A 288,358-nucleotide genomic window follows, 5' to 3' on the forward strand; every position below is an offset into this window, starting at 1 on the left:
GAGAATGCTATCTTGTGGTTAGTGATTGTTTGTGACATAAACAATTGGACACAGAATGGAGAAGAATAAAGCTCTTCTGGTAGATGCCTGGCAATAACTAGGGGGGTTTGCATTTATAGCACGTTGGGAGGTTTTGAGGCCCAAGTGCTGTTTATACTCCTGGCCGTGTTTAGTGTTTGCCACGATGCCTGGAACATGCCCTCCTATATTCATTTTCATAGACAAGGAAACTGAGTTTCAGATAAGTTCAGTTGCTCCTGGTCTCACTTTTGAAATAAGTGAAGACATTTTAGAAATGTATTTTGCTCTGGAAGCAGCCCTTTCCTTGGCAGGCAAGGTCACAGTCCCCCAGAACTGTGCACACCCCAACCCCCAGAACCTGGGAACCTGCGACCTTGCTGGGGAGAAGGGGCTTGCTACAGGGATCACCGCAGAGGAGCTTGAGAAGGAGCGTACTTCTATCCGGGCGGAACCGATCCAATCCCGTGAGTGTTTGACAGAAGGAGAGAGTCTCAGAAGTGTGGGTCAGAGAGGCGCCATGTGAGGACTGTTGCTGCCCTTGGAGGTTGAAGAAGGTGGTGATGAGCCAGAGAACGTGGTGGGTTCTAGAAGGGTATAGAGCCAGCAACAGAATGGAGAGCTTGGCCCAAAACTTCACAAAACTGAATTCTGCCCCAAACCCAAATGACTCTGACGGGAATTCTCCCTTAGACCATCCAGAGAGGAAAACAGCCTGTTGTTTTGTTTTGTTTTTTCCCCCAGTGAGGTCTGTACTGCCTTTCTGACCTACAGAAGGATAAGATAATTAATCAGTCATTTACATCAGTAAAGTTGTTATAAATTGTGAGAGCAGCCACAGAAAACTAATACAACCCTCAAATTACGCTTTACACACCACCATTTACTTCCCCTGCTTATAGAACTTCTTGGTCACAAAGCCCCCCTCCCCCTTTTTTTAAAAAAATGTGAGCAATCTTTTGAACGTATCAGAGGCCCAGAGACTTGGTTAACAAATGAGTAGTCAGGAATGCTGTGACCATCTAGGCAGTCCCCCAGTATCAGATACGGGATGGCTCCAGCCATCAGCGTGATGACTGTCACACAGGCCCTTTCTACCTACGGCTCCCTCCCTGGGCATTTTCCCTGGACAGACGGGAGATGCCGGTGTCTCTTTTCCCCAGTAAATGGACCCAGAGCACCAGGTGTTGATAGCTCAATGCTAGTGAAGGAACAAGCGGCAGCAAGCAGGCCAGAGGTTCCACAAGAGTTTGAGAAGGCACCGTGCATTTGGCACTTGATGCAGAGCTTGTCCTAGGTCCTTTGGTGTCAGGGAGGTAAGTCCTTGTCGAACGCGACCCTCTGAAGGAGGCCTGGTTGCCAAGTGGCTCCTGGATGAGCCACCACACGCTCATCGCTGGGAGGCAGCCAGCGGGATCAGTGTGAGTGAAATTCAACCGTGCCTTCTCCTTACTTCTCCAGCCCAGGGTTTTGTTTTCAAGATTAATGTTTCAAATTGAGTCAGGTGTTTTTTCTTAGAAGGTCCCAGGGAATTATGAACGGGCAAAGTTTCTTCAAAGACTTTTGACACAGAAGATTTTCCCTAAGAACCTAAGAATGTATATACTTAAGAATACAGTCAGTGATCTCTTCCTGGTGCTTGTATCTGTAAACAAAGTTTGTAAACAAAATTGCTGCCAGAATGAACCAGAGGAAGTCAGGTGGGTGGGATTTGCCGGGGTCTGTTCTCACAGCAGCCGTCATGGGGTTCTTGGTTTTGGGGGTATTCCTGTTTGATTTTGTTCCCCACAATTCCTTTCACCCTTGGTATTTCAGTACCTGGACTCGTACAAAAGCAGGATGAGTCACCTTTGTTACTGAGGTCATGGTCCTTTAGTGGTTGAAAACTATGGCAGCGCGTTTCCGGACCCGGCAGGCCTGGAGTGTGAGGCTGGTTGCCTACAGCTTCAAAACTTCTTCCTTTTCTATTTATGTGACTGGCAAGGTGCTTCGTTGCCTAATCTCTGCTTTTATTGTTGTCTTTTTATTTATTTTCTTCCTTCCTCTTCTGTGATGATTCGGAAGGAAACCAGAGACTACGGTGAAATAAGCCTTTCAACCCCTGATTCAACGCTGAAGGAGTATTAGAAATGTGGACAATGTTTGGGTCTGAAAAAGCAAAACCATCTCACCGACAATGATCTGCAGACCAACTTGTCTGAATCATTCCGTAGTCATGCCCCAGTCTCCACCAGAACTTCCAAAAAAAAAAAATCCCTGAGAAGTTTCCTCTGGGTAAATTTTTAGTGTAATGGAAAACCACTGCTTAACGAAACACTCGTACTTCCTTACTCTCAAGTTTCTAAACTGTGTCCTTTTCCTTCCCAGTAAACATCCACTTTATACTGGCTTACATTCTTTAAAAAAATTACAACTCTCAGTTTGGCCCCAATAATTATCTTCAGAACTGATAGTTGCTTTGCATTTTTTAAAAATGGAAACCTGAAATTTCGTATTTGCTTGGTGGTTGTTGTAACGTGGATTTCTGGAAAGAACTCCTTGGCTAGGTATTGGGAAGCCACAGGAAGCAAAGCGACAACACAATGGTGAGAATGTTCCCCGGTAACCCTGATTAAAAGAACGAAAAGCGGGCACGTGGAAATGTGCACTCTGCCGACACCCAAGTATGGGGCAGGGTGTCATCGGTCTGTGTGTTTAGTGTGTCGCACAAACAAAGGCACTTTCGCTTTGTTCCTACTTGTTCCTCTCTTACTATTGGAAGGGAAATTGAAGCAAAGTTGGCCAAATGAAATGCCTGTTCTCTTACAGTGGCGGGACAGAAACAGAGTCACTTAGACCCCAGTGAAGAAAAACAACTTTTACATTTCAATTTCTTCCCTCCCTACATATGTATCAGCACAGATCGATCAGTTTTTAAACCTCAAGTTGTTCCTAAAGTGAGTTTACTAATAATGATCCCAATTTTAGAAGGATATGACCATTGCTTTTCTTACTAATAAATCTGTTTTAATGAAATTCTTTGTACTGACACCTAAAATGGATCATCTATTTCAGTTGCAAGGTAACTGAAATTGGCTCTTATTTATTAAAAATAACTTCTTTCATCTATCTTTGAAAAATTTATGAAATACCTAGTATGAACCTGAGGACTGTTTTATATACTGAAAATGCAATATTCGTTACAATAGTTAGAAATTGGGAGGGTTTGCAAGGTCTTGGCACTTTGGGCCATGCTCTTGGTGGGTGCAGTGCCATTTAATTTCCACGCCAGCCCTGTGGAGTACGTCTCGTTATACCCATTATACAGATGGAAAAACTGAGGTTCAGAGAGTTAAGTTGCTTTGAATTCTACAGCTAGTAAAAGATAGCCCTGGGGTTGGAGCCCAGGCTTATTTTGTATAAAATTATAGAACCTTTACCAATGAGCCACTGTAAAGCAATGAAGTCCTGACTATGAAGGGACATGGAGGAGGTTAGACAAAGCAGGCATATGTATATACATCAACGACTGATGAAGGACTATTGCAGGGAAACAGTCTGTTTGGAGCTTCAGAGAAAGATCAGAGCATGCGTGGAATGCAGAAAGAAGTCTTTCAGAAAACAACATAAATGCTACTTAAAATATAGTCCCTTGCTAACCCTCCAAGCACGAGTGTGGACTGTGTGCTGGCTGGTGTGCCTGGAATATCGTGCAGAGCCCTTTGCCACCGTGGTTAGTCTTGAATTTGATCGATACAGACATTCAAAAGGAACTCCCAGCACCAGTGTTAGTAAAAGGGCCACGCACTAAGAATGTCACTTTGAGTGATGGGCTCACAGTGAATGGACTCTGTTGGCATCATATGACTACAATGGAGAAGAATAAATACTGACTCAAGAAAGCAACTAACAATGAATAAGGTAGGAGTGCATTTGTTTAAAAGTCGAAGTAAATTGCTTTTTTAAAAGTGACACGCTGTGTTGTGCAAGATAATCTGAGCGCATTAGCTACTTCCTGTTTCTCTTCCTCACTTTGGGCAGCTGCGTTAAGTCACAACGGAGCCATCTGTCACACGGAGGCTGTCACTTACTGAGCAGACCTTCAGACGGTAGTGGTGGTAAATGCAGCTGCCAAAGCCTCCTGTTAGAACCCAAGATCAGAACGAAATGCCTGGAATTGTATGTTTCAAAGTGGCAACTCTGGCATCTGCTGGAGTAGTTTTCTGATGCCGAGAAACCAAATGAAACAAAAGTCGTGTGACTCTGAAGTTGGAAACCCACATACGGTCTCATACCCTTAGCTCTCGGTCGCCTAGCTTCCCCTCGGGTGTTGGGCTTCATAGCTCTTAACCTGCTGCAGAACGTCGTGGTTACTTCTGCAATAATAATTTGTATGTGCAATTCGCTTACAATGCAAGGTGGATTTTACTTATTTTTATCATTTAGATAATTAAAGAATTGGGTGTTTATGATGGGTTAGCTCGATTCAGAAATTTATTTTTTCAGAACACTAGAATCCCTTATTTTGCAGAAAATTGGTAACTGAAAATTGGGAAGAGCAACTTTAAAAGCCACTAGGTGAAATGTGTAAGGAGAAGTACTCATTTCCTTCCTCAAAACAGAAGTACGCATTTCCTCACAGCCTTTCCTCAATGTCAGTCGTAAGTATTTTCCACGGTCTAATCAGTTTGTACTTTCAAATCAAGAGGATGATTGACACATACATATTTTACTTCTATCTTACCTATGGTATGTTATTCTCAAAATTAAGCTTAGTAGAACCACAATTCAGGGTGCAAAAAATCCAAGCAAATCATCATTAATAAAAATGTTAAGATATTGGAATTATTTGCCATGGGCTGGAAAAAGAGTATACAGGATAGTAAACAGTTCTGTCTTGGTTGGAAGGTGCTGTGTTGATGGGAATCCCGTTCACAGGAAATTCTCTTCCATGTCAGTTAGGAACTATGTGAGATGGTTAGAGAATCTCCATCTATAATCAAACCCTTTCTCATATTCTAGGTATGTGCTCTCAAACCCTGCAGAACTTCTGATTAAGCTTCCGGCAACTAAGTCAGTTCAAACTCCAACCTGGTGTCTTCTCACAAACACCGTTTCGCCTCTAATTCTCATCAACAAAAGGCACCATTGTCTTCCCCTTACTATAGAATAAAACCTGGGGATCTTGGCTTCATCCTTTCTTTTTTCATCTTATTTCTTCCTCACTTCACTTTGCAACATCCATACACATACAGTCACCAAGTTTATCCATTTCCTTTCCACAACAGCCCTGACCTTGAGGTCAGCTTTTATGTTTCTAACAGCCCTGTAAGCTGTCCATATGACACACACAGAATTTTACCTCTCCACCTGTAAGGTGGCTTCCTAACAAACTCTTCCAAAGTGTGTGCCAACTTGCTCTTCAGCCTGTTTGTTGACTACTCTTCGCCTCAGGGAAAGTGAGCTGCTTGCTTTTTCAAGTTGCACCAACATCTCCTATATCTCAAATCCTTTTTGTATCCTTTCCTCTGTTTAAAACTCACCTTTTCTTCTGCCTGTTGGGATCTTGCACACATCTGTGTAACCTCTTTTAGTGGCTTTCTAAAGCCCACATGACGCATTGCATGTTCTTTAGCATCTTTCATGTATTTAGCCAGTTGTCTTCCAAATTATGTGCATCCAGCAGCATTATTTTACTTTCAGAGCTGTTTCACACAGAGCCACATGCATATACATACATAACACACACGTATATGTATGAGTATAAAGTACATAAATAATTTCATCGGAATTGACTGGCTTTGTACTGATAGCATTTACTTTCAGAGTCCATCAGTGAGAAGACTGATGACTGAATTTGAAACTGATTATGAAAGACAGATATAGTCTGATGTTAGTTTTTTATTTATTTATGCTTTTGTCTTCACTAAACAACATTTAGAAATTATTAATTATATATGTAGCTAAATCACAGATTTTTCTGATTCATTTTGCAATTATAGACTAATTTGCCAATAAACAAGGATGGCAGAAAAAGTTATTCTACTGTCTTCATAGAAACAAATGGGGAATGGTGGTTAAATTTTTCAGGAATTCCAATAATTTACTAAATAATATGTTTGAGATTATTCTTTAAAAACTTTAGAATAGATTTATATTTATAGAAAAGTTATGAGATAATACAGTTGACATATATGCCACATTCATTTCCCTGCTATTATGAAATACTGATACATTGTTATTATTAAAATCCATATATTGTTTAGATTTCCTTGGATTTTTACCTACGGTGTTTTCTGACATTTAAAAGAATTAAATGACATGTTAAGACTGAAATTTGAGTAAATTAGTAAAAATACAAAAAAAAAAGAGCCGCATGGAATTTTTTTTTTTTTTTTTTTTGGTTTCACAGTAAAACCATTCCCTCTCTCTTTCAGTCTCATCAGCCTACTATCTCTTACCTTAAGCCACCTTTTTTCAAATTTTGTTTTGCAGCAAGGAATCGCTTTTTGTTAGTTCTCTAAATCCATTGTGTTGGTTAGTGCCCCATGCCTGAGTTGGCCCTCTGCTTGGGTGTTCTCCTGGTCCAGATGGTGAATGTCGATGAATCCCCTACAACCTAGAGTAAGAACCATCTCTTCTGTGGCTCCATTTCTAAGGATGCAAATAATCCGTGTCTAGAGGCTTTAACGTCAGCCGTTTTGTCAGACTGAATACTCAACTTCTATTTCGTTCGTCATTTCATGTCCCATTTGACTAAATTTAATACAACTTCCATTTACCTTTTATAGATACGGCATACAGAATTATAGAATTACTTAACCAAAGGGAAATTCTATAAAGTTTGATAGAGCAGAGTCTTTGTAGAAGTGTGTGTATGGGTGTGTGTGTTCATACACAAATATAAGGTCTTCGCTTGTTTTGTTTCCCCCTTTGGCCTAGAGTCAAGTCAGTAGAAATAAGCTGAATTTAACCATTGCCAGCAAGAGACTATTTTAGCTGATTATTTTAAGCTTGATAATTTAATGTTACAATAAGCTTTGCAATTGAAATCATTGGATTTTTGAGGACTCATTAAAAGCAGGCCAGTCCATAATTTTTGGTGAATTCAATATAATTTAATTAGCACTTCGATCACGAGTGCTGATAATCATGTCCAAGTGGGTCAGCGATGATTTTGTGTTATTTGTGTTAACCCCTCTTGATTCAGAGTGCTGCTATTTCACAGCTCTTTAGTATTTTCACCAGTGAAAAAGAACAGATTTATTTATTTTTTTCTGTTTGGTTTTGGCTACTTACAAAGTAGAATGATTACAGACTGCTAGGAGAGGGTTGTCTGTAGGACTAAGTACCATTGCTAACTTTTCTTCTCTCTGAATGGGCTGTGAGAGCATAATGAAATTGTTATGCACCCATTTATTAAGTTAAAGGAATAAATCCAGCTTATGTATTTATTACAACTGAAATTTAACCCTGTCCATGATGTTTATCCAGTGAGGAGTGGACTGAGAGATAGAAAACAGTAATATTAATTGTTGCTGTTTTTCCTAAAAGCAGTAAATATTTACATTTGTGTAGCATCAAGCCATCATTGGTCATTGATATTTTATTGGCCATCTCATTAATCCTCACAGAAATCTGTTTCCATTGGAGCTAAAGATGAGGTTGTCTCCCTTTAGCAGAGAGGAGGCTGAAGGTGATTAGGAAGTTTAACGAGATTACACACCCTTACATTGCAGAAGAGAACTGGAACTCAAAGCTCAGAGGGACCCTGGGCTACCTTTTCCTCGCAGCAAAGTTGGTTATGTTAGTTGAGCACTTAATATTTCTTAAGATTTACCAGGTGATATGCTGGGTTAGGTGATTCACAGCTGAAAAGATATCTTCCTTATAATAAACAAATTCAGATAACTGAATTCCTCTGTACTTTCTCCCCTTGCTAAAGGGTAGGATGTGCCAAAATATTGGAAATGATTGGAAAAAATGTTAATAAAGTGAATCTGGGGGGCATGACTTATGGAAGCAAGTTTTATGCAGGTTGCTGTGATTACCGTTAACTGATAAATTTAGTGGCAGCAGAACTAGTGAGGATGGGCCAGGTTTGACATGTATTTGGCAAGAATTTTAACTCTAGTTCAGAAATGATTGGATATAGGGAATGAAGAAAAGTGAGTAGTTAAGGAACACTATTTACCTTACTCTTCTGCAAAGGGAGTAATAGAGTATTAAGTAACAGGGAAATAAGGAGGAAAGAGTAACAAGCTATATTTTCTCAGCATGAACGTCCCTTCTTACTACTACCCTTCATCCTCATTGATTGCATCCTTGCCTAAATTTAAGCCTTGGTTTCTCTACCTACATTTTTCTTTCTCTGAGTCAATATTACAATTCAGAGGCTGAATCTGTTTTCACTGGAAGAGGGAAAATTTTCTGGAATAGCCTGCAGAAATAGGATTTTTAGACCACTAAATTGAAGGAAACTTGAACCTGTCACCAAGGCCTTTTACAGGGATAGACAACTGAGGAGGGGAAGAAACACAGAAAATGAAGACAAGGAAAGGTGGCATTTCACCAAATGGAACACAGTCGTTGAGGCTGAATTACGGCCCTCCCAGCTGCTCCCCAAATAAGAACCCCTTCTTCCAGTTGACACCCTAGAATGAAAACCCCACCCTGAAAGTCTTGAACAGTCTTAGAGCAGCCTGGTTTGCTTCACCTGGGGATTTGCTGGGTGGAGTTTTGGTTTCAAAGGATAAGGTAAGAGCAGGAAAACTCTGAGATACCAGTGAAGCTGTGGGCCCCAGGAAGTGTGTGGATACTCGGCTGTGATAAAGCGTGACTTCTTAAGCAGACTCTGCCTGGGTCAGCGTAGCCAACCGGGAACCCTGTGGTTGCCCAGCCCCATTGCTGCTTAGTTCAGTGTAGCTCAGGTGGTTCTGCTACCTGGAAGACGCCTGGGACTGAGTGGAGACCGAGGGAGATCACTCACCTGCAACCGTTTGTGAATGGGCTCTAAAGCCTGCCCTCTGGCTGTCCTCTATGCTGTGTCACAGAGTGAGACAGTCAAGGGGGACCTCAGAATTAGTCCCAGCCTCCCATCTCCTCTGCCAAGCTCCACCTTAACTCACCCACCTGATTTTTCACTTGTACAAAGTTCTGCTTTGAAAACAGATGATATTTATGAAGAGTAAAGCATTTATAAAATTAAAAGAAACTATTTTCATGAGGGTTTCCTGAATGTCCATTAAAGGAACTACTTTAAATTTCAGCCCCTTAACAATAAAAATAACACAGATATATCTGGGATTTCATAAAACCAAGGGTCTCATTCAAAAATCAAAAATATTAAAAATTTGAAACTACTAACCACAGCACAAAGAAATACTATTTCAACCACAATAAATAATTCATAATAAACTAAGACTAATTTAAAAAATATTTTCCATTAGTAGACTCTTATATTATTTAGTTATTTCTGTTGATCTGAAACTCAGATTGCTGTGAGTTATCCATCAGACTCAATCTTTATGACAGCTTCTGTTGTGTAGTTACATGCATACTTTTTATAATTTTCCATTAAGGAATAAGTATTTGGGAAAATACCACTAACCTTTATGGGAAAGCAGTTTTTCAAATGATTCACCCCATCTTACCGCTTCTTCGGGGCAGACTCTGCAAGACACAACAGGTTTTAGAATGGAGCGTGCAGAAAGTCTGTTTATGACTCGGCCCTAGCGTATGCAACAAGAACTCTCTTGTCAGTCAATTCTCCCAGGTTTCCCTTTTGACTATTGCATCATGAAAGCTGTATTCACATTGGAAATGTGAAAACATTGGTCAACTTTCTCTTCAGTTTTGCCTTTGATTATTTTCTAAAGGAAAAATTAATCATATGTTAGGTTAAAAACCAAGAAAAAATTAGGTCAATCATCTTTCTTGATTCAGCAAATAGAAGAACCTAAACTGACAGTATCTTTCAGTCAATTTTTTTAACTGCAATTTCCTTGAAACTCTTACCACAATATGCAGCAATTTTTAAAATAGATACAGGAAGTTTGACTAGTGAAGTATTAAAGGGATAAGAAATAGAAAACATTTAAAATGCAACAGATACTTTGATGTGTTGATAATTTAGGGAATTGAATATATTTGTCTTGAATCTTTTATTGGTCATATTTCATATTTAGAAGATTTTATATTATACAAGCATATAAGGGTGATCCATTTTCTCTTTGAATTAAAGAAATGGCTAAAAATGACAAAATAGCCCCTTTTGAGCTTTACTTGCTATTATTTGCTATTATATCTAGAACATTCTTTCAAACTACTGAGGGAGGATAAGACTAGCTCTTTATTACAATATTACATTGTGAATACTCTTAGTGGGTATTTCATCAGTTTATAAGGAGTAAAATATGTCATTCAAAATTGACAAGTCTATAAATTTTAAAAGAGCAGCTTTACATTTATCGAGATTATATAATTCAAGACATTAAAGTAGTTAAATTTCATAGAATATATATATTTTTTTACCATGGGACCTCTAACCTTGCTATATTACTTTGTAACTTCCAATAAAATGGGAATCCCTGCTTTTCTCTTTCTGAAATCTTTCACCATGGCATCAGCAAAATCCCTCCACCCCCCGCTGCCAAATAATGCAAGGCTGTTCACCTGGTGTCTCTGGCCAAGGGCCCAGATCTGCTGGGGTGTGACTCTTCATGGAACTCAGCTTTCTGCAGGAGAAGACTTAGCCGGTTTCTCTTTTCCTTCGCTCTGTGATGAAAAGGTATTAGCCTCAGGACATCTGGGACCATGGACTCTGTCCCTGTGTCTGTGTCCAGGTGGGAATGGACGGCTTCCCTGGACAGCTCACTCACCACCCACACTCACCGCGCACACTCACAATGGTTTTCTTAAAGAATTTCACTTAAACACTATGTTTGCACAGGAATTAGGATAGCGTATGTGAAATATTTGTTTCTTTTTTCCCTCATGACTGTAAATTATTTAAGATTCTATTTCCGTAAAGATTGTTACTAGTTTGTATAGTTAAAATTGTACTTTTTTTAAAAGGAAAATACTACACTTAGCAGTTGTTTACTTCCAATAAAAACTTAATTTTCATGGCAATAGTACAATCAATATATTTTAAATTGGCTTTTAAAAACAAGGGCTAACAAATATTCATCAGTAATGTGTTTTTAAAGTGTAAGGCAGATTTTAAAAATTATAATTTTACCTGATTTTGGCTTCTTTGCTTGCGTCTTCTTTTGCTGAACCATGTATTAACTTGAAAAAAGCTTTTTCCTTTGATTCGCACATACTTAATTGAGAAAAGAAAATCAGTGATGTTCCCATGGTCTCTCTAGAAAGAAGAAATGTGTAATTTATCAAGTCCTTCACCTGTTAATGCTATAATTCCATGGGAATCCATGGTAGAAGGAAATGTTATCTCCACTGAGGCAGCGAGGCTTACAATTTAAAAGAAATAAAGAGTTCCAAGAGCCGTGTCTCTGCCCCTGTAGAGACGGAAAAATGTAGAAGTGAAGAACCGAAGTGCAACACGGCCCCACGTCGTTTAGGGAAATGACACCACAAACTCACACAGCGACGCTTGGTCCCTGAGATAAAGCCTAGTGTTGCCACAGCACTTCTCTTTCCCGGTTGTGCAACCAGATGACGCTTCAGTGGCCCCAGCGACGCTGCCATTTCCCACACGAACTTTCAGAGGTTCTTTAATGTGCGCAGTCTGCGTGCCAAGGTGTCGTGGCGAAGTTCTGCGCCCTGCCCCGAGATGGCCCTTGGCATGTTAGCGTGGTGATGTCCTTATTAAAAAAGACACCGCAGCCCCACATCGGCTCAGCCTCCATCTCGGGAACTGCTTCATGAGACCCAAATAGCCAGGAAATACTGATCTAGTCTGTAACTCAGTTTTTTTAGGAAAGGAAACTAAGGGTGATAGGTATTAAGTGGCTTCTCACAAGCTCCCAGAGGTCAGTGGGTGACATGAAAGTCTCAGGGTCTCTGATCACCAGTAGCAAAGGCTTTAATTCCTCTGCAATCGCACAAGAGGTTTTAGGAGTAAGAGCTCGAATTCAGACTCTTTAAAAAGAATTTGCATTTTTGGGTAAAGTTATTAAACAATTTTGATGTCCTATAAGTATTATTTTCCTGAAGGCAATAATTTTAATTTTCTTTCTGTCTTCTCCCCAAACCCCGCTCCAGTCTGATCGATTTCATTTGCACCAATGAAATTGCTGATGTGGTTTTGCCAGGCTAGCATGTTTAAATGCAAGTGAAATGACTTGGAATTAAAAGGTATGCATGACCATTTTCCTGAGGTATTTTAAAATTGCATAAACTTCCAGTTCTTTATGGATTTGTGAGATGGTATCATAGTTGCCAAGCTTCACTCTGTTTTTATTAGGAAAAGAAAATCTTTTCTCTCTTACCTTCATCTCATATAAAAAAAAGAAAAAGCTCCCTTTCCACACCGCCATCCTCCGCTTACATCCTGCCTTTCCCAGGCTTTCTAAGAATTGCTGAGGGAGCAGGAGCGATCCTTGGGCAAATCCCCTGTGTAATGAATACAGGGAAAACTGTCCAATGGCATCTTAGCACTCGCCCGAGATCCCGGGGCTGCCTGTAATCGCTGGCTTCTGATGGCCCCACATCCTGACGTGACAAAATCTTGCTCAAATAACCCATCCAATTCTAGAAATCCTACTTTATTTCCTGATTCTATTAGCCTAAACCCTTCACAAAAGTGTTCTCTTATATCAGGAAATAATTGAAGCAGTTTTCAAAACACCTTTGCAGTTCATCATAAATGTTCACACAGCTTTGATACCCTGCTGTAGATAAATCACGAGCAATAATATTGACTTGACCCAACTGCATTTTAAATGCTGTATGATCTCACTCAAATGCAGAATCTGATGAACAAAATAGACTGGTGAACAAAATAGAAACAGAAGTGTGGACACGTGGAACAGACTGATGGCTGTCAGAGGGGACAGGGGAGGGACAACTGGTTGAAAGAAGGTGAAGGTTAAAGATCATGTATGCATAACCCATAGAAACAGACCACGATGTGGTGATGGGCCCAGGGGAGGAGGTGCGGGGGCTTGGAGGAGGGGGATGAAGGGGGAAAAATGGGGACATCTGTATTATTGTCAACAATAAAAATGGAGGGGAAAAAAATCAAACAAAAAGTTGGAAAAAATCAAACAAAAAGTCAGAAAAAAAAATTGAATACACCAAAATCCCCTTCTTACTTTGTAGGAGAGCAATGAGTAATTTTAGATAATGAAAAGTATTGTTGAGAAATTTAGTAAGAGAAATGGTGTACCTTATCTCCAACAGGCAGGGAATTTGCCACTTTTCTGAAAAAAAATAACACTTCATTAGTTACATAAATGTCTAATCACTATGTTGTATACCTGAATCGAATATAATATTGTATTTTAACTAATTGAAATATTAAAACATTTAAAAATTACAGTTTGCTGAAAAGGTGATACTTCAGCTGAGAAGAAACATTCGCATACAAATATGTAGAAAAAATAACCCATGCGGAGGGGGCAGCAGGTGCAAAGGCACAGGAAGCATGCGGGGTCATCAGCTGGGAGGTCCAGAGAGACAGTGTTGGGACATTGTAACAGTAAGCGGTGGGGGAAGCCTACGAAATAAACTTGCGCTGTGAATCCAGATAAGGATATGGTTGACTGGGTGGGAACAGGTAGGAAACACAGATCTTTGGGGTTGATACGGTTGAGAAATTGATAAGCCAGAATATTGGGCAAAGCATAGTCCTGGGTACTGCAGTCTCTAAGAACAATGACAAGGGCATCGGTGGGGAGATGTATCAGAATTAGAGTTGGCTGTGAAAGCAGAGTCCAAGGCTTCCCGTCACCTCTCAAAAGAGACACAACATAGTCTTGTTCCTGTGCTTTAGAACAAGAGTTCTCATGCTGAGACGGGAGTGGGGAACAGACCCCCGGGATATGAAAACAAGTCCTTGGCTCATTGTCTTTTCTATCAAGTATGGAACTTCAGAAGCTACACATTCTTTAAGTTTAATGAAATGAAATTAAAGTACTGGCTTGTGTCTTAATACTGTGTTATCTCTACTTCAAAGCTAAGGGCTGAAATATGGTGGGGGATCAATACCTGTTTGATAAATAAATGAATTCATGAAAAAATAACTAGATGATTATTACGTAGACTATAAAACATTTCTATGCAGAATTTCCAGCACTTTGGCAGTTCACATAACAAGGATCTTACCCAGTCCACGTGCACAGAGGACACTTGTGCAGTAGGCAGCGTGTGCACACACCAGGAGCAAGCTCTGTTGCTCACACCCGCTAGGACCCAAGGAGAGTTCTTCAACCTCACAGAGGTTGAGTTTCCTTCTCTCCCATGCTCCCGGCCAGTGCTCTGTGCCCACACTCAAATGTGAGATCAATGAAAAAGCCTAAAACATCGCCTTCTCACGTCTCTGGTTTTGAAGCTGTGTTATAGGTACCAGCATTTTGAAGATTCAGCTCCTTCAAGATAGTGAATAGTTGGTGACTTCTACACACTTTTTCTAGCTGCAGACTCTGTGGGAGTCACTGACTGGGTGACCTCATTGTCTCAGGTATACGGTCGGATTGCCGTTCACAGCCTCCTAAGGTTCGGAGGAACCACGAGACCAGCTCTACCCAATGTGTTGTGAGCGGAAGTCGGCGTGGGCTGGGCACTGAACGGCTGCCTTTCCAGGCCCCCGCCCTTCTCATGCTCCTCCTTCTATCAGGTGGGACCAGAAATCAAACGTGGCACTCAAGGTCCCTGCTCTAAATGTCCTTGCGTAAATAATGAGCTCTCTTTCCTCTGATGTAGACCAGACCGTGGGTGTGATGGGATACCAGTCCCTGCTGAGATTACGTCACTTTGTAGTCTAAGTTGAAGGAATTCTGCAGGTGTAATTAAGCTCCTTAATCATCTGACTTTAAGTTACTCAAAATTATTCTGGGAGAGCTTGATTTAATCAGGCGATTCCTTAAAAGGGAAATTCTCCCACTGGGCTGTGGCGTCATCTGTCAGAGGGGCACCTAGGACCTGAGGTCAGGCCCTGGCTGGCAGTCAGCAATCAAAAGGGGACCACTGTCCCACATCCACAAGGAACTGAACAGTGCCAGCTGCCATGTGATCTGGGAAGAGGACCATGAGTTTTCGTCAACACTGGAAGCCCATTAAAACTGTGCGTGCCATCTTGCGATGTCCTGAGTAGAGGACCCAGCTAGGTCATGCCCAGGTCCTGACCACAACAACGGTTAGGTAATGAATGTGCCTTCTTTTAAGCCATTGAATGTGTGGTAATTCTTCACAAATAGAACACAAATATGTGAGCAATAACATGATGAGATTGCCCGAGCAGGTCAGTTCCCTTATGTGTAGATACAAGGTCCACAAAAACTAAAACTCTGTTCTCTTGAAGTATTGAGATTTCGGAGCTTTTCCTTTTTACTTTTTTCCTCCCTCCCTCCCTTTCCACATTCCTCTCTCTCTCTTTCATCTACAACCTAAACTAGCCTATTCTGTAGCCAAATGCTATAATAATAGCAACATATTGTACATTGCTTTGAGACATTTACTTGAGTGGTGAGGAAATTGTTAGTAGAGACTCAAATGCTATTCGTCCATGTTATATGATGGAAAACACATAATCAAATGTCAAATGTGATCATGTGCAATGCAGGTAATCTATCTCTGACCTTGATAGTTTAGGGAAAGTGTTTGGGAAATAGGATGTTAGTAATGCATGTTGGTTCCCGTTGGCTGCATTTGGGAAACGCAAAAATGAAGAAGTGGATTCAGAAATAATTGACCAGTGTGTAAATAGGAATGAAAGAGCTTAGAGAAAGTCCAAAATGTGAGGAATTGTAGGATTGGAAAAAGAAATTGCTTCTCAGCCTTGACCTGTAAAAGATAATACTGAGAAATTCCTTGAACAACAAAGGTTGATTAAAACTCAGTCACGCAGGAAGAATGCAATCAGGGGTTTGGCTGTCAAATCCAGTTAAAACCTCCTGACGGATTAAGGTGATGAAAGGTATATCCATTTGATTGGACAAAATGGCTCAAGGCAAAATGACTCTGCCACTAAGCCTGAGAGGCTCAAGGACCTATAGTTAAGTCAACAGAGAGGCACATTTACCAAGGCATTCTGGATGGAGCTCATGGCATCTGGCACTGGCTGGAATCACACAGATTTGCAGCTGACTTTGTGAGAGTTACACCACCGTGGGAACCATGGGTCTGGGCTAAAAGCATGTATGATCGTTTGAAGCTTAGCTCTTGGGTCTCCAACTTTCTACAGGTGAGAAGCAGGTTGGGGAAACTGACCAGTGCCTGAGGACATCAAAACCTTCAATGTCCACTTCAGATGCACCAGGACAACAGAAGAGAGGAGACCTCTTTGGAGGCAGAGGTAAGAATCAAAGAGGCCACAGACCAGCACTTAGGGTAACCGAAGCAAGGCCCAGTCGAGATACATTTACCACGGCCTGTGTAGGGTCTTCTCATCGCTTTTGCTCACGGGACTTAAGAGCCAATGTCATCAGTGGGGCACCAATGACATTTGCGCACTCTCTTCCCATTTGTGAATGGGAAGACTTATTTTGATTGTCCTGTTTTTGTTCAGCCACAGTAGATTTCTGGGAGGTGGGCCATGCAGTTGTTTGATGGTTCTGTAGATCAAGGGAGGGTCATATCCAGGTCCACTGTAGTGACCAGTGCTCATCACTTAGAGGTCATGGACTTTGAGGTTTGGGCCTTGACTTTAAGGGACTTTGGAGTTACCTCCTTTTGCCTTGGAAGCGAACATGAACCAAGTAGATGCCTAGAGAATGGACTCTCTAGTAGTAGTGCTGTTCACTCCATAGTTCTGTCATGGTTTCTACTACGACAGAAGTAAAGCAGAATTGCATTGCCGAGGTCGCTGTTGGAGGGTGCAGTCATAAAATCAGTGTGGCCGATGAGCCGTGGCCAGAGTGAGGGCTGAACATTTAATTGATGGCACAACACAATTCCGAACTCTCTGTATCACCCCAGATTCAGACCTAAGTATGGTGTCCTTTTATTCTCAATTGCGGTTGCAAACTTCTGAAAGGAGAGGACACCAAATAAACTAACAAATTCTAAATTGGGGATGATGGAATTGTGGAGTTAGAAAGAGTGAGAGAGATCGGTGACAAGGAAGAAAAACTAAAGTTGCAAAAATGAAAAAAGAAAAGGAAAAATTATTGAGGGTGGGGTCAGTAGGTGGGAAATATTCCCAGGTACTAGGACCAGTTTTGATGGGGGTGGCTCCATTGGTAGGGGTCCCAAGGTGACTGTGATAGACTAAGTCATATAGTGCAAGCTAAAATGATGCCATTTTAGGCTTCAGTCACTGAGATTTGGAAGTTACTTGTTTCCAAAACAGAACTTTACCTATCCTGAGTGATACCAAAAGGAAGTCTCTGTCACTTCCCCAAACACGGCTTATCAGGAGATCTCACCACTAGCTCAAATCCTTCAACGTTTGATATTCAGAATGGAATTCTGATATTTAATTTAAAATTTGTTTTCATAAGAAATTATTGTTATCAAACTGTTAAAAGTTCTACAGTACCAGTTCTTAAATATTATCACATTTAAATGACTGGGAAGTTGGTAGAGCTGGAAATAACATGGAAACTGCTTGTTGGTGTAAGTGATTCTATTTATAATGTTAAGATAGATTAGCTTAAATACGCCATTTTAGCTGCAATGTAAGTTGAAGTGCTGAAAGTTAAAATTACAGGTTTTGAATGAATTTACCTATGAATTAAGCCAACTACTCTTAGGAAATGTTTCGGCAATTTATCAAAGCCACATGCATATTCATTATAAGTTTACTTGTACTAAAAACCTTAATTGTGCCAACACTTTTACGATGATATGATTGTGATGGAGATCCAACATAGCGTTGTTTTATTTCTCATCAGAGAAAACCCATGTTTGTCTCATCAAGAACTTTCAAAGCAAAAATAATTTCTGTAAACTACATGAAAGAAAGGTCACAGGAGGCGAGAGCTGACTCAGCGCTGGGCTTCACTCTCTGTGCCCCTGTCTTCATAGTTTTGTCTCCAGGAATTTTTTTTTTAACTTTTGGATTGCACATTTGATAGGAAGCATTTAAAATTTTACTTAGTATTTCTTGTTGACTCCATTGGAATGATTGGTCCAGTACATTGTTGCCATAGTGATGGAGATGGACAGAGAACAACTTTTCCTGGGTGTCTGACAACGAAGGAAGGTGGTGTCGCAGCAGCTGCCGGGGGCCCTTGTGGGTGCATGTCAGGCAGCAAGGCTTGAAGACACGCATTTGTTGGGAGACGGAGACGGATCGGGCAATGCACTCAGGCTCCGACAGGAATAAAAATGCGCCTTCACCTAATGGCTCTGCTTATGAACAGAGACTTGAAAGGCTTTTTGGGGAAAAGAAGTCCCTGCTGATTTTAGCGCTGGGTGAGAAGGAGATGAGATGACCATCCCAGGGATACCAGGTGAGCTACGGTGGCATTTGCTGTCAGAGGGGGACTCCATTCAAGCTGTAGCCTCTGACACTAGTCAGCATCGATAGAGCATTTTCACCCAGTCCTGCTACAGGAATGTCAGGGGTCCGGATTCTCTGAGCATGTGGCGCCTTACGAGGGCCAGACTCGGTGATGAACTTTGGAGAAATAAAAATATGGAGGAAGCCTTGAATAAATTTTCAGATTTTTGCAAATCAGGATTGTTTTTCTTATAATCATTGCATTTCCAAAAGCAAACGTCTGGGAAAAAGGCAATACATATTATGCTTAACACACCACTCACAGGTTGAAAGCGGGGAATGAGGAAAGAACTTAAAATACCAGGAGATGAGGAGGGGCCGCCAACAACATTCTTTACAGTACCCAGGGCCAAAAGCCTGTCCTCACCATGGCAGATACGTCACGGCGTGTGTGTGGCGTTGGTGGGAGACAAACGTGGGCCAGCAGTGGGTTGCAGACCCATCCGAGTAGAGCGGGTATACATGCCTGTGTCGGAGAGGAGAGTCTGGACAGACAGTTAAAGAAAGGAGCGTGTTTAAAATGGGAGACAAATAGAAATTCAAGAACAGTGAGGGAGCAGGCATAGCCCTTTGAATCACAGAAACTTTTACACACATTTTGACAAAGAAGAGTGTATTTTTAACAGTGGGAAAGAAGCACGAGAAGATGAATATGCAAAGGTTGGGTTGGGACGCTTTCACCGAGAAACCTGGATAATATGTCATACATTTACTGTTCTTAGTTTTATTTTGCAACAGTTTGAGTGCAGTTCCTGGAGAAAGCACTGAAATTCACCTAAAAAAATCCCTTTTTATTAGCCCATAGATAAAGACAAGATAAATTTATTTCACCTGTCATACAATATCAGAGGTAACTAGCATTTCCCATGAAGAGGAAGACTCACTAGAGATTACTGACAAAGATGATCTCCCTGAGCAGACCTGTCAGGGCCCTCCAAGCGCAGTTCTGGAACAGCCCTTGTCCTGGGGCCTTGTCCTTGGCCCGTACCCCATTTTTGGCAAAAATACTGATAAGTCAGTTTAGCAAGAATCACCCCTACTCTTGACATCTGATCACCCTTAAACATACTGAATTGCATCCCACGCCTTTGCTCACTCTGGCCTGCCTTCAGCGAGAATCCTGTTAAACCACAGTGGCATGGATCCCCCTTCCCTCGATGTCTCTCCCTGGTGGTTTTCCATTCACCAGGTGCCCCCATCCTTCCCAGCCGCAAATCCCAGCGCACTTGTCCTTCTCTTTGCGGCTGAGCCCCAGCCCTCTGGCTCCTCTGTTGCGATGGTACGGACACCCTGGCTTCGGTCCTGAAAGAAGGCTGCCTGACTAGTTCAACAAATGTCCCAATGATGTTTTCTTTAGCATCACACACAAGCGTTTCATCAAATTAAAGAAGGCAGTGGATGAAGTGAGTTGATAAGTTGATGGAGAGGGTTCTTTCAAGTTTCATTGACCATGTGGAAAATCTATGGGAAAGGGAGCATTCTGCTAAGAGAGATCTTCTCTAATATGCAGGTGCAACCTATGAAAAGGACTGTTCAGATTAGAGGAGCAAGGTCAAAGGCCTGGGGTGGTGGATAACCTAGAAATAATAGCGGACAAACAGCATTCTGCTGAAATGGACGAGGTAAGGATGGAACCCATGGGTAGCTACAAGGAAGGAGCACATTTCAGGCCTGTTCTGGATGCTTTCTCCACAAATTACTTAAATCCTCCCAAAGTGAAGAACTAAACTAGCAGCATCTCATTCCTAAGGAATAAAGTGCCATAAAGATTTTATAGGCATAGATATACCCTTCATTTCCCATTTATCACATGACAATACCTTCCGAATGGATTCAGAAGCCATTTTCATTTCAAATAAATTCTATAAAGCATTTAAGAATTTTCCTCAATTAATCATGTCGTAACTTGACCTTTGAAACTGAGATTACATAACCCATTTTAAAACTCATGTCTGTTTTCAGTGCTTACTTCTTGCTTATGAAAATTCTGTTACTTAACTCAAATCCCTCTAGTGCATATGCGTGTTGCTGCATAATTTTATGATAGGCATTGCGATCTGTCATGTATTTAGATCACTTACATATTTTCGTCAACTTGAATATTTTAAAACATTACGATGACAGAGGGTACTTGTGTCTTCTTTGGCTCCATATACCTCCCAAAAGGCAGATACTCTGAGTAATGGATTGTTTACGAAAGAACAAAAGCACATTTACCTTTAAAAAGGAAAACAACACAACTTGAGAGAAAAAGCCTTCACAATGAACTTGACATACGTTGCCTGTTCTAAGATTTTTGCCGTACCTATTTCTCTGGTGCTAACCAGACTTCAGACTGTGAAGTATGTCTCTCCTTCGCAGTCCTCACGCCCACCCAGCTCATCCTTTGTGAAATATATCCCCACCCTTTTCTCCCTGGGTCTCCTTTTACATGCAGTAGGTCTACAGAACTCAGAGCTTCTTTTAGGAGGACGTTCACATGACAGAGCATCCAGTTCTCTGGGCACAGCCAGTCTGTGCCTTTCTCCAGAAGATGACATCGACTAGCAATGGCGTTGGTTGAGGTGAAAGTTAGGGTGCCATGTGAACACACTGCACATAAACGTCCTTGTTGAAAACAGAACAGTGTTTCTTGATAATGGAGCACGTCGCTGTGAGATTTCTCCTCCGACCACAGTCAGGGAAAAGCTTTGCGAGCGTTGGTTGTGCGAGTGGAGTTTCAACAGCTTTCTCGGAGGGACGGAAGGAACTACCAGAACAAAGGGGTCAGGCACGCAGATGAATAAGTGCACACCTGCAGACCGGCGCTGAGGAGGCAGGCGAGCAGCGTGTGCCTGGGAGAGCTGGACCCAGGCCGGGCAGTGCGGCCCCCGTGTGTGGAGAGGTTGCGGGCCATCGACCTCGATCATACAATTTCAAAACAAATGAAATATAAATGCAAGTACTGTTCATAAAAACTGGGCCATTTAAAAGAGGATTTCATGTATTTCAGCCATAGATAGGCATTCGGAAGTTATATTTTTCCCACACTGTCTATTTTAGAAACCCTTTCTGGTACCCAGTAAAGTGCACGGCTTAATGAATATTTATGGAAATGTCTCCCACGGTGCTTCCAAATGCAAGGACCCTCGGCATCCGTTTCCCATCTACTTTGCGCCCTACATTTTACTAAATAACCCCCACGTGGAATTTACTCGTATGTACGTTGATCTCTCCATATTTGGAGACAAAGCCTGCTTCTCCTTGTGACCCTAAAAGGCAGGACTCTAATCCACGGGTGGGTCTGCAAAGAGGCAGATTTGCATAGAATTTTCTGCTGGAGAGAACTGGCCACAAACAAATGCAGGCAGTGAAACATGCCTGAGCCCGTCGTGATTAGTCTTCCACAAAGACCCTAAAAACCCCAGGTGGGGAATTCAGGACGTTCACGTATGTGAGCGAGTTCTGGTGCCTTTGCAAACGTGACTTCTCCTGAGCCTTCGACTGTTCTATACACAGCGAACTTAGAGGAAGGACTTAATTCTGTTGCTTTCTGTTCTGCCATCTCCCGCATTAATTATACCATGTTAAACTCAGAAATTGTTTTCTGAGCCTGAGGAGGAAATTATTCCTTGAGATGACCGTAAATTGCCAGAGACAAGAAGTAATCCCCAAATTTCTCAGCACACACATTCGTTTTCATTGTAATTTTAGAGATTAAAAAGTCCTAGCCTAAGCAAATTGATTTCCCAGCCTGCACACTTTTTCAAGACCTATCTGACTCAACGTGGACTAAAGAACACTTAGAATTCTTTGTGTGAATTTATCAATGTGAGGAAAACACACAACGAAAAGTTGTTTCATTAAGTGTGACTAACCACTGCCGTGTTTGCGAAGGTGTTGCCCGGTGACCTTAAGAAGCAAGAGGAGTATCCCAGTGAATGAGGGACAGTCGGGAGACACAGGGACTAAACCAGCGACCGCAGAGTCTGATGGGGCTGCCCGGACCTGGCCTTGCAGGTAATCATTTATATGTGAGGCGGTAACTAGACATCCTGTCCCAGTGGATGTGGGACAGTCAGGAGACGCAGGGACTAAACCAGTGAACGCAGAGTCTGCTGCTGCTGCCTGGACCTGGCCTTGCAGGTAAGTCTGCTGATCGTTCATACGTGAGGTTGTAACCCAGAGGCCAACGTGAAGGGCCGATTAGAAGGAATGATGGTTGGACATTCTGCTTGCGAGGGAGACCTGTCGGCCTTGAACAGCTTGGGCAAAAAATACTGGGGTGCTTGTGCAAGCGGTAGACACCCTTCTGACACTCACCACTTTGTACGAGGCATTCAAGAGCAGGACATGACTCTGCACTCCATTTTAATAGGCTCATTTCCTGAGTGCCACTTATTTAAGCTGCTTTATGTTTGATGACTTTGGAATTACATGCCTTTTCTATATGTTGGTCAATTTATCTTTAGGAAACTGATGTTTCCCCAAGGTCATAGCAAATATATGCTGTGTCGTTTGCAAGTACATGTTGCTGAGAGCAAAATATTAGCATCAGCCAGCATCGTCCCACCAGGGTTTTTCCTGAAGGTCTGAATCTTCACGCTGGCTGCAGTAATGGCAATAGCAATGTGCTACTTTCTTGCATAACAATGATAAAATGCTACTTAGTGCAGCATTATACAAGCCTACTTAGTTTCTAGTCTTTTCTGTAACACCCCCCACAGCACTGTCTATTTTCAAACCTGAGTTCTGGCCTATTGCAAATATTAATGGAAAATAATTACACATGACTCTGCCAGATAGACCATTACTTTCAATTCCCTTTGAATCTTTTAGACAAAATAGAGTGGATCTTTCTTGATCATTTAATTATTGAGTATAATTACTTAAAAGTTTGTAAGAGGATTCTTATGTTCATTTAAGAATAGACCATCAATCAAAACATTAGATCTTCAACACCAGATATATTCTAAAATTAAAATAAATAAAAGACCAGAAAAAAAACAGCCAGATCTTGTTATAACCACATTGTTGGCAAAACCCCTTGCAAAGACTTGCAGGCCATGAAGACAGGGACTTTGCTTTATTAACTGCCTCGTCTACAGCACCAGGAAGACTGTCTGACAGTCAATAGGGATTCGGTGAGTAACTGCCAAATGGACAAATGAAATCGAATTTAAAAGCGTAAGCCTGCATTTCACACAGTTCAGACTTTTAAATTGACACATAGAAATGGAACTGGAGGAGTATTTGTTTACTGTTTTTTTTTGCTTTTGATTTAAGAGTAAAATGATAGACTGAGCCATGGATCCAGGAGAGCATCTTCTGAATGGCCTTTGCTGGTCGTGTTATGCGGTCAAAGGACTTAGAAGAGCCCACCGAACTGGGCTGCTCGTGACCCCTGTTGTATCACCCCACCGACGAGGGGGTAGTGGGTGTCCACCGTGCATGCACTGCTGGGAGAGAACACAGGGAAGTATAAGCGTTTCTCTACCCCGAAAGACCTAGCAGTCAGAGAGGAGTGGTCCACGCATGCGGGACCCCTCCCCCAAAACATTACAAAACAGTGTCATATGGAACAGTGAGCTATTTGATGAATTAAAACCCCAATATGAAAAATACAACACAAAACGTTTCTCTTGTTCTCAAGGGCAGCAGCGAGGTCTTTTGTCAGCCAGAGGTGGCACACCGGCGGCCTCAGGCAGGACGGCAGACTTGTTTTGTGTTGCCTACACAATGTTATAAAGGAAGGAGTCAGTGTTGAACTAGTAAAGATTGTAGATTGTAAAATATTTTTACTGCTTCTCCTGGAAAATAACTTCAGAAAACCTGGAACCATTGGGTTGGCCTTTTTGGGGGGTGGGGGTGGCGGCGAGATGACCAGTGGCTGCCGCTTTTAAGAGGTACTGATGCCTTCACACCAACTGTGACTCTTCTGTATATTTTTGTTACTCTCCTTGGAGCATAAGAATCTGTTACTCTGGTGCTTGCTTCCACAACGTGTCTCTGTGCGCTAATGTTTCCTTTGGCTTTGCTGGTGCAAAGGGCAGGGACGTCTGTCTCCCACTGCAGGACAACTAGGGCAGCAAAGTTTCTAGGAAGGTGGGTTCTTACACATAGAGAGGGCATCACCCACCTGTGCCTTCTAATTATATGCAAGAAAGATGTAGAGACCTGACCTAGAATCATCACTAATCTAATGTTTTGCATTTTGTGACTTTTGCTGTTGCTTTACTGTCCTCACTCTGTCATTGCATTAATTATTTCTTTATCCTGGATTTCAAGGAATAATTGTTTACTCTGGTCATATGAGCTTCCTCTCCAAAATCATGCAGACCTCGTGAGCATTCTACAGGTCATCATCCATTTATCCCATCTGTTATTTATAAATGTCTATTCTGGTAATTTATTTTTCTTTCTTTCTTTTTTTTTTTTTAGTTTTAGAAACCTTTGTTGAAATAGAATCATTAGTGAAAGGAAAATTTGTGAAGTGAATGTGGTTTCAATGGAGTATGGTAGATTTTGCTCTTTGCCATCCATAGTCATCCTCTACTATTTGTAATACCTAGACTTTTTTTTTTTTTTTTTTTGCAGGGATGGGGGAAGACTTGTCTTATTTCTGGTAATGTACACAGGTGGAGAGAGAGAAACCTAGATTATGTTTTTTTTACAAGAGAGAGGCGTGCTCTTTTACTATTTGAGAAATTCCAACATGTCGTTCAAGTCTGGTCAATTAATGTCAAAGTCTCTCTCTCGCTCACTCTTCAGTTATAATGTCATGCACAGTAACTAGTGCTTCCAAGCATCCTAGCTTTCAGCTACTCAACAAGTGTAGAGTAGCTAGTCAATCAAGCTTGCAGTCACTGTTCTGGTTGCCGGGCCATAGATTGCAGACTCTTTCCTCTTGAGGGGCTCACACCCCAGGGACTATACAGATGCCTGAACAGGGAGTTGAAAACTTAGGACTATCAGCAGTGGAGTAGATATTCGGGGAACGTACAGGAAGCACACATACTTGACCTTGAGGGAGACAAAGAATTGAGTCTGTTGAAGAACGCGTTTGCTGTGACTTGGAGTATTGTTTCACAGGATCAGACATTGCTGTATATGCTGAGCAACTGGCCATGCGTTTGATAACAAAAGAGGTTCAGGGGTGCTACGGCATTTGCAGTTTGTCCTGGGGGCTGAGGAGTATGCACGTGACCCAAAGGTGGCTGGTCAGAACTAGCTCCTGAGATTTTGAATCTGAAGAAATAGATTCAAATGAATAAATAGATTCTCGTCATGCTTCCAGAAATGACGAGAAGCGGCAGCGTCTGTTTTGTAGGTGGTGGGGCCAGCAGTCACAGGGGAAGTGTCCTGGAGCCAGCGCCAGTGTGCCTGGTGGCGGCAGCAGGCAGCAGTGCCCTCCCACGATTGATACTTTGTGGTGTGATTTCAGCTCGGGTTCTGGCTACAGAGCTTCCCTTTCTTGGGGCCCAAGCTTCCCATTTTTTTCCCCAGAAATTCTATAATCTACTTAACACTCGATCAACACTTGTCATTCTTGCTTAAATCAGCCAGAGCTTGCATTTGTAGCTTGTGATTCAGTACTGTGATTAATATGTGATGATATGTGACAAAACTGATAACATGTGTCACTGTGTTTGCTGCTAAAGAACTGGAAAAGGGCAAGAGTCAGGATCCTGCAGTGTCAGTGGCATCCACAGGCTCCCTCGGGGAGTGCTCATCAGGTAGAGCTCCCTCTCCTCAGTCAGTATTGAAAATACTCTACTTTGTTGAGTACACAGTTACCAGGTCTACAGAGAGAAAATATTTTTGCTTAACTAGATGAAGAGACTTTAATAATAGCACTGGGGGGGTGGGCAGTGAGGGTTTTCTGAGGGGCCAGAGAGGACCCTGGCCCTCTGCCACCCCAATGGACCTGCCACGTATCTGGACAAATTGTAACATCCTCAGTTCTTCGGGTGGAAGTAACCCTTCCCAGGCCATTGAATCCGAACTCCTGCTTCATCCACAGAACTTAAACATTTTCATGCCCAAATGGTGGTCGGCTGGTAACCGCCAGGACTGGGGCCTGTCGTTGTGGTGGTGGTGGTTTAATCAGCATAGACACCTGGAGAAAGACCCAAGGCTGCGCTTTCAGGTTCGAGAGCCTGGTCAGGGACAGTGTCCCACTGGACAGGACCCTGAGCGTGGAGCAGCAGCTCTGGGGGCTTAACTATACTTTCATGAGTCATCGCCACTTTTCCCATGTCTGTGGTTTGGGACATGTACAGAAATCACAATGAAAGGGAGTCCCACCTGACCACTCCTCTACCTCACAACAAGCCGGGTTCAGAGTCTCTTGAATAGCCCCAGCATTCATCACCGTCACAGTCTGGGGGACAGAGACAGATTTAATTGCATCAGTGAGTGAGAATGGATCTCTTCTCCTAATCTCCAAATGCTCTACGTTACTGTTGGACTATCACAGTGAAAACCCCTCTGGTTTGGAGCCACACGCTAGCTTTCCAGCAGTTCTGGGGGACAATCTCCCTAGCTCAAAGCATCACACGCATGCTGTTGGATGAAATGGCAAATTCATCGATGGTACTATTTTGTTCCATTTGTGAGAAGAACTGTGTTGAACAAAAAAGTTATTCTCAGGTGATAACTGCACACCTGGGTAACTCTTGTCTCCCTTGGAGAGCTCCGTACTTAGCTAGCTCGTCAAGAGCAGGAAACTCCGAATAGTCTTTCACGTTCTAACAAGCACTGTAGGAATAACCTCGGTGGCTGTGTTTTTAAGCTAATAAAGCTCCAACTGCTTGAGTGAGAGCTTGTTATTGTGCCAGCTTTTCTGCTAGGCATATATATATATATATAATATATATATATATCCTCCTCGAAAGATGGTTAGCTAGCTCAGGTACTTAGTTTTCAAATCCATCAGGCTTAGTCTAACGCAAACTCCACTCCTCCATCCTTTCTACTGGCTTCTCCATTCTTCTGTTCTGTCCATTGCTTTTATCATTGGGCATTTAAACATAAATCGTGAGCAAGAACGAAAGTTCTTCTTCCGAAATTTCACAAAATGAAATCAACCTGGTCATGCACCTCTCCGGCCTCTGAGCACGTGATTTTTAGTCTTCAGGGCAGCTGGTTCCGTAGTTGGAACCAGCATGCAGGGCAGCACAGTACTGATGCCTCAGGATGTAAACCCAATGTGTCAGGCTCGCCCGGGATCATCAGCCAAACAAGTCACGTCAGCTCTCCACTTGGAGAGGTTACTCTGAAGAAATAACAGGGATCAAGTAAATGATGTCCCGTGTCCCCTCCACCTCTGGCATCTCCAGGGCTGTGACCTACTGAAGATGTGCATTAGCCCTAATGTGTCTCCCCTAGTTAGTTGCATTTATCCACGTGCCCGGTCCGCATCTTTACTTATAGGCTTTCTACGTATAGGCCTTCTTCACAAGGTCTAAGCCAAACAGAGCCTCTTTCTTTCCCAATCCAATTGAAAATTCCCAAATGGATCCCTGATAGAACCCCTTGCCTTATAAAATAAACGAGAATAGGAAGTAATCTGGGACTTTCTCTCTCTTACTTGGAGCATCAACTCCATTACCAAACCCTCTCATATCAGTGACCAAGTCTCCCTCAAATCTATCCCAGTGACTTCCTCCCTCTCCTTCTCCTCTGGAGTTCAGGGACTACTTCCCACCCTCCCCACCCTACCCCCCAGGCATCCCTATGCCACATCGGAGTCTCCTAGTTTGTCTAGCTGTCCCTATGCCATGTCTCTCCTCCTGTCTCCACAGTGTCACCAAGAGCCAGTCTCTCGCCCTGCCTTTATACAATCTTTATTGATCTCTTAATCAATATCCTACAAACCTATGGCCCGTGATACTGATTTATGTGATTTCAATAATTTTTTCATTAGTCTCTCCACACCACTCTGCATGGTTTTTGTTTGTTCTACGCTGAAGGCTCCCCCCCCCCCCCCCGCCCACCTCCACCAGGTGACTCCTGCCCTGCCTTCAGGGTTCAGCTAGAAGGAGCCTCTCTGGGAAGAGGCAGCAGGCTACATCACCGGCTCTTCCTCTGAATGCTCACAGAGTCCTGTATGTCTCCTCACGCTGCGTTTGTTTATTTACTGAACTGTCTTCATTCTTGACTTTCAAAGTTCTTGGGACCAAGGACAGTATCTTCATACCCGTTTTACTAGCACATGTTAATTTGTCAGTAAAAACACACCATTTTAAAAGTAACATGCCATACATATCTCCAGGATCTGGAAGTGGACAGTGATGAGAGCAGTATGCCACTGAGTTATTTAGGATCCAGAAATCTGAATACAAAACCAGAGGGAGTGGCAACTGTGGTGGGGGCTTCAGCCCATCCCTCCCACTGATTACAACTATCAACTCAACAAAATGCAGAAACAAATTCCAGAGTCTGGGAACCATGGACACAGGCAGGTGTCTTGTGGAGGGAAGTTAAAGAATTTTTTTTTTCTTCTTTCTTTCAAGTTCCTGTTCCACAGGTCAGTCCCAGTCAGGAAGCCACACCATTTGGAGACAAAACTGTGACAAAAACCCTTTGAGCCAGAAGGCAGGAAAGGGAGCCCCTTTGGTCAGAAAATGGGGATGAGGGGAAGGCAGAGGGAGAGAACCAGCTAAGGAGATCCCCTAATTCTGTGTATGAACCCTCAAAAGTCCCAGACTGCATGTGCATCTGGAGACTCAGACTGGTGTAGCAGAGGCTTGGACAAGTACTCTGAGAATGGCACCAGCCCCGTGGCAGGTGGCAGAGGACTTGCCGTGTGCTGTGTCCGGCGTGATGGGCTGCCTCCCGACACAAAACCCGATATTTTGCAGAGATTTACGGCAGAACCCAGAGCACACCTCATGCTTGCACAAGGGGAAAGTCAAAATTACTCAATATTGAAAGAACCAGGAAAATGTGATTTATGTTCAAGGAAAGGCAATAAAAAGATTTCAGCTGCAAGCCATTTCAGACATTGAGATTATTGGGTAAGAAAAGACTTAAAGCAGATCTTATAATTATGCACCGTGAGATAAATGAAAAGTCATTTGCAGTAAATGAAAGGATAAAATATATAAGACTATAAAAGGCTATTTGTTTTCTCTTAAGTTCCATAAGTTTCCAAATTTATTAGTGTATATTTGTTCACTGTGTTCTTTTATTAAGCCATTAATCTTCTGTCGTGTTTGGAATTGTTTCTCTTTTACATTCAGAATTTATTTGCATGTTCTCATTTATTTTATCCTTTTAGCAGAGATTTGGCTAAATTATTGTTCTTTCCTAAAACACAGTTGTTGTTTATCCAATTCTGTTAATCTATTGATTTTTCTCTGGTTGTTATTATTTATATTACTGACCTCTATCTACTCTTATAGTTATTATTTTCTTCCTTCTCTCTCCCTTGGGCTTGCTCTATTAATCTTTCACCAACTTTTAAAATTAGATATATTGATATTTTAAAATAATTTGTCTTGTTTTTGCCAAATATATGTAAACTTTTTATTTCTTTTTTAGTCCTACTTTATCATTTACTCCCTATACTTTTGAAATGCAGTGTTTTCATTTTCATTTTGTTCTAAATATTCTTAATTAATCTTTACAATTTTATTTATATAACAAAAATACATATTTAATAGCAATCTATACCTACATGCATAGAAATATTTTTGTATTTTAAATTTATATAATTTATGTATAATTTAATTATCCCATCATATTTAATGATTTCCATTTTTATCATATTGCCATCAGCAAACATAAATTCTAAGTTACTGATTTTGTTGAATTATTGAGATTTTTCTTTTGGATATTACATTGTCAAGAAACAAAATTCAGCATCGTAAGTTTTAAAGATCTTGCTGATTTTATCTGAAAATTCATGAATGGAGCAGCATCCCATCTGACAGATGAAAAGGAGCCCCAAAGAGCTGGACAAGATTTAAGGCAGACAAAAGGGGGCTGGCCAGGCAGGGAAGGAACTAACAAAGCCTGGATTGCCTATGTGCAGGTCACCTTTTCTCAGGGAACGACAGGGGTTGTCACACAGATGATGTTCCTCATGCTGACCAGGTGGTTCCAGGCAGACTTGTTGAAGGTCCCCCTTCCCCCCACCTCCTCCCCGGGACAGCTTGAAACTATAATTGATTAGGTATTAAGTCAATGCCTATAATTTTGTTTGTTTTCCAAACATGCTTGACATTAAAACACATTTTTTGAGATGCCACGCACATTTTGTGGACAATGTCCCACCCTGGGCATTATGGAGGTGAGAACACAGCGCGCAAGTTCCCGCTGCACGCAGTCTGCTGCGCTCCTAACTGTCCAGCCCGACGACGTGCACCTCCGGCCACATCTGTCTTGCTCACTTAGTGGTCTCCAGCTTTTCTGTCGGTCTCCCGCATCCACAAGGAGAGCCAGTCTCCATCACCAAGCCAGGGCAGGCGCCCATACATTTGTTCTTCTTCTCTTTTTTTTTGAATAAATCTTATTACATTGTAAACAAATATTCACAAAAGGAAAGAATCCAACCTTAAAACTTCAGGGAGCTTCAGACCAGCATATTAAATCTGATGAAATACTAGACTTTACATACAGTCATTCTTTTCAAGAATTACTGGCTAGTCATAGCAGCAGATCCTACCCAGAATATGTTTATACACTTCTAAAACCGCCTTTTCATGAAGGCCAAACGAGGCTTGATGAGGAGTTCTAGCAATGGACTTGAAAAGCATTGTGGCCGAGAAGGAGGAGATTGTTTAGCTTGTGCGATGTAATTTATGACCATGTAAAAGAAACACTGAAGGTCTGCATTGATATAATTATTTAATCCATCTTTCCTTGTTTCATGTTTGGCCCTAAGGCACATAGTATAATTTAGGTAAAAATCGTGGTTTTTAGGTACAAAGCCAACTGTGAGAGATCGCTCAGTAAACTTTCCAGCTCTGTGGCTTCGTGACAGTGGAGACAGCTTTTGTAATTAGTTTCGGCTCTTTGCTTCTTGAGGCGCCTGTAAAACCCACAGCCGCGGGTCCACTTTCCAGTGGAACTGGTACATATCATGAAAACCGCAGTTGAGTTAATTGGTGCCTCGGCTGACAGGCACTGCAGAGGGGCCGAGCCCCGAGTCCCCCAGTGTGACTCCAACTGCTCCGTTGCAACCCTGTTGGCTCAGGGTGTGAGGAGGATTTGCCTCCCCACGGCTTCAGTGAGGCACAAATGGAAGACTCTGGTATCTGGGGATGTCAACCTGACCGTGTTCATAAGCATCAACCACTCACCAGTCACAAAAAATAAAAAGATATGCCTTACATGAGGATATTTTATTGATACCAAGTGATGATATTATCTCACTCACCATTAAGCAGCAAGGAAACTTTCTGGTAACTAGATGGATAAAATGTCATAGGTGATACAAAAGCTATCTATTTTTTAGGTTTAGGAAATCCTTTATAAATTTTACTGGAGCCTCATATTTTAAAGTCCAAGGAATTTGGCTCTTTTTCCTTATTTAACCCCCAAAGAACTTCTCATCCACTCAGTGAAAATACACTTTGAGGTTATTTTTAAAAGTTGTCTATTTTGAGTATTCTTGTAAAACAGTAATTCCTGATGTGTCTGTTTAGAGAGCCTGTTTTCAAAGGACAACTAATGCATTAGGACAATTATTCATAAATCTGAATGCTTGCCCTTCAGGAGAGCAGGAACAGGCCAATGGACGGCGACTCCCTCCTCTGGAGTATTCTACAGCCAATGAAAGAGAGTACTTCCCAGAGTGTACTCAGGCTACTAAACATTAAACGTTAAAAATACCTTAGAATTACATAGATATGCTAAGTAAACCTGAACTCTCATTTCTTTCAGAAAGCAGATAGTCCTGGGAACCAAGATATTTTTTAATTCCCTGGCATTGACTGTGGACATATACAGGCATTTAAAATAGTATTCTATTAACTATACATAGTAAATCATTCAGTAGAGCCTTGAACGAATTGCTACATCTAAGCTCCTATGGAATAACTATATTCTCTTCTCAATATACTAGATTGATTCAAACGTTGAGGTTTGTGGGGACATTGGATTTTCAACTTTTGGGGGGAGATTTTATCTGTCCCACTTAGTAACTGGAGGTAGATTTGTAGTGCACCTCACTGGAGACCACGCTTCAACACCCTTCTCCCCATTGCCTTTCGAAGGACCCGAGCAAGGTGTTCACACGGTCACATGCATGTTAAAAAATAAGATGTTTCCACAGCACACAGTCAGAACCTCTGTGTATTTCTCCGTCCGCCCGTCTGCCCTGCGTCCCATGGTGACAGATGACACTGGAGTGGGGACCTGGCTAAGGGGGCTTGCTCTGGGCATACACTCAAGTTCACTGGTATCTCTGTTATGATCTACACAAATACCTGCACTTATTCTTTACTTTCATAATGCACCCTTTGTTAAAGTGGATCCCCAAATCACCTTTGGAGACCCGAATCCTGGCTCTGCTCCCAACAGAAACCCTAATGTGAACCCAGGGGACCGTGTAAATACCTTAGGCCCCTCGCGGTTTTCAGTGTGGTCAGGCTCCACTTCCAGTCTTTCTGAATGGTTTAGCTCCTGCAGTGGGTGGACTGCCTTTCGTCTGGGCTGCATAGGCCTCCGCACACAATATCCACCCACTCAAATATTTTCCACACTGCACGTGCAGGATGGAAAAGATTTCTAAAAAACGAAATCTTGTCATGTCACTTTCAAATCTCTGTTTTTCATGACAGTGGCATAAAGTCCAAAGTTGTTACTGTAACTTGAAAAATAATGGATATTTTCTTTCTCCCTGACTCAGTCACACCCCCTCTTCCACCCCAACTCTCATACTCTACGCCTATTACCTCTTAACCAATGGGTGGCAATTCCAATCAAGTAATCAATACAGCAATTTGCTATCCTGATTCTAATTTTTAACCCATTTAAATTAGCTTCATTTGCTTAATGAATTGCTTCATAACTTGCTAGTCAGGATTATGCAACAGTGGGATGTAAGCCACTCCAAACGGGAGGATATTTTTCCTTCAAAAGGTCTTCTGCCTGTTCCCCTCCAATAGCTGCCTCTGTCTGTAGCATTCAGGGCGGCAGTGGTGATGCAAGAAGGTGAATCTTTCTTATATCAGTGTGAGAATAATTTGCCAGATTGTTTCTTAAGCAGCTATTAATAATTACATTGGTCTGCAAAACCCCAAAACATACATTTTAAGTTAAAATATAAAAATGGAAGATGAAGGTCATAAATGACAAAGGTCTCAGACATATGTGGAGCCGAGTGAGCACTGCATTTGCTAATTCAGGATTTTCATGACCGAATCATTTTTCCTAATTGCATAGCTTGTATCTTGCCCATAAAGACATAACAGTTACCAATTTTCCATTATACGCAAATAAGTGACGTATTCTGCACAGATGGGTCTCAGATTCGTGTTTGCCAGAGGAGCGTCATTAAGCATCAAACACAAAGAAAACGGCTTGAAAATGAATCCATTCTTCATTTTTGCTTCTTTGCAAAAATTAAGAACTGACATTTTATTTTTGGAGAAAAGCTCCTTAGTCAACATTTGTCTGTCCTAACATTTTTCTCAGGGTTTATAGTGTAACACATCTTAAGGTCAAACTCTTGTTTGTAACTATGTACGTGGGCAAAAGTATGGCACTTGGTCATCCTCACATTTCCAGGACCTAGTGGGGTGTCTGGCTTTCAGTAGATGTTTATTGAAGGTGAGAGAAGTTAGCTAAGTGATAACAGAGGCCAACCAATTGTGTCGAAGCACCAGGTTGATTAGAATGAATGCTGTGTTGTCCTCACCCTTGAAAAACCTTATGTGGAGTAACTCATTTTATTAACTACGTGTATATACAATAATACTGTTTACATAATTTCTTATAATGTGTAGATTTATATTTGCACAAAATCACTAAAGGTGGGGCACATGCATATTATTAAAATGTCTGAGGAGAAATAAATTACCCGATACACGTAAACTTCCAGCTTTATGTTACTCAGCATATGTTTCTTGCATCTTTAAACATACCGATAACTAGCGTGGTTGCTTGAGTCTTGGAACGAAGCTCTAAAAATAGTTGACATTTTGCTGTTTCTATAGTAACAAAGAAAATGGCTTCATACTCTAGGCCTGATCCCACTGAGCTTAATGTTCTCCCTCTATTGCCTGTGAACTAGACGGCTATGTTCTTGTAGCAAAAACTGCATTCTCCTCACTTCATGCCTCTGGTGTGTCTTTTACCAATCTGATCGACGGTCCGAGTGTTTACCTGAGAGAGTTAAGACACACATTCCAGTTACCTTTCAAGAAACTGAGTTTTACCCCAGAAAGTGCTAGAACCACACCAGGCTTTTCCATGATGTGCTTTCAACTCTCCTGGGTTACCTCTCCACCTGCCTCCATGTCTAATATTGTACCCGGATTTTCAATAATAGGGAATGGACCTGGACACAGAGTGCTAGGTAACTGTGTTTACTGAGACACTTTGGTTAATGAAGGGAGAACGCAGTAAATATCGGCAGCGGAGAGGCTCTGCTTCTCGAGAAGTCCTTCTGTGGCGGGGGTCAGAGTAGCATCGCAGGGAGCAAAAGCGGCTTCAGACTTTCAGGGTATGAAAGAAGCTCCCCCTGCAGGTTGGTAAAGTTTCACACAAAAATTACAGCCGTGCCCTAGGCTAAGCATCAGCTGAATTACTTGCTCCTTATGCTTCAATGCTGAAGCATGTTGACTGCCATGAATGCCTGGCTCTGAGCCATTGCCTGTGCCTTAGCCTCCAGCCTCTCTGGTCCCTGCCCTCCACACGCTGCTAATTGTGTGGCAACAAATAGCACGCCCCCAGATTTCCACAATGTTCCCTGTTACTGAGAACTGCTGACCAGATGGCACAGGGTGTGGACAAACCATGAGGCCAAGGGTGACATGCTGAGGGAAGACAAATAAGGTGAGCAGAGAAAGACAGGCAACAGGTGTGCCTGAGAACAAACAGTGACAGCTGCAGAGGGAAAAGAGAGTGTGACATCCAGGAAGCCAGGGAGTCTGTTTCCGACACAGCCAACGCAGGGACAAATCAGAACGGTTTTGGAAAGAGAGATCGAGGATTATAGGTGTCTTTTCCAGTAAAGCAGTTTCCACTAAAAAGCAGGAGAAAATTTTCTGACTTTATGGGTTACCTTGCTGTCTGTTTTCATGACTAATTCTATTTGACTAATGTCTAAATATTTGATGAAAATGAGAATTCCATCTGGAAATTTGCAATTCTGGGTATCTAAAATTAAATGTTTGCTGCAGCTGGTATAAGTCACTTAGAATGTTCGGTCTACCTTCGTCTTTTGAAAGATATATACAGGAGTGGGCAAAAGTAGGTTTACAGTTATGAATACATGAAACAGTTTACTCTTGTATTATTTATTAATTATTGTATTATTGTTCATACAAACAACTATAAACCTGCTTTTGCCCCACTCTGTGCATAGTAAAGGCTTATATATATACCTGAACTTCAGTGTATGTTATGATTTATATGAGTAACCAGAATAAATGGATAACTGGCCATATTATATTTTACTGTTCATCCAAATGTTTTGTCCACATTATAGAAACCATGAAGGTACATTTCCAAAGAAAAGATGAGAATTCTATTTCTCTAGGTAAACATGCAAGGATTAGACCATATCAAGTTAATCCTTGAAATTTAATTTTGTTAGCTCTGAATTTAGAAATGTCTGTGCGTCTTTTTCTGCTACTTTTGTAATATAAGCCCCCGTTTGTGACTTTTATAAGATTTTAATATATTCATCTCTCTTACTTGTTCTCTACCTGATATATCTTTCAAGGATTCTAGCAAAAAAACATGCTTTTAATGAACTTCAATATTAGTATAATTTATTCGTAGATTCTCTTAAGAAAATTAACCTTCGATGATAATCCAAACTTGTTCTCCTGAACAGGCATATCATGTTTTTGCACTTGATTAAGTGCAGTTTGCTTTATTGTCTCAGCCCACCTGGGGAAGGGGGACATTTATGCACAGATGCAGCTTGGAGGGAGGGAGACAGGCAGAAGCCAGTGGTCACTTCCTGTGATGCTCTTGTGTAAGTACCAGCCAGGCCTGTCTCCTCTTTATTTCGAGAATGCTGTGGCATATCTTTTTGATGAATGATGAATAAAGGTCCTCTCTGATTCTTGATGAATGGATTTTTTCATGATACACAAATATTGGATTTCTGAGAATGAAATATAGACTCTATTCCATTGAAACCCAAATTCTGCTCTCAGGACAGATTCTATGGGTGGTCAAAGTGCACTTCTCACCAGAGTGAGATCTGCAAAGAAACTTGTCCCCAAATGCCCCATCTGTGCCTCATTCCCCGGGGATCCCACCTCTGGTTTCTTACTTCACCCACAGGTGTATTTTCAATTTTTAAAGCACTGGGGCATGAAGATGAAGCCAGGCTGGCCTGGCCCGCAGCCCACATCCCAGCCTAGTGTTCTCCTCCCATGATGGAGGCTTAGCGCCTCCTCCACCGACCGAGTCTGAGCGTGGATCCAGTCCTGATGGGGGACTGGGGTGTCTCCCGCCCATGCTGCCTGGCCCGAGCAAACCACAGATTGAGCTCTTAGTTCTCAGTGTTGAAAACCAGGCTTGGGTGACTCTATCTGCCAGGAGTGGGGAATGGAATCCTCACAATCACTCAGTGCTTCAAGAGCAGTTACAGGCTTGATACATGGAATCTTTCAGTTACATCAACAGACAGAAAGTGTGTACCCACCATTCCACGTGACTTTCTTGTCACTGACATTTTCTACTTTTCAGAGTAAGGGTTCCATTGGCTTCTGAGGTCATTTTCAGAGAGTATCAGAGAAGCTGGAGGGAGTGCATTTGGAATGAAGCTGATAGGGTCCCCATGGCCCAGGCAAGGGTTAAACAGTAACAGGGAGCTGAGTTTTGTGAGCTCGAGTGGCCCGTGTGGACATGTCCTTACTACTCGGCGGTGTTGTGACCTCAGTGACTGTGACCACAGCGACTGCCCTCACCCATGACTTCAGTGTCTGCCCACGGCATTTCCAGATACTTCTTTTCAACACCAAACTCAGAACCACAGATTGGCTGTACTCCGATTCCCCAAAAGTCATCCCCATGGAAGTAGTCAGTGATGCGAAAGGGTTTGAAAGTTATTTAATCTTACACTTCGGATTCCAGTGGAGAGTAGCACCCTGAAAAGAAAGTATGTTGTTCAGAATAATGGACCCAGTTATCATTTTTTTTCAAGCTTCTATTTTCATTATAATAAAATATTATATTTTATACAGATTTCTCAATCATTTGGGTATATGTCATTAACAGTCAATCATTTGAAATAGATTTATGCTTTCTTTCATATAAAATAGTTAAAGGAGTCATCCAACCTGTAGATTTTTACAAAAAAACCCCCACCCAATTCAGTAGACAACAAGGTACTTTTAAAAATGATTCAAAATTTGAATGGGTATGTTGTTTTGGAAAAATACAGAATAGCTTTTTAAATAGTGATAAGTTATACTTTGGCTTATTTTATGGGGATCAGGTAATTTGACCAGAAACATATTCATGCGCCTGATGTATAGGGATGTGTCACCTCTGCGGCGGCAGTAAAAGGACGAAAGATTGCTGCAGCAGACATGTCATTTTTCGTCCTAGCAGCGAAGTTCGGGATGTATCAGTAGGATGTCATGTTTTTGTTTCTTAGTGAAATTGGAGTTATGCTAGTGACTTCACTTAAATAAAGGCCAGGGTAGCTTTCTTTCTGTTTCACTTGACATGATATTATTTTGATCTTGAGTTTTCTTCCCAGCCATCATCATCACCCAAAGCTTGTAAGTTTTGCTCAAATATTGGACAGGAAGGAGTCATTTAGCGCCTTTCTGAAATCTGCAATGGGGAGCTATGAATGTTCTCTTGTATCAGATTTTCATCTTTTAGTGACTCTGAACTTCCCACCCTCGTGGAATGGGGTATAAAATATGTTATTACTTTAGTAGATTATGTCCCAAGGAGTGTGTTTTGGAAAATGGTTCGATGAGGGACCAGGGTAAGGACTAAGCCTCTGTCTTGCCTTCAAGTAACTCCTACTCAAGTGTGGGTTGGAAGTATAATAAAAAGAGTGTAAGGTAATAATAACAACAGAAATGACACCTATCCTATTAGCAGACGAAGATGACTGCTCTAACAGACCCATGCAGCATGTGAATGGCCAATGCAGTGACACCGTATTCATCATTCCCCCTGTAGCCCAGGTTCTGGCTGGACAAGCCTCCTGACCACGCACTGCTTTTTCAGTCCATTTCTCTCTGGCAGATGGTGTCTGAGGTTCTTCCCACCTTTGTTCTTGTCAGAGAACCTGGGAACCCCTGCTTGCAGCTGCTGACAGGCAAAGAAAGGACTAAAGGATCTCATGGGTATTTGTGAGGGTGTCAGGCCCAGAACGATAATACCGCTTAATGAAATGGGAGCACTGGCTGAGATGAAATGTGTTCAGAGTGTAAGGACCCATGTGTTCAGTTTGCACGCGGTAAGTGTGAGATCCTTAAAAGACATTCACGTGGGGATGTTTGTTAGATTGGTGTATCTGTTGTAGAGCTAATGTCAGGGTTGGTCATATACACTTAGTAGGAGGTACTAAGAAGTAGAGAGTACTTAAAGTTATAGGACCAGATGAGCTTACCCCGGCATCCTCTGAGGCCAGGGGAAAGAGAGGGGCCAAAAACAGAACTCTGGGCATCCCAACATGGGACAGAAGTCTGGAGTCTCTGGCAAAAGAGCCTAAGAAGGAGTTTCAGTGAAGGGGAGATAAAGTGGGAGGTTGGCAAGTCCTGAATTCTGGGCAAAGAAAATGTTTCAAGAAAGAAAAACAACCCTGCTCTTCTAGGTCAGATGAGTTGAAGGCCAAGAGTAAATCATTGAATTATTTTATTCTATTTTGCATTTTTTATTTTTATTTTTCAATCACAGCCTACATTTAATATTTTGTATTGGTTTCAGGTGTACAGCTCAGTGGTTAGACAATCACGTACTTTAGAAAGTGCCCCCCTAATATTTCTGAGCCATTGAATTTTTAAAATGAAAGCCATTGGTCACCTCAGCAGGAGCAATGACTTTGAAATGGGGGTGGGGGACAAAAGCTGGATCCAATTTGGCTTTGGAGAAAATGGAACAGGGCCCTGGAGCATTAACTAGAGGAAGAGGAAGAGGAAGAGGAAGAGATGAGCTAAATTCCGGAGGAAGTATGACAGCTTATTTGTAAAGGATCCCGTGGAGTGAAGAAAATTGAAGAGATGGGAGAAAGAAGGAATAATTCCCAAACAAAGTGTAATCCAGGAGAGAGGGGATGGAATTTTGCTACGTCCCAGGAGAACTGGCCTTAGGCAGAGTCCATCCTTTCAGAAGAGAAAAAAGTTGGGTTAGTGGTTCCATGGTGGGAAGATAAAGACATTCTTTCCTGATTCCTTCCTTTTTTTTCCCTAAGAAAAAGGAATGTAGGGTGAAGTGTGGGCATTTGAGATGAGAGGGAAAGGGAACCATGTCTTTCTCAGAGGAGGTGCTCCTGTTCTCAGTACCTCCCCATGTCTGTAGACTTTGTAGGAGAATCGGGGGGCAGTGGGGTGTTGGTGGTGGTGGTTCGTGGCTCCTAGCAGGCTCCTCACCACAGTGGGGAGCTGCTTAGCCTCTTGCTCTGGCCTAAGCAAAACCGCAGTCTTTTTGTCCAGTTTGGGCAGGTTTAGAGTACTAACTGCTGAGATTTAATTTTGAATTTTACAGGCAAAGCTGAACCAAAGAGCTGCTTTTCAACTTCAAGGCAGCTAATTGTCACTGTACAAAGAGCAGTGCTTCTGAAATTACCTAATTACCTTTGGTGACAGAGCGTGGTTCTGTAGGGGGGATTGTTTTCTTTTTTTCCTTTTGTTATTTTTTTTAAACTGCAAAGTCATCTTGGACTAAAACTTTTGCAGACAACAATGCAAATAAATTATTTAAAAAATTTATTTCAAAAATTGAATTAAAATTCATGCAAAAGCTTCAACTTTTTTAATCATTCTATTCAACACATAAAAATATTCCAATAAATCTAATAAAAAACATAAAACAGTGAAAAAGCATTACAAATTTGAAGGCATTGCTGATTGAAAATATTTGTATAGATGATTAATATGTAGAATCACTTTTAAAGTTATAGGTTTGTTGTTCCTGAATTGTGAATTAACATAACTTATAGGTGAAATAGTGATTTCCCATAATAAGCACCTGAAGTCACTCTTGCACCAAATCCATGCCTATCAATGTTTAAAAGTTCCATAGTCACAAATTAACTCCTTTTCGTTCATTCGGTTCCCTAACGCAGATGGAATGAATGCCACCTGAGGGGATAATGGCGTGCACACCATTCCGTGTTCCTTTTTGTCTTTCCTTCTCCGTCCTGCTTACAACCGTACAGTGCGGGAACCAGCCTCATGTAAAGTATGTTAATAGGAATGGAAAAAATGGTTTTAAAGCAATTCCTGCAGCTTGGACCTTCATTCTAAATTTTATTCAAAAAGATCAAGTGATGCTGTACTTTTAAAATTGGACTCCAATCTGTTACCAGGAGACAGTTCAGTGATGGGCCCCTTAAAGTTATAGTAACATTTAAATTATCTCCTGGTGAGAAGAAATGGATTCTGGATCCATTCATTTTCTATTCATGTGTCTTCATTTGATAGAAAATAATATTCAGAATTGTTATCGAATTGTTAATACGTCCGGTGATAGTTTTTCACAGATTGGCAAAATCAAAATGATCACCTACTTCATGGATAATCCTTCATGGAACACGGCGTTACTGAGGGCAGCAACTCTGTTCTCTCAGCCTTCTGACCTGCATTCACTTTTTGCCGCTGATGCTTTGGTACTGCGGGGACAGATTTCCCTTGCTACTAGGTGCATTTGCTGCTCAGGCTCCCCGTGGTGGCCTTTGTGCCTGCAAACTCCACGCACCCCCCGGGTCTAGACGTCACCTAAACCCACAGCAGTGCCTCGCTTCCTCTCTGATTTCTTCTGCTCCCCCCAGTCCCTCACCAGAGAACACACCCCCTACATCTCTGAAGCAAGACTCTGCTTCTCAGGTTCTGCTCCCAAGGAATCGGACCCAAGGCCCGATGGCAAGGACTGCTGCTACTCTGTATTTTAAAACTTTGCAAGTAGTCAGCAGCATTGGTCACTTAGAGAGGAGAGAGAGGGCAACCTTCGATTTTTCTCCCAGACATGTTTATTGCACATGGGAGAAATTAAAATTCTGCTAGGAGATTTCTCCCAGTGGCATTTTTGTTCACCAGGCTTGTGGTCTGAAAACATCTCGGGGAGGCCCGAGCTTCTATTTCATCCTCCCAAACTCCTTTCTCTCAGAAATGGCTGAGTCGCTGCCACGGTCTCTGGCAACACAAGGCACCAGATTATAGGAACATAATTCTGCCTGAGGAGCTGCTTGTGGGCAGAGTTGTCATGTGTTTTTTATGTGGAGAGTGTGGCGCTGATTCTGTATTAATTTTTCATATGTTATCATCTTTAAGGTTTTTTTAAAAGTGAGGTACGTCAGAAACTTGCCATGAAATTAAATCAAGTTGTGAGGCCATAAAAATTTCATATCTTATTCCAGTTAGAGAGAGCTTTGTGAGTCCGCACAAGCCTTGAGAGCCTTCTGGCTGAGACGGAATGAAGTATGAACTGGACCAGGGTGTTTTTGGCTTTAATTTGTTTGGACATTTAACTTGTAGGGGGAAGGGATTTTAATTTTCCTAGTTATTTTAGACCCCAATTTATAAAGAGGTTTGAGGTGTGGATTTTCTTTTCTCAGGCTTCAGGACAGAGCGGGGCCTGGGACAGGCTGAGCATTGGAGAGGATGGAATCTGATGATGGGAATGGGCTTACAAACATGCACATTTCGACGTCTCTGTGCAGGTGTCTCAGTCTTGCCATTGATATCACCACGGCGTTTATGTGCTGGCTCCTGCCGGACCATGTGGGATCTCCAATGTGGGATGAGAAGTGAACTGAATGCCATGGAGTTTTGTCGCTTGCTTAGAATTAGAAGTCCTAGCCTAGGCCTTTTCATTGTAAAGGGTTATTATGTCTCATTGAAAAAAATTTTCTTTTTTTTCTCAATTGTGTCAAAACTCAGGCAGGGAAAAGGATGCTATTTGGGGGGGATCCTTTAAAGATTACAACAATGTAATTTAATTAACAAAGAAAAACCACGAAACTATAAATTTCAGCAAGTAGGAAGTACAAGTAAAACTCTATTCTTATTTTCAATGCCTCAAATTTATGTTGTCCATCCTGCAGCAGCTAAAACGATTCCATACCATGCACATGCTTGATGAAATGACGCTTTTTAAATTATGAATGCGAAGTCACTGAGCCCACAGTGACCGAGCTGAGTGCTTAGGTTTGAAAAGGTTCGGATGTCTTAGGCTTAAATTTTCATTGTGATGGTAAAAGGGAAACGTGGGGTATAATCATATGACAAAAAATATGCAATCATCGATTACCAAAAATAAAAATAATGAAGTGTTTTTCCTTCAATGAAGCTACTATTGAATTTATGGTGAAGTAATTGAGAGCTACATTCTCAACTACAGAATTAGCAGGCGTTTGGGATAAACCACTGTCTGCATTTTGACACGCAGTTTAATGTGGATCCGTGCACCTGGAGCCAGATTTGTGCAGAAGCTCAGAGGTGGACGGACCTAGTTCACCTATTCATGTGAAACAGCAAAACTGACTAGTTTGTTTTCTTGAAGTACTGGGATGGGGGCCTCCAGATACATGGTTATTTTATAAGAGATGGGGAGCCCTGACCAGTGTGGCTCTGTTGATTGGGTGTCATCCCACAGAGCAAGGGGTTGTGAGTTCAGTGGTTTGATTCCCGGGAGCCCAATGCTGAACCTAGTACGGAAAGCAGGAGGAACCGATGTGAAAGCAGGGGCAGTCTCTGAAGAGGCGGTTGAACAAGTGCGTGGGACATGGACGTCCCATTGCAGAAACCGTGTGGCTTCACAGGTGGTCGGTGTGAGAAAAGGGCCAGCTTCAGGTCCAGAGGGGCCCCACTCAGGAGGTCCCTACCCTTCAACTAGTGCTCTGCCATTTCTGTCTTGACACTCTTCACTTTTGAACAAGGGGCCCACTCATTCCATTTAGCATTGAGCCTTGCAGGTTATGTAGCTGATCCAATGGGTGAGCACGCTTGGTGGTGGGAGGAGGTGGCTTCCACACGTGCTGGCCACCGCTGTCTGCTGATACATGGCTTGCTGTAGGAGAGGGAGCATGGGGAACTTGGGGATCAAACTGTGGCTTTGCTACTTACCGTATGGAAATTACTCACTCCTCCGGGCCTTAGTTTTCTCACGTTAAATAGGAATAAGCTGCTGGTATATCACATCAGAAATATATGTGTAAGTACATGTTGTGTAGATACACCCATATATATTTCTTATTATAAGTCATAACATCAGAGACTCCAACACGTGGGATTGCCAAGGAAGTTCTTAAATTTCTCAGTAAGGGTCTGTCAGTGGCTTTTTGTGTAAAAAGCCGTAACGGCTCTGCAAACAACTTTGGCTACTCTTTTGATTCAGGTTTGCTTATTATGTGTCTTCTTTTAGACAAATGCTTCTTAACTCCAGCTGCAACTTAAAATTACCCAGAGATCTTTAAAAGATCAAAATCCAAGACTTCCGTAGAACAATTAATCAAAACCTGCAGTACAGCGGAGAAGTCTGAGAATCACTGTCTTTCAAATGACCACCCTCTTCTGCCCAATGTATTAAACTGAAGACAGATTTTAGCATCACGGCTTTGAATGCTGGTCTAACACCAAATCCCCCCCCCCCCATTTTTCTCTTATTCTTTGTATGTGAATTTGTTTCTCTCTCTCTCCCTCTCTCCTGCCATTGTGCCTGTTTGGTGATAGTTCTCAGCTTAGGCTATAGCTTCAGCAGAGCTGAGCAATGCTAGGCCATTTCCGTAACATTACCCCTTGAGCCTCCATACCCCCTGGTTTTATCCTTCCTGTGTCCAGATAACTGGAATCACTGAGGCCCTATTGCTTGTGTTTTTCTAGTTTGACACCTGCCGATTCTGTGAAAAACAAGCCCTTTGAATGTAATGCTGTCTGGAATATCATCGTCAGATATTTTGCCTGGACTTCTCTCTGATTCTCTTTATCCTCTGGTCCTTGAACACCAAAAATAAGGGGGAGAAAAAGTACCACAGTCATTATGCTGAAAATGTGTTTTGGAAATTAAGGGGAGAAATTGTTTTCTGCTTCTCACTCATAACATCCACCCAAATCAGCTTTAAAATCACCTGCCAATGCTCATTAAGACAAAACCTTATTTGGAAGAGTTGGTTGAGTGGAAACGTGGGTTGAAGTGCCAAGTCTATTCTTTTTGACACTGTTTAGGATATTCATACAGCAACTGCTTTGAGGAGCTCTATTTATTTTAATGGCAGCGTTGGTTCTAAAAGTTTGCTAAACCTTCCACTTAGCTCTTATTTCTAAAATAGATTCTTAGCATTCTAGCCTTTCACTATGTACATAATTCGGATATGACCACCCAATTAAATGAGAGTGGCTTTCTTGGGTGGTGCCACAACTCAGGAGGAGGGCTTCCAGATCACAGCGGGAAGGGGGTCGGTCACCCGTGTGCCCTGGAAGTGGAAAGGAGCAGATGGCTCATAAAGAGGGAATTTGGTGAATGCAACCTGTGGAGTTCAGACAGTTTTCCTTCCACGCACAATAGTGCCGGCATTGACATGTTAAAGTAATTACGTGAATTGACAAGTCCTCCCTCCTAATTCAATGTAAACCGTTGGTCAGATTGAGTTAATACTGGGATACAATCTGTTTGGATGACTTCCCACCTGCTTAGAAATCGAAAGGCCATAAGGAGTGGAATGAAACACGAAGTTGGCTTGGCATCTCCTTGTGTCCCGCACTTCACTCCCATTGCCACCCCAGACAGATCTGATTTACTCAGGTTCAAAGCTGCATTCTCAGCACTATTTACTTCTGGAAAATATAATTTGCATGTCACCATCTGTGAAGAAAGATTATTAAACAATAAAGGATTAACGGATAAACAGCACAGCCTGGTAGCAATACATTGAGTCCAAAATTTAAGTGCTGAGAATCCAAAAGATTTGTTTAAGAGTTTTTGAATGGTTTTAGGGTGCTGACTCTGTTCTTGGAATAGAAAGAAGTACAACAATATGCAAAAATGCTTTGTTGTTTGATTAGCAACTCTGGGAGTTTAGCTTGTTTTTGATTGATAGGGCTATATTTTAAGTTTCAGTTTATGCCGTGCTCATTTGGTTTCCTCCGTTATTTTAATAATGTAAATATTCCTAAATTTGGTATGTTTTCTATGGGACAATTTGCAGCTACTGTCATGCATGAAAAAAAATTGTATCCCTGCTTAACATTTATCTTCAAGACCAATGCTTTCTCTCTGGCTGATATTTAAAGTTGAAACAATAAATGTAAATTTCATTAGCTTTGTTTCTTTTAAATGTATATTTACAAAGTTACTAATTTGTTTGCCTATACATTAGTTTCCATTTTCAGGAAAGCCATTTATGTAAAAAAAAAAAAAAAGAAAAATACGTGTTTCAGACGTATATTGGGATTTCACAGATAATCTTAGATCTTTGCTGTCTTATTACATTGCTGTTATTATCCCATTACTCCCAGAAACTATCTGAGGCAAACTTTCTGAGAGAGTATTTCTAGGCCAGGCAGAATGAGGTATTTGAGGGGGAAAAAACCCTGAATTTACCACTACTGTCTGCGCACAGAGAGCTGCTGGCCCTAAACAAGGTATAATAGTCCTTTCTACTTGAACTGTACATCACCAACTCCATTTTTTCTGATTCTGTGGCCAATGATACATTTCGATTTGATTTTATCTCTTAATTTTATAAATACTAAATGAGAGGTATGCTCAGTATTTCTGACAGGTGTCCCTTCCTTCCTTCCTTCCTTCCTTCCTTCCTTCCACTACTATCACGGTCTCTCATTGCATTATTTATAAATTTTCCCATTGCAAGTTTGGTTAGTCTACGTAGATCACCTATGGATAGAATTGAGGTGTCCTCTACTCTATTTTCAATGCTGGGAGGCTGCAAGTGAAATAAAGGGCATTGTTTTCAGTCCCAGATGAGTATAAGTAGCTCCAATGTCACCCCCTGATCTTCCACTCACGAATATTTACATGGGTTTTATCAGGTGTGTGAATGTGTGTTTGCGGAAGGATGATATCAGGAAATTGGCCAACGGGGAGAAAAACAACGAGGTGTCTCACAGTACTGAGTACTTACGCACAAGTGGGAAAAGAGCCACGAAGAGGACGAGGAAGATGTGAGGGAAACCACAGTGGGATGGGAAGCAAGATTTGCTGAGAGAGGTTGTGATGGAGACCGACTGAGTCAGGTCACCTTTGTGAAGGTGTGCTTGACAGTGATCCCGGGACTCCCAGCCAAGCTATTCTAACAACAGGGAGGCGGAAAAGTAAAGCTTGTATCTGATTTCTACCCTGACGGTGTTGAGATGCTCAGGCTACAGGCCAGCAGAACTTACACTTGTGCTCACAGAAGGGAGTGATGAAATGGAAGTATTTAGAAGAGTGTCATTTTTTCTAAGAGAGGAATTCAATTTTTTTAAAGTAGGTTATGATAAAACTTTTCCTTCAGCATCGAATACGTTTTTGAACCATACCCCCCGAAAAGGCCAATAGGTTAAACTATGAAAAATGTCAGCTTCCCTGGAGAAGCCGAAGACTGCAAAGCTGATCCTTTATGCAACTGTATTTCACAACTGGTCTTACAAGGTATTCTTCTGGTGTCTGCTGTCCCAGGGAGACAACCAGAAGCACTAGTTCCTGTCCTGAGTCCCAAATTAATTTACCTTGAGGAGGTATGTGAAATACTATCTTAATAGACAGACATTTTTCATACTTTTCATGGTGTATTTCCTTAGATGCTATAAAGTCAAATGGCTTAGCGAAACATTCAGGGCTAGCTCTATGTCCCATGCAGATGACGCTGTGCTACAACAAAACACAGCACTCTTCTGTTTCTTCACTGAAAAGAAAACGCCAGGCTTCACAGCACACTTTTATGTCATGGTGCTTAATATTAATTTCCGAGGAAATGATACACACAGCGTCATCTGTCCAGGTACCTTCAGCCGCGTGGGTACTGAACTCTGGACTACTTCTGGGTTACTGCTCCCAGAATATTAACAGTGATTATACCTAAGTGGATGCTTCAACAAATGTAATGACAGGACCACAAGAAAAACGCCTGAGACTAGTGCAGAATAATACTGAATGTGACGGTAGCTGAAAATAGAAGACAGCAAGGAGAGCACAGATGTGCATGGCATGTGCTGGGTAGGCTGGGCTGGGCCCCTGACGGTGGGGACAACTGGGACAGGGTGTAAGTGCGAGATGGGAGGGTCCGTGGGTGTGACGGTCCGTGGGTGTGCTTGAGCAGCACTGCAGAAGGGAGGATTGGGGCTGCAGTCAGCTGGCCTCTGGCACATCGGCGCTTGCTGGCTGATGCGAGAAGGACTTGGTTTTGAAAACACTGGGGCTGAAGCCGAGTGTATCCACTGGCTGAAGACATGTGTCAGTGTGAAGCTATTTCCCTCAATGGAGAATCGTGAACTGTCATCTCAAGTTAACGTGGAGAGAGGTTTTTAACAAAAATCGGGGGCCACTGATGGCTACCAGTAGATATGACATTAGTGCTAGTCATACTAATGTGGAGGTGATACTACATAATATGATTAAACATAGAGCTCTTGAAGGGGCATTGCTCACCAAGCGACATCATGCATTGGCTACTTAAATTCCAGTGCCCTTTAAAATATTAACCAACAAGCCACTGCTTCAGATGAAGCTTTTGGTCTTTCCCTTTTTGCACGGTTACTCCCAAGTGTTTGTTCCACTGAACTCCGGAGGTTTCTTAAGTGGACTCCAGAGCTCTCCCGGGGCTGTTTTTGCTCATGGGTGGCTGCCTAGGCATTGATCTTTGGGGGTGGGGGTGGAATCTGGGGTCTCCTGCTCTACCGTCTGGGTAAAACCACTCTTTGGGAGTACCTGGGCATTTGTGGATCATTATATAACTAGATGTCATTTAATGTTTTGTTTTCTCCATCAGTGGGTAGCCCTAAATAGTGAACGCAGAATGTGTTGGGTGTTATCTATTGCTTTGTTTATGCAATTAACATTATTGGATTACTCTGGCATTTTGGGACGTCCTAATAGCAAATTCAAACTGCTGTTCAATCAGCTGGGCCATTTCAAAGAGCAAACTGCTCCTTGGTGTGACTGAGAAAATGACAATCCCACTTGCGGCGCACAGAGAGCCTACATTCTCTTCACTGACCTACTGAGCTAGGAGGGTTTTTGCTGTTGTTGTTCAGTGCATAAACTATCTCCTAGTGAAAAAATTAGGCATATTTTGAGTAGACTGCAATAAGGTGTTGTTTTATGTAATGAAGCAGTAATTTGCAAAATGGTGAATGAAATCATTAATTTGCTAAATGATACCCAATAATTCAAAAGAATAAATATAGTTTCCCATAGATTTTAACTAATTCCCAGGGTAGTTAATCCATGAGTGGACTGGCTTTTTATGCAACTTTAGATTGTGTGCCCAAATTTATGTTTCTTCATAAAAAAACCCTGTAATGCAAGAACATTGAAAAGAGAAGTCCTTATATGGTTAAATTGAAAACTGATTTACTGTCATTTTCCTTATTATGATTATGCAGGTTTGTATTAATGTACTTTGCTGGGGCTGGTTACTTTTCCAAGTTTCTATGGTGAATTGATAGCAAAACAGGAATTACCTCTCTGGAGCCCCAGTCCATGATCTGGGCCCTGCATCACTTGGCATTTCTGCTCTGTTTGAAGATTGCTTGATGTTAATTAAGGAGCCTGACAATAAACACTCATTTACTCATTTTTGCTCTTTATTATGAAAAATGTTGTTGAATTGAGTGTGGGGAAAAAAGCCTTTACTTTGGCATTCACATTAGCCCAGAACAGCTGAACTGGATGTTCGTCAAACTTGGCAGAGACTGAAGTCTGACAGAGAGTGAACTCACGCCAAGTCCCATTTGAAATGACATGTTCTGCCAAAGTTCCAAGCTACTGAAAATTGGGACTTCATATTATTCCGCCATTGTCAATATGCCCTACTAATGTCTCATAAAAACCCTCCCTTATTCTACCAAGTCATGTTGATGTTATCATAAAACCGATATGGCATAGTAAATGCTGGACTTCCCAGAGAAAGGGACTCCCCTCAGCCAAGACATTGGGACACACGTTAGACATCCCATTGACACTTCTGTTAAAACATCATTCTCTCTCGTCACAGGCAGCTTTCTCGTCCGATGTAAGTTTTGACCCTGTTTCCATCTTTGAATCTGGTACTCTTGCCTTCATTTCATTTTTAGGAGAAATGCTTTAGAAATATCTAGGTATTTCTCTCTTTTGCATACCACCACAGATGTGTGACCTTGAGGCCTATTGCTTGCACGACAGCATTGTTTAATGAGTGCCTCACCCCTGAGACCGTTTCCTTCTCTTTACTGGAGCAGGGAGCACACATTCACCTGGAACCCCGCCCTTACAGCTGAAAAAGAGCTGAGTGTGCGGCATGTGTTTGCCAAGAACTTCAAAACCAGGATATACTCCTTTTAGGTTTTCGGAACTATTAGAAGTCTAACGGAGGAGGACATGAAATAGTATTTTGCTAATACTAATTGTGTGCTTCACACTTCGGTTGCCTGGTTCACACTGCCGGGTACCTAATGACGTGAAGCTGGATGTCTTGTCCTCCTGCAGCCCCACAGCCCCACCTGTGTCCTAAAGCAGGTACGCGGCCTCACCATCAATGGTCCCCTTCCCTCAACCCTCACCCCCAGCACTGCTTCCATTCCTAAATGGTCCCGTGTCCCTGGCCTTCCTCTGTGTCTCTACTGCCATTTCCTCTCTCATTCGCATCTTACCTTGATGACCACGACGGGTGTGCTTCCTCTGACACATTTCTCCCCAGCACAGTCTTGTCCTACTTCCGAGTGGTTTTTTACATAAGAAAATGTCTGATTCTCTCTCTTTCTCTCAAGTTGTCTCATAGTCCCTTACTGCCTTCGTGATAAGATCTGTACTCCTAACTCAGTGATATAAGACGTTCTGCTCTCTGGCTATGGTTTCCACTACAGATTAATATCCTGTATTAAACTTTGCATTGTCACTCCCTGCAGCCCTAGAAGATCCTGTACTATGTTACAATGAAACTTCAAGTAGGTGGCTATGTTGTAACAGTCTACCTTCAAATCAGCCTCCTGTCTTTATCTGAATAACTCAAGTACATCTTTCAGGACTGGATAAAGACATTTATACTCAAGGACCGCCTCCTTCTCTGTCCCCCCCCCCCCCCCCCCGCCCCAGGTGTAGGTAGGTGCCCCCACCCCCCGGCTGTGAGAATTTGCATCCCTGCACTTGACACCCATATGTAAGAGACAGCCTTGTACCTTGACTCTGTTCCTCAGTGCTCTTTGAGGACAGGGGCTCTTTATCTGCTGGGTAATCTCATACTCCCCCAGTGCTCGGCACATGGCAGGGATCTGATGTAAATAAATAAACGAATGAAAACATCTTTTTTCCTGTGCACTCCCTTAGTTCAACATCCCTCTCACTCTCCTTACCAGACTCAAAACTTCATGTTTCTATGTGCCAATTTATGAAATAAAATGATTAGGAAAAATGAGCTGTATCATAGGTAATAATTACTTTAATACAAATTATTCTGGGGTACGGGTGGTATTCTAAGATGTTAACAAACATTACCTCAACCTCACCATGACCTTGTCCTATGGAAGAGGTACTATCAATGACACCAATTTACAACTGGAGAAAGCAAACGAGGACTTCAGAGGTTTACTAGCTTATCTGACTGAGATCCTACAGTTTGCAAGGGAAATCCATATTTTGTTTGAAGCTAGGTGATTACAAACACTATTCCCCTAAGAGCTACACCCAAATTCTCCTGGCATCATCTTGCTTTAATTGAAACTCTTGGTGTCAACACACATCAGTTGGAAAATATCATTAAAAAACAAACCGTTGACAATAAACCTTTATAATAATACAAATAAATTTTGTTTTATATATTTTGTTACCTTTTTTTTTTTAAACAGGTCATGGAAAGGCAATAGTGTTTAAAACCAATCCATTTATTTGACTGATTTGGGCTTGTTTGTTTCTTTGCTTTTTATTCATCTGTTTTATAGATTTGACTGTAGTTGTAATTCTCTGTCCATTCCTCTCAGCATTTTTTTTTAAATGTTAAGCTCTCAGAACTCTGAAAGAGGAAAGGAGTTCTTGAAAGCACCGGAATGGGATCAGCTGCAGTTTTCACATTCTTTCTATTTTGGTCTTTTTGGGGTTTGAACAGTCCTTCCTTCCTCTCTTGATGGTTTCAAAGATTGCTTTTTAAGCTAGTTATATTACTGTAGTGTGTAATAAAAAAGTGTTAGAAGCATTTTTATGACAAGAGAATCTTTTTTGTTCCTTTTTGATATTAGCAGCTGAGACTTACCAAGCAGCATTGAGGAAAAAGGGAAAAATGAAAACAAACATAAACACTTACATGGGAAGTGGAGGGGGGGGGTACAGAGCCAATTTATTTCATTGTTCCTGACTCCGGTAGGCCCCTCCGGCTAAAATGGCTGGAAGGTAACACGGTCCCTGGCGTGGCGTGGGAATTGGATAAGGAGGCAGAAGACTTCCTCCTCATTTCAAGTATTTGATAGCCCAAAAGATTCCTTGCTAATCTTTTGGTAGCCAGATATAGCAAATAAAAATACAGGACACGCAGTTAAACTTGCATTTCAGATAACAGATACACACTTTTACAGTATAAATATGCCCCATGCACTATTCTGTCCCCTTTGCAGTACTCACACGAACCATGTGTTCTTCCTCTGAAATTCAGATTGAACTCGAGGTCCTGTTATTTCATCTCGCAGCCTTAGTCCAGGGGCTCCTTCCATGAATTTATGTAGAATAGCCACCGATCTCAGTCAGGATACATACCACGTAAGGGGAGGGGACATAGATAAGACATTTGAAATCTGTTCACATTTTCAAGCATCGCCTTTGGGAACTGGAGGAAGCTGTGAGACATGACATTTTATTAAAACATGTAAAAGTCATGGAAGGAATAAGAGATTTAGACACAAGACTCATCAAAATGCTGCACTCGGGTAACTAAGCTGCCTCTTGGTACTTTAATAACCAGTAGATAAAGACAAATAATCACACGAGTATACTGTGTATAGCCAGTGAAATTGCCCCATCGTAACCTACATTTTCTTGTACAAGAAAATAGGAAATAAAATTTTGGTGGGTACTTTGGGTCCAGTTTGCTTTAAAATATAGATATGAGCTCAAAGGAACAATGAGTTCCTCCACTGCTCTTCTCCTGATAGCAGGTCTGGACTCCGGCGGTCAGCCTGTACGCTGACCTTTTTTTTATATTTTAATGCAATTATTTTTCTGCAGCACTAAATTGACATGTGTAATCTAATCCCTCTCAGAATTAATCATCTCATCCTATTTTCTTAGTCAAAAGTAAATAATTTGTTTAATTTTTTGCTGGAATTATTCTTTTAAAAAATATTTACAATCTGTATTTCCCTTAATGAGTCTTGGGGAAAATAAACACTAACTAGCTGTATTTCTAATAGAGTTTTCATAATTTGGATGTAAACCTGAGATTTACATTAGTTGAATCCATTTAAAGTAAGTAAGGATTGAAAAATGTCATAAAAGTGAAAGAAATAGCAAAATATTAGAGAATAATTAAACAGAGAAATAACCTAATCTCATGAGGGGATAATCTAAGGATAGAATTGTTTAACCTGTGATTTTATTCAATATTAACTAATCTTCTTTTGGATTTTTTGTGAATGGAAGTGCTGAAAGCATTAAGAGAGCACAGTGCTGAGCGGATGTTAAGAGTCCTCTGTAATTAGCAGCAATCTTTGCCCTTTCTTCAGAACTGAAATAATCCCTCCCACAACTGCTTAAGCCCGTGCCAAGATGTCAGCAGGAGTGGAGGGTTTTTGCAATAATCAGAATCCTATATAAATGTTAAACACGGGCATTGAGCTCACTGAGACCACGCCAAGGGCGCATTCCTGGGAAGGGCAGCCTGGAAGAGAACTGTAAATCCTGCCAGGGAGCCATTAGCAGCGAGGCCCAGCCCACCCGAGAGGCGGCCGGGCACTTCTCCTCCACAGTGCTCGCCTGGGATTGGAGATCACTCCACAAGTTTCCGGGCCACTTTTGATATAGCACTGGGTCTTTTTCTTACGTTTTTAGTGGTTAAAGTTACGAGCACATTGACCTTATCGTGCACAACAGATGGGAGGAATCGCTTATAAATTCACAGTAAAGTTCTCTAAACACACCGGGTGCTCAAATCATACCCAGGGATGGTCTTTGGCTCTGTTCACACAATGGTGCTTTTACCCGCCATGTTTTGAAGCCATAATAGAACCACAGGGATTGTTAGGGCCCCACAAGTTCATGGTCCTCAACCATGATCAGGCCTCCAATGCTGCTCAGAATTTATTTTATTTTCCTACTTGAAATATCAAATTCTTTCAAAGAATATTGATGTCCCAGTCGCCTGGCGCCCTCAGGGTTACTGCGTCGGCCTTTTCTACAACCCAGCACAACTCAGTCGCTCAAGCCTCCCCATGCGCAGGACCGCTCACCACGGCCCCAGCCCACAGGGACGTCCCCACCTAATTTTGTGCAGTTTCCCTTAGTCAAGGGCGAAGCTGTTCCTTATGTGCATTCCCAGACGAAATGACCGGATGCAGCGGGGGGTTACAGAGTCTAGGAATGCCGGGTGGAGGGCGGTCCAGCATGTTCGGTGTTTGATTTCACGTCAGAGGCAGGCTTCCAGGACTTTGAGAACAGCCACAGCAAAGATGTTTTCCTCCACTCTCATTTCAATACCTCCAACTCCCAAGATAACATCCTCTGGAGTCCACGTTGTCTTTCTTTCCCTCCAGCCTCAACTTTATGGAACATTTGTGAACAAAAGATACCACAAAAAAAACAATAACAAAAACAAAAAAACAAGGAACAAGACAGACAAAGAAACAAGGTGCAAAAACCCTAGCACTGTAAGCATGCAGCCGGAGCTTTCTGGCCTATGGGCTTTTGAGTGGGTTTTTTACCTGCCTCAGGCTGCAGGAGGGGAAGTAGCCAATGAAATACCCTTGAGCAAACGAGGAAGATTGAATAACAGATTAGCAATGCATACAATAATTCTGCCACATGCAAAATGTAAAATATTACCAATTCTCAAAATGCGTTTTACTACATCTGTTTCGCTGGTGCTTAAACCCAGGCTCACTGGTCTACTCTGCCTCCTCAGAAATCCACCCCATTAATTACGCTTCCTCGTGAGAATGTGCAATGTTTTTGTCATCAGTGGCTCTTCGGCATCAGCACGTGTCAAAAGAGCTCAAGTTTACTTTCCGAATTGGAAAACAACCACCATCCAGCAACAACAACCAAGTCGTCCATGACTCGTGTGTTTAGCTAATTTTATGTCTTCTCAACTTAAATACCCCAATATTTTGGCTGGGTTACCCACACCAACTGCTTCTATTTTTACTTAAAAATCCCTGCAGTCTGGCATACGCCCTTCTGATTTCCCAGAACATACTCCAATCAAGATGATTGATCATGTTTAGCTGCTACGTCTAATCTATACTGATGATTTTTTTTAAATTAGGTAAACCATGTTAAAACTGTCCCTTCTTTGCCTCTTATAATGCCATGTTCACCTGTGGCTCCAACATCTGAGTATCGTGAGGTCAGCTCCTCTTGGCCAGTCCTTGAGGGTCTACCTTCTCTGAGTTCCATCTGATGCTGTTTCTTTTCCACTTCGTTCCCTTTGGTGTCCATCTTAGTTGACTTGAGCTGCTGTAACAAAAATCCCTCATGCTGGAGGGATTATGAACAGAACAACATTGATTTCTCATGGTTTTGGAGGCTGGGAAGCCCCAAATCATGGTTCTAGCAGGTCTGCTTTCTGGAGAGCACCCACCGCCTAGGTGGGCACCTTCTCCCTGGTCCTCTGAGGGTGGAAGGAGCAGGGGATCTGTGGGTTCCCTTCTCCAGGGCACTGATGTATAAGAATGACACTCAACAGTGTGTACTTTAAAACTGGCCTTTCTAGGGTATTTGATAATGCTTGTCCTTCAACATTTCTCCGGCAACTCTCCTATTCAGCACAGCATATTTGGCTGTGTATAATGCACACCCATGTTTCTGGCCCAAACTTTCAGGAAAAAAATCTTTCATTTTAATTTTTAATTCAATAATTTACTTATATTTAGGTAGTTGTTTTGTGTCATAAAGGAATTTTAGCATTTATTTTTAAACATTTTGGTACAAGAAATTTTATGTAACAAGTCATTACAAAACACAAGAAGAGATACAAGGTATTTCAGGTAGTACCCATGTATAATGTGCATCCTTATTTTTCCCTCAAAAGTTTGGGCAAAAATGATCATATACACAACAAAATGTAGGTGTATGTCTATAATATTTTGCTGGAGACATATGTGAAGGGGACCAAAGATAACTGGAATTTATTTATTAAAAAATGTGTATTTATTCTTCCATGTTTAAACTTCAGTCACCTTCAAAGTCCTCTCCATTTGATGCAGTACTCCTAATGAGCTGTTTTTCCACTGCTCAAAGCATTTTTGAACTCTTGGTTTTCATGCCTTTTAATGTTTCTGCCTTTTTTCGTCCCACCTCTTCCACATCGGCAAAACTTTTCCCTTGGAGGACTTTTTCATCTGGGGAAACAAACAAACAATAAAGTCACTTGGGTGAAATCCGGTGAATAGGGAGGGTAGGGGAAAGGGGTCCTGCTGTTTTTGGTCAAAAACTGCTGAACACTCAGCGTGGTGTGGGCAGGTGCCCTTGTAAACCACCCCTTATGAAATGGGCAAATGCATTGAAAGCGTCTTCAGAAAAAAATTCACTGAAACTGAACTCAGCCTCTCACAACGCCAGCTGGCTCACTGATACAGGTGGCCTCCCAGAACACTCACCTAGTGGGGGAGGCCTGGACTACAAGGACCCGCCCACCAGAATCATTCTGGTTCTTTTGGGTCCCCCTCTCCTATTTTCTCTTAAAATCTTGCAAACATCATGCACTTGGGCAGCAGGGCCCAATATATGTCACTTCATATTTTGTAACATATATCCCAGTTGTATTTTTATGTTTTCTGTGCTAGCAAATGGTTGGCATTACTTGTCTGCCTAATACAGAAACTTGGAGTTGTCTATGACACTTCACTTAGCTTACACACCAAATCAACAACCAAAGTTTATTCTAACTTTCATGTCACTGCCACGTATTTCATGCACGCTTTCTCCTCTACCACCCCTCCTGTTCACGTCACCATTCTCGCCCATTTTGGATCTCATCCATGTCCCATGAAGTCATCTGCGTTCCCCTGGGTCTGCACACTCCACTCCACCCTCCACACTGCAGGCTGAGACTGACAGTCCTTTGATGAATGGGCCCACATGCCCCCCCTTGTCTCAAGATATAATGCAACATTTTTCAAGTAAGGCTTTTAAAGGGTTTCAGTAGTAGCATGAAGTTCCTTTGTGAGAACTTAAAGGATTTTTCAAGCGGTGGATGGGAAGCAATGGTTTTAAAGGAATCCCTTTCCCGGCCCTCATATTCCATGTGCATTCTTTCCTAACTTCAGTGTAGTTCGCTCATCCAGAATCTTATTATGGGGTAGTCCTTAGTTGATCGAAATGCCTCAGGGCACCTAAAAATGGGAGATCTGTCCCATCTAAGGTCTCACTGCCTGTTTTTATGGTAAGCTTATCGCCATTGCACATGGAGCGTGGCCGTGGAAACGAGTTGCCCTGGTGAAGTTCGAATGCTCCGAATCCTCACGTGTTTGCAGAGCGTGGGCAGGGAGAGGGGCGGCAGGTAGTCTTCTGTTAAGGGCCCCCATCTTTCATCCACTGACTTTCAAACACGGCACAGGTCCTATGGGAGAGTTTGATGAGGCAAATCAAAAGGAGTGTTTGCTTCAACAAATTACATTTTAGAAAATGACCTTTTCTCCCACCTATCCTCTGTATGCAGTATATTTTGGATATATTCATGGCCCTAAGATGTGCATTAGTTGGAAAGTAAAGTACCTTTAAATAGATCAAGAAGTACATGCTATCAACATTGATCTATTTCAAAGTAACTGAAATGTTTCCAGGAATTACCAGAAGTTTCAAGTTACACTGGAGAAGATCCACAGGTAAAAGTGTGTGATTTTGCCGAGCAGTGTGCATTTTACAATTGATCGATATGCTGAATTGTGTGACGCCAAGTTGGGTGAGGCCAGGAACTAGGTTTTTAAGATACCTCTCCCCAGGATGTTTCAAGGTCAGAGTGGTGGAAAGGTTCTGTGTGTGTGTGTGGTTCTGAACGCTGGCGGGAGGCAAACACTGCTGCTCTTGGAGGGCTGTCCGTCAGATGAGGCGACAGAAAAGTGCCTGGAACCCCAATTTGTCCTTGCTTCCCTCCGCTTTGCCTCCTCACAGCTGTCTCTGCCCACCACCAGCAGCCTGGCACCCCACGCAGCGCTGGGTATGCTTACCTATTAGGTTTGAAGGGGACTTGCCCTCCCCTAGTCCTTCAGTTAGGGGACTCGTGTTAGAAGGCCATGTTTCCCAAAGGGCCAGACTCTTCACAGAGGTCCCCCCTCCTACCCCACTTCATCCCCAACCCTCACTGAACAGAACAGGTTTCTTCCAATCTGGGCGACTTCTAGGCCTTTGTAAGTTACGGGCTTTGTGCTAGTTACATTAACTTCCTCCATTTGCTTTGCAATACCTACTTTAAGGAAAAGTCCCTCTAACAGGGATTTTTTTTTTTTTTTGAGGGGAGAGGGGAATAAATTGACAACCTGATTCTGAAATGTATATGGAAATGCAAGGAAAAGAAAAAAAAAGAAAACCCTGCCAAAACAGTTCTCAGAAGAAGCACAAATCTGTGAAGCTTTCACCACCTGATTTGAACGCACCACGAAAACACAGTAAAGACAATGTGGGATCAGTGTGAAGACAGATGTGTGTGCCAGGGGGACATGGCAGGGCCTCAGAAGCACACCGCCCATCAGCCTCCTGAAGTGCAAGGTGATCGGAGGCAAGAGCCTCATTCACCCCGCTCCCCATCCCTTGCCCCCGCTTTAAACAATGCTGGGCATGAACGGAAACTCGTCCATACTTGACTCCAGAGAATGGTTACGAGGCAGACCTCCTATTCTGGCCTCATTCAGAAATCACCGGTTGGGCTGACCGACTGAAATGTCGGTCATTCTGTCAACATAAACACAGGGCGCCGTAGCAGGCCAGTTACTTTCTGAAACACGTCCATGACCACACACAGGTGGAAAGACGATGTGGTTTATATGTTCTTCTGTGCGTTATAATTTAAAGCCGAGAGAGTTCTTTAAAAGAGGACCTGGCCTGAGTTCAGAAAATTGATGGCATCTCTAGGCCAATTGACAAAGGGGTTGCAGTGTGGCACAAGCTTAGTTGATAAGATAAACTAAAAGAGCTGAGCCCCAAAAGGTTACACTATTTAGGTAGAAATAGCCTCCCAGAGATGCGGATTCCAGGAGGCCTTTGAACAGGACGCCACTGAGATACGAGAAATTGAAAGGATGAAGATAAAAGTGTTGCCTTGAAGGAAGTAGAATAAATAAATGTGTAAAAGGAAGAGCAGCAAGTCCAGAGAAATATTCTGAATTGTGTGTTTAATCCGTTATTTCATTTGCTGTTGACATGGGAACCTGTAAGAATGCTTTGATATACTCACATGTGTGCTTTTTAATGACTGGAGTTCCGTAGACACGTACACATCTGCACACATCGTTTAGTTGACCAGCTCCTAGATTATTACAAGATGTTTGTATCTACATTGATAAAAGGAATGGCCTTTCATTTTGATCCTTACTGTGTCTTTACTAGTTTGGGGCTTGAGTAAAACACAGAATGAGTGAGGTAATATTCCGTTATTTTCCTATTGATTAGAAGAGCGTATGTGATAGAACAGACGTCACCTGAACGCCAGCGGTACCTAATGTTGTCTGTGGGAACAGTCTTACCCAGTGCTGTGTTCGCACAGAATCCTAGCAATAGCATGTCTCTGTGTACCTGTAGTTGTGACCTGTCTTTTGACCTTGATAATCATCATAGGCACCTTCTTTCTTCTCTCTTTGGAAGGGACAGCAGAGAAGAGGTATTAGTCAACAAGTGGCAATGGAATTCAGGTTGCACCAAAGATATGTTGCCTCCAAAGGAGGGCAAGTGGGGTCAGGCTGGGTGTGTGCTGCGTTATTACTTCCCAGGGACCGGGCCCCATTTCTGGTAATTCAGGTATCATTTTCCACAGAATTGCCAGGTGCTGCCTGTGTGTGTTCCCAGGAGCACGTCCGCCTGGTACTGTCAATCAAACACGGGGAGCTTGGCCTCAGGTCTGGTGTGCTGACACCATGCAAGGCTTCGATGTTTTTAATGGGGCTTCTAATTTTTCATTCCCATTTCTACCCTGACCCAAGGATTATTGAGACGTGTGTGGTTTATTTTCCACTTTTGGTGTCTTCTAGCTATCTTTTTGTTACTGATTTCAGCTGTATTTCCACCTTGACCTTAGGACATAGTCTTTATGATTTCTATTATCAGAAATTTATTGAATCTTGCATTATGTCCCAGGAATCAGTCCTATGTTGCCTTGTAACAAATGACCCCAAAACTTAGTAGCTAAAATAACATTTATTCTGTCACGGTTTTGGTGGGTCAGGAAATCTGGCTTTGGGTCTCTTCCAAGGCTCCAGCCTGACTGTGAGACCTCCAAATATTTTAAAGTGTCCACATCTTAATTTCACCATCTTTAACTTTATGAATGAAGTATTATCAGATATATACATTTTATTACTCCATCGGACACTCGCTACATGACTGGCACTATGCAAACCTCAGGGCAGTGCAGTTAAATGAAATACCAGCCACCCATCACTGAGTACAGATTACAGCTCGGCCAGTAACAAAAGCTGACTGTGACATGAGAATGAATAACGTACTAGAGGCCAATAAATATTGGATTCATCTGCTGACTTATTTATACTATGTCTATAATGCCGAGGACCCTTCAAAGCTCCCTTCATTCAGAACATCTGAATGCCTGCAATTTAACCCTGGCTCAGTTTTCTGGCTGGTGAATTTGGGCCCTGCCGGCCGTCTGCAAGCCATCCACACATCCTGATTCTACTTACACGAAAAAACAAGTACTCCCTCCATAGCCAGCATGTCCCTTTCTATTTCACCAAGTTTTCAAAAACATTAAATCTTAGGACATTGTTAAGAGGCATGACATTATATAAAGCATAAATTTTGTTGTATGGAAACTTAGGCCAGAGTTCTGTCTACAGAATTTATTATTTATATGAACTTGAAAAACTTGTTTTCTCTTCTGAGCAACTGTTTTATTCAGGGATAAAATAGTGGTGATGGTAATGCCAACCTTAGTGACAAACAGCCACCCTGGCTTCTCAGAGCCTTCCCCTGGGAATCGCCTAAGTCAGTGCACTTTGAAAAGCGTCCTGTGAGCTAAGTCAGTCAGTACAGGTGTTTCCACTCGTGACCAGAGGGGAATTCACGGCCTCAGGTTACCTCTGGCATTACCTGCTTCGGACAGACTTCTGTCAACAGAGGGACCATAGCCGGCATGTCCCTCCCACTGCGTCCAGTTCTTCCATCACAGGAGATTTATGAAATTATGAAGCATCTCTATGGAGAAATACAGCCGCCCCCTGTGCAAAAACCCATGTCTAGTCCTTGACCCTGCATCCAGCGTTTCACAGCCGCAGACTCCACGGGCCGCGGACCGACAACTGTTCTGCAGGGCACGGGGCACGTGCGGCTGAGAACGTGGACTCCTGTTTCCGGCCCGAGGTGGGCGGATTCTGCAGAGGCAAAACGCCAGATGCAAAGTGCAGCCCCGCCACACTTCAGCGGCCTGTGCAGCGCCAGCCCCGGTGTGCCACGTCCCGCGACCTTGAACTGTCCAGACCCAGCCAAGGTAACCATGCAGTTACTCCTAGCGCCTGGATGTCCTTTCTTACTTGTTAGCGGGCTGTGTCCTGTCCGTTCCCTGTCCTCTTCTTGTTAAAATGAGTTGTCTTATTTTATTATAAGTGTTATGCTGTTTATTAAAATGGCTTCAGCTTTGCTATATCTGGAAATAAGTGAAGCAGCCTATGGAGCACGCTTTCCAATTATCTGCAGAATGTGCCCAGAGCCGAGTCCCTTTTCTGAGACTGCTCCTTCTGCGACAAAGCCCTTTCTCTTTGCTTCCTCAGTCAGCCATTGCCTGTGCTGCCGTCAGGGTCCAGTGTATCCTACCATCTCTGCAGCGTTTCTGGAATTGCTCTGAATCACCATGGTGTCTCTGTCTTACGAACTCTGTGGCAGTTTGTAGGTACTTCTTTGTTTAGGTATTTCTTGTCCTGCTTTACTGCTACGCAAACCTTGAATCAGCCCCCCTCTCATCCCTGAGTTAACTAGAATGCTGAAAAGTGCCCGCAGGTGTGTGGGATTTTGTGTGATTGCACGTGCTCTCGGGATTCTTCCGGGGCGGGGGGAAACGTGTTGAAGGGCAGGAGACTGGAGGAGATTCCTTCTCTCTGCGTCATTAGGACTCAGCCTGGAGCTTTCTCCGCACAGTGGAAGAAAGCTTCAGAAAAGGAGAAGATGCACGAGTTAGTCATAAATCGGTGACTGTTCCGCTGAGACCATTCACGTATGTGCAGGCAGGAAAAACAAGCATGTTGCCATCAATTACCAGCAATGCACCCTGCTTGGTTTTCTGTACAGGGTGCAGCCAAAATAATGCCCCCTTTTAATTACAAAATCTTTTATTGCAGAAGCATAAGCGTGTCATTCTGTAACGTCACACTATCACAATCAAGCACATAACATGGCATTTTAGGCGAAATGTTCAAATTAAAACTGTAAATCATTACACCCACATTATTACCCTACCAACCACACTCAAGCAGGCGTTCTTCCGCTGGACCCTGGATGTCTTCAAAAGACCCGAAAGTTGGGAATATTTGTCAGTGGGTGTCAATGTAGCTGTTGAGTTGTGCTGAGTCATTTCTCTAGTTGTCATTTGAGGCTTTTGTTTTATGAAACTTAAAAAAAAACTGTGTAAAGGAGACCAGTCTTGGAATGCATTTCTCATCACGAAATGCTGGGTGTTTTGTTGTCGACTGGGGGAAATATGAAACGAACTCTCGATATTTCAGGACCCAGAATTCAGTGAGAGGAGCCTTCCGTTTTAGAACGGTGATGTCATGTTACGTGGGAACACTTCATATTTGGAAGTGTAAAGTCATTTGTTAGTTGGTGTCCCAATTGAGTAATGCTTTCGTTTGTAGCATCATTTTCTCTACTGCTGTTTTTGTTCAAGCTCCAAGTGTCTTTCACGTGCTTTTCTGAGATAGTCTTCCAACTGGCCTCCCACTTCTAGCCAATCACTCCTACAGTAGTCATTTAAAAACTGAAATCTGATCTTCTTACTTCCTGGATGAGTACTTTTAATAATGCCCTCAACCTAGAGAATAAATTCGAAACCCATTTTAATGACACTCAAAATATCCTTTACAAGATAAGACCTGTCTCCTAAGTTAACTGCCCCCCCTCCAAGTTCAACCCATGTAAAACCACAGCCATGATTGATTTTATATTTGGCTGGGATTTTTGCTTTTGTTTGATCTGCACGTGTGAGGTGGTTTTCCATTTCTGTACATTTAGGAGCCTTCTTTTGCAGCCTGCAGAACACCCCCATACTCTACTAGATAGTACACAGAGTTCAATATTTAGTTGAACTACATCTGTCCAGCCTTCCCAGGTACAAGTGACTGCTTACCACTTTGTGGCCCCAATGTACTGGATACATATTTTTACCTACCTAGTAGTAAACTATATTATATTTATCTGTGAACTTGTGTGTGAACCTGCTCTGCATGAGTGGCCCTTCGGAACAGAAACTATGGTGTATTACCTATATTGAGTGCTTAGCCTTTAACATGCATTGTTCAATTGATAAAGTTCGTGTTATAGCTAGAAAGAAAACAAATTCAACCTAAAGTAATTTAAATAGTAGAACTGTAATTCTCAGTGGCAGGAATGAAATTCAGATCTAGATATACTTTGACCCCAAACTCAGAGTCTTTGGAAATGCTGACATTTAAAAGTTTAGAGCTGCAGAACACTAACAATTTTCAAAGAGAGAGAGAGAGAGAGAAATGTGTGCTGAGAAAGTCAAGTAGGGATTTTTATTTTTCTTCCTCCGCTTTCCCCCCTCATTGTGGTGCTCAGCCTGTGTCTCCCTTTACACTGTTCCAGCCTCTACAACTGTGCTCCAAGGCCCTAGCTCTGAGCACATTAGTGCAAATGTCAGGGAAAGCAAACATCCCGTGGTCTGTCCATGCCCCGGACATGGGGAGACGGTGAAGAGCACAGTAGCTGGAGATGACGTAGGCACTCTACAAAATGACTGTCATCCTTTCTGCTGTCACACTTGCAGGGCTCAGCCTATCAAGCAGTATGGGCTGTGCCCAGTCCATGCTGGGTACCCCTGGGAGGCCATGCCTACCTCTTATCTCCCGCTGATGCTTTATAGGTCTGATTGGTTGTTTCCAAGACAGCTGCAACTGCGCTCTAATGTCTTTTGCAGTGTGACTTTGTCCCTCCTTCTGACAAGAGTTGGAGTCTCTCCCTAGTCCCTTACACGTCTCGTGACTGGGTTTCATCAACACAGTGCACCAGAAGGGACAGTGTGCTGAGTCGGGGGCTAGGCTAAGAGATCGAGTAGCTTGCACTTGGGTCCTCCATGTAAGGAAGCTGATCCAGTCGGTGAGGGAAGGGGAGGCCCCATGGAAGCCGCCAGGGTACCAGATAGCCAGTATGAGCTGCTAGACAAGCACTGAGGCTGATCAGGAATGCCTAGCCCAGAAGAACCTTTAGCTTAATGCAGCCCGTAAATGAGCCCGGATGGAACAAAAGCAATCCCAGCCCAATATAACATCATGATAAACAATAAACCTGTATTTGAAGCTACGGAGTTTGGGATTGTGTGTCACCCAGGAAAGGTAGTCAAAACAGTTCCTTCAGTTTCCAGGTGCAATCAATCAGCGATGCTATACGTAATAGATTAATGGGAGAGGAAGGTGAGAAATATTGTCTAGTGGTAATTTTTAAAACAGTAACCTGTTTCCTCTCCTTGCTTTCCTATTCTGTCTTCAGACAACCAAGCTCTTTCTCTCTTGTTAGAGCAAGAACAACTATTTTATATTTCGGTAAGCAGATCCCTGCTAGCCTCGGGATGGATATAAAAAGGGCTGTGGGTGGGCAGTGGGGGTGGGTACGACTTCTCTGAGCCCAACAACCGGGCTATAGAGTAGGACTTTTCTGGCCTGTGCAGAGATTTCTTAACTTACCTCTCTTAGTTTTTAACTCAAAACACTTGATACTGGAAACGCAAGGTCTGATGGGCAAGTTATTCATAACCCAGATGCTTCTTCTGTTCACCTGCTTCCTCTTAGCTTTTCTTCTCTGTGTGTTCTCAGTAGAAGTATGGAAGTCACCTTTTGTTGGCGAGTGTTGAGCCTCAAAGTGTCAGTCTTTGTAGTCCTCACATCGACAGATGCTCAGTGGGCAAAGGAATCAGCCCACCCAGGGGGGAAGGGAGGAGGAAGAGGTGAGGATGGCGTTCAGAAGTTTTCATCTACATCGTCAAAGCCATATTTATTTATTTATTTCTAGAGAAGGGAATGGAAGGAAAAAGAGAGGGAGAGAAATGTAAATGTGTGGTTGCCTCTCATGTGGCCCCCACTGGGGACCTGGCCTGCAACCCAGACATGTGCCCTGACTGGGAATCGAACCAGCGACCCTTTGATTCACAGGCCTTCACTCAATCCACTGAGCTACACCAGCCAGGGCAAAGCCATATTTATTAAAGCCTTTACAATGGAAAATGTGGAGGCAGAAAAGTAACTTTCTTAGACGTCACCAGCTAATATTTTGGTCTAAAACATGGTTGGAACTTCCGGCAGTAGAGTAATGGCTCAGCCTGGGTTGATATGTAGCAGAGGAATTCCAGCTGTTGAACAGTTACACCTGGGCCTTCATCTGAAGTCCGTGAGTATTTCTGTTAAGAGAGTAAGTAGCTGTGGCGCATGCTGTAGCTTGTGTCTGGTTTTCCCTTCAGAGTTGAAACACTCATTTCCTCCGCTACCAACAGTGTTGGTTGTAGAAGGCGTAGAGCTGTAGGTGGTTCGTATCTCTCCATGGCACTGCCTTTGACCACGAGAAGCTGCCTCACCCAAGACCCTGCCCCTTGCCCAGGGGTGGCCTATAAGTAGTGGATGACCAGTGCTGATGGACAACTCTCAAGGGTTGACCTTAGAGCTTCTGCCGTAGGGATTTCAGCCTTTCCATCTGCTCACACTGATTGGTGCCTTCCATCCATTTGGAAAATTCTCAGCCACTACTTCTTTAAATAATTTTCCCTCCCATTTTGCCACTTTCTCCCTTCTCTAGAAATCTATTATATTAGATTTTTTTCTGGTCTTCAAGTATATTAATTAGAAAATTAATATTTTCATACTTCTTTGGGCTGTCTTGTGCATATATTTTTTAAGTCTTTCAGTTAGTTTTACCTTGACTGTGTTTCATGTGGTACTTGTTTCATTCATTGATATTTTAACTAAAAGAATTATATTTTTATTTCCAAATTTGTCATTTTTTCAAAATATGTGGTCAATTTTCATAATAACCTGTTCCATCATCTTCTTAATAACACTTACTTTTAAATCCATTGAATATATTTTCCTACATGTTGTTTCTGATGGTCGCATCATTTTCAGAAGAGAATTTGTAGATATATCTTTAATTTTTTTCCCCTTACCTCTGCCTCATGTTTAGTGATTTCTTTATCGATGGGAAGTTTTAATAGTAAATCTTTGGTCCTTGACATATTTGTGAGAAGTAGTGTTTAAGATCTCCCTCCTAAATGGATTTTCTTTGATTGATTACACCAGGTGCCTAAGAGAAACTATACCTTGGGGTCACTTGAAAGGTGTTGTTTGAGTGCAGCTGGGACACGCAGGTGTGAGTGCATTTCATGGGAAGGAGTTCTCAGAGGAGACACATCGTTCTTTTCTTCTCCTAGAGCCAGGGGTGGACAGTCAGTACCCTTCCTCACATTCCTGTGGGGTAGAGAGCGATTCTCATGCCCTCCCCGAGGGACCTGGGCTCCTGATGGATGGTGGGGGTCCTGGCCGCCACCCCCAGCTCGACCTCAGGCTCTGCCTCCTGTCACCCCTAGAACCTAAGACACACAACTTACAGGTGCATTTTTACTCGCATCCGTAGATTAGGGGCCCCTTGCGAAGAAGGACCAAGTCTTACTCATGCTGGGTTTTAATGGTCCAGTAAGGTGACCTGCAATTTACTATATGTGTATTGAGTTAGAGTCATTTACATTTTGATACAGGTCAGTCCTTGGGAAATTCTTTAACTTTTCACCAGGCAGATTTGGGTATTCCCTTCTATTGTAGCATCTTAGCTATTTCAGCATAATTTTTGTTAATGTGTTTCCTCCCCTGGATTTTGATATTTGGAGCAAAGGGAATCTGCCATTTGTATACTTTTTTCCCTCCCACAGCAGAGTTTGAGGCACCAGAAGTTTCAAACTTATCTATGAAATGTATACATTTGAAAAAGTGGCGGAAGTAAAAGGGTGCTAAGGAAAAGTGATCAGATGGAGAGAGGCAGAGGAATAGTTTACCCATCTACCCCACACGCATTTCATCCTGGAATAGTTGGTGTTACAGAAAGGTAACCTCGAAGAGCTTTAGATCTGTGTATACTCCAATTCCATGCCTTAGCCTGGTCCACAAAACAAATATTTGACTTACTATGATGCTACTTAGAAGAGCCAAAGACCTTATTTGTAGGCCAGCTGAATGGCTTACACTCCAGTTATTTAATAGTTAACATTTTCTGAAATCACCTCCTCCATTTCAAAATTAAAATCAGTGAATGTTACGTGTTTAAATGACCAGTCACAAGATTGAAGGAAATGGTTAATTTCTAAAACACTAGCTAGAGGAAAGAAGTCCACTTGGGAACATGCATGTTAAGCCTGGAAAAGCATAATTCTGTTAGGCATCAGCAATTTCATAATTTTTTTTGTTATAGCAGCTCGTTTGCTACAGTACCTGACCTAATGTAACTGGTGATTGATTTTTAAAAACTAAAATGTTATGTCTCCCCTACAGAGTCTCCTGTTTAGGGAGTTTCTTCCTGCATGCTCAAATAGCAATAATAACAATAAAATATACTTTAATGAATAAGACAAAAATTATAAAACTAACAGTAAATGCATATTCAAATAGATTTTATATCCTTTTCTAACCTTTAAATCTTACTTTTTCAAATATTAATTTTTTTGAGGTAATTATATCTGGAAGAATGATTTGTCTAAAAGTCTATAAAATGACAAAATTAATACTTGATCAAAATAAATCTGTGCCCCCCCCAGTTCCTGAGTAGAACCCAAGAATAATGTTTGTCGTGAGGGTAATGCTCTTGTTTATGATAGATGCTCTTTCTGAGCAAAAGGAAACAAATCTTGCCAGGATTGCATACTGTCCTGGCCCTTTAAGATTAAACGTATACCATTTGTGTCAGTTTGAAAGTGATTCTTTGTAAAGGTAATCAACAGAGGAAATCGTTAAGCAAGAACTATATTTTAATTGCTTCTGTGTTGTGGCATATTTTTTAGTCTCAAGATGAAAAACTCAAATGTGAGATAAGGACCATGTGTTACTACCATCAAATTCTTGGAGGGGTTCAGCCAAAGTGATTGATGTTAATAACTTCCTCCGAGGATGAATTGTTTCAGGAGGGAATGATGAGTTGTTTCAAAACCGCCTGCTTTCTCGCTTTCCTCCTGCCATTTAAGATTGTCTTCAGTTCACGTTAAGTTTTGTTTCATGCTCAAAAATGCCATTTATTCATCAAAGCCTCAACAAAATGGAGCTGAGATGAGTTTTCTTGCTTAAAACTAAGGTGGTTAGTTATTTATTTTCCTGCATCAGCGAGGTCCACACTTTCATCTCAGCTAGTACCCAGCATGTTGGCAGGTGTTTTTACTGACACCTAATCTATGGGCCACGCTCACGTCACTCTTTGTTCGAAGTCAGTGATCTATTTGAATGTCATTGAACCATAGTACTGCCTTTAATTAGAGAAACATTGCATTTTTGCAAAGTATTTTTTAAGCCAGCATTCACGTTTATTTGGCAGAATTAAAATGATTGTGTATGAGTTTTTCTTTTAATGCTAAGTAATTATAATAGTTATAGATAGTAGTACTTCATAAACACGAACAGACCTTGTATTAGGGAATAAAGTCATCTTTTGCACTAAGCAGAGATGCGTGAGAAATGGGTGTCATTACTGGGCACTTTGACCGAGTACTAAGTGTCAGGAGAAGAACAGGTGATTAGTAACCACTTCCTGTTCTAAAGTCTCCCGTTTTATTTATTAATATGCAGTGATCAATGGTGAGTATTAACTGGGTTGTTACAAAAGAATATTGTATAAGGAAATATGTAATTATATAATATATAATTACATAAATTATATATTTATATAAAAAATTTAAACATGCAGAGGCGAGGACGCCCTCTGTGTTAGATGACACAGAAATTGGCCAAGTCAAGAGCCTAAATCATATTGTTTAAAACAAAGTAACAGAGGAAAAGAAATGGGTATTTCTAAATAAAAATGCTTTGTTTAATATTTAAGATAGTTATATAATTATATTAATAAATTACTACCTATAGATACTTAGTTTCTTCTATGTCCCTACATGTTTATATATTCAAACTGACCAGAAGGTTTTTAAAAAAATTTTCAGATTTGGAAAATAAATTATCACATTGTTTTCTACTTTCTTTTATAATTTGCAATGCATGCTGCATTTTACAAACCTGATCTAGAATAAATTATATCTTATACCTGATAATTTTTTTGTAAAATGGAAATATAGATATTTGGCAGTTAAAGCATGTAGTTAAATTCTCAAACTTCCTATAAATATTAATGTGATGATAGATTGATAGTAAATATAAATTCATTGAATAATTATCCATTTTGCTTAACAGTTTAGAACCTTGGTTATTTGATAGACTATCTGGGAGAAGAAAAATGGGGAAGAGAGAGAACTGGCCCAATTGACATCTCTGTTTGCACCTTCTGATCCCAGAGGAACAGAAATGCATAAATGTATTATTTTTGCTGGGCACGTCACTATATATGGAGGGTTGTAGAAATTGCGTGTAGCATTCACTGGATATTGGCCTAACAAGGCACAAATTTTCTACAAATTGTTTCAATCACCAAGCATTTAAAACAAAATTCCATTTTGAGTTAGCTTGATTCAGTCTATATTGATAAGATCAAATCTGCAGATCCGTGTAATGAGCTCATCTGGCCAGTAGTTACAATGTTTTCTAAATGAATGCCGTCAGTTTCTTGCATCCATGTAGTGACCTGAGCTGCATTTCACATTCTCTATGTTTTCTCCTAAACCTCATAAACTGCCACTGAAAACAGGCTAAGATAGAATCAGTCAGCTCTGCAAAGCTGTTCCTTCAGCCTCCAGCTCTCCCATCCCCTGGGCAATGTGCAAATGTTCTCTGGTGAAGGTGGGCGTTTTATCGCTAACAACACTTTTTAGTATTTCCACCTCTCTGGAGATGATTACAAAATTACACTTCAGCTGGAGTATCTTTTTTCAGCGAACACTTTCAGAACAATATGCCACTGCAGGACCAAATTTAGTCATGGGAAGTAGAAGGAAGGATAATTTATTAATGAATTTTCTTGTGGATTTAGGAAGGTATTGGGATCAACAGAGTTCCTCATCCATACAGGGGGTTTTTCTTGCTCAGACCACCCCCCCCGACCCCCTTATTGTAGGAAGCTCAAAGGCTGCAATAGCCAAAAACATTTCCCATACCTGTTAGTTAACTGAGCAAATCATAATCTGCAAAACTTTTCATTGTCTCTCCTTAACCCTATCAATAAATCCTAAATGTTGGCCTCTCTTCTTATTTCTCTTATGTCTCTACCTTGGTCACACTAGTTCTTTAGGGGCAACGGTGCTTTGGAAGGACAATCCAAACTCAATCCAAGTGAGTGAAAGTAGTGTTAAAGTGATTGTGTCCCTAACCAAAATTTAAGAAGCCAAAGTACTTAAGAACCTCAAATATTTAAGAACCCATCGTACTTAAGAAGCCAGAACCTAGGTAGGGGCTTTACAGATGCTGACCAAACACCAACAAAAAAGTCCCACGACAACCACTGGAACTCCCCACACCTGCTGCAAGTCTCTCAGCAGTGGGGCCACTTTAAATTCACCGCCCAGTGGGTACCTTCAACATCTTGCTGGGCATCTTCCCAGAGAAGGGAGGGACTCTGTAGCTCTCCTTTCTGGCCCCAGAGGGAAATAGTGTTCCTTTGAGTTTCTATCTTTCCTTGATCTGATTTAGTTTGTACTTTTCCCAAAGTTTGGATTTCGGTGGCACCGTGACCTGCCTGCCATCTCATCAGTCCCAAGGGCTATGCCAACAATAGGAAGCTCAATCCAGTACCAGAGACAGAGAGTGTTTGTGTCCACGTGGCTGGAGGGGGCACAGACCCGTTTTCCCATAGCCTGACGGGGGAATAGTCCCCTATTCTCTTTGAAACCCTCAGTAGCCCCTCACCACCTAGAAATGAACACTTCTCTGACTTGTATTCTCGTAATTTTAAAACGTGCATTTATATGCCATGTTGTTATCAATTTTACCTGTTTTGACTTTCACATTAATGGGAACAGTGTGTTATTCTAAACTCCGCCTGTAGGGGCTCCATAAGAATGTGGAGTCCAAGGGCTAAGGAGAAGGAGGTAGTTGGCAGGGAGATGGAAAAGCGCGTGTTTGCTGAACCAGACAGAGGGACACTGAGGGGACTCTGATCTCTGGGCCCCCCAACTATTTTATTACACAGGCCAAACAGACATCCAGCTCTTCATCTCGGTGTTGCCCGTCGTCATCAATGGCTTCCATGCCTGCGTGGTCTCAATAATACATCTCAAATATATGACGAGGGAGTTGTTAACTTATCAGTCTGCGGCCCTACACCATTTAGGAGCTCGACTTAATTCCTTTTCTACCTTAACTTGATAATTTCTGGAACACAGTGACATTCTGACTCATAATTTGGGTAGCTGTGATCTCTAGTTGTAATAAAAAAGTTAGGAAGCTAGTTAAAAAAATATAGAAACACATATATCTAATTATGTAGTATATTAAGATGGTAAAAATCATTTAATATTTACTATGTTTTATGCATTTGATATTCACTATATCTAACCCTTCATGACAACCACAAAACAAAAATGAAGTAACAAGGAGAACATGTATTTGCTATTTAAACTGTGAAGAAACTGATGCTCAGAAATTAATTTGTCTGAAGCCATACAATTAACAGTTGATGGGCTCTAAGTATGTTTCGCTTCAAGATAATACAATAATCCCTCTGAAGTACTTTTCTAATTTTTAAGAAAGAGTTTTCTTAATTCAGGTGTTACCAATTTTTAAGGAAGTTAATAACCACCCACAAAACCATTTTGTAACAAAAGATACATTTTCAAAGAAAAGGGCCTGGATTAAGTGTTCCTAATGATTGGGGAACTTTGTAGTTAACTTATATTTAAAAATAAAAATCATTAAGATACAATTTATATATGGAAAATATAGTTACCCAGAAAAATAAAATTATCTTTTAGTTTGCTTTGATATAAACACCTCATAGGAACTCAGACACGCCTGCCATTGAGCATTACGTGATACGCAGTCAGCATTAAAAAAAGTAAAATTCAGCCCTGACCCGGTGTAGCTCAGTCAGTTGCGTGTTGTTTCGCAGAGCGAAGGGTTCAGTTCTTGGTCAGGGCACATGCCTGGGTTATGGGCCAGGCAGCTGATTGATGTTTCTCTCCCTTTTTTTCTCCCTCCCTTCCCCTCTCTCTAAGAATGAATGAATGAATAAATAAATCTTTAAAAAGAAAAGTGAAATTCATATTCTGGTGGTAGCATTTTTTGTTATTAGTTATCAATGTAAACAGATTGCAGGTCAATTTAAACTTGCTTGAGCGTGGATGAAGCAGATTCCTGAACATTGCCACACTTGCTTTGTAGCTTTAATTAACTCTTTTTACCTGATTACATTTGCTCTGGTTATTAGGGGTGGTTTGGCATCAGTAGACAACTAGCTTTGTTGGCAAGAGGCAATAATATTTTCATCAGAAATGATCAGATTCGACGTGAAAGAGAAAGATTGATCGCTTTAAACATTATGAATAGGCTGAAAATATTGGGGATCTTTTAAAAAGTGATGTGTATGTTATAAACATAAATCTTGAAAAGGAGCTATGAATATTTGTCACCTAAGTATGTCAGTTTTATTGCATTTTTTTTTGCAAGATTATATACCATGAAATTTAAGTAGCTCAGTGTGGTATTTGGTCCCAAGTAGATGATATAAATATAGGCACTTGTCATTGTCAAAGGTAAACCAACAATAGAACTCATAGTTTGAAAAAAATATTAATTATTTACTAACGACTGAAAAGATGTGTTTATCTCTTACCACGTCTACTATCCACAGACCAGTCCACGCTACTGTCATTTCTGTTACTGTAGCATCCTAACTTACCGTTCCGCTATCCCTTGCCCACCCTTTCTCTCTTTTGACCTCAGCAGCCACGGGTGTGAATTCTAAGTCAGTTCATGATAATTCTCTGCTCGATTCTCCAGCTGCCTCAGTAAAAGCTGGATTTCTCACTCTGGCCCTCCTTGCCCTCCATGACTTCCTCCTTCACCCTGTCTCTCTGCGCCAGCCTTGCTGAGCTCCTTGCAATTATTAAGAACCTCTTCGACCAGGCACACACGCACCCACGCTGAGCTAGAGCCTTTGTACTTGTCCTTCGCTCTTCTGAACGGTGTCCCCTTGGGTAGACATTCGGTGCTTTTCCTCTCCACCTCCAGGTTGCTGTTGATTTGCCTTCCTGTTAGAAAACGTGATGGAGAGAACAGCCACACCCCGCCCCAGCCTTCGGCTTTGCTCTTCTCCTGACCCCTTTGCAGATCCGGTTCCACTGGTTTCTTGCCCCTCACCAAAATGCAACACCTCCAAGGCCTGGAATTCTGTTTTGCTTCTAAAAGTCTAATGCAGCTGCTAGGCACTAAATTAATAGGAACAAATCAAATATTTGTTGACTGGATGCATGGATGAATGAATGAGTAAATACATGATTTTTAGAAGTAGCTTCAGAGAGTAATATTCTCAAGCATTAGACAAATAATGCAAGCCTGACTATCTTCAGTGTGTTTTCTCAAATGCAGAAAATGACTACTTTCAGACTTCTCTTTACATAACCTGTAATGCTATGCTAGTTTTTATTTTAGAAGTTTGTCAGGCCCGACAGTCTAGATGAATATATATGTATATACACACACAACTGGCCTTTTAGTGAGTTAACTTATATTCTTTTTTACTTTTCAGAATAAGCTTTACTCAAAGTCCATTGTCATCTTTTTTACCTCTGAAGTACCTATAAAAATATCTGATACACATGAACATAAAAATCATTTCTTAAAAAAATGACAGGGCAAACCATTAAAAATTGGTCAACAAATGTGCCAGCATTAAAATTGAAATAGCCTATGGGTCAAATGTCAGTTGAAGTAGAAAAAAATGCCACACCCTGGGAGGAGGCGTTTTTGAAATGTATATAGTGCTGCAACAGTATTTAGAAGAATGGGAGAAGCCAAAGTGACCTGTTTCTCAGTAGAGGAATGGATACACTTGGGCTTATGTAATGCTACTGTTAAAAAAGAAATTTAGCAAGCTGTATAAAAGTGTATACATCTCAAAATAACATTAGCTAAAAAGAACAAGTTACAAAATTGTGTTCATATATGATACCGCGAAAGTAGTTCTTTTAAGACAGGAAAAATAAGGAATACAAACTACAGCTTTAAAAGTATTCGTATTTTTTAAAGAAAGAACCAGCTAGCAGAAATTTTAACAAATTTTATCCTTCCCGATGAGTGTATAGGTGTCTCTTTTATATCTGTTTTCCCCCTACAAACACCAATTTTGAAACAGTCTCATACTTAGAGAAAAGTACATTTCAAATAACTTCTCTTTTCTAAACCATCTGAAAACAATGCCTCATCTATAATAAATGCTTCGGTATTTCACCTGAACGCATTCTCCAGTAGAGCCATTAGAATAAGAAAATTAGTCTGTCTACTAACTAATACTAAGACTCCACTGAAGTTTTAACAATTCCTAATGTTTTTTTTTTTCCTTTAAAAAAAACTAGTCTAGAGTCTCACACTGCACCTAACTGTTGTCTTCTGATTTTCTCCAGTTTAGATCATGTCTTCAGCTTTGCTTTACTTCCATGACCTTGACATTTTCAATAATAACAGGGCAGTTACTCTGCACTGTGTTGGGGAAATGTAATTAAAAACAAAATGTTCAAGTCCAGAACACCTCTCTACAAAGCTGGAAGAGGAAGAACCATTTCGAGCTTTATGAAATGAATACACGTTAAACCAGAGCACGCTGCCCATCATGGGCTGTGCACTGAAGATGCAAAGACAGGGAGAAGTCTTGTCTTTCCGTGGTCAGGCAGAGAGCCCATTCTGTGCACATTCTCGTGATGAACCAGGGCTAGTCCTCTCCAGCAGGAGGCCTTGACAGCGCCATGTGGTCTTTGTGTGTGTTGTGTGCTGTTGAGTGGGCCGCGGCTCCCAGGGACCCTGTGACTGAGCGAGGTCTACAGTGTCCTGGCCTCACAGCCCCGCTCAGCCCCGTGGACTCAGTCTGCAGTTGCTTTTGTGGGCCCGACCATCTCCTGTTACAGTTCAGGCAGCCGCCCTCCCGCAGACAAGGGGAGATAGGCTGCTAACTTCTTTGCTGCTTGTGTTTCAAGGCGATGCTCCCCAGGCCCCTGAGAAACGCGTCCCTGCTCCCTGCAGTGTATCTTAGGGCTGTCACAGCTTCTCCTGTGAAATGCTGCTATGGAAACTATGGGACGTTTATATTTAAACATGTGAAAGTGGAAGGTTGTTCCTGTTAACATGTAGTATGAACACTTAAAAACTCAGCTGAACCGGAAAATATTTATAGGATAGTAAGACAGCTTTAAATTGTAAAGAAAAATAAACCCAAGGACTTACCAGTGAACAAACCAAATTAAAATAATAAAACTATGTTGGAAAAAAAAAGAGTAAAAGCCAGTCTCCTTGTGAAAACATTCTGATGTGCTAATTACGCCTTGATGTATACACAAGCGCTAATGTATCCTTACAAAGCAGGGTTTCCAAGCTGAGGAACAAGCAAAACCGTGATTGACTTTAAGCGTGTCACAACATAGTCTAATTTCCCTCTATAAACACAGCTCAAAGTATAGGATGGATGTGTCCTAATGAATTTAAATAACGCAGCTTGTGATGCACAACTCCAGGGACTCTAATGCAGTTTCTGAAAAGTGAGGTATTTATCACTTAAAATTGTCAGTTATTATACACTTTCAGACCAGACTAACAGTCAGTAGAGCACATTCTGCATTAATGGAAAAGCTGTACTACTGAACTGCAAAGACATCATTTTTGTAACAGTGTGTGCTTCTCCTTGTCTCTCTTTGAACGTATCCGAATGTGTTTGGTCAGTGATTTTGGAAAGAGAGGTGTTCTCATCTATTTGTCCCTGATTTTTATATATCTACCTATATATATATATCTATATAAATAGATTTATAATTAAATATATATTTATACATAAGTAAATACATATATTTATATGTATATGTAGTATGTATGCATACATAAAAATTAGGTAAAGCTTCAGGTCAACATATGCTCTTCTCCCATTTTGTAGCTGCTTCCTCAGATAATCCAGGCACCTTTGTCTTCAGGAGACTAGTTAGAAAATCAGGTAAATTAATTCTTGCAGGTTTGAGAAGTAATTATGGTTCGATGTCTATTTCTTCCTGAGAGTACTAGAGTTTTCACGTGGAAATTGGATTATTTCATGCAAAACAAAAAGTTAGGGCCAAAGGTGAGCGAACACAGAAGTCATCGGGGAAAGACTGTAAAACGTGGAGTCCAGAACACCTCCTGATGATTCGAGTCAGCGGGTCCCGGATGCAGCCTAAGGAAACGCGGGCCTCCAAGTGCTGCGGGAGCCACGGCCGGGGCCTAGACCGTGGGCAGGACGTAGGAAAAGGTCAGCATTTCTGCTACCGTAGGGAGGGGTGCAGATATTTTCAGCAGTTTTTGTTCAAACATCTTTGTCATCAAACCGATATATAAGCATATAAGAATACCTTTTAATATTGCCACTAAGATCTTTAGCCTTGGTCTCATATTTTTTAAATAATTGTAGGAGAGCACTAGTATGCAGTTGGTTACATCTCTGTATGACGAAATGGCATCGTATTTTACTTGCTGCCTACAAAATACGTGGCTAAATGAGATTCTCTATTACTTTGCACTGTGTAGTTTAAATTACAATAATTCATCTCTTATCTGCTAAGACTTTGATCCTACCAATTATTTGTACAATGCAACCAGTGGAGTTTATTTTCCTGTAAAAGCAACTGCTATAAAATATACCCATATAGATTTTAAAATATCTACTAACAGAAGATTTGTTCACATTGGTTCACTGGTTTTCAAGGACAGTGTCCCTGTCCAAGGTGAGGCGTACCTTCTCAAGGTGTCACTGTGAGAGGATCACCAAGCTTTCCTGTCTCCCAATCTTGGGCATGTTGTCAACTGACTTGTAAGGTGAATTTTGTGCGCCCCTACTTTGCACATAAATGAAAATGCAAAGCTCAGAGCACTGCTTGGAGGTGAGTACAGAATAATAGACTTCATCCTTTCTACACTTCAAACAGAGCACTGGCTTTTGACATATCATGAAAACTTAATGTCTTGTATTTTACTTTAAAGTAGACTATTTTGCTTGTATTTAAAAAAATACACCATGTGTTTCACATAAATCTTTATAGCATGTATACTACATGCACACTATTTAATTTTAAAAACACTCTAAAGAATATAGACTTGGCCTAGTTTTATCAGCCATCTCTTTGCCATTTGAGGGTTCAGTTCTCCTGACTAGAAATGTCACAGAAGGTAAGCTATGGCTCTGCCTAATTGGATGCCATGCTAGTAAATGTTCTCTTTAAGTTACATTCATGGGACGATGCCTCAAGTGCACCCTCACGTAACCCTGGCCGCCAGTAATTTGCTACAGAGTTGGAAGAGTTCCATATTCCCTAAGAGGGGCGTTCTTCAAACACTATCTCAGAGGGCAGAGTCTCCACTGTTTCTCTGGGACCCACTACATATTTTTAAAGTGTTCATTAACTCTTTTAAAAAAGCTGAGTTGACCCTGTGGAAATGGGCTTAGTACGTTTGTCACGCAGTTGATGGGGCTCTTCTCAGGAAGCCTCTGATACCACGTGTGCCCACAAGTGCGGATGCTGCAGCATCCTTCTGTGAGAAGATGTTGGATATGAAGTAGGACTGTTACCATTTTAATAATTCGAACTTGCCCAATATTCATATACCTGAGACATAGTGTAAACAGAATCTACCAATATTTTTAAGCTTACAAATTACTCTGGACTAGAGAAAACTGTTTTGTAATGCTTGTCAACTATAAATTATTTTTAAATTATCTTCATATTTAGAAAACAGTCTGAAATATAGTGAAAATATATACAGTTGTGCCACTGAAATGCAATGGCCCTCAGGTCGTTATAGCATTCACATTTTATACTGAAGGAAAATAGTGAATTGTTTGTGAGTGGAAAGTGGCTGTGAGACCTGAAACTCAGTCGATCTCCTAAGACATCCAGGCCTCCACCATTTCCAATGTTCTTTTCCACAACCCGAGTACGAAGAGCCTGTTTTCCTAGACAGAGGAGGCCAGTTTTTTGGTTGAGGGCATATGACTTAAATAATCACCATTTAATATGAAGATGTCTAATTACATCTCACATTTTGAGAGTAATACCTAACATGAACTTTTGAAGCATAATACAGAATCCACCAAATACAAATGTGTGCATTTGATGCTTCCTGAAGTAAACTTTCGTATGGATACAGTAGAATATGGCAGAAAACTTCAAGTGCTATTTCCATATAGGTGACACTGCATGGTGAGTGCAGGGACTGAATCGAACAGCCGCATGCCCAGAGCAGATGCAGCGCCTGCCCTGGAGGGAGATCGGGAGCGCTTCTGGGAAGGCTAAACACACGCAGAAGTGAGTCTTCTCTGCACGCACTCATCCTGCCAGGTTGACCTAGAATATTAGGTCAAGTTCCTTGTCAAATTATTTGTGAAATATGGATGTTCCTGCATTTCAGACAGAAATTCAATCTTAGAAGATATCAAAAAATAGCTGATATTATTCAAGAGAAAGGCGGGGGTGTGGAAAAATAAAATGCTGTAGCTATTTAATATTTCATGATTATAAAACATCTTTCCAGAGCAGTATGTAATTCTGATAGATTTCTTCTTGGTACCTAGATTTTAATTTCAGAAGTAATTAAAAAGAAAAAAATTAGTTGTCTTGGACCACACTCCTAATTTAATTCCCTACTGGCTCAAATTCACATTGAAGTCAAAGAGATGAAAATTAAAAACTTCCTTCCTAGAGGTTGAAGTTTGCAGCATGAAAGGAAATGTGCAATTGGAAAATATATCTAAAAACTATTCTTGTAACCTCAAATCCATTTAATATAGTATGTGGAAACTGGACAGCATGTTATTAAGAAACAAATAGAAACAAATGACTCTCAAATAGACTGAATTTTCAAGACAAGTTAATTATGAAAAATAAACATTAAAGAAGTTCACAGCATTGTTGTAATAAAGCTGTTTTGTAAGGAATGGGAAGAAACAGGTGACCCAGCTAGAAATGGATCCTCATAACTCACATTTATATGGTACTTCGTGTGCACTAGTCACTGTTCTAAGTGCATGACATTAAAAATTGAAACTAAAAAGCAAGGAGCCACAATTTGGCCACTTCCATTATACAGATAACACACTGAAGGCACAGAGAGGCTAGGTCCCTTGCCACCAGAGTGGCTGAGCCATGATATACCCCACGGTGTCTGCTTCCATAGTCCTTGCTTTTACCATCATAATATGCTGCTCTTAGTGACCAGAAAGAACTGAACGGTGTCCTCAGTGGAAGAACAGAGCTGTGGACTGGTGGAGGATGAGGAAATGGAGGCACATCGGTCTAATTCTACCTGGCAAGTAGCTCGGAGACTCAGCTTCACACTCCTGCCTACTGTCCCTCATGAACTAGGTCAAATGAGAGTTTCTAGCTCAATGTAGAGTTGCATCTGTGGGTGGTGCATAACTTTGAACTTCAAGGATAGTTTTGGTTCAGTCTACTTTAGACACAAGTCATGCAGAAGCTGTGGGAGGAAGAGGGGAAGGAAGACAGAAAATGCCAAACCTGCTACAGTGAGTTGTGAAGATGCTCACTTTGAGGTTTGGTGCCTTTGATGTTAGCATTTGACTAGGGTGGTGGAGCATCTGTAAGAAGATGGCTAGGAGACCAGTCTTCCTTACCAATGAAGAGTAGGCGGTAGGGTAGGGGGAGCTGGAAGGATACTTGGTGGTCACTGTGATAGACAGGCATGCAGTTGACGCTTTCTGATGACCCCTGCACGCTGGGCGCCTGACCCCATGGCATGCCTCGTGTGAGGGTGAAGGTACAAGTTGCATTATTGGAAGCCTGATGGTTGGTATGAATGGTTATCTTCGCATTTACCATAGGCTGATGGGACCCTGGTAGGGAAACCAGGTGAGGTGTCCCTCAGGTGACGGTTGGGCAGTTAGTGCAGAACTAGGCCTGACTCGGGGCATTGTGAAGGAAGGGTGTCCGTAGAGAGGTGCCAATGTGGAGTGTGCAGGGGTGTGTGGTAGTGGTGTGGACTTGCAGGACTGCCCCTGACCAGATCCCAGTGAGCGGGGCACAGCACAGAGAGGGCAACGAAGTGGATGCTGGTCCAGACCGTGCGGGGCTGACAGGTGTCCTTACCAGTTTTATATCTTCTCTGGAAGCAATAGGAAGTCATGGATATCATTCAGAGAAAGTATGGGTGGGGGAGCATGTTTTGATTCAGGATTTTATTCTGTTTACTTGTTTTTCATTATTATGATTATAATTATTATTATTTAATTTTTATTGTTATTCAATTACAGTAGTCTGCGTTTTCGCCCATCAGCAAATGAGTGGATCAAAAAGTATGGTTTTCATTATTTTTAATTAAAAGTATTGTGGGTGACATTGGTTCATAGAATTGTATGGGTTTTGAGCATACAGTTCTGTGACACATCATATGTACATTGCATTTTGGTTTTTAAATGGGTGGCCCCAGTGTTACTATGGTAGCAAGGGATGCAGACAGAAGTCAGGTGACCCAGCTGTTTGCATGCAGGTCACAGTGGGGGGGGCAGAGGGACAGGAGAGGTGGGCTGTCACAGAGCTGCTTGCATGGAGGGTAGATGCTGTTGCCTCGCACTGAGATGGAGAACAGTGGACTGAGGCAGCCTGTTTTTCTTTGTTTTAAATGACTCCTTACAGAAGAACGTGGGTTTATTGTGGCTGTGTTGAATCTTGAGTGACTATGTTGACTCATTTCTGAGGAATAAGTAAGTGGATGGATATAGAAGTCTGAAAATAAATGTGCACATCATCTGCTTCTGGCTGAGCAACTGGAGCCCCGTGCCCAGATGGGGTTACTGGGGAGCAGCCAGGAGGCAGAGAGGAACTATGATTTTGGCCCTGAGCACGTTTACTATTTGGTGGAAGTAATCCAGCCAATGAGACTGAAAAGCTGCGATCAGGGAGGTGGGGCAAACACTCTCTTGCAGAAGCTGAGAAGCGTGTTTCAAACAGGAAGTCATCCTAAGCATCATGTCACCACAGAGCACGATGTAACCCTGATGACTGGTGGTGAATTGGGTCCACTTTGAGAGACCAAAGGTGGGGACGTGGAGACATGGACATCCCTTCCATGGAGTTTGCTAACGGTAAAGAAACGGTACCCCAGCACCCCATTCACACGTACCACTCGCACGCACCCAACCAGCAGAAGATGCGAGACGTGTTTTATGTCGAACGCACCATCTTCCACCTCTTCCCTGCTGCTTGAAACATGGCAATGCCTAATCAGTGTGCCCTGGACTGCTTCCTTCAGGTGAATGCCACGCTTGAGCGTTTGTGTAGAAGCACAGAGCAGTCAGTAATGCTTAAAATGAAATCCTTTAAAAGAAATGAAGTCATCGTCAACCTGCTGAATAAAGAAGCAATTCATATTTTCTTGGACAACGAAGGTCTTTAGAAACAAGGACTAGCAAGCCTAATTGCCACTGAAGTCATTAGGAAACCCACTAAAATGTTTGCTCGGGCTTACTTAGCAACAAAACATTGTAACAAAATATACATAAAATAGATTTATGAATAATGAGCGATTACACTTTATATACCCTATGACTCTCAGTCCTGAATCCTCAATGCACTCTCTGTGCTTTAAAGGTGAGACTGGTAGTTGCTTTTTCTACATCCTGCAATTTAAGCCAGTTTTTCGCCATCAGTGTACATTTGCAAAGGAGACCACACTCCCTCTACTTATTAAAGATTAAGCTGGACTTTCTTCTTGACACAGTTTGTATCCAGACTTTCTTCATTTGATAGATTATATACATTTGACTGCTTCTGATGATTTTTTCTTTCACAGATAAAGTACAGCATCCATTGCAGTATTATAAAGTTCTCTCTAGCCAAAGGATAAGTGCAATTTATTACAATTAGAGAGCTCTAAGGCCAGCTTGGGGACAAAAATAATAAAAGGACAACTCTTGCTATTTTTTCTCATTTTATTTTTCTCCTTTATTTCCACAATATTCTGACTTTTCATTTCAATGATAAATAACACCCAAAAGGTTTAGAATTACATTAAAAGGCAGCAAACAAATATAAACTGTTACTTTGCAAGACAACCTCTTCATTCAGTGCCTCCACTAATTCAATAGTTTACTTTCCAGAGTGTTTGGAATACTGTGCAAATCTGGTATAGCCTTCAGCAACAGAATTAATTTAAATAACGAATGCCATTTGAACCCCAAAACCATTTTCATTAGTGACTTCTAAATAACAGTTAGATTAACAGGCAAACACTTAATTACTGTCTCTCTTTTTTTTGTTGTTGTCAGGCAAGCAGTTCCAATATAAAGTGACAAGGCATTGATTTAGGAAGCTACTTACTTTAAACCGTCACTGACAGGTCCAAAGATTTTCTTTTAAGCCAATGAAATGGACATTAGAGATGAAAAGCGAACAATAAATCGGAAACCTAATTGAGGAGAGAAACCCTGGCTGCCGTTACTTTGCACTTTCCGATTTTCAAAGTTCCTTGTAGGTAGTGGAAGTCTGAGGAGAGACGCTGTGGGTTGGAAAGAAGATTGTGAGCTATGGCAGAAGAACGTGCTTCAGGGAAACCCGGGTCCCGGTCGATATGCAAACAGGTGTTACTTTAGCGGCTGGCTGCAGCCAGAGCAATAGCCACCAGCTGTTCCTTTCGTAAAAGCCGGGCTGTTGGTATGTGGGTCTGTGGACTTCATCTCAAAGTTGATCCACAATATCCAGTCCCACTGAGACTGCAGAAACCTAGAATGCCAGCATTAGGTTTTCTCATCATTGAGCTGTCATTCAGACACCATAGTAGTGTTCGTTGGCCAGTGAATTTCACCCGTTACTGAACCATGCGGGGGGGGGGTGATTATACGGGAAATGAGACACACCAGTTATGGTTATCTAATTCCATTTTTATTAGCGTCAGTCCAAATGTCTGCCTACAATCTTTTTTTTTTTTTTTTGGCTGAGGTAGCAGGAATTGACAGACTATACATAATAAATGCTTTAAGTTTCTACAAGTACAAAACTTTCTGTAGATCAATGGTAATGCCCGTGTTTTGAGTACTTAACATTCTAGCCATGGTAGTAAGAGCTTTCCAGATGTTACTTCATAAAGGAGCATTACCAAGGGGAGTCCCATGTGAGACGACTCTAGTAAATGTTGGCCATGTTTATGGTCCTCTGTCTTGTCGGGAACGTTCTTCTAGGTTTTGAGTGAACCCTGACTTGATGGGATTAGCCTGGCTTCTCGCTGCTTGGAATGGACTAAGTACTACCCTTCTCCAATAGATACGCTGTGAGGAGTTTCATGGAGATGGGGTTCAGTGGGGAAGACGCCGAGCTCTATTTTTGGGAGCATGTATCTTGGAGGCTCTCACAGAGCTGCTGGAGCGCAGCCCCAGGAGTCTAGTCCCACGCCTCATTAGTGCCAGCGATGATTTCTCGTGGTGCTGCAGATACCAGCGTGTCATTGGTTTTTGTGGCAAGGTACCTAACTTCCAGGTAGTTTTACTCGTTTCCCAAAAGAGTTTGTGAGCTGCCTAATATTCTTTAATAACTTATTTTCTGCTATACTGTTCACAGTGGATTCTGTTGTTTGCAACTAAGAATCCTGACTGGCATACCAAAACTGCACAGATTTTGTAGCTATTATTCATTCCCCCACTCCCAAATTTCAATCTAGGTTTGGCAGACTCTAAACTGTGTGCCTGTGGGCTGCCCTAACAATCACCCCGTAGACATAAACCAATTGTTCACCGTCTTCAACAGTCTGATGTGTTTAACAAGGCTTCTCTGGGAAATTACGAAGATGTCCTGGGAAATGCCTGTGATCGTTAGTATGGCTTATTAGATTCCAGTGCCTTTCTTCCCCAACTACTTTCATCGCTCTCATCTTCCTCCGACTGATCTTTCATGTGTAGTTCTTGCAGTATGTTTGCATATGTGTGCGAGCACACACTCATACAAGCACACAGATGTCTGCACATGCGTGCACATGCACACAAAGATTTTAGAAGACTCTTCATTTCCCAAGTGAGGCGATCCTGGCTTTGCAGTGTGAGGGCATTTCTAGTCATGCAAATAGATTTTTAAAAGCCGTATGTGTTGAAATTCTGCTTAGGTTGGATGAAATGGCAGTTCTGTACGGATTTTGAGTTGTTAGAAACCTTAATGAACTAGAAACTCCTTTAGAATTCCCACAAGGACTTTTATCTATTATGTATTTTCTCTTACAGTATTTTTAGTTCTAGAGTAGCTGCATTTAGAATAGTGTTTTTCAGAAATCATGGATATTGAGCAGTATTTTATAAGAACTTTTGTTACACATGTATAATATTTCAGCCATGTGATTGAATCATTGTCAACTGAGTTTTCATTTAATATGAACAGTTTTTATGTGAAAACATTGTATTTCAAACAACTCACAAATGATTTTAATGATCTTGTACAGCAGACGGTAAGCATCTTCATTTCCAGGGACATAATTATTTTTACTTTGCTCATTTAACTTACAGATCTCTGAAATACAATGTGTAGCTTAATAAATATCAATCACATACTGATCAGATAAATTTTTATATTTAACAATAGTTTTAAGAACTTCTGAAAATACTTTTTAAAAAAATTGTCCTAAACAGTGACTTGGATAAGAACATACTGTATTGTTTTAAAAATAATATTATTAAATATAAAAGTCATCAAAGGCATTCTTCATTCATTACAGTGGTTTTTGAATTCTGTTTTCTGGCTCAGTTGATCAAAATTTGTTTTTCTTTATAGATATATTAGAATAGTTTATTTCACTTTTAAAACTGGTATTGTAAATGTCATGTGAATTTTTAGGATTATTATTAAACTTTTGGGAAGTTGCCGTATATAAGTTCTCCCTCAAGCTATAAAATCTCAGGACATCTTAATTTTTCTTTTAGAGTAATTATACAAATTCTTTGAACTGGCCAGAATAATTAGTTTGTCATAGATAGATGTGGAGTCACTGTAGTGCTATATTATCAGTTTTATGTTATCCTTGTTAATATTAGCATTTCATGTTAAATCAACAGGAAGTTAAATTATTTTCCACATTCTATTCCAACTATTCTCTCCTATTCATGAATCAGATCATCAAACAATCTAAGATTCAATTCATTACTCCTTTCCAAAGTGCATCTCTTTCAATGAATTCCTACATAGTGGGAACATGTTTTTTTTCTCTTTAAGTTTGCTTCTTAATGTCAAAGTAACTTCAGTTGATTTCATTACTCATTTCTATCACTTTCTTTTCATAGACTGTAAATTTTGTCTTAACCTATCTTTTAGTTATTTTAAAGTAAAACTTAGAAAAATGGAAATGAATACTACATATATACATACCATCAAGAATCTATCCTTTCTCACTTGTTTTGGCAACATGTTTCTAAACATCATTCAGTTACATTTAAAGCACGATGAACGTTAGAATTTTTTTTCAATTCATTTGTGTTTGAGTTTGTAAAATACCATGTTGCAAAGTTTGATTGCCACGCTCATCATGTTCTGGGGCCCTGGTTGCAGGGAGGTTGTGTGGGCCATCCGTGGTACGTGTCCCTGGGGTCACTGCCAGCTCCCCTGGTTTCCAGTAACCTGCTTCCTACTGGAGAAGGCTTTGACACAGCTACGTGAATGGTGGAAGGGAAAAATGATTTCGCGGGAATAGCTTCTGAGGCCTCCCCACTGTTTCTTGGCAGGAGCCTGAAATCTGGAAGAGGGAAATGGGTGTGCAGAAGGCAACAACCCTAACCAATCGTGGTTAAAGCATCTTCCTTTTAATTGTGTGCACATGTTGTCAGGGCTTTGCCCAGAGCCTTCGAAAGGGCTTGTGCTCTGAAATGTACATGTCCTTAGATGTGAAGCAACTCCACCTTAGAGGCCAGTGGAAGCGGAGCAGCTGGGAGGCTTGGAGAGGGAATTGGAGGGAGAGCCTGAAGATGTTGGATCTTTAGAGTCTGCTAAGGAGTTTGCATGTGGGATAAGACGTGGGGTACATAGAGACCTGCCTCCTACTTTACACTGCATTAGGCCTTTTTCTGCACAGCCCGGACAAGCAGGTACAGGTGAGCACCATCCCGTACACCTGGAAGGCCAGGTGTTGGCCTTGTTGTGATGTCTCTGACATGGCTCTCTCAAGGCGTGTTGGCTGCCCTCTGTCAGTCATTCTACCACTGTCCACTGGGTCGGTAGGGAGCTGGAGTCTTGCTTCTCATGGCCATGTTAAGACTTGGCAACTCTTTCACTTAAACCATGCAGCGTAGCAGCTCATGCCATGGCGTGGTGCCCTCTCTCCTCCTTGTGGCAGCTATCTCTGTGCGCACTTGTGTAACCCCTCTTCCACCCTGGCTTTAAACCTGATCACTGTCATTTTCTCCAACAGACTCCTTTTGGAGTGATTTCAACATTCAGGATAAAACTTTGAAGTTTTTAGTCATATCAAGAGTCGAGTGATGAGAGTGTTTTACTGCAGGAACAGGTGATAAGGGGTGAGTCACTTGGGGGCAGTTAAAATAATGACAAAATGGAGTGAATTTGGTCTGCTGATTATCACTGCTGTGTGGCAGCATTTCTGAACAATGTTAGAATGTCACTGCTCCACTCAAAAAGTCTTGAAAGGGTTTGCATGCTAATCAAGATTTGTTTCTGAAATGCATTCCTTTTCTGCCGTTCAGATTAAAATAAATATGTGAAATTACTTTCCTCTGCTCAAGTTTTACCTTGGTTTCTTTCTGAGAAATGCATTTGCTCTAGCTCTTTCTCCCGTGAAACCCTGGTGGCACTGAGAGCACGCAGTTCGAGAGGGACAGGGAAGTGGTGCACACCAGCCATTCTTGAATTTTCCAGTTCCGCCTTCAGAGAAGTAATATTATAACAAGCAATTGAAAGAGCCATGAAAAAGTAAGGAAAACAAGTTTATGTCAAAGGAATAAATGGCAGCAATAGAAAATGAGCCACCTGCCTCTCATTAAGTGAACAGGTGATGGGGCATATAATTCAGTAGCTGAAAAACGGATCCTGCATCCCAGGATCTCCTTTTCCACTAGAACTGTAGGCTGTTGGAAGCAATAGCAAGGGAACAATGTTCCATAACAGCCTCCTGCAGGATCTTCACCGCAGAGCAGAGGGACGCTCTGAAACGGGAGTCGTCTCTCTGGGGAGGGTAGACCGTGCTTCTTTGATTCCAGTGCTCGAGTTGTTAGAGAACGAAACCAGTAGCAGTGGAACCATGGAGTTCCTGTCTGTTCCGCCTCCCCTGGAGCAGTCTGGGAACCACTGTGCCGGGCACTCGCTGGGGAAGGGGAGCACACAAGGGCCGGTATTGAGGTTTTCAATGTTATTATGAGAAGTACATGTGTGTGAACACACATAACCATGCACCTTAAGTAATTTCATGGAATTCGAAACCTTGATTAGCTAAAGTATTATTACTCCCATCCAGAAATCCATTGTTTTACAGCTTTTACTCGTACGAAAATTTAATTTTAAAGGTTTTTATTTATTTATTTTTACTTTTTATTGAATTTTCTGGGTTGATGTTGGTTAACAAAATGACATAGGTTGCAGGTGTACAATGCTGTAACACATCATCTGTATATTGTACTGTGTGTGCACCACCCACAGTCAAGTCTCCTTCTGTCACCACTCATCCCCCCGACCCTCTTCTACCTCCCCCCACAAGGTTTTATTTTATTCTGTGCCATTTGTGCCATTTATGCCATTTATTCGGATGAAAGTTACATTTATATTATATAAAAATCATTTAGAAATAATTCATAATTACTAGCAAAGGACTGTGGAGATAACGTGCAGCTTTGATTTGCCCTAAACATGCATTTTCGATAGCAGTACACACGCTCCTGAAGTTACAGTGGGGTTAAGTCCAGGTGAACCCACTGGCAATGGAGGACATTGAAACCTGAGAAACGCATTTTAGGTGCCTGATCTACAGAACACCATAGGTTAGCCTAGCCCACCTCGAACAGGCTCAGACCACTTACATTAGCTGACACTTGGGCAAAATTATGTAGCACAGAGCCTATTTGATAACAAATTGTTGACTATCTTATAAATTTGTTTATATAGCTTTCACACCATCATAAAGTTGAAAATCATTAAGCTGAACCATTGTAGGCCGGGGACAGTCTGTATTTTATTTTCATCTGGTTCTTTTTGGATTTAAAATTCAGTGCTGAATTTTATAGATCAGTAAGTGTATTTCTTCTCAGACTTCTTTTCTAATCCCTTGTCTGCATTTTTTGTGGACCTAGCAATTAGGATTAAACTAAGTGTTTAGATCTGGAGGAACATTTCTTTTCCCCTAATTAATAAAAATTTTATTAAAATCAGTCTCCATAAGTCAACCTTATCTTCTCGGTTATTCTGTCAGAGTATCCTCATAACCCTAAATTCAGATATCGGTTTATCTTAACAGTCTCATCTATGTTTAGATCTTGGTGCTTTAGACAGTATCTTGCAGGTATGGTATTTATAATTAACACACATCTTTTGAATGATCCTGTAACATTTTGATAATTTCTTAAGTTATGTCTCTTGCCTCCCTGAGGTAGAAATGAATTAAAATAGCATGAAGTCCAACCCACCAACAAACAAAATTCCAATTTCCCAGAACCGTTGCAGCTGCACACGAGGACATGGGTCGCCAGTCCCCGGCTGGCAGTCTCTCTTGTATGGCCAGTGCATTCTTTTGCCAGGGCTGGCATGCCACACCACAGAGCCGTGTGACACCAAAATTCGCTGTGTTGTGCAGGCTGGAGGCCTGTGATCAGGTGTTTATGGGGCCTACTGCCCTGATACCCGCAGGATGGCACTTCCTTGCCTCTTCCTAGAGTCTCGTGCTTGGCCAGCAACCTTGGGCTGTTCTCGGCTTGCGGCTACATAACTCCAGTCTCTGTCTCCATGCGGCCTTCTTCTAATAAGGACACCAGTCATACGGCCAACCCTACTCCGGCATGACCTCATTGTAAGTGAACTAATTATATCTACAATAATCCTCTTTTCAAACGTCACCGTGTGAGGTACTCAAGGTTAGGACTTCAATATAACTTGTCCTGGGGTGGGGTGAGGAGCAGGAGACACGAGGTGCAACAAGCCAGCAAAGGAAGAATATTTTTTTACGTTGTTAAGAGTTGTAAAATACTACTTTCTCTATATCTTATCAAATATACTTTGCACTGAATTGCACCTGCTTACCTAACACACACTGTGTTTTAAGAATTAACCATCAGTAGCCTGTGTTCTTGTTTCTCACTCTTGTCATTGGAGCCCCTAGTGCCACATGCAGAGAGGCCTGACAGTCCCCCGTGAGCCCGCCCCCAGCCCTGTGCCTTTGTTCCTGCCAGGAATGTCATCTCGTTATCATCACTCTTCAGAATTACCCTCACTGTCAGTACCTCGCTCATTCAGTGTGCTTGTTCAAGTAGCTTACTCTCGTTGTGTCAAGCATGAAAGCGTCATCCCCCCCAAAATTACAAGCGTTTGTTATTTGCCTTGCGAATTTTATATACTTAATGTATTATGCTGTTATTACTTCAGCAGGCATTATTATACATATGCTTTTACATTCTAAAAGTGCCTGGAATAATAGCTTTTGCATATTAATTTTTCAATAAATATTTTATTGATGAATCATTGAATGGAGGCAAATTACTGCATTGAAATATGTAGATGATTGTTTCATTTCACTGTGTCTCTTGGGATAGGTACATACTAAAAACTAAATATAAAACTAATAATTAGTTTAGAGCAAAGACTCAGAAATTAAAATGCATTATCTGTTTGGAGACCAACACAAGTCTTAGAAAAACGGATAACATTTATTTAACCTTATTGTATGTTTTCGTGCACATATTTATGTTTCAGTATTGCAGTTTGCCAATGTATGACTTCCTCTATGATGCTGGAATTGCTTTACTTAAGGGGCTAAATGTATAATGCTTTAAAAATCTTTTTACTTGAGAGACAAAATTCTATGTAAATACAAAACTATAATAGTAAAAGAAATCGGCACTTCTAAAATTAGATTCAAAATCTTACAGGGCAAAAATCACAGATTCAAATAATGATTAATTTTATAACTGGAAAGATCTTTTATAATCTCCTTTTGAAAATAAAATCAATTAGTAGTTGATTCTTCACTGCAGTTATGAAACTGTGTAGCTGAAGAGAATTTAAGATAAAATTTATTGCAGTGCTTTGAAAATTAACAATTGAATTTCCTCAAACACTGTTTGTGTTTCTCCTCCTCACTGTCTGCACTTGCAACTTTACCCAATCTAAACCATTTGCTGTTAATTCTAAAGCAGTTAATCCCATGCCCCTTAAGGGAGCTATTTACATTTAACAAGCAAAGAAATCAGTTTTTGTGATGTTTCTGTACTGTGACAGCAGCATTAGTTCAAAAAATGAAAAATTCAGACAATCAGCCAGCTGTGTTCTATGCTAAATGCCAAACATCTGGTTCCCCTGACTTTTTTTCTTCCTGGCTTGATTGAAACAGCAGGGTTGATTGTGTTGTGCAAATATAGCCCCGAAGCAGGAAAATTAGGGAGTAAAGAATCTTGACTTTATTGTAGACTTTTCCAAAATCTCAGATTCAGAGATTTTGAGGCTACAGTGTCAGCTATTTGAACAGACTTCCTTCTATTGTTTTCATAGTTGCCTCAGTAAGATGTTTATAAAAGAACTCTGGAAACTGCAAGATAATTTTAATTACCATAGTTATTAGCATTCCGGTTCCCTCATTACCTTCAAAACATGCTCTTCTCAAGTCTAGGTAAATGAACTCGAGCCAGCTTAGAACTTCATGACAACCCCAGTTCCACATATAAACCAGGGCCACGCCTTGAGAGATGCCTGTGGTACTGGATAAATATCTGCACGTTAGAGCGGATGGTACACGACCCTATGTCATTCCCCCGTATGAAGGTGACATGCCATCTCAGGCCATCGAGAGCACCGAGCAGTGGCTCTTCCCGTTCGCAGTAATACCCTGTCGTCGCCCCTGCCGCGCATTGTGTACACAGCTCCCGGTCCCACTAGGGGAGAGGTGGGAAACCATTATAACAATAATTGGTATATTCGTAACTAAAGTCAACAGACTGCCAGCTCTCAACAGGAAGACTGTAGTGGGATGATGGAGTGAAAGAAAAAAACAGCAGCTAGGAAAGAGAACAGGAAAATCCCAAAAGGAAATGAGAAGAAATAGGAGATCGACCTCCCACCAAAATTGAGGCCAGGCTTCCGAGGAAGTCACAAGAAGAAGTGCTGTGTACAAATCAGACCGCACTCAGTCATTTGTCCACGGAGTGAAGAAGACTCTGAACGACTCTGCTTGTTTTCCAAGTCTTGTGTGTTTGTGTACTGCTTACCTGCTGAACTTGGCAATGAGGAAAAAAGCAAGGTGAAAGTCACGTGGCACTTAAAGACATGACCTTCAGCAGGTAGTACCTCCTTGTTTGGAATCACCAAATTACATGTCAAAGCTTTGCTAATCACGATGCATATTTCAGGATGTAAAAGTAAATGAAACAATTACTAATAAGAAAGAAAGAAAAGAGAGAAAGGTGAAATTTAATTACAGGTGTCTTTTCAGTGCTTCTGTACTTAGAATACATTTCTGGAGCTTTCCAGCAGGGAGGCAGCCCTGGTTCTCCGGGGAGCTCATTACACTGAGAAGCACGCTTTCCTGGTGGGCTCGCAGAAGCGCCACTCGCTGCCGAACTTTCCCAGCGTGGGTCCAGGACCCGCAGCTGTTCGGGGCTGATGCTGGAGGCACACGAGGCAGAGCTCTGGGACCGCAGCCTGTGCACGCCCCCGTGACTGGGGACTGCGGGAGTAGCACGGAGGCCCTGGGGACGGGCAGCTCCGGTTTCATTAATGCCGAACTGCAGGGGTCAAGAGCTAATGGAGGGGCTACAGGGCTAGTGATCCCACCTATGATAAACACTATTTACCATGTAGTCTCGCGCAGACTTCTCCGTTAGCAGGAGCCGCACGCAGGGAGGGGGGTGTGTCAGCCATCTGCTCCCGTGCTCGTTGCCACTTTTTCTCTCTCTGCCTAGTTCCTCCAAATGGTGACCTAAAGGCAAACTGGTGGGCTGGGAGGGAGTCACAAAAACCGGGGAAGTGGATGCATCATACTGTAATTTTTGCTGTTGGAGCTTCACGAAAGAGTGCTCATTTAAATATACCCATTGATGTCTTAATGTCGAGTCTATTTCACAAAAACGTGGGCCCCTTGGGTCATGACCGAGGTCTCCAGGTGTCTCACTTTGAGTGTGACTAAAACAAGACATATAAAGGCATTTAAAGTGAGTGTCACGGTTGAGACCTTCAAGCCTCTTCAGTGAAACTCAGTGGATACAAGTTGACATGCCCACATCAGCAGCCTATAATTTTACTGTAAATTTCTAAACTCTTTGTGTATAGTGTGAACTTATGATTAACACCTAATTCTTTTATTGTAGTTATTAGGCTGCTTTCTTTCTTTCTTTACCCCCTCCCCCATGTTTGTCAAAAAACAAATCTATTTTCAAACAAATTTGCCTGTTTATAACATAATGTTAAAAAAAAAACCCCTTTAATATTGCTCTAACAGTAGGCAACAGAATTAAAACCACCCAAAATTTATGACCACTGTAACTTATGTCCCAGTCCCAAAACACCCTTTCAGACAAGTTTGGCTATGCTGAGCTGTGGTTAGGTAGGTTGCTACCTTCGCTGGACTGAACATCCGCGGTCTGTGGGAGGACTTTAAAAAATTTCCCACTGGCAATTGCATGAATGAGCTTCATGACAACCTTCTGGAGCAGCCTGGGTTCCAACACATCCTGTTGCTGTGACCCAACCAAGTTGGCTGCCTGTAACAGGCGGCACAGGGGGCTTCTCTTCCAGCGTCCCGCTCCAATCCATTTTCCCCTCGCTTGGGAAGAAACTGCGACATAAGCAGGATTTATGGCAGGAAAGCAGACGTACTCCTCAGAGTCCATGAACTGACAACAGAAATACCCCCACTGTGCTTTCAGAATAAAACTCATATAAATTGGAAGTAATCTCTGATGGAATCTAGTCAAAAGAAACATTCTGGTATAAAAGCAACACCAGTGAAAGAATGAACACATAAAAATCCTCTTTTAAGGAAATGAAAACAAATCCTTAATGGGATGTGGAATGAAGCAACACACTCGTGGAGAGCCGGTCAACCAGGGTGCAAGTTTTGTTCCCGATACTGACGTTCTATCAACATCAGGATTCTGTGTGCCAACCTTTACTAGAGAGAGCAAAATGTAGTATGAATATGATGAAGATTATCCCACCAAACTTCATGAGTATGATTTTCATAAATGTCAGACTAAATACAGAGATTTGAAATTAATTGACATTTTAGGAGAATAGTAATCATAATCACATAGTTTTGTCATAATTGATCTTCATCTTCTAGAAGTTTTATAAAACATAGAAGCATGCATCTAACTTTTGGTAATAATCAGCTATTTAGGTGGTTTTGATTTTTAACCAACTCAGAAGAATCAATGGATAGATCAGAAAGTGAACTGAACTGGGCACCTGATTAAGTTCTGCAGCGTGACCTCCGTTTTTCCAGCCCATCACTCTGACTTTGCGAGTTTCCTTTTCTACACCAATTGGATTAACAGTCTTTGGTGGTGTACACACAATGCATAAAACCTAACCAAACAAATAGGTATTTTTAAACATATATGTGTATACATCCACATGTATATATATTTAGAATTGTGGGACAAAGAAACCTAAGAAGATATTTGAAGACCAGAAAGTCAGATATGAGAGAATTCAGGGCAGAACCCTCCTGTTCTTAAAAATCTATTCTCAGACCTCATTTTACCTTTTTGGGAAGTCCTACCTGATCCCAAATTTAAAGCTAGCTTATAGAGAAATAATGGCTTAGCTTTTTTTGTAGCAGACTCTTAAGGGCCCTTCTGTCATGGCTGATGCATATTTTGTCTTGCTAAAATTTGCGAGCCAGCATAGCTGAACTTTTGTGATTTCCATTCCTGGAACCCTCGCTTCCTGTCCCCAGAGTTAGCTCTGAGCCCTAAAACTTTAGAAAACCACCTTCCTTTCCTGCTTAATGGTTTTCCAGGCTGTCTTCTCTGCTGTACATAAGATAATGATGAGAAATTACTTCTGTTAATCTCCTGATTTAGTTCAACAGACATGTTATGAGAAGGAAGGAAAGGAAGAGGCAGTGAGGGAGGAGAGAAAGAGAAAAATGTAGTATATAACCAGATTTAAAAAAAAATGTAAAGTGTCTTACTGAAATCCTGAAATGCTGTGATTATGGAACCCAGGATATTGGTAGATCTAAATAAAAATGGTACATCTTTATCATGTCTATAGGCGGATTTGGAATGGCATCAAACTTTACTCGTTGATAACATTTTGCCACCTAATAGTCAGTTTAAATGTCTTATACTGTATAAGGTGGTAAAGACTATTCACGATACATTATTTGATTTTAGTTTTCTCATCTGTAAAATGGAGGTTAATATTAGCTCCTCCACAGTGTGAGGATTAACGATGAAAATGTGAAGCACCTAGAACTGAGTCTGGTCCGTGACAAGATGTGTTCTTTCCAGGCTTTTATCTTACTTTAGTAAATAGGTGACTATTTGACCTTTCTAATTCTCATGGGCAGAGCTATCTCTCCTCCCTCTCCTTCTCTTCCTCCCTCCCTCTCTCTCCCTCTCTCTCTCTCCCCGTCTCTCCTTCTCTAAAGTCAATGGAAACATGTTCTGGGGTGAGGATTTAAAACAAAATTATTGTGATGATATTTATTTCTATGTATGAGGTTTTTATAAACTTTATGTACATTATCATAATTATTTAGTAACTATAAACTCAAAGTTCCTAAATGCTAAAATATTACATGTGATTATATTATAGATTTGTCCATAAACTTAAAAATAATTTTATATTTTTGAATAAATATACTTTATTATAGTGTTTCTAGATCAAATTGCTATATATAAAACATTAGGGAAAATGTCAATAAAATTAATATCATGTGTATGTGTACAAAAACATAAATATATAGTTATTTTCAAAATAAAAAAACATGAACTCAAAAAGAAAAATAACTGAATCGAGGTTTAGTGAATAAACAAGTTTGTAGAAATTGCTATGAAAACAGTGATGAGCATAACTAGGCAAGAAAAACACATTATGTGTCCTCATAGGTCGTTGGTTGTCAACTCACTAGTCTTGAGCTTTTCTCGTAAATCAAATAATCAAATATACCCACGTGATACAGTGATAAGACAAGGGAGAAAGTAGTGATAGGTGATAAGTACTGCCTTCACCATGGAATTGAAATCTCCTTCACAGAGGACAGATGTTTCGGAGAATATCTCCTTCAATTTATGTATTTTCATGTTTGAAACAGCTGTGCAATGTACTCTGTAAGTTGTCACGGAATGTCCTCGTCCCCCCACTTTATCTTACGTACACGTGGAGTTGGGCATTGGCTTTGTGTGTGTGTGTGTGTTGTTTATTCGCTTTCACTTAAAAGAACGGTGCCAAAATCAAGGAGACACTGGAATATGTTAGCCTGGAAATAAAAGTAAAATTAAATGTTTATTAACTAATGAAGATGAAATTAATGAGTAAATCAAGCTCACAGTCAGGAAAGATGTTTTGTAAAGAAATTAGTAAAATATGCAAGCAGAATTCATATCTAATGCCAAGTTTTCAAAAATCGTTTTTAAGTAGTTTCTGATGTAAGCTGGAGGTGCCTCCCCGGGCACCTTGACATGTTCGTCCGTCCGTTGTGCTGCATTAGGGCAGCTTTAACTTCAGAAATCAGACTCTCCCAAGGGCCTCACAGTCAAATCAGGTGAGCATTGCTTTTATTGATATTTAAATTGGGAAACCACGAAAAATGCCAGTACTGTGTAAATTATCTTAAAATTGATTTTAAGTGTATGTGATTAATTTTTAAAATCTCCAGAAACACATAATTCCTTCATTTAAGGCTTGCTGCTCATGATAACAAATTGGTCATTATATTTAAGGCCCCTTCTTTTTTAAATTTTTATTGTTATTCAATTACAGTTGTCTGCATTTTCTCCCCACCCCTCCACCCCACCCCAGCTGAACCCACCTCCCTCCCCCACCTCCACCCTCCCCCTTGGTTTTGTCCACATGTCCTTTACAGTAGTTCCTGTAATCCCCTCTTCCCACTGCCCCCCCCCCCCCCCCCCGGCTATTGTTAGATTGTTCTTAACTTCAATGTCTCTGGTTATATTTTGTTTGCTTTTTTCTTCTGTTGATTATGTTCCAGTTAAAGGTGAGATCATATGGTATTTGTCCCTCACTACCTGGCTTATTTCACTTAGCATAATGCTCTCCAGTTTCATCCATGCTGTTGCAAAGGGTATAAGCTCCTTCTTTCTTTCTGCTGCATAGAGTTCCATTGTGTAAATATACCATAGTTTTTGGATCCACTCGTTTGCTGATGGGCACTTTCGTTGCTTCCAGTACTTGGCTATTGTAAATTGTGCTGCTATGAACATTGGGGTGCACAGGTTCTTTTGGATTGGTGTTTCAGGGTTCTTAGGGTATAATCCCAGCAGCGGAATTGCTGGGTCAAAGGGCAGTTCCATTTTTAGTTTTCTGAGGAAATTCCATATTGTTTTCCACAGTGGCCTCACCAGTCTGCATTCCCACCAACAGTGCACTAGGGTTCCCTTTTCTCCGCATCCTCTCCAACATTTTTTTTGTGGATTTGTTTATGTTGGCCACTCTGACCGGTGTGAGATGGTACCTCATTGTGGTTTTAATTTGCATCTTGCTGATGGCTAGTGATGCTGAGCATCTTTTCATATGTCTCTGGGCCCTCTGTATGTCTTCCTTGGAGAAGTGTCTGTTCAAGTCCTTTGACCATTTTTTAATTGGGTTGTTTGTCTTCCTGGAGTGGAGTCGTATGAGTTCTTCATATATTTTGGAGATCAGGCCCTTGTCTGAGGTATCATTAGCAAATATGTTTTCCCATACTGTTGGTTCTCTTTGTAATTTGGTGCTGTTTTAGCCCCTTCTTTATATAGATGTTTTTAAGTAAATTAACAATGTACTGATTTTAATAGCAAAGACTATTTGGAAGAGAAGATGTGTGCTCATTTTAATATGCTATTTTTATTTTTTATATTCTATCAAAGCAGTATTTTTGACATTTTGATTGCTGATTGGTTAACCAGTTAAAATAATACTCACTTATTTAACAAAATAATAGAAAGCAGGAAACTTAATGGAGAGCAGTTAAAAGGTATAATTATTTAATATTAATTTTATACAGCAATAGTTCTTAAACTGTAAAGATCTGTTTATTAAAATATTACCTATCCATTTAAGGAGAGATAGTACTAGAAAAAGGAGCTACCTTCCCTTTTTAGCTACATCACTTAAAATCACTGGCTTTCAGCCTGCCAACACTCTCACACAGGTTTTGTTTTTGTTTTTGTCAATTTCTTTATGTGACAGGTACATAATTTCATAAATAAAATGCTGTAAACATTTGTATCTGGCATGCTATGAAAACAACATAGATTTACCTCCCACTATTTTTCGTATATGACATAGCGAGTAACAGTGGCTTAAATATGGATATTAATTCTCTACATCACTAAAGCAGTGAGGCTTTCAATAAATTTAAGATGTGAAATAGCTAACACACATTCTGTCTTCTTGTCTTCCTTGCCGTTTGTAGAGCACTTTCTGGTGTAATAACAGTACATCTAGAATTTAACAGTGGTCTTGGGCAGAGCAGAGTTTACTTAAAAAGTGTCTCGGAGGGAGTGTTCTGCTGTGAAATTTCATTCAGAAAATCGGTGTTCTTGTAAATGGCTGTGTTGGTATTTGTGTTCATTTATCAGTTTCTATTAGATATGTCTATATCTAGTCAAATCATTTATTTCTTCATAATGAACTTATTATAGTTCTCTAGAAGTAACTGGATTTTCTCTGTAAATCACTCTGCAGTATCCACCACATATTTACTGAGAACGAGGCGCTATGTTTGACTCTTGGAAACCTGGCCGTGGACTTCAAGTGGCAAATGTCTCTTTCCTTTTAGGAACAACACATGAAGTTCACGAGCAACTACACCATGAGGAGTGGCATTGTGACTGTCGTAGTAAATGGGAGGTGTGGTGATACCTGTAACAGTGCTTAAGAAGGAGGAAAGGAGGAAGTCAATGCACACGATGTAATCACAGAGAACCTGGGTAGAGGGGGACAAATGCACTAACTACCCTTCTAGGAACTCTCTAGGTGTCAGTGTATAAATAATTTTGATTAGATTCTTAGAGCCCATCAACACGGTTCTATCTTTTGGTGTGGGGGTGGGGTGAAGACAAAAGGGAAATGGAGAGTTAAGTGAGAAGCGTAGAAGCATTTACTCCCCGCGTAGAAAAGACTTTCCATCACGCGAATATATCTCATGGTTACGTAGTAAAGGGAGAGAATATGTGGTACTTTAAAAACTGTGGGGACAGTTTTGTAAAGTGAACAGTAAAGGGCACAATTAGGAAGGGATGTGGAATTAAATGGCGACTTAATGCAGCTTCAAGGCGACGGATGGCCCGTACTATCAATCCTGGCTTTAACGGTGTCTGACCGCAGGCGCCCGCAGCTGGGGTTTGAGTTGCAGAGCCTCCCAGGGGAAACGGACGCTTTGTTGATTTCCTCATCTGAGCCTGTTATACACCGGAGCCAGCAGAGCTAATGGCTTTGTATTCATGCTCTCTCTCGGACATCCAAATGGGGCACTTTTTTGCTTACACAGCAAAACACACAGATGGAATTAAGAGAAATAGCAGGATTGGTCTGCCTGCTCTTGCACCCAAAGGTAACTCAGAGATTTATTGTAATTGTAAATCCTAAGGGAGTTAAGTATTGGAAATATGCCCAATTAAATATTGATCATTTATGCAAAGTTAGTTATAAAAATTTATTATTTTGTAACACCTATAATTTGTTGAAAAAAAATCATTGTCTAAAGTGTTTTTTACAGTTTTTCATGTTTTGCTATAGAAGTAGTCAAGGATTTATATGTATCTTAATCCTGGTACATGCTCAGGGATATATACAATGATATCTGTATTTTTAATATAATTTAGTTAGAGTTATCAGTGTGATAATGTGTACAGAGATTAGAAATCTTTCTAAGTACTGTATGAATGTAAGTTTTACTGTTATCTATGTGAATCAGTCACGACCAGATATAACATTAGGTGGCAGTAAAGTAAATACACAGCCAGATGTAAAGGCAGTTGCTAGGGGCGCTTAGAAAGGGAGGTTGGCCATTTAGTCAAAATCAGGCAGAAGTACATAATTTGATACAATCGTGTTGTCTCTGCCACTTAACTAGCCTATTAATGTTTCTTTAAAAAGTCAATGCCTAGAAGGACCTTAAAATATTTCAGTGCAACGACAGTATATTAGTTTAAACAATGGTCTGTCACAGAAAATCCATGTAACAGGTATGTGTGTATATGCATAATGTCAGTCTCATTTCTGTAGTTTTGTTTTTGTCCCACTTGTTTGATGCTCTAGCAATGGGACTAGATGATAACACCTGTGACAGACAGACCTTTCTCAAAATGGATGTGCATCAGAAAGTACATGGCCCACTATGGCAAAGCTAATAAACAGCCCCGTGATGGGAAATTATATGTCTGACAACTCTGAATGAGTGCCTATGAAGAGGCAGCAGGGAGTCATTTCGTACATTTGAGAATATTTAATGAAGTCCATTACGGTTTAATAATTTGTAAAGCGAAGGAGAGATGTACATATTGACTTTATTTAAAATCTCTCCAGTCCACGGTACTCTGGATGCTGAGATGGATGAGGCATGTGTTCCTGTCACTAGGGAAAATGCTTCACTGATAACATGTAAGGGCGTTGCCTACTTTTTTCCCCCTTTACTTTATTTATTCCAACTCTCACAATAAAATATAATTGGATTTTAGACCCTGAAGCAGAAGAGAAGTTTTTTGTTGTGTTGTCATTTAAACTGAGCTTTTATCATATTTAAAAGAGTAAAACCTCTAGGAAGCAAACAAAAACAAGGAATACTCTAAGAGAAAAAATAAGTGCTTGTCCCAAAAGAGAAGTCTCAGAAGAGGTATTTGATTTTCAAATTTTAGAATAAACATTAATTAACAGTTTTAGAGCTTGCAAACGGTCTGCCTTTTTTTTCAAAAGAGTAGTGTAGACATGCATTAGCAGAATTCATGTTTAGAAAAATAGTTTGCAGTTATTTCAGAAAAAATAATTTGATGAGAAGTAATGATGTCAATTCTATTCACTTTAATACCAACAGTGAAGAAAATAAGAAACACTGAAATCTGCACATATTTTTGAATATTAGGAATCATAAACAAAGATAAGATATTCCATATACAAATTTGGGGGACTGAGGAATAGTCTTTGGTTCTACACAGACCCATCTTCGGCTTTGTGCACAGCCCTGAGTTAGTCTCGGGGCAAAAGAATAACTAAGGAAGCCAGCGGGGAGCTTCACACTCATCTGAGCTCTGGGTGCCTGTAATGGCCCACTGGTATCTCCCGTAGGACGTCTGGTACAGATTTCCAACGTGGTGTATGCTGAAAGTAACTCTTGCTTTTCCCCAAGGGGGATAGTGAAACTCACAGAGGTAGTCCAGCCTAAACACTGAATGTTTATTACATATTCGCCTCCTTTCTTTGTCCCCTTAAGATTTATCAGCAAACACCATGGACTCTACTTCCACCGTCAATGTCAAATTCACACATTTTTCCTAGTTTCCAATGCCACCACCTTAACCCCGAATACTGGAGCCCGTAGATTTGAGTTTGAGGGTTGTCTCCGCGTCACGTTCCAGCTTCAGCTGTGGTTGCACTCTTAATGTGCTCTCCACGGGACACACTGAACTTTTTACAAGTATCAATCTGCTTTTGTCACTGTCCTGCCTGAACCCCGTAAGTGATCATGGCCCTTCCACACTGAACTCCTAGACCTCCCGTGGTGACCCGTCCTTCAGTTCCATTTTGTTCTTGCTTTATCCTCAGCACAAAATGACAGTCCCACCTAGCTCCACCTGGCTGCCCCACTGACATCCTCAACGTCTTCGTTCAAATGTCCTCCTTCAGATAGCAAAGAGGCCACTTGTCAGCAGGCCACGCTGCCAACCCTGCTCCTGCAGCCCAGCCCCATGCCCGCCCGGCGTTCCATTTAGCGTCTTCGTTCATGGCAGTCGCTACCATTGGAACACGTTTGAAAAGTCACTTGCTTTTACTTTTGTTGCCCCTTCACCTCACTAGACGGTCAGCCCACGGTGATCGTGGGCTTCATGCGTTCTTAGGGTGCTTTATCTCCCGCACGACGAGCGGCACTTCTCTCAGTGCAGGTGCTCAGCGGATGATTGTTGAGTGAATAACTGCACGTGAAAACCCTAAGGGTAGGGATGGGTTCTTCACGTCTTTGCTTCTTTGTTTCTGTATAGTTTCTTTCCGTAAATATATATCGGTGAAGTAATATATTCTCGTTGTTATTTCCGTTGCTGCGATTGAACCAGAAGAAGAGATATGTGCTTGTGCCCATGGAGGTAACTTTCCAGTGGGTGGAGACAGAAGAAGCAACAATGTACAGTAGATGTTGCTATGTGTTATGGAGAAAAGTGGAAGGGAGGTAAAAGTTAGAGAATTTTAGTGCAGAGTAGAAAATTTCTTAAAAGTGGCCTGGGAAGACTTTCGAAGAATGACGTATTTGATCACAAATTTCAGGTGTGGTATGGGCCTTCACCCCCGGATATCACAGCCAGCTAACCTTGAAAATACTCTGGAATGGTTCAAGGAATGCGTTCTCTGTAAGTCAGTATATCAATATCAGAATGTGAACACCGAGCAGAATACTAACACCAAGAATCTGTTATATAAATGTGTATCTTCTATATCGACATATAAATAAGAGGGTGTATCTTAGGCAACAGTTTAATACACAGTGTTAACTTCAACCTTCCATACTGTTCCTTCTCTAACCCTCTTCCCTCCTGCTAAAAGACCAGAATTACAAATCAGGCAAAATCCTGAGTGCGGTGGGGCTGTCGAGGCAGCAGCTCTGTGGAAAATTCTTTTATAAAAAATGTAATTGTTGCGAGCTCTCATTGAACTTTGACTTGCTGGTGGGAGTCAGTTATGAGCAGAGTGGTACGAGCTCGTCGTAGATCACACGTCTCCATTAAGGTGGCATTTCACTCAGAGTCGGCATCGTCAGGATAAATCTCAACATATGTGAGAGCATCTAAGGGCATGAAGTAGGAACGGATTCTGTTCTTGCCCTATTGAATTTATTTCTTAATAACCTGATATGTGAGATGAGTGAAATACACAAATAGCAAGTTTTAGATGCCGTCAGCTAGAAGTTGCCATTGTTCAGGTAGACAGTTGAAAACATCAGTTTTCGCCAGAGACACTAATGAACCTATTTGCTGCTGCTGCTGCTGCTGTCGTTTAGTTCGAGGCATTTCCCTTCACGTGAATATTGATGTATCCTGAAAGTAAAAGCAAGAAACTCACCCGAGTCAGTGCCTCTGAGCCCAGGTAGGTGAACTGAGCTCCACCAACCAGGTAACCAAACTCAGAGATGGCAGTGGAGGCCAGCACTCTGGGATAAGGAAGGCGCTGCCTGGAATCCCACCTGGAGGCGTCCAGATTTCAGGGACATCTGGTTTTCAGAGATTCAGGTGTCGTGGTGAGAGACTGTGCCTAGTAGTGCTGTCACCCCTGGAGTGTCCTCGGTTCTCACGGGGTTGCCGGGATCTCCATCCCTGCCTGGACTTCGGATGTTAGTTGTAGACGAGAAGATCAGGCAGCATGGGTTCTGCAGATTGTGTATTTTGAAAGCATTTTATAATTGTTATGGTTTGCCTTTCCTGTACACTCTCGGAGCTGAGGGGGAGACGCCTTTATAAATGCAAGTGGCATTATTAAACACTTTCATCGGAGCGGAGGGCCACAGCACTTACAGTTTACCTGCCGTGCTGCTGGCTCCAGCCATGCAAGGAGAAGTTAAAGTAAACTGGTGATAAACGACAGCCACACATGGGAAATGGATCATCTCCTAGCTGTCTCCTTGCCTGTGCTGAAAAAATGGCATTGTTTTTGCATCACAGGCCCCTTTCAACATGATGAACCTTTTGAAAGGAACCCAATTCCATGATAAAGAGATTTGGGCAGAAATGAGGAGCAGGGCTGTAGTTTGTGATGAATGAGATGCAGCTCGGCGGTGGCCTGGTGCCAGGAGCTGGGAGCAGAGCCGCATTTGGCTGAAGTCAAGTACAGCTGCCCTGATGTCCCAAGAACACCACATGTTCTGACAGAGCAGGCAGACCTTGTGAAACCCGAGCAAAGCGGCGGGGTTGTGTGTTCATACCTGTAAGGGCGCTTACCCCATCCTGATGTCGTTTGGAGGAGCTTCCTTTGAAAGGCAGTCAGTGGGATGGTGAGGGAAAATAAGGGAGTAAACTTAACTAAAATTAACACCTTTCCTTACACACACGCATACCCACCCTCCTGAAAAAGTTAAAACGTATCTTAGATTCAATTATCATCCTACAACCCTACAGTCTACTGGTCCCTGTTCCTCACCCTCCCCTTTTAATGCTTTGTCCGAAGTCTCACATTCATGACTTTTCTCTGCTCAGACAGCTCTGGCCATTTATACTTATTTGAGTTCTGATGCAGAGAAAGAGCCAGGCTGGTCCTCCCAGCTCAGCCATGAGTCCCACCCCTCACTGGGCATTGCCCTGCTTCAGGTTAGGCATAATAAGAAAGGATTGGTTCTGTGGTTGTTTTCTTTCTGTCTGTTAGCCATCATTTCATTTCTGTGTTGTGGTCCCACCTGAGCTATGGATGCTGTGGGTCTGGGGAACGTTTTGCTCTTGCTCTTTTCTCCCAAACATTCAGCTGTGGCTGCGCCGCGTGCCCCTCACACATCGCGCCCACCCTCAGATCAGCTCGGTGCGTTTGAGGCAGGAGCCCGTCTCCAGGGAAATGGCTTTTGAAAGGAACAGACTGTGGTTCAGTTTTTCTGGTAGAAACCCAGCCAGTTTTGTTCAACGTGTAATTTGTCTGGAATATTGAAATTGTTTGCTGCAGCATAAAATATAGGTAATGAAAGCTATTTCTTCTAAGCGTGAAATGATAGTTTTTAAAAATTTATCAACAAATCAATATTTTACACATAACTATGATTTTTTCCAAACTGGGTAGGTAGAAATGTGTTTCTTACTGAAAAACAAAGAACCTTTTGTGTGTTATTTTAAAATAGTAGTTATTAATGACCTGGAATTAATGAGATGATGACTTAATTGGGGTTTCTAATGACCATGGGGATACTTTGACAACAGTTTCAGTCATAAGATGCCATTTCTCACAGCCTGTTCTTCTCTCCCAAATATTAAATGTTCATGGGCTCCTGACCTCTGTCCTTACCCTCATTTTTGCAACACATGTGTGGATGACTAGATTTTATGTGTCTACCTTCAAGAATGGGCATTGACAGGCTAAGATACCATCGAGAAGGATGTTGAGACCTTCTCTAGCACCCACATGAAGGATGTGAGCGATTAATTAGAAATCCATGCTGTAGGTCAAGAGCTGGGCTGACCTGGAGGGGTCAGGGCTGCTGGGAGCTGGAGCTGTGAGCGAGACTGGAACCCTCAACAAAAGGAGCACTCCAGCCTTTGAACACGCATGCGATAGTGCAGGCACCAGAAGGAGGGCCAGCTCCCTCAGGGCGGCACCCAGTGAGCTGAGGTCTCTCTGCCCCAATAGCACCATTGTCTCTCAGCGCAGGGAACACCAGACGAAGGGCTCGGGATGGGGGCAGGGATGAGGCTGGGAGAGGAAAGGACTGATTATTTGTCACAATGCATTTAATGTGTGGCCCAAGACAATTCTTCTTCTTCCAGTGTGGCCCAGAGTCTCCACAAGGTTGGACACCCCTGCCTCAGGCCACGTGCCTATAAAGAAATACTTGTTGAAGGCACGAGTGTAGTAGTGTTTATTTGAAAATGATCATAGACAGTGGTATTCCTTGATTTTCCCTGCTATGAATGCTATCCTTTCAACATTCTTCTACGCATTGATATTTTGAGTTTGAGTATTTCCGCTGGTCTTGTCTTGCTACTCTCACCTCGTTCCAAAGTCTCCAGTCCAAGACAAAACTGAGATGAGGAATATTTGACTCTCAAACTGTGGTGTGGGAACAAGCAGCCATAAATGCTGGATTCTGCCTGCATTGTGCGGAGCTCCTCATGATCAGACGTAATTCTCGGCTTTGCCGAAGTCATGCTGTGGTCCTGCTGAGGTGGCTGAGGACCCGGCCTTTAGGGATGCCCTCTGCCCTGTGCTCATGTCCTAAGACTCCCGTCCCTCCCCCTCCAGGTAGTGACAACTTCATTCACAAAGCCTTTATTATATATATTACCTGTTTTGCACTTGTTCATTTTAGCCATCTTGACCAGAGAGTGAAGTACAGAATATCTTATCACCGTTGTCTAATGCAATTCTAGGCTTCTAGTAAGCTCTCAATAAACACTTTGTTGAATGAATGAATATATGAATACATGAGTGGGACATTTTGAAATTTCAATGCTGTATCTGGTTTTTTACCCAAAGTTAATAACTGTGTGAGCCCAGTTCAGGAAAATACAAAACTATTTTCAGTCCAGTATTTTTAAAGGGCAATAAAAACTTTATATGGACATATATTGTCTGCAGTTTATATGATTTTGTTTATTTTGAAAAATAATTCACAAGGTGAAGACATTCTATATTGAGTAATATTATGGAAACCTAATAAAAACCATGCCCTGAAAGAGCTTAACACATTTAGAGGTAGTGTCTCACAGTTATTGCTAGAGCTGTAGGTCCATAGAAGGATGCTGTCGAAAGCACACGCTTCTTACCACACCACCTCTGAGCTGCTAGGGAATTAGGCAATTACACAAGTACCGCATCCCTTCCAGACTCGGGGGTGCAGTGGCTGGGGGAGGAGGTGTGCACAATTGGAGTAATAATCAGAATAGTCTTAACTTGATCTTGATAATTTTATTACATGACCGAACATTAAGCCAGACCTTTTAAAGTTCCATGCTGTTGCATTAACCACATTTTGAATTTTAATGGGCCTTTCCTTCACGTGCCTAGAGGACTCATAGCCGTGTGATTCAGCAGAATCCAGCGGGAGTGGGGCGGGTTTCTTGGTTTAACGTCCATGGAGATTGCTAGGGGCTGTCTTGTGTTGCTTCTCTCGAAGGTCCGACCACCTGCCACCACCGTTCAGTCACAGACACAGCGCCACCACAGCTGGCAGAGCAAAAATGCCTTAGACTGGGCCATTGACGTCCTCTGCCATGTTTCCTCCAAGTTGTCAAGAGAGAGCAGTGAAGAATAAAATTGCTTGGAGGGTTTTACCTGGTATACTCTTGCAGAATTCCTTTAAAGAAGCAGGTCTCTGTTGTTTAGCAGAGTTTAATGAGATCGAGATATTTGTTGCTCGAAGCTAGTAATACCATCTTTGTAGAAATGTTTTTCATCTTTTATATGAATTTTTTATTTCCTGTTTAGTAAGTTATAGGATTACTTAGACATTTTTAGTTTTCCAAAGTCAAAAAGACCCTGACTTTTCTACCAGCACTGTTGGCCATCCGGCTGCTGCCAGCCAACCCCAGGTAGCCCCAGGATGGGAGTGACAACACACACACACACACCCAGGCCAGGAGCCAGGTGTCTTCCCCTTTGCACTTGCTGTTTGGGGGGCACTACATACAGGCTTCATACCAGGCATTAACCCAGCAGGGCCCTTCTTGTTACCAGCTATCATTGCTTCAAACACTAGTTTCTAACTTTTTCTGTATCGTTGAATTGAGTCTTATGTTTGTTATAGCCTTCCTTCTTCCTTAGTTTGCTGCTGTTCTTTTTCTGACTACTCACTACATCACTTTTAACCTTTAGCTTTTAACTTTTTTAACTTTTATGTTTTCAGGGGATAGGTATGCAGGCATCAAACTTTATTGGAAGCATCGTAGCTTCACTCTACAAATTGTTCTAAGTACTAAGCATTGAAAAATTGTATCTATGATTTTTCTTTGAGAAATAAATTATTTAGAAACATTTTAAATTTATAATATATTTTAATATTTATAATTTCCTTATTAATATCTAACTCATTATGAATTCATGATATTTAATATTTAAAATTGTATTTTTTAGATTACATCTATTTGATTTCTTATTAACTTCTAACTCTGTTTCCTGTACCTAGTTCGTGAAATTCAGACTGACTTGCTTCACGGGCATTATGTGATATTCTTCGTTAAAGTTCTTTAAGGTGCACAACACAGCACACACTTGTGCATTGTAAATGATTGCCTGTTACATTTCGTTTTAGTGAAAATAACTCATGTTTGAAAGATCTGTGCCGAAATATCCTACTGATTGTCATTTTCTCACTGGTCCTTCATTTTTTTCCTTTACATAGTTGTTGCATATGTGCTCACAATTGCTAATTCTTTTTGGTAAAATAAAAGTTATTTTGTTATGATATTCTATATTCATGAAGATGTTTACTGCAGTGAAACCCATTTATCTGCTGTCAATTTAACCATATTGACATCTAGGATCATAACGTCTTCCCATCAGCCAGGAGTCTGGTCATATGTGTGGTAGATGGCAGAGTTCTCTGTGCACCTGGCTTCTGGAGAATTCATGCTATATTAGTATCGTTAAGCATGGTTGACCTATTACAAGCCAATTTTGAGTATTATGAGAAATCTTCAAAGCAGTAAATAGTTTTGTTCTCATTTACTGAATAATTAAAACATCACTCTGAGAGGTTAAATCTCTGTCTGATACCTATTTACCTGAAATTTCAAGGGCTGTGCAATCTCATTAAGTAAAATCCAATTATCTGTTCCAAGGAAAAACAAGTATTTCTTATCTCTCTGCCAAAAATGTTATTGATCAGAAGATTGCCTGTGGCAAATAGCATGCCCAAGGTCAGAGAGAGAGCTTCTGATACTCGGAAGGTCAACCCAAGATTTTGTGTGTCATAGATAACTGATTTCATGTCTGGCTGATAGTACTTCCTTTATTTTAACTCTGATATTAAATTTAAGTAATTCGGTACCCGTTACTCTCTCCTACTTAGAGTCTACATTACTTGTTTTACAAACAAAAAATAATTACACAAGTAAGAAATTTCTCTCTGTATATGCTTAGCTCCATTGTAGATTTTCAGTTCTGATACTAAATTAGTTTTTTCACTGCTAAGTATTAGACAAAAAATTATTTTTAACTTATTTTTATTTTAAACATTTTTTTTATCTTTCTCAAAAATAAGCATGATTTCTCTTCCATAGTAACAATAGTATTGTATAAACCATTTTGGTTTAAATACACTCATTAAATAAAAATCTTGCCTGTAATTAATTGTCTTTTAAAGCTCAAGTATACCATATCTGTTTCGGTATTTTGCCCATTTCTGAATTGGCTTGTTTGTTCTTTATTATTGATTTTTAGGGGTTCTCTACCTATTCTAAATATTAATGTTTTATCGAATATGTGATTTTAAAATATTTTCTCCCATATGGAATTCCCTTATTACTTTGTAGTGCTCTTTAATTTCGATGAAGTCCAGTTTTTTGTTTTGTTTTGTTTTTTGTTACTTGTGCCTTTGGTGTCACGTCAAAGAAGTCATTGCCAAATCTAATGTCATGGCACTTTCCCCTTATGCTTTCTTGTAACAGTTTCATAGTCTTAAGTCTTACACAGAGGTCTTTGGTCCACTCTGAGTGATTTCTTGCATATGGTATATATGCTCAGGGCCTGGCCCCATTCTTGCGCATTAGGTGTCTAGTTTTTCAAGCATCATTTGTTGAAGAGTTTCTGCCATATTGAAAATATTTTTATTTTATCGGTATTTGTTCCCTCCCACTCTCTCTCTCTCTGTTTTCTCTAGTTTTGAATATTTCATAGAATAACCATTTTTGTCCTCCATATATCATTGATACTTCTCCTTTAAAAAATTGTTCAGAGTTGCCCTGGAGTTGAAAACATCAATATATCTATTTTTAACTAATATTAGTTGACCTTCAAATAAGCTTTTTTTCCCCTTTGAGTGTACCCCCTTGCTTGTAGAGATTTTAACACTCTCTTCCCTTGGCTTTTTTCAAAGAAATCCTGCTAGGATCAATCTCTTACCTCTGAAATGGATTATTCTATTTTGGGGGGACACATATGTTGGGTCATCATTTATAAAAGAGATACTATCCTTCATTCTTACATAGATACATATGGTGCCAAGTTCAGTGTCGTTGCTGATACCATAGTTAGTCATATAGGGTTAGTTTAATTGGAGATATAATTCTAAAGCAGCAAATAAATATTATATAACCTCTGCCTTATGCCAATAATTCTGTTTTAAAAAGCTCTTAGTAGGGATTTTTCTATATTATTTTCCTACAAAATAAAAGTGTCTTCAAAATCACTTTACGCGAATGACTTTCTAGATGTAAAATCCTCACGTATCCCATAAAGTACCATGTAAGAGTGGTAGCAGGTATGAAATTCAAAAGTTATTTGTGATTTGGTGCTCAGCGGATAATGGCAAGCTCTGTGTGTTAGAGTCTGAATGGCGTTGGGCGCATCCGTATGATTCACAGGAAGAATTAAAGTCTTCAAGGTAAGCTCATCATCCTCTGTGTATGACCAGGAACATACCTCCTTTGGGTCTTATTCTCCCTGACATCCTCCCGTGTGAATGTGTTGAAGCCAGATAAATCTTTATTTATTTTGAGCTATTGGATTCTCAACTACTGCTTCCAATTTCATTTTTTTAACCTTAATTCCTTTTTCATGAGAATGTCATTTCCATAGGAACATATAGGCATGAATTGCCCTGTAGAATTTTTCTCAGAAGTTGAATGTTAAGTGCATGTTTTTGAACTAATAGAGCTGCTACTGGGAAAAGCATAGCACAGGCCATCTTTTTCATTGAAGTTGATTTGAAATAAAGTCAAGGTTTAAGGAATGTCTGATATTGTTGCATTGGTGGGTTTTAATTTGGGAAAAAGTAAAAAAAAAAATACTTTATACCTGTAAATGTGGTAGAATGGGGTATGCCCAAAAGACTCACGAGTTTCAGTAAATCTGATAGAGATGTTTATTAGGTGGTAGATAATAGTAAAGTGTGTGATTCCATTTTGATGTTTTTTAACTTGAATTTATTGGGATGACATTGGTCAATAAGGTTATATAAGTTTCAAGCATACATTTCTGTGATGCACTGTGTGCCCACCACCCAACGTTTTTGTCTTCCATCCCACTTATTTGACCCTTTTTACCCTTTACCAGCTCTCCTCCTCATCCCCCCTGGTGACTGCCACACCGTCATCTGTTTCTATGAGTTTTTGTTTGTTCCTTATTTGTTCATTTTTTGCTTTCAGTTTTATATCCCACATAAGAATGAAATCATATGGTTTTTGACTTTTTCTGTCAGACTTATTTTGCTTAGCACGATATTCTCAAGATCCATCCCTGTTGTCACAAATGGCAGTATTTCATCTTTTCTTATGGCCGAGTAGTGAAAATTCAAGATATTTGGAGTTAATGAATTTGATAACATTTTAAAAAATGATGTGTTGTAGACTTCTGTACACTTTTTAAAATGCTTTCTAAAATATACTTTTCTCTAGTAAATCATGTATTTAAAAAACGGCCTCCTTGTGACTTAAAATATCATATTCCAATTAAATGTTACTATTTTCAAAAGTTTCATAAGCAGCCTAACCATAGGGACCATGTAAGAGGTAAACAGCAATCACCTAGGCACAAATCACGAATAGGGCCTTTACTGGTACTCAGGAGATAACAAAGTTAATATTAACTTATAAGTAGGAAAAAAAAATTTTCCCAGTTCCAGGCAATCTGGAAGTTAATCATTTCCCCCAAGTGCTGGGTTGCCCGTCCATTTTAAGTATCTCATTGACTGTAGGTCTTATCCACGAATTTATAGAACTTGATATTGCTAATGAGTAGTGTGAAGACTTCAGAAGTTTGTATAGTGGTGGTATTGTTTAAATTCAGAGAGTATCTGGGATAAAGCATCTGTGTGTAATAATTTTTAGCTGTGCAGTTGCTATTTTGGATCATTATGTTGATCAGTTTCAGACTTCTGTGGCAAAGCAATGACAACTGTCCTGAATGGACTTCCTGTGCAGCAGACCCTGAGGCCAGATGGGCTCGTGGGAACCGGATTGGTGAGTGTTTCAGGATGCCCACTTGTTTTGATTGAAAGAAGCGAGGTTAGGCCAAGGCTGGTGATAGGTTGCAGTGTCCCAACAAGGCCCTCAGCCAAATCACTGGAAACATTTGGAGCTGGATGGAGCAATAGTGTGTCCCAAATTTGACAAAGAGAGCTGGACCTTAACACTCCTCATCAACGGTCAGCGGACACGATGTTGTGTGAAGTGCATTCTTTCCGTGGGGAGCAATCTGCAGAGGGGTGCACAGCTCTGGAGTACCCATCACTGGCAGTCTCTGCAGCCAGGAGAATGAACGCTTTGGTCTTGAAGGAGGCGATGGGGACGGGGTTTGCTGAGCACCATAGATGGCATTTTCTGTAGCCCACCCCTTGGGCTGCCTAGTTCCCGTTGACTGACAGGATTTCTGGGAACAGTTCTTGCAGGATTCTGGAGGACCTTTTTCCTGGGGGGAGGGTCTTACAAGAAAAGAGTTACTGAGACAAGATAGAAGCAACTCACACTACAGCTAGTCTCTTGACCCCAACTGACACCAGGCTCATCCTCCGCAACACGTTGTAGATTGGTGAGCGAGCAGCCAGTCTGGCAGGTGGGAAGGAGCACAGGGAGCTGTACAAGATGAAGACTTCTGTGGGCAGAAGGGAGTGGGGACAAGGAAAGTATGTTAGGGAAAAGCAGATGGGTTGTAGCAAGGCCACCACCCTTTAGAGGGTAGCAGGGGACTATCTGGAAGATTCTGTCTATAGTGCTGACCAGGTGCTTTCTGACTGACTGGCTGAAGATTCTATTTCCAGGAGGAAAGGAACTGTGGCTCTTGGTTCGGGGAGGTGGGACTTAGAATAAGTGACTCCACATTTGGGTCATTGTCCTGTTTTTAACTCTATATATTTACTCTATATATTTAACTCTATATATTAACTTATATATTTATTATTTTGTCTTAAAAAATCTATTACTTATGGAAAGAAAAGTACTAAAATTTCTTGGCACGATGGTGGCTTTATTTTTTTCACCGTGGTTTCTGTCAGTTGTTTGGGTACATGTGTGCTGAGTGTGTAAACTGAGGGGAGGAAGCACACACAGATTTCTAGGGTTTCTATCTTAGTGGTAATGTGGCTTTTTATCATTACATCACAATTCTGTATCTTTTATTAAGCTTTTTCTTTGTTCTAATCTTGAGAACTTTCATTCTTTGCTTGGAAATTCTATTACTTGGCTAAATTAATTTTAATTTCATCAGTCGTTTACAGAGACAGGTTAACTCTTTGCATAATACTTATTTGGAATAATATGTTTGTAGTTTTAAACAACTCATCCACTATTGGGCTTATTATTTAAACTAGTGCAGAAATTTCTACATTTTGTTCAAAATGTCACAAATGGCATGTGTGTATATTTCTCTTTAGGAATTTAATAAGCTACCTACTGATTTCTATTGTACAGTTTTATAAGATATAGTTATGAATACAGATACGGTCTACTATGTTTTCCTTGAAATATTTCTGGAGATACAACTTTGCTTACGGACTGAAATAGTAAAGAGATGGAGTTAATTGCTGAATAGAAAAATCATATTGTCTCCAGACTGCAATTGCCAGCCATATCTTCAGTCAACATTTTTGCCTCTTCGAGTGAAACAGCCGTGCACGGTGTTTCCGCAACACCCACACTTAGCCCAAGACATTCAGTCTTCCGCTGTTTTCAGGCACAGAGCCACTAACTGGAAGAGACAGGAAGAAGAGGTTTTCAAATCATGTGAAAAATGGAAGGAACATGTCTGTCAGCCTAAGATAAGATTGTTATAAGAATAGAACAAATGCAGTATAGAGAGAGAGTTGTTGATTTTTCCACTGATGAACAACTCTAGCAAACATAATGAAGTTATATGCCCACGACCTCCATTACCCCGTGTCACCTCCAGCACAGGAGCCTGGACAAGCTTGCGATGTAACACAGTGCTACAGGGCCGTCCCTCCGTCCTCAGAGAGGCCGTTCGTGCTTGGGGCAAATGCGTGCACACCTACAGCCATCCCCTGTTTCTAAAATATCTTCTAACGGGCCAAAAAGTTCTCTCCTCGTTGTTTTTAATCAACTTAATATGAATATTTATGCTTGGAGGCAGTGGTCAGATTCTCTTTCTCACAAAGGAATATTTATAATATGGCCATAACCTATAATCTTTGACCATCTAAATATATCAAGATATGTAAAGATACTATTTTACTGATCAACTATATAAAAGAGAAATTGGTGAGGGAGAAACTTTTTAAAAAACATTGAACAAGCTGCATATAATCCAGTGTATGAGATATCAAATGTCCCATCCTTCTGTCTCCTGGATAAGGTGCTGTATTCTGGAACATGGCATTTGTTTATAACATTTAGTTTATAAGGTGACAAAGCAAAACCACCACTTCAATGGAATATGTTGTTAAATGGAACTTTTCTTCTCTAAACCTTTCCCTGAGGCCCCAAAACCTAATAGTTGCCAACCACTGCATCCTACCAAATTGAGATTCAAATCCCCCATTCAGGACTTGTGAATTGGATTTCCCAAAACTCTTCCTGCAAATACCAGTCCATCACTCAAACCATGGATAGCAGAGGAGTGAAAGAGTAAGTCTTTGAATGAGGATTCCTTTGAAGCAGTTGTTAGAGTTCCATGTGCCTCCTCAGGGTAGGGGTTCTTCTCACAGCGCCTGGTGGTGGTCAGTGGTCTTGCGTGAATCACTGGGACAGTGGACATGTGTCCCTAGGGCTGGGGTCCACGTTGTTTTAGGGCGCTTTCCTGGAGGAGGAAAGTCAGGCTGGCTGCAGATGCCTGGAGGGAAGCCCGGCCCCAGAAGAGCAGGTCTGCATGGGGTGTGCTGCCTGAAGTCCAGCACTGGGGCAGGGGATGTCTGGGACTAGGAAAAAATCAAGTCTGGGATTTCTGGTTTGGGAATTTTCTGAGGAGTTTTCAAGACTTTCCCTCACATTGCAGGTACCCAGCATCTGCCACACAAAATATGCAAAACCAGATTAACACAGTGTGTAACCTGGAAGCATGTGTCTTAGAATCTCTGTCACCTCCTGTCCAGGTGCCCCCACCTAGGAACTGAGGCTAGTAACTGGGGAGGAAGCAACTCTAGAGAGGAAGTAGAACTTGACTTACCCCACCCCACTGCACAGTTCTGCCCCGGGTCAGGTCTGAGCTCTAAGGCACAATGTAAGTTGGAAAGTGGATTTTCCCAGTACCCTCACACTCAAGTTCATGACTCAGTGCTGCCTCACAAAATGCTACTTACAACCTGGGATGGACATAGTGTCAGCTTCCTTCTTTCTAGCTGAGACAACTAATTACTAGAGCCTGACTATTTTTCTTAGGTATAATTCTGCAGAATTGAGGAATGCACATTTTAATTTATAAAAACAGACTTATTCAAACCAAGACATCCTGTTACAAACAATGAGGAATCATAGTGCATTTCTGCTATTGAATTAAACAGGTTTTAATTGGTATTCAGGGAGAAGAAACCAATGGAAAGTCTAAGAGTGCTTTGCTTTTAATAATGAACAGTAAAGCCACAGGCAGTGCCTGAAAACACACATAAGTGATGGGAAAATTTAACAGCTTGGTGTGCCCAGCACAGTCCCTTGGACTGATGGTCTCAGGTAGCTGCTGCGAATGGAATCATTCCTCATTAAAAGCTGCAGGTAGAGCGCATGTGTTTACAAAGTGTTATGAGGCCGCCAGCGCAAATGATAACTCAAATAAAATCAATTGCTTCCAAATGGAAAAAAACACCCTAGTAAGATAAACATGCTTACTATGTTGATTGATACTGGTAGTATTCAAAATACTATTTCAAAACGAGTGATCATTAATGGCAGTAATTCTTCAGAATGAATCTGCATATGCATGAATAGTATTCTAGGCCATTTTATTTCAGTGCATTGAAAAAGTTTGATTGCCCTTTATGGCCCAACATTTTAGTCAATTATACACCCAGTATGGAATGACACCTTATTTCAGGACTCATTGTTTGATATCAAAACTAATTAATCACAGGAAAATCCAGCATCAGACAAAATAGCCAACACATAAATAAGAGTGAACCAAAATAAACAGACAAACAAAATGTCATATGGAAAAGGCTCTACAAAAAAGAAAGAAAAATAAAAATTCATACTTAAAAATGATAAATATTAGAACATTTTCCCTTTAAGAGGATCTTTGTGTTTGTCGTTCCTTCACTTCTCACTTGCAAAGATAACATGTAAATATGTATACACATACATAAACTCAAAGGTTTCCTCTCATTGCATTTATAATTAGTTTAAATCTCTTTTCATTGCACTTACCATTAGTCTCTTTCCTATTCTTTTTGAATTCTCTGCCGTTCTTGCTCATCTCTGTCACCCCAGTGTTTGGCACAGTCGCTAGCATGCATTAAGTACTAAATTAATGTGACCGTCACTGGATGGAAGTATTAGTCAATAATCTCCTCAAACAATTTTACATACGATTTGCTGGTTGCCTGGAGAAGGATGGCGTCTTTTGGTCCACGTCTAGTTTCTCTGGGATTGCTAGCCATGTGCGCCCGAGCCTACCAGCGGCAGTCATGTTTAAGGTGTGGCCTTGAGCACCTGTGGAAACAGGATGCCCTGCGTGCTGGTGTGATGCTCGAGGGTTTGTCTTTCTAAGACAGTCTTTATGTCCACTTCTATTTCGGAAGGCCTTTGGGCATGGCATATTATGGTTCTTTACAGTCTGGAAGTGACCTTAAGCTGTAAAATTTAATTTAATTTTACCTTCCATAAAACTCCAAATTGAGGTTATGCAATAAAATTTTTTTTGAGTGGTTAGGGCATATTTTACCTGTTGCTTGTGATATTACTGTAAAAGTAAGGAAGGAGATATCTGTATTCAAATTCTACATTGTTCAGGAAAAATTAGGGATCTTGCTGTCTTCAAATACTGCACTAGCATGTGCTTTAAATTGGCTTCTGTATAATTTTAATAGAAGACATCTATAATCTGAAAGCATTATGGATATTTCAAGCTCTCCTTAGTTATTCTCCTCATCTGTCTCTTTTTATTTTTATTTTTTTAAAGATTTTACTTATTATTAGAGAGAGGGGAAAGGAGGGAAAAAGAGAGGGAAAGAAATATCCATGTGTGGTTCCCTCTTGAGTGTCCCCTACTGCGGACCTGGCCCGTAACCCAAGTCTGTGCCCTAACTGCGTGTCAAACCAGAGACCCTTTGGTTCGCAGGCTGGCTCTCAGTCTATGAGCCACACCAGCCGGGGCTCTCTCTTCATTTTTAACAATAAAGACCAAGCAACTCCGCCTCAAGCACCGCCCGACTAATTGAAGCCTGCCTTCTTTACTACATGTGTGTACACAATAAACTAACAGACTTGCGGTCAGAGCTTGTTAGCAGAAAGGGCGAAGTCAGCTGTGCCCCAGGAGTGTGTACAAAATACCTTTTTAAATGTCTGACGTCAGGCTGAATGGCCATGCCCACTGAGCTCAGCCAGCCATGGCGGGGACTAAGGAACAAAGACGGAAAGAAAGTGGTTTACCTAAGATGATAATTTAAGTGTGTTTATACAGTTTTACCAAAGCCGACTCATTTTTCTAAATGTCCAGGGAAATCAGATCATTATAAGGAATGAGTGAACACTGTGAGTACGTGTGTGTACGCTTTTCTGTGTGTGCATATATATGTGATTGAGCCAGTATTATGCATCACCCTGACTTCATGTGACATTTTAAAAACACTTCCATGTTTGGAATCATTTCTAAAGCTAGGTATCTGCCATCACTTGAAATGTCAAAAAGTGTCAAAAGATCTAAAATATTCCAACAGTAATTTCTAAAATCTATTTCATTAATGTCAATGTATTTAAAATCTATGTACTGTATCTCAGGCGACTTTGGGGGGAGCTAACATTCAATTTTCTAACTTCCAATGAACTCTTTAAAAATAATTCACATGGCCTGTCAGCTCTTCCTTGTAAAAACTATTCTATAATATGAATGAAGGAAAATATGCAAACTAAAAATTGGAAAGAACAGCACCAAAGAGAAATGGTAGTAAAAATTAGTAGTAAATTATGCGATTGAAATGAAAGTGATTAGCAAAATGGAGAAGGGTGGACTATGATAAGAATCAACCAGTTTCCACAATTTAATAATTCCTCAAATGGCAAAAGTCACCATGAAATTTTATGTAGAGCAATGGTCACTGTACAGAAATAAGGATGGAGATTTTCTGTGTCAACTCTGCAGAGTCCCAGGGTTAGTTTCTCATTAGCTGTGTCTGGGTGTAAATGAAAAGAATTCATTTTACCGCAGAATATATGTGTATACACACTCACCCGCATATGTTTATATTTTTCACTCATTTTAAGTAGATTGACAGTCCTTCTAGCTTGTGTTAAAACCTGAATAACTTTTGGTGAAACATTATTTGACCTTTTGGAGGCCCACTGTGGGAAAGGCACTCACAAATTCTCATTGTAAGTGAGTATTGTGGTACTTAGGACTCATTAATGGGTAAATTTTTCTTATAAAATGTGAGCAATCCAGAGTCTCTTCATGTGCAAAAATTAATGAACCTTTTAAAAGTATCCATAGTATACTCAACATTTAAAAAAAAATATTCATAAGCTTTTTTTTTTTTTTTTTTTTTTTTTTTTTTTTTTATTGTTATGCAATTACAGTTGTATGCCTTTTCTCCCCATCCCTCTACCCCACCCCAGGTGAACCCACCTCCCTCCCCCCTCTCCACCCTCCCCCTTGGTTTTGTCCATGTGTCCTTTATAGTAGTTCCTGTAATACCCTCTTCCCACTATCCCCGCCCCCACCCCCCACCCCCGCCCTGGCTATTGTTAGATTGTTCTTAACTTCAATGTCTCTGGTTATATTTTGTTTGCTTTTTTCTTCTATTGCTTATGTTCCAGTTAAAGGTGAGATCATATGGTACTTGTCCCTCACTTCCTGGCTTATTTCACTTAGCATAATGCTCTCCAGTTTCATCCATGCTGTTGCAAAGGGTATAAGCTCCTTCTTTCTCTCTGCTGCGTAGAATTCCATTGTGTAAATATACCATAGTTTTTGGATCCACTCGTTTGCTGATGGGCACTTCGGTTGCTTCCAGTACTTGGCTATTGTAAATTGTGCTGCTATGAACATTGGGGTGCACAGATTCTTTTGGATTGGTGTTTCAGTGTTCTTAGGGTATAATCCCAGCAGCGGAATTACTGGGTCAAAGGGCAGTTCCATTTTTAGTTTTCTGAGGAAATTCCATATTGTTTTCCACAGTGGCCTCACCAGTCTGCATTCCCACCAACAGTGCACAAGGGTTCCCTTTTCTCCGCATCCTCTCCAACATTTGTTTGTGGATTTGTTTATGTTGGCCATTCTGACTGGTGTGAGATGATACCTCATTGTGGTTTTAATTTGCATCTCTCTGATGGCTAGTGATGCTGAGCAATTTTAGCCCTTGAATCAGCTTACAGCATTAGACAGGTCTTGGGCTCGTTCACACTTACACTTCTGTTATTTTGGTCTTAGACTTTCTAGTCTCTTCCCTTTGGTCGTTCATTCATTCACTGACTTACTCATTCGGCATGAACTTAACCGTCGTTGACACACTCATGAACGTAACGCTCAGAACTCTGGCCTTTCCAGGCTGATGGTCCAGGGTGCGGGGCGCAGCCTGGACACACAGGGAAAGCAGGATGTTCAATGGAAGGCAGACGCTGCTGTGCCAAGGAATGAATAGTCCTCCCAGCAGCTAGAGGATTTGGGAGAACCAAAAGGCTTCCTGGAAGCATGATGACCAAACTGATACCTTAGGATACACTGAACTTTTCTAAGCGAAAACTGGCCTATTCAAGGAGTGTTAGAATAATGAGAAATGAGGAAAATATGCCCAGCAGAGGAAATAGTGTATTTAAAGAGATTGGAAAAATGGCTTCCTGGAGGAGCTGAAAGAAGCTGGGGCAGCCAGGACTGCCCCCCAAACCCAGCCCCACACCCCATGGCCTGATTCATCGTTATTGTCTTGCTGGATGATGTTTCAGGAATGAGGATCATGTGTTTATGTTGTACTATCAGTTCAATTGGGATATAACTTAACACCTAATAAATAATTAACTTGATGCTTCCTGTGGTCCTGTGGAGCCACCTGAAAATTAAACTGTTTGCATTTCAACAGAAATGTGAAAATTGTGCTAGTCAGTGTGGAGTGTATTTTCCAATGGAACGAATTACGGAATGATGTGTGATGCTGAGCATTTTGCCTTGGATCCTCACCAACCCGATGTGCTTTGCAAGAAGCATGGGTAGGACACACTGTAAACACAGAGGCACATCGGATGCTCAGGACGCATCCAGCCAGCCCGAGAGCAGAGGGAGTCTCTCCTCGGAGCCACTGTGCTGCTCGTGGGGCAGTTGTGGGAACTTGAGAGAGATGGGAATGGATTTCAGAAGCTCTGTGGAGCAGAATCGAGTAGATAGTTTCAGTATTCCTCTTTAAATGTGCACGTGTTTTTGGTTTTTTTTTTTAAATTCAGAAATTAGGGATGTACTTGATGATGTTCCTCCGGAATAAGTTAGCCTCTGATCTAGTCACATCAGTCGCATTTCTGTGTTCTTTGTGCTCACATCATCTTAACAACAGCATGCACGGGGTTCTCATTTTTGTAACAGTCATTAAGAACTTCAAATGCATTGAACTAATAATTAAACATAGCTATCATTATATATTTAAATATGATTTGGGGAATTTATTGGCATTTATTTAGCATTACCAAAATCGTATCAAATGTAAGTTAAATGCATCGTTGGAAACTTTAATTTAAATCCTATTGTTACTCTATTTAAATTTAAAAAGTACCACTATACAGTGTCACTGCTTCTATATCCACCAGAGTGTTGAATATTTTGATTTGAGACACTCAATCAAAATTTAATTTCTAAAGAGATGTTCTTTTGGGGGGAAAATTGCTCATAACTTTTAACAAGTAAATAATTTTAGTTCATTGGGTTCTTTCTAGTGAAATTTATTTTGTCAAGTAGAAATACTTTAAAAGATCTTTTCAGAAAAAAAATGTGACTCGGTGCAACTTTGTGCGATTGCACCCAAGTCCGTCATCCTGAAAGCAAAACATATAACTTACAAAGTGTTTCTTTTATCCTAGTGAATTTATGTAGCGGGACATAGGAGCAATGATTAAATATAAGGGAGCAATTAGAGTTTTAATATATTTTAGCCATAGGTGCGTAAGAGATACATGGATTTAGTAACTTTTTTGGTTGATAACGATGCCACTGAGCTTTCACACTAGAGACCCATGGTAAACTTCCATCCGGGACTAGCACCCAGGTACCTGTCCAAACACCTACTGCAGCCATTCTTTCTCACCAGGTGTATGTGCTACCTGAGTCCTGGTCATTGGAGTTTTAAAACAAGCTCTTTGTTACATGGAGGATAGAGCTTTAGAAAAGGAAGAAAAAAAAAGATAATGTTGGATGAATGAATTTTGTAAAGCGAGATGAACAGAAGAGAGTCGCCCAGGCATTTACGTGGAGAGAATGAAACCTCCTGTTTTATCTAAGTGCACCGTTTCATTGGTGGAGTTCACACAGAACTCAGAGTGCGGATTATGCTGCGTCCGTGCAGCGGCTGTATCCTGCCCTCCTGCCAGTCCCGACGGACCGGGAGCGGCAATTTGCAGACCGTTCGGTGAGGACGGTGTGGGACCCCCTGCATCAGTGTATGTTTCCTTTCTGACTCAGGCTCATCACCTCCTGCTTTGCGTGCTTAGAGAAAAATATGAAATTAAAAAAATATAAATTTGCCTGAAGTGCATTTTGCTTTATTTCTTACTCTGTGCTCTAAAAGCAGATGTAGCAACATTTTGTGTTGTTTTACATATATACTGAATGCAATATTTTGAGAATGATTTATTCATTCAATTAAGATACTGCATGTTATGTTTACTTTTTGCCAAGTATTAAGATAATGAAGTATACCTTGATTTTATTTTTTTACTTCTGCCTACTATTTTTCCTGCCATTCATCATTGGTTACAGAGAAAAAGAAGGAGTATGATTTTCCATAGGATATAAGCCTGCCTCCATATCACATGCATTCGAGTGGAGATGCACAAACAGATTTGTATTTCTGACAATTTCAACTTCGTTCAGCCTGGTACACATGTAATCATTGAACTTTCTCTTACTGAAAATTGAGGTGCAATAGCAGGACCAAACCAAAACAAATATCAAGACATCCTTAAGAGCAGTTGACTTAAGCTAAGAGAAAAGCAACGCTATGGCATGTTTTCATAACAAACATATCAGCATTTCACATCAAATTTCATTGAAATTGCAGCAGTGAGATTAAAACAAATATTCAGAGATAGGCACGTCCTTTTAATTGAGCAACCATTTGGTCCTATTTCATTTTGGCTTAGTTACTTCAAATGTGTTTGGCGATGTGACATGAAGTCTGTTATATGAAGTTATATGAAATATAAGTTATATATATACTATGTAAACATGGTTATTAATGATACAGTTAACATGGCCATTATGATACAATTCCATAAAAAATGTGTGTTTTCAAACCTTTCTACGTGCTATTAAGTAAATGATCACTAGTCTGATTTCACGTGGCTTTGGTGAGGCTGTCCAGGTACAGCTGAGATCTGAGAACTGTGTGTCGATCAGACAAAGAGAGGAATGAATTTTGTCTCTTATGATACCATCGTATGACCTGGAGGGGAATTGCAATATTCGGGGACTTACAGGAATTTCAGAGTGTCTGGAAGGCTGACAGAACAAGGAGAAGAGGAAGAATATGACTCAAACCATGCAGAGCACGTTAAAGGCACGTTTTTGTCTTTATCCTGATCGCACTGAGGAGTAAAGGTGGGCAGAGAGGCAGGCTGGATGAAGTTGCTAATGCATTCCTGCCTATTTTCTCTGCAATGGAGAACAGATTATAGGAAAATCAAGGTAACTGTGATAGAAATAACCTAAGCGAGAGCGGCGCTAGTCAGACCATGGTGATGGGAGTGAGTGAAGTCGAGTGTCCTGCCTCAGTAACATTGAGCCAATGGCAGAAGTAAAACTAGAATTGGCTTTCAGATTGTTGTTTTTGCTCACATTTGACTGTGTTTCACGACAAGTTCAGGGGATGCCTTGTGCTGCCAGACCCTGAGTATGGAGCGTGGTTCCTACTGGATCTGCTTATCAGCCTAAGAAGGAGCCACAGACGTCTCGAGACCCCATAAGAATAGGAAAGAACGAACTAGGCTCATTAACTTACATTTTACTGTTGTGGAAGCATATTTTGCATTACAATTAAACTCAAGTGTAACTACTTCATTTAACATTTTTTTCTTCAAGCAGGAAATTTAAATGCCTATTAATGATATAATAAAAAAAGAACACTCACTTTTATATTTAATAAAGTACCATCTATAACATTTTATTTATATAGTATTATGCTTCCCATTTTAAGCGGTACGATATAAAATACTTCTCATTTATATTCGTATTCCTAGGATGGTCTTTCAGAGAGGAGTCCTAGGGAGATCGGAGCCAGTCCTCATACTGTGAATACCAACTAGAGTCGAAGCAGCGAAGCTCAGATGGGCTCTTACAGCTGGGTCGGCAACAAAATGCCTAATTAGCACTGTGGGTTTTTAGGAAAGTTTGTTTCTACCTCCTCGGGGGAAAAAAAATGTTCCTTGTTTACCCATTCAAGAATTATTTATTCAGGAGCAGTTCATCAAAATGAGTTGGAACCTGCTTCTACAGCACACTTCCTAGATGCACAAACCCTGCACGAGTTAATTAATCCGTGACTCAGTCTTCTTATCTGCCACTCTCCTCGTGGGGTAGTTGTATTGGATGCATAGATTTTATAACATATTCAATGTGCAAGTGTGATTTGGTGAAGTACTGACAAAATGCATTAATTGTGGTATCTTTTGTAAAATAATTAAAACAAATGTGATAGAGGCTTGCCTCCCCTCCCTTTTCCCACAACCCAAGCCATTTTTTCCCTCTACCTGTCCCCAGTCCCTGAACCTTGACAAAAAGGCAGACTGCAAGGCTCACAAAAAGAGCTCTCAAAGGGACTGCTCAGGGGTCGGATCACCTGTGTTGTCTGCCCTCCTGACGTGTGGGCCACAGTCCTTGGACTTGTCGCCTGATGGACCCGGGGTGATGGCTTTGGGTCCCATGTCCTGTCTGCGTTCTGCGGACTCAGAGGGAGGGGACGAAAAGGCAGGAGCCTGCAACAGCTCACACTCTGTTTTTAGCAGGGAAGCAGCTGCCCCGATCACCCTGATTGTTTATTTCCGGACTTGGTTTAAATTGGCCACCACTTGCCCAAACCAGTCTGGGAAACCGTGGTCCTCAGCTGTGGCAATGGCATTTGAATCATCTGGAGAGCTTTAAAATGCTGATTCCTAGGCTCACCAGTTCAGGCCTTGAGCGAGGTTCCTTGCTGCCTTAAACAAAATAAGGGTCTTGTTCCAGAGCTGCGTTTTTTCACATGTTGCCCGTTGGAATTGTGTGGTGTAGGAATTGTGTAATCACTCAGAAATCCCTTCTGTTTGTTAGGAGAAGAGGGAAAGGAATACTGCGTGTGCAGTTAAACGTGTCTGCCCCAAGTGTCCAGTATAAGCCTGGCACATGGGACCTGGCCAATCAGATGGCTGGAGGAGCCCCCAGGAAGGGACAGGGGCTGATTCCTGCAGTGGTTGCTTTGTGAATCTGGCTGGGGAATGTATGATCTTAAGACAGATTGTTTTTTTTCTTTTACATAAGGACATACCCCTTTACCACATTTTTAAGAAATAGATTTTAATATACATATTCCTATCACTTGAGAAATTTTAGATTAGTTACATTATTTTAAAAATCAGTCCACATTCTGCTCACTCACATGTGAATGGTAAGGCACCATGGCCGGTGCAGAATGGCCAGGCAACTACACGAGGCAGACAATGGGCTCAGGCAAGGCTCTGGGCCACACCGACATGTAGAGGGTAGACAGAGGAAAGGGGTCCCGAGAGGTGACCAGGGCGGTCACAGAACCAGACATCCCAGAAGGAAGGCAGAGTCCACAGCTTGCCTGCTGCCCACAGGTCAGAGTGCGGGGTGTATCAGAGCGTGAGCATGGTGGGGTCACCACAATGTCAGGGGGTGACTTATGGTAAAGCCATTCCGGTGGATTATCTGAGGACAGACTCGGAGCAGTTAGAGGGATGAGCGTTAAGTGGGGAAATGGAGGATGTGGGCCCAGAGCTCTTTCCAGACTTCCAGACTGTTACGTACAAAGGTAAAGGTAGAGAGACAGTGTGGCTGCCCGGGGAACACAGGAGTTGGGGGTTTTTATTTTTTATTTTTTTGAGGCAAGAGCGTTTGAGTGATGATAAGGATGTGCAGAAATGGGCATGTGCGAAGAGGGAAGTCCAGGGGAAGAGGGCAGTAATGCACAGAGGAATGGCTCCAGAGCAGGGGAGGCAGAAGCCCACCTGTGCAGACGGCGAGGGTGCGGGGTGCTCGCCCCGCCACAGGCCTGCTTTCAAGGCTGGTGCTTGGCAGGCATCAGGGAATGTCGATTTTGGGGGGGTTTCTATCAGTCACTGAGCTGCTGGGAGGGGCTTGCTGTGCCTAAGACACCGAGCTCCCAGTTTCCTCCTGGGAGTCTACTTGGCCCAGAGCTCCTGCGGGTGTGGCCAGCCCCCGGGTCAAACCCTGGGCCTGAGACCCCGGTGAGCTTCCCGTCCCTCGAGACGGGGCTCCTGGCAGCCTGTGTGGGCTTTCCTCTGGACTTCGCCCTGTTGGCCTTTTCCTCAGGTGACTTCCCTCTGCAATCGACCAGTTACTTTCTGTTGCTTTACAAATATTACATTCTCACAACAAGCTGCAAATCAGATATTTATTTCAGAGGTGAGGGAACTAAAGATTACAGAAGCTAAATGACTTAACCTCCACATACTCATAAATCAAGAGTCTGATTTCAAAGTCTGCATCATATCTTCCCTCCAGTTCCTTCGGGAAACACTTGCTTTCTTTGTTGATACATTTGAGAATGAAGTTCCATTGGAGTTTCATTTGTACAGCTGGTAGACACCCTTGTGAACTGACACTGTGGGACAATCTTTTGTGTGTTCATCAAATTGCTATACCACTTAGAGTCTTATCTCAAATATTAAATGTTTTTGCATAAAGAATTGTTCTCTGCTCCATATCTCTAGGTCGTTAAGCTGAATAAATCTGTTCGTTTCCCAAATAAGATGATAATAAGTGCATTACTATTGTATCTGTTATGTTCCTATTATGTATGTTTGGGAATTCATACAGTCATTCCCATTCTGGGGTGTTTTATTGATGGTGGGGTTGGTAATGGAGGTGGAGGAACATTTTAGGGCTGGTGCAAACGATAGTTAAAATTACTGTCTTTGCTCAAATTCAGCCTTACTTAAACCCCGCTTAGCTCAGGCAGGCTGCGATGAGCCAGCTGGGAGTTTCTGCCCCCCTGACTGGATGCTGGAGCCCAGGCCAGCATGGGTGTTGATTTTTAGTTTCTCGAGAGAGCCGTGAGTATCGGAGGGTGTACGTGCGCACTCCGCTTGAGTGGCACTTACATCTTCACTACCCGACGGCGTCGGCATCATTAATGCTGTTGCACTTACGTGAAATTTCCTATCCCTTGTAGGTGGAAGTGGTAATTATAACGTTGAAATGCAGCTGGTAACCTATGATTTTTTTTTGCCTGAATTTATATTCTCTAAACCACTTCCTGGAAAGGCTTCCAAATGGAAGGTGAGATACCGTGGGTGGTGATGCAGCGGTTCTAGATCGCACCTTAGGGAAAGTGGCCCCTGGATGGCAGTGAAATGTGACATCTGTTGGAGAAAGGGGGAAAACGACACGGGCAGAGGCATTTTTAAATGTGTAATGCCAAGAAATGGAGATGATTTCATGCAATCAAAAATGTATCACACTTGAACAGTTTAATTACAAAGTTACATTAGACTGTGAATGTCCCCAAGGCAGGTGAGTTAAGATGACATTCAAAGCAAAGACCTAGGACAGGTTGGCATTTTCATTCTCCTGCTCTAAGTAAGAACAATTTCAGCCAGGTTTTCTGACCTTACTGTGAACCTCAATAAAGAATACAATTCAAATACTGTCATTTCTTGAAGACTTTCAATTATTTTCAGGTGAGGAGAGGTTAAAGGTTTGCTACTTGGTCCTCTGTCCCCACATAGCTCCTACTCTTCCTCCTTTGAAAAATAGAGAAGAAAATGTAAGTTATTTTTTTTCAAGTAGGTGAGAGGGGAAAGAGGAATAGTTAAAGAGGAAGAGTGTGGGATGGAGAGAGGAGGGGGAAGAGGAAGCAAAAGGTGCTTGCTTGTTTCCGTAGACCACACAGGCAACAGGCGAGGTTGTAGGAAGGGGCTGGTAAAGGTAAAAGGGTAGACGAAGGCAATGGTGTTGGGGGAGCCTTACGGAAGCAGGAAAGGGACAAGCGATGCAGAGGAGAATTTTCAAAAACAGGTTGCTGGAATTTGGGACTAGACATAATTTTTTAATATTCAAATTGGTCAAAATACTCCATATCATTTCTGTAACTGGGTTGGGTGGACATGCTTGGTGTAAATCAGCTAAGATTATAGGTGTTCTTTATTGTTAAAACCTATAGGCGGCGAGATGCAGTTAACTAGACACTCATTTGAGGAAGGACAGTCCTTGAAAGTGTGTGCATCTGTTGGGGTGGCCTGCTTTCAAACAGTTTCTCCTTCTGCACCCTTTCTCTCCTTCTGGCCTGGGGGTGAGAACAGCCCCACCATCCCTAGTGTGAGGGTCCATCACCAGCCTTTGAGTTTCCCCCACTCCTGCCTATGTCATTCATTGTCAACAGTCATTTATTAAATCTTCCTGAGCTGTTCTAATAGCATCAATAATATATGATGTTTTTTTCTTGGTAGAAATAGCCTAGCATTTTCCAGATCAGTGCAATTGACACATGAACTGATTGGCACTTTTATTGCCTGATAATTTCATGTATATTCTACATACATAAACACCGTTTGGCTCTCTCCTGAATTAGCATGGGCTCCATAGGGGCAGGATCCGTGATTAAGCAGGTGGGAGAGATTGCCTTAATTGCTCTCTACCCCCAGATCCATCTGCAATAATTTTTATTCTGTTTTCTCCATACCTTGGGTATTTTGCATATGTTTCTTTCTCTAGTTCATTTCTGCATTATTATTAAAGAAGCCAGCATCATATTTGCATAAGTGTGTCCAAAGTTTGTCTAGTGATCTTGTATGTGATAGAAAAATAAATCCACTTTAAACCTCCATACTGGGGTGTCAAGTGATGTGATGGTGGAGGAAGGAGCCCTAGACGAAGGAGTCATCCTGCATTCAAGTTCCAGCTTGGCTTTTTTATTATTGTTATCTCTGATTCTCAGTTTCCTCATTCATAAATATGAATAACAATATCTCCTTTACTGGGCTTTTGTAGGAAACAAATGAGATACTATCTGTGAATGTACTTTGTACATTATAATTCACTATAAAATATGATATTTTGTAGAGCAAAAATTGATTTTTTGGTGCTTTGAAATTCAATGAAAAAGTTTATTTCTGCAAAATAAGTATTTTATAATAACCTTTCTTTGCTACTATCATAATAAACAAGCTTACTTGACAGAGACAAATTACCAAAGTATCTTAAATGAAAACACTTCTTATTCAATGTATTTTATTGATTTGTATCCTCATCTTACACAGACTGCTTGAATCCTTGATCACCTTTTATCTTAAGATTAAATATGAAAAGTAATATCATCATTTGAGAGAGAAAAAAGTTGAAACAAAAGAAAATATTAAAACCTATTTCACGTCTATTGCTTCATATGTAGTAAATAATCAAAGTTTTGTAACAATCCGACTCATTCCAAAGCAAGCACATCTTTGCTTTGTAGGTCCTTTCTTCTTACAGTTGGTCCACTACTGTGTTAATCATTCATACCAAATTGGAGGGCATACTTGTTCACATTAGATGTTTTATATTTTTAAAAGTACATTTTATATGATACCGAAATGAATTTAAAACCATAGTCATGTTATAAAACAAAACATGTACAGTTGTTTCTATGTTTAATAAACATCATTTCTACTTTGAGCGTAATTTCAAAAAGAAATAACAAGCGTCAACTGTGTTTAAAAAACCATTGTTTTTAACATCCTCGGCATGTCTGAGTCTTTGATGGATTTTCGGTGCATGTGGAAACACCCACACACGCACGCATGTGTGTAAGTGCTCAGATACAAGATCTGAGCCCTGTGTGTAGTGGACATTGTGTTAGCTCTTCAGCAACATCCTCAGCCTCTCTCACTGGCTGGGAATCAGGGCGTTGACTCTGACCACCAGTGGGCAGGGTCCAAGTCCAGAGCTGGGCCCTGGCGATTCTAAGTCAGTCTCTGCCCTAAGCACTTAGCTCAGAAACGAAACTGATTGCTGCATGGTGTGCCTCTGGCAGCAGGAATTGACATGTGACCTACATACATCAATAAGACCCCAGCCCCGCCAAAAAAAACCCCCACATAAGTTAATTTTTACCATCTTGAATTACTAAATCCAACAATAAGAGTGCATTTCCTTGCCAGAACTACAGTTTTAACAGGGATTTACTTTATTGTTTAAAGTTGTTTAATGGGATTTTTTTTCTAGCTTCATTTAAAAGTAGCAATTATCTAATATTCCTAGCTATTTGTAGTGTAAAGTTTTCAGGTTACAATGGTCTAGACCAGTGATTTTCAACCTTTTTTCATCTCATGGCACACATAAAATGTTTACTAAAATTCTGTGGCACACCAGAAATAAATAAATACATATTTTTTTATTATTATTTTTGCTGATCTGACAAAATAAATAGGTATAATTTTGATACTTTCATACTGGACTGCTGTTGTTGTTTGGCCTTTGTCATTAGATTATTTGACAGTCTAATGGAAGAGAGGTTAGTGTCCCTAACGAAATAGTCAGGTGTTGCATGTTATAAAAACTCTTGCAGCGCACCAGCTGAAAATTGCTGGTGTAGACGGGCACAATGCCGTGGCCCATCCCCCAGTCATTCTCCAAATCATTGCCATCTGTGGGGATCTCACAATCCCAGTGCAACTTCATTTCTCAAGTTCGTGGATTATTTGTAATTTAGTCAAACTCAGTATGGGTTTAAATTTGTTGTTATATTGGACTAGTTGTACTTGTTAGTAAGTTTGTAGTCGCATTTGACTAGTTAGGGGTGTTCGAGGAAGTTTACCACTCCCTCCCTCAGAAAGCCCTCCTGGCCTCCACGGCAGTCTCCTGTTCAGCTATCCTTCTTGCTCCACTGACCGCTCTTCTTGGACTGTCCTAGTGCCTCCTCTCTCCCCCACGCAGGTTCCCTGATCATCGGTGTCCTCTTCGCCCTTTCCTTTTCTTCTGCTGTCACCGCAGGGTGACTGAGGTGACCACACTCACACACTTTCTCATGTGGAGCTACAGCCGTGATATTTTTACTGAGCTTTTGATATGTCCATTTGGATAGCTCATAGACTTGTAAACTTAGCCCATTCAAAATCAAAAATCTTTATTTTTTCTTCTCCCTTAAAGTTGAATCTTTCCCTGAGTCTCAAGAACTAGAATAACCATTCCCCTTATTAAAGTCAGAAACACAAGTGCTATCTTAAATGTTGCTTTTTCTTATTCCCAATATCCAATAATTTTTTGGCCAAAAATATTTTATCTCAAGGCTAGCTGTTCTTAAAACTACCACCTTTCTATGAACTGTGGGTCCCATGAAGCTCTTCCTTCATGTGAGTTTTCTCTTGTCTATTTTGTGCACACGGCCTACTGTGAAAGTTTGAAAATAAATTCAGTATCTGTTCACTTCTTTCCTTCAGTGGTTTCCAAAGAATCTGTAATAAGATATCAACTCTTACAGGGACTAAGAAGGTACTGCCTGATCTTTTCCCCACTTAACACATCTGGTTTCACCTCCTTTTACTTCTCTGCTCAACACTCAAATTGTCGTCCTTTCCTACCCAGATCTTCTTTCTCATCCCTTGTATTTTTCAGTTCTTGTCTCCACACCTGAAAAACAGCCTTCCATTTCATTATATGATTTTTCTCATTCTTAATGATGCTTCCTCTCTTCAGTCAACCACAAGGCTACCTTTTCTAACACCAGGTGTGATCTTCAGTGACCTGCCCAGCACAGGGCAGGGCTGGATGATGGCCTGGGCTGCGATGCCAGGGAGGGAGTGCTGGGTGAGTTCAGCCCGAGTCCCTGGCTTTCCCCAGGCCACGCAAGGCTACTCTGATCTCAGAATAACTTGCTCAGGAGTTTCTTGGCCAACCAATCGATCTTATTTCTGAATTTTCCTTTTGGTCAATGTGTCTCAGATAGCCATTAGAGGGATAGCAAAGCCATGTGACAGGCCAATCTGGTGGGCTGAAAGTACTTTGTGTGACTGTGTATCCTTTTCATCTGGGTTCAAGGTTAGTTTTCCAATGAAAATTTCCATTTCCAAAACAATGTGGTAATACGCAAACAATATAATGCTGTGAAAGCACGTGATAAGACAAATGTGATTTAATTCTATGCCTCATGTAGGAAGAGACATTCTAAGTCATAGTTTGTTTATGGTACCGTTCAATCCCATACGAAGTGGAATGTGAGAAGACATGGACTCTCAACTGTCCATTTTTTAGTGAGTGGTTTTCAGATCTGTTAAATGTCTAAGAAGACGGAAAATTTAGTTGGTAACCTATCCGTGAAGAACCTATAACTAAAGGAGTTGGAAAGGCTTATACTTAGAGATGCCTCTCTCCTTTTTTCCTCTTCACATTTTTCCATGGAGTTAGTTCCAAAGTGGAAGAGTTTGTCACCCTAATGTTTATGATGGAATGCTGGTTTCCCAAGGACTTCAGTGAAATGGATTTAGAAGGATTTAGAAGGCAAGCATTAGCTCAGATTTGAGCATCTTGACAATTTTATTTTGTATTATTTCTAAAATTGCTAATTTAGAAATTTTCTAAACAATTTAGAAATTTAGAAATAATTTAGAAATAATATAAAGTTGATGAGAGGTCAAGGTTGTTAACCTCCACTACCTACTTTGAACAAGAACATCTTATCTTTTTCACTTGCTTTTTATAGAATTTTTTGCAAACTTAGGTTCTAATTTCTATTGTATCATCTCTAGCACCTCCTGATGATAATTACTATTCAGCTGCAAATTAAAGGACAATTTTGATCAAAGCAATTATAATTTGGAGCACAGTCCTATGATAAAACAGTTCAAAGGATAATTTCTTTCTAAGTATGTACAGAGGTTTACAAAGTTGATGAAGTTGTCAGAATCTGTTTTCTAACCATGAATAAAGTTATTGCAATTATAATTATTATTATGTGCTTTTAAAAAGTAATGTATATACTTATTAAACATATATGAAAACACTGAAATATAAGCTAAGTAAAATGGAGTTTTTCAATGTAAGGAAAATATAACAATTTCACCAGTCTAGATATTTACAAAAGGGACAGTTACATAATATTTACCATATACTTGTTTCTATTAGAAGTTGTGCAGCTATAAAAATCCTTTGGTTTTTCTGAGATTTGAGATCAACACGTTTCGTGTTGTTGATTCACTTCTATCACATTTCAGTGCCTCTGCAGCGCCTGCAAAGGGGAGCTGTTCTGGTGCTGACGGTGCTTCCATCGATCGCAAGTCACCGTCCCCCTGCCACCTAGCATCCTTGTTTTTATACCCAGTGTCCCACTCTTGCACAGAACAAAATCATTTTGTATAATCAGCTTCATGTTCTGCTGAACAGGGAGACGCTTAATTTGTGTTTCAGGCAGCCTTCTATTGGATTGATATTTAAATGCAGTTCAGTGAACGGAAAATTTGTTGGTTTGTGGTCACGCCTGCATTGTGGTTCACCATTGTGTCATAAATCTATAATTCTAATTTCATTTTGCTCAAAGGAGTCAGCTAACAAATAAATTTCAAAATAATAACCAGAAGTTGGGAAAAATGAATGGAGAATTAATTTTAACAAAGTGAACTAATGAAGGAGTAAGTCTCCCTATCTGAGTATTCTTTAGCATGTTATTTACATGTTTGTACTTGCAAATATTTCATTCCTCCTGTGAGATATTTGCCTTCATTCCTTCCCCCAACCCTAATCTATAAGAAAATTCAATTACTTTTTGAGTCAGAATCTTTAATGCTCTCCCAACACTGTGTGTTTAGGAAGAAATACGCAGTGTTAGCACGGCATACAAATGCGAAGTCAGGCCCACTGCCTTCATTTAGATTATTTCCTAAGGATAGTTCTACTATTAATAGTTATGTATTATTTTTTTCCATAAACTTTATGAGTTAGAACTTTGCACATTTCCCTCCTAGATAATGACCTTATGTAATGGAAGGAAATTCTGTAATGAACATATATAACGGCTGATCAACAGGAAAAAACATCCTCGTAAAGAAACCCATTAAAATGCAGGAAATTACCTCCCTAGGGAAGTCGCCCCAGCCTTACTGCTTAAGTCATGTAAAACTGGACCAGACACAAAGATCACTACAAACTACACCAGCGGGAACAATCCCGCTTCAGCAAGAATAGAAAGTGACGCGCTGCCCGCCCTCCCCACCCTCCCCGCGAACATCCTCAGCATGCATCTCAGGGAGTCTTTCCTGTACATCCGCGGGGCCACAACAACACGAAAACGGGTCTCTTATCTCTCCTCTGGGAACCTTGGCAATTTAGACTTGTGGAAATTTATGTAGCCCTGATAATTGTATCATATATTACTATATGTTTTTTTTCTTTCTTGCAGTATTTAATCTTTCAGTGAAATAAAAAGCCATTGGAATTTATTAGTAAAGATACCACTAAAGGAATGTAGATGGCACATGTCATATTTATTTTGTTCATTTAACTTGACATATCAATGATAAAAAGAAAAGTAATTTAATGTCCCATTTACTACAACAAGAAGGCTGATATCCTAGTAGGGGAGACATATTTGGACTCTTGTAGCTACAGCATGGACAGATATTACTAGGGAACACAAAAACCAAAAGAAAGAAAAAGGAACTATATTTTTGAGTGTAAAAATGAAGGCATAGCTAAGAGCCCTTCAACGCTCATGCCCTGCAGATCTTCAAAGAGATTGAGAATCTCATCTTAATACAGATGAGAATCTTAGAAAAGAAGCGTATCTTCTCTCTGGTGCACTGCCTGGCAGAGCGTGCATCCTCAAACCAGCAGGGAGCTGTGGACAGGACCTTAAGGTAGAGGAAGGGCCGGCCAGCTTGTCTTCACACCATGCACTCGGATCCTTCCGTCCTTCTGTGGGTATTTGTGACCATCTACTCTGTGCCAGGCGCACACCTTGTCCTCAGCCACATGGGGCATAAGGGAAACCAATAATTAACATAGCTCTTTTTTTTCTTTTCGTGGCATCTGGACGTACTGAGAAAGGAAACAGACATGAACTAAAGAACAAGTCACTATTGGCTGTATCAGGTTGGCCTCCCAGGCGTAGCGCTGAGAATAACACAGTCTTATGAAAGTGTTGGGCCCAGTGGCCGGCCGTGAACTTGGAGGAAGCAAGGTGGGCGGTCAGGGTATGAACTAACAGGTGAACGTGTGTTAACGAAGTGAACATCACAAGAGCCCAGAAGCTGGCCATGTTCAGGACATGGGCAGCAACATTCGCTAGGATGCTGTGGAGAGTGACAGGTGTAAACTGGGTAAATGAACAGAAGTGTCAGCGACTCAAGTACAGAGAACAAGGGTCTGAGACTGGCAAGGTGGACCAAAGAGCATCCACCCTGGGAATGGCAGGGGGTTGGTTAAAAAATCAAACCCACATTTGATAAACACTCGATATGGCTCCTCTCTGTAGAACGAAGGAAAAGGCTAAGGCCTGGCAGAGGAAGGAGGGACGACTTTCAGAAGGGAAACAGGAAATGGCTTATGAAGCACATGGAATTTGTGGTGCATTCTCCGAATGGGGAGGGTTTGAATATGATGAAGAGGAAGAATAGGAATTCTAGGAAAAGGATGGACAAAGTCTCAAAATGAATAGGAAAAGGATGGTGGAGTAGTTTAATTTGGCCCCATCGCGGCACTCCGATATTGTACTGTGGAAAAAGCAAGTTTGGGAAGGAAAAGTGAAATATTCAATACTCAGTTTCCAATGTATAACACGATGGTTCAGCTCAAGGTGTTGAGGGTAAGACACGCCTGATTTAATTCCCGGCTCCCACATTTGCTATTGCCACAAAGTTTGCAGTCAAGCTGCCTCTAAGACTCAGTTTCTTCATCCATAAAATAAGGGTCATACAAATATCTGCTTCATGATTTTTGTATGAATAAATGAAAAAATGTGTGACACACGCCAGGCATTTGGTAAACAACACATATTGTAAATAAGTATTTTAATAGTTCAACAAAGAGTTTCTAAGTAGGTGATGGTAAGATCAAAGCTGTGATTCTGAGTGAAGAAGGAAGCTTTTGAATAAATCATTTAGATGATGAAAAATGGAATATTGAGAGAACAAGCTGGAGATAGACCAGCAATAAGGTCATTGCTGGTTTCTAGGCAAGGGCCACAGTTAGAGCAGTACTCTGAGAAATCAATTGTAAGGAGCAGGTACAAAATCTCTGACTACATGTTTTGGCTGCATCATGGGTAGGATTTACCTACTGGTGTTGAACTTGGAATCACTGCGGGGAGGGATGGTAGCATTTTATGTACAGGGATTCCTGAATCACTTTTCATGAAAGAAAAATACTGAGGGGATAGCTTCTCTATGCAGGAATACACTTAATTATGTTACTTTTAATACTGTTTAGATTTATCCACTAAATATTTACCTTTCATTGGAACTAATTAAAAGGCAAATTAAAAAAACCATCAATACCTAAAGAAATGTGGTATTTCATCATCAAAGAACAAGGAGAATAGGGATTTAGAAATTTTCCCCAAATTAAGCTTGTGAGACACTCTGAGTCATAGCTCCCACTGGGCTAAGTGACTCAGAATCATGAGTTAGTTAATCCAAATCATCAGGTTTTGCTTGTTTGTGTGTTTTTTGGTCCAAGATAGTGGTTGGAAGGCAACAGGGTAGAATCAGAAATGGAATAACTGTGAAGCTAATAAAGCTTATGCCTAAGGGCCTCTCACACTGGCCCCTTTCAAGGTCTTGTTACTAATTGTGTGTTTGTCATTTTTAATAATGTTTCCTAAGATTAGATGCTCCTGATATCACATAGTGTTCAGGAACCTACAAGATCTGCTTCATAACTGGGAACAATCCACGAGTTCTCACTATATGGGTTTCAAGTGGTTCAAAAGCCCTCAGAGTTGGAGGCAATCCTCTGTGTCCATGGCATTTGTTGAGCAGGCTTATAGATTTTATATGGGATTTTAATAGGTCTGAGAAAAACAACAAAATTAAGGACTTTGAGAATAGTATCTGGGCTTGGACATCCGGAGAAATGTGGGCGTGAGGAGAAGCAGGACAATGACGTTAAAGCAAGATGGATTAAGCAGGTCCCCAGGCAATTTCAACGTGCCCCCCAATTTGAGAACTGCTGATCTAGCTATTGTCTGTCATTCTTGAACTGTGCCAGAATGATTGAGAGGGAATGGTCAAGCTTTTGCACTCAGAACATCTCCCTTTGAATTCAGTGACTGCTTGGGCAAGATATTAACCCCTTGGAACGTTCATTTCTAGGTTAGGAAAACCGGCACCCTAATACAAAGGAGCCACGCTATCTAGGGTGGGTAACAATGGACAACGAGGAGGAATACTGGAGAGTGAAAATGGTCGGGCCAATAGGTTGGAGGTGGTGGTGGTCTGAGGAATTGTTCAAATCAGGGCATTAGATGACGTCAGTGTGGAAGCGAAGTTGAAGGAGAGAAGTCAATGACCAGATACAGTAGCTACAGGAATGCCTGGAGCAAATATCATTGTATGGGTTAGACTTGGTGATCACGTGATGTAGGGCGTGGCCATAGGAGTGGATGGTTGAATGTATGACACACACAGGAGATTTTTGCAGAAAAATGTAGGAATGAAACTGGTCAAGGCATTAGAATTTTCCAAGAAGTCATTGAATTGCCAAGTTGTCAAAGAATGAGGAAGGATGATCCCAGATTCCATTCAACGAGAGGTAGGTAGTAACAATTTTAATTTACATGCCAAGAATATTTTTTAGCATTCTCAGTTTTAGAAGTTTAATAATAACTCCTAAAATCAATCAGTGACCTATATTGGTTCATTATCTCACTGTCTCCTTCTTCCCAAACATGAGGCAAATGATTAAGATGTCATTTTAACCTTACCATTAATCAGTGAGGCTAATTTTTCAGTGATATTGTTGAATAAAGGGGAGATGATGGGGGACTTACTGTCAGCTGTCTCGTTCTACGTGACACTTCATCAAACACTGTTGAGAATAACACTCAACCTAATACTGAAATTGCTTCTAACTGCCTAGCTGGTAAAAAAAAAAAAATCTTGTTCAGTCAAGGTTTTGCAGATTATAGGAAGAAGATCCTTATTTGTCTCCCCATTTCTTGGATCTCTTAATAACATTTTGCTACTTAGAATGTTATAAAAGAAAGCGAAACAATTAAAGTGGAATTCTCTCAGGTTGCCAGAGCTTCTTGCTGACACAGCAGGTTTTTAAGTCCTTTCTGATAGACCCTATTACAGAAATGTTTGTGCATCTAGCCCAGCTGACACCCTGCCTCCCTCCGCCACCTGAGCAGGCAGGCAGCTAATCCGAGGCACACAGCTCCTGAGCTTTCCCTATCTTACACTGTCTCTGACTTCAGGGCAGAGTTGGTCAATTACCTTTTGGGGGGGGGCAGTGCTCTTCCACAACCCCCCACCACTGTCATCCCCACTCTGAGCCAAGTAAATATTTTAAAAAATAATAGTACCCATTGGTTATTAGACTGTTTACATTCTTGAGGAGTCACATACTAGATTTTTCGCTGCTGTGCTATTTAGGACATTTTAATTCTTTAACTGTCCAACTCTGCCTGACATACTTACTCACCTCGGCCAAGAAACTGCCCCAGTGGGAAAAGAATTGTGTATTGAACTCTGTCCCATTTGACAACTAATAAATGAGATCTTTAAGGGGAATGACCAATGTTTTCTTGCTGAACATGGTGCAAATAAATAAAGCTTTAAATGTCCTAAGTAAAGTGTCCAATTTTTTAGGTGATGGTGAAAATTCAGAATTTTTCTCTTATAAAAATGATACATGGTTTTGGTCACCGACACATTGCCAATTATGTGGCTTCTGCTTTTTGATAAGTGTGCCAAACATCTCATTTTTCCTAAAGGAATTTACTGAATATTATGCAAAAAGAATTTTCATTTTTACATAGTACTTTAGTATTTTTCAAGTCCATTGAATACATTACCTCGACTTATTTGACCTCAAAGTACTAAATGACCAAGCATTATTATTTCCACTTTGTACAGATGGCCAATTAAGGTTCAGGGAGATTTAATGACTGGACTAGTTCACACAGCACCTCTCGTGATGAAATCACGTTATTCTTGACATTTAGTCATTGGCTCTTTCTGCTTCATATTACGTCATGCCAAAAGCCCCTAAGTCCTCCCTACGGAGATTCGTCATATCTGTGATATGCATGTGTTCATGAGGCTTGTGTGTGCCGATCAGTACAGGACACTGGGCTTTGCATGTCCAGATACCTCTCTATTCAAATACATTCGGACATGAGGTTTGGAAAATTTAAAAATATTCCTTAAGTGTGACTCACTTTTTCTGAATAATTATGGTACCAGTTGAAAAGAGCACCATGCACAGCTTACGGAAGTCATTTTATGCAGTGTGGTGAATATGTTTTGTTTTTTACCCTTCTCTTTTTTGTAAACAAAACTGAAACCATTGTATTCTTAGTACACTGCAGTTTGCATATTCTGTGACTTGAAAGAGGGTTACGTTTTGTATTTATTATTATTATTTTGTGTTTCTAAGAGAAGAAATTATTTCTACCCCACTGTCCTAATGTCTCCATGCCTTTATTCACTCTGCCTCTAGACATTTAAATAACTGGCCCTTGAGTATTCCATCCTTTGAAATATTTATTAATTTTTCAAAGCTATTTATTTCTGAAATATCAGCTATTTTTGGAATTGAGGATAGGTAATTGAAAAAAACAAAGTAAGGATGAGCTTTATATGGTGTCAAGGAGGGACTCTCTGTGGCTGATATTTAATAGGTAAATATTTAAAGGAGGAAGAAAGTGCTGTGTAGCAACATGAGGGAAGACTTTTTCATGCAGAGTGAAGTGCAAGCAGAGAGGTCCTGATGTACGGAATGCATGGGTAGTTAAGGGTTAGCTAGGGAGTCGTTATGGCTTCAGGTGCTTGATCAAGGGTGCACGTGGCTAGAAAAGTTCTAAAGGTTATTCAGGAGCCGGGGTATATAGTACACGTTCAAGTTTAATAAGGACGTTGAGTTCCATTCCAAGTGTAATTAGAAGCTGTTGAGAGCAACAGGGGAGTAAAACAACTAATAAACAGTTTTGAACTATGCAGGTACTGTGTGGGGGAGCACCCTGTACCGGGGTGTCCAACCTGTGGCCTGCAGGTTACATGCAGCCCAGGATGGCTATGAATGCGGCCCAACAAAAAATCATAAGTTTACTTAAAACCTTTTCTTTTTGCTCATCAGTTTTTATTAGCGTTTGTGTATTTAATGTGTGGCCCAGGGATGCTGAAAGGTTGGACACCCCTGCCAGATGGAGGGATCAGAACTAAGCCACTATGCTTTGGGTGTGGTTGTGGAAATCAAGAGTTGGGTTTTGGGCATGCTGTGGTTATAGTACATGTTTATAGTACATGTTAAGATATCCAAGTGGATGTGCCAGGGTGGCAGGTGGGCTTAGTAATCCACAGTTCAGTGGCAGCTCTAAGCATTGGCTCCTGCGTGGTGCATAAGGTCTCGAGAAGGCGAGTGAACAGAGTTCGAGAAGACAGTCCCTTTAAGGCCTGAACTCTGGGCCACTGGATTAGAGGCCACAGTGGGGTCAGGAGAGAACAAGAAGGCAGTCAAGGAGCAGACAGTGAGGCAGGAAGAAGAACACCTGGTTTCCTGGAAGTGAAGGAACTTTTCAAGAACTGAAAGGGAATCAAATGTTTTGCCTGCTGCTGAGATTTCAGGCAATGATGTAGAGAATTAACCTTTCAGGTTTGGCACTGTCAGGAGGATGGTGATTTCAAGAGCTGTTCCTTTTGAGTGAGGGTGAAAAGTTGAAATGGGGTGGGCTTAGGAGACACTGGGGCACCTGGGTCTGCAGACGGTAAATAGGACCAATCTGGGGAGCAGTTTTGCTCTAAAGGGAACATGAGAAATGAGGTGGTAGTGGAGAGGAAATGAAATCATAACCCTCCTTGTTGTTGCTGCTGCTGTTGTTATTGCTTCTGGTGGGACAAATTTCCATATGTTAGTGCCCTGATGGAAATTTTGAACTAGAATTGAAATATATAATATATATATAAACGCACTGCAAGAGGTAGAGAGGTTCATTGTGATGGCAAATTCCTGGAAGAGGCGGGGAAAAAGAAGAAAGATTCTCTTGAGTGCCCTAGTTTCCTGAGACAGTAGCGGAGACTTTTAATGAGGTTTCAGACAAGGGAAGGCAGCATACAGATGTAGGGAGGCTTTAGATGTGGAATGGGATCATTAAGAAATTCTCTTCTGATTGCTTCTTATTTCTCAGTCAAATAAGCAAGTTCATCAGCTGAGAAAGAGGAGCACGGATAATGTGTCAGAGACGAGGGGAGGTATAAAATGGTATTCACTGAATGTAGAATCTAAACTCCTTGCTAAATTTCTTCTGAATTGATTTTAAATTTCGAAAATCAAGTTACTCCTTGAGCTAGTCTCAGCTTCTGTCTCTAACTTTATCTGCAACTTCTCTCTACTCCCTTTACCAAATCCAATTTAATAGCCCTTAAAGGGAGGGCTCACCCCAACAGACCCCATCCACAGAAAGCTGTTTCCAGCTTCAGAAATGTGGGAACATAGCTCACCCATATTCATAGGTCAAAGATTAAAAATGTGATACACTCTTTAGATATAAACATAGTCTTTGACCAAATGTAACTTTCAGTTTAAAGCCCTATTAAATATAAATAGTTACACAGTATTCTAATGTTACATAATGTAACATAATTAACATAATTAATACAACATAATTATACCATGATGAGTAAAAATTAACATGAAAGTTAATACAGGGATACACTGATATTCCTGTTATTTATTATTATAATTGGTGGGGAATTAATAGTCTATGTAATTAGATTACACTAACAGCAAGAAACAGGCAGCAATAGTAACAGATATATAGCAAAATAATCCACACAATTTAATGGTAGATGAATAAACTTGTAGAATAGCCACTGTCTCACTTAAACCTGGTGGTCATAGGCGATAGGTAGGATTTTGTTTGCAGAGGTCAGCAGACTGGATAACTGACCCATAGGACGGGTAACTTGCTAAACGTGACACAGATATTGATTAGGCAAGTAAGCTTTGATTTGAACATGGGTAGTTTGAATCCAATCATAGGATACTGAAGATACGAACACGTGAAATGTAGTAACACTAAAATTGAGCCTCTTAACTTGTTTGGAAGTATATATGAGGGGGTGCAAACCAAGGTTTCCGGAGCCCCACCAGCTCGCAGGTACAACTCGTGTACTTGAAAAAAATTGTGCACGTTTCCCTAGCATTTGCCCCATGGTGCTCTGCAGGTGCCACCCCTGAGAGGGGCACCCTGCTCCAAGTAATATCTTTTGTCTTCTTGACATCACCCATAAATCACCCTTTCCTACTTTCCTTCTAAATCATAGATAAAGCTTTTCTTCCACATAGAAAAAACAGGCAAAAAAAGCAGAGTAAATGAAAGATGATTGAGACAGATGAAAATAGATGGTTTCTGAGAAATAGAAGTTTAAAAATGAATGTAAAAGAAGAATAAGACGTATATGGAAATTTATGATACAGAGGGGGAAAAAAAAACATTTCAACAGCAGTGATTTCTTCAAAACTAAATATAACCCAGAAATAAAAATTAAGGAGCAGATGTCAAAATTCTGTATTTTTCTGAAATAATAGTTTGTGAACATCAGAGGGATTATTGAGTTTTAAATGGATCAAAAAATATCCCTTAACTTTCATTTTAATTCAATTTGTTTTAACCTATTCTTTGGACTGACTTTAGAAATGCTATTTTTAGGATCAAATTTGTAATGCTGCCTTTTCTCCTTAACTGACACATAGATGTCCGTCTGAATAAGACATGCTTTGGAGCATGATGGGGTAGCGGTGAAGAGCCTGGATTTGGACACAGGGTGGTGGGGTCCAGTTTTTGGCTTTGCCATCTAAGCGCTGTGTGACCTAGTTTGTGAAAAGCCACCAGACTGACCCGTGCCTTGTGGTCTTCGTCTTCAATTGGGACAATGACATTTTCCACCCCACAGGATGACTTGAAGGTTAAGCGTAGAAAGCAATGAAACCAAACCCAAGTGTATAGGAAGGTAATGATAGCACGCCTGTAGATGAATAAGAATACCCTTAGTGTCTTTGTGGTTCTTCTTAAAAAGAAATTATTGCATAAAAAGTAGTATTTAAGAAGAAAATAACATCAGCAGCGATCTCACTACTTACCGCGATGAGCGATAAGCTCTGAATTCGTATTGCAGAGAATCACACACGAAGACTAACGGTCACACAGCCAAAAGCATTGCATGCTCTAGAAACCCAACAGGCCTGCGGCACCATAGCGCTGCGCTGTGTGGGGGTACGGTTGGCACAGCCGACCAGGACTCACGGAATTCATTCAAGGACGCCTGGCCCAATTCTAAGTTGAACTTTGGTTCAAAATGCTTTACATATTTCTTTTTATTAAGAGAATCACAAATTTATGCAGAGGATATGGCCTGTGCTGATTCCTGGGTGAAAAGAAAAATATTCTTGGGTCTCGAAAGAAGATTTAATTAGGACTTGCTCTTTAAAGACATACTTAGATATGAAAATGTTAATTGATACAAATGAGAATTTATTCCTGAAACAATTTAGATCCTTTTATAAGAGGTGATTTTATATATTCTGTATTCAACTGGAGATGTTTGTATTCTTTTTAGTTGTCTTATTACGTTTGGCACTACTTGGATTCAGTTTCTCCAAACACCCAGAAAACAGATAATTTATTTTCCGTTATTTTAGATTGTTGTATCAGTGTACAGGACATTAGTTAGAAACAACACATAGAAACATAGAAACACATGAAAACATAGAAAAAAAGGCTTTATGCAGGCATTTTTCCTAACACAACCCTAACGAACGTCTATCTTAAACCATCGCGATGTGCACTTTAGGTGAGCTAAAATGCAAACATGGCTTTCCTAACCATTTCCACCCTTCTCTACCATGGGTGAACCATCATACTGCATGTAGTTTAGACTTGTTTTCCTCATCAGAACAGTTGTTTTGTGCGGCTGCGCCGACGGCAACACTGTGTGCAGAAACACCCAGTGGCTCCGCGATTCTGTGGACGTGAAACCCAGGGAAGTAGAACCCCCTCCCTTCTGTGGCGTGCTGCAGCATGTGCCAATGATGACGCTGAAGTGCAGTGTGGCTCCTCACAAGTCCCCCAGTCATCTGCACGTCCCTGGGTCGGAGACCCTTAAAGAGCGGTACTACTCTCCGCTTTCTGCCCATAGGCCTGTGGGTTGCACTAACCTAAAGACCTCAGCTATTCTGGAAAGAAATCGTTCTTCCAGTCCTATAGGCTTCCCTGATCATGTGCAATATCGTGGAAATGAACGCAGGCCTGTTAAATCCATATAGTTGCAATGTTGTTGGGCAAGGTGGCTTTAGGTCGTTGGGCAAGTTAACATCTCTGAGTTTTAGTTCCCTCTTTAATAATATTGGAGATCATCAGATGTGACAGGGACGTGATCTTGTAGACTGGGGAGTGATATTGTGAAGGCACGTCACATCTCTCCTGAAATAGTGATTTCTCAACAGCAGACTTTACGGTTTATTATTATAGTGCTTCTAATGTGATACGTTACTTATTGACACTTTCACCTTCTTTTTAAAACTAAACACAAAGCCTCATTTTACTTCTTAACCAAATACAATTCTAGTTTCCAATTATATGGATGCGATGTGTGAAATACCAGATCTTCAGGGCAGAGATACATTTTTATTACCTTCTTATTGCTGTCATCAGATTACCGGTGACATAAAATTCAATGAAGTGCAGTCACACCAAGTAGCAGTTGCTCACCTCATGCGAGCCCATGCCTGAGAGTGCACTGTGCGGGGTTTGTTGATGGTCTCTTCCCCCAGAGGAGGTGGGAAAGGCCTGGGTTTAGAGACCACGTAATAATTGCCTATACGTTTAGGTATGCTTGATTTAAATTCTCATTTCTTAGTAGTATCTCTGTGGCTTGGAAAATTCATTAGTCCTCCCTTAGCATCCTCACTATGATCGAGGCCAACTTACCTACAGGAAGGGAAAAGGGGGAGCCAGGGACAATGACGTGTAATGGTCACTAAGAGTGCCATCGAGACTTAGGGCACCTGCTCCTTGTGAAGCCAAGCCATAAAAGACAAAATGATAAAATATTCAAATTTGAGTCAGATCCAAGGTATGTTTTCCCAACACAACCTGGTTTCTTAGGTGCAATTCCACTGCTGAGGTTGTGGGGCGTGCCTTCAGTGACCCCGGTGCTCAGCAAATGCTGTCCTGCAGAGTGAAGCCACGCTTGGGGGTTCTGTGCTGTCAGAAGACTGTCTCTCCCTGCAGGACACCTGCACACAAATCGTCCACCTATTGACTGCACCCTGAGGATGTCACGTTAAACGCGAAGTAGATTTAGATACAGAGCCCAGGTTACATTAGGTCACTGCTGAATTGTAGTGTGTGGTAAATGGATTTGAATTGTTTTCCCCTTCCTGCCCCCTTTTCCTCTCCCATTCCTCTTCCTCCCTCCCTGCTCCTTTCCTTCCTCTCTCCCTCTCTGTCTTTCCTCAGAGGAAAATTATCAGCATCATTGTAAAAATATCCTGTGGGAAATCGTGGTAACGCACACACATAGGAGGGCGCAGTTTGGGGGGCATCACTGAACAGCACTGGTCAGTGGAATCCGGATCACAGGGGAAAACACGCTGGGAGAGGAGAACTGAACTTTCGGAAGCTGCAGAGCAAACTTTTCATGGCTTTTTTTCTTGCTATGTTTTGAAAGTCACTCTGAACATGTAAGTTCAAGGGTTTATGAGACTGAAAGGAAAGGAAATGAGAGAAAATTAATCGAACATGTATAGACCTCAATGAGGGATTTATTTTCCGAAGGGTCAATTGGCTGAGTTAATTTGCTCAGCCCTGGTGATAATGTGTAGTGATTTAAGCGCCAGTGTCTTTTACTTACTGGAAAATGTGCGTCAGGCCTAAATAAAATTCCATTCCATTCAAACTTTCTGCTTTCACTCCTACCAAATAACACTTCTTATGATGCCCGGAGGTACTTTTTGGCAGTTTAAAAAAGCAATGTCAAAGTCAGTCTTAAATATATGTCTTAAGATTTTATAGAACACAAAATTAATATTCATCATATTAGGATCTTACACAAGTGAACATGGTTTCTTTATTGTTTAAATATTCTGTTAACACCTCATTTGCATGAGGACTAAAAAGTGAAATTGACCAGAAGAAATCAAGGTGAAACTGCCTCCCTCTGAATTCACTGTCTAAATTCTACTGTGCATGTTTTGAAAATTTCCAATTCTTTTTTCCAGGTAGCATAGTTTTGGTCTCAGAACAATGGAGGGTTCTTTCTAGAAGCTAACTTCTCACAACCTGATTAAATCAGTATGCCAGTAAAAATCACTGTGATTTTTTTTAAAAAAAACAACTTTTAAATATCTTCTTCGACTTCAGGTACCTATTTTGTGATATGAAAATTCTTCTGCGAAGTCAAATTAAAGGCAGTGTCAGGTGAAAATCATTCATTTGGTAATGATTCATGTTGGAAATAAAATTTGCAGATGGACGCAGTTTTAGTGAATAGTGCTTTCCTTGGAAAACATGTTAACTTACTTGGAGTAAACTCCTACGTCCCCCACTCCCCAGACCGGCAGGCAGTCCCCATGTCGCTGTCTGCTTCTGTGGGTGTGGCTCTTTAGATTCCACACGTCAGTGTTGCCACGTGGGGTTTGCTTTCCTCTGTCAGACTGGATTCTCTCAGCACAGTGCCCTGAGTTGCAAACGTGTTGCCACAAGGGTGCTCAGCTCGTGTATGTGTATCTTGGTTATTGCCAATGATGCTTAAGTGAACGTGGGAATACAGCCATGTCTTTGAAATTTTTGTTTCCCTGCCTTTGGAAATTACCCAGAAATGTGCTTGATGGATCATATGGTGGTTCTAATTTTAATTGTTTGAGGAGTCTCCATCTCGTTCTCCATAGTGGCTGCACCAACTTCCATTCCCACCAACACACACAGGGGTTCCTTTTCCACATTTTCCCACATTCTTGCCAATGCTTGTAACTTCATTTTGATAATAGCTGTTCTAAAGTGTGAGGTGGTATCTCATTGCGGTTTGGGTTTATATATTCAAGATGCTACCCAGAGAGTTTTCAAATATTCATTTTCTAAATGCCAAGATGTCTTAGGCAACGTTTTCGTCAGTACTTCCGTTAGTAAGCAACAGAACTCACCCTTTCCCCAGCTTCAGATAGAAGGTCCTCACTTTTCCATCCTCTTCCTCTGGTCAGTCTCAGAGCCAGGTGCTGCTTTTTGTATTATTGCTCTATTTCTATGTGGCAAATCAATCCACAGCCTAATGTTTTAAAATAATGACTGAGCACCTTTGCACAGTAGTCTTGGGACTGCTGGGGGCAGGAGTAAAAGCTGTTGTCCTCAGTTGGAGGTCAAACAACTTCACTTACAGCAAGTAATATGAAAAGGATAATTCCTCTTAAGGGTTTCGTTGGCCGTGTATTTGGCCGTGAACGGGAACAGATCCTGTCACCTGATCATAAGGAGGGTGTCATCAAGAGGATGGGCCCTTCGGCCAGTGGAGCTTTCAGGTGGAGGGTGGATGGTGGTCACGTGTTTAGGGTGTGGGCACACAGCAGGTGGCTGGAGAATATTTGATGCGGAAAATTACCCATAAGACCCATAAGCACTGGGTCCGAGTTTCTGAAATAGCAATGCTGGAGATTATTACCTTAGTTTGCATTGGCTGAAGGCTGATTGGTAGTTGTTCCTCGGGAAAAGGTTTGGATGGCTGTGTTACTTTAGCAGCCTCTGGGGGCTGACTGAGAGGCGTCTTACACCCTGCAGATGACAGTGAGCACCGTGACTCTCAGAAGGGCTGAGGCCGTGTAGACGTTCCTCACCATGTTAGATCTAGAAGAAAATTCACATCCACGTTTTAGCACCTTCCAGGACTCTGCTTCACAGAAGGCAGCGTTAACAGTACTCCTTAAAAACAGGCATTTTAACTTCCAGTTGTCATGGATGCGCAACTTAATGTCAGCAGCAGCAGCGACCTCATTTCCAGCCAGACCTTACGTGTTCTCAGTTGTGCTTTTGAGGTTGGTATAGATTGGAAACACAAAAAAGTGAAAACATTTTAATACTCACTTTTATGAGAATATTCCAAAAAAGTGCTTTCAAGAATTTTATTTTCAAAAATACTACTTTTGGGAGGGCATATTATAATATATATCAAAAGATTCATTTTAAGTAAATTAAGATTACATATGTGTATATATCAACTTATACATTAAATATAGTTTTATCCAATTGTGTCATATTAAGGCTAATGTCCTGACACTCTCCCATTTTGATAGATTCTGAATTTTATTATTTGTCAGGTGCCAGGTATTGACTCACTGAAGAATCACCAGTGTGACCTGTTTGTTAAACAAGAAAAGTCAAATTTACAGCCAAGTGCAGCAAGGAAGGTCGTCGAACTTAGTGGTGCTTATGAAGGGGGAGGGCACAGGCAGCCTTTACACCTTTGGCAGCCAGTTTAAGGGGGTTCTGCTGGGGCAGGTGCCAATTGGGCTTACACAGATTTGGTTAGGACCAGTGGGCACAACCCAGCTAGGTGTGCCAAGCAGGTGATTGAAAAGTAGGCAAGTGTTTGATGGGTCTAGTTGAGTGAGCTGTTCTGAGAAGGAACTTGTTCCCTGATGCAAGCCAGCTGAACAGTCTTGTAAACACATAGATTTTCAGGAAGTTCTGAAGTGCGCAGTAATGTTATTTGCAGCCTCACATGGCAGACGGCGATTCCCAGGACGAGTAAAGTCATAGTAACCTAGAGAGTAAATCTCTGGCTGTCAATGGCTGTGGTTCTCATAGGTCACACTTGATGCTCCACTTTAGAAAATCTTATGTTGATTTTAAAAATTATATTAACATACTTTTTATTTAGCATCGTAATTTATTTACGATGTATTATAAGAACTACTACACTCTTTCTCATAGTTCAAGATGGATGTTATGACACATGTGATGTTCTAGAAATAGTATTTGAGTAGTAGAATTTAAGAAGGTGCTAGAATTTAGTTTGCTGATCTGACTTTTACAAATCATGAGTTGAATAAGAAGCTCCAGAAGAGCATTTTAAGCATTTAATAACCTGAATTTTAATAATAGTGTTAAATGATAAAAAACATTGTGCTTTTTATCCTTGTCATTTGTCTTGTTCTATAAGGCAGTATAGTTCTGGTTTGTTAAACATTAATTACAATCACAAATTTAGACCTTGATAGTATTGATGATGCTTTAGTTGGTGAATTATTCATAATAACTAATAATAGTTTAGTTGCTTGGTTTCTATTTACTAGGCATGTAGGACGTCATTTAGAATTCGATCTTTCCCACATTAAAACCCACATGTACCTTCAGCCCGTTTCTGTACTGTATACCTGTTCTTGTTTGAGAGGCCTCCTGGATGACTTCACATATAATCAAAACAGTTTGTTCAGCACTTCCCATTATACAATCCTGAGTTTAAGGTAATGTACGGTAACATCAATATGTCCTCTCTTGTTACAAATAACAACATAACAAGCTTCACTGCAAGGATCCAGAACCAGCAAGGTAGCCAAGAAGAATGATTTGAAAGGTTTTAGAAAGCTGTTGAATTTGCCAAACCATCCTTAGGCAACCTATTAAAAAATGTGGCGCTAAACAAAGGGCAACTCACTGCAGCCTGGTTGAGTCTTAGGAGCGATTCCAAAGGGATGAGTTCAGAATCAGCCGTGAGAGCCTGACCCGAGGGCATTTCAGGTGGATCCTTCAGGGTGGGCGGGCGGATAACTGGGATTGAGCAAAATGCGTGGCCGAGTACTTTGGGATTTGTAGACGCAGTGAGGGCATGGGGTTGAAGCAAGTGAACTGCTGTTTGAGAAGTGATGTTTGCCCAAGTGAGTAGAGCTTGTCTTCAAGAAACTGATCTTTAGAAATTTCCCAAAGCAAACAGTAATGGGTTGTTTTAGAATCATCTCTTTTCCAGACAAAACTCCGAGTCTCTTTGACACGGATGGTTTCAGTTACCAAAGCCAACTGAAGCATGGAGTAAGTACTTACTCTCTGTTTGGGCCTTATGTTTTGTTGAGTCTGTGAAAAATTTACTGCATCTTTATTGCTTGGCCGAGGAGCTAGACTTGGCCCCATCTGGTAGAATTTGGATGAAGGTCAACTAGCCTCAAATACCAGGACCATTATTTATTCATTGTTTTATTTTTCATTTAAACATTCAGAAAATTCTCATAATGGCTTATGTTGGTAGGCATTCATTATACTCAGTTCTGCAAACACATGTTGTGCTAATCTGGATGTGCTTCTCCTGTCGTCATGCTGATGCAGCCTCGATATCATGTCCGTGCTCCTCAGTGGCAGAGGTCACCCCTCGCCACACAACCGGGAGACTTTCATTTCAGACAAGCCCCGTATTTGTGCATCCAGGGCCAATTTAGCAAATCTTCAAGGTGCTCAATTTGTCACCCTCACTAATTTATCCTCTATTTCTCTCCTTTTGGCTTTTATCTCAGATGCCTGGACCTGCTCTTGTCAGTTCCCTTAGTCACTTCCACTCACGGGAGTGCCGCCGCTGGCTGGCTGTTCCGTGAACCAGGCTCTGTCGGAACCAGGGCTCACACTCAGCTGTTCCCCAGGTTCCTATTCTGGTGCCAGGTCTGAGTTCTCCATTCTGTGCATGGTGGATCACCCTTAACAGAGCCAGCTTCCGAAGCTGAACATGCCCCCGGCCTTGGTATACCCTTCAGTTAGTTGGCCTTTTCTGGTTTCTAATGTTTTCCTCCTTCAGGCTCTGTGGTAGCCCAGACCGACCACATTTTCTGCCTAAGCCGACTCTGACTATGACCACTCACTACCCAGGACTGAAAATGAGGCAACCAAGGACCATAGGGCCTAGGAAGTTAAATAAATAGTAGGGACAGTGCATTTTTTTAAAAAAAAATCAGACTAGTTGAAACAGTGGACTTGTCTGGCAAAATATGAATTCCGTCACGCCTCTCTCTCAGTCAGCAGTGTGCTTTGAAGAATCCTGTCATATCTCTTCCCAGGTTGTTTCTAAATCTCCATAGCTATTTGTTGACATGTCAATTAAGGGAAACTGGGTGGACACTGAGGGAAATCATACACTGAAAACTGTCAACATAAAAATCTTCATCTCTTACAAGTAATTCCGGTTTGATGTGTAATCAAATGACATCTGCAAGTGGCACGCTTCTCCATTGGCTTACCACAGGCCCTCCTTCCTGTTCTCAGCAAGATCATTACCACGTTGGGCCTGAATCGGCTGTGCTCATTCACAGTTTTGTTCCTTCGGTGACTCTTCTGTCTGCTCTGAGCCCTAGGTCACTTCCCTCGCGTCTGCCTCGCCAAGTCGCTCAAAGCCATACTCATTTTCTAGCAAATCTTCTGAGGGCCAGAGTGTACACAGTGCTAGATCAAGCTGGGGAGTGCAGAAGGGAAGTCCTTACCGTCCCTCGTCTGAAATGGGTTTTCCGTGCCCCTGAAGAATAAAATCAGAAACCTCACGTACATGCTCTCCTTAATATTGATTGTCCTTAAATATCCCAACTCATGCTGATCTTTCCCTCTGCTGGAATCCTACAGCTTGTAAGCATATGACAGAGGATTTAGAACTTACATATACATTGCTTTGTACTCTCTTTATTTTTCATGCCTTGGCTATTTCTCTGCTATTAGATGCCTGAGAACAGGGAATAAAAGAAAATTTTCTCTTATAATCCCCTTCAGTACATATCTCAATGTAAACAGCATATACTTCATAAAAAAGTTCTTCACCGGATCAGTGATTGATCCCAGGCTTACCAATTAAGGCAGTGATTTAAACTACTTTCTTCATTATACAAGAGTGCCAGGCATGGTGATGAGTGTTATTCTGAACTCAAAGGGTCCAGATCATTCTTGCAACTGCCTCTCGGAGAACAGAGCAGTCAGCTCTAACTTAGCAATCCTTAGCTCTACTTGGGTATTCATTTTACATCTCATATCCACAGGGCATTCAATATTATTTCTTGAGTAGAAAAGTCAATATTTCAGGAATAAAAATTCACCTTGTAATTCAAAAAATGTGTTCTCCCAATCTTCAGGGACATGTCCTGCATATTTTACATGCATAAAACACATCAAAATCATTTGGAAGTTACACATAGAAATGACAAATTACATCATTGAGTTGAATAACTTTAGGCTTCAAGCCAAATATAAAGCACTGGAAACACTGGGCTGTCAGAAGGGGAACAGAAGACTATGACATATTTTTTTTTCTTTTTAGCAAGGGACACTGGTATGCAATAATAAAATACTGGTTTATTTAATTAAAAATAATACATTCTTATGAAATTAAAGTCCCATGTACACATACTCTGCAATGAAAACTGTAGCCCAGTACATTATAATGAATTACTGATGCCATGGTAAAAAAAAAAAACCCTCAATATAGTAAATGGTCCCAACACTAAAACATTAACTCTGTTTTCAAGAATGGGAATTCTGTAGTTGATACTATGCATCAACTGGCAGTCTTGAAGTCAGGGAAACCAGACCACACTGTCTCCTAGTAAATCAGCTCACGTTCTTCCCAGATCCTCAGAAATTCCAGTATTTCTTTTCATTAGAATTGCACATAAATTGATTCAAGCAATGATGATTGGAATATTTTCTCTCCTCCATCTGTTTACACTGTAATTTTTCTTACACAGAATGACTTATGGGGTAATAGTTGACTTATTCTTATGCAAATCACATGTCCAAAGAACCTCTGTCTCTCTCTGTCTCCCCCTTATCCCCAGATGTCATGGTGTGATGTCACCGAGGAGGGAGAAGGAGTGGCAGTTCTGATGTGCATCCTTTTGCATTTGTTTCCTGTTGAATTCTGTACCAATAACGCCCTTGGTTCGAATACGATCAAATCATTGTTCTCTACTTCAAGGTTCACAATTTTTGACTTGGCCGATTCTCAACCTGAATCTCACACCGTCATCTGTGTAAGGCCAGGAGATCCACCTGGGAGCTGATGGCATGTGTGGCTATGACACTGCCGTGTTTCTTTAAGCAACAGAGCCTAACCAGAGGTCCATCACTCTGGCACTGACCGGTGCATTGCAGGGCAATTTTTGACACAAATCATGGGGATTAGTGTAGACCCCGCCAGTTACAAGGCATAGTCCCCGGTGGGACTGACCTCACGTAAGATGCCAAAGCTACACTTTGGGGGTCCTTTGGCCACCTGCACTTCTGATCATTTGGATAAATTCCAGCACCTCCATAGCTCCCTGTGGTTTGGTAATTCATTAGACAGAGTCACAGAACTTGGGGGAACACTGCAGTTTTGGTTATAGTTTCATTATAAAGAATACGAATTAGGACTAGCCCAATGAAGAGACATACAAGGTCAGGTCTGACCGGGTTCCCAATGCAGAACCTCCATACCTCTCTCCCTAGAATCGGGGCACATTGCTCTCTCGGCCCATTAACGTGCTCACCAGCCAGGTACCCCCAGTGAGCTTTAGCGTCTGGAGTTTTACTGTAGTTTTCTTATGTTGCATGTTTGATTGGATCGTTGGATGCTGGGCTGGTGTAAAGCCCCAAACTCTGATCACACCGTTGGTCTTTTTGGTGACCAGCCCTTATCCTGAAGCATGTGATTAGCATAAACTCACTGTAATGATGAATACCAAAAAGAATTCTATACCTTGGGAAATTCCAGAAAGTCAGAGAGAGAGCCAGGGACAAAGGTCGGTCAACATCTTTATTATACAACAAAAATTAACCCTAAATGGATAGGGTGAGGAAGGTTGGAAGAGAGGCATGAGGACCCTTGGAGCGGAACAGGGAAAAAACCCAATGGCTTATATGTACTCTAAGACCCAGTTTCGAAGGCCAGTGTGTTTCTGTAATTACAGACATTACTTTTAAAGTCATGTTGACACAGCAGTTTTCAGGAGAGAAGCCAGAGTAACAAGTGACCACTGCAGCTATTTGAAGTTTACACGCAGTGGAAGAAGAGAGACATTTCTGGAAGACAGGCATTTTACAGACAGTAGAAGGTAATGAGATGAAAAGTTAACCAGAATTTCAGCATCATAGAGTGTGTATAACACACGGAAAAGGGTTTTTTAAACCATTGAACCTATAGCCTCGGGATTTCAGGATGTAGAAAGATTACTTGGTGTTCTTATTCAGGCTTCGGGTGGTGGTACCCCCCCAACGCCTAGACATGGATTAAACACAAGTGGGGTGAGCCCTAAAATCTGCACTTTTTGCCACTATCCAGAGTTACTTCGATGCACTTAGTATAAGACATGCTTTCATAAGTTTTACAAAATTTCTAAGTTTCAAAAAAAAAGGAATTATTATACAGGCCTTTTATTGATCTGAAAAGTAATGGCCCTATGGGAATAAATTTAAGAAAAATAAATCAAATAGACGTGAAACATAAATAAAAAGGAAAAAATAATCTTCTTTATGTTCATGAGTATATTCCCTATAGCTGTGGCTTACTGTTGCCAGGAAACATATACCTAAGCTTTGCATATTTATGAAAAAAAGTCTAAGGCTTTGCTGGAATAAAAGGCAGAGTAAAAATGTTAGCAAATGACCTTATACATACGTTTTCCTGACTAATTGTGCTAAACGTTAGATTAACTTAATTATCATTTATAAGGATGTGCTTGATGGGCCAGTAAAGTCTATCATTTCCAACATTTTCAACAATTTATCATGGTAATTTATCTGGGTGGTTGTTACTGTGCTTGTCCTGTTTGTTTAGAGCAGAAATGGCAAATGCAAGGCCCACGGGCTGGGTCCGGCACTCCACCTTGTTTTATCCGCCCGGCACCTTGTTTCTACCTGGCGGCAGCGCCGAGCTCTCCCTTAACTGTTAAGGAGTAGTTACACTTACACAGTCCTAAAATTACATTCAGCCCTTTGAGGGCAACTTCGGGGCTGATGTGGCCCCTGGTGACAATGAGGTTGACGCCCCTGGTTTATAGCATCGATACCTATAGAGAGAGCTCCACGACATGCGTACTCTTGGTAGGACACACTTGAAGGCTAGCTTGTTTTTTAAAATAATAATCAGAAGTTACCCTTTTGAAAGATCTATAGCTTCTTGAAGTCACCCTTTGATCGATGGAAATAACATCTTGTGAAGTGAATATATTTAGAAGTCAAAGCTAGGAGGAACCTACATTATGAAGCAGTGCCTCGGGGAACAGACCAAGTAGCATATGGGTGTACAGCAAACAGATAAAATCATATCAACAGTAAAATTCTTTAGCGAGATTAAGAAATAAAACAGTTCCAGCTTATCCAATGATGCTATATTCATAACGACGTGTTGTTTAAGTGACACAAGATTTACACGACAGTCTTGGAAACAGAAATTATGCTAAGTGAAAGCAAAGTGGTTCCGAATAACTTTTGGATATGTTGCAGTGATTTATATTCTTTATATCTTTCTGTCTTCTGTGTTACATCATTCACTCACCTATCAATATTTCACAGTGGACCTGAAGATAAATTGTGTGATATACAGAGATTCAGTGATAAATGACATGACTCAAAACCAATATCCTCAGTAGAATAAGTAACTGCTGCTATTTTTGAAGCTAGAAGATGTAGTGGGGGAAAAATTGTTGCTGTTTCTTGCTTAGAATTCTGCAAATCAAGTAATCAGTAGTAAACTTGGCCTGCTCTACTTTTTATGCGGATACGTCTTCTCATACAAGCTTGACGAATGCTGTTGGCTCTTGGAGGACACAAAATAGAAATGAACTTATTCTTTTAGCATCACTGATTTTTTACAAAGGTAGGTAGGTCCTCAGTTGAAGACTTTGTATTTTCTTTCACAGAAAGGTAAGCGAGTGTTCCTCCCAGTGCAGAGAAGTTGCCCACAGTGTTTCTGACAGTGACGATATCCTTCTGAATAATTGTGAGCGTGAGGGGTTCAGCGCCTGGCAAGGATGCTCACTGCGTTGTCAGGTAGATCAACAGGGGGGACACGTGCTTCAGATCTTCAAGAACTTTGCTCCCCTTGTTACTGTCTTGTGTTCATTTTGGTAGTGACTTGTGAAGTAAAACAAAGACGGGCTGTCTTCTCCACTCACCTTTCAAGGATGTCCAGGTGGCCTTTTCCTGGTCGGCCTTCCTGTCAGTACGGCAGCCTTGACGTCCGCAGCGCAGCCTGTGGTGTCGAGCTCTTGGGTTTAAACCAAGTGCCTTCATTTGCTGGTTCATCGACCTTTAGCAGGTTATTTTGCAGCTTTTCACCTCAGTTCCCTGTCTTTAAAATAAGAATAAATGACAATACTTAACATCCTAGGAATGTTGTTAACTGGAATCTAGTTAACTGAGATTCAAAGAACCAAAATGATCCCTGGCACAGAATATGAGTTTGATAAATATTAGCTTCTATGATTATCATTGTAATGGAGTTCACATTACCTTCAATAATATTTATAAGAAATATTCCTGATAACTTCCTAAATAAAAATACAATTATTTTTCATATTCAGTTTTATCATCTGTCTTCATTCAGCTATCAGATTCATCTGATAATTCTAGTACCATATCACAAAATAAAATGATTCAAGTTTTTCTTTATTTGTCTTTAGCTAATAGTCTTAACAATACCTTTTGACTGTGCCTTCCCCCCCGAGTACCTCCATGTTATCTAATGATGAGTTCTCAGAGGCTGGAGGTCAGTACTAAGCATATGTCAAGTAGTTTCCAGAACTTGCCTCACATGCTGCTTTATAAAACTGGACCAAACGTGAGTCATCTGAAGCTTCTTCCAGTCCGACATCTCAGAAGTACATGCTGATTAATGTGACTTTTAAATTCAGAAGAATCAGAGAATATTCTGAAGTATTAAAGAACAATTAGATTGAAATACTATTATATTGGCTTACTACTAAAATGTTATGGGGGAAGTATTTTTCGACTAAATATAATTTCATTAGACAAATGCAGTGAAATTCCACTTTTAAAAACTGCAAATTTCAAAATCAAGTGTTAACTAAAACCTATAATTTTTAAATAATCTCACAATTTATCAATATTCTTTTATTCTGTAGACTAATTACCTCAAATTTTGGTTTCTCTATTCTTTTGCTGATTGTGTTATTATTTTTCTTTTTTAGAATTCTCCAGAGATAGAGGTTAAATCCCTCCACTATATTAACATTTTCTACTCAAGGGATGATTGCTACATTATGCAAAATAAAATGTAACCAAAAATATTTGAAAGTCAGGGCACTAAATAATTTATCCCAAACCACCCCAGGTGTGGGATGCTTCCTTTGAAATACCAAATGCATGGTTCTGAGTGTCCTATTAATATATATGTAGTAGGTTGATGAGCTATATTATAATATAAATTGTGAATTGTTTTATGTGTTTTTCAACTCAGCTCCAATTACAATGTAGCCAGCTTCTGGTTAGTCATTGTAATGGAGACATGGATAATAGACATAAATAAAATCCACAGATTTTTTCACATTTTAAAAACGCAATAGTTTTTGATTTTTTGTTGCATTCAACCTTTATCTGCTCTCTATATTCTCTTACCTTCTACCTATCCTTAACAAACACACAGTGAAATAAACCAAAACCTGTGACAGCATAATTAGCTTACCGTATTTTTTGGACTATAAGATGCACCCCCCCCAATTTGGGAGGAAAGTGAGGGTGCATCTTATAGTCTGAATGTAGCTTACCTGACTTGCTGGGGGTGGGGATATTATGTTATTTATGTTATTAAATATTTTAGCACATTTTTTGCTTCAAAAAAATTTTTTTCTATTTTATTCCTCTATAACCTAGGTACATCTTATGGTCCAAAAATACGGTATATCTTGTATTTGATAAATGGTACCTGGCTTGTTAAGGCTTATTTGAAATTTCTGTGCCCTTACAAGATATGGAGATATGAAGTATTAATTGAATGTGTTTTAATTATGACTCCACTGTACACTTGTATAATCATGGGTACTTACTAAGTATCCATAGGAATCATCATGATTATTCAAGACACATTCGCAATGTACATATAGATTGGTCTTTTTACATGAAGTAATAGATTCAGATATGCCTGGGTCTGTGCCCCGCGATACTTCTTCTTTGTGCTGTTTGGTTTAGCTGATCACCTGAGCGTAGAAGCTCCAACTCCAGCTCTGGGGTAAACCCTGAAGCAAGGGTAACAGATTTAAAGGAAATAAGATGAATATAAAAATACCCACATCCTTCTTTCCGCCAGATCTGGGCAGCTACTGAGTGTAAGAAATAGCCACTAGCTAATATTTTAATCCAGATTTTAGTCCAGATATTTTTCAAGGGTTAATACCAAGCATCTGGCACATTCTTTCAATGCCTGGAGACCAGGCAGGTATCAGGTGGGCAGCATTCGGAAATGTGCTGGAGCGCGTGCCAGAGCTCCAGGCTTCTGGAGCCAGTCCTCCCGGTTCAGGACTTTGGCCAGCCGCACTGGCAGCTGAAGACAGACTGTGGCGGTATTTACAACCAGATTCGCAAAGGCTACAAGTCTGGCTTTTGTTTGCTTGTTTTTTTGAGCATTCACTACAAATACCCACTTGTCAGCATCAGACCACTTTCTTATTCCTGTGTGGAAGTGAGGAGAAGGAAAATAATACTACTTTTCATAAGAATAGAGAATCGAGTCCTTTATAAAAGAAGCAACCTTATTAATTCCAAAAGATGCTTAAGTGATTTAGCAAAAGTTATGCATCCTGACTCTGTCCCAGTTTGAATGACTGGATCGACTCTGTTTCTCAGCTTAAACAGTCAAACTCCCAAACAGGAGGAGAGAGGAGAAGAGCAGTGACCAGGGGCCGTGGGAGAGGGAGATGGGAAGTTGTTTGGGGGTGTAAAGTTTCGGTTATGCAAGACGAATTAGTTCTAGAGATCTGCTGTGTGCCGTGATGCCTCCAGTCAGCAGCACTGTAGGATGCACTTGAATATTTGGAAAGACAGTGGATCTCATGTGAGGTGTCCTTACCTCGTACGCACAGGAGGGACACCCTCCCCAGCTTTGGAAGCAATGGATTTGTCTGTTACTTCGATTGCAGTTGTGGTGTCTTGGGTATATGCATTTGTCCAATTATACCAACTTGCATACATTAAATCTATACAGTTTTTGTGTATCAAAACTAAATATATAGAAATCAAAGTCTCAAAATAAAATTAAGAAGTGATTGTAAGTAGGGAAGAGGTCAGCAAGGGCTAAAGAAGAGTGTCAGAGGTGTCTACAAGCTAGAAAATATGATCCTATTGATTTAGGTCCAAAATGCAAGAAAAAATTTAAAAGAATACTTGTCATGCTTGTGTTTAAAAGGCCATTTAAACCTGCCACAGTCTTTTAAAAAAGAAAAAAAGAAGAATAGAAGAACCTCATAAATAAATGAATAAACAAATTAATGCTGATCTCCAACATGCCCTACCACAGAGCACAAAGGCATTCTGCCCCCACAGTGAACAACATCTCTGCACAAAGAAAGAAAAATCTGTAGAGATTTGGACAAGCCCTTCACAGCTGTGCCAACATACAGCAAGCTGATTAATACGTGGATCACCACTAAAATGAACCATGCAAAAATGTTATGCATATAAACTGTTTATCTTAAAAATACAAGGCTTTCTTTCCAAGTATATTTTAACTGCTTCATCCAAAAAGGAGTAAATGCATTTTTTTAAAGTCGAATTTTCAAAGATTTCCAAAGACACTTAGATATAAAAGATTCCGATGTCTAAATAAGCGTATTCTGAATCGTAATCTCAGTAGGTCCTCTTCCTTTTATGGGTCTTTGCATTCTGGGAGGCCTTAGGCATTTGGCAGGTGTCCAGTTGGCTCTCTCAATTTGAAATGCAATGTTGGCCTTTGTTATGGCAATGAGTTGCAAGGTGCTTCCCCCACCAGCACCCCCCCCTTTTTGGACGGTAGAAACCTGAAATGTTTGATACCGAGGCAGAGCCCTCACGAGCACGGGGTGGGACCAGTCTTCAGGCCCTAATGTTTTCTCAGTGGCAGAATGACCGCCACTCCGGATCCATGACTGGTCCTGGGGGTCAAAAATATCATAGACACTACAGTGGTGTGTGGGCCTTCAGCTGCACTGTTCCAAGTTCCCGCAAGTTAGGCAATGGTTAGTAAAAGATGTGTCTAAACGGTCTCTGCAGTGTCTGATTAAAAATAAAGATAAGGGTGGATTCGCTGTGGGTTAATGAATCCCTGGTTCCGAGCGAGGGGTGCCAGTCCACAGGGCTGGAGCAGCTGTCAGAACCGGAATGCGGAGCAGGTGTGCAGTTTTGCCACAGGCAGGGCAGGTACCCGTGTGGCAGGTAGATGCTTGGATTTAATCGTGAGGGTGACAAGCACTTAGAAAGTGAAATGCACAGGTCGAGAACCTCATGAAACAAGAGTGTACAGTTGTCAGCTACAATGTAGGTCACTCCGATTAGAAGTTCAGATCCACGATGAGTAATTTGGGGCATACCTATACCACCCACTATTCGTTAGCTCAAACTCAAATTTAACTTGCCATCACACATTTTTATTTGATAATTCTGGCAATGACCCTTTTCTGCCAAAGTGCCAGTTATCTGTTGGAAAGAGATGGAAATGAATCAGTGATCCTAAAGCCTTCAGTTATCTATCTAAAAATCCATGGTCCCTAAAATGCCTTCCCTTTGTTTTCAAAAGTTAAGTAACTTGTCTAAACTTAAAAAGGCGGAGATGCTAATCTATTTCATTTTTTCCACATTCTGGACAGTCGCTATCATGGTTGACCTACATCAGTCTGTCTCTGCTGCCATGGAAACCCTTCACATATACAATTGGACATGCACCTGCAAAAATATATACGTACTCACATATTTAAATATCTGTAATCACATTGCGGGGGATTCCTAATGATCCTCTGTGCTGAGCAGTAGGATGGAGAAGCATCCCATTGACTTCACATACAGTTGAGTGTGGTTGCTGCTTGCATTTGGCAGACAGAAGGATGATAGAAAGAAAAAGAGTGACTTAGTCCCATCTCTGACTGATGGATAAATACGTAACATAATGTCAATTAGCTCTTAATTCTCCTTGGTTTCAATACCTCCAGGAGTTATGACTTTCTTTCAAACAAAGATCATTTCTTTTCATAGGCTTGGGTTGGCTACAGATTTTTGAGAACTGCTTTTTTGCCATCCCCTTTTTCCTGATATATTCCTGTACATTATTAATTACTCCTAATATTCAGTGATAATCAGCCCTCACCACCTGCAGTCTAAGAGCCTTATGTTAAATGAACAGAAAGCAGATGAATTAACATTAATTGTGTAAATTCAGTGTCCAGACCTACAGTCTGGAAAATGGCAATGTCTTGAGGGTCCTTAAGGTGTCTCCCTGGTTCATTCCTAGCGATTGGAGCAAAGTAGAGAAAGTGAAAAGGAAGATCGGTAACACTGATCCGGTTTTATTTTAGATTTTGATTTATTTATCATAGAGTGTTATCATTAATTTGACTTTTCAGATTCCATTAAAATATTGATCTTGGTTCCTGAGTATTTTGATGCCCTTTAGAGTTTGTATCCAAACCAGGTCCTTCCCCGGCCTTGCTAGCTTCGCCCTATCCCATCCGTGACATTGTTGGAGAGGTATGCTCAAGGATAGATTTCCTGCTTCGGTTTAGTGGCTAGGTCAACGTCTTGTTTTCCATGATTAATGCGGCCATGGTATCTGTCACAGACAAGTTGCCCTAGTTCGGTAAGGACCTCATTTATGTCTTTTTCTTTTTCCTATGCAAGTAGCCAATGTAGAGCATGCTGGTGGTGTGGGCGATACCCATCAGCATACGACACTTGTTTGCCCTTCACTCACGACCCAGTCTAACATTGTTAACCATTTTTGAATTATCAATACTGTCCTTATAGGACAAATAAAGCTCATTTTAATGAAAACAGACTCTCAAAGAGTGAAAGTCCAACTTTCTGAGAGTGAAAGGGTGTGAATTGAGTTGCGAAATCCCCGTAAGGCCTGACAGACATGAGCGTGTCATCGCTTCTGACGGAGGATCGGTTTTTTCTGTGACCCGTTAGAGTGGCGCATTTTAAAAAGCCAAAATGAATGACTTTTTTAAAAAATAAAAAAAATTGTAAATCTGTTCGTCTTCTGTGACTTTTTTCCTCAGTGCAAGTTATATCATAATTTGACAGATTTCACTGAAATGTTTTCCAAAAGCATGCAAATGAACTTGAAAATGAGATTTCCGAGTGGGAGTCCACTGTGAATCAACCCTATAATTCTAAATAGATGTGCTTGTGAATCAGGAGGAAATCAGTGCTTTCAATATTGTAAACAATGTGGAGCATCTAGTCAATAAATTTAATTACAACTTCCACATTTTATGAATTGTATACACAAGTTCCATACAAGTAGGACCTGTTAAGCTTCTGCATATACATTAAATAAAAGGGAGGGAACTTGCCCATGTTATGACACCTTTACAAAATTTCCTGTAAAGCACATGGGTCTAGGATCCCAAATTAGGACAAGTCGTTTATCAGTTTACACCTGCAGCTTCTCCTGTAGCTCTGGGTGATGAAGCCGATGCGCGCGTCGGAGCTGCCGTAACCTGAGTCCCAAGGACACGCTGCGCTTCACAGCTCTCAGGGACTTCAGATCGGTCGAGTGGACGATTGCAAATGATAAAATAAGAACTACGTGGACCGTCAAGCACATGGGCATAGAACTGTGGTTACATTCATGACATACTTTAATGCTCTGTCCGTACTTTAATGCTCACTGAAAATTAAGACACACAAATTTGAAAATATCTTTCTTACGGATTTGAGGATAAATAAAAATACATTTCTCTCTGAAATGGTCTCTCGATCAACCTATATAGATTTTAGGGAACGGCTAATGTAAAATTTTCCAATCTGACCTCAGAGAACTACATAAAGTATTAAAAAAGCAAACTTTTTTTTTGTCTTACCTGAGTGGGCCGTATATGAGGCATTTATTTTCCAATAATGATAACTAACTTGGAGCAAATTCCGGTATTATTGCACAAAGCCTATTATAAGGTCAGACACTACTTCTGTCCTTTGTGATCAGTTTGACATTCAATACCTTGTCTCCCGCTAACAGCACCGCCCCTTGTCCTGGATAGAGCCCATATAATTAGTGCTGATAATATATATTGAGTCTCGGAATATATATCAAATCCCTTCTCCTCAAAACCCCCTTCACCTTACTAATAAAGTATTTCCTTTAAGACAATTCTAGCATATTCATCTTCACCAAGTTTTCTGACACTTCTGGTAACGTATACACAACAGCAATGGGACATTGCCGCTGTGACACTTGCTTAGCACACGAGAAATGACGTTCCCAAATGTAGGACCTGAGCCAAACAGGAAGAGGGCTTCTGGTTTCTGTAGTCCTGCCCTCTGCTCAGTTCACGACTTCAGGTTTGAGGATTGTAATGCCAACTGAGAGGCTGGAAAATAAAGGATTAGACGCCCATCAAAGGATTTTTTACTTCAGTGTCAGTATCAAGGGAAGACATGTAAGAAGCAAAGAGGTAGGGACTTAATTAAGCTTGAAAATGGGGTCAACTACCTTTTTGACTAATGCTTGAAATAATCCAAAAGTCATTTTGATGTAATTTTTAGAAATCTATTTGAAGGGAGAAAATTGCAGCGTGGAAAGAAAGGCTGACCTTCTTTTCCTGTCGTCTCTGTAGGGCAACATTTTGTAGCTTCGCCCACTCTCTGAAACCAGGAATTCTCATATTTTAATATCACACTTATACTCGTCTCTCTGGCTGGGTTATTTCACCTCCCCAGTTTTCCTTACTGACTCTATTTATGCAGAACTGTGCTCAGTTATTGTCCCTTTCAGGAACCCTTCATGAACTACACACATGCCATATTCTTCGAAATTCTATTTTCTTCCACATCAAGTGTATTTTTTGACTACCCTTTCTTCATCAGAGTTGCCTTACTCAAGGAGACCCCAAGTCCATCCAGGGCAGGGGGCATGTTTTCTTTGTTTGTTTGTTTGCGTGTTTTTGCATCAGCAACAAGGAAAAGCCTGACTGCTAGCAAGGGAGTAATACATGTTTCTTTAACTCCTTCATTCACTTATTGATCCATTCATGCTATTTGAAATCTTTATTGAGAACATACAATGGGCTAGACACTATATAGAAGAGAAGAAAAAGGCTTTTCTGGACCAAGGCCTAGAACATGCCAAATCGTAGTGGTAAGAGTGGCTTGTTGAATGGCCTTTATTGTTCTGGAGCATAAGAAGATACAGGAATAAACAGACCAAATTTCCTCCCATCGAGGGACTGGGGAACAATGATAATAATGCTGGGTAGTATAACATGAGAGGATAGGTGATTGCTATTTTATGTAAGGTTGTCCTGAAAGTCTCCTTTGTTACAATGACATTGAGTAGGACTTGAGATATCTTGGGAAACAGTAGCATTGGCAGAGAAACCAGCAAGTACAAAATCCGTAACTCGAGAGCACTCCTGGAGTATATTTTTGGGGAAAAGAAAAGCCAGTGTAATTGGAGCAGAGTCATCCACAGTTGAAGGTCAATACGAGGTCAAATGATGTTTGTGGTCGGGACTGGAACATTTGATTTAGGACCTTCTGGGCTCTTGTCGTTACTGGGGTTTTCACGGTGACTAAGAGGAAAAACTGGGTTTCGAGCAGAGTGGCAGCACTGTTGACTTTCATTTCGGAAGATCGTCCTCATGCCAAGTAGATGTGAATGTAAATGGCTCTCTGAGGATGGGTTGCAAAACACCCTCTGTGAGTCTCCATGGACACCTAGAGCCCAGCCTGAATGGAATGGACTAATTACTGATTTCTGCCTGATTACTGCATCCTGAGCTGGGATCGGAGACTGGCCAAGGACAGCCTGTATTAGCTCGCCCTCATTTTCACCAAATAATGTCCCTACCTGGTTTCTGCTCTGTGTTTGATATTAAGCTTTCCCATCCCAATTACCATGTGAATTCTCTCTCCTGATTGCATTCCCCCTAACAGTCGCCCTCAGCTTGCTCTGCATTCTAGACTACACCTAAGGGCTGCCCGGGATCTCAGTGTCTTAAAGAGATTTTGCTAAAATTGCTTTATATTTCACTGTTTTCTTATTCTCCTCTTCCCAGGGGGCACCAGGGAAGGCTCAGGAACAATCAGAGGAGTCGCATCACGTATTACGTCTCTGATTATGAGTCATTTTCCTTCGCTGATGTTTTTGCACTTTCCCTACCATGAGCTCCCTCTCTCTCTCTCTCTCTCTCTCTCTCTTTTTTTTTCATGGAAAGGCTCATTTTTCTTTTCTGAATGATTCTTGATGGCCCAGACATGACTTATTCCTAGGGTATATTAAGCTGAGTTTCTGTAACTCTGATGCCAGATCTATGCAATTTTGTATAATTGTCAAGAAATATGCACGCACACACACAAAGTATTTTGAAACAATTCCGTATGAACAGTTCATTTCAGATATGCTTTTTTTGTGCATTTGGGAGGGAGGAAGCATATTAGAAATCATGGTAAGGGCGAATCTTGGTACCCCAGAGGACCCAACATAATTAGTCTAGTTACTTGAAGAAAGTTTCACAAACTGTACAAAAGGTTAAAAACAGCCTGACTGCATCTTCTTACCAGCCCTGGGGAGCTTTTGTCAAAATGCTTCCCCTTAATCCTGATTTGCAAAAAGCTCTGGAGAATTGGAGCTCCTCAACTTCTCAACGTATTTGATCTGTTTGCGTAGGAGGCCAGCTCGTCTCAGTCATTGGTCAGAGTTTCTTCTCTTCCTGAAATTACTTACAGCTGAAGAGACATCGGCCTCCCGGGCATTTGCCACGGAGCATAACACGATCAGGGTGATTTTTCAAATTTCTTTCAGTGTTAGTAGATTATATAAACAAACAGGGAGGGCATTTTCTCTTCTGTGGACTAACCTTGGCCATTATAACGGGAGAGGCATAGGCCAAGACTGTTGCTCAATAATGTTAGTGTGAAAAGTTTTAGGGTATGAATACATGTATGTATGTACGTGTGCACTCATGTGCAGCTATGGGAGATGTAAGCTTTTGTTCGAAGGTGTGTTTTGAAATTTCCCACTCTGGGTCTACGGCCATACCACCCTGAACATGCCCGATCTTGTCTGATCTCGTAAGCTAAGCAGGGTCGGGCCTCGTTAGTACTCGGATGGGAGACATTTCCCACTTTGAGATAAATTCACATGAAATATCTTCAGGGCAGTAAATTATCCCATTTGTTAATCTCTCAAGCTTACATTTTGACTGTTTTTAGTGAATGTATATAAATTTGTGAATTAAAATCTCTGGGAAATTGTACATATACTTTTGTTTTCTTGCTCTTAAGGGGACCTAGTTAATTGTGACTTCTTAAAATCACAGAGACATCTTCTAAATATTACTGTATAGAAATAGATACTGCTGTGTTTTTTCCCAAAGTTTCTATCCCTAGAAAATACCTGAATGCCCACCCCTGTAGAGAAAGAACACATAACCACGACCACGTTAGGGCCAGTGATCTACCCTTCAATCCTTCTTTGCCACTGACACAGCTTTGGAGTGATGAGTAAACAAGAGCACAGAGGCTCCTCCTATGGCCGGCTCCAGAAGCTTCTCTGTATTCCCTTAACATTTTCACATTCTCTGAAGCCGTGACTTTGACCAGCTCATCAGTGCCCTTGGTAAGACATACACAGGTTATATATTCCTTGTAACATCCTCACTCCCCACGACACAATGGTAGTGAAAAATGAGGAGGAATATAAACTCCCTCTGATAAGAAATCCTTTCAGAGACAAACAGTCAAAGGGAAGAAACTTGTCAAATAAGTGTGAGCTCTGACTGCAAAAAGCATCATTTATTGTTCTGGCAGATTCAAAGAACGTTCTAAAGAACTCTCAAAGACATAATGGTGTTTTCTGAGACATGTGAGTCAACTCTCCTGTAGTTTTCTTCTAAATAAGAAAAAGAGAGAGAAGGAAATGGGGGAAAGAAAGAAGACAAAAGAAAGTAAAAAGACACTTCTTGCAGCTTCCCTATTATTTTCCATTCACGAGTGAACGTGAATTTTTAGTCTATTTTATAGATGATGTAAAAGCGTAGACAAGGAGACAAGTGACGTGTGCGGTGATGATGTAAGGAGCACAGTTTCTATGTTACGTGGAACCTCAGCTGTCCTGTCATTAAGGATAGCCAGATTGTAAGTGTGCTGGGACAACTGTCAGTGTGGTCTCCAGAAAAACACACTAAATAGTAAATCAGAGTCCTGGGTGGAGGTAGATGGCAGGTTGGAATTTGAGCAAGTTGAGAGGCATTTAAAAGAGAAGTAGTTACCAAATGTGGACCAACCCTAGTGAAGCCCACGGGATCGTGCGGTCTCCCGGGCTCACTGAGAATAAGACACCATCATCACCTTTGGTTTAAAGGAGCAAGGGTTGGAACAAGTACCCCAAAATGGACGGGGCTCCCTGAGAAGAACTGTGACTTTTGTTCCAGTGATGCCAAAGGAATCTTGAAGGAGGAAAATGTGTGTGTGGGTGTCTATCACCAGCCTCCCTCTGTGCCTTTTCTCCAATTTCCTGCTCTGCTGTCCTTCCTGAGAGACAGCGGGGATTATCGACATTGTATTGACCAGTGCCCCAGGGTACAAGGCGGTAAAGAAATGTAGAAATTTGGATTTCAACTAAGGGACAAGTGGAAGATATTCAGCGTGGCTAGAAATAGTGACAAGGAGCAGAGAAGAGAAGGATATGTCAGAAACGTTTTGCAGAGGAAAATAGTGAATCCCAGAATACCTTGCTTCTTTAGTTTTATTGTTTACTGTTGCTGAAGGCACTTTCTAGAACATCCTCGTTTTGGTGTTGCTGGGGCCACCTCAAAATGCTTGTCCTAGTTAGTGTGGTGCGAAAATCCCCAAGTCCTGGAAACATGAATTTTCTCTAAATTTCAAAAGCAAAGACAGAGTCAAAAGTGTTTTAAGATTACATGTTCATTGCACAGGGTGTGAGAGGATTATTTCAGTTTTTCTTTGGATGGCAAATTAGCCTGAAACGTGGTGGCTTCAAACAACACGAATTTATGATTTGTTGTGAATCCGTGAGTTGACTGGTCTGCTGGGCGGCTCTTCTCCAGGTGGTGAGCTGAGGTCGGTCACATGGTTTTATCAGCTGTGGGCTCTGCTGGGGATGGAGGCTGAGCAGTGGCTTCCCCTCTCTGGTCTCTCACCACGTGGTCTCGGCCTTCAGTGCTTCAGCTTGAGTTTTATCACAGAATGTAGATGGGTCTCTATAAAGGAACATTCTGAGAAGACATGCCCCAGTATGCAGGTGTCTATCAAGCCTCTGTTCACATCCTTCCTGATAATGTCCTTGGAGCTGGAGGCTAAGGAGCAAACTCAGAGTCGATGCAGGAAGGACTCTGCAGGGGCCACCATGCACTGTGGGCCTTTAAGCTAAGAGACTCCCCAAAGCATGCTTTTTCACATGACATGATTTCTTTATACTGTAACTTTTTATGAATGCCCATCACATGAATTTGCACTGGATCTGCAAAAGCAAAAAGAAAAAGATGGAATTCTTGTGTTCAAGTTCTTTGCTGTGAAGAAGGTGGGCACTTCCAGGGAAACACAAGGATCGAATCAGAAACATCTCTAGATGTTTGTAGAAATCTAGAGATGGAGACACAGACTCAGTCAGGGGGTTTGGATGATGGAAACAGTTTGATTTAGTTTTCTTGAGGAAAAAGTAGCTCTTTGTGAGGATAGAAGGAATAAAATCGGGATATTCTAGCAGTGGGGAAAAGCACGGTGACATGTTTCGGATGTGCTGGAGGCACTGTGGGAGGTGCTTGTGGGCTCCGGCATCGATTATGTGGAGAGATCTGCAGCCGAACAGGAGTCAGTCTGGTGTTGCCCCTGTGTCATGTCAGAGGAAGACACACCAGACGTCTAGTGACAGGGGCCGGGCGGAAACATAGTGTTGACGTCAGCTGAGAGGGAGTGTCCATCCAGATTCATTCACAGACGGGGGCTTGCCAGGTGGAAGCCAGGCATTCGGGTGTTGAGTTCACGACAAAGAGGGGTCAGATCATCGTGAGAAGAAGCCCCCAGTCATGACAGAAAGACAGTGTCGGTGCCAGATCTGAGGCCTGAGGGATCCGAGATAAAGGAGCGGTGTTGTGACAACCTGGATATAGATCATGCTGACAGAATTGAGAAGGGACTTGTTGGCCTCTTTTAAATGTCTCCAAAACTTGGGCTCTCCATCATTAGTTTGGGCCAATGATAGCTCAGAGTGTTGCTGTAATAATCACATAACAGGTATTGTGTTGTGGCTCAGATTTCACCTCTCCCGCAGTTCTCCGGGATGACTCAGTCTAACGGCCACCCTCTGTTCTCGCCCACACACGTGCTGTCATTTGGTCCCATAGAAGATGTGTGCCTTCATTGTACAAATCACTGCCTGAAATTAACCTTGTCGAAGTTACGTCTACTTGTTTATTATTGTTTGCTTTTCCAGATTAGAAGGTAGGGACAGTGGGGTCAGTCTTCCTCGTCTTGCTCTTTGTATCCCGGCACTCAGATGAGTGAGCATTTGGTGGTAACAAATGAATACCTGCTGCACCAGTGGATGGTTTTCCACATTAGCTGCCAAATTCACGAATGACAAGGAGACATGGAGCCGTAATAAATTCCTCGTGTCGTGCAGTAAAACGGAGCTAGTGTGCTGTGGAGCTGAGCTTGGGAAACTTTCTCCATGAAGGGCCAGATAGTAAATATTTTAGACTTTGAGAGCGTCATGGTTTTTGTTAGAACTACTCTGTTATAGCATGACTGTTCCAGTTAAACGTCATTTGCAAAAAACAGACAGTGGGCACACACAGTTTGCCGGTCCTGTTCTGGAGTGCGGAAATTATGCCCTGACGTGTGTGTATGAGCCAGAAGCATGGCTCCTGTTCACACACGGCAGTAGCGGCGCTGTGATTGCTCATGATGAATCATCGTTGTCCTTACTCTCTCTGCCCTGTTCCAAACAGTTAAATTATATATAAAGGGTGTTTTTAACTAAATGTATTAGGGTGGCATTGGTTAATATAATTACATAAAATTGTACATATACATGGAGTTTAAATGACTGATTTTGTGAACTACATTTTATGTTTCATAAAGAAGAACGACACTTGTTTTCATAAATAAAACACTCTGAACAAGTTACAGCTACAGATGACTTTGGAACCACCTACTTTGTGTCTCCCTCTCTGTTGCATGTGATCCCATCTTAGAGCCAAGACAGTTTTCCCATGTATTTTATTCTAGGTGTTGCCATTTAGGGGAACTATGTAAAGTAATATGTAAATCATGGCTTTATAATCACAGCTTCAAAGGAGCATAACAGGGCATCAATAGTATGTCATCCACTCAGCCTGTACAGTTTTCCCTTCACAAAATTAATTATTGTGTATCAATTTCTTTGTCTTCCTCTACTTTGTTTAATGTTTAAAAAAAGTCAAGCCTCGTAATGTCACAGAACAATATGAAGTAATTGAGAAACTTATTCCCCTTCATTAAAGAACATGCCCCACCAATACCCAAGAGTCATAATTGCCAACTTCTGCTTGACTCTGTGACAATAATGCGGGAAACATAATAATTGAAAAATCTCAAACCATGACTGTTTTAGGTTTGTTCCTGATCATTTAAGTGTTATAATATATTACAATTTTAATGCCTGATAGAAATATTAATCAATATTGTCTTATTGAGTAAGATTATTGATTTAATAAAACTTAACAAGTTAATATGTATACATTGAAAATCCTTGCTTTAAAATGTTACTGTTTCCAAAATCTTATGCAGGGAAAATTTTGCTCTTCTTCAGAGAGACTTTATTCGGCTTGGTGATTGGTGACTGTGGGCTTGGATGCCACTCTGTCACACTGCTAAATGTTACCTTTGATACCAGCAGACATATCTTTCATTTACACATTATAAATGTGGCTTTTATTTTCTGAAGTTCAAGGAATGTGTCATTTGATCCTCTATATTATTCATATTTGGATGAGGAAATATTCTGTAGGTTTGATCCTCAGGAAGATTGATTCTTTTTACTGAAAACGTGTTGTTTTGCCAAATAATTTTTTCATAGGTCTATTAAATAGTCCATTAAAGGGCAATAATTCATATGCAATTCAGTCAGGATTTCAACCTGCCAGATGGTTTATAGCACCGTTGACTTCAGACGTTTACAGTGTTATTCGTAAACATTTGTCATCTTGAATCTTGTCATGGATCTCTTTCATGCAGGTACTTTGCTCTGCAGGGAATCAGTTAGTTACACGGTCCTAATTCTTTACTAGCTCCGTCTATAAGTACATTTGTTTTCCCTAAATCCCTAAATAGGTTTGCAGGGTAGGTTCAAATTTCCTATGAATACACTGCCATCCATTCTTTGATCTGGCTTTATCCCACTTATAGAATAATAAATAACTAGGGGCACAAGAAGGCAGACATATAAGTGATAAAAACTAGATTTTTTTAAAAAAGAGTAATATCCCATTATTAATAAAAAGACTTTGCATAACTAACATTAAATCCTTTATAAAAGCATGTGGGTTAAGGAAAGACACATCTTTCCCTGTGGAGCAGCCCATCACCACATACCTGACGTCAGCTAATGACACTCTCAGAATCCGAGGTTACTTTCAGGTCAGGTAAACGTTCAGCATTTTATTACCTGAAAATTCAGCGTCTGTGATAGCACATGTATTTAGTATGCAAGTTGGCACTGCCGTGAAATGAAGTGAAATGAATTTTGATGAAAAATGCACATTTGCTGCTTCCAAATGAACAGGCAGTAAATTTACTATGTTGGAGCATGGTTTTATTGGAGTCCTAGGAACCTGCGTCACAGACGTTAATGGGCGTGGTGCTCCGTCGTGTTAAAAGTGACAGCACATAGAGAACGTGTAACTGGTCCGTCCGTAGTCTAAGAGTGTTTCCCAAATTGATATATTTTCTGCCAAACAATGTACATGTCTATTTAGGAAATTTTTCATGAATGAATGGAGTGTGTACCTGCAAGAGGCTTAGAGACATGTGCGTGAAGAGATAAGCAGTGAAAACTTTGCCTGTCCTCTGTGTACCAGGTAGCTTTTGTTCAGGAAAATTGCATCCCTAATCCTCCAGGTTCCCCAGACAGGACATCGAATATGCATATCGGCTGATAAAATAATCATGCATTTTAATATTTTATAGATGCATACAAATAAATACTGCATAATTGAATATTTTAATAAACTTCTGCAAACATTTTTATGTTCAATATTTACCACAGATTTTCTAATTAAAAGTTTTAAAATGCCAAGTTTAGATTTTTTTTTTTAACTCCTAGAACTATTTAAGTTTCTTCCAAACTGTGGACTCTCCAACTTGGCTGTTCATTTCCTATTACGTATTCTGCAGGTTTGACACCACTGCTGAAGCATGACTTTAGAGGTTAGAGTTCTCCAGACTGACGTTTCCCTGCTCTTCCTCCTAGGTGGGCAGCCTGGGCGTTTTCGTTCCTCTTCCTCTGGAAGAGCAGGAAGAGACGTGCTTCGTCACTGTGTCCCCAAACTGTGCTCCTCCTCTGTGTGTGGGGATGTTTTTGAAGAAGAAAGAAATAGTAAGTTCATCTCATAATAGTTTCTTTCAGTGTTGCCCAGATGAAAAGTGATATTATTGACAGGGGTGCTAGTATAAATATTTAACAGTATTTACCTGTAACACAACTACTACTGAATTAGAAATAACACTGACTGGAAACAATGCGAATGGCTATAACATGGGTATTTGAAACGACCAGGCATAAGTTCAGGAGTTCAGTACCACACTGCTAAATACTGATGGCTGTGAAAACCTGTGCCTCACAGCAAGTTTATGGGCTTTATTGCTTGTTTGTTTGGGGACTTTTATTTCGATGGGATAGATAGATACTAAATTCCAGGAATAGAAATCAGGCATAATTTCAAATCCTCTCCACTTCCTCCCTTTTTAATAACTTGATTAATAACTTGTAGATTAATAACTTGATAGTACTTTGCCATATCTATCTATACATCCCTCTTAGTTATTAAAACATCATAGATCTATAAACTTTTGACATACTGATAATTTATAAGGTGTAGACTTAATGACATTGTTGCTAAGTTGAACTTCAGAGTAATTATTTTGCAATCACAGGTATAATTCAGCGAAATGATTCCCAATGTTGAAATTATTCTTCTGAGCTATTTTGCTACTAGTCTTTTTACTTTTCTAGAGGACACTGAGAATATAAAGTCTTCAAAGATAAAATTATTTATGATTAAGTAAAATGTTAAGTAGACAAAAATAATTTTAGAAATTTGACAAAATTAAGTAAACAAAATTATTTTACAATTTTGCATTTTATCTACCTTTATTGGAATGTTATTGACATGTCACATATGTAAGTTAAGATATATGATGTGATGATTAGATACACACATATGTTGCAAAATGATCATCATAGTAATGTTAACATCACTGCCTTATTTGGTATCACTTTTAAAGTAAGTTATTAGCCCTGGCTGGTGTGGCTCAGTGGATTGAGTGCCGGCCTGCAAACCAAAGGGCCACCAGTTCAATTTCCAGTCAGGGAACAGGCCTGGGTCGCGGGCCGGGCCCTAGTAGGGGGCACACAAGAGGCAACCACACATTGATGTTTCTCTCCCTCTCTTTCTCCCTTCCTCCTTCCCCTCTCTCTAAAAAAAAAATAAGTAAAATCTTAAAAATTAAAATTAGTTATTAGAAGTATAGTTCAATATACTCCATTTAGTTCAGTGTTGAACTCTTATGGTTAAATGACTCGTTGAGCCATGGACAGCAATCCCCTGCTAAACCATACAGCAAATAAAAAATGATTCAAACTTCCTCTATGTGCCAGATATCAAAATGTGTTCTTTGTGCCTAAAATATATGTACGTGTGTGTGTACAAAGTAGTTTCAAAGACCAAAAAATAAACTGACCCTGTGCTATGCTGTTCACCCTTACACCCAGACCTGTTGCCATGCGTGATGTTCAAAGTCCAGTCATGTAGAGAGGTTCTGGAAGCATGTGGCCAATTTCACGTACGGTGGCATTGGACTTCGAAAGTCGTAGAAGCTTTAAAAAGTGGAGGTGTATCACGTTTGATTCAAATTCTTGTATGTGGTAAGCAAATTTCCAGAACTCATAAAACAGATAATACACTAAAGGGCTATCATACAATATATTGCAACTTATCCTGTAATCTTAAATCAGATACAAGGAACTATTGTAAAAAGCCTACGCAGTGATTAAATATTTATGTGAACATCTATATGTTACTGAAAGTAGCATTATTAAATTTTTTGAATAATTCACATCTTCAGATAGAAGAATGTGGAAATAATGTTGGGATATAAACAAATAGACATATTTTATACAACCTGCAAATAACATATATTTTTATTTATTCTCTATCTCCACAGAAGAATAAGATACTTCCTTTTTTCCCTGTTAGCTAATGAGTTTAGTTTCACTGCTTTTCTCTTATTATTGTGGCATGTTGCTTGGGAGTTATTTTGTACTGAAACAGAGTTCATTTGAATTTATAATCTCCTATGCCTAAGAATTACACTTTTCCTAGGAAGAATTTACAACACATACATACCCACACTCTCACTGGTCTTTATTTTACAGGAAGAGAGAGAGAAACAGATGTTGAGATGTGCAGGCCCTCCCTAGACTATGAACAGCTCCATAATACTTTCACCAATTGTATGATATACAATTAATCGAAAGGAGAATATGATTAGGAAAGTCATTTTCATTCTCTCAATTTTCAGTTTCCTTTGTGGGGGAGTTGTACGTTGCTGTATACCTTTTGAGACACGTTTTTGTGTTCAGGAGGAAAAAAAGTAGATTTAAACTGTTTTAGAAGCTGTCTCAAAAAGAGAAAGAAAAACAAATGTATTATTCATGGGAAAATATTTTTTTAATGAACCTTCTTTTATCTGGAAGAAAAGATTTTCTAAAAGCAACACCCTCCCTTCCTTTAATACGCCAGCTTTGTCTCCTGGCTCTTCAGCTAGAAGGGCGTCTCAGGGGCTCCCCTAACTGCCCGTGGCCTGGGATTGGCCCAGTGTGTCCGTTGAGGTTCCCGCCAGAGAACAAACAGACACAGTTTGCTTAGTTGGTCAAGAAACAGCTCTTCACATCTTGATTGACTCCATGTAACTCATCGAGTCAGGGGCCAAACACCCTTTCCTCCTGAGCGTCCCTGCTGACCCTAAAGCTGGTTCCGCGCTCCGTTCTGTGCTTCTGAACTACGTGGAACTTGTCCTATTACAGCAGTTCTGACAATAAATTATCAGAACTCACTCGCCCATCCTTTATTAGACACTAAACGTCGTGAAAAAGCTGTTTTCAGTAGTAAAGAACTGGAGCGAAGCACAAATTAGACATGAAGGAGTCACCGAATGCGTGCTTCCGAGAAAAGAACGAGAATGGAAAGAGAACCGAGGGCTGTTTGAACCCCTTGGGGCACTTCCAGGTACTTACACATTTTACATTCCTTCCTTTTTGGCTTCTTTTTTATTTTCCAAATTAGCAAACTTTGAAACATTAAAAAAAGAAGAGATTTGAAGAACCTAAACATTTTTTTTCCAGTGGCACGTGAAGAAATGTATTCTGCAGTACATTGAATTCAGAAATCAGATATATTCTGGGTTTGAGCTCTGGTTTCAAATCTTCCTTTAGATAATAGAGGCTCCTCGCTCATAGGGTTATTTTCGAGAACAAATGAGGTAATCCATGTTAAATACTGGTTAAAATCTCTAACAATAGGTAACAGTAAATACATGTGAGGTCTTTTTAAATTAAAAAAAAATATCTTAAACTTTTAAGACAGCTGTCTATCAAGGCAGACACAGCAGTGTGAATGGAAAGGGCACCATTTAGTCGTAATTACTCTGATGTTGTTTATCTAAGAAACCTTCCTTCTCCGTTTTCCACCTTGTAATGCTGAACGACTGAACGGAGGGTGAACTCAGGAGAATAAATACTCAGGGATTTATCTTTAGATGGTCAAGTCACAGAAGAATAAATGCTGAGGAGTAACCCGTTCTTGGAGTTCTGTACTTAACAACCTAAGCAAAGCGACCGACAATCCGCTCATCAGGTTTGCAGATGATACTGCATTGGACAAGCTTGTTCATGACTCTGAAAGTGAGAAGTTCAACTTTAAATGAAGTTGACAAATTGTAAAAGAGTCTTTTTTTAAAACTTAAATAAATAATATATCCATAAAAATTTATTTTAGGACCAGAAAGCAGAACAAACACTGAATATGGGACTAGTAGCCAGGAAAAAGTACAGAGAAAGAAAAACTCAAGACAAAATTATGAGGAAGCAGCATAATTGTGAGTTTACAATTTGTTTTTTTTTTAAGGGAAAATACAGCATTTTAAAAATGAAGTTTAAATGTGCATTGAAAACACACTTTTTCCAGGAATGTTTACATCATTAATTTTAATTTGCTTAATTCCATTAGCACTGTCTCATTCAGTGATCTGAAAATGTTAGATACTTTCTCCCTCCTTAGCAGCTAAGAAAGATGCATGAATTGTATGCGTCCTGACTAGTCTAGATTACTCAGCCTTTCTAACAGTGCTTCACCTGCTGCAATGGTACTTTTTCTCCCTCTATGCTGTTGAACGGACTCTTGTAACGCAGGGTCCGACAGAAGTGAGGCCTGCTTGCGTGGGGTTGGGAGGGTCATGAATGTGTCGCACGAGGTGGACAGCAATTTGAACCCGTCACCTAACATGTCATATGGTGTGCTTGAGTGTGACATTGTTATGTTACGGAATCACATGCTTAGGATATGATAATAAAAGAGTTTGTAAGAAAACAGGGGCATTATTTCTGCCAGGACCTCTATTACCCACACACTCATTGAAGAAACCTTTTCATCGTTTCCTGTATTTGTTTCTCCCTTGAATGAATATGAAGCTCGTTTGGCTGTGTTATGACACAGCTGTTATAGAGAGGCTATGAATTACGGCCAGTTTCTAGCAATAGCAGATTTACTGTGTTTTCTGACAGCTCGAAGCTCTAAGTCATAGGTTATCCATGGTGTCATACAACTTTCTAAAGAACATTTTGGGACTTTGGAAGATGTTATTGTCATTACAATAATTGAGGCAACTACTAGCAGATCGGGAGGGCGTTTGGGTCTAGTGGGGTCATGATTATTTTTCACATGGTTCAGTTGCTGCAACCTAATTTTCAATACCCTCCTGAGCATTCTCTATGTGAACCCCCCCCTTTCAAATTGTGAACTTAGCACCTAGCCCTTTTTGACATAGAAGCACAGATCATTTTTTTTATGTTTTCAAGATACACTAAATTTCTAAAGAATATGATCATTATGTACACTGAGGGACATTATGTTTGCTTTTGTTCAGAGCTTCTAAGCGTGGTCCATCATTTCATTCAACTGTGTCACCACCAGCAACACCGCTACGGTACCGCGGTGTAAGACTTACACGGCGACACACTCCAGCCTGTGTGCATTTGCAGTCGCTGCATCTGTGGTGCGCACAGCCGGCTACTTCACTATGTTTTCTAATCGGCCCAGTTAGTGAAACACATTTTATAATGAAGCACTTTTTACTTCCTATATAATAGTTATATACTTATATTATTAGTTTTTGAAGGTGTTTGTGGAGGTCATATCATCTTTGATTTCCTAAAAGTACAGAGTCTTATAGGATTCTGCTGTTATAAGAGATTCTGTTGGGACCAAGTGCCAAAGGTAGGCTCAGACAATGCTGTCGTTAGTGGGCTGATTCCCGGAGGTCCCAGTCACCTGTCCATCATCAAGGGGACTTTCACATAGGAGATCTGCTCCTGGAGGGTGGGCCTTATGCAGGAGCTGCAGGTCACTGGGGCTTCGGGGGATATGGATGAGTTTGAGATTGTTGCTCTTGTCTGGGTTGAAGTTTGTTCTACCGCACAGAAGCAGATGGAACTTTTCACAGGGAAGTTTCCGTGTTCTGGGCCACAAACTAAACATCAAATTAAGAATTGTTTATTGTTGGCTGCGTCTCTTTACTTTTTCCGAATCCAAGGACTTGAGCAAAACTTAGGAAAACCTTAACTGTGCTGGAATACAAGAAGAAGAGTCTATTTGCAGGCTCCGGGCAGCTGGTTAGGGGAGGAAGCGTTCCCTCAATTCTGCTTTAAATTGTGACATTTTCAAAGGTGAGTCTCAGAGAACAGGAAGGAAAACGAGGTTCACTTTTTGGTTTAGAATTACTCCCTCCATTTGCAATGCTAAGGAGTCTACTTTGAAAATCTTAAGGGAGCTAGCCAGAATACCATACACCTTCCAAGCTAGTAAATTCAGTGCAAACAGCCCATTCTTTTAAATCTGCCCCATACTGGCAGAGAGGACACCCCATCCTTGCTCTCCATCAGTGGATTCTTTTCTTTTTGTCAGACTTTTAGGTAGTGGTGCTGCACCATTCCCTGGTGTTGGTCTTATTTTCTCCCCACGATGTATCCACATCAAGGGAAATCTTACTCACACACACGAATTTTTCTATGACCTAAGCACTGAGGACTCCTACATGTAAACCCATAATTATTGAGTTCTAATCGTATTTTTTTCCAATTTTCCATTAGGTAGTTTTTCCTCTAGCTTTATCAAACCTACTCCCAAACTGAACATATTTTTAATGACTCACTTTGTAGCTTTCTCATCCCCCCAAACGTTGTCGCATTCTGCAGAGTGTATCTAGGTTAAGGATAGAGCGGTTCATTCCACTTTATCCAGATGTTGATTGCTCAGTTACTTCCCCTCTTTTATAATGAGCCACCAGATTCTGCGGATTTACCTCCTAAATAGCTCTGTGGTTGCTACTTACTCTCCACCCTGCTGTCCCTGTCACTACTCTGCATGAACGTGACAATACATTCATGACTTGTGTCCTGCTTTCTCATTGACACTCCTCTCTACCCTCCTTGTGTGACTTCTAAAACGGGACCTGACAGACAATCCAATAACAAACAAAAATATGATCGTTTCTGGTGAAGTAATAATAGGCCTACACATTTTAGTTGCCCCGCCATTGAGAGGTGATCTATGTCATCCCCCTGACGCAGGAATCTGTGACTCCTTGACCACTAGGGTGTGAAAATAATACTCTGCCAGGGCCCAGGGCCCAGGGGCCAGACAGATTTGGATTTAGAGCAGCTGTCCTTCTGGAAAAATTCTTGGCTTTATAATTTCTCCAACCCTAGTCATGAACTTAAAAAAAAGAATTTTTAGAGCATTTTTAGGCTCACAAAAAGTTAAAAGAACCATACAGAGATTTTCAGTATTCCCCCTGTATCCTCCTACGCATAGTTCCCCCCACATCATCAACATTCCGCACCAGAGCTAGTGGCCGGGACCTGTTGCCCACCCCTTCTTCCTGCTTTCCTCCCTGGCTGCACCATCCCCAGCGTATTGCCTGGATGCCCTGGTGCCTATTGACTTGTTTCTTTTCCTTTGAGACAGGAGGGCTTTGGGGAGCTGGAGGGGAGTGGTGCACTTCTACCAGCTGGGACCAGGCTCTGCTCCAGACAGGCAGAGGAGCCCTCCATTACAGAGACCTCTCTAGGAGGGTGTCCAATGCTGACTCTTCCTTTCCTCCAGTCAGAGGCAAGAGGACTTTTTTCCTTAGATTATCCTGAGAACCTGATTGAGTTCCTGAAAGTGGGGCACACAAAGGTGGGGGTCCCTCCAATTCTACAGCCTGAAGGGATTTCTCACTCTAACACTGGTCCACCTGCAATTCATCAAAGTCACTATTGACGGGTTCCCAGCAGTTGATGGCTCCTGTAGCTTCTGCTCTGAGTAAGCAGCTGTTGGCTGTGATTCTGGGTGGGTGCAATTTTCTCCCTCATTTGGGGTGCAGTTTTGAGTGACAATTTGCTCTGTGATCTTTGTTCTTTGAGCATTTCAGAGAGATTTTGATACTCAGTTTTTTCACCTTTCTTTTGTTTTAATGTTGGGAGTGATGACTTCCAAACATTTGGCATGACAAAGCTGAAGCCAGTTCAAAAATTAAGTGTTAATTTAAAAATAATTTTTATATTGCCAACAAACTTAATAATTCATACATATTTGTCAGGCAAATGAGAATTAAGGGAAAAGCTATGTCAACCAACCCCCACCAAAAAAGCTGAATTTGCCATTTTCTTTGATGATATCCTAGCTTTTCTGCCAGCCCCCTCCTGAGTTATAGAATAACTTATCTTTCCTGCCACTGCTCTGGTCCATCCAGCCTGTTCTCTTCCTGTTCCACTTCCAGAAACCAGAAATAAGGGGGAACAAACACTACAGTTTGAAGAGAAAGGACTGAGATGATTAAATAGGTGGGGAGGGTAGCCTATGGGGAAAGATGAAAAGACTTAAATTCTTTCTTTTGAAAATGAACATTAATGTCATGGGTCTGAGGTTCCAAAGTCATGAGAGTAAATGAAAGAGCCGCTGCTTTGATTCCTACAAGTCTTCACGGAGAATGGAGGTTGTAATCTCTATTACATAATATATAATATCTCTAAAGTAGGGAACGGGACCCAATCTGTTTATCCCCTTTGATGAATTGTGGTTTTAGGAAGTTTGCTTCCCTCTTCTTCATCATGGTCTTTTTGACCTCACTCTCCAAAACCATTTCGTGAGCATAACTAGGCTTCCTAACTAGGTTTTTTTCTAACATATAGGAAGTAACTGATGGGAAACCAGAGGATGATTATCTAGGTGGTTATAATTCCGATGGTAAATGATGTATTGACCTGCTCTTCCGCAGATTGGTGTTCTTGAATTTGATTGGCCTATGGCAGGCTGTTAGGGTCTAACAAACCCTTTAATCATGGGGACAAAAAGGCTTGAATCTGAGGTCACTGTCTCTAAGCCCCTTAAAGGCAGTAATATATGCCACCCAAAGAAACCTGAGTATGTAGATAATGTAGGACTTGTAGACATAAGCTATATTCTTCACTCTCACCTTACATCGGTTATTGGATGCCAGTAAGAGACACACTGGCCTTGGCATGTTAGCAGTGCCCAAAATGCAACACAACTAACTTAGCAAAATCCCATCAGCTCAATGGATAATTAATGTAATCATTGCAATGGGCACTAATTAAGATGAAAATTAATTTCATGACCTGGTGTAAGAAAACATCTAATCATATCAATTATGACTGCTACAGAGAAGTATTCACCTTAGAAAGAAGACACATCTTGAAAAGAAAGGGAATAAGCCACTTCATAAAAATTATTCTTCATAGTCATCTAGTTATTGTCCATGACTATGAATTAAATGCATTATAGGACTTTGGATGACAATGTCAGGGTTAACAATGATGTAATGTTAATATTTAAAATTCAAACTATTTAAAATAAAGTGGACAGCTGGCTAAATTATATCCTACATTAAAACACTAAACTTTTATCACTTGCAGTTAAAATTTTAAAACATATTTAATAATTCTCTAATTATTCAAAGTTATTAGTTTCTAAATGGATATAAGGCAACCCAAGATAGAAGGCAGAAATTTAAGGTCAGCCTAATATACATAATATGCAAATATATACAAATTTGCATACATATACAAAGTCATATTTGCATTTTGGCTATAATGAGAAGGTATGTCCCGCCCAAGAATGGATTCTGAAAGACCAGGTGGAAAGTTCTTACACTGTTTCTGACAGAAGGTGATGTTGGCTGGGGCGGAGCGGTGGCGGTAGTCAACGGAGGAAGAAGCAGAACTGTGAAATATTCAGCAGGTAGAATCCAGAAACATGTAGGTTCTTGTTGGTTGCAGACTGTAAGGAGTTCATTTCCAGACAGTTCCTTTGACATACTCGTAAGACTCACAGGCAAAAGGACACATGGCCTAGGTCTTTGGAGGGGAGCCTGGGGAGTGACTTTGAGAGTCAGCAACACCTAGAGGGAAATTGGGCGTGACCGCAGTGGGTATTTACATCGCCAGGAGATTCCAGATGATGATAGAGAAAGAACGTCTGGAATAGAGCCACCTGCATCGCCAGCATTGAAAGGCAGGGTTGGGGGGCGCGGCGAAGAGGCCTGAGAAGGGACTGTCGCAGAGCTCAAGGAGCATCAGCTGAGTGTCTTGTTTGGTTATCTGGAGAGGACCTGGGAATCCTTCAAGTATTGACCTAGGTGGGGATTGCATTTCTTTTCTTTCTTTCCTTTTTTTTTTCTTTTTGATGATAGCATGCTGATTTTGTCTGTTCTTTTTGTGCAAAAACTTGCGTTTTTAGCCATAAAGTTACTTCTTACCCAGCTTGCGTGTATTTTTCATCCATCGAATGTTTGAAAGGCCTTTTAGTTGAGCCAGTCTTTCAAGCCTCTGTTCCCACTATTATATTAATACATTCTGGCTGCATTCCCGTCTTGTTACAAGTAAAAGTAATTATACTGTATTAGAAGTCATAATATTTTTACAAGTAACCAAGAGATTAGAAATGTCTGCACCAAAGCAATCATCAGCAGAAAAGCAAACAATTCAGTTATGTCCATCTTTGGCTTAATGGGAATCGCAAGTGGGAAGAAAATGGGAAAGATCATTACACAGCTCTGTAGACTCTTCTTTGGCTGTTCATGAAATATTTCTCCTTCAGGAAAGCACCAGGATACTGAGGGGGACCAGTTGCATAAAGAAATAATAAACCTTTTGTAATTCTTGGAGTGGATTTCTCCCGGCAGAAGAAGCATACTTTAATATGCATTAGGAATAGCCATGCAGAGAGGAGAATACAAGAAATGCCAGTGCATTCGGGGAGGGCAGTCTGGTTTTGCACGTGCTTAAGTGCATCCAAGGCGCTTCCATCTGTTTCTGGCCACATCTGCTGTGCTGTTCCTCCATGAGATCCACGTGCAAACTCCTTCCACAATAGTAATTAAATTACTAGTCCTCGCTTCTGTTTTCTCTTCTCTTTAATACTTCTGTTGGTAAGATGGGGCTGATGGAGACGGATTTGGGGGGTTGACCTATAGATCCATTTCTGCACTTTTCAGGGAAACCTCCCTTCACAAACCCACATTTGCCTCTACCACCCACTCCCTGGTCTGTGAGTCCTGAGTTCCCAGAGCTTTGCAGACAGTTCAAGACATCCCCACCTTTCCCCTCTCTATGTACTGTAGAGATTCATCCCTTTCTGTTCATCAGTCACCAATCTTCTAGATGCGTTCTGTAGAAAATTTAGTGGACTGATGCTTCTCTACCATTTCAATTATCTGTCCTTCCTCCTCTCATCTCTCACTCCCTCCCTTCACCTCCCTGCCTTTTCATTTCTTCTCTTTCGTTCCTTTCCTCTTCTGCCCTTCTATTCCCATTCCCCCTCTTACCACCTCCCTCCTCCTCCACCTCCTGATTTATTTTCCACTAGTGACTCGTTGGCAGATTCTTGGGAGTGGACAGAAATAAATCAGATGACCAACTTTTTATCTTTGAACATCCAATTTATTCTTAAAAGCTTCACTGTAGAACTTATTATTTCTGTACTTTTAATATTGTAATACAAAGAGAGTAATTATGAACTTGTACAGGTGAAGAGACTGTACCAAGCAAAAGTGCTGGACTTCTTCAATACTGGGTGAAGTGACATACTATGAAAATAAATGACTATATACTGCTACATTCCCTCAGATTTCTTTCTTGTATTCCCTTTTTCTTTTTCATTTCCTGAAGTTCTCGTGTTGCTGTTTCTTCCTTGCTATTGTTTTCACTCAGCTACATTTATATGAGACATTGTTCCCCTACTTATTGTGCAAATTCAACCCATATAATTTTGAATTTCTTTTGGAGGAGACATAGGTGCTGGGTGTCATTTTCATGTTCAAGTGCATTAGCCATATTCAAGATGACCAGCATACGTTCTACTTATAATGTGACAGAAGTATTTAATGTGTTATAGCAAAAGGATTGTGAACACGGAATGAGAAACCTTGGATATCAGTGTTTAATATGCCACATATGTGACCCGGTGAACTTGAGCAAATTATTAACACTCTCCGCAGCTCATAATGGTTTTTAAAATGGGGCTTAGAACACGTCCTCACTGCTATTACATTAAAGAGCTTAAAAAACCTTAAAAGTTCGTGAAGTGGATATTAATTAGAACCTGAAATAATTTTATATCAACGTTGCTTTTATTAAACAAATGAACTTCCTACCTTGTTCATAAGAAACAGTCCTTAAATATTCAAAAATGCATTTGACAAACATTTCTTTGATAGAAATCTATTATTTAGATTTGAAAGTGCTTCCTGTAAGAGTGTGAGTAATTTAAGTGATTTTCCTTTCATATACTGAGGCAGGTCTGTAAATTGCTGCATTGATCTGCAGGAGTTCTCTGTATGCTATAAGCTGTTAGATCAGACAATACGTGCCTATAAATCTCGAGGGGATTTTAAAGAGAAACACAAAAACCTCTTTTATATGTTTACTAATAGGATTGTTTTGTTGATTAATTAGGTTTCCAATATGTGGACTTATCTTACTTGTATGCTCTACTTTTGAAATAGTAGCCGTGGTGGGTTTTTTCTCTTATGCAGATCAAACCACGTGTATAAAACAGTGGTGCAGAGAGGAAGGGCAGCAATATTTCAGCTCAATGGTTTTCAATTAATCAGCCCACGAGGAGGTGATATGAATTGGAAATTTATAGGTTCAAAGAATATCTGATGAGTTTTGACATAAGGCCTATTATCTACTAAATATTTTTAGCACCTAACTCAGATACCATGAAAGCAATTACTTATCATCCAAATCAAATATCCTGCACTTATTAACAACGAGTACAGGAAATTTTTATGACACTTTAACATCTCATAATATTTTTGCTAGGTGATTTATTACACAGGTGACAAGAGGACAACTTCAAGAGCGTGACTTATTACGGCCAGTAAACTCTGCAGTCCGGTGGCATTATTGCCCGGCGGTCATTTCTCTCCACCCCGGTGTGGTCACATGCCATGCCGTCTCCTGCGCTGGTCCTTACCCTTTCAGTCCCACGTCTATCCCCTAGCCAGGGGATCACAAACATTTTCTAGAACCCAGTGCACCAAACCAGGCCACAAAATAACTCTTTATGGGTCACACGTGGTAAGGTGTTTGTCAAGCATCTCATAACAAAATAGTCAAAAAGTAGAGGAACATTTCAACCATTACCTATGAAACTTTGAATAAAATGGTTGCCAGCTCAGTCGCTGACAGACTCCAGGCCCCTTCCCCTCGCTGGGGGAGGGCTTGCTGTGGAAGGGTGTGAGCTGCTTCAGGTCTCAACTGTGAACACCTCTGACAGTTGATTGGCCGTGCCTTCTGGGTACCTTGTCACTGAGGATGTTCTTGGGGAACTTTTGGAAGACACGTGTAGAAGAAGGCATAAAGTTAGTCATCCTGGGTCCCCAAGTGACTGCATGGGGGAGGCTGCCCTCAGTTTTATCCCACCACCCCACGTCATTAGGTAAGTGAGAAGTCGACCAGATCAGGCTAAGCCATTCATTTGTTGCTGCTCACCTGTTACAGAACCTGGCTTTACCCTAAATAACACAATTCCCCCCAAAACAAAGAAATAAAACAAAATGTGAACACGTGACAATTGGCAGTGTAGGTGGTGGCAGAACTCTGGCCAGAAAATCATGTCCTCCAGTAAATCAGGTTATATCGATGTCACGTTACAGATTATTAAGCATAGTGAGGTAAATGGCCTGGAAAATAGCCATGCTATGCTTTTAATTAAGTATAGGTTGTGTGCGTGTGGGTGTTGGTGTGTGTTTATGTGAGTAAGGTGGATTATGGCCACCCAGGGTGCGGGACAGGGGACAACTGACTTGACTGGATACACTGAACGTTTTACTAAAAGTCTACAGCGCGAAGCAAGTTTCCGGTGCTTCATCCACAGTTGTGCTCTTTCATTCTGCCATTGATTTTCACGGGGAGGTCACATAAAACAGGTGACACGGACATGTTTTGTTTCTATTCATGTGTGTATTGGCTTTAGGTAATTTTCCTGGGATTCATTATATTTTTGCCAGAATTATACATTTTCTTAATAAGTATTATTTACACCCTAACAAAATCTTAACAAGAAATATTGTTAAGATCAGAGCCCCAAGTGTATGGGTTTAAGCATCTGTAGGTGAAAGAGACAATACACCTGGAACAGGTGGCTTCCTTTGATTAAAGAAAGATAATTAAACAATAATAATATCTTCTCTTCATTACCTAAACTGCATGTACCCTATAAAATGGCAGTTTTATAGTGAGCTGAACATAATGTAACTTATAATAAACCATGCCATGAGTAGTGTGATTCTACATGAGTACTTTTATTTATACCTTGTGGCACAGAGAAGCACATTTATTTCCATAAAATAAGTCAGCCATTAAAAATAGGGGTGTTTCCAACTAGTTTCACAATATCTATTTGTATATTATAGACAGTAAAAGGGTATTTTGATTTAAAATACACAAATGGTATTGTCCCTCTTCAGATTAAAATCCTGCCTTTTCCTCTTACGTGTCTGCATATATCTCTGCCTCCAGTTAGCATATCCGCAGAAAGCAGTGATGTAGCCAGGGGCCACTGTGTCCTCACGGTCGCTGTGCAACTCTGTGAAGGTGTTTGCTCTGAATCTGCAATCGTTTAACAAGGCTTTTCAAGGAAGCACTTCAGATAGACGCTTGCAGTTGTAATTTGAATATTTTACATTCGTAGACTACTTTTCTTCTTCCTTTTTTTTTTTTGTCTGTCTTTACATGTCCTTAGAAATATCTGGTTTTCACAGAGACTGGATTTGCCTTACACGATGCTAGGTGGAGACTCCAAAAATTGTCTAGTAATATTGCCCAGTGAATCAGCAGATGGCTATTGTCTTACATCACTAGTATGTGCTCAAACTTAATAATTATTACATCTGTTAGGTAGAATGCATCATTGCGGTGAGGGCATGCGTGTGTATGTATGTGGGGGGTGTCTGTGTGTCTCTCTGTGCAGGTGTGTGTATGTGTGTGTTTGGGTGTGTATTCAAATGATCATAAGGGCCTTCATCAGAGACGAGCAGGTACTTCCATCCCTGTTCCCTTCTTTTGTCTTACGCACTAATTTGAGAAAGCAGAATAGAAGGAGAGTTGAAACACAAACAAACGAAGCAATGTTTCAATGTCACGTAAAGCATATGTGCATTTTATCTCTTAAATACCGTGGAAGTCGGTAATTAATGTCACAGAGTGAGAGCCATATAAACTTGGCACACGTTTGTTTTCCTGCCAAATTTAAAATGATTTCAGAGAAATCTAAAATTCAGAAGAAACTAAAATGCTCTGTTGGAAGGGGAAAAGTCTCTGTAGAGAAAGTGATTTGGACCTACAGGGAAGACTCACCAGCTGAGTTTATACACCGGAGCAAAGCAGTGTCTCAGTAAGTAACACCAACCTGTGCAGGAACCCAGCCTTTTGCAAGTGTGTGTGTAACCAAAAAGGGCTTCCCTCGTAAACTCCAGTGAGCAGCCAGGGTAACTATGGGTTTTGGGAGTGTTTCGGGACCCACTGCAAACACACGACGGTATAGGTATAGCAGAGACAAGGGCAGGGAGGAGCTAAGCTCTGAAGGTCGGAAGGCAGGTAGGTTGGGGCCAGCGACTCATGAGCAGAGCAGCGATCCCACAGTGTGTGGCAGCAGTGTAGACCTCCTCTGAGAATTAAGCCCCTGGTGGTCTGGACCTGGTGCGGACCACCGAGGGAGAACGCTCACCTGGTTATGTCAGGTCAGGTGCACCTGCAGAGAGACAGCGTGGTGGCCAAGGACAACCCTGAGAGTGGCAACCCGAGGAAAGAGAAGTGCAGCGCAAGGCGAGGGTGTGGTGATTTTATGTGAGACTGTCCTCACCCAATGTCCTTGCCCCTCCAGGACCGTGAGAAAAAGGAGGTAGAGAGAGAGCTAGGGCCACACATAGACAGACCTAGACTGGCCCGAGAACTTACTGGCTGGTCTGGCCCTAAGTTCTGTAGTGAAAGAGGTCCCTAATAATAATTCATCTGGAAGCTGGATCTCTCTGGAGCCAGCTGAGGTTTCTGGTCAGTGATGGAGAGAGGGACGTGTACTGGGATAGCAGACTGTGTTTCAAGCTGTTGGAGTGGCTGACTGCTACATTTAGTCTTCTCAACAAGGTGAGGCTAAGGCATATTTGAACATAACTATAAGTTGGGAATTGAAGTTGTTGCTTATAGTAATGATGACGAGGGACCTAGTAAATGACCATAATAAATATTTAAAATCTGCGAACACACAAAACTTTCAAGAAATTATTTGTTCTATGAAGGTTTGTACAGTTTTCTAGCTCTTATTTTGTTATTCTCTAAAGCGGTGAGTCTTGCCTGCTGGGAGTTCGGAGGGTCAGTATTGTGTCCCGGTTGTGGGAGGCAGGCATATGAAGCAGACACTTGATACCTATAACCTCAAATATCTGTGTTTGTCTCTTTTATGTGGGCCGTTATAGCCAAACTACTTATTCACCACCTGAGAGTGTTGGGAGGGCTTGGTATAATCACTCGGTTATGTTACACTGCGAAAAAATAGAAATTACTGCTTTAAGATTAAAAAATGGAGATTCCAGAGTGTTTAAAAACTGGAATAATGCTGAGTAGTTTAATTATTAAATGTTTTTATTCATTAAAATTAATGATGCTTTATTAAGTTTAGGTGAAAATACAAAAACGAAAGAGCAAATTAAATAATACAGTGAAAATTTATATCGCCAGTAAGAATCTCATCCATTGTGACCCTAATGTGCAGACAGACATGGGTTTATGAGAGGACACTAGATTTTCTCATCATGAAACTGACTGACGCATTGCCAAGAAAACCACATAATTGTCTGTAGTGAAAAATAAAAATCATTGAAACCACTGGTTCTGATATTCTTGAGAATGCACCAGCCAAGCCACGGCTGTTGTGACTGAAGATAAATTAGTGTTCCTAGTGCATCGTATCAGTTTTAGAAAGTAAGCAATGTATTTTATACGTTTAAGAGAAACATCTCTAAATATCAAATCAAGTGTTGTGAGTGAATTTACTCTTCTCAATTTCTGAAGGCCTTTGGTTTCAAAAACAGATTTTCTTTTAAGTCGAACAGTAATTTATGGCTTCCTGCTGCTTAATTAGCTTAGAACTTGATTGTCTCCATCCGAATGAAAGGAAACAAGCTCTTAATTATAGGCTTAGGCCCACACTGGTGGGACATCAATACTTGTGCTGCAGGTCTCTCAGCAACTCCCAGACCAGGCAGCCTGGCGCATGCACTCTGGGGCTGGGACAAGTTCTCTGTCCATTCACTCCAGACAGCGTGTTGATTGCTGCTATGACATTCAAATGAACTGATGAGACAGCTCCGGGCGGGGGGCATGCTCCAATATAGTTGGTATTCTACACTTGACTACACCAACTCATCCTTTCTTAAGTTAGGATATAGACTATTGGAGCCATTGTTATTCATATTAAACTAATATATTTGGACTTTAAAACCTCAGTATTACAGGTTTCAAGACAGACATTAAATTATTTCATTGTAAACTTAGCAATGCATGTTACTCTCCCTTTGATCCATTTTATTGCCTGTAGATTATTGCCAATAAGTATATATTCATTTGTTTTGAAATCTATACGTTGAGAGGCTAATCAGTACCATAAACTCTCCTTTGATTGAGGGCAGGGGAAATTGCTAGACACTGTAATTGACTGAGGGACAGAATGTAGACTCTGGTGTACAAATGGCAAATTTTGCAAGTGGGCTAAGAAATGCAGTATTCATACCTAATACTTGGAGAGAAGGCAGAGTCCATTGTTATGTATAAAAGTAAGCAGGTAAATTTGGTAGCAGTAGCTTTGGTGCTCTGATCTGAGGGTTATTTTCTTTCTTAATTAGGAAATAAACTTATCATTTGATAATGTTCTAGTAAAATAATGCTTAAAATTAAGGATTTTGAATTTAACATGCATCCAGTCGATACAGTTATGTATTTTTGCTCAACCAAATATATCAGCCTGGCTACAGGCACGGAAGAAGGGGTTTTACCTGGCAAGCTTTGGTCTTCTTGCAGATAATATGAAAAAAAAAGAGAGGAGGGAAAGGGTTTGATTGTCCATGCAGGGTAATGATCAGAATGATAGGCCACATGATCCAGTTTGGGCGTGGACAGACTGGAAGGTATGAAAGTGGTAAGTGGTGGTGTATTGGTAATTGAATCCATGGGGTATTTTTGGGAAACTGGACAAGGAATTGTTGGCGTGGTGGATATAACGGGGGTAAGCTGGAGAGAGAGTAGTGAGTTATTGCAGAGTAGAATATTGTACAACTCCGATTATAGAAAAGTTCAAATAATGTTACTAATATCATATTGGTATGTTTTAAGACTAATTTTGTGGGTCATGGCTACCATTTTGAATAAGGATGGAAAATTTAGTATATTGGAAGTAGTAAGGGTGTTTTCAATGGAACATTTTTTCATATACATGTCCCTGTGTGTGTACATGCATGTATAGCCCAGTCCTGATGTTGTCTTCTGGAAGGTGTGGTGACAGAATTGAAGGCCAGTGCTAGGTGTAGCAATGAAATAGCTGAGATAGGCTGGAGGGGACAAATCCAGACCGAGAAACCAAGGGACTAGGAAAATGATCGTTCTAGTATTCTTATCTGAGACTTCGTTCTTCTAATTATAGTCAGTCAGAGCAAACAGTGATTATTATTCATTTAAAAATAAACATTTGACCTTGTTTTGTTCTCCATTGTATCTTTACTATAGTTTAACATCTGTATTTATTATCTCTTTTCTTCTTTTTTGGGGGGATGCACTGGTTTGTTTTCTAATATCATAATTTAGATTCTTACTTATTAATTAACATTGTGTCTTCCAGCGTAAACATTTGAGATCATAGTACTCTGAAATACTACCTTTATCAAGTATGAATTGATGAAACCATGCTATGAATTATTTTTTAATTATCATAGTATTTCCTCCTTAGCTACGTTAATTATTTAGAACTCCATGGTGATGTTTGATTGATTTTTATTTGTTACTTATGGCACAGTGGTCTGGGAACATATTCTTTGGGGTAACAAGTAGCTGATATTTGGAGAAAGTTTTATGACTCTGTACTTTATGTACATAAGCATATGGATTCTCCAGTTTTTGAATTCAAGAATTTATATACAAATGTCTGTTTGGAAAAAGTCAAGCCATTGTTAATATAACAAGAACGGTTTGCACTACATAGATGTAACCTGGTATCCAAGGAGAAGGGACTGGAATGCACGTGCATGAACAATGACAGCTTCACTGTACTAGTCAGTGGGGGCGGTAGACACCATTGAGTGAGCATGTGTACTGTGTGACCATCACATTCAAAATGACCGAGCAATTAGAGCAATAAATCTGCATCAGATTTTGCGTTAAGCTTGAACATTCCTCTGTGGAAACTATTTGGATGATTCAGAACGCCACAGCTATGGGCAACAATCACCAGTTGGTGATTGGCAGCTTCATCACGACAACGTCCCACTCATGCATCACGTCTCATGCAGAGTTTGTTTTGAAAAACATCAACTCATCCTGGTGACTCAGCTCCCTTGCAGCCCAGGTTTGGCATCCTGCAACTTCTGGCTTTTCCCAAAACTAAAAACATGTTTGGAAGGGAAGACATTTCAGACAATCAGTGAGATTCAGGGAAATATGAGAGGGAAGCTGATGGTGATTGGTGATTGGGAGAACTGTGTGAGGTCCCATGGTGCCTCCTTTGAAGGGGCCTGAGGAGTCATTATCCTATGTACAATGTTTCTTGTGTCTTCTTTAGCAAATGTCTCTATTTTTCATATTACATGGATGGATATCTTCAGGACAGGCCTTGTATGTCTGTTGATGTTCTTCCAAATGACCCAGTCACAAATTACATTGCACTCTCCTGCTATCCTGTATAGTACTCATTTTTTCCTTCAGTTCTATCAATGTTTGCTTAATATATTTTGAAGCTACCTTATGAGATGCATGCCAGGTAGGATTCACACTTTTTTTTTGATGAGTTGTATCCTAATTTAGTATGCTTATTTCTAATGCTGTTCTTTTATCTCATAGTTTATACATTCTGATTGATATAATTCTCCTAGCTTTGTTTGGATAATATTTGCCTAAAACAGATTTTTTTTACTTTTAAATTTGTCCTTTTTCTTACAATTTTTGAACTCTCTTGAAAAGTATTTTATTACTGAAAAAATATAATTATAAAAAAAGAAAACAGTGATCTCATTTGATATTGGCCTCACCTCCCAGGGGCTCATGTGTGTGGTGTTTTCTTGTTTCCTGTGGCCGCTGGGTCTAATTTGCCTCAGTGTGTTAGGTTTTGGGGGGTGAAGGTGGTCCTCGTTGGGTTTTTAAATGGTTATTTAAATTGTCTTTCATTAATTCTTTCTTGTTATCTAAAATATGTCACTATGGTATCAATGTAAGTGATTAGTCTATTTTCTCATCTCTATACTAGATACAATTATAGAAATCATACCTACTGTTTGGGATGTCATCATTTATTAAACAAGTTGCTACATGTCAACTGCTTGTTTTAAGCAATTTGCCCTACCTACTGTCTGTGTAGTCGGAACTCGAAGATAAGGAGAGGGTGGTGCCATCTGTGGTATTTGGAAAGCTCTCTGTTGTTGCAGTTATGTGTGTGTCTCCCACACTGAACAAATTCACACACATATTGACGTTGACGTAGGTGTAGCTGTTCTCCAGGCCGTGACCTGTGAAGTGCCTGCTGCTGCTGTTTAGGAATAGGCACACCTTGCCTCTGCATCTTCTGTTCCGTTAGGCACTGCGCTGGGGCAGGGGTTGTTTTTTCAGCCCCCCTCCCCCGACTACTGTGGCTTTGACGTGTGAGAACAGTTTTCAGTTGAGTGACTAAAATAGGCTACCCTGCTGTTCTAAAGAACTTTTCTATGCTGCTAACAGGTTTTTACTGTTAAATACTTCCTCACATCCCAAGTACCTGAGGGGTTTTCATTTAAGTTCTTCATGTTTATTCATGCCCTGGCTCTCGTAAGCATAAGCTCGGAGTCTTTATCCTCCTAATGATTTACTTGATATTTAACTGAAGGGCTGGAAGCTCTGTGATTTTATGGGAATGGTAGAATTAAACTGCCTCCCACCAAGTCCCCACAGGTACAAGAGATAAAGATACACTCGGAGAACATATCTCAGGAGGACACATTGTTATAGCCTATGGAAATAACAGATAGGATCAGACTAATTGGGATTAAAACGCCCACTGCCATGTGATGGGGAAGGGCCGAGAGCACTTTCCCAGAGAGGAAAAACATACAGAGAAGATGAAAGAAGCATATTCAACTCATGAAAAGGAAAGTTGATAAAATTCGAAGCACATTGGCAAAATTAAATAAAATATCACTTTTTATTATGAGCTTCTGTCTCTCTACAATTAAAATTAAAAATCCCTGCTAAGGTTACAGATTGAAATACTTTTCATTAGCTATTTCTCTTTCACTTTTATTATGTGTTTTCATCAGGAATTTAGTTTAATTTTCATTAATATATTATGATTAATCACATATTTATATCACCTATTAAATATAAATACTTAAATAATGAGAGCACTCTTTCAATACTAATAATATATTCTATATTAATTGACCATTATGATGATTTAGGAAAAAATCTGGGTTATTGAGGTTATTAAATAAACTAAATGTTATTTTATTACAGTTGTAAATATATATTATGTAGATGCCTTGATATTATGGGAGTATACTATTCAAATAAGATGTTAAATAAAAAGACAAAGTGAAAAACATTATTCAATTACATATAAAAAGTATTAAATTCTTAAGCTTAACAAAATGCATTTGCTCAACAGTCTTTCCTAGTCTTAAAGACAAAGAAACCTCTAGTATGTTTTGTGTTTCCTTGGTTTACCTGGATGCAAAACTCCCGTGTTAGACAGAATATCAGTCTAGACGTCATTCAGTGCACAGACAGACACTCTCTTCGCAGCACGCGCCGCTGTTCAGTGGGAAAAACACAAACACACACACACAGGTCACACACGCCAGCACACTCAGACAGTAATTACCCTGAATTCTACTACATTCCCATTAGCCGTCAGGGTCTGGCAGAGTAGAAGAGCTTTTAAATGTCAACTCAGTGTATACTTTTCATGCTGGTAATTATGGAAGTGCCGAATGTTCTATTTATTCATGTGAATTTCCCTTGTAAACACCTAACTTAGACTATTTAAAATTTTATGTTCTTAGGCATGTCTGGACCTCAGTATAAATCGAGAGGTCTTACTTTTCTTTCTAGATTGAAAAGTGTCTGAATTTACTGTGAATTACACATGAATGCTCAAGGGATTTAACTTCATAAATATAATTAAGCATCTCTAGTACTTACACGTTTGGGGAGGAGACAGAGCTCTGCGGATATTTTCACACTTCTTCACAATGGGCTTATTGCACAGAGTAAATAGTTAGAGGGTTACAAAGCAAACATGCCTTGGAAGCAGGGAGCAGTGGGTTTCTCCAGGGAGATTTGAAGCATCGTCTCCTGGACCCTTACTTACCTTAAGGGCAGTGCAAACCCAGGCACCTCCCTTCTTGGGAGGATTTATGCATATTTCAGAGCTAAGGGCTATTTCTCTCTGGAAGGAAGGAGGAACCTATGTGACCGCTTCTCTCAGTGGGCTGTGGATGTCATAATTTCGGAATTCCCCTCCTGGGGTCCAGCTCCGTGCACGTACGGGGTGGCCTCAGGCTCCTGTCACGTTGCCCCCTGGTGACTGGGGCACAGGGCAGTGGCAATGACAATAAGCAGTCAGCTCTTCGATCCAGAGACCTCGAGGACTCTGTCAGGAAAAGTAAATAAATATCGATGTAAAAACAGCACTACTGCATAGAAATGACTTTATAATGTCTTCAGTGTCTTTTCTTGGGTTAAAAATTGTGAATTTAGTGTTCTGTCTTTACAGAAAGTCCTTGAGCAGCCATACACATTGTCTCTACTCACTTGATGTGCCAATTTTAGTGAACATGCTCCAAGAGTCAAGATCATAATTTAAATTGACACTGATTTACACCATTTCAGAATAAATTTTGGAAACCATAAGTGTGCTTCTCACAAAAAACTGATATTTAAAATGTATTATTTATATTAGTCTGTACTGACTTTTAAATCCTCTGCCTTCAACTAAGAAACGCACAAGAGGTTTCTTTCTCTCCTTTTATCTATAATAAAACCCAAATTCCATCGGCATCCCAGAATCATTTTAACTAAGAAAGGCCATGGACTGTAGACTAAACAATCAACATAGGGAAGCATCAGCAGGTATGTGGAAAACAAACTCATTAACATTCAAACTCGTGCGTTTTACTGAAAATGTCATTTGAATGCAGTGTTAGATTGCAACATACCTTTTGATGAACTCAACTGTATTCATGGTGTTTGAAAATTTCAGTCGTGCTTTTTTCCTCCATAAGTTAAGAATGTTCTTTTTGCTAGAAGTAAACCAAACACTTTTGGGAAAAAATAATTTAAGACACACTCGTCCAAGTTCTCTTGAGTCGAGGAGTTTGGTGGAGCTGAGCTGATAATAATTGGATGTTTCGGGCGCATGCGTTTTGCTCGTTGGACCCTCCCTGTCTTAAGAAGAAACACGAGTCCAAAGCAGTGAAATCATTTTACAGGAGATCCATGACAGTCAGGAGAAAGGAACACAATTTAAATGTGAAATTCTTAGGTATTAGTTTTTTCTCGACAATTTACAAATTGAAAATAAATGGTAAGATATTTGAGAACATACGGACAAGCACACACACGAGTCCCATGTGTCTCAGCGGGGCTCACTACAGTACACTTGAGTATACGGTCAGGGTGCCGCTTGCTCCCTACCTGTGAAAGCAACGATAAATCATACACTGTATTTTCATATAACATTAGGAAGACGATTTACAGTCGATAATAGAAAAATTCCATTTCTCTGGGTAATTATATTCACCATCTTTATAAAATAAAACTTCAGAAAAATTATCCTTGTCAAAGTTTCTTTTTTTCCCCTCCACTCTGGTGACTTGCTAACAACTAACATTGTTATTTTCCTTCATCTAATTTAATAAGGAACATTAATCATCCATTAGTTGGCTCTTTAGCTTAATGTTATTTGCTCTAGTCCACAAATAAGACAGCTATGGCTTGAAGTTGTTAGCATTGGAATTCTATTAGGATGTAGCATTTATCTTGTCCCTTCATATTAGTTCAGTTAATTGCATTTGATTTTTTATTATTCCATTTAATGAAAAATATACACTGTTATATGTAGGGCCAGCCCTAGGCAAAATAGTTAAGCAAATTAATGTCTTCAGCTTCTCCCTATTCTTTGCTCTTCTCTCATATTTAGGAAGAATCTCTCAAAGTTAATAAATAAAATGATTGATTACAATGCTGGCTTTCAAGCCTCATTGCAAGTCAACAGCCTGAGAGGTTGGGGCAGCTGAACCTTCCAGAAGACTGTTGGCTGACGGGTTTGTAAAGTGATTGACCACAAATACTTAATAACCCAGATAAGCTATTTGCTCATAATCTGATTCAAGACAGAACGTCATGCACATACCAGTACACGCGAAGACAAAGGCAGCGGCAGGAATGAATTAAGTGGTTTCTGACACGAATTCGAGAGGAAGCCGACTCCGTGAGAGAACGAGTTACCCACGAAAGGCAGTACGGAGGAACGGGAGCACAGGCCGCCCTGCTGTGAGAGCATTAAACGCCTTGTTGCGTTGTCAGAACAGAAAGGATGTTCAGAGGCTGAAAACAGTGCAAAAGTAGGAACTCTGGGAGGGAATCAAGCATGAAGACACCTTTTGCTGGAGTTTCTCCTGGGGGTGGGGTGGGGTGAGGGCTGAGGGGTGCCTCTTTTTATGTGAGCTCCAATCCTGTTCATGAGGGCTTCAGTCTCATGACTTGACTTCCCAAACACTCGATGTCTAAATACCAGCACATTGGATGTTAGACTTCAAGACAGACATTTTTGGGAGACACAGACGTTCTGTCCACAACACCCAGAAAACAGTTGTCTTGCCTCCTGCATAAATGGGACAGGACAGGAAATAGACCCCAGGGCCTGCACATGGTGGGGGAGGAGGGGGTCTTATGGTAGATGCTCACATAAAAATGAATTCTCCACTTTTGAGTTTCTTGCCTTGTTTTTGCTTTTGAAAAGTTTACTTTATGAGAATGCGTTTCCACTAACTGCTACCGGAGATTGGATTTTCCTGTTTTACAAGAAGGATGCCTACCTGGAATGTCCGCAGGACTCCCAGGATTCCCCGGCTTCAGTTCCTGGCTGGGTGTAGTATTCGAGCCAGCATCTTCTTCCCAGGAATGTCTTCTAAACGCATACCAGGCGCTGCCCAACAGTCCATCTCCATGGATGTCCTGGTCTCATAGGGAAACCACAAAATTGTCAGGCCTGCACCATTTCCTTTTGGACAATGACATCTTCACACATCCAATCAAATAGAGCCCTTGACCTTCCCTCTAGGACCATAGTCCTGTGTGCTGTGTGAAGGCCGTGGGTCCCTTCATTCAGATTAAAATGCTGATGGGAATTCTTTTACTCTGTGTTTGTTTCTTTATAGGTTTTCTTTGTTGCTTTTCACTGAGTAAACTTTGATTTCCAAAGTGGTAGGGATGGAAATAGGTTCCAGTACCATCTTAGCTTGTCACAGGGCAATGTTCACTTGTAATAACATTTAGCCTTTTAGTGTTATGTAGTTTAATACCTCAGATTTTGCAGATTCATCTAGACGACAATTGCTTTTCCAGTTTTTCATGCACATGTACCTATAAGTGTGTGTAAATCAATATTACTTTGTTTACATATATGATGTGTCATTCATTCATCTAACAACTTATTTTGGGTAGGATTTTATTATTTAAAAATTAATTTCCATGCTATAAAGTGTAGTGTTCAAAATAGAATAAGTGAAAAAAATCTAAGATAGTAAGAGGGTCAATCTTTATCTAACTTTCTTTGAAAACGCCTTCCATTTTATGAAGCAGTTTTTCACAACCTCCTTTTCCTTGACACTTCAAGAAGCAGCTTTTTTAGATGGTTTTTCCGAACTGCATCCCACAGTCTGCCCGGGAATGCTGTTTACCATGCGTATGTACAGTGGCCCTTTGGAGGAGCAGAAGCCGTGGGAGTAGCTGAGATCTCCCGCCATTCCCAAACCAATTTCCTCTCGCTCGTGGCCGGTATTATTCCAGTGCACACATATCTCTAGGACTTTGAGGACTTTCCCCCCTCCAAGAAAGATGACTTTTATGCTTCAGACCTTTCCATTAATTTTCTTCTTTACAATTGTCTTGTTCTGAAAATTGTTGGGTGTCCCACTAGAGTGAACTAAACATTCACAGTAAAAACAAATCACCCTGTTTCACTGTAATCCAAAGAAATACAATTTTAAGAAATAGTCAACTGATGATACAATATAGCTGAAAGCCCCAATAACATATACGCTCTCTAGGTACTTGGGAAAGAAGAAGTACAGACAGATATGGTACTTTATAAATTTATAAAAGTTTGATTATATCATTTATACAATTTCATCCTATTCCTCCTGTATCTGTCTTGCCTACCCTGCTAATGGGAGGTTTTTTTATGTATAAATTTGTAAGAGTAATTTAAAAGGATAGTGATCCTTCCTAGTCATATTTCCAAACACATTTATAAAATTTGACAGTGCGGAGAAATGTGGGGTCCCTTTTACTTAAATATAATTAAGGTAATCAATCTATTTCTGTGGAACTGCTTGTTATTCATTATTGTATTTTGCTCTTCCAGTTCTGAATCAGGTAATTATTGATCTACATTGTCGTCTGCATGGTCTAATTTCGCACCTTGGAATGTTTAATGTAGCTGAAAATCATTTTGGTTTATGATGCAGGGGTGGGAGTGTCTAGTCCCGTGGTCGGTGGTTTGCAGGACTTGACGGCCGGGTAAGCAGGACAGAATTCCTTGTGATATCGTGTGAGATTCCACTGCTTTGGCAGCTGTATGCAGACAGTTAACCTGCCAAAGTCTCTTCATCGAGAAATAGTCTGCTGTACGTGTGTTTGTGTTTGTTCAATCATGAAGCCATGCCCTTATTTGGTATTTCCTCCCCACATATTTATCAGTTACCTTCTGTGGATATAAGGTGTCGAAGGTAATAAAGATACAGACTGAGTTAAATGCAGCAAATGACTGTCACAGCGTGCGTAGTTAGTCAGGGGCTAGCTCAGTTTGATGCTAACTTCTTAAACATGACACAGTACGCAGACCGAGGAGTATTACAATACAAAATTTACAGCAGGCATTTAACACAAAAGTTTGGGTTGTGGCCTTTTATGACAATAGCACATTACTTAAATATGTATCAGAGTCATATGTTTCATAAATTCAGAAGCTTAAAGAACCTATTTATTGTGATTGTCAAGATATCCCAATAGGTGTTTTCAGGATTATTTTAGATGTTTTTCCTTCCTATAGAAATGTTCTTCAAGTATCATTTGATCTTAATATTATATATGCACATGTGCTTAAGTATACCTTTATAAGAATCTCCACAAATTCAATTAATTTTTCAGAAACATAATCTATTTTAATTTTAGTCATATGTTTCCAAATTTCAGATACTCTTAATTTTTATTTATTGTGCTAAGAATTCATAATATTCAGTTGTTTGTCATAAGAATTATTTATTTTGAAAAGGAAACTTTAAGAAAAGAACAACATTGTGGCAAATATATATATATATATACACACACATATATATATGTATATATATTTGGAGACAGAATACATACACGGGAAAATGTGGAAAACCTCACAGCAATGGGTTCATAATGTCAATACATGAAACCAAGGGCAACACCAGGCCTCATTTTGATTGGTGAGGTTCAGAGATACATCTTACCATAGCTTCTATGTAGGTTTGATCTTATTGCAAGCACAGGAGATAGATTGCTCTATTTCTGAATTTCTAGAAAGGAATTACTTTGCAAATATATGCTGTTAGTTGACATTAAAGTGGTGGAGAGGGTCACTAATGCCTGTAATGGGTGGATACTTTCGTAATTCAGCAGAATTTACAAATTCATGAGCTAGCGTTCAGGAACAGCAAGGCTGTCATTAGCTATTCATGTGACCACCTCACGTTTCGGAGATGCAATCTCACCGAGTCTCAGTTGCACCATTATTAGGTAGCACTTTCTATCTACTCCCTGTGGTGAGAATTAATGAGACTAAATCACCTCCTAAAATTTTAGAAAGAAATGACATGTCATAATCCCCCTCTGTACAGCCTAGAAGGAAACTGTTGACAGGTTTACTGTGGAAGAAAACAGAGTGTGTAGCTGTGGACAAGGCCGTAGTCCAAGCCAGTAAGTGCCCCAATCAGGAAACCAGCATCCAGATGAGAAACGTGACACAGCCGGCCCTCCAAACCCTCCCCCTCCTGTGTCAGTCCGTGTTCGCCACCTTCGCGGTTGCACCAGCTTGCCGTCTAACAACACAGACGGGTGCAGGCTGCTGGAGCGCGTACTGCATGGAACCTGCCCGTGTGGTTTCCATTCGCCGTGCAGTTGTCGATCCTTCATTCTCATCACTGTGTAATTGGCCACGGTGTAAATGATGACTACTTATTTGCCTGTTGTCCTATCGATGGGCACTTGTTATTTTCCCTTAAAGGCCCATTACATGAAGCACTACTGTGAGCACCTTGCAATGTAACTTGGTAAATGTATGAATGCATTTCTGTTGGGAATACATGTGGGAATGGAAATACTGGGTCGTAGGGTTTGTTCATGCGTAGTGTCAGCAGACAGTGCCGAACGGTTTTCCAAATGGCTTTACCAATTCACACCCCCACTCACAGTGAACCGGGACTCTACTTGCCTGTCATTCTCAGCAACGTTGGGTATTTTCCCACCACCAATTTTGGTCACCTTATTACTTTTTTTTTCCTTCGTAGAAGGAAATATTATGTATTGACCTCTTTTGCTCCTCCATCTAAAATGTAAGCCCCATGAGAGCAGGTGCTTTTTCTGTTGAGTTAAATCCTACATACAGCCCTTGAAAAGTGACTCACGTTTGGTATGCACTCAAGAATACCTGTTGAATGAATGAGTAAACGTACATTATTTTACTTGTTTTCATGTACGCAGAAAGACTGGGGGGAGCTACAGGATGTTTGTGTTAATCCATCTTTTCCATTCACTTCCCTTTCCTTAGTCTCCAAAATATGACCAAAAAAAACCATTGTGCATGTGTATCCCCATGTGAACTACCAGCAACTTCCTTATGATCGGTGTATCACACTCATCCGGTTGTGCCGTTACAGGTACTTAAGAAACCTGGGAAGAAGATTAATATGCCGGGGCAGTTCGATTCATGTAAAAATGTTCATGTTTAAAAGTTCACTATCTTACATCAAGGAAATTTTTCAAATGATGATAATATCTCATTTTAAATGTATATCCTTAGTATGTTCAATTTTTTTTTTTTACAAGAACCAGTCATTTCCTGCCCACTTACTCTCTGCTAGAGTCGTAGCATAAAGTGATAGAGTTACATCTCTCAGGGCCTTGAGTTTAACAGTGACTGTCCTGTTTCTTAGCTCTAGAAGACATCAAGTCTGAAGTGTGACAGCTGGCGTGCCCCGGAGTCTCGCTCAGTGGTTTGAGTCTGTTCTTGTCAAGCCTTAGAATCGTGCGTTTGGGAGATGAGGCAGGCAGTTGTATGTGAGTCTGAACAGCAGCCTCAAGAAGAACTAAGCCACTGTAACTTTCATAGGATATTATTGGACCAATTTATCAAGTCGAGTTCAGATACAGAGAACTAAGAACTCTCACTGGAATATGTTTCCCTTTGCACATGTGAAATCACCTTGTTGGATCTCAAGTGAAAAACAACAAAAAAACCTTACACTGCAGCTTAGGCCACAGTTGGATTTGCTTTTTACAAAAACTTACGTATTGGTAATTGTACCATAAAAAAATAAAAAGTAAAGCCTAACCCTAGGCTAAGGCAAGGGGAAACACCGCTCATTCACTTCCCGTTCCCAGTACTTTTCCAGTACTGCTGTCTTCTGTCCTGCGGGAGCACTGAAATCAGATGTTCAGACTGAAGTCTGAGCATCGTGTAACGGATGGCAGCTAGGAAAGGTTTTATTAAAATAATAGCGGAAGGTCCTTTAGGTTGACTATAGCATTGTATGACAAAATAAGAATTACCTTTATTTGTATTATGACTTCAACTCTCATTTCCAGAAAGGGGAAAAAAATAGTATTTGTGTAGCTGCTTAGCTGCAATGATAGCAGGGAGGGGCCTTAGAGACCCAAAAGAAATTGGGTTTTATTTTGGCTTTTGCTGGGTAGTAGTCATCCTAGTCTCCCAACTCTTCGCCTCTCAGGGCTTTTGCTCTTCTGATCATGAAAGTCCTAGACAGCCTGTGGAAAGGTCCAGAAGAGGACGGAGGCACAAGCACAGGAGAGGGATGGGAAGCTTAGGGGAGAGGAGGAGTCTCTCACTTTATATTGTTTAATGAGGGGAGTGGAAATGTGCCCGGGAGTAATGGGAGGAAGCAAGGTAGGAGGATGAAGAGGACAGGAGGAAAGGGAAGGGAAGGGAATAGAATGAGGGGAGAGGGAGGGGAGAGAATTACAAGGGAATTTAGGATCTTCTGGAAATGCTTCCAAGCCCGTAACATACAGCAATTATCTCACATAGGCCCCCTCCCCTGACACAAGCAGGGGAGTGTATGAAGGAAACAACCAGAGGGAGGCTTTAAGAACCAGGTCTTGGTTGTATTTCTGTAGATATTTTAATAATATTAATAACTTTTATGAGACACAGTAAAAGACACTACAGCAAGAATGGCATCGTTAAATGCTTAGCAGACTTGAAGGCCGCCCGGTTATTGCTGTCCATTAACTCAACAGCAACAGATGAAGGCCATACCCACCACGCCGAAATGATTGTTTTAACGAACACCATTAAAATAACAAATAATATATCAAGAACACCCATGACTTTAATGTTGTCCAGTCAAACGGTTGCGTCTGTACTTTTTCCCCCCGGGCCACTCTCTCCCCTGCTTCTCTGCTGATCCTATGGATGTCCCTTCCAGGTCTCTTACCTGTAGCATCCTCCTCTTCCCATTGCTCCATGTTAGAGTCTGCAAAACACTTTCTCCATTCTAGGCTCTTTCTCGGACTAACCAGGGCTATGAAGTATTTTAGTCTGACCCCGTAGATTTAAATGCAGTGCATGCTGATAACACCCATTGACAGCTAATTAAAATGGCTGTTCACACTCAAAGGTTATTAAAGGAATAAGAGTTTTCTTCACCAGACTTTCCCACAACTGAATATAAGTCAAATAAAAATTAAGGGAATGCTATATTGTCAGAAAATGTGCACTCATTTTCCTAAGTAAAAAGGCGAAGGTACTTCATTCTTGCATATCGACGGTGTGAGTTAACTTCCCTTCCCCACAGTAGTTTTGAATTCAGCAGTCCATTTATTCTCTTACAAGCCTATTTCTTAAGTAATATTTCTTAAGATGTTGTTTGCATATTTTGACACTGCTTATTATTTATTACCCATTCCTCGTACTGCGTGTAAACAAAACAGACTCCCAGCAGAAGTGCATTGAATAAATCAGTGTAACGCCGCTACGTATTTACAGCTGTCCCCAGGGCAGCAGATCCGACTGTTTACTAAAACAGTGTCCCAACAGCAGAGTTGTCTAAAATCAGGAAACTCTCTTTGCTTATTGTGTTTAATATCTAAAAAATTGGTCATCAGCCCCGGCTGATGTAGCTCAGTGGACCGAGTGCAGGCTGCAAACCAAATGGTCGCCAGTTCGATTCCCAGACAGGGCACATGCCTGGGTTGCAGGCCAGGTCCCCAGTGTAGGGCATACGAGAGGCAACCACACTAGATATTTATTCCCATCTTTTTCTCTTTCCCTCCCCTGCTCTCTGAAAATAAATAAATAAAATCTTTTTAAAAATAAGTAAAAATTGGTCATGAATTAGAGAAAGTGATGCTCTTATTTGAGTGGAAATTTGTTGTGTAGCACCCAAGAATTCATAACAAGGTGATGCTTTATCCTATAGATACAAAACCTCTACAATACAATATAATTTTTAAATTAAAACTAGAATCATACTTAGTTACAGTAGAAACCTAACCAACTAGAAGAAATGCACAATAACTGTACTTGAACAACAATAAAAAAAGTGCAAAAAAATTGGATTGATCCTGTTGAGGAGGAAGAGAAAGAGGAAGCATTATTTTCCATCCCGAAGGTGTATACATTCTGCCTTCCCACACAAAGCACTCCATGAAGGATTTGAATATCTTACAAGAAAATGTTAAATAGAAAAAGTTATCTCTAGTTTCTTAATGGCTCAAGCTCTCAGTCTTCACAGGAAGTAGAGGAGGATGGTTGAGGCATGAGGGCATTTAAATCAGAGCAGCTGGGAGACCAGGAGAGGCCCTGAGCTTTATATCCAGCCTTGGGCCAAATTACAGAGTAGCACAGATTTATTTGGAATGTCTTAAGCTCTAAAGTTGGGCAACCTTTGTTAAACTCCAGAGAGGACCATATTTTATTTTGAGCCTAACAAATTAAAGATCGACCTGAACCATCTGGGCCTGTAATAAGAACAAATAGCAAAAGCATGCTTAGTAAATACCATAGTGTAGTTAAAGGGATGTCACAAACATAGCTGTCTACAAATGCTGTAATTTACAGACATTTCCTGATTCCTCTGAGGATAAATTTAATGTATTCCCTTAGCCCTTTATTTTGGATAAGTTTTCTTTCACTTTATTCCCAAGGAGTACAGAATAGTTAAAGTTCTGTATATAAAATTCAGGACTTCCATGCATGGTGAGTAACAGTGAAATTCTCATAAATTTGCTACATGTAATTTTCTCTTCTAGATTTATTTAACAAAAGTTATTCAAGTGAATTATAAAATTGGCATTTCTCATTTATTCGTTGTCTATGAGATTAGCTTGGAAGGAGGGAAAAAAGAGAAACCGATTACAGGCGTTTCCCACAAGGTAACACTGGCCACATGAAATATTTCCAGAAAGATGACTATGTTAAATCGCACCACAGAGTCACGTGTTTGTGTTATTGTCTCTTTTTACACTAGCAGTATCTTATTATTTTCCTTTTACATCAAATATTTCATTCTTATTGGCAAGGAAAATGCTTTTTGACAACGGCATGCTGATAATGAGCACCTGTGCTTCGCGAGAAACTCTCTCTGCATCTCGGTTCTGCATCTGGTTTGGACTCACGTCCATCATGCTCGAAGGCTTCAGAGAACAAAATTATTTTATGTATTTTATTTTTATCTAAGAATCATTGCTACTGATTTACCATGTTGAAATAAAAAATATTTTGAAGTCATAATAAGCTGACTTTAAAATGCCTCTCCTAATGAATGGTTGCGGCAGATGAACTCTGAAATGAAAAGGAAGGGTTTAGTTTAAGGGGGCTTTTTTACAAAGTTGGACAATATGTCTTCACACAGGAATTTATGAACATTGTTTACAGAAATCAAGTAAGTTCTTAATCACTCAAATTGCCCCATATTTAAGACTTTGCATTTTAGAAATATCTCATGGGCCATATACTTCTTCCATTTACATTTTTCAATATACTATTCCAATTAAACCTAACTTTCTTCTTTGTCACTAGCTGAGAGATTTTTTAATCTAAAAATATTCATATGTTAAATGTTTTCTTTTTCCTTTACAGCCCTAATTCCTTCCTTCTTAAACGTTCAGTGTAGCCCATCCTTTATAAAGATTTTAAGATAAGCTCTAAAGAATCATTTATTGTTTCTCCTATTCACCACGCCAGTTATAATCTTTACCTGCTGCTCTGTCCTCAGATGAAAATGAGTTGGTCTCTGCCTTGTCATATCTGAACCACCTATATCAATGACCCTAATCATTGCTATTGATTAAGATAATCAATGATCATTGACTCCTACCCATTTGTGACATAATTTCACATGGATCTTTAAAAATATATATCTTTGTATAAGTCACCTAACAATGTATCTGATAGGATTAATACATCAGTGATTGAATGAAAACTCTACTAAAATGACTTTTAAGTGTCACATGACACTTATGACAAAGTGTCATTTTGATATCACATGGCAAAAATGTAAGCAGACGCCATGGAAGGCCGTCATCTTTGTCTGGTGTTGTCATCAGGGGACCAGATTTCTCCCGTCTTCATAGTTCTTCATGTTCTGCAGGTTACTTTCATGAGTAGGAACACATCACATGGCTGAGGAACCTTGGCCTTTGTATCACCAAGTCAGAAAGCTGAAACATCCTTCTCCTTATGAGATTTTATCTTTTATTCTCTTGAAGAAGCCCCTAAGGACATCTATCTGCATGTGTCTTATGGCAGAATTGGGTCACATGGTCACCCTTCACTGAGGAAACCTCCGTATGTTTGGCTTCCTGTTTTTTATAACCAAGGTCAAAGATGCAGCGGGCTGGTAATAGGCTGGATATACAGTTGACAGCATAGCTACACACAAGCTCATAATCTGTCTTCTAACCTATTTTGTCATCTTCTATCTCAATGATTTTCAACCACGGCCGGTCCCACCTCCCTTAATAGTATGTGAAAATTGGTGGGGACAGTTCTGACTGTGAAAGACTAGATATTGCTACTAGCACCAGAACATGCCCACCAGGGACCTTAAAATCCTACGTTGTGTGGGGCATTGTTAAATGCGAAACAGTGGCATTTCCATCAAAATTGATGGTGGTATCCACTTTGGTAAATAAAATCAACTTAGTATTTCTTTTGTTGTCAAATCCTAATTGTTGTATATTTTATTTGTGTCAAAATAATTTTCACTGCATCTTCCTCTACTATTGTATCAGTAAAGAATTCACTTCTTATTTCATTATAAATGTAATTTTTGTCCTAAATACTTGCATTTAATGCATGTGCCAGAACCTAAGAATATGGTAGACCATCATGCCAAAATGACCTAGAAACACAGACCAATCATTTTGTTTGTACTTTTTGTATCCAGCTTTATCAAATACCAGATGGTCTGGAAAGGTAAGATAATGCTAATGAGTCTCAGGATATTACATGGCAATTAGTTTAGCAACCAAGGTCAACCTGCAAAGTGAAACGTATACGATACAAAGTGGCACCTGCTAATTCCTATTATACCAAGTTTACAAACAGGCAGAATGAAATTTTAATATTTAGGGGTACGTACTGAAGTGACTATGCTCTAAAAAAGGCCAAAACACAGTCAATGTAACTTAAAACAGTGGTTACCTTCCGTGAGGAGGGAATTCGGCTGAGAAGCAAAGAAAAGAACCTTGATCACTGACAAGCCTTTATGGGTTTATTAGGGTGAAGGTTTTATGGATGTTCACATTATAAAAATTAAAAGTATACATTATTTTTATACTTTTCTAGCTGTGTGTTTTATTTCACAACAAAAAAGTCATATAAGGATGAAAATTTCATTTGTATTTTGAAATTAATCTACATTAAGAATATTATCCAATTCACTTAATTCTCATTTACTTTGCACTTATTTTCTTCAGGGTGTTGGCTTGTAGAAACCTCATTCAACATGCCTTCATTTAGCAAATATTTCCATGTGTTTACTGTGGCCATATCTGCATCTGCCAGTAACGTATGGAATCGAGATTTACAGGTAAAGAAGCTGGCCTCTGCCCTGAGAGAGTTTATCAATGTTCTTTCCAAGTGTGGTAGTTTTTGAAGTGTGTACTGATGAAATGGTATTTTGCTCAGGAGGCCGTTGCAAATTTAACTTTATGGAAGTCACCCTGATGCACATAATATTTTAACTCTTCCTAACCGGTCCACTTTGATTTACCTAGATTTGACACCGTGTGAGCCAAAAGGCTTTACTATTGTCTCTGTAGTGATTTATTCATCTCCTATCTGGTGATTTGGAGAAGCTCCCTCCCTACCGAAGGAGCTGTCCTGTCTGTTTTCCTTCTCCATGCTTATTTTTTTCTGCAGTCAAAGAGGTCTGTGTTGAGGGGCGTTATCATCTTTTCTATATGTTAACATTTTCCTGAAGTGTGATCGTTTTCAAAGTCCCTGAATGTTATTTAAATTAGGATGGTGTGGGGCACACTAGGAAAGAAAGTTCCCTGTGACACACACTTCAAGTGACTAATATTAACACAACAAGAAGCTTCTTTCCTTTATCCGTGCAAAGCCGGGTGAATGTGCGGGAATGAATATCATCTGCTAGTTGTGAACAGTGCATATTTTTTGACAAGACAGAGCATTTGCTATTTTCTTGACAAAATATATTCCAAGAGTTTATTCTCATTGAGCTCTAATGCAGAAAATGGAGTCTTGGTTACTAAGTTGTAATAATATGACAATTTTAAAATAAAAATGTTGTTTCTATAAATCCATTTGGAAGGTCCATTTGTTTGAACAGGTTTAATAAGCTGCCAATATTCTTCCATGTTTCTGTTTAAAAGTAGACATCAGAGCTCGATTTTAACTGAAGTCACAAGTGGTTTGTTCGTAGAATCACGTTGCCGCTCCTTTCCAACGAGCCACGACACTCCTAAAACAAACCAGACATCTAAAGACAGCTCGAGGACTTCCTCATTTCTTAATAGTTCCCTCCAATAGCGTTGATGCAGTATGGCCTGGGATGGCGAGAGGCATTCTGTTATCGCCAAAAGCAGTATAGAAGGAAATGTCTACACACCTAAAACCTCAAGATATTTCCACATAATTCAGCACATTTTCAAGGTTAAATGCACAGCCCACCTCACACGCATCACTCACCAAGTCCCCATGGAGTCCTGGACTCACAGTCACCTGCTCAGCGGCCAAGGTCGGTGGAGACAGAGCAGCAGCCACTGCAAAGCAGTGGCAGGGACCCCTGCTCTGGGAGTCCCCCTCCTCAGGGAGCACACAGCCCAGTCACATCCACAGGGACCAGGGAGAGGCCTCCTGGGAACCTCCAAGATGGGGTTTCTTATCCCCAAGAGAGAAACACAAGACCAAAGCTCCTTTCTCTGCCGCTGGATTTTGTGTGTGGGTATGACACGTGCTTGAAACCCTACGAGGGAGCTGTCTCTGCGGGAAAGCCTGTCGGTAACAAGAGAGCATCGCAGTGAGTGGCTTAGCCTCCACCGAGTTTGTTCAGCTATTCGTTAAACTATACATTCTGATTGCGTTCTCTTTGTTGCGCCTTTTATTGTTGTGTCAATTTGTTCATCTGAATTACTAATTTATTTTTAAGTTCTATTGCAAGAAAATGGAGGCATATTCACTTGTTTTTATTTACTCTTTTTAAAACATATCTTTATTGAGTGTTGGCTATGCACTAGGCACTCTTCCAGAGAAAAAGAAAACGAAAGAGAACAAATTATGCCCAATGCCAGTTAGTGACTCCATCAAGGTGACAAAGTACTGTTTGTATGCAAGGCCTGAAAATCTCACAATGATTCAGCGACTTAATCCCGCCATTGAGAATATTGTGTTTCATGTTAGAGCACCTTGCTATGAAGGAACATTTATGTTTCAATATGTTTTAATTTTCCTCTCTCTTGGGGCAAGCCAGAATTATTGAGCAAACACATTATATAGCAGATCCCACTGGAATTCAGCCTCAAAAGGATCAAGAAGATTCTGAAGTCTAAATTTAAAAAGTCAGGCGAAGGGCAGTCTGAACCATTCCGATGACAAACACAGTGTAGTAGTTTAAAGTTTCCCGAACTAAAAATGGGAGCATCTGTGTTTGTTCCTGACTCACTAGATAGGAGGTTTTATTTCAGCAAGTTGCTTAATATCACCACGATTCAATTTCGAAACATGAAAAATATATTGTGGAGTGCTCGGAAAGGCTAACGAGGATAGGGAAGAAGGAACCTTCGGTAACTCTGTAGAGCTGGGTAAGTATGCGAACATCAGGAACAGTACCAGGAGGACAAGAGAACTGGCTGATTTAGAATCAGCTGTATGTGAACGAAGAAGAATTGTAAACACATTCATCTGTGAAGCTGACAATGTTCAAGCCTTGCTAAAATCGCTGACACCCTGTGAGGGAAAAATTCCCCTCTGCCTCAGTGTCCCATCGTCTGGGATAAGTGGGCCCTGCCACGGAGTCACATTGCAGCTTGAGATGAGTTTTTAAAGTTCTGGAGTGCATTTGCCTTCCGGTGGTTCATATACTTGATGTTATTTTAAATGTATGTGACCCACGCAGACACACATCTTTGAATAAATATACAGAATAAAATTGAATTTATTGGGGTGACATTAGTAAAATTATATAGGTCTCACATGTAAAATTCTATAAAACATCATCTGTATATTGTATTGTGAGTTCATCACCCCAGGTCACATCTTCTATCACTGTTTATCCCCCTCTTTCCCTCTTCTACCCCTTCCACCCCGTTTCCCTCTGGTACATACGCAGAGGGAAACGGGGTGCTTTCAGTAAATTTATATAGTCAGAAAATGTGCATTGTCTATGTTAAATCATCCAATCTTAAATGTTCATAAAAGAAGTGATACTAAATATAGAGGTATATTAGAATAATTTTTTAAATGATATAAAATCAATTTTTGTGATTCACAATCAAGTTCGCATAACTGTAAATCAATCAGACATATTTTGAGCACCTTTAATGTGTCAAAATGTACTTGGAGCTTATACAAAGTAAAACCCAAACATGTAATGTTTACAACTAGGGTAAAAGGAAAAATGATGGGTAGGTTGTATATTTTAAAGAAAGGAAAGAAAGGTACACATCGTTGATTATGGGAGTGGGAGGAAGTGAGACACCAACCATTTATTTAAAGTTAAGTTTTTCTCCCTGCAGATTTTTATCATTAGTACAGTCAAAAAAGGTTATGTTGAGGCAAGGTGACGTGGAGATAATGAGTCAGAATTTAGGAGGAGTGACTTCTGGGTGAACATATAAAATACTCAGAAGTACTGGCAAAAATATGGGGCTTGTAGCCAAGTATGTATTGGGGATCATTTGGCCCATAGGTGTTGGTTTCGTGATTCTTTTCTTTCTCACTTTGTATACTCATGTTCGGTGAGAGGAGAAATAACAGGGAATTTATGTGTAATAAAATTGAAGACATTATAATCTAAAACGGTAAGTCAGGATTTTCTGTGAATTTATGCTACAATACTCTCTCCGGGTTTAATTTTCCCGGATTAAAAACGTTGACTGGACTATCTATATACAAGTTTTCATTTCCTCCTGTTTACGCTAATGAGTCGCCGGGGCATCCTGGGTTATTAGTTTCCCAGCTATTACAGACTTGATGACTTCCTTTTTCATTTATTTTATTTTCCTCCGTAGTCCTACCCGAATACGACTTTCTGAATAATCTTCTTTTTACGTGGTGTCTGTTTCCCTCGGGATTGGTTTATTTTTAGACTGGTCAGAAATATGTCTGGCAAACAATGTGTTACCTGAATTTTTTTTAAATCCATTTTTTGGTTGTGATTTTTCTGTTTTGCCATCAGTATGTGTCAGCTATAGCATCTCAGAGGTTTGGCCTTATGGTGATTTGTAGAATTACTTTATGAATATCTGGTTAATGCTGCTGTTTAGACAGTTTTAAAATAAGTACAATTCCATATTTAATGTCTCCCTCATTTAACTATGCAAATCTACCCATGTGTCTTTTCCACGTCTATAAGCTGATTTTAAGGAGTTTTGTTAGCTTTCAACCGTTCTTCAGTTGATCAGGACCTGCACTCGCATGTCATATCCATACGTTTCAAATAGTAATAACACAGATGTGGATTTTAATATTTAATATTTAACATATAGAGTCCAAAAAGGCAGAAACTAGAAAGAGAAACAAAAGATCTACAACTCTTTCCAATTATTTTGAGCTTATTTCTTTGGGTTGTTCTGAGGATAATTGAGTTATAGTATTTTTAAAACCTTTGCAATCCATACTGTGTGTGTGTCACACCCAGTTTAATAGGGGATTCAATGCATCACCCCCAACAGCACCCGTGTTTCATTACACCAGAGTTAATGGTCCTCATTTCAGGTCCTAAGTCAATCTTGGGATCATAGGAGATCTTTAGGCATCCCGGTAGGCACCAACAAACCAACCAAAGTGAAAAAAGAGCACAACTATTCAGAAAAGAAAAAATGTCTTTTCCCCTCTTTTACATGGGAGTGTCCACAAATAATTTAAACACATTGGAAAAGTTTAATTTATAGTCTAATAGTTTTCTCTGGGTATTTGGAGATTTTTCTTGGTTTGTTTTTCTCTTAGAAGACAGAATATTTCTTTTATATTACAAGTATATGTAAACTAAAACTACTAGGCTTTCTAGGACTATTTTTATTAAACCTTAGTGGTTTAGTAATAACTATCAGGCCTCATAGCCTCTAGAAGCACTCTAAAATACAACACAAACAACAAACATGTGTAGAGACCCATACAAAATACTCACTCGTTTTACACTCATAGAATTCTTTGAGAAAGTTTGTTCTTTATTTGGCATAGTTTCAGCTACTACAGAGAATAATGGATATATACTGTCAAATAAATGTGTTGCCTAACTAAACAGTGTATAAATGAGTCTGTGAATAAGAAGGTGTTTGGTTTAGTATTTGCAAAGAAATAGTAACCAGATTAATCCTCCGAACTCTGGAACACTGCTCCTTTTTCCTACACTCTAACCAACGTTTTACTGAAGACAGAATGCATTGTGATTGTTGTTAATCGCTGTCTCTATCGACCCTGTGTATATGCCTATTACAGGATTCTTAGCCGAGGTGCACCTCAGGTATGATAACTAATGTACAAATTAAGGAATTATATTAAATTTAACACCCAAGGAAAATAAGACATCTTATAATGGCTCAACCCAAAAGAAGAAGTTTAATTCTCACATAAAGTAAAAATAGAGGTGCTTCTAACTGGTAGGAAATGCACTAATTTACAGACCCTGGGTTTTTTCATCTAATGGATGCTTCATCTTTAATATATTGTTTTAATGGTCCCCAATAAGAGCTAGTTTTATGGGTCGACTTGAATGGGCCACAGGGTGCCTAGATTAACCATTGTTTCTGGGTGATTCCGAGCCGTTTCTGGATGAGATTGACAGGTACCCTGGTGGACTCGGGAAGCGGTTCGCCCTCCCCGGGGTGGCTGTGCCCCATCCAGCATGTTGAGAGCCTGAACAAAACGAAAGGTGGGGCAGGGGGGCATTCGTCTTGTTTCTCCTGCCTCGCGGATTGAGCTGGGACTTCCCATCCATCTTCTGCTGACAGACAGGGATTCACAGCTCTAGCTCCCTAGTTTCTCAGGTCTTTAGATTTGGACCAGTTACACTGCTGGCTGTCCTGAGTCTCCAACCTACAGAGGCAGGCGGTGGGTCTTCCCAGCCTTCATCATTGCGTGAGCCGGTTTCTCGTAATAATGTCTACATCCATGTCTTTATCCACGTCTGCACCTGTCTCTGTGTCAGTAGAGAAAGAGTGTGTGTGTGTGTGTGTATATGTATATACACACACACACATATATGCACACAAACAGAACTAAAAGCACCAATATGCATGCTGTGGGTTCATGCTCTGGAGAGCCCCACTGATCTTTACTGTTCACAGGGAGGGGCAGGGTATAGCAGAGAGCATCTGTAGGGTGGGGGGTGGTATTTCCCATACAGAACTGGCTTCAGTTCACATTACTCTTGATTCCTTCCTACTCTGAAGAGCTCGGTCACTTGGGCACAACTGGATGGGATGAGCATGGTAAGTGAGGTCCCTCTGTCCCCATGGTCTCGGTGAACAGCTGGCCAACCTCTGCCGTGTCGGATGTAGCATTTATGTAGTGACTGTCACTTGAGCATCTTTAGAGTGGAGCCCTTATACAATGGAAAGTATCAGATGGACAACCTGAGATTGTATAATTTTATATTTTTATATTGTAATTCCAAAATGAGGGTGAGCTACTAGTTAGAGCACAGACCAAGACACTATGCCTCTTGCTTATTGGTGTAAGAAATATGATATTAAACACAATTTCAAGGCAAATTGAACTCAGTGAATGCTTTTATTGGGAATTATATTTTTGGTTTTCACTTTCTTTAATCTAGTTCACTCAATATTTTATGTTCTGATTTCATTTCATGAAATATTACAGTAATGGCCTAGGTTAGGACAACATTAAGTTCAATTTTGTTAGATAAAAGTGAAGTTTATGTAATGACACCAACCCATGGACATATTTCTATTTTTTAATTAACCAATATTGTTGCTTTTGTTCAAAGGCCTGTGACCGATTAAGTCAATTACAGAGAAGTGTCACGAGTCGCGTCACAAAGGCGCTGAAATCCGGAGTGTTTAGCATAATAGGAAGTTTCAGCCTCAGGCTATTCAAGCCAACATGAAATAAGAAATAAAGACAGGGAACTGATATTATACACTAGGCAATATTAGCTTCAGTATTGACGGCGTGTCAGGGAGAATGAACATCGTCCCAGAGACTCCGATAATGCTTCTTTATTGTTCGAGTCTCTGCTGGGGCTGTTCTGAGACCCACACAGGGATTGTTCTGTCAATCTTCTAGCAATTTCCATTATTGCAATGATAGAGCAGCCTCACTCTAGTGGTAGAGGAGATAAAACGGTGAGGAGTTGCGTCCCAGTGCAATCTAATAATTATATACGATGTTCTGTACATCTCACTCCAAATGAGTAACAAGTTGTGCCACTGCAGCCTCTATATGTGCTGAACAGAGCGTTTCCTTAAACTCCGAGGAGAAGTTTTCTACCCAATTGCATCGCATGTTCTTTTCTCATATCATATGGATGGAAAAGGGAGAAGGAAGAGAATGAACAATGTGTGTTTAAATAAATACATATATACAAATATATGATCTATGTGTATATGCACAGGTCATATATATGCATGTGTATACAAATGCGTATATTTAATGCATATAGATATATTCCTCATGCAGTCTGTGTGCAGTTGAGCAGTAAATACTGAATGGATGTCCTCTCAGAGCTGGAGAACTTCATGAGCCTCACAAAGCTCCTGGTGTGGGGAGCTTATATGTGGCCTGTCTGCATAGTTCCTGGGGACTAACATACTACTTTTTATCTTTATCCTTTTATTAACATTTCATATAACACTAAGCAATTGCATTTTAGAGCTCCATTTCTTTAGAAATTATCCGACTGGTAGTATCTCTGTAGATTAATGCATCCAAAATGCCTTTGGAAATTTTAAACTTTTTTTCTTTTTTAAAGATTTTATTTATTTATTTTTAGAGAGAGGGAAAAGGATGGAGAAAGAGAGTGAACATTGTGCAAGAGATACATCAGTTGGTTGCCTCTTGTATGCCCCCAACTGGGGACCTGGCCAGCAACCCAGGCATGTGCCTTGACTCAGAATTGAACCAGCGACCTTTCAGTTTGCAGGCCAGTGCCCAATCCACTGAGCCACACCAGGCTGGGAAGATTTTAAACTTTTCTGTTCTGTTCTTTTTAATAAGAAGTGACCTAGTAACTGCAACAATAATAATATCTCACCAAGTTAATTCAGAAACTGCGTAACTGCAGGTCGTGTACATAAATCGTGGGTCAACAGTGAACCACACGTGGACACGCAGCACTGCCACTGGTGAGCCCAGAACAGACGCGGCCCCGCAGGACCAGTGTCTCACTGACGGTGCTTCTGAAGAATCCGGGGCCTTGGGCGGTGGGTTTGGTCCATGCCAGGAGGGGGAGGGTGTTCACTGTGGACGTCACCTGGAGGCTAGTAGGCCACCCCTTCCACACTTCTCATGTACTCTTTGAACGAGAACATTCCTGCAGAACTTGAGTATTTTAGCCCATGTTGGGATATAGCTGTTTCCATATACAACCTTCTTTCCTCTTTGTTCCAACAGATAGAAAGCGAAGACAGAGGGATAATCTCACCCCCCGCCCCCGCCGTGGCTTTGCACGATGTGTTGAGATAATGATTGAGAGAATAATACTCTTGCTGAACTCTTATGAACAACCTTTGGGCTACACTAAGGATCAAATAAATTTTATCCCGTTAGGAAATTATTTTAGAGACAGAATAGCAAGTGCTAATAAGAAAGCTTAGGGATTGCAAATTTAGTCTTTGACTTACGTAATTTAAACTCAAATAAGACCCAAAAATTCTTTTATTTCTGGTTTTAATGTCTCTCATGTATCTCTTGAGAAATGAAAAAAGTGGTAGCACGTTAACTGCCTTTTAATTACTTTTTGAACCCTGACAAAGCATGGCACTTTTATAACCCTCTAGCTTAACGTGAGCTTGTAGACAAAGACCATTCAATATTGAGTCACAAGATTTGAGCGCTAATATTTTCTGCCCTCATCTCTCATGTTAAAGTTTCTCGTACTGAACACCTAATAGTCTTCAGGCTGTCCTGTCCTCCTTCTGGATGTAATGAGAGGAAAGCCAGCTCCAAAATTGGCAGACCTAGCCCCAACACAGCACACAATTGTGAAATGTGTATTTCTGCCTGATGCCTGAGACTGGGAGGGTCAGGTGACAGTCACTTCTCTGACTAGAGCTGCAGAGGAGCCAGGTGATCTGCAAGGATCTCCCTTAACCTGGGCTTTGGCTCCCTGAGGTGCCCCTGCTTGTCCCAGTACTGAGTGGGCAGGGCCAGCGGCTCTGTCCCCGGCCTTTTGACAATGTCTCATTTTTCTGCCTTAGTTAAATACTTAAAAAAAAATAAACATTTTTTTTTTCAGTAAGGAAGATTCTATAGCTGGAAAGTGCTGATGGGTAAAACAGCTTTTGGTTTCCATTTACTGGAAAGAATAATTTCATGCAGACACTTTGCAAAAGGAGCTAAGCATTATAGGTGCTTAACAGATCTTGAGGTTTGTGTTAGCTATGAAATTAGTTTGCAGTATAACAAAAACACATTATTTTGTTAATGACAGGTGTTTAGAAAAGCAGCCAGAGCATTAACTGATGTCAGTAGCGGAATAAAAGAACCAGCAGAAGAAATCTGAAGGTTACACTTTACAAATTGTCTAAGACACTAATCAAGTGCACTAGAGCTTCTGTATTTCACAGACATGTGAAGGAGAGAAGCCCTGGCTGGTATAGCTCAGTGGATTGAGCACGGGCTGGTGAACCAAAGGGTCGCCACTTCAATTTCCAGTCAGGGCACAGGCCTGGGTTGCAGGCCAGGTCTCCAGGAGGGGGCATTCGAGAGGCAACCACACATTGATGTTTCTCTCCTCCTCTTTCCTCTTTTCTCCCCCTCTCTTTAAAAATAAATAAAGTCTTTAAAAAATAAATAAAGGAGAGAAAAGTAATAGATTACCTGGAAAGAAGGTGTTTGCTAATTTAACTCTTCCATTATGACCATAATGAGGAAGTGGGATTTCCTTATTAATTTTTTCCAAAGGGATTTTAAATATTCCATTAAATCAAAATTTCAGAAACCGAGTGTAGCTAATACCACATTTAAAAAATCTTTTCCAAAATATCTTTTCAGATAAACTACATGAAAAATTCTGTGGCACTGAACTGTGTTAATTGCTTAGTGATGTTAATAAAGTGTGAAGTGATGATTCTGCAAATGAGGGGTTTCCAAACTCATTTGTTAGAAAAGACACATAATGAACATATATGATTGTGTAAAGTAACACATTATGGGAAGCCCTTGGAGAAAATGACTGTACCGCAGACTGTCATTGTTCTCCAGTGTCCTACGAGGACTACCCATGTGTCAGAAAACTGCAGCGAAGAGTCTGATTAGAGGAGACCCATAAACGCATCACAGCTGAGAGCCAGCGGTGCCCTGCGTGTCTTGCCCGCGCCCTCTCTCCCTCCGTTCATCGCCCCCGTCCCGGCGCAGTCCTGGTCTCGGTACCTAAAGGGCTGTCGTTATTGTGCTGCCACACGTCTTTCCTCGGGGCAAGCACCGCTCAGAGCTCTGCCCCAATGCAGAGCTTGCTTAGCATAGACAGCGCAGGGGAGAGTGTGACTGAGTTCGGGTCAGGAAAAGAAATCTGAGTAAAGAAAACACACCCATATGCCATCAAATGGTTCTGAGAGCATGGTCTTGCTAATATTTCTGCTGCTTCCTTTTGTCAAATCATTTTTCTTTTCTAATAAAAGCTTATTTTGTAATGTAAAGCTTCCAATAACTTTAAATGAAGATTATAATCAAAGTTATTAGATGCGTAGCCTTACATACGTGTTGGAACAATTAAAGCATTATACAAAATTAAAGTAGGGAAGAGGTAAAAGCAAAGAAAACAGAGAAAGACTTTGGAGCCCAGGGATTATTATCTGACAGAGCCATCAATATAAGGCTATCGTTTTATAATAGAAATGAGGTAGATTCTAGGTTTTTGTAACTATGCTAAAGATGAAATAATTGATAACTTTCCAATTGCCTAAACCCAGAGCTGTGTGCAGGTTTCGTGTTTTAGGAATAGTTGTGCAGTTGAGAACCGTCAAATCGTCACCGTTCCTTCAGTGGCAGGTGAAGTGTAGGGACAGGGACAGGGCATTAAGGGTAGTGACGCTGTAATGCGGTAATGTGTTGATTAAAATAAAGTGATGAAGACACTGTACTAAGCCTTTTCTCCATCTTTAATTTTTTTTTTATCATTCTCGTTGTTTATCTTTAAGCTTTAGGCTATAATTTTAACAATCTATTTTCCCTACTAGTTAAAGTGATATTCGAGCCTGTTTGATTATTTTTGCAAACTGTATCTGACATAATCAGATGTTTAGAGCTGACAGATTTGTTGAGGTAGGGCACATTCATTTTCCTTCAAGCTATAAAACACATTGCAATTTGGTTTTCTCATTTGGATATTATTTTTCAATTTACTCCCAACTTCCAAATTTATTCAGACTCTTGATTTATTCTATATTGAGCTAGGTTGGCTCATATTAAAGGGTGTTATACAGCATAATTAATCGAGACACTTAAAAACAGGGAGGAAGAAAACAGGCCACATCACATTTTGAAACGTGCTCGCCAGCCAGCTCCCGCCAAGAAGGCCTTGTTACTGTCCCCACCCCTGGGGATGTGACCGTGAGTCTCGGACTTCAGCCACACCTCGGTGTTGTCCATCAGGCTATTTCATCCGTTGTCATCACTGGGATCCACAAACACAGCCGCTTTTTCACCTTTTCTGCAGCTTCATCAGATTCTGCAAACATAATGTTAGCCCTTCTGGAGCGGCCTCCTACACCGATCAGCACATTCCCTCCCCGTGTTTCCAGTGCTCAGGGCTGTGGGCCCGTTAACACTCAGCCCACCGCCAGCAGCTGGTCCTGGTGGACACTTCCCGAACCCATGTTATTTTCTCCTGAAGGCCCAGCTCAGTCTCCCTGCTTTAGGCAGACTTTGGGCACTACATTTGGGGGCTACTTTAAACAAAGGGATCATCAGAAAACAAACCAACCAAAAACCACAAAGGGCCCTAAGTAGATGGCACATAAGACCCTCTGACAACGTGGAGCTGGAACAAGGACACAGTGATACCTTGTGCCACCTCAGTTGGGAGGTGCGAGTCACGTGACTCAAATATTGAATCTTTTTCACCCTGCACGTGCCCTCAAATGACCACAAAGTGCACGAGGATTCATTTTGAGGTAACGAAGGGGAACTAGCGGCGTGAGCTCATGACTGACAGGTCTGCCGTAGTCTGATCAGACTGGAAGCCTAGGCGAAAGGATCATATTTAAAAAGTGAGTCAAGTTGTCTTGTTCTGCATAATCAGGGTATGAACTCATGGCTTAATTTTCCGTGGCTTCATGTAAGACAGCTTTTGTTTTCCTCTTCGTTTTTAAATTAATGCAAATATTATGTAAATGAAATAGTCCAGGATTTAAGATTTTTTTAAAATACAGAATTATATAGGAACACGCAGGTGAACACCAGCCAGAAAGAAAAACTGGTAGCTTCTCTTCATTTTCATAAGTTAAGGGAGTTTGCATTTCATACCATTGGCTTTCTTCGGTTTACGTTACTGCGAGCTGGACAAAGCTGTACAACTGGGTGCGCCCACCGCGCTCACCGTAAAGCTCCGCTGCAAGAAAACGTGCCAAGTGCCGCGTTTGAGTCAGTCACGTCCGAACGGCGGCTCGTGGGTCTGCTTTCCGTCTCGGAAGAGCTGCCTCTTCTAGACTGTCACATAAGTGGGGTCCTAAGAAGCAAAACCTTTCCTGTCTACCTTCACTTGGCGTTATTTATTTGAGATTCATGTGCATGCTGGCATTTATAAATAATTCATGTTTTTAATCGCTAGGTATTACTCTATCGTGTGGGGATGCCTCCGCTTGTTTATTTATTACCCAGGACATTTCCTTTGTTTCCAGTTGGGCAATTACAAATACAAGTTTCTTTAAACTTTTATATACAAGTTTTTGCATAAACATATTTTTTCATTTCATTTGGGTAAATACCTAGAAGTGAGAGTGCTAGATATTTTATTAAAAGTATATTGAATATTTCTAGGATGAATCCCACTTTATATATATTGAGTTCAGTTGCTAATATTTTGTTGAGGATTTTTGCACCTATGTTCTTGATAGATGTTGCTCTGTATTTTTCTTTTCTTGCAATGTTTTTGTCTGGGTTGGGGATTAGGGTAATGCTGGCCTCATAGGGCAAGGTGGGAAGCGGTCCCTCCGATTCAGTTGTCTGAAAAAGACAGTAGAGAATTGGTAAAAATTTTCTCAAATATTTGATGCAGTTCAGTGCTGAACCCATCTGGGCCTGGGGCTTTCTGTTTTGGAAGATATTAATTATTGATTGAATTTCTTTCACAGATACAGGCCTATGCATATGCACCATTTTTTCTTATGGGGATTTTGGCAGATTATGTCTTTTAAGCAATTGGTTCATTTCATGTAGGTTACCAAGTTTACTGGCATAGAGTTCTGGAAATTTACACTGTGGGATGTGAGATTTAGGATTAGGCCAATGGTAATGATGATTTTTGATGGTGATATTTGTGTCTGCCGCTCCGTGGTTCTCTCATCTCCAACTGTGGGTTCTGACTTTTATCATTGTTGCAGACCTGTCAGCCTGTAGTTTTCTGCCAATACTCCTAATTTTCAAAACTTCACACACACATACACACAAACACACACACAGCTGGAGCGAGAGTGAAAGCGAGATCGAGAGAGAGAATATCAGTGTTGTCATTTATGGGGAAAATGAAGCAGATGTTGTTAATGCTGAATCAATTTGAACTTGTAGTAGCTTCAAACCTGCTAAGGATGCTCCTCTTACTGAAAAAATGTCATCTTGACTTTCATGCTACTCTTAAGTTGTCACCTTGCCCACTTAGTTGTTTCTCCCTCTTTTCCTTGCGGATTTATTCTCCCTTGCCCAGACATTTCTTGCTGGAATTCCTCATTTCACAAAGGTGGATAAGCTATACCTTCCACACTGTAGTCTGTGGTTCACGCCAATGCAGTTGTTGCTTGCGCTCGGAGGCACCCTTTGTTTACATTGCTGATGCCTGCTGTTCACTGGGTGCTTCCCACTGACCTGACGTCCTAATTAAAATTCACGTATGTCAAAGGAACCTCAGTCACTCCCCTTTCTGACGCCTTAGCTGGTGCGTTTCTTATGTTGTTTATTCCAGTGAGTGGCCAGATCCAATCCATTTTTTGAAAACCATAGAACTAGCAATAATCTGTGTGTCCTGCTCCACCTTCTCACAATAGATCATTTATTTTTAAATCCTCTTTAGTTTTTTTCTTCCACAATATTCCTAAGATCTAATCTATTTCTCTCCCTCCCCAGTTCAAACTAACAACCCCTCTCATTGGGAGTTTTAAACCTTGCCTCCAGCTTGTGACACTGTAAACAAAATCATCTGTTTCTATTCCCTCCAAAGTCTGTATCCAATTTTTCCTTCTGAAAACATTCTCACTGTTCTCATGGTGAATACAAACCTCCACAGCACGTCTTATCCACTCCCCACAGAAACAGGAGCTCCGTCCTTCGCTGTACCGTAACCTTCCTCTCCGGCCATTCTGAACCTCTCAGTCCCCTCCCATGCCTTTCCTAACTTCTCTGCGGAGATCAGACAGCCCGTTTGATCCTCTCCTGTGAAACTGTTTATGTCTCCTGAGTGGCATTTGTCCGAATTGCAGTTTCATGTATTCATTTTGGAATTATCTGACCGGAGTGCATCCCTCCCCGCAGACCCCAAGCACCTGTAAATCACAACCGTGTCTGCCTCCTCTGATTTAGGTTGCATCCGCCTAAGGCCTGGTGCCCTGTGGATGGCTTCAGCCACCCCCACGCTTACTAGGACATGTGGCCTCAACACTTCTGAGGTGTCGATGCCTATGGGCTAAGGGCGGAAGGCTGAAGGAAAACACATACACAGCCATTTCTCTAGGTGCTGCTGATAAAATTGAAGAAACAAAACTCCTGGATTTCTTAAAGCATCACGTTAGTGGGATGAGATGAACAAAAAGTGGACACAGGAGTATTAAATATCAGTCTTACAAGGAAAAAGTAAAGCCTGGTAGGACGTGGGATAACCAGGGTTCTGTTTTAAGTGCGATGATCAGAAAGGGCCACTCTGGGGGGAGCTAGATGGTATGATTCTAAGGGAAGGCAGACAGAGAAAGACGCATACCATGTGATCTCCCTGATAGGCAGAATCTAAGAGCGAAATAAACGAACACACACAGCAGAGGCGAACTCATAGATACAGAGAACAGACTGGTGGTTGCCAGGTGGGCAGGGGTTGGGGGCTGGGTGAAAAAGGCGAAGGAGCCGAGAAGTGCAAATTGTAGTTACAGAACAGTCACAAGCATATAAAGTACAGCACAGGAAAGAGTCAGTTACATGGTAATGACTAAGCACGGTGCCAAGTGGGAACTGGGAATATCAGGAGGAACACTTTGCAAAGTACATGATAACCTAACCACTGTGCTATATACCTGAAGCTAGTACAAAATAACATTGTTATTTATTTGTTTCTTCTGTTTGTATTTTTAGGCTCCTAGAATGTTCGTCACTCCAAGATGCTCCAGGCTCACCTTACAGGTGTCCTGCTCCAGTCCTTGAGTCTGCTGCTTCTCCGAGGTACCCTGGTTTGTTTTCTTACATAGGCTTTAAAAATGGTTCCAACACATACGCTTGCTATTAGAGTGCCGTCTCTTCCAGGGCTCTAAACTGACAGACAAGGACTTACAGGAATGCAAACGAACCCGTGTCTGTACACACATCTGTAAATATTTCACCTGGTTATCTATGTCTGTATCGAGCTAAAAACAGGTTTGTACTGATCCCTCCAACCCTAATGCATCACCCTATGATTATCCTAGCCTTACTCCCTCACATAGTGGTAACTTTCCACCCCCAAAGTAAGAAGTCTGGCTCCCAGCCGTAGATATAAGTGGGTATATATGTCACAATAATCTCTCGTTTTTTACATCTTCTGTTTCTCAGAACGACCAGGTCGTTGCTTTATCCTGTGGTGGTTCAGCTTCGATGTCAACTTGTCAGGGAGACTCTGGCCCCTCAGGACTGATTAGCTCACTCTTCTCGGTGTTTTCTCAGTCATTTAAATACCCTCACCATTGTTCTAGCACTAACTATATCATGTCCTAATTTGTATTGTGATTCCTGTCCACCGGACCACCCGTTTCTTAAGGACAGTGCCTTTTCGGAATTTGTCATCACCTTCTCACGCTCTGGCATACAAAAGCTCAGGTGAAAACTGTGTTTGTGTGAGTGATTGAGTGAAGGACTGGAAACAGAATGGGACGCATTCTATTTTTTCCCGTAGGGCTTTTTCTTATGCAGGAGAATTCTTATATGTGCAACTTTAACATTCATATTTCTGGCTAAAGAATCACGTAAGATCACAAAAATCAAAGTTTTCATTCAGTGGAATTATTGCCTGTCTTTTGAGAATCTATACATTCTCTATTTATATATCAGATAAGCATGGAGAGAACTTAATAAGGAGCTTGGTTATAGGTCTGAAAGTGCTCTTGAATTCAAAGAATTTATCTATTAGAAGGCAGATAAAATTGTTCTTTCCTAAATGCTAGCTTGTTGCTTGTTTTCATTTGGCACACAGTCATGTATTGTCCCATTATTGATTGTTAAAACGCCCTGATTGCAATAGCGCCAGTACTTACAGGGGTAAAAGCTTGGGGACAATGCTGTTTGTGTTTTTGGGGGCTGAAGAGGCAGCCGCAGGATGGAGGTCAAGTTCAGGACTGTCTCACCCCTGGTCCGAGTCTTGCTGGAAACAGAGTTTGGAAGGACATCCCTGTAGCCTTTCTCCCTCTCCCTTTAAGCATTAGCAGCCTTGAATACCTCTCCAGAGACTGGGAGGCCTCCCTCTGCAAGGGGGCATGCTGCTGGGTAGCTCACTGCCTGTGTTGGACCAAAAATAAGCTTTAAGGTGAGACAGGAGTGAGAGGACTCCAACAGATACTAGCAGGTATTTGTTACCAGGCGCAAGTCAGAGGAACACAAGGATCGAGTGAGGTGACTTAGGAAGCACCCAGCAGGCGGCCTGAAATCTGGTGGTTGCTCAGTGCGCTCATCACTTGGCAATTGTGTGTTACATGAGCATCATTGCATAGAGTGACTTAAATTTGGGTTGGGCGTGCCAAACGTGCAAACATCGTTCGGTCTTTTTTTTTTTTTTTTTTTTTTTTTTTAACTTAAAGATCACTTGAATCAGAATACTCTAAAGTGTACTAACACAAATTTCTGAGGACACCACATAAAACCCCTGGGGACCTAGCAATCTACATATGGAGAAACTCCCTGGATAATTCTTGCAAACTTTGAAGAAATAATATTGAAGCTTTAGCTTTTAGTTTCACTTTGTTCTGAAAGGAAAATATATTCATGGCTTACTGTGTAATGAACATTCAAATAATGACTAATACATATCAGCTGCTCCTGTGTACTAGACATGATTCTATTTCTTCCACATTTTTTCTCATTTAATCCTTATGATTGCATTTAGTGTCTACCATTACCTTATGTTAAAACTTTATATTGGTGTTCCAGTATAATACATAGAGTTTAGATTCATTTCTTGTCATGAAGACAAAAGAACCCGACTGAGTGTCATTTGTCCCCCACATATATATGAAGGCTGAGATAAAAACGGAACAGGCATGCATGGGAAGAGGCCGTTTCTGGAAGACTTGAATTCGTAGACTGGACCAGGTGAAGCAGACGGTCCTTCCCCAGTGGGTAGGCATCACCCCATCCAGAGGACAGAAGGGCGGAGGAGCAATTTTCTGCTCTCACACTGGGATTCACGCCACCCCCCGCCCTGGCGCTCAGGCCACAGGACTTCGATGAAGTATAGCACCGCTTTCTAGAACGTAGGCGTCAAGTGTACTCTCGTGTTGCATTGCCCACGTGGCATTAGTCCTCAAAGCTGAAATGGTTTATTTTGATGAACAGTTTGAGTACTGCGACACAAAATGTGAAGATGAGAAAATATCAGTGACGTATCTGATTTATCTTTCTACCTTGAGTTAGAACTGAGCCTATCTTTAAAAATCACGAGCACTCTTAAAATTCTTCATAACTTAGGCCCTGGCAACATTTAGAATCTACTACATAGCTGCATTCTGTCCAAGCATGATTGAAACCCATACCTTTGGCTTACTTTCACCAGAAACTAGGTAGGTGTTCCATTTGTGTCATGCCTTTGTAACCTGCAGGTAGATAAAAAGGAATTCTTTTTTTAGGAGGGAAGTTTGTCCAGAGTGCAGCTTTCAAGATTGTTCTTGCAGTTTTGTGTAAAAGAATTTCGATTGTAATAGCTTTGTGGGTAACTAATACATATTCAGGAGCGTTCTCTGACTGTCCAATTAAGTACCATAGTATTATAAAAGGTAGAATAATTGGCATATTTTCTAACCCTCCCTGAATGATAATATATTTATACATGCTGCACCATTTTTTTAAACATAAATAAGCACAACATATTCAACTCTAGTACTTACAGAAAATGTAAAACATTGACTAGTTCTGATAGCAGTGAAGGCTCGTCTTGTTTTTTTCCTGCTGAAGCTTTCCTAGTTATTCTCTATAAATTGTTGAGTCACTCTCTCTTTGGTTGGCTCCTCCAAGAAAAGAGTATTTCTTTCCTAATTACATTGTAAAAGATTTGGTTTTAATGGTTTCAGTGTTAGGGAAATATATATATTTAGAAGGTTTTATTATAAATGATTATTAGGGGAAAATATGCCTGGTTATCATTGCTAGCCACATAAATACCAGCCAGTGGAGTGGGTATATTTTACTTAAAATTATCTGGGGATTCTAGGAGTTTCTGTTCTTTTCCTTTCATGCCTGCAATAGAATTTTTGAATTACCTGCTGGCTGAAAAATAAGGCACTAGCATGTCTTACACTGGCAGCTATGATTACATCTTTGCACTATTTTTTTCTCCCGGAAGACAATTTTTTCCTCATATGTTACAGTGTCTGTTTCATTATTCTCATTTTTTTAAGGAGGAAAAGCATTTCTTTCTCTTATCACATCCATACAAACGATTGCATTATCAATGCAGAATGGCAGAAGAGAGATTTAATTTCCTGATCCTCAGCCGGCTGAGAAACAAAGGGCATTCATTCATTGACTTCCTGTGTTAGAGGAACTTTGAAATGTGAGTTTACCATTACATTTTGGACATGAGACTTGTGGTTTTTTTAGGTTTTTTTTTCCTGAATATTTTGTGAAAACAATATTCCCAGCCTCCCACACATGCAGTAGTTCTCTGCCCATTTTGCTTTTGTGGGTAAAGTATCCCACACAAATGATAATAGCCTGAGCTTGCTGAGGTGTAATTTGCAGAGAAGCTTAAGCAAATGCACAAATGGAAGCAGAGAAGTTTCCCACCGTCATGTAACTAGGGTAAGAATGAAGGGCTACAATGATTTACAAATTTGTCCAAGGCCAGTAAGCAAATCCAGACTAAAACTTGAACCTATTAAGATACCTTAACAGAAATAGATGTGAAGCCACAATGTGCATTAAAACACACACAACGAAGAAGGGTGACATTAGGGCCTACACTGAGCAATTCTGAATTATTCCTTGTGGATTCGTAAGCTGTCATTTAATGTGATAAGCACTGGGGGGAGGGGAGGTTTTACCAAAATATTAAAATTGCTGCACTAACAAGTATAAAATGCAGTCATGGGATTCAGAACACCATCGCTGGTAAATTTTCATCCCTAATTAAACATCATTCCTATTTCTGGGAATAGGAAAACTATAACGAGAATTTTGACCAGGTGAATAATATGCAGAGTAATGAGCAGTATGCAGATGTAACTTTGAAATGAGAAAGGCCGTATTCTTAAGTTTGTGTGTTAGTTCCTCAAGTGAAAGAGGAAATAAACTTATATTGTCTGTAGCATAGAGTTGAGACTAAGGGTAGAAATTGTAAGAAGATGAATATTAATAATCATTAGAAAATTGCTAAGCCATGTACCAAAAACTATGACAAGCTATAGAAGACAAACTAATATTATTCAAGGAGATCAAGTCAAGCATGGGGGGTGGGGAAACTACATGCTGATGGACTTGGACAGACAATATCGAATGAGAACAGTGATTGAAGAGTGAAGTGATATCTGATCCATCCAACAGAAGTTCCAGATGTGAATCATCAAAAAATATGCGAACAAACATATTTTGGGAGATATTTCATGACTGAACTCCACAGAGTACTTGGATAGGGCTTCATGTTTTTCCTGCCTAGTACAGTTTGCACCAATGGCACTTTGTGGTCATCAGGGGCCCGTGTCTAAGGACATGTCAAAGGCACTTGCTCTGGCGTGAGAGCCACTCCGCTATGGTGGCAGCAGTGAGTGAGAAAACAAACATTCAAAGAGGTAAGCTTGCCTGTCACGTAAGGAGACGGTGGACGGGACACGGGGCCTGGGATTCTGTTAACCAGCAAGCAAGGAGTTTTCATGCCCCAAGTACAGACATCTCTGACTGAGCGTGACTGTTGTGTTTAAGCATCGGGATTTTTCAGGTGTTATACACCCCAATGGTGGGGGACAGCATCTGGGGTTGGGTTTACAGAGACAAGGTATGGTAGTTTCCAGTAGTATACTCCTCCTAAGCATTTAAGGGTGAGTGAGATAGTCAGTTTGGTGCTATGAGAGACTCTTTAAATAATGATGAGTAAGCCACAAACTGGGCGGTGGAAGTAATATGCTTATGTCTTTGGAAACCTTGGTTGAGCTGTGAAGCATCAGGTGTTGTTTTATGTGAATCAGCTTAGGTAACTGGACGTCCGCGTAATTGGAGGGCCAGCACCTTACTTTCCAGCTCTTCCAAATCATCAGTCCTACGTTCCTAAAGTAATTTTGTAATCTATGTGCCTTCGTCATAATTTTAATTTGGAAAGTGCATTTGTTAACTTAAGCTTAAATATTTGAAAAGGGTATATTTCCCAATATTTTCTAAGTATTTGACATTTTAAAATAAAGCTGTAATGATAGGCTTTCCAGTGGATCAATAGAACCTGCATACCATTCACTTTGGCACCTGTAACTGTCAATTAAAATTAACAGTATTTTATGTATTTTTAGAAAACTTGAAAAATTTTTCTTTAACTTATATTCCCATGTCTCTCCCAGGCCCTAGTATTTTATCCTCATGTAATATATTTGCATTCTTGAAAATGTATAATACAGATTATCCTTATTATGCTTCTCAGAGCAACCAACATATACCTACATTTATTATTTCTAAAGTTTTTCTTTGGGTTCTAAATGGGATTTTTTTTCCTAGATTGAGACCTCATTACAAGTTTCTGTAGTACACAAATGACCAACTCAATTGATTGGAAATTTATTTCTTAATAACATGGATGAAGCTTATATTTCCAATTACTTCATAAATTCATAGATGAATATTACATCTGAAAGAGAGTTTTCAGCATTTATTCTTCTTTTATACTGAAAAGTCTTTTTCATATAAACAAGGAGGTAGGAATAAAAAAAGTCTTTTTCTAACCATGTCACTCAGTGTTTTGATTTGTCTCATTATATGTCAAAATCAAATGTTACGTAACTTTATGTTTTATAATTAAACGCAGTTATCCATCTGCTGCCGACTTACACAATTCCTTTTAACTTTTTGGAAAACAATGAGTTGGAAACCACCTGCTTATCAAGACATCAAATGATTTAGTTAAGCCTATAATACTTTCATTCACCTTGTTTAATCTCAAATTAAATGAAGTTAGAACAAAATCTCACCATAGAATTGGAAATAGCGCTACCACCCACCCCCATTTCCGTGTGAAAAAGTTGTGTACCTAGGCCTAGTGTTATTTTCTAGATCTTTCTAAAGGCATGACTCAGACTCCCAGCTTCCACTTAGGATGTTGAAAGCTGGAAGAACATCCCTTCCACCCTTACAAAACCAGGTAACTTGCCGAATAGCATCTTTTCTCGGGTGGTCAGTTTATCATGGCTTTTATTTCACACGCACTGCTGAGTCCTTTCGTAACGACCGTTGCCTAGAGAGATGGGATGCAGGCGCTTGTTCACCAGGGAGAAGGCCAGTTGTCACAGAGTCCATCAAAAAGATCTCGCTGAGATTGTTGACTAATTGCTAAAGGCCAAGTGTGAGCGAGTGTGAGAGCATTGACCCTGGCATTGAGGCACAAGGGGGGGCCAAGGCCACTCACAGGCTCTCTGCCCTTGACCTGACAGAGTCCGGAAGAGAAAGACTGCAGGGGGCACATCCTGAGAAAGCATCCCTCGTGGTACAGAGCCCTGCCCAGAAACATCTCCCCTCATTTTCCCGAAAGAGCAGCCTGGAGGCATTCTATTCAGTGACTGTCAGCGAAACCTGCGGCCTCGGGCACAGGTGAAGACACACTCCATCTTGGGGTGGGGTGGAGGCACAGAGAAATCCTTCCACCTGCAGGAGAGGGCCAAGACCACATCCTTGGCCCATGGGAGGAGGGCAGCATCACTTCACTAAATGCTCACTGGCCTTTGCTCAGGGGCCAGGCATCTGACTGAACAGGACAATGTGATTGGCAGAGGGTATTGCAGTGTCCTGTCCCCCACGTTAAACTGGAGACTGACCAGTGTTGGGGACATTTATCTCTGTTGCCCTGCATGCTCCCCTGGTAGCATGAACTTGGATTCCTCCAGCATTACCTCATTCTTAAACTTGCTGATCGTAAATCTGCCCAAACTTTGGTCCACAGGGAAATGCTTCTTTATTAATTTGGTCAGAAAACAATTCTACTTTTTGTCCAGAAGGGAGACACTATTGCTCTCTTTCCAGACTTCGCTCAACAGACATCCTTGAAATGTAATTCAGAATGAAAGGTGTGCCTCTCACAAGTGCAGAGATGCAAGAAGCCCATGAAAAATTATTTCCCAAAGCTCTTTTTTGAGGTTATTTGTGTCGATGACTTGTCTGTTAGGTTGATCCATGTGGATGAAAGAATCAGTAGTTATTTTTATTGTTGAGTTGTATTTCATCATATCAGTATGCCACAATTTATGTATTCATTCACTTGCTGACCCTCCTTTATGTTGCTTTGCTTTTGGGTGTGATTTTTTAAAAATAGCTATTCTCTGAACATTCATGTGGAAATCCTTATGTGAACATACGTTTTCATTATAGCTCAGTAACTATATAAGCACGAAATTGCTAGACCCTGTGACAGGCGCATGCTTGCCATCATAAGAAACTTCCACTGTGGTTCCAAAGAGGGGCCGCCATTCTGACATGCGCTGTGTGAAATTCCAGATCTGCACTAACTCTCAGTGATGCTGGTGGTTTGAATTCCAGCTCCGGCTGTGCTTGTGGAATCGTATCCCACTGTGGTTTTAATTGGCAAGTGATGTGGCGCGATTTTCTGTGTGCACGTTTGCCACTCATGTATCTTCCTTTGTGATGTCTTTTGAAATCTCTTGCCCATTTAATATTGGCAGGTTTGATGATTCCTCTGTAAGAGCTCTTTATATGATTATGAATGACGCTCATTTGTATGTTGTCAGTATTTTCTCACAGTCTGTGTTTTGCCTTATTATTTTCTTGAGAGCTTCTTTTGAATAATGGTGTCAGTGTTGAAGAAGTCTAGTTTATCATTATTTTTATTTCATGCTTAGTGCTGAGTCCTCTCTACACATTTTTTCCTTCTCTAAAGGTTTACTTCTAGAAATTTTTAGCCCCAGCTTTTACACTGACTTCCGCAATGTATTTTAAATTAGTATCATTATATAGGTGGTCGTTGATTTATGATGGTTTAATGCAAAATGGTGCGAGCTACGATTTTCCGATTTGCAGTGGTGCAAAAGGGATAGGGACTCAGCAGAAACCATATTTCATTTTTGGATTTTGATCTTTTCCTGCTGCTGGACAGCGGTGGCAGCCGCAGGGCCCCGCCAGCCCGCCATCAGGAGGGTAAACCACCAACACTCTACAGCATGCTGTGTTGCCAGTGGGTGTTTTGTTTGTTTGTTTGTTTGGTTTTTGGTTTTGGGGGTTTTTTTGGGGGGGATAATGTGTTTTGTGTTTTCCCATCCCATTGTGTCTTCAGCATACTCATGTGTCTCTTGCTTCTGGTGGGAAGAATTGGAAGGCAATGACTCTTGAGATGAAACCAGATAATTGCCCAGCTGTAGGCTAATGCCACCGTTCTGAGCTTGTTTAAGGCAGCTAAGGCTAAGCTATGATCTTTAGTTGGTTAGGAGTATTAAATACATTTTTGACTTAGGATATTTTCAACTTAGAATGGGTTTCTAGAGGCACCCCTGTCATAAGTTGAGGAGTATCTGTAATATGAGAACGGGTTCAATATTCTTTTTTTCCCATTCAGATAGTCAGTTGTCTTGGAATCAGTGAAAAGACTGTCATTTCCTTTTGAATTACTTTGATGCATCTTTTCAAAAGTAGTTGACTGTATATGTAAAATTTTGGACTCTCTATTCTGTTCTGCTGATATATCAAACTATATGCCCAAATCATATTATAGTACTTACTGTGCTTTTATACTGAGTTATAAAATCAGGTAGCATATATTCTTGAACTTTGTTTTTATTTATAAATATTTTGTTTTGACTCTGCTGGGTCCTTCAAATTTCTGTTAAATTGTAGATTTAGTTTCTCAGTTTCTACAAAACAATGCAAAATCACCTCCTAGTATTTTTACTAGAATCCCTTTAAATCTATACATCAGTTTAGGGACAATGGCATCTCTATATTGATTTTCCCAATTAGTGATAGATCTCTTCTTTGGTGAAGATTTTCCTCACCAGCTTTTGGAGACATTAGAATACAGGTTTGAAAATATTTTATTCACTTCTTTCTGAGCTCTTACCGTATTTTTCGGACTATAAGACGCACTCCCCACCCCCCAAATTTGGAAGGAAAATGGGGTGGGTGTGTCTTATAGTCCGAATGTAGCTTACATTTACATTGGTGAAATATTATGTTATTTATGTTATTAAATATTTTACCACATTTTTTGCTTCAAAATTTTTTTCCTATTTTCCTCCTCTAAAACCTAAGTGTGTGTTATGGTCTGAAAAACACAGTAATTTTTCTTCACTTTTTAATTTTGGTTATATATATAAACATAGCATTTGTCATTTTGACTAAGTGTACCATTCAGTGGCACATGCCTTGTTGTGCAGCTGTCACCTCTATTGACTTCCAGGACATTTTCATCACCCCCAACCTGAAACTGAGAACACATCAACAATGACTCTCTGTCCCCACCCCTCCTTAGCCCCAGGGGGCACCACTCTGGTCCCATCTCCACTTGCCTTCTAGGGGACTCATGCTCGTAGAGTCACATAGCACTTTAGTGCTGGCCCTTCTGCATCTCGATTGTTTGTCTTAGCATAAGGCCATCAGGGCTCACCCACGATGCAGTAGGTATCAGGAATTCCTTTTATCTGAGGCCAAATGATATTCCGTTGTATGTATATATCATCTTTTTTTATCCGTTCGTCTGTCCATGGGCATTTAGGGTGCTTCCATCTTTTGGCTACAGTGAGTAATGCTGTGAACAGTGGTGTAAAACTGTACAATTTAGTCCTTGCTTTTAATCCTTTTGCTTATGCATTGAATAACCCAAAGTGGAGTTGCTCTATTGTGTCATAATCCTATTTGCTATTTTGCGGATCTGCCTTCCTGTTTTCCATAGCAGCTGCACCATTTCACATTCCCACCAACAATGCACCCCAGGTCCAGTTTCTCCACATTTTTGCCAACACTTTATTTTACTTATTTTGATAATAAGCTTTCTAGTGGGTGTGAAGTGACATGTCATTGTGGCTTTTATTTGCATGTTTCCCTGATTATTGAGGATTTTGTGTGCCTTTTTTTGCTTATTGGCCATTTGTGTGTTTTCTTTGGAGAAATGTCTGTTCATATTCTTTGCTCATTTTTAAATTGGGTTCTTTTTCTTTTCTGTTATTCAGTTGTCTGAATTCTCTTTAAATATATCCTGATAATAATCTCTTATCAGAGACATAATTCACAAATGTTACCTGCCATTCTGCGGATTGCCATTTTACTCTTCTGATATTATGTTCAATGTTTGTAGATTTTTGACTGTAAATGGTAGTTTAAAAATTTTATCTTCAAAATGTCTACGATCTCAGTCTTGTGCTCCATGGCCCCAAAACAGTCTCCTCATACGTGGGAAAACTCAGCCTCTGTCTGCCCTACAGAGGTTCAGAAGTATGACACGGTGTTTCAGTTAGAGTGTTTTCATTCTTTCCATCCTACTCTACAATATATCTGACTTCAGAACATCAGGCCAAAACATCGATTTCTATCTATACATGTTATTCTTAACAGGAACCTGTCTAAGGCAAGGGAAGAACCCTGGCTTTCCCATGGGTTAATAGTACTGTATTAAGTTAAAGAAAGCTTCACTGCCATTCACAGTTTTATTTAGTTTTCATTGTTTATTGTTAATTGAATTTATTGGGGTGAGTAGTTAATACAATCATATAAATTTCAGGTATACATTTCTATAAGCACATCATCTCTGTACTGTATTGTGTGTTCACCACCCCAAGTCTCCTTCCATCTCCATTTATATACACCCCCTTTTTTCCCTATTCCCCCTCCCCCCACCTCCCTTCCCTCTGGGGATCAACATACTATTGTTTGTGTCTATGACTTTTTTTTTCTTTTGCTTAACTCCTTCACCTTTTTCATCCAACCCCCTAACCCCCTCCCCTCTGATAGCTGTCAGTCTGTTCTGGGTCTCTGTGAGCCTGTTTTTATTTTGTTTGTTAGTTTATTTTATTCATTAGATTCCACATATAAGTTGTATCTTTATTTGGAGGCCTGGAAGCAGAAGTAGATGGCCTTGAAGATAATGATCTTCAAGTTGAGAGCCCCTCCCGTGAGCAGACTCCTCTCATTGCTTGGAGTCACTGTAAGTTGTAGATTGTGCTAGGAGAGGAAATGAAGACAGATTGCAAGCCAGAAGCCTTTCTGTGTAAGCAGTTCTGCTAAATTGCCTAAAGTAATTTCACAAGAAATGGACCCTGAACTCCAAGCTCCGGTAATTATTTATGATCTCTTTTCTTATTCTAAGTAAATATTTACTTCCATACCTAATTTTGTATTTGCAATTTTGTAATTTTTTTCTTTAACAAATCTCCTTATCTTTTCTATGCTATAATCTCCTCAAAATCATGATTCGCCTCTGTGCATTTTAATGCTGGATGATGCCCAGTTGCGAAGTCTGGTACGATGAGAGGTGTGCTTGTCTTCCCTGAACGTGAGAGGAGGAACATTCCGACAGGGAGCTGAGATAGAGTACTTGACATGGTGTCTCAGCAAGTGGCATTCTCCCAGATTTCACCCATGTAGTACGTATAAGATTTGAGAACGTGAGAGAGAGTTCCTTTTGCAGGGCCTTTCTTATTTCCCTTTGCAAAATCTTCAGGTGTCTCCACTATGTGTGCACCCCAGTTCGAGGTGCACTCTCTTGGATTCGATCAAGGTGTTAGTTAATTCACCTTGTTCATCGATTAACAGTCCTTTTATTGTGATTATTTAGATGTTTTAATCATTTAGTATACTGTGATACACCTGTGTACAATCTGGATCTTGCTTTCTGTTCTACCATATAGAATCGAATGTGTTTTCATCAATTCTGAATAACTTTTCACTAACACTTTGCTTTCCTTTTTTTTGAGCAGATACCTATTATTTTATCTTTATACCTATTTATATCTGCTTTATTCCTCAATGAAAAATACCTAGGAAGACGTAGATGGCAAAGCACTTGGCACTGAGGGAAAATGGCCAGGGTTGGTTACTCCCACGTCTCCGTCCCTTAGAACGAACAAGTCTCGAGTGTCTATTCCTTCTGTAGACAGTCATCACTATTACTTGGAGATGCCGCATTCACGCACTTGTACACACACCGTTGTTCATTTACTATATGCTGAAAACTCTAAGAAAGGATAAACACAAAGAAAGAAGCTATCTTTCTTTTCTCATATTTTTTACCTTTTAAATATTTTTCTCTAGTGCTTGCATATGATTTAAAAATATAAGTAATACCTAAATGTGTATGTAGTTGTCTCCCCCACCCCTCTGCGGTCCCCATTCTTATTCTAAAGACATGGTCCCCTTTCACTCTCTCGTGTGTGTGTGTGTGTGTGTGTGTGTACAACTAGCTCTCCAAGACTGCACTTGATTTTCTCACCATTACTCTGGCACAGCTTAGCTGGCACCTCGCATTCACCCCCCTTGCGCACACACTGGTCCTGCCACTGTGCTGATCAGTGACCACTGGTCTGTGCACGTTTTGTCTTCCAGCAGCTTTTACAGACACTCCTCTGGAGTTGTCCACTCCCCTTTAGTCTTGATGCTGCCGCTTTGTACCTTTTCCCATTATTTTTTACTACCATTTTATTTTGGTTTCAGTAGTGTTGATATAATATTTATGTTTAATGCATGGTTTTTAATCAGGGACGGACTAATTACATAGGGCCCCTCAGTTCATTCTGTGGCATACATGCATAAAAGTATTAAGTGAGAAGCTGACAGTAAAAGACATTTGATACATGCAAGTATCCTTTTTTCTCCTCCTTCCCGGTCTTACTAGGGATGCAAGCCCTCTGTTAGGAATGATGGAGCATCTAGTAATGGGGACTGTGATTGTGTGTGGCTCCATTCTGACATGAGCGACTTAATGCATTCATATGAAGCACACACCATTTTCTCTGGACTTAGGTGCTTACAGGAAGACATACCAGCTGATTCATGCTTTGTTTGTCTTACATCATCTATAATAAAGTCCTTGTGTCAGTTCACACAAGTGCTTTAAATATAGCATCTCATTTTTGGACTGAAATCGTACCGTCCTATACATTTCCTAGCCAAATTGTTTCTGTGCCTGACATAAATGTATACCGTTTCTGCAATAGTATGATAACATGTCAACAAGAGCCGAACATACCGACGTCTGGTATTCTCTGAAAAGCCTCATAAATATGACGGCTCCCAAAGCACTTGAAAACTCACAGAGCATTCACAATTCCAAATTCCAGTATCACACGTTTAATTTTTCCGGAATCACAAGGAACATATTTTTATAAATGTATAATACAAAAAAGGGGCTAAGATTCTATCCCCAAGTTTCCACAGACATGACTTGCTACTCAGTTTGTTTCTCCATTTGTTCAAAGAGCAACCCAATTAAAATTATTCATCGCAGTGTTTCAGAAATAATGAAACAAATGTGACTAATCAAGTGGCAGTCTTTGAAGCATTATTTAAGTTCTACATGATGCTCGTGGCTGAAACTTTGAACTTGAAATTTGCCTTGTAATCCAGTTTGTGTGAGTGGAATATAGAGAGGTTATCATCAACAGTCAGGAATGGCATGAGGTCACTCGTTCAGGGGGTAGCTGGCTGGAGTCTTCGAACCGACTTCGAATGGATTGCCTGTTGCAGTCAGTCGGAACACGTTTCCTGTGCATTTCTTCAGCCCACAAATGCAGTGCCTCTCCCATCGGAACGAAGCGCTTACCGTGGGTCTGAGCTGTTTTTATTCGACCGCTCACTGTCCAGGTGGGGGCTTTCCACTTGTAAATCAAACATTCGGGGCGTGAAAGACTCAACATAAAATGGATTTCTGATTAAAGAAATCTTACCTTTGTTGACATGTGCAGGTATGTGCAGGGGAAGTATCAATCAAGTTATAAATACCTTTCATCCTGCAGGTAAACCACACACAATGTTTTGTGCCGTTTAAATCAGGGCCAAGAATGACGTCCAATAACAACCACAAACAAACCAAACCAACAAAATCCCCAAAACTTCATGGGAATACTTCTTGTCGTATTATCTGTTTTAGTGACAATTCCTGCCATCCTTACTGATGGAATGTTTACTGGGTGAATGGATTTCTTTTATTCCCCACTAACTGATTCATCCTTAAGGATGCCGTGTATCGATCTACTGTCTGCTCTCACAGAGACCGAACTCTAAGAGCTGAAAATAGATTGAGGCCGTGATACGCTCTGTTAAGACTTTAGGAGACATATTTCTTAAAAAAACCAGAATTAGCAGCATTTTGACATCTTGCAAAAGTACCCTTGCTGAAAACTAATTTGGAAAAAATGAATATGTAAATATAAAATATATTGAATAGTCCTAAAGCTTTTTAATAGCTTATGTACTCACATAATAATATTTTTATACTTTGAAAGTTGTTTTTGTTCCCTTTTCTTTAATTTTAACAGCTTTAATGGTACAAATGATATAAACTGTAATCTACAGATGATGAAAGGATACATCTTTTTAAAAATCTTAGTTGCATGTTACAGTTTACACACAGTGTTATTCTGTGTTAGTGTCAGGGGTGTAGCACAGTGGTGAGACAGTCACACAGTTCACAGAGTGTTCTCACCTCCACCCAGGTACTTCTAGTGCCCATCTGGCGCCCTGCACAGTTATCGCAAAATTACCGACTATATTCCCTGTGCTGTAATGTACACCCTGTGACTGTTTGGTAACTGTGAATCTTTACTGCTAAATCCCCTCACCTTTCTCACCCAGTCCCCTCACCCCCTTCTTCTTTGGCCGCCATCAAAATGTTCTCTGTATTTATGAGTCTGTTTCAATTCTTTGTTCCTTTGTTTTGTTCTTTAGGTTCCACATACAAGTGAAATCATATGGTATCTGTCTTTCTCTGTCTGACTTTTTTCACTCAGCATCATACCCTCTAGGTCCATTCGTGCTATTGTTAATGGTAAGATTTCTTTTTTATGGCCAAGTAATATTCCATTATATATTTGTATAGCTTTTCTATCCACTCATCTATTCATGGGCATGTGGATTGCTTCCATATCTTAGCTATTGTAAGTAACATAGGAGTGAAGATATTCTTTCAAATTACATTTCAGGTTTCTTTGGTTAAATTCCCAGGTGTGGAATCACTAGGTAATGAGGCAGTTCCATTTTTAATTTTCTGAGGACTCTTCGTAGTGTTTCCCATAGTGGCTGCACTAATCTGCATTCACAGTGTGCACCTTGATAAGCTTAATATTCAGACACACGCACACACACACACACACACTCTGAAACAGTCATCACAAACAGGATAATATGTTCTTCTCCCCCAAAAGCTTCCTTTTGCCTTTTTGCAATCGCAACCACCATGCCCCACCAAGAGATCTCCTCATCTCCTTCTCTCATTAGAGATTAATCTGAATTTTCTCCAATTATATAGAAATGGAATCATATAGTACTGTGGTTTTTGTCTGGCTTCTTTCACGCAGCATAATCCATTTGACATTCATTCATTCTCTGTGTGTTTCAATAGTTCATTTGTGTTAACAGTTATTATCTGAACTGTTGCTGTTTGTTTTACCATTCATCCCCTGCTGAAAGTCAATCCTCTTTTGGGCTAGTACAAATTAAACCATTATGGATATCAGTTCAGTCTTCCACTTGCTTACATTTATTTTGGGGTAATACATGGAATTAGTGACCAGATGATATGGCATGTATGTGTTTACATGTGCACGGACCTGCTGAGCTGAGTCCCACCAGGGCTCTGAGACCCCCAGCTCCTCCAATCAGTGCCCATGTACAGTGACGTCAGACGTCCAAGGTTCAGCCGTTCTGAGAGGTGTGTGATTACATATCCCTGAGTTTATTTCCTCCTGGTGAGGATATTTGCAGTTTGTATATTTATTTAGCAGATTCTTTGTACAAATATTATTATTGTCGTGTTTTCTATTGCTGAAATTTAGGAGTTCTTTACATATTCCTGATAAAATTTTTGTCAGGTACATGATTTGTAAATATTTTCACCTTGTTTGTGTTTTGTCTTTTCTTTTTATAAAATACTATGTTTTCTAGAGCAGTTTTAACTTCCTAGCAAAATGAAGCAGAAGGTCTAGATATTTGCCGTACATCCCTTTCCCCCATATATGCCTACCTTGTTATCGACATTCCCCGGCACAGTGGCGCATAGGTTAACAATGATGAGCCTGCTGGTACATCGGAATTACCCAAAGTCTACAGTTCACATTAGGGTTCACTCTTGGTGTTGCCCATTCACTGTATTCGCTGCTGGTTTGTACAAATACATAATAACATGCATTCATCATTACAGTGTCCTGCAGAGTAGTTTCACTACCCTAGTAATGCTCTGTGCTCTCCCTATTCTGTCCTCTTGCCCCTGCACAACTCTGATCTCTTTACTGTCTCTATGTCCCAGAATATATATATAAATGTACTTGAAATCATACAGCATGTAGCTTTTTCAGATTGGCTTCTTTCACTTAGAAATATGCACTTAAGCTTCCTCTATATCTTTTCGTGGTTTGACAGTTCATTTCCTGTAAATTCTGAGTAACATTCCATTGTCTGGATGTGCCACTGTTGATTTCTCTATTCATCTACTGAAGGACATCTTGGCAGTTTCCAAGCCTCGGCGCTTATGGATAGAGCTGCTACAATATCTGTACGCACGTTTTTGTATGGACGTAAGTGTAATTCTTTGGGTGAATATTGCGGAGTGTGATTGCCGGATCATATGGTAAGAGTAGGTTTCGTTTTGTAAGAAGCCGCCAAACAGCCTTTCAGAGTGCTTGGGCCATTTTGCATCCCCGCCAGCAAGGAAGGGGCGTTCCTGTTGCTCCACCTCCTCAGCAGCATTTGATGTTTGTTGGAGTTCTGGACTGTGGCCATTCTCCCGGGAGTGCCGTGGTATCTCCTTGTTTGAATTTGCATTTCCTTGATGATGTTTTATGATGTGGAGCATCTTGATGAAGAGTCAGTTAAGGTTTTTGGCCCATTATTTAATTGTGGGTTTTTTTTTAAGATGTTTTTATATGTTTTGATAATAGCACTTCATCAGATTTGTCTTTTGCAAGTATATTCTCCCAGTCTGTTCTTTCATTGATGCTACCTCTGTCATAGCAGAATTTTTAATTTTAATGAAGTTAAGCTTATCACTTTGTTTTTTTCTTTCATGGATCATTTCTTTGGCATTGTGTCTGAAATTACATGAAGAGTTTTTTTATGCTATCTTCTAGGAATTTTGTTCTGAGTTGTACATTTATGCCTGCCATCCATTTTTGAGTTAATTTTTATGAAAGATGCAAGCTGTGTGTTAGCGTGTCTTTTATTATCTTGACAAGGTCTTTCAAAGAGCAAACATTCTTATTTTGATGAATTCAGTTTGTTGATTTTTTTTTTCTTTCACAGATTGTGCTCCTGTTGTGATATACAGGAAATAATTTTGGACTTACAAAATCAAAAATGTTTTCTGTTATGTTTTATATTGTAAATTCTGTAGCTTCAGGTGTTACATTTAGGGCAATAACCGATTTTGAGTGATGTTTTCATCCATGGAGCCACCTCTGGATCAAAGTTCTTTTCCTTCTTGCATATGGATTTCCAATCTTTACTATGTGTTGAAAAACATACATTTTCAGAATTTAACTTTAAAATAAAATGCAACTTTGTATTTGAACAGTAAAAGCAGAGTTCTCAATACAGAGTTTAATTTAATGGTATCGGTTCAGGAAAGGTTTCGTAGAGAAGAGAGAAAGCAGCCCAAAGAACACATACTGTAAATACTATACTAATAGCTTGCCCTGCACCCAGGAAGGAGGGACAGAAGATGGAAAGGTTCCATTACCTGAGTCACTGAGAGGGCTTCCCGCGAAGGATCACATGCGGTCTGCCATGCACAACGCGTAGAAATGTGTCAGTGCTATAGTGTGTGAGGTGGTTGGCACTTCTAGGATTGAGAAAGAAAACACTCGACAAACAGCATTTATGTAACCATTTCTAAAACTGCCAAAAAATATAATGTCTCAGGCTACCAAGAAACACCTTGTACATGACATTGAGAGTTTCTAGGGGTCCTGGCATGAAATGATATGGAAGCCGAGGGGAGTTTGTTAGACATTAGGGAGCTTGGGTTTTATTTAATGCCTGTATGAAGATCGTAAAGATGACGATAAATTACATCACTCAGAAGGTTTTCTCTATTACATCACTCAGAAGGTTTTCTCTTTTGGAACACTAAATAGTCTATGTTCTTTTAAATTTTAAAATAATGCAAATTACCTTTAAAAGGCAATCCCTAATGCACATGTCAAGAAATAAAACATTCTGTCCTAAACCCAGGATCATTTCAGAACAAAACTAGTCCAATCTGTGTGAATGGAGGTATTTCTTCTCAGCAATAAGAATTCTCCTTAACATTTATCAGCATGCCGAAAGTTGACAATTACATCAAAATGAACATTATATGAAAATATTTACAGATTATTGTTAGAGATTCAGATGAATGTCGGAAAGCTCATCCACTGTTTGATTAGAAGGGTCCAGCCACTTCGCTCATTAAAAAATAAAAAGTTTAGTCAGCATGGACCATTTCGAATGATATTAAGAAAAGTGATGCTTGGGTTATGATTCTTCCTCTTTGAAACTGACTCTTTATTCACTGAACCAAAGCTAACTACCCTAGATATTAGATACCCATTGCAAAATTCATTAATATCGTCATTCATTCGGCTACACCATTCATTAAGAAAGAGCTATTATTTAATTATGTCTCTGATGGTGCAGATACGACAGGACATCACATCAAGCTGTAACAATTCCTGCTTTACAATCGTCAGGCCCCAGGTGTATTGTGATAATTGCTTTTTATGAACCAGCCTCTACTGTGCAAACACAACGCCGTTTTCCTGCTATCTGCAGCTGAAGAGCAAATTACAGGGAAATAGAAACACTTATGAGAGAATATATTGTGAATCTTTTCAATTTAGTTTCCTGATAATGTTCAACTTAAAAAAAATCTTTTTCTAATCAATACATCTATAAAAGTTAGATTTTTTTTTAAAAAAGAAGTCTCCTATAATTCAAATTTTATGAACTGTATGAGAGTAGAAATTGAACATCCTAAGGCAGACCGAGCTTCGTGGCCCACCTGAGAAACACACTGTTCGTTGCCATCCCTTCCACCAAGTGATCTGCATGTAACTTTGAACGTGAACCTGGGCTGAGACTTAAGTCACAGGGGAATTTAAGATATGAAAAGCAGTGGTTCAAGGGGAGCTAGCAAAGTAATGTTTCAGTATTTACCAAGAAAGAGAAATTCATCTCATCTCTGTCCCCAAAGAGGCCTGAAAAGTCTGAGTCTGCCATGTAATAAATTGTATCATTTGGCAATTTTGAAAAGTATAAAAGCATTAAGGTTTCTCTTTGATTTTTGTTTTTAAAAATTTTGTAACAAAACCAGAAAATGGTAAAGATGTCAATATGCAAAAGCCCTAAAATTGAACTAAACTTCAATTAAAAGCAGTAAATCCTATCTACAGATAATGTAGCTCTCGCTGTAAGAACTGTTACATTTTAGTAGAGCGAATGTTTTCATAAAATTATTAGAAGTAAAATAAAAATGTGTAACTTAAGTATCCAAGATCTTTGCTTTACCATCTAAATAACAAATACAAATAAACTTTCCCACTAAATGCGAACTCAGACTTTGACAGGAAGTGGTAGTATTTTGCGAGAGCACTTGAGTCTTCATATGCACTTCCCAGTATCGGTTACTTTTGTAATAATTATAAGAGAAGTCAAATTCAAAGGAGAAATTGAAGTGTGTGACTTCCGAAATCCATGAAGACTCACAAATGGATGAACAGTGTGTTGTAATAGTTAACATGTATAAGTATTTTATAAACTACCCCAGATCTCTAAGGGTATGAAATCATGTGCACCTGAAGAATTCTCAAACATGAACTTAAAAAAATATTAATTGAACCATCTAAAGATCATTGTTGTAAAGTAACTATTTAAGGGTCCAAAAAAAGAGAGATCTTTTTACTTCCCCTAAATCGTGCCCAGATGGTGCCATTACCAATCCCTGGGGTTCTCTGTCTCCAGAGTTAAGGTTTCCATATCTCCAGCAAACGCTTCGCAGAGTCTTCTCTGATTTTTTGTTAACATAAAACAACTTGGAAGAAAGCTACTGCTTATATAGAAGATGAGTACAAAAATCTACTTTCGTACAATGAAAGAAACGGAGTTTTAGGATCACTAAGAGTTATAAATAGTCAACGTGAAATATCTTTCTCCCAGTATATACACTGTTAAGCCTGTACACGTTCTTTAACAGCTTAACTGAGTAGTTGGGAAGTAAAAGTATTTTATGTTTGAGAGTAATTTTTTAATTTTAAAATTAAATTGACATGTGAAATTCATAATAAAAAATGACTGAGCTCAATATTTGTATTTCATCTTCCTTGACACTTAATAGTGACTTTTTATTCTCTTCCACAACAATTTAAATGTCTGACATTTTTAATTTATATGATGCTTTATAGAACTAGAACTTAGTTTTTAACTCAAGCTCTTTATGTCTTACAGAATTTCAAACTAGCATAGTATTTAAAGTGTATGCTTTTGACGAGGGAGATTTTGTCAGATTTTTTATTAAATTCTTGTTCTTCTCATGGCAAGATGGAAACTCCAAATGACTGAAATAATTTTTGTAGTTTTATCCATGTATTTATTATTACTTATTTAAAAACTGGCCATATGTTGTTTGTAGGGTTACCCAGTCCAGATATTTTGTTATGTAGCAGCCCAAAGGTCCTTTGGATTTTCTCAACTTTTGTAAGGATTACTGAAATTAGTATCTGTGGTTATTTTGAGGCAAAATGACACAGTTTGTGCAAACCTAGTGGGAAAAAGTAGTGAGCTTGTGTTTATGTTTAAGAATCTCATGTTTTCTTCAACCCTTTAACGAGTATCTAATCTCCATGATGGAGCAGCTCCATGTAACAGGAGTGGAACCCATAGAAGAGCCTCAAGAAACATTTTTTTGACTCAGTGATTAAATTTAAGAACCACTGGAAAATCAGAAAAGCCAGAAAGCACAAAAGAGTAAATATTCTTCTTTCAGTAAGAATAGTTAGAATACATTGTTTCAAAAATTCTTATGCACCTTTGAGAAACTGAAAGACCAATTTTTCAAATATTTCAAAACCTGAAAATGGGATTATTTAAAAATTAAGAACTTAACATTCAAAATAAGGACTTGAAAAGTAAAACTTACTTTATGTTCATTAATTTTCTCCAACAGTTTATTTAACTCCATACTATTTGTCTCTAATGAGCCATGCCATGGTTCACTTCATATATGAATTCATCATTAGCCTCTGCTAATGATATTTTCACCAAAAGATTAGTTTTTAGAAAAGTAAATTATGACTTAATTAATACACATTAACAACAACAAATTCACAGCAGATGTGATTAGATAGGATTTTCGAACCCTTATTTACAAAGCAATGCCGGTGGTACTTCATGTTAAGAAGGCCTTTTGTTCCCAGAATATTTCTCCTTACATTTAAAAAATAAACAATAAAATAAAAAAAAATAAACGAGGTGCAAATTAGGAACTACTTTTTTATCTTAGGAATTTAGTGTAAGGTACTCAGAGAAAGACCCTGGGAGAGAAGTTGCTGTGTTGCCAGGCTGGTTCCTGGAGAACATCTGACTGACCTCAGCAGAATTGCAGGAGATCCCTGGACCAACAGGTGTGTCTCGAGGGTCCCCCACATCCTAACTTTTATCCTTCACATGGGCCCAGAACTGTGATTAGTTTGTTTGACCCTGACTGCTGACTTTACTTTGTTATCCTCCAATTTGTAACCAAATAGGTTTTCTTTTTTACCCTGTAAGGGACATTACACATAATATAAGATAATCAAACCTACTCTAATTTCATTGAATAACGAGTCTTGATAAGGTCATTAGGTTTATTTTCCTCTCTAAACTGCTTGTTTTCTTACTGTTTGCTTTGGTTTTGCTTTTGTTTGTCTGCTTAAATAAGGCTGTGTTCTTATTTTGTTCTAGATCATCTAGAAAAGTCTTAATACCAAAGTTTGACTTAGCATCTTTTGTTGGTGATTTTTACATTAGAAATGATAATAATTTTAAAGTACCAGGGTTGAAAGTAACACACTCTTTCTTAAAAAATCAAAATTTTAAATCAAAATCCAAATTTGTAAAAAAATGACTGAACCGTGGCCTTCTGTAGGGAGTATAAAATTAGTAAAATAAAAACATCAATCAAAGAAAAAACATATATATTATAAATGTATGCCATATATTTACTATAAAAAATGCATATATAAAAGTGCATGTTTATACATAGATGTCAGTTTTGTGACCAATTAACTTATTCCAAATGCTATAAAAAGAAAGCTTGCTTAATTTTAAGTATAAACAATGAATGTGAATTACCTAATGTAGTCATGCTACCCACAATACTGTGGTTCACATAAGTGATTTCCTACGTGAAAAGCTACTATACCAAAGCCACTATACAGTATTTTTTTTAAATGATAGAAATTTAATAGAAATGAGAGAAATGGTAGAAACGGAGATTTTTCCGGAGAACCCACAGCAGTAGAGGCTACAGAGCAGTTGACTGGTACCCTGAGACCCCAGAGCAGGTGGGTGGCTACGCAAAGTGAATCTTCGCAGAGCCATTCGAACAAGGTCATCTCATTTTTACAGTCTCCTTCATAGACTTTTGTCTGTCCGTGCTTTTCCCCCCACTAAGTTAAGGTTTTATGTTCTGGCTTAATCTGTCGCGTTCACCTCAGCACTTGCTATCCTTTGCCCAAGTCTATTAGTAGAGCGAATTCAAAAATTTTTATCAGGAGATGTTGCACTGACTTCACAAAAAATAACCCCTTTATATATAGTACCCAATTGAAAGACAATTCATACATTGGCAAAGCACCACCCTCACTGTGAAAGTCCACACCAAGTTCATCCATGTTTCGTGCGCCAGCTCGGCTTACATTTCCCTGCGTGGGGCCGAGGCCCTTCACTGCGGCCCTGTTTAGCTGCTCCATGAGGCTGTTACGAAGGGCCAGTTCCCCGCAGTCCTGTCCTTAGGGTCGCAGGGGGCAAAACCTTTTTGGCAGAAAACTCCCAAGAAGAGTGATCCCGTCCAAATTAAACAACGTGAGGTGCTCAGTGTCCCTCCATGTTGGCTGACAGTAAGCAGTACAGTCATCTCAACCTCCAATTTACAGAAAACAAAACAGCCTACAAGGAGTCTCTGCTGGCGTTAGCCATTCAGGCCACACCTGGGTTCGTACCCCAGGTGAGACACCAACGACAGGAGGTCATAGGCCTCGGCTCATTGTTCATGACTGGGACAACTTGGATCACTGTTCCAAAGGGATTTTATCCATTTGATAATATTTTTATAGGCCCATTTAGTAGTCTTGCTTGTTATGCTGTTGTTTGATGTCTGCAGTCCAGGGTCATGAAGGCAGCAAACTGTCAGGGTCTCCACAGGTGACTCAGAAACAGTCAAAGAATAAAGCGGGATAAAATGATGCTGACGAATGTGCAGAACAGACCCAGATCCCCACAGATGAAAGCTCATTTCCTCTGCGAGCAAAAACGAGCCGGGGTACTGAAGATCGGGATAAACTTTGATGTTCCTCTCTTACAGTGTTGGCTAATGAGTTTGCAAAGGGCTCAGAAACATTAAAAAGACTCATTGGTCCGTAGCCATAGAAACATGTAGTCCCCAGAACGAGACTTAAACCCGTTCAATTGTAAACTCACCTCAGTAAAGTCAGTTTTGCAAGCAATTAATGTCAGCCTCGCACCACTGAAAGCCAGCCAGTCAAGGACAGACTCACTCCGCAAAACACAACTCCCAGTGACACTTAATCAATGACAATCTCACCGGAGTAAACACTTGGCTACAGAGGGTGCCAACACACTTGCACTTCTGAGTGCCCACCACCCACTAAGTTCCACGTTTCCCAAATGCCTTATAGAGGGTGAGCTGGGCTGGTGGTCTCAGAAGGACTGTGCCCGATCGCCAGAGCGCTCCTTACTGACATTGGGAATGGGTTCATTTGTTGAGTATTTTATCGCAGGGTTTCACTGATGTTTCCGTCATCCTGTGGTGGCATTTATTTGGTGATACTGGTGCCAGAATATATTTTTATATATGGTGAAGGAAATCTTCCCCTAGATACTGTTTTGTTTTTAATTTTTATTCTTTGACATTGCACACCAGAAAGTCACTGGTTGCAATTCTAAATGAAAGTTAAATATATGTGTGTGTGTATATATATATGTGTGTGTGTGTGTGTGTGTATAAGTATATACTCATATATACCTGTGTGTGTGTGTGTGTGTGTGTAAATAATTTAAGGAACATCAACATTTCCATGCAGTATTTCCCTTCTCGGAAAAACCATAGCATTTCTGTTTAGTATCTAGTTTTATATCCTCTAACACAATTTTATATAAGTTTTCTGTTTCTCATTAAATTGATATTTTATTATTTTATCTGTTCAGTGGTAATTGGACTATATACACTTTGTGCCTATACTTTCTCATGTTTGTTTGTGTATATTTTGCTAGCAATTAGCAATTTTTTTTCTAGATTTCATGGAAATATGTCTCAAAAAACAAAATAGAGAGAGAGAAGGAAGAGCGGGAAGAAGGGAGGGAGAAAGCCACAGAGCAGAGTGAAATCGCTGATGTGTGTGTGGGTGTCTATTTTTCACTGCCCTCAGAACTTTGGGTAAATAAATTACTTGTAGGTTTAAAGAAATCGAAGCAATCAAGAGGATAGAAACAGGCATAGCCCTTGCACAGTGCTGAGTGAAGGTGTCCCCCACACATCACGGCTTGAAGGCTCAGAGCAGGATCTGCTTGGAAAATTTAGTGAAATGTAGCTTAATTCACTTATCTTTTATTATGTAAGCTGTGCTTTTTGTACTTTAAGACATCTTTTCTTACATTAGTTATATAAATATATTCTTGTATACTGTTTTTCAAGGACTTTATACTTCTGTTACATACTTAGGTCTCTGGTATCAGTATTAACTGATTGTGCAGACCATGAAGAAGGAATCCAGTTCCATGATGACCCAATACAGAGAACTCATTTCCCCAATAACTGTTATAGGTTATTATTATTTCCCAGCTGATTAGAAATGCTCCCCCATGATATATCAAATTACTATATATGAGTTTATTGTTGCTCTTGTGGCTTTAGGTTTCATTCTATTCTGTGTCACAGGATTTTTTTTTCTATTCCAGCACTAATGTCACACTGTTTTAATAACTTGGGTTTGGCAAGGGATACGATTTTTGGCCCTTATAACAGAAGTAGAGTTTCTCGTCTCCAGTGTCCCAGCTGCGGATGAACTGCCCCCCCCAGCCTTGGACAGACCAGGGACATTTGCCCTTCGGTCCTGCGAAGCCCCGCAGAGTTTTCCAGACCCCAGATTCCAGCCGTGTGGGAAAATTCAGCTTTGGCTCTTGGGCTCTGTGTGCCACCGAATTGGTGTTTTCTGTCAGAGATGTCTTCCATTTGGCCTACCCCACCCATGTTCATGGCTGGGGTGTCATTCTGCGTGTCTGAAGCACACCGGAGAGCGTTTCCACACTGGCTGCATCATCACACTTAAAGTAAAACTGTCGTAAACCTAAATCTCATCCCTGTGTGTATAAATCTGATCCAAATTTGATTATACTTATAGAATAAATCCAAATACAATTTAAACATATTTTTGAGTTGATACATAGCTGTATTACATCTGCAGCAATAAATCAATGTTGTCCTTAATATGCTTTTTCCAGATATGGCTGGGCCCTGCAGATATATTATTATTTATGTTTTACAGTCACATATTTTTATTAAAAATAGTATTATCCAGCTTAGTCTTTCACTCTATTATCCTTCCTTTTTCAATTTCTTCCATCAATATTTATTGAACATGAGGTCTAAATGTGTTTAGACTGTATCAGAATATTACAATTCCCACAAAAAACCAGATTTCCAGCTCCTGAATATAATCACACCCTATAATAAGGACAGTAAACACGTGTTCAGAATTCATTTTAAACAAGGTCACATCATGGGAAAAAAAGCATAGCTTCTTACTTGAACTACTTTAAGGGGAATAATATATATTCTCAAATGTGGGACTTTTTAAGCTGTCTTACTTTATAATCACCATTCTCAGAATAATTGGAAAGAGCATTGATGTTGTGTTCAATCTTTTGCCACAGTTTCAAAAAGAAATGTTATTTGCTTAAGATCGTTATTTTCTCAGAAGGAGCAAAATGGTTTCAATCATTTAAATCCAATTATGTGTATTTTACATCTAATTCATCCTTCAAATAAAATCAGTAAATTAGAGGTATTATTGTAACCAGATAGAGATTTCTCAGCTCGCGAGGGAAGGCAATTCCAGCACCCGGGGCAGGAAACATCAAGCACCACTTTCGGGTAATAGATCCTGCGTTCTTCAGATTGATTCGGCTCTGCTTGACCTTACGTTTAGACCCCGGCCACTGAAGATGAAAATCTCATTTCTTCTGGAAAGAGATGTGAATTCAGTGTGCGCAAAAATGTTAAAATGGGATGTCATAAGGAGTGAAAAATACTGTTTTTGAGAATTAGTATGATCATGCATAATAGTTATATTGTTGCTAACTTGTCGCTGAAATAATGGAACACTTTTACTGGCAGCTCATTTATGTGCAGTATTTAAATTTAAAATGGTTAACTTATTAAAATGTAATAGTAGAAATTATTGTCATGATGGCCACAGCAGGTTACAGATCGTTCCTGGGAATAACCCATAATGCCATGCTTACTTTGCGGGTGGAGGTAGCTTTTATTCGAAGCTGCACCGATGCTCTAGTAAATACACTTTGAACGTTATTTTGATTTTCACTCATGTAGTAGCACACCATTAATCTGAGGGTTCGTTATGTATTCATCTTCAACGACAGAGCTAAAAAGCCATGAAGAAAATTGGTGAAAAGGTAGCCTATAAGTTATCTACACAGCAGGCAAGAAATGCTTCAAGGAAGCTTCCCTCATCACGATCACAGGCACTGCTAAATGAGAGAGCATTTTTTCATTAGTGGGCAATTTTTATCCCAGGAAGAAATAGGGATGTTTTAGAGTCAAGAAACAGCCACAAAAGGACGAGATCATATTTCAGGCAATAATCTATCTGAAAGATTTGTATTTTGTGTACTAAACCAATAAAACCTCTCCAGTCCCTGTCTGTAATTCAAGGAGGGTGACAGAGGGTGTAAGTTGTTTATGAAACTTAGGTCACCCGAAGTCCATACGTCACACTGATGCTGTTGCAGTAAGGGATTATCCCTATTATTATTTTCATTAAAAGTCACAAATCTCCGACTGCTTGATTGTGATCCTCGAGCTTGCTGAATGCATCATCTCACACAACACTGTCATATTAACCGCACACCACGATGTGATTCAGCCACGAGTGCCTTCATTTGCTAGGGGAGCAAAATGAGCCTCTGAAACATTCCATCATTTTTCCAAGCCACATGGCTAATAAATGTTACACAGACATCGTGCCTGGCCCAACTCCAGAGAAAACAGAATTACAAGAGCAATTGAAATAGAGCGGCTGAACTTCTTAGACTTGCCAAGTGTCACCTTGGTGATTTATGTTAGTTATGGAAAGGGAGTTATGAAAGAGGTCTGTATCAGTCCGATTACAACCTACAGACAACATAGGAGAGGACAGGATGACCTGCAGTTCACTCCAAATGCCGAGGCAGGAAAAGAAAAAAAAAAGTGAGACTACACCAAACTAAAAAGCTTTTGCACAGGAGATGAAATCATCAGCAGCATGAAAGGTGACCTCTAGAATGGTAATCATATTTGTGATATGGGGTTAATAGCCAAAATGTAGAATGAACTCATATGATTCAGCAGCAAAAAAAAAAAAAGAAAAAGAAAAAATATCTGATTAAACAGTGGGCAGAACTGAGTAGACATTTTTCCAAAGAAGATATACAGCCAACTGGTGCATGAGAAGATGTTCAACATCACTGTTCATCTGGAAATGAAAATCAAAACTACGAGGAGATATCATCATACCTGTTAGAATCGCTTCTGTCAAAACGACAAGAAATGGTGTTGGTGAGGATGCGCGGCAAAGGAACCCCTTCTGTGCTGTTGGTGCCTTCACCAACAGGGCATCCAATGTGAAAATGATGTGGAGATTCCTCAGGAATTAAAAATAGAATTCTATTTTTATTTTAACAAAGTAAAAATAGAATTATTACCATGCAATCCAGAATTCCTTTTCTGGGTACTTACCCAAAGAAAATGAAAACACTACGTTAAAAAGACATGTGCACCGCCGTATACATTGCGGCATTATTTATAAAAACCAAGCTATGGAAACAACTGAATTGTCCATCAGTGGATGACTGGATAAGCAAAATGAGATAGGCATCTATGTGCTATGACTCAGCCATGAAAAATAATGAATCTCACCATTTGCAACAACTTGGATGGCTGTTGACGGTATTATGCGGAGTCAGAGAGAGACAAATAGACAAATACCATATGATCTCATGTATATGTGGAATCTTGGGGGGAAAAAAGCAGCTTTATCAGGGACAAGACTGGCGGTTGCCAGAGATTGAGAGGTGGAGGTGGGGGTGAAATGGGTAAAGAGGGTCAAATGTGACAAACTTCCAGTTTAAGTCATGGGGTTGTAATGCATTGCAGGATGACTGGGGTTGATAATCCTGTATCACATATTTAAAAGTTGCTAAGAGTGTAGATCTTAAAATTCCTCATTACCAGAAAAATTTTTGTAACTATGTATGGTGACAGGTGGTAATAGAGTTATGGTGATGATCATTTCACAATACATACAAATATCAAATTACTATGTTGTATACCTGAAAGTAATCTAATGTTAGATGTCCACTATACCTCAATGAAAAAATGTCTATGGACAAAACATATTTAGACATCTATGAAATAAAATAGCAATGAATAAGGAAGAAACTACCAAGGTATATAAATAACATGGATAAATAAAAATGCTGTGTTGAGCAAAATATTCAACACATCTTATTAAAAATTGTGTGATCCCACATATATAAATTATAGACCAGGAAAAAATAATTTATAAAAAGAGAAGGCAAATTGGTAATGGCCTGGAGGAAGGCGTCAGAGTAATTCAATGCAAAGGACCCTCAGGGGCACACTTTTTAGGGTATGGGAATTTTCATACCTTGATTGTGGTGGTCTTTGCAGCTGCTCAAGCCTGTGTCAGACTCATCGAGCACTTAGTTTTAGTATCAAAATGAGATGGGTGGATTTCTACCAAACAATTTTGAAAGGTCAGAATTGAATCAAGAGGAAATACTGAATTTGAACGAACCGCATTGTTCGTAACTGAACCTGGAGCATAGAACTAGCTGAGCTTACCGTATCTGACTTTGACCTTCAAATCTGTGAGAAAATAAACAGGTATAGTTTTAAGCTGTTAACTTGGTGATAATTTTTTAGTTATCACAATACAAAACAAATACGGCTGGACACTAAGCTTTCAATTTCTTAAACAGCTTTCTGATTCCAGTCTATTCTCTTACCCAGACTCCAAATCAGTTGTGAAAAGACCAAAAAAAAAAAAGTATACTTTGTTAAATGCATCATAAAACTTTCAGTCACTGCTTCTTTCTCATCTACAACTTTTATCAGTGCCCCATGCTTTCTCGTCTCTTGTTAAATCAATGTTTTCTCTGCCGTAGCAAGCCGTTGTGCTCAAACTTACTTTGATATTTTTTCTTTTTTCTCAAGTTCTTACCTCCCTCATCAAATCTCATTCATCTTTCAAGTTATAACTCTTCGAATTGACTTTTACAGAAAGCATTCCCTGGTTTGCCATCTTTTTATCTTCTATTATCTGAAGGTCTATAGCTCTTTTTAGCTATAAAGTACATTTTTTTCACTTGTAACTGCCTTCCATAATTTAAAGTTTCTAATATATCTTTTACTGATTTGCAAAATGAATAATAAGTACATTGACATCAATTACCATTTCATCATTTGTAGTGGCCACCGTCTGCTATGTACATGGAAGATATTCAGTAAATGATTGTTGAGTAATTTATTCACTGAACATTCACTATCATTTCTTCCATTCACAAATTTCGGGAATATGTAAACTGTGTACTACATAAGTATATTTAGCTATATATTTAACTCTAAGTAAATACCACTATTTATTTGAATTAATATAAAACAAATGCAAACTGGAGGCAAATGGCTAAATTTTTAAAACCAGCTGATCTGACACATTTAATATTCTTGCAAGGTGAAGGTTTTTTCAGAACTGAACTACTCTCCTTTTCCACTAATTTATTTAAATCATATATTAAGCTCCAAACATTCTAAGGAAATGCCTCAGTCCAACCTGAAGTGCTGTTAATTATTTGATAGCAGAACTCTTAATAAACTCTGTTCTGACCCAGTGGTCAGGAGTTAATTGGTATTCAAATCTCCCTTACTTGCTCATCTACCAAGAAAAATAATCATCATTTTGCTCCTCCTCTTGAGTAGGGAACATGATGTTTAATGCTTATTCCAATTAATTATTCTCCACGTCTTTAGTCTTTGTTCATATCCAGAGAAAATGAAATTGTTCTTTTTCTGCAAATGGAATAGGACTAGAATTTGTCACTATGATTTTATGCCAGTTAATTAGAAGTCTGCTTAATCTTCAACTTTACCCTTTTTATTTCTCTTCAGGCTTAGTTAATATCCATTATTTTGCTTTGGTAATATAGATAAAGCTAAAAGTATCCTAACAGTAGACATAGAATTCATCCATTAAATTGAAAAATGGATGACATGAAGGTAATTTAATAGGGCTCAACCTAATTTTCCTTTCTGTCCCCAGAATTGATAAACATCCTCAGGGAAAGAACCTTGAAGTCCATTTTCCTTTTCAAGGATCTTTCTTTGGAGCCTTAGACCTTCTGGTATTTGTTGCTTCAGAATCCCTCAACTTCCTTTAAATAGCTGCACCTTTCACCTGGCATTTTCAGTTGTTTTTGGCAAGAGTGTTGCTTTGCTACCAGCTGGTCCACCCCACTAGAAGCAAGGGTTGATTGGAAGAAGTTTGACACCTTTTTCCACTGGAAAGATCATTGAAGTTCATGAGCAGAGAACACAATATTGTTTTTCACGATTAACCGTCCTGCTGTGCCGGTGCTGGGGTGTTCCAGGTGAAAAACGCTGGAGACTTGGGCAGTGTTTTTAAAGCGGACCTTTCACCATAATCGGTCACACTATTGTGTCATCGAATGGTTTTCTTATGTAGTCCGGCTACTTTTTATTAATATTGACTCATGTGGAGTCTTACTTTCTAAGTTTTTCTTTTTGGGTTTTCTTAATTTTAGGTCTATTACCCACCAAATTCAGGAAAGTTCAGTCCCAGAAAATGCATCATGTTTTAATTTTTTCCTGCTTTTGAAGTAGTAAGAATTCTGAAAAATCAGGGAGGCTTTTCACTGAGCATTTTCTATATTATATTCCCCTTCAGGTATATTTACACTCATAAAAACATCCCTTTATGCTTTTGAATTCTCAGCATTTGTCACATGTTCGGATGACGTGTCCTTTGCACATGCTCCGAGGTGATCACTTTGGGAATAGGAGTGTTGCCTGCTCTTTGTTTTCTTTGAGTCTTCTGTCCTGCAGCAAAAGAAAATAACATAGTAAAATTAAGTGCTGTGTATTCTTTTGGAAAGCCTTGGATTTCCATCCATTGTTACTGGTGATTATCGGCTTTATAACTTAATCCGTCCATACCCTCATAGTGAAGACAGCAGGCCCTGGAGTCAGGCTGTTCGCGGACAAGCCCCATTTGGACAGCTGTGGCCTGTGGATGACCTTGGACGAGTAATTGTGCTTCTGTGCACCTCTCACCCCTTCCATGTAATGGGAGAAAATAATGGTCGCCAGTTCAGCTATAACAGAAATGTCTGTCTTCTAGGAAGACAGAAAACGGATTGTCTGACACACGATGTGAGTGTAGAAAAGTCTTCTTGAGCTGCCAGAACACCAGCTGGTCTTGCCTTCTCGGTCTGAGCGCAGGTGGGGTGGTGACCCCCAAGCCCAAGTGTCTAGTATCGATCTCTCCTCTCCAAGTGCCTGTGCCTCCTAAGAACCCCTCCTCTCGTGTCCTTTCCTCTGGACCTCGGCGTGGTGACTGCTTCTATGGTTATGCAGAGAAACATCTTTTTGTTTGTTTGCTTTTGTTTCTTTTTTGTTCCTTCAGCTATCCAATAATTGTGTAATTAGTCATCTGTAGTATAATCATCTCTCTTTCCAATAACTAGCATTGTTCTTTCTATCTGAGTGGACCTTGGTAAATACACTTACGGGTCCATTGTTAAACTACCCATTATTTTCAGAGCCTGAGTCATGAAATCATTCTGATAATATTTTGAGACTGTTCCATGGTTACAGTTCTTTTTAATAGGCTAATCTGCACCTGAAGCCAGGCCTCACAAGTGTGCATGTGATGTCATAACCGCCTAAGAGTCTGGCGAATTGTTGGATGTAGAGAGGCCTTGAGTCAGCAACTACTGCAGGTCCCAGATTTTAGGGCCCAGTCTCCCCTGGGATTAAAAGTATGTGAAAAGATTCCTCTCGTGTCTGTTTTGTTCCCGGATACAACAGCTTCATTCAATTTCTGTGTGACACTTTAAAACCACCTTAAAATGTCACAACTTTCATACGTCAACACTTTGATTTATAAGCCTGTAAAGTATATCTATTTCATGGGAAATTTGCATTGTTACTGCAGAAGATGCTCATTATATTAATGCTTCATTCCATATGTAGCACCATCAGAAACCACTTTGTATGACATCATTGATTTGAAAATAACATCTGCCGGCTTAAAATTGAATATAATGTAAAATATATGCTGCGGATGTGACCAGAAATTTCTAATTAAGAATCTATACTGAATGTACAAAGCCCATGCAATAAAACCATCGAGGCGATAGGAAGTTCCTCAAATCATCAGGAGTGTGCTTGTTTTTATCACAAAAGTCAAGTCCATTAGCTGTGGGCTAAACTACATACTGAAGTATCTGGCAAGTCACCTAATATCTATGGTTCTGATGTCTTCGTATTTCTGAAATAATGACCTTCCATACAGTTTAAGGCATAAGAGTTGCACTTTTCCGAGACTTGCAGCCAAAGCTAGTTCACTGATAATTGATGAGTGAAACCCTTTAGAAGGATATTAATTATTGGTAGTCAGAGCAGCGATGCTTGCTATTTTAACTCAGTCTTGGTAAGAAGTATTAATCAGAAGTAGATGTGGAAATTTATCAATTGTGTTTTTATCTCTATTACAATGATCAGATAGTTCTTAGTTATTAATCCATTGTATTATTTTAAGTAATATCACAATATTGAATTATACTCCTGAGGCAAACCTACTAGTTTATCAGTATGGAGATTATTTTAATATACTTCCTGGATTGATTTATTAATACATTAGTTAATAGTCCTTAAATGCATGAGTAAGATTGGATAAGAGGTACTTTTGAGGCTTTTCATTCTTCCTTATGTAAAATTCAGCAAGAAGTTACCTTGCTTTCAATATTATGTTTATTAGGTAAAGCTAATATAGAAAAAATGTATTTACACAAATACCAAAATTCAATGCAGTATTCTAGTATAGTGATGTATGGATAAAACCTTGTTTATTAAAATTTAATAGAATGCCACAATTAACTTCAGATGTTTTAGGCATAATTTATATCTATACACAGTGAAATGTGTACTTATTAAGTGTCCAGTTTGTTGATTTTGACAAACTTACCCAGTCATCTAACCGCCAGCCAAATCAGTACACAGAATATTTCCATCATCCCGTAAGGCCCCTTTCTTTGCTTTACTGTCAGTTCCCTCGCCACTTGCCTTAGGCACACATTGATTTCTTTCTCCTTATAAATTATTTCTGCCTTTTCAAGATCTTCATGTACATTGAAAAATTATGATACCTACCTTTTTCTGTGTGCCTTCATCCCTTTAGCATAGTGCTTTAAATGTTTCCCCATGATGTGTCACATGTCAATGGTTTGCTGCATTTGCATCGCCGAGAACTATTATTGCCTCCTGTGCAGGAACCTCCATTTGTTTTACCCACCCTCCCACCGATAGCCGTGTAAGTGGTTTCCAGTTTTTTCTTCTGTGAGTGAAGTTTCATTGACCATTTATGCAGAAGTTTCTGTGGATTTGTATTTTCATTTCTTGGGAGTGGAGTTGTTGGGTCTCATGGTATGTCAATTGCCACCCCTAGACATCTGAAAAAATCAAATTTTTAAATAAGAGCTGAAAGAAAATTAGAGAAAAATGTTGTGCCCTCCAGAATGCTTCTCCTTCCCTATGGCAACCAGGGCGAGCGTCTAGATAAGTCAGCGCACATTCCTGCTCCATACAAACTCCCCTCGTGCTTTTGAAAAAGTTGACAGAATGCGTTTTTTAATCCCCTTGCCACAATGAGCCACCAACTGCGGAACACCTAGAATGTCCATCTTCTCGAACAGGAAGCATAAGAATGAAAACGTGGACAGCGATGTTGGTAAATATTTGATGCTATTTCCTATGAAGGTTACAGTTATGGTCCATGAGACAGAGAGTTTGGGTCAAACAAGACTTCGTCTAGCAAAGGGCCCCAGGGGTTGGCAAGAGCACTCGGATACAATTCCAGGATGTGCGCGGCAACTTTCACCACTTTTAGAAATGCTGCTTTTCTTCCCCAGTCACATATTTTCTTCTTACTCCTCCCTCACGGCGACTTCTGCCAAAACAGTTTTAGAACTTACCGATTCACCTCTTTCCTCATCCTTTAACCTATTATTTGCATGTGGTGCTGCTGAACACTTTAAAATATTTATGTCTTGTTGTACTCCCTGTTATACTATGTCTTCTTTGTATTTCTCCTTTCTGATTCCGTGGAATGAAAAATGCTGAAAAAGGGGGATTTTCTAAGTAGATGTCATGTCACAAAAATGAAAAGCTTCTGGACCTTGAAGGAGTGTTGCTTTGCTTTCTTTTGTGTCCTGGGTGGTGCCACATGGCTCTTTTTTCACCTGGCTGGACACCAGCGCTGGGTCACCTGTCTGAGTGCTGGGCCCCACCCCTGCCCCCAGGCTCAACCCCCGTGCCAGGGATTGATTGAGGAGTCCTTGCTGCACAGTGAGGCCTCTCTGAGGCTTTCAGAATAACAAACAAATCAGCTCGAGTCCATCCCATCGGCAGTACCTGTTGAGTGCCTGAAACCGTTTCCCCCTCCTTTTCATCTTAATACCAATGACCTGCATTGTGCTACCATGTACAATTTTTATATTGAAAGTACCTTCAACCCCCCAACTTAGCTTCCTTGGAGACTCAGGTTTGTTTCCACTAATATCTGTCACCTGCTCAGACATCTTGCTTTGATGTAGACTCTCTGCCTGAGCTCCGGAGAACAGAGCCACTTCTTGGATGTCCTTTCGGTGTCATTCTCTCGCAGGACAGTGCAGTATCACACTCACGAGCCTCTCTTGACGGTGGCTAGGGGTTGAGCAAGGACCTTTCCAAGGCCCACTCCTCTGTGTGTCTGTCCGGTGTTAAGTGCTGGATTGGGCTGACCCTCGTCTGCCTCTGCAACTATACCTGTTGCTTCTAGATTTGAACTGTATTAATCAGTTTTGAATGCCTCTGCATCTCAAAGATACTGCTTTAAGTAAAAAAAAAAATAATTGGCTTTCCTTTTAGTTCTGAGAAATAATAGCATTTTACTAGCAAACCAAACACCTGGTCACTTTTGAATAGTAATAGTTCTTCAAAATACAGGCAATGAGACGTAAGATTGAGAATATATAATTTTAGGCCTTAAGTCTAAATTCTTTGAAATGCTGTTGAATGAAGTAAACCACTGTTAATTATATTATTCTTCTCTGCCTCTGTTGTGCTGGGGTGACATATTCGCCAAATATTTGCTGAAGTAAAGTAAAACCTGGCACAGGTGACATGTTTGTAGTTTTTCTTCATCATTAAATGTTAGGGGCTTGTCTGAATTAAAAAAGGAAAACCTTTGCTATATTTATTTGCACATGGATTTTCATTTATAGCTGGAACACATGTATTTTTGTGCCTGAGTATTAATTTTACACTACATTTTTAAAAATAAGATCTTCTGGCTCCAAGCTCAGTCGTGGCTCAGTTTTAAGCCACACCCTGTCCTCAGAAGCAACACAGTGACAATCACACATGTCAGGGAAACCCTCTGTCCTGCATCGTGGTACTTTTGTCTCAGAGCTGCATCTCTGCCAGGCCCTACACACCTCTTCACTGATGCTTCATGAAGCAGCATTTGGGCGGAATAGAATTACAGCCACAGACACAACACCTTGGGTGACCTTTCCAGTTCTCTTTCAACAGAAGAACAGCCCTTGTTGGTGGGGGTCATTCCGTGGCTTCTGGAGGATTTTTAAATTACATTTTGGGAAAGATTAATATGCAGATAAGAGAAAATCGAACACTTATCAACATGTTTTTTTATTTTAAGACTTAGATAAAAGAGCTAAGTGTGAGATAGCTTTTAGGATCTAGGAGGATTTCCATTTCTCCTATCTGGGGTTTTATTTTGTAACAGTTTGCATCACTATATTGTGTTATAATATTATCACACTTATTTATGTTGTCCTCAAAATAGTTTTAAATGTGTTTCCTTACTAAGCAAATATTTATTAAAACATGTGCCAAGATCTCCACCACACTTCTGAAGCACAGGGTACGAAAAACACCAAAAAATATCACCAAGCTATGTAGAGACAGATAAATCTAGACATACAAGTTATTTTGAGAGGCAGTCATAAAATAGACAAAAATGATAAATTTAGGTAAATATTTGAAATTGCAAAGGAAATAAAAAAAGCAGCTGAGATAGAGAATTACAGGAGAAAAGAGCGACTTCCAATGTAGTGCTTGAAAGGTCATTGACTAGGTTTACTAATGATGCTGATGCTAATGGAGAGGAGGTGATAGATATAAAGCAGGGGGTAGAAAATGCTAGAGATTGGGGCTCTCATTTGGAATCTGGAATGAAGTTACTCTGGTGAGGAACAGACATATCTGTCTGTGGGGACCACGGAGGGGCAAGGCATGAGATGCATTTGAATGTGTAGGGGTAAAATTATGTTGTTGCTTGTAGGCCATGTTAAATTTGTTGGATTGTATTTTTCAGGCCGAACCATGTAACATTGCCAACACGTTATCATTTGCACACAAACGGTAATCTCATGTGGTTTCACTTATTGGAATAGGAAGGCATTGGAAGTTCCGAGGACTGTAGAGTTACAAATTTTCAGAGGTTGACTGTCAGGGGTAGGAAATAATGGCACAGGTCTTTGGGAGGCTGCCACTGTGGTCCTCGTTTGTGAACGGCGGTGCACTCAGTTACAGTGAGCAGGAGAGGCTGATGGTGAATGTGTGCTGAGTGCCCACCGGCCATTAGAAAACCAAAGATGCCGGTTCTTTGTTTCCCTGTGTGTGTGTGTGTTTCAGATCATCTAGCTCTTTCTGGTGTGAAACCCCAGTTAAAAGCCATGGGATATTTAGATAGACACGGTCGAATGGATACCTTCAGCACAGGCTGGCAAATAGGAAGGCATAAGGAAGCATCGAAGTAAGGAAACTCATGAGCAAATTAACTGGTTGAAGGAAATCATCATTTCCTGGGCAGTTTTCCCTCTTCCCTAGCTATGTACACCTTTCCAAAGGTCCATGGAACTCAGAAGTCCCGATGGCCTGAGGCGGGTGTGAGACGCACCTCCACGTGGAGCACGGCTGCTCCAGAGAGGAAAGGGTCTCTGTTCCATAAACTTTGATATACCTGACATTTGCGTAGGAAGAGAGATATAGATCAATGTTATTAGAACACTTTTGTGCATGTGGGAAAATCAGTTAAAGGCCATAAACTCCCATCTTTGCAAATACTACATAATACTTTTCAGGTGTGGATGGGGCTCAATAAATAAATGGAACATGAAAATGAATAGGTGTGTTCCCGTCTTGACAAAAGAGGCTAATGGAGCCCACCCAGCTCAAACTTCTCACACTGAATTGAAATTACACCTCTAAATCTCTGAGATAGTGAGAGCTAGGCATACCTCTGCTGTGTGAAGACACTGCAAAAATATTGACCAAAGTGAAGATTCATAGGATGTCACTGAACACCTTCACTCTGACAATAAAGAGGACAGCGGGATGGTGAAACGGTGGTCGAGATGCAGAATAAATCACACGGCGCCATAATAATTCCACAGCACTTAGATCTCCCTTACCACCCCACGTCCTGCATCCCAGCAGGTTGTATTTTCAGGGAATTACCGTTCTTCAAAGGGATCATAGTTTAGTGTTTAGAGTTTGAAGTTATAAATAAATATTAAGAAGAAAAGTTCACAAGAAAGAAAGAAAAGATTCAGGGAGGTAAATGCACTTTTAAGTTTTAGAGACGATTGATATTTTGTGAGTATATTCTTTAAAAGGAAACCAAAAAGAGTAAACAGAGTGTGAGGAAAATGTTTTCTTTCTTTCTTTTTTATTATTTTTTTTTGCAAGGTAAAACTAAGAAGTGTATAAAACAAAAATTCCCAATAGTAAATTAGTAACTATTAGTCATCAGAACTTGTTTGCTTTAAATTAGCATGTTTTTTTTCCAATGATAATACTGGTTTTGCACTCTGAGAAGGAGAGAGAAAACTACCCATGATGATGAAAATCCCTCACTCTGAAGGTGGGCATGATTCCAGTTATCCATCTCCTCACTCTAGCCTGCCGGTGGTTACTGCCCATCAATATCAGGCAGTCTTGAAACTTCATGGAAAGCGAAGGTGGCCTATCTATCATCTGTCTATATGCCATACACTTAGCTCTGTCTTTTTAAAAATATATTTCTTTTAACCTTTTAGGAAACTGTAGATTAGGTATTTCACAGTTTAAAAAAATGGCTGAGCTAGAGATAGGTTCAGTTACATGGTGGGAAAGACTTTGACAGGAAAGCTGTTTTAGGAGTATTTGGGACGTCAAGGGGTAGTGCAAGAACAGTGTGGTGTGGCGGTGCCTATGGGGGGGGGTCCAAGATGAGAAAGTGAGATTTCCGTAGCCAAATCTGTGTTTGCTGCTGCTCAGAAGGTACAGAGTATCTGAAGGGTTTACCAGTAAAAATAAGTCAGCTTAAAAAGAAGAAAATGGTTGTATTGCTCCTTAAGATCTAGGACGTGATTAATAGCATTACCGTGAACTTGTTTTGTTCATAGTTAACTTATTCTTGGTGGTCATCAAACTAGACACATATGCACCTGCTATACTTGGGGACGTTAGATGTCTTGAGAAGAACTCACTTCCTTAAGTTGTTATACATGCCATTTTCCTGAAAATATCCGTTGCAAAGCCAAAGAGCCTGTAAAGAACAACCATGAAAATTGTCCTTCCCTCTCTTGCATGTAAGAGTCAGCCCTTCTCTTACGTCGCATAGACACACACATCGGACCCATCACGGCTCTCACCACGGCATTCTCCTGGAGTGAGGGAACCTCTGGAGTTCTGAACTGTGAGATAATGTGAAATATTAGTGAAGGTGAGGAAAAAGGGAATGACCCCAGTGATAGATAGGGAATCTTCTTATGACTCAGGCACTCTATAATTCTTAGCTTTCAGCAAATTTAAGGATGATCTAAAGACATTTTTAGCTGATAGCTTATTAAAAAATTTTGATGACAGATCACTCTGTGACTTTGGCTTATTAATCAAAAGAAGTTCAAGGAATTGAGTGGCATTACTAAGAGCTTATCATTCTTTATTTATGAATCTGAATACATTTTCTGTAAACCCACATAAAAGAGAAAAGTAAAAATAAAATTGCTTCTGCTACTTTAATTAGTCTAGTAATAAGTAATAGTCATAAACAAATAAATCACTAATAAATATACCCATTCGTTTTATTATTGGTCAAATCTTAACAATGCTTTTTTTCCTTATGATGCTTATCAATTTGTTAATAGGTTTATTTTGATTAATTATTCACCACTAATCACTTTAATGGTTATTAAATCCTGAAGAAAAACATGTTGATACTCAGCACTTTGTGATGCATTTAGTGAGCACCAACTGTTTGCTGGGGATGGTTGTGGTTGTCATGGATGCAGATGGAAGGGTCAGAAACAGCGCAGCTTTTCGGTGTAACATGTGGCAGCGCAAGGCGAGAGCCCAGGCAGCTGCCTTTCAGAGACCAGCCTGTGGCTCCGGGGCTGGCCTGGGTGTCCTCTGTGTGCCTGGTCCTCCTCTGGGAGTGAAGAACAGGAAGCAGCTTGGTCTGCCGGGGATGGTGCCGTCAAGTTAATCAGCAAAGAAGAGCTCCTCCACAGAAAGACTCCACAGCCTCTGTCAGAGCCGTGGGTAGGGCTCTGCTTATATGGTCTCCCCTCTTGTCGAGTTCTGCTAACAATGACACCTGTAATTGGGCAGGGTAGTCAATGCTTTAGGCTCTATTTCACACTTTTTGGGAAAAGGGAGCTGCAGAACCCACCCTGCCTGGTGTTCGTTTTGTTCCTTATGGAAGCAGGGTTTCTTGATACAGTACACAGACGCACCCCAAGGTCAAACCTCATAAACAACAACACATTGTCATGTGTCAATTTATAGTAAGGCATACAATTTCAAAAACTTACCAGGATATATTTCAAAGCAGAATTAAAAGTTTTCTGTGCGATTTTAAGATTATCTATACAAATCCAGAGTTGTTTTGAAGAGTAACACATAAGAATTCTTCTATCTCAAGCATATTTTACCTAGGAGAATGAATTTTGTGAGAATAAAAACAGGAGCAGGGCCCACCAGTTCATATTTTGGTCCTAAGAACTCAGTCACTGGTTACCCACCTGGTCCCAAGCTCCCTTACCAAGGGCTGTCCATTGTTAATAGCCAGCGGCGCCCTGAGTCTGAACAGGTGGCTAGAGTGCTCAGCACTTCTGGAGTATGAACATGTCATGACTATAATCATTCTAAAAATGACTTCACAAGTGTCACACTATTAATTATGGTTCAACAATTAGCATCTGGTTGACCTGATCGGTGCAGCCACAAGGAAGGAATTGCTCCTTCCGGAAATGAGCTGAAGGAACCTTCAATCACAGCACCAAACATCCCCTGACTGGCAGAGGGCACCTGGTACAGTGATCGTGCCTGGTGTTCGCTCAAAGTGCCCAAGGATGAGAAGCCATGTGCATGGTAGCTTCTTTGGTGGAACAGGAAAACAGGGTCATTTTGCACTTTAGACATTATGGTTCTTAAAAGAAAGCACAATTGTGGGACCTTTAATGAGGTTTTAAGTTTCAGTAACACTGAAGGTGTTACCGTTTTAATAGTTTGGTCTGATTTATAATCAATATGTAAATGAGATAGGAAATTACCAAGGAACATTCAATGACATTGGTTTTTTATAGACTGAGCAAAAGTGTTTGAGGAGACTTTGCGTAAACCGTTCCATTCATGCCAATCCATTGGCAAGGAGGCGTTTTATGGACTATTCTGAAAGAACTGGGGTTATCTTGGAATTTTGGTTTGGAAGTTAATGTTTTAAAAAAAGCAATAAAGAGAAGGTTCTTAGATTACCAAATGTTACTTTATATATGACAAATGCAGCATTTAAAATCAGTGAGAAAGATATAATTGTTTTCCTGAAATTATGTTGGGACAATAGGCCAGCATTTGGAAAAATTTATTGATAGTTTAAATGTAATAGCAAACATTTAATCATAACAATAATCAAAATAGTAATTTTTTAAAAGTGGGTTTTTAAAAAATTTTAAGTGATACTAAATGTGGACTTAATAAAAAAAGTAGATCTTGGGCATGAGCTAGGACCCCTGTCTCCCAGTCTCTGTGGGGGGAATGGGCCTAATGTCAATAAGCATCAGTTAGAAAATACTAAAAAAAAAAAAATCTCACATCTTAAAAAATTGCTAAGGAGATATTAATGATATCCATGTTTCAGCGGATAGAATTTTATCCAAGCACATTCCTGGAAGTGCTTTCACACGGATTCCGGTGACAAAGCCCGCAGCAAGGAGGGCAGGAGGGCACATGACCAAATTGGAGATAATGGCAACAGTGGCAGCGCCCGCTGACGGGCGTGAGAATTATCCATTTGCAAAGCATTGCACTCATTCTCACACAGTTGCACATTTTTGCAGCTCTGTTAGGTTGCAGATTTGTCTCGTCTCTTTGAAAAGTGCATTAGAGAATGGCATGTAGACACATAAACTACTTTGGCATGAGCTTCAATAATTTTCCATGATATCATGAAAAATATTGGTCAGGAAAACAACAACAAAAAAAGCTTTGGTTATGGAAAAGAAATACTATCGGATGGAAAATAGAAAGCCAGAAATTGCTCCAAAGTGCCTGCAAGAAATATATTAATACTTCAGTCTTTTAAAAAATATATATTGGGAAGTGCAATATGATGTAAATAATGCAGAGCAAACTTTTCGTACCAGAAGGACTCAGTAGATGGGAGTATATGCAGAATGCTTAAGATGTGGTATTTCTACTATACGTCAGTCAGCAACTACTGTGGAGCCAGCCATGCGCCCTCAGTCTCATCTGAGATAAATGTAGGGCTAGTCAAAAGGGCATTCGGCAAAATGCCCTTGAATAAGCATGGAGTTGGGGGAAAGTTACTGCAGTTTTATTTCTAAATAGGTGGAAAAGATGTTTCCAAAGAGACTTACTGATGAATGCTTGCGGTGAAGACGGGGACTAGTCAATGTTCTCATTGTTAATACTACGTCTGGAGTGTGTATTATAATACTGAATACTTCCTCACGTTTAGAATTATTTTATCCTAATTAAATATTGGTGTAAAAATGTAAAGAAACACAAAACCAAGGGGTTCAGGATTATGACCATGACCAAATAATTATATCTGGAGTTCTTTACTTAGTGAAACTTACCGGTGCTGGGCACACCGCCAGTATGCTTCACGTTGCAGTTCAAGCAAACTTCACGCGAACACTGAGACGTCAGGAGCCCAGTTAGTTGCTCCAGGAGTTTTTCTCGTGACCATGTACCCTTCAAAGCAGCTCTGAGGGTTCAGTTTTCTTCTGGGCATTTATTAAGGGAACTGGAGTTTAGCAAGCAAAGTAAACAAAGCTCATCACGATAAATACATACACCAGGAGATACTGAAAAAGAAGTCCTGGGAGACCATTTATTGCTTTGTTCTTCATTGTTTGTTTGCTCTATTTTCCTAGAAGAATACAAGATAAATTGCCATTTATCCTGTACATAAGCATATTTTTGTAATATTTGCCAATTACTACATTGGGAATAATTATATTGCAGAGACTACCATCTTCCTAATGGATTAATGCAAAACAGTGCTACCCTATGCTGTAAAGGCACTTATTAATCCTTGCAAACATTTACATGTGGCAAATGCTCTTTAAAGGACAAGTTTTTATATCTTACATATTGCTCTAAAATATGTAAATTATTTTACAATAGTTTAATGACATCAAAATGCTAATTAATGACACTTAACAGAAATCAAGGGCTCTCACATGATGGGCTCCAAGGGGTAGGAAAATAGCTGATTTATTAGAACATAAAATTTTCTCTTAAAGCTATTATGTAATGTATCTGGGTAGAATGTTACATGATCTCAAGCATCAGTAGCTCCTAGAAATAGTTCTCTTTTCCTAGCACCTTCTTACTTACTTCTCTATGGAAACTTTTTTAAAACATCACTTTTTAAAAAACTCTTTCCACACCTCTCTTTATCTTTTGCTCATTAACCATCTTCCCTCCTATTTCACCCAGAAATTAGACATCTTGGGAACCTGTAACTTAACTTACTCTAACCTACTTTCAGAGACATCTTCCTCAGTTGAAAAGATCATCATGTAATGACCTTGAAAAATACTTTTCAATGGTGTCCCATTATGGTTATAATTTGTTGTCTGTGTTGTAGATGGAATCACGTAAGGTGCGTTTTCAGCCACCTTGCACATCTGAATTAGCACAGCTGCATCACGAAACTTCAGGATTCCCAGGCTCCTTTGCAGGTAGAACCCAATGTGACCCTGAGCTACAGGAAAATCCCTGGCCGGGTCAGGGGGGACAACCCCTTCTCCCTTCCGAAATAAAGATCCAGGTTTTTTGGTAGAAGAAGATATTTTGAGCACAAATCCCAAATGATACAGTGCTGAACATGTTATTTACAATATTATAAATATTAGGCACAAGGTTTTAAAATGTCCCTGGCATCATGCCAGTGTGTTTATGTGCTGTATCACACTATTCATAGAAGGTAGGGTAGTTACTGTTTCAGTTTTACACATGAGCAAGTACTTATTGGAAAAGAAGTTTAGACTGTCCCCAGGTCACAGAGTTAAAAAATAACAGGCCCGTACACATTTTCAGAACACTATGACCTCAGAACTCATCTGCGTAGATATTACTCAGCAGTGATGTGGTTTCTTAGCCCTTTCATGGCTATCCCTTTCCAGCCTCCTCAGTATTCCCTTCCTAATGCTTTCTCTTTTTCCCATTTATCTTAAAAGAATATCACGTATCTCTCCATCACTTTAATACATGCTATAATGTCTTTCGTTGAGTTTTTGCAGGTAATCCTTGCTCTTCCTCACTTTTCCCCTTTCCATCTGGTGACTATCCTGCTGTGTCTCAAAGTGCCTCCCACTTAATTTGCTTAGCTGTCTTTGCGTTGGACTCTCATGGACTCCAATGCTTCTCTCGTTGTTGCCCTTGCCTATTGCAGACCTGTTTGTGTCCACGCTTCAGAAGCCACCTCTGAATCCAGAGCCTAAGCCCCACATCACTGTGGCTGTTTAAACCAAATACGGGCCCACGAGAGCGAAGAAAACAGACTGACTAAGAGGGAAGAAAAGTGCGATCTGGCAATTTGGGATTTAATTTCCAACCCAAGATGATAGTTCATTTTTCTCACGTATAGACAGATTTGGCCAAAAATTGTCTCTATACTTTTCAATGTGCTGTATTGATGACACTATTTAATGGAAACCTAATGATAAAGGCAATTTAACATTTAACACTGTCCCATTTTATGAGATAAAGTATATTTTAACACTAATATCCAAAGCAGGTCAGTGAGATGAATCTAGAGACATTGTCTAAGAAAACATTAAACATATGTGTATGTGTGTGTATAGTATTATATGTAACAGTTTTATGAAACTTGAACTACACAAATAGGTAATGTGAATCATTAATATTTATAAATTTAAAGGTAAAAGTAAAAGGTAAAAAAGTTTAAAGTTGAGATAATAACTGTATACTTGAAACCTATATAATTTCATTAACCAATGACAGACACCCCCATAAATTCAATAAAAATTTAAAAACACAATTTTTTCATGGTACCTCCTAGAACCAAATAAAAGTTTAAATAAAATGATTCTAGCGTAGCTTTAAAAAACTAAGCTTTTCAAAATTAAAAAGTTCAATTTCAGATTTCTTATACTTTTTACTAAAACATTAATTAACATGAATCAAATTTGCTTTATATTCTCTAGGGATTGAAGATTAAATTAGATTTTACTATCCAAATACTATAATTAAATGAGTAAAAGTAAAGTAATAAAGTATTTTTATGTGCAGAAATTGATCCATATATTAAGCATATTAAAAATTAAGTGGGTTAGATAGAAATGTTTTCATGCAAAGGATTAGAGTATTTTAACAGATGTCTAAACTATGTTAATTGAAAAATTAGGATTTCATTTAGTTAAAAACATTTTTCATCTTTACAAAGTTTAATAATTTTACTCGTATCACATGTTACTTGAAATATATCACCTATAAAATGTTACCAGTACTAAGAAATTCTACTTTATGAATTAAGAAGTGGTGTGTGAATTCATCTCATGCTTTATGAAAGCAGTTGATACCTCACAAAGACAACAGGAAGTTGTCCTGATGAACTTCTGTGCAGTTGTCCCCATGCTTTAATGTGGCCTCTAGGAAGTTATGCTGGTCATCATGTTGTATCTATAATACGAGACTGGAAGTTTATTGACACTTCGACAACTGACTTGTGCCCTTCACTAAATTTATTTTATATTTAAAAAATCATTTCCTTCCTCTTTGGGGTCATTTTATTTCTCATTTCTGTTACCAGCAGCCTAAACATCTGTGCCAGAACTGTGTGATTTCTTTAGTGTCTGTGTGTGAAAATATGTTTCTTTGGAACTTTTGGCTAAATAAAGTGCATTCAGTCTCAAAGGTTAAGTGAGCAATGAAGTCTCTTTGAATTGCTAGGACACAATTGCTTCTCCATTTTTTTCTGATCTAGAAGAATCTATTCAAATAAGTATTGAAAAATAAACCATCTCCTTTCTTAGCACACTTTTTTCATGTTTTTCTCAAATGCCTGTGCTGCTTCTAGGTTTATGCCTGTGGCAAAAACAAATGGTTGAATTCTAATTTTAAATTTAACTATTTTATCAATTTCCTTTTCATTGTTATAAAATTTATATACCACTTATTAATACTTCATAGTGGATGACATTAGTTCATCCTCCTCCCAAAGCATCGTAGGTTTAATTCTTTTCCATATTGAATAAATAAAAGGTAAGATATGTAGTAAAGACAAAAATATTTACAATATACCAAGCACTGTGCTAAATCCCTGATATATATTAACTTCTGTAATTCTAATGATAAATCTTGCAGATAGAAACTAGTTACACACAGTCCCCACAGTGAGGAGAATAAACTGAGGAGCAGAGATTACAGGATGGACCCAAGGTCACTCAAGTAGTTATGCGCATAACTAGTTTTGTAACTGTGCACTATGGCCTTGGAGTCTATACTCTGAATGCCCTCTTTCTCCCCGCCCCCCACACACACTGCACTCTCCCCTTCAGTTGGCTCCATAGGGGGTTTCTTCAATAGGTCCCAGAGGCAGCCCCCAGCCAGGGCTCCTTGTGTAGGTCAGATAAACATTGCTGAACAGCTCCAGTAGAAAGGAAAAGGCGAATCTGCCACAATAGGAGTAGCTAGTCTTTAATAACCAGCTAGCGTCAGCCAGTTTCCAAGTCAGTTGAAGTGAACGATAATTTCCCCACAAGTTAAAAGAAAATGCATCGAGACAGGAGATATGCGGTGATGTCTCCAATCCTGTGGAAAAAAAGGAGCATTGTCTTTCTCTTTCAGTCCCACTCATTAGCATTTTGGTTTGTTTTTAATGATCAGGTGGTAAAGGAGATAACCTAAAGGGCGGCAGTTAAGAGCATCATAGAAGACTTGCAGACCTCAGAAATGACTGTGCATCATCGATCCTAATTACATCACTATGTCGTCACTGTGGTGAGTTGGAAAATCTCTTAACTTATTTTTCCCCTTAGAAGAAATGCATGTCATAATTTCTGTCCAAAACTTGTTTCTCAAATATATTTCCAAACTACTTTTTATGTCAACATTATACACTTTGGTTACAAATATGACCATTGTGTGTGTGTGTGTGTGTGTGTGTGTGTGTGTGTGTGTGTGTGTATCTCCTGTGATATGGTTCCTGGCTCACAGCTCTCAAAACCCTTGGAATACCCAAGGGTTAAGAGTGATAAAGGTGTCTTTTGATTTGTTAACGAGGTCACTTCTAGAAAACACCCAAGGGTGGACTGGGGCTGGTTGACTGTGGAGCCAGCGTGTGATTATATGTGGTTGGAAGTTTCAGTCCCATCCCCGGGAGGGAACAGGAGGGGAAGACAGAGGTAGGAGAGTGGAACAGAGGGATGAGTTCATCAGTCATACCTAGGTGATGCAGGCTCCACTCAAACCCAAATGGAAGGGTTCAGAGGGCTCCCAGGTTGGTGGCCACTCAGGGACGAGGGGGGTAGCACTCTCAGAGAGAGCCCCTTAGCCCTCCTCCCTTTCCCCCTTCCTGGCTCTGTGCATCTCTTCTATCAGGCTCTTCCCGAGTTGTATCCTTTCATAATAACCGCTGATCTAATATGTATACAGGCTAAGGAAAGTGATACTTTGCAGTACAATCACAGATAATATGGTGACAGAATGTTAATCACCTATGACTTGTAATAGGTGGCACTTTCGGGAATCATTAGGTAAAACACATTAGTACCTGAGCTTCATTATGTTTAACAAAGGAAGGCACATTCATACTTATTTTTTCACATTTATTTTAAAAGGTATGGTGAGTGTTTTGTATAGTTAATGATGGAAACTATTCAGAAATGACTTCTGGTGAAAATAACGTGTACCAGATATTTAGGAACACATTCTTCTGTTATTTCTGTGCGTAGCAGTTTAAGGCCAGTTGCATCCCACTGGGAATCTTCCTTTCATGGGAGATAAACAAAGTGGAAAGTGATAAAGCGCTCTGCTCAAAATACGCCGAGTAAAAGGTGTCCTTCCCCTATTTACCTGAGCAGCGCGCTTTCAATGAAAGGTGTTTGGTTCTATGATTTCATATAGTACAAATAAACAGTTTTCTCCCAAAATAGCTTGCTTCAAATTATGTTCTTCAAGTGAAATTACACTAAGTACGTATTCACAAGCATGGAGTGTGATTACCTTTACAAAGGATACTATGGGATATAGAATTCTTTTGATAATGTAACTCCCCAGTTAATCCCACCAAAAGAATGTTGTTAAGTATGTATTATTTGTTCCTTCACTTTGGGCACAAGGAGGGGAAATACAGAGAAGTATAAATAAGTTTCCTTTCCTACATAGTTTAGCGTGCTCTTGGGTAGAAAAGATATATATACATAAAGACATAGGTAAAATATAAGCAGAATACACAGTCCAAGTGATGGATTGCAGATCATCTGTCTCATTGACATTATAATGCAAGGTGTTCATTCTGTATCACATACCCTTTAATTTAAAATAATGTCTTCTCTTAACTAAAGGCTTAAGGAAAATTTACCATTTCTATGGAGCCTGGAGTTTTAAGGCAAATTAAATAGATAATATCTGAATAGCAAGTAATTTCTGCTCAGACTGTTATCTAGGGTCTTTCTAGAAATCAGACTTTGTCTTCTCTGGCAGAACACTGTTTACCTCAGATGCAGATGCCAGGGTAACTTTCCACGCTACCAATCTGCAGTTTCAGATGTTATTAGGTTTGATATATATCAGAGTTATATATAATTACTCCTCTAGAGGAATACATATATATTCCTCTCCCATATTTTGAAGTTGATGAACAGTCTCAGAAAGTATGTGGCCTGTGGTGTGTTAGACTAGGGTGAAGAGTGGAGTCATGGGTTGAAGTTTTGAGGAAAGGCTTTCCAAGTGTACGTATTACTATATTACTGTTTCCCGGCACACAGTTTATTTGTGCAGACATAGGCTTTTCAAGATGGCGAAGAGTATCTGTAGAGAGGAAATTCTTAAAAATGTAAAAAATAACATTGAGGTTAAGCACTATATTTTACTAAATAGTCCAGACTATCATGACTATAAGCCATCACATATATGTGTGTATATATTATCTATAAAAAATATATTATATATAAAATTTATATATATTATATACATATAATATATATACAGCTTCACCCCAGAGAAGTATTGGGGATGTTTTTGATCACCCAATGTCATTACAATTATGCATCTTTTTATTATTTTATATGAAAACCAATATTCTAATATTTTTTTTGAAAAATGTAATATCCTATACTGGCCTCTCCTGATAAAAGTTTTTCACAGATTAATTTTTACAAAATATGTGATACAGTGTTCATTCCTCTTACAGTGGAATTTTGATATAAATTATAGCAGTGAAGAGCTTCACCATTTTAATGTCACTAACTCTCTTTTAGATTTCATGAAATATTAAGTGAAAATGAGGTTCTAAAAGGGCCTTAAAACCTCAGCAGAATCGTCGCAATAAGGAAAAGAAACTCATGAATTACTTGGGTTAGCACAGGGTCAAGTCATGGTTGGAGAGGCAGCGGGTGGCCCTCTCCCCTCTCCTGACTAGTCTGTTGCCTAAGAAACACAGGCGGAATGATGGCACGAATGACCGTGTGCCTGTGGATTTCAGCTGATGAAATTATGTAGGGCTGCGATCTATGCAGAGCAAGAAAGCGAGTAGTTAGGATGGCTTTTTTAGGTAAAATGGAAAAGGTAGAAATACTTACTGTACTTTCCAAGAGTTTTTTTTTAAATACTTATTGTCACAATCTTCATTCTGTGTTATTAAAGTCCCCAGCCTATCAAGTCACAAGGTTGTAATACAGCCAGTCAACCAGCATGCTGATTAAACACCTCTATTTCCACGGAACTGTACAGGAAGCTGTCCTCCGAGTCAACTCTGGCTCCCACCAGTAGAACTAAATTTGACTCCAGCAGACATCCAGATGGTATCAGTGGGGTGTTGCTTTGACGAGCAGTGAAGAGTTTATTAACTGGTCTCTGTTTGCTGGACTTGCAGCAGAAACGAATCCTGCACCAGCAGCCACAGAAGGCCGTCCCAGAGTTGGCCAAACACATCTCTCTCATAAACTTTACAGCTCAGAGGAGCCTGGTGATGCATTACCTGTGACCATCATGATAGCCCTCTGTGAAAATACCAAGTATTCACTAAAAGTATAAAAGCATCGCCTCGTCCTTCGAAAATAACCTTGGACTCCCTAGACAACCCTATAGGAATTCTTGTCACATTTTAAAGAACACATAGATGAATTCATTTACAAGTTTGTTGCTACAAGAGTAGTTTGTAGTTCTAGTTTATCATTTCTTCTTTGAGTTCTGTGTGTCTTATTATACTTGAATAAAGCATTGTGAATTCATTGTAATGATGAAGAAAATCAATTAGAAAATGATAAAAAACCTTATGACTGTAATGGAGTCTCTAGAAATGGGCATATATATCTCCTAATATGAGAGTCATGCTACCACTATGAATAATGTCTAGTAACAACTATGATGGAACACAAGAGGCATTTATTCATTCACAAATAGTTATATGGAAAATCCTATTCTAGTTCTGGGAAGGAAGGATATAGTTTTTTATATTTATATCTGTATCCTTATTCTATCTCTATCTGATTATTGTCCATAACAGACTTAAAAATGAACATTAAACAAACAAAAATAATTAGTTGTAGCTATTATAGTATAACAAGTACTTGATAGAATTCTTAGATGAATGTATTCTATCTGTCTTCATATGATTTTAGTATTAAGATAATGGTAGTTTCATAGAATGAGTTAGTAAGTTTTCCCTCTGCTTTATATCCTGGAAGAGACTGTAGGAAACTGAAAGATTTTTTTTTTTTCAATTTGTTTTTATCCTCACCCAAGGACATGCTTAAAACCCAAAACCTAGGCATGTGCCCTAACTGGGAATTGAACCTGTGACCTTTCTGTTTATGGATGATACTCTAACCAATTGAGCCACAGCAATCAGGGCTAGAAAGGTGATTTTTTGTTTCTATGTCATTTCATACACAGATACAGTAAAAATTTGATACCTGTTTCTCTGTGTGTGAGTTTTGGAAGATTTTTTAATTTCACATAATTGAGTCACTTTATGTTTTCTTTTTTCATAGTATTCTGTTATTATCCTTTCAATGCCCATGAGCTCAATAGTGATGACCCCTTTTTAAATTATGATATTGGTACTATGTGTCCTTTATCAATTTCATTGATCTTTCGGTTTCATTGATTTTCTCTATTTTCTCCTGTTTTCATTTCCATTGATTTCTGCTGTGATTTTGATTTTTCTTCTAGGCTGCTTGCTTTAAGCTAAATGTGTATTTTTTTCTCTTGTTTTCTAAAGTGAAGCATAGGTGATTGATTTAAGATTTTTCCTCTTTTGTGTTATACATATTTAATGTCACAGAGTCCCCTCTAAGCACTGTTTGTCCTGCACCCCACAAGTTTCGGTGAGTTGTAGTTTTAGTCTTGCTTGTTTCAAAATATGCTTTTTAAATGTCACTTAAGACTTTTTTATTGGCACATGTATTATTTAGAATTGTCACGTTTAATATCCAGCCATCTTTTTGTCACTGTTTTACAGTTTAATTTCATCATGGTTTGACAGCACGCTTTATACGATTTGTCAGGAAGAAACAAATTTGGACTTAAGTAAGCAGACACTGTACTTGAAAGAATGTGTGTAAGAGAAGGGTGGCTGGAGTAACACCACAGGGATAACGGGATTACTGCCCCAGGGGGGAGGTTCAGACTGAGAACTGTAGGCCTTTCACAGGTTCAGCAGAAAGGTCTCTCGTACAGGGACGCTGGAAACAAGGCTGGAAAGACTTGGGAAGTGGTATGAGCTAGGGTGGGCAGAGCAGACAGGTATGAGGTGTTTTATCTGGAGGTCAGCCTGTACTTGGCAGGCATTAAGGATTTATGTGCTGGCTCAGGCTGAGGGTGGGTCAATGTTCAGGAATCTGGCGGGTGGAGAAATACTTAACCAAATTTGGTAAATGCCCATTTTGTTCTGTTTGACCAGTGGGACAAAGTGTCCAGCTAATTTAGTCATGAGGCAAAGATGGGAACTTGGAGGGTCTTTTCCTGGTGTTGTCATAGGGGAACAAGGAGGCATCCGTGCGATGTACCTGAGCCGTGTAGGGGAGGGTGTGCCTGTGCAGGAAGCCCTTTCCTGCGACAAAGGGGGATGCTTGGGGGACATACTGACCCTCTCTGTGTTCTAGTAGTCCAAGGCTTGGGAAAAAGTCGGCTTCTGCTCTTGTGCGTTGTTCAAATGTGGTCTGTCTTGGAGAACGTTCCTGTAAATTCCAGAAGAACGTGCTTTGAGTTGTTGTTGGACGGAGTATGCTGTACACTTCTCTTACGTCAACTTAAGGGATGGTGCCGTCCAAGTCAATTAGCATCTTACCGATTCACTCCCCACTCATCTATCACTAACGTAAAAAGCAGTCTCTAACTATGGTAACAGATGCGTCTATTTCTCTTGTTAGTCTTACCAATTTTTACCTCAAGTACTTGATACATTAACGTACATAAAATTAAAAAGTTGTCGTCTTGGAGAATTGACTTCTTTGTCATTATGTAATGTCCTCTTTACCGTTGATAATTTTTCTCCTTCTGAAGTTGGTTTAGTGTGAATTTAACAAAGCTATTCCAGATACCGTGCTGAAACTCATCTTTTCTGATTGGTGTGAGTGTGGTATATTGTCCTCTATCTCCACTTATGATTTGTCTCCGTCTCTATGTTTAAATTGAGTTGATTATAGACAGTATATATTGTATTTTTGGTTATCCTTTATTACAGTTGAAGTCTTTTAATTGCTATATATAAAGCATTAACATTTGAAGAGATTATGAATGTATTTGGATTACCTGTATCATGTTTGTAACTGTTTTCTACTCATTGGAGTTGTTCTTTATTTTCTCTTTCTCTCGTTTTTGGATTTAAATGAGCATTTTATTTACTTCAACTTTATCTCTCTTTGGATATCAGTTGTATATCTTTAAAAAAACATTGAGTGCTTACCTTTGAATTTGAAATCTGCGTGTAACCAAGTCTGCCACCCAGTAACACCAAGCCCCTGCGTGTGCGGTGCCGGTGCTGCCTAGCAGAACGCTTCCAGTCCCTCCCCCACGGCCCGGGACACCGAGGTCACTCACCGCACCCATGCAGACGCTGTGATTATCCAACAGATTGCTGCTGTTGCTGCTTTGAACGGCTCTAATTTATATCAATTACGAATAAGGAAAATAAAGGGTTCTCTTTTACTTTTGTTTTTTTTTTCCATTTTCAGTCCTCTTTCTTTCTTGATGTGGATCCACCCTTTTTACCTTTATTATTTTTCCGTTTCTGGACTTTTAAAAAGCATTTCTTGCAGGGCAGGTCTGCTGGTGATTTCCCTCAGGGTATTTTTTAATTTATTTTATTTTTGTCTTAGAGATTCTATATTTTTCCTTCACTTTGGAAGGATAATTTCTCCACATATAGAATATAAGATCTACAAATTGGTGATATTATGCTGCTGCATTATTCTGACTCATTACCTGGCATTAGCCAAACTGCTAAGTCTGTTCAGAAGTTTTCAAATCAGAAGTAAAAATAAGGCTTTCCCAGAACCACACTAGGATTTGATAATTTGCTATAAACATATACAGGACTCACTGAAACCTGTTATTCCCGTGGATATACTCATTAGAGGGAAAAAACACTAATTAACCAGCCAAAGCAAGGGATACTTAGGAAAAAATCTAGGAGTTGAGCAAACATGGAGCTTCTGGTCAGCCTCTGCCTGGGGGTCGTGGGCAGCGTCACCCACTGCCCACACAGTGCGATGCCATGCCGAGGGCGTCGCGGACCAGGGAAACTCTCCTCAGCTTTGGGGTCCAGACTTCCCGCTGAATTTTCACTGCACAGTCACTCTCGATTGATTCACTTGCCATGGGGCTGTACTGAAATTTTAGATTCCCCCGTTCCTAAAGGATGAAGTGACATTACAGGGTTGGGGGGAACCATCACTAGTCACCTCCTTTGCACAAAGCATCATGTGGTCAAAGGGGTCACCGTAAACACCAAAACCACTGCAGTCAGTGGGGAGATTGCAAAGGTTTAGAGGGTTACCTCCCCAGACGTGGGCCCAGGGCTGGGCCTTCTTTGGTTAAGGCCAAATCTCTTACAATACAGTAAAGGTCATAACCTTTTAAACTTGATTATTAGCAAATATTTATATTATAAAAATAATTTATGTATCTACTTAGTACTCTAGCTAACTAGTAATCGATTTCAACTTGGAAATCCCATTTTCTCAGGCGTATTTCCAAACAGTGGATGGGGGACATGGTGGAAAAGCAGAGGGTGGTGGAGAATGCAATTATGGTTTGAATTGTGTAGATGACTCCACCTGAGGACGTGGTTTTAGAGAGGATGTAGCAGCAAAAAGAAATCCCCCAAATCCGCATAAATATTTCTCTTAGTTCCTTCATCAACGAGCAAGCCACCCATGCGCAGTGCGCAGAGAGACTGTGTCAGTCTACTTCCTAGTGGAGCCAGGGGCCGATGGCGATTTCAAGGCCTTGGGGCTGATGGAGAAGCAAACTCGGCCACTGAGCTGTGCTGATGTGTGAGAGGACAATCAAGTGTCTTCAGTTTCGATCCTGAAGTAGCCATAACCTGGCATCTAAGTATTCTATTAGTTCGGTGTCTCCAAAGAAAGAGAACCAATAGGATACATGATAACTGTAAAGAGATTTACTCTGAGGAACTGGCTCATGTGAGTATTGTAGTTCTAGCCTGAATCCAGAGGCCTGAGGAGCAGAGAACTGATGGTGTAAGTTTAAGTCTGGGTCCAAAGGAGGAGCGGACCGACATCTCAGCTAGAAGACACCAGGCAGAGAGAGTCCTTGCTTGCTCAGTCCTCCCTTCTATCCAGGCTTTCAGTGGATGGCATGAGACTCACTCATCTCTGGGCAGGGGCAGGCAGATTACTCAGTTTATTGAGCAAATACTTATCTCCTCCAGAAACATCCTCAAACATACCCAGATATAAAGTTTAACTAAATACCTTCTACCCATTGGCCCAGTCAGGTTGATACATATTAACCATCATGAGAACCATATCTTAGAAACAAGACGTATATTTCATGAGTAAGAGCAAAATGAAAGCAGAACTTAACTAACAAAGATGAACGCCACCAAACCTCAGTAGTGTCCAGGACACTGGCAAGAAATGGAACTACTTGCTAGAAAAAAATAAAAGTTTTGGAACTGTGTCACACATACAAACAATCTACAGTGATCGTCTACAGGAGCCAAGAGACAATAAAAAATAGGTGAATGTGGACTTAGAGGGAAAACAATGATAACAGCATACCTGGACATCATCTGGACATCATCAAGGTATTGAATTAGTAAACAACACTATTATGATTAATGTATTAAAATTGAGAAAAATGATGTAAAATGGGGGTAAAAATATAAAGTTTGAACATGAAATTGAATTAGTAAAGAATGAATTAAGCATTCTATATCCGAAGGACCGTATTAGCAATTCATTGGACAGCATTCTCACCTGCGGAACACAACAGAATTCGGACTGGGCGGCAGTGAAGACACAGGACGTACGCGAGAGCAAATGAAGGGGGTTGATACGCTCCTGTCAGGATTGGTGCGGGAAGTCGTGGTGACTGAGTGTTTCCCAATTGCAGAGCCTTGGGGAGGGGGAGAAACACCTGCAGGGTACAAGGAAAGGACACCCTGGAGGGACTGATTAGCTAACTCGCCAAGTGTAAGAAACAAGAAAGGCTGCTGTGTTTCACCCCCAGGTGTGGCGTTATTTGTTCTGCAGCGCTCTGCCGTGACAAAAACCCAAAACATGCTGAAATGTCACCTGGCTTCTTCATTCACTTGGGTATGGTAAATTACGGAAAGAGATACGTGAACAGCAGCAGAATCTGTTGAGCTAACAAGCAGAATTTAGAGAATATGTCGAGAGACAGGAGCATGATCTATTAAAAAATACAACTGTCCTAATACCAGGTTGGCAAAAGATTCGAGTATAAAATGACCCTAAGGTGAAGACCAAATCAAGGGCAGGGCGTGATCAAAAGACTTTTGTTACTATCTCAGGAAGACTTAAGAAGGAGCCTGGGACCCACTCAGCGGGAGGCAAGCAAGCCCAAGACTCCTGAGGGCATCTGCGCACAGCAACCTGACACTCCACCCGAGGAGCCCAGAGGTCCCTGTGGAGAAAAATCACGAATGTGGCTTTAGGGTCCCTGCACCGGCCCACAATCACGTGTCTAACACAAACTTCTCAGAGAGTCGAATCGGATTTAACTCACAGGGCCCCTGGTTTCTATAGAGAGGAAATAGTCTTTGTGAGATTTCCATATGTAAACTCGATCCTTTTTTTATTGTACAAGAAAGACATTTGCAAAGGTGGAATGAACAGCCAGAGAAAAATAAATTACTATGAAACTACACTCAGAGAGCAGATTAGTAACCCTAATCGAGGGACAGTCATTACACCCAGACCACAGAACTGGCAGCACGTGATGGACTGGCTCTCAGAATATTTACCACTTACTAGGGGTGCTAAGCTTCCTAGTCTGCCCATAATGGAAATTGTCTATATAATTTCACAGGGCGAGGGGTCAAGACAAGCCACAAGAAGGGCCCTACCAGTATTCAGGCTAAGTGCACATCACACAAGATCCTAGGCTGGAGCCAGATATCTGTCATACTTAGTTGAGTCTTTTTTGGGTCTTGGTAGAATTTGAATTTATTTTACGCAAACATTGGAAAGTGTGATCAGAGAGCAGGCAGTGGTGCAAATAAATATGGCCACACCCTTTGCAGAGTCACCACCACAGCACAGAGTCTGTTTTCCTCTCCTTAAATTTGATGAGGTCCTGTGACATGCTTTTTCTCACTTGACTGCATAAATATGAGACTGACTTTTGATGCGAAACATCAAAAAACTTGAAAGCTTGTGCTTTCCTCCTGTTGAAGGTCTGCATTGCCGTGCTGTGAGGAAACCTGGAGCGACACATCACATGATGAGAAAGCCCGGCCATTGCAGACGGCCCAGCTACGGCCGCAAAGGCATGCATGAGGTCATCAACCATCAGTCAGCCCCAGACATGCCACTGTTGACTTATAGTCGTTAGGAAATTAGAACCATCCCACATATGCAAATGAGGGAGAATTTTCAATTTAAAAATATTCCCAGAAGAAAACCACAGGTGCAGGCAGATAGCTTCAGTGTGGAATCCTGTCAAATATACAAAGAAGATACATTTGCAATGTTGCATAAACTCTTTTAGATACAGAAGAGAAAGGAAGACTTTCATAAATCCATTTTATGAGGATATCATTTCCTAGATTCCAAAACCGAACCAAGATATTATAATAAAAGTCAAATATTTACCATGTGCCTCATTATCAGAGACACAAAAATCACTTATAAAATGTTGTCATATTGGTCGCAGCAATAAGTAAACCAGAGAGTACCTGTGACTAGGTGAGTTTATTAATGCAAACTTGTTTGTGGGATTTTAAAGTCAATCGAAAATAATTCAACATATAGCAGATTAAAGTAACAATATGAACATATTGAAGTAGATGTACAAAAGCACTTCAAAATTCAACAAGTTCTCATATTAAAATCCGTTGGCAAGGAAGGAATGGAATGCAAATTTAACCTGAAAAATGTTTATCTGTAAAGTCCTACAACAAAACTCATTCTTAATTATGAAAATGTAACGTCCTCCTTTGTGCAGGAAAAAGGCAGAGCTGTCTGCTCTGCTCATTTCTGTGTAACATTTTTTCCAGAGGAGCCAAGCAGTAAATAAGGAAATAGAAAGAAATTTAAAAAAACACATATGTTGAAAAGGAAAAAGTAAAACTCTATTCACAGATACATTTGTACAAAGACATTTGTAGAAATCTTAAGTCTACAAAATATTTATTGAAATTAACAGTTTTAGCAAGATTATATAATTCATAGTCAATTGTTAGAAAGTAATTGTATTTCTCTATACTGGTATCAATACTTATTTAAAAATGAAATTAAATAAACCAGCAAAAAAAGTTTAAATAATGATTTAAAATAGGTTTGAAAATAGGCTTCATCTAATATGGCAAAATTAGCTATAACCTTTTTAGATTCTAACTATGAAACCTATATGTTTTACTCTGAAAAGGAAGACTATTCACTTAATTTTCAATGATTTGATGAAATCACTATCATTGATAAATTATCACTTTAGTTCTGGAGGGGCACAAAAAATTAATTGCACAGAATTTCGCGCCTGAGGGAACTTGGCATCGGAGAGGTGAGCCAAGCCGTGCATAATGGCCTGAGCTATTTAGGAAACGGTGTTATTGTACCATGACTTACTCCGAGCAGCCGGAGCTGTAGGCTCTGTGTGACGGTGGTGGTGGCTGTTGCTGGTGACACTGAATGTTGTAAGGGTCACCACAGGGAGAACAGAGAATTAAAGTAGGCAGCCAGGCGGGGCAGGGGGGCGTGGGTTGGAGCATGGTGAACATGCACCGTGATAACCAGGGATCTCTGGTGTCCCACTGCGCTAGAGAAAGATGGTTTTGTAAACACGTATCTCTAGTTGCAAACTGTTTTCTTTATTATTGGAGTTGATGTGGACATGGCTGCTGATAATACAAATACTTCTTCTATATAGTTTATCTGGGAGTTTGTTCGCAGGTGCCGGCAAAGAATGTTTACCTGTTGTTGACCAAAGAATAGCTCTTCTTTATATTAAAGTTGGCTTTTCTGACCGACAGAACTGTCAGAGGAGCAGAGAGGGACTTGTCCTAGCCAGCCCAGACATCAATTGGGCGACAGATCCTCTATTCCATGCATTCTAAATGACATGTTCTAAGTGTGGTATCTTCCATCTCAACAAAGCTGTCACTGTGGGTATATGTATCTATATTTTACAGCTAAAAAAGAAAGATTGAGAGTTGACGTGACTAAGCCAAGTTCATGTGTTTGCAAATAGTGGAGGTGATACAAGTACCCAGGTGTTATAAATGGAGGCCTGAGGCTGTGTGGATTCACTGTAAGCCAGGAAACCCTGTTTGCTCACTTTAATTTAAATCCTACAGACCGGTGACAATTGTAGTTGGGAGGGGAAATGATCTTAAGACGATAAACCTTTTTGAAAGGTATGCAGAACAGTGTGCTTATGTTTATTACTTCGAAAAAGGCATGATTATGTCAGACAGGACTAAGGAAAACAGCGAAGCAAAACAAACCGTCACCTTGTGATAGTTATGGTCTGTGTACATTTATATGATTTCAGATTTTCTACTTTCCTGTGGAGTTACTTATAAACGCCTCACGGTGTCCTATGTATTACTTTCCAATTTCTGTTTTTGACACCTGCAGTCACATCATACCAGCATCTCTGCTGCTTTTCCAAAAACTCACGTTTTCTGGCATAATTAGTAGATCATCCACTACATAGAAATTATGTTATTAGGGCCCGCAGACAGAGCGGTGCATTCCTAACCTACTGTCTGCTGCGTGAACCCGATCATCCCCTTCAAAATGCACTTTGCATCAAGTCAGCGCTGGCTGTCCCTTCTGGGCGAGGCCACTGAGCAAGCCCAGGGGTGGCTGCAGCTCTCTGACCTCGGCTCCGATTGCTCCCAGTCCGGTAATGCAGAACGGGGACGGAAACAGTCCGAGAGCTGGGCGTCTTGTTTCTGTCGACAGGCTTTTCAGCTTGATGTCTCAGATGCGCAGAATTTCCCAGCTTACCACTTCGGAGACGACGGCCTCGAAGGAGCAAAAGCAATGATTGGACTCCTCAGATGAAAGTCTCAAGCCCTCTCTAAATAAAATAAATTATGCATCTCTTGATGTTATAAGTCATCCACAGTGAACTGAGGAAATATGCTCAATCATAAGCAGCTATTTCACCTCATAATAGGATGCTTATAAAAATTCGTTGAGCTTGAAGCAAGAAGCAATAAAGACTGTTACTTTAAAAAAAAAAATTGAAGGTATTATGTAAGCCCTTAGGAGAGCATTCATCAAGCTACTTTCAAATTCAGAGATTTAAACTTATTTTTTATTTTTTCCTTGATAATCGCCACACAATTTAGAACTTGATGGAAATCTTAATTGGTGTTATTGTTGCGTTTTTTATTTCTTCCTTCTTAAACAGGTAAAACAACCCATGAGTGATGGGCCTTTCTGTTGCCCTTTTGATCCTTAAAAGTGAAAAGAAGTGTATCTTTATTTTCTTACTGATTGAATTACTTTTCAATTCAATATGCTATTAAATTTGAAAAAGGGAAGAAGTTTTTGAATTGCCTGAAAGGCAGGCTGTGTTTTGGTAAATATGCAATGATATTTACAGAAACTGGTGGAAACTGATACATTCTGTTGAGTTTCATTCAACATGTCAATTAGAATTAATTGCATAGAGAAAAACATAACTTTCGCCTCGGTTTTTCTCTAAAATAGTATAAGGACATCTATTTCATATCTCAGCACTGTGAGAGGACTTTGGGTTAAAACAGTCCTACACTCTTCATTCTACAAAAGCGGAAGTTAAGAACTAGAATAATTAAACCGTTGGCTCAAACTTACAGCTTATTAGCAGAAAACAAAGCAAAACTAAATATTGACTCCTTTTGTATGCATTTTTAATCTATTCCAAACTGTTTCATTTAGGGAAATCTATGAAAATTATGTAACAATTTTGTTGGGAATTTTGTGGAGATCAGATGGGGAGTTTTTCAGCTGGGTCTCTACATCTTATATGTAGCCATTTAATTCATTGCACGTACGTTTGTTTAATGAGGGTGAGTGAGAATGGCCTTTGACCAGAGCATAAATTTAACTAAGGAAGGAAATACAGTTGGGGGCAGGGACCATATGCATGCATTCCTAAAACCTACTGATAAAGCCAATATAAAAACTAAAACATGAAGCCCAGAACTTTACACTAGCATTTCATCCTAAAGCATCACTTCAGCTGGCTTTACCGTACCTGTTAAATGTTGCCGCTGAGCAAAGTAAAAGATGTCATGACTAGATTTCTCCCCTTGCTTCCGTTGCATTCCGCACTGTCCCTCTCAGACCCCGCTGCAGTAAACTCCTCTTTTTGTTATCTCATTCAACTGTGTCCTGTAAAACTCAGGTTCCTCAAACACCAAACAAAAAATCTAAAATAAAGACCTTTTTAGAGCTCACTCCTTTTAGATACTGTTGCTCTCTAGTTGTCTTTGTTACAAGGAAATAATGAAATCTGCCTCTCAGCATTGCCATGAGGACCGAATGGCTTATAGGAGCCACTCAGCGTACCCTCTCTCGTCTGTGTCCCTGTCTTCTGTTTCTTTCTCTCTCTCTCCCCGACCCGGCCTCTCTCTCTCTCTCACCACCTCTACCTTCAAGGAAGATGAATACACACACACACACACACACACACACACACTTGGACTTCCGTAACTATTTCACTCGGAATGAGGTACTTTTATTCATTCCCATTATACACACAAAACTGTAAAGTTACTTCAATCAGCTCTCTTAGTTCTAGACTATAAGCAGCATAAAACTGCATTGCCGTGTGTCCTTCGCAACATTCCTCTATCTGTGCTACTTTGTCCTCCCCCAACCAATCTGGTCACTTACACACTACTTTCAAGCAATCCCATTATGCCCTAGGCGGTACAGTTTACTTCACTCTAAAGTTTTTACTCAACGTAAATCATCCCAAATTTTTAAACAATCTGAGTCGCCACTTGTCATTAACTTGTGAGAACATTTTATTCTCTCACAGCTCTTCAAATTGCTTGCACGTTGAAGGCCTTAGCACTCTCCTCCTTGTACAAAAGAGGTGTTGACCACCACACATGCCACGCAGAATGGTTGTGCATTGTCCTGGACACTTTCATGGGTCGCTCTCTTTGATTTCTCCCCAGTTTCTCATTAATTTTGAAAGCCACTGACATGGGGCCTCTCCCCCTCATTTCTAAAGGATACTGACTCATGACTCATTTTTATTCTCTTAAGTTTTTGTAATCACAACGTACATTTAGGAGACCTCCTCACTGACCTTCTCCAATGCTCATCCTCACCTTTGTCTTCCCGTGAGTATGGGCCCACGCGGCCTTCCCGGCGGTCAGTACAGGTATGCTGTCCCTGCTGTGTTGCCACCTCCTGTCCACTGCACACTGATCCTTACCTCCTGTGCCCACGCCAAGGCAAGGCTTCTAGAATTTCCTTTTACTTTCATCACTTTGGTACATCATTTCTGTCAGTGCAATTACATGCTGGCATTTCTCCTGCCTGCAAACCAACCAACAAACCAATAGTCCCAGCCATCTTGTCCTGTTCTAATCATTGTTCTCCATTCTTCCTCGTCTCAGAAATACTTTCATTACCTGTGGTATGTGACAAGCTCTTCCTTGTGACTGGAATGCTCTCCTCTACTTTGTCACCTAACTGACTGCAATACATCTTTCAGGTCACAGCTTTAACACTGGTCTTTCGGAAGAGCCTTCTATGACTCCCTGGGAAATATCAATCCTGCTCATATTCTCATGGCATAATGCATTTTCCCTTGAAAGAAATTATTTCTATTAGAGTTCAGTGCGTTCATGATGATCTGACTTAAGTCTGTCTTTCATTCCCCCTTCTGTGTTTCCAAAGGCACAAGAGAAGCAGCATTGTATCGAGCTCAGCACACAGCTCTTGGTAGCGCACACCAGGTATTCCAAAGTGATTGCGTCAAAAGGAACCCAAATCATCAACACTTGCAGCCATCCCACAAACCTTTAGTATATTTCTGCTTAGAGATCAATGCAGTGGACACTTTAATAGTGGCCTTCAGAATAAATGGTCAATAAATAACTACATGTAAGGTAGATACCCGCACGCATAAGTTCATGGACAGTTACTAGTATCCTGTTGAGTGGTAGAAAATGGGAGGGAAACTTCCAAACTTGGGAAATTGATTATAGTCAATTGCATCTGGTATTCACTTTGCTAAAGAGGAAACACCTCAAGGGCAATGGAAGAAGTAGAACAACAAGGGATTCTGTCAGGTTTTTGGATATTAAGCATTGGAGGAGTCGAAGAAATTCACCGTTTCATTGTGCTAGAATGCAGACAGCCCGAAGTAGTAAATCATTCTATTGATAAGAAAAGCATTAAAAGAGCTGTCGTGATTTTCACATTAGTTATACTATTATAGCTTACCAATGGATCATAAAACATCAGAGAATGAGTAAAGGAGGTATCAAAGATGTCATAAAACCAACGCGAGTTAATTAATTATGTCTTTACTGTTCACGGAGAATACTTCTAGAAAGGTGGAAATATGAAGGTGAGCTCACTTGCAAACGTGTTTTTGCTTGGAGTAATAATAGTCCTCTCCCAAAACATACACAAAACAGCACGGCCTGTAGACGCAGGATCATCATCTTACCACAGGTCCAAAGTTGGGATTCATATCACCAGGGTTGAACCTCTATTTTCATCACCTAATCACTGTGACCTTGGTTAAATCAATCCAGCCTCTCCTCTCCCAGATCCCTTATATATAAAATGTAGACAATAAAAGAAACTACTTGATATGGTTCATTAGCTCACTTAATGAGCTAACCAATGGAAAGAACTTGGCACAACTCCTAACACACAGTAAGCACCTAAATGTTAGCCGTTATTATTATCACAGCCTATTCAGTAGTGTATCCAATACAATAACTGTGATCCTCAACTCGTCAGATTTCGTGTAACACAATTGCTTTGATATTTCCCTTAATTGTTATAAACAGGCAATAAAAGAAAAACACAGGGATATTTTAGGAATAGGCCCAGGCCAAGTTCAAATCATCGAATGAAACTTACAGATATTAGAAGATAACAGG

General features: G+C 40.3%; 1 protein-coding gene across 1 annotated transcript in view; it reads right to left on the minus strand.

The window, feature by feature from the left end:
- The window catches only part of RGS18 (regulator of G protein signaling 18), a 16,011-nt gene extending 4,403 nt beyond the window's left edge, over positions 1–11,608 (minus strand). Inside the window, exons 1-4 of the mRNA XM_024576115.4 lie at positions 11,477–11,608; positions 11,240–11,365; positions 10,672–10,773; positions 9,608–9,669 (exon numbers count right to left, since the gene is read on the minus strand). Coding sequence (XP_024431883.1) covers positions 9,608–9,669; positions 10,672–10,773; positions 11,240–11,358 — 283 coding nt within the window. The 5' untranslated portion in view covers positions 11,359–11,365; positions 11,477–11,608. The remainder of the gene's footprint in view (positions 1–9,607; positions 9,670–10,671; positions 10,774–11,239; positions 11,366–11,476) is intronic.
- Between the last annotated feature and the right edge of the window lie 276,750 nt (positions 11,609–288,358).

Source organism: Desmodus rotundus, chromosome 10 (assembly GCF_022682495.2).
Source record: "Desmodus rotundus isolate HL8 chromosome 10, HLdesRot8A.1, whole genome shotgun sequence".
NCBI classification, from domain to species: Eukaryota; Metazoa; Chordata; class Mammalia; order Chiroptera; family Phyllostomidae; genus Desmodus; species Desmodus rotundus.